The 288,358-nt window shown below is 41.8% G+C and overlaps 2 protein-coding genes and 1 long non-coding RNA gene across 3 annotated transcripts; 2 read left to right on the plus strand and 1 right to left on the minus strand.

Moving 5' to 3' along the window:
- Nucleotides 1–13,387: 13,387 nt before the first annotated feature.
- On the plus strand, nt 13,388–17,169 carry LOC119036818 (uncharacterized). The gene is made up of 4 exons (XR_008390622.1): nt 13,388–13,477; nt 14,191–14,273; nt 14,806–14,940; nt 16,931–17,169. It is a non-coding gene; the product is annotated as an uncharacterized LOC119036818 (long non-coding RNA).
- Nucleotides 17,170–22,411: 5,242 nt separating this feature from the next.
- DUSP4 (dual specificity phosphatase 4) lies at nt 22,412–35,085 on the plus strand. Its single transcript, XM_037128865.2, has 4 exons — nt 22,412–23,241; nt 32,155–32,300; nt 33,213–33,432; nt 34,037–35,085. Exons 1-4 carry the CDS (start codon nt 22,833–22,835, stop codon nt 34,420–34,422), a joined length of 1,161 nt encoding a protein of 386 aa, XP_036984760.2. The 5' UTR covers nt 22,412–22,832; the 3' UTR covers nt 34,423–35,085.
- A 5,737-nt stretch (nt 35,086–40,822) lies between these two features.
- On the minus strand, nt 40,823–213,394 carry TNKS (tankyrase). Its single transcript, XM_037128794.2, has 27 exons — nt 212,674–213,394; nt 180,761–180,985; nt 161,592–161,687; nt 118,755–118,791; nt 117,912–117,987; nt 97,796–97,890; nt 96,232–96,298; nt 95,744–95,930; nt 90,716–90,837; nt 89,117–89,208; nt 88,959–89,037; nt 80,110–80,281; nt 74,068–74,147; nt 70,971–71,116; nt 69,071–69,236; nt 67,428–67,647; nt 67,038–67,147; nt 63,490–63,678; nt 62,259–62,496; nt 61,563–61,645; nt 58,998–59,118; nt 56,519–56,616; nt 54,992–55,066; nt 53,969–54,074; nt 53,183–53,369; nt 50,179–50,335; nt 40,823–46,390 (listed from the first exon to the last, which is right to left on the minus strand). The coding sequence occupies exons 1-27, from the start codon at nt 213,341–213,343 to the stop codon at nt 46,304–46,306; spliced, it is 3,981 nt and encodes a 1,326-aa protein (XP_036984689.2). The 5' UTR covers nt 213,344–213,394; the 3' UTR covers nt 40,823–46,303.
- Between the last annotated feature and the right edge of the window lie 74,964 nt (nt 213,395–288,358).

The following is a 288,358-nucleotide window of genomic DNA, read 5'->3' on the forward strand; positions in this document are numbered from 1 at the left end:
TCACATTGACAGTTGGCTCAAAGCATTTCCGCATCGGACCCTAAAAAAGAAAACATCGTGAGCAGGAAAATAGCTTCAGTGAGAATAAACAGTGAGTTGTTGTCTTTAAACATTCATTTTAGTCTTTCAAACACTCACTGCCAGAGGCCTCTGAGGACATTTTCCCCGAACGTGCTTATAGTACTGAAACTGGTGAGACCGAGACTTACAGCTCGTGGTCCCAGAAGCATGTTTCTGAGCTAGAAGGTGTCATACAGCTGGTCTAATCCAGCACTGTCCTTGTGCAGGTGGGAAACGGCTTACCTGCTATCCCAGAAATTGCTGGAAGAGAACTGGAAGGAAGAATGCAAGAGTCTGGAGTTCTAAGCGACATTCTTCCAATACCACTTACTAGAGTGCCCTTGGGTTTCAGGCCATCTGATGGGGTTGGGGCATCAGGAGATGAATGTCTCTAGATCCTTGCGTCCCGGTCCTTCCATGATGAGTCGCCTTGGGGTCACAGTGCTCGGTGAGACTCCTCTTCTCCACACTTCTCTTAGTTCCTGCCTGGAAGGACTTGAAGTTTCAAAGGTTTGTCATTTAAGGAAATATATTTATGCCTGCATTGGAACCAACACACTGAAATGGAGCCACAGTTTTTCACCCCCTGCGAAATCAGCTAAGCATGCACAGCCAGAAGAGCTGACTGGTCAGAGCCCTCCGCCAGGGTGAATGAAAGGCTATCCATCATCTGGTTTTGTTTGATGCTTTCATAAAGATCTAAAACCATCAGTCTGAAGCAGCAATGGAAAGGCGGGCAGGCGACGTATCCTAGAACGGTGGGTTTCTGGGCTATCCAGGTGAATTCCCTGATCCAAAGGGGGATGTCTACTGCATATACAAATAAAAGAGAGACAGTACAGGGCTTGGAGACAGGACAGAGAACCCAGTTTACTCTAACTTTGTTTCTGGAAACTCTAAGCTCCTCCTTATCTCCAGAGCACTCCTCTAGTTCTTTCTCCGTGTATGGCACTGTCTCTTTGTCCCTCTACTCGGCAAGGTGTGTCTTTCTGGAAAGCAAGGATGCTCTGGAAGCTAGCATGGTCCAAAAGCAAGAGCAGCTAGTGATTTCAGCACTCAGCATCCTGCTGGCCCCTTTCTAACCTTTCCACACATATAATCTGCACACTTCTCCCATGCGAGGCTCTGTGCTCAGCACTGAGGCTCTAGTATGCACTCATGCTGACATGCTCCCTGCCAACGCTCTGCCTTACTTCTGGGGAGCTGACCAGGGCCTGTCCTTCCCCCTCAGCTCTTGAACTAGGCTTCGAGAACTCTCTGCCCTCCTCTGCCTCTCATCCATCTAACAAAGCCCTACTGATTCATCTCCTGTGTCTGAAACACTGTGAGGTTACACAGATGAATCAGGTTAGCATCCTGTCCTCTGTCGGGGAGGGAAGATGCTCAGATAAAAATAGAACGCCCAACTGGGTTGCTTCCAGTTTGTCCACAGTGCTTTTTATGGACATATGTTTTCACTTATTTGGGGTAAATATGTCATCCAAAGGTCCACTGTCGTGTGAAGAGATAAATTGCAGCATATTCCTCCAGTGGAATAATACTCAGAAATTAAAAAGAAATGAACTATTGGTACTTGCAGCATCATGGAGGGATCCCCCAAATACTATGATGAGCAAAAGAAACCAGGCATCAAAGAGTCAATTCTGTTTGATTCTTTATACAAAGTTCTAGGACAGGCGGCACTAATCTATGGAGGCAGAAATCAGGACAGTGGTTGCCTCTGGCAGGGGGCATAGACTGGAAAAAACAGAGAGAGGAAATTCTATGTCTTGTCAGAGGTGGTAGTTACACAGATGTGCACAGTTGTCAAAATGTACCACACTGTACATTCAAAATCTGTGTACTTTATTCTATGTTAATTATATCTCAGTACATATTCAGTTTTTTAAAATCTGTACAGGGTTTACTGACATCCAGAACAAACACGGCACAAAAGTTAAAATCGGACCATTACATGGAGGTTACATCTACGTTTGTTATTTATTATATTACTTATGTACTTTTCTGTATGCTTAAAAAGTTCACAATAAAGAGTTTAAAAGTTAAAAACCAAGACATAGATATAGAACAATCAGACCTCAAGTTAGAAGGAATATTGGAGTTCATTTAGCTGAACTTCCCATCTTGAACTTGGGTCCCCTTAGAAGCCAAGTTCCTGTTACATGGTCTTCCAAATTCAACCTGAACACATTGAAGGAGAGTGCTTACTACCTCCCGGGAAGCATGTTCTAAAATTAAAATGACGGTGCAGCAGCCAGAGAGGCTCAAAAATAGGGTGTCATGGAGCTTCAGCGAGAAAAACAAGGGCCCCTAGGCAGCTCACCATCTTCTGGAACAGGTCCTTTTGAGAAGAACTTGCATTCATGCAACACCGACTCGGGGGTAGGGGGTGTGTAGTGGAGATGTAACAGAGAGCAAAGGCTGACCCTGACCCTGGCAGTGGCAGAGCTGCAGCCAGTAGGTTGGTCTACTTCTCTCCTCTCTTGCTTCACACTCCTTGTCTCCTAGCCCTCACCCAGCTCCAGGGCTCTGGGGTGACTGGCTGGGAAGAGGTGGAGGGCAAGGGGGGGGGGGACAGGCATCTTGGAGCCTGGCCTCGTAAGGAGGCAGAGCCGAGAGGCCAGGCTGCATGCCGGGCAAATGCTGAAAGGACCCGGCCTCTCCATTGAGGACTCAGGCAAAATAAGGTGAATATTCTGGAAAGTGTGGTTCATGAAGGAATGTTCTTCATGGCAATGCTGACCACACCACATGCAGAAGGCTGGGGACAGGCCAGCTCTTCGATGGACGACATGGTGCCACTAAGCAGCAGCCCCACCCGCAGAACCCTCCTGTGTCCAGGTTGCACAGTCACTGGGGAGAGCAGGTTCTGAGGACCTGCAAACCTGACCGACTCTGTGTCGGCCTCTCCCCGTGCAGGGACAGGTCCGGGGACGAGCTGCAGATTAGCTTTATTATCACTTAGGGTTCGGAGGTGGCCAGCAACAGAATACAAGTCTGGATAATCTAGGCAAGAAAACAACCCTTTTGGACAGACACAGGGTTGTTCCAAGAAAAGGAGAGAGAATTGAGTAATTAAGCTCTGAATGGACAGGAACCAGAGCCATCTGGGACCTGAGTGGCAGCTTTGTGTCAACGGGCCCATTGGGGCAAATCCGTGCCAGCTGACCTCATGTCTGCTCAGGAGGAAGGGTCTGCCAGGCGAGCCTGGTGGTGACATCCATCACAAGCTGGCTGACAGTCCCACCAGGACCGAGGGAGATCATGGTGCTGTGGCCAGAAGAAAGAATCCCAGGCACACGTAATTCTTGGCACAGTTCTACTGCCCTCCGGTCATGCTTTGTGCCCTCGGGTGCCACAGGGCCTTTTCAGGTAGCGTGACCTTGTGGGACACAGGGCGTGCTGTCCCTGAGTGCACCAGAGCCCCACGGCTTCCTCCAGGTCCTTTCCCCTGCAGTCTCCAGTTTGGATTTCAAACAGTAAACAGAGCAAGTGGGGAGTGTGGATTCCAAAATGTGCTAGTCTCTCAATCCACCAGCCAGGTTTGCTCACAAATGTGCTTCCCAGGACGTGTGGTTTGAACCAACCTAAACTCAAACTGAGTAGGACTGTGCCTGAGCAATCACTGGATGATGGCTCTGAGTCACCTCTGTCTCCATCTGGCTCCATTTGAGCAAGTCTCAAATCCTCTTCCTTTGCAAGGCCTGCCCCAAACGAGGCTGGAGGAAAGTCTCATGTCTCTTCTGCTGGCTGAGCTGGGCATTTATGCAGATAGATAAAGAGGCCGGTAGACCTGAATCTAATTTGAGTTTTGCCCTGTAATCTGTGCTAGCTTCCCAAGTGACCAGGACAAGGAAGCAGGACAAGGTTGGGGGAGGAGGTAGAGGCGGGGACCACGGGACACAGGATGATGGAATGCCCATCATCACCAACTTAAGTCTGGAGTTCTTAAGAATCTGCTTAACTTCACTCATTCACCCAGTAGAATATGAGCTCCTGGTGAGCACGGCTGCTCCTTTGTTTCATTTGCAGCTAGGCCTCCACCACCTAGAGCAGGGCCTGGCCCATTTGGGAGTCTTGAAGTTTTTGTAGCTAATGGGTAACACTGTATTTATTTCAAAACTAGTTTTGGATCTTCTACCCCAGCAGTTGGGGCCACCAGTGGAGAGGGGCTAGACAGGCACCTCTGCCATGCAGTCCCAGCCATCCTAGGTGGCTGAGTGGCTGGGCCAGGCAGCTGGCCAGCTGCTCTGCAGAGCTCAGGGCTGGGGTGAGTCAGAAGCTCTGCCTTCAGCGCTGAGCTGCAGAGGCTGTGACGCACACAGGCCGGTGGCCCCTCCGGGCAGTCGCTCGCAGCAGAAACACAGTCTTCCACAGGGACCCCTGAGCTACAGAGGACCGGAAGCCGAGCAGCGTGGTTATGTAAGAGACAGAGGAGGGGGGGATCAAAGGCCTGGGCACACGCCCCCCCACACTGCACTATTCCTGGGCTGCTTTTCTTCCCGCAGCTCCAAAGGATGTGATGAAAAGGAGGGGGAAACCTGCACCTGAAAGAAGCTTCGTTCACTGAGCTTGAGAGACAAGCTCTCACCTCACAGAGCTCAGGCCCCTCGGGCTCAGAGAGAGTCCCAAAGGGAGCCCCACTCCCCACCGCCAGGCTGATGGCGAGGAGCTGCTTGTTCTCTTTGGGGGGGGGGGCATCCTTTGCAGGGGTGGGCTCCCTCCCAGCCCCTGCTGTGACGCTGTTGTTGGCTAAGCTGGTGGCTGGTTCTCCCCCTTGTTCGACACTCCCCACCTCGGGGTTTTGGTGATCGGGTCCCTTAACTGCAGCCCTTCTCACCTCCTGCTTCTGCTTCTCCCTTATGGTTTCCAGGCTTGAAAGCACCTCCCTTTGATAGTCACCTGCCCTTTGATGCTGAGAGCTGCCTGTCAACAGCCTGACAAAGCTTGCCTCCTGCTTTGCCCCCCACAGCTACTCTGGGCCACTCAGGGAGCTCACTGCACCCTGGACTCCCACCTGAGCCCCCTTTAGTGCTATTTCTGTCCCCTCCACCTGTACCCACCAGGGAGCAGGAGGGAGGAGGCTCCGAAGCAGGACCCTGGAGCCAGACACTTGAGTCACAATCCTGGCATTTCCTCTTGTGAGTTCCTAACCAGGATACCCAGAAAAGTGCCCTCGGCTCCGCATGCCTCACTGTCCTCATCTGTGAATGGGGCGTAATCACAGGACCCGACCCCATAACCCCACAGTGAGGAGGAACTGGGTGAACGCAGCGCCTAGTACAGCTCCTGGCTTGTGGCAAACGCTTGGCAGATATTTTTAATTATTAGCACACCTGTCCTAACCTGCCTACCCTCAGAGCCTACCTGAATGTCTTGTGAGGTCTTTCTCTTCCCTGAACTCCATGCTTTGTGTCGCATAGTGTCAATAGTTTTGGGGACTCGAGATGGTTCCCCGACTCCACAGGGTTGCCTTTGCGCCTCAGGGAGAAGTGAGTGCCCCACTCAGAGTACGGCTGCTCTCCTAGTCGCCAGTTGCACTGCACACCACCAATCGCCTTCATGAACAAGGACGTTGTACGTGTGTGGGCAGCGGCAGGGGGGGTGCTAATTTCTTACAGTGATTTCAAAGCTCTTTTAGGTTTTTAATATTTGAGTGCGAACAGCCGAGGAAGAGTTTTCACAAGTCCATATTGTGTGTTAAGTACCATGGAGACGAAAATATTCAACTGGTCTGCCCGGCTTGAGCCAGAAACCTTTGAGTCATCCGTGCCTCACTCTCCCGAGTCCCCATCACAAGAGGCTCTGGGCCCTGCGGCTTTCACCGCATCCTTCCCCTCCTGACTTCCTCACTGCGTTGCCCTCCACTGGGCCCCTCGGCTTCTTGCCTAGACTGCTGCAAAAACTCCTGGGGGCCTCGCTGCCTCCAGTCCCTACCTACAACCCCAGGTGTCTCCCACCAAAATGCAAACCAACCCTGTCACTCCAGGACTTAGAAACCGTCAGAGTTTCCGATTGTAGAATAAAAGTTCTAATTCCACACAAGGTCACTATCAGTGTGGTCTACAGCCTTAACAAACTCAGCTCCCACGGTCCTCATGGCACCCCTTCCAGATATTTCAATCTCACACCCTGAGTACCATCTTCCTTCTGCTGAGAACATCTTTCTTCCCTGCTCTGCTGGACCACCAGCCCCTCCCCTCGAGAGCAGTTTGGATGCCCCTGCCCTTAGCCTCCCCAAAGCCTGACCCTGCCTCATTCCACTCCCACAGGACCAGGTGTTGTCCATTATCAGAATGCCTGGCACCGTCTGTAGATGGGCGTCATCTGTTGGGTGCGTCCTCCCAGGCGGAGGCCTGGCTCCAGGCTCGAGCTTTGGGCACCCTTCCGTGGTCTGTAATCGCTGTTCGAGAAATACGGGCCTGACCTAGAACAAACAGCACCCTGAAGGGACTTACCTTGTGTCTTTCTCTTTCCCTTTTCAGCAGTTTATACTCGCTGCCTCCAGTTCTGCTGACCCCCTTCTCTCTTGATTCCACCCAGTCAACTGCTTGCATGGGCCCCTTCCCCTCAGGCCACCAGCGATCTCCAGGTTGTGAAGCCCAGTGGTCGGCTCTGTCCTCAGCTTCCCAGTTGACCGCCGCCCTCCCCGATCATTTCCTCCCCGGTCCCCAGGACGCTCAGCCTCTCGGTGTTCCTGCCGTCTGGTTGGTGGCCTCCTGAGACTTCTTTTTCAGTTCTTCCCTGTCCTCTTAATGCTGGAGTCTCAGAGCTTGGTCCGTGGACCTCTTTTCTGTCTACCTCCTCTCTCGCTCTCTGGGTGTCTCCTCATCCAGGCTCATGGCTTTGAGCGCCTGCCTCACATTGAGCACCCCCAGAGTGTAGCTCCTGACCATCCTCTCTTCAGTGGAAGACCCCTGTGTGCAGCTGTCCATGCCACATCACCACCCCACCTTCCAAACCTGCTAAACTGAAATCCTCCCTGCGCCCCCGCACCTTCTCCTCCCGCAGTCTCCCGGTCTCAGCAACCCACAGCCTTCCCCCGGCCGCTCGGCCCAAACACCCTGAGTCAGCACTGGGTCCTCGTTTCTCGCACAGCCCACCTCCAACCCATCGCCAGAGTCTGCTGCTCCACCTTCTGCGCAGACGCAGAATCCGACCACTTCTCACCACCCCGCCTGTCTCACCTGGACCATTTCAACAGGTCCCTAACTGGTCTCTTTGGCCTGTGTCCTCACTAGTCCATTGTCAGTGTGGTCCCTTCATGGATTCTGTGAAAACCTAATCCATTTTATGTCACGCCCCCATTAAACTCTCAGTGGGCCCTCTCCCACTTCCAAAGGCCTGCAGGCCCTGTGAGAGCCGGCCCTGTCATTACCTTCCTGGCACCATCTGCCACTGTCCCCTCCCTCCCTCCAGGACGCAGCCACACTGGCCCCTCTGCTCTTCCTCACTCAGGTGCACCACACCCTTGCCTCAGAGAGAGTCTCTTACACCAAAATACGCTCGGCTCCCTCCCCACCACCTCCCAGTTTTTCGATAGGTCGCTCACCCCGCGAGGTCTCCCCTCAACACCTGTTATGATATTGGTAATTCACTTTAAAATATTTCAGTGGAGTCTGCATGTGCCAGCTGATTTAAGCTCTCATTCCAGAGATGGCCGGTTAACAAGCGCCCGACAGGACAGCGCTCCGCTGGCCTGCTCCCTGCACCGCCGCACCCCGACACTGCCGCTCCCGGGGCCTCTGTTAACCTGCTCTCGGCCGCAGTCGACACTTTGGTAATCAGCGCACTAAACTGAAAAGAATAGTCTTTATTGGTAAAACTAGAAACATGCTAAGTTGTATACTCCAAGTGAAGAATTGGCTTTTTTGGTAAAATTCAAATTATTTTGGGGGATTTCCTCCAATAGTTGGTGGCCATCATCTGGGGACTCTGGGACACTCCCTGCTCTCGTGTGACTGGGGGGTGAGGAGCACCGTCCATGAAAGGGACAGACAGCAGGTAGAAAAGACATTTTGTCTGGAAGTCCTGGAACCTGCGCCCACCAGGACAGACTTGGTCCCTACTCTGCCCCGTGTCCAGATGTTGATCTGAAAGCATTTGTGGGGCCCGATCCCAGTGGTAAAACGCCAAACGTCGGAAATGGGGGCAGGTCCGAGGAAGTTCAGAACAGGGCGCATGAAGAATTTGGGGCCTGCTTTGCTAACAATTATTTGTTAATAAACATGGTAAACAGAATCTGGTTTCAGAGGTGCTCTGATTATTCCCTGATACTGTCATTAGGGGGGAGTGGCCACCCTCAATTACCTCAAACTCAGTAGCTGGATTATTTACCCCAAAATATCCCAAGACTGGAGCATATACAAACCAGCTTGGGTCAAACGTCCAAGACCCTCGTATGTAAAATTTTCACCGTCCTCCCCAGCCTTGTATCTCTATCTCGGTGTTGTTTTCTCCATGAGTTATAACTTACTACATATGTTACATTTTTCTGTTTATTGTCTGCCTCTACCTGTAGATGATGTAAGCTCCATGATGTCAGGGTTATTTTTATCTTTACTTGTCTGTTTAGTTCCTGACCAGAACCCAGGATAAATAACAGTGCTCGGTATAACAACAACGCCTCGATATTTGTTTAGTGAATGAATAAGAAAAGATAAGGGAGTCTTTCAAGAGAACAGACAAAATGACGAAGGCCTTCAACAGGAACGATGATTACTTTGGGCTGGAAAATCAAGGAAACATAGCATTTCATTGTGCCATGGAACAAAGGTCGCCAGTGTGGTCTCAATGCACAGACAGGAGTTGACGGCTTGCCAGGCAGAGAGAGTCCCTACATTGTTTCAGAAAGGTCAGCAAGTCTCCACGAACCGAAAGCGAAAGGGTCAGAGGTAAGTGATGTGGAGAGGAAGTTTTGCCTAAATTTCCAACTGATTCAAAAGTGGAGTCTGCAGTCTCCCTGGAGGTGAGCTGTTGCTCTGGGTTTGCATCACTCCGGCGGGTTGCGTAAGGCCCTAGTGGGAGTGGACTGGGGATCACACAGAGAGCACACTCACACAGGCGTGCTCACAGCTTGGCGGGATTTCTCTCCGACTGTCTCGGGAGATCCAGGAGGAGGGCATTTGGGGTGGAGAGCACAGTGTGAGCCAAAGCACTCAGGAAAGAAAACCCAGGGCTCATCCTGGGAAGACACAGGGCAAAGGGTGGTTCCAGATGAAGAAAGGGGCAGAGATGTTGGGAGAGAGGCAGAGGTTCCACTGTAGGCTCCTTGAGTGTGGCCAGCAACAGAGAGCCACCAGACATTTGTGGTCAGGAAATACGCTCTGACCTGTGTTTACGAAGATCTAGGCTGCAGCAGCAGGTAGGATTCACTGCAGCAAGAAGAGGCGGAGGTCAAGTTAGGAGACTGGTGCAATTTCCAGGTGAGAGGTAGTAAAAGCTAAAAGACTTGGGAAGAGTGAGACAGGCGAACAGGCTTCCAGGGAGGTAGGGGGTCAAAGAAGAGGGTGGGAGAAGTCACAGGTGGCTCCAGGCGGGGCCACAGTTGAAGCCCGCTGCTGCTTGTGTCTCCTGTGCTGACACTCTCCCAGGTCTGAAGGTGTGGGGGCTCGGCCAGCAGGCGTGCTGGACTCCACAGTGGCTGGCTGGTGGCCTGCCACTGTAGTTTAGCCGGTCACTAGGTAAAAGTGAAGGGAAGGGCAGAAAGTGCAAATTCCAGTGGTTGGTGGATAGTGCTCCTGCTCCAGTACACCTCCCACCGACACTGACATGCAAAGGGGGTCACTCTGGGGTGCCGGGTCTTTGGGTCCAACCAGGGGGAGCAGCCCTCCCCCTAGGAGGTGGGGGTTCAATGAGCAGCATCTGGCCCCACCCCAGACACAGCCCAGGAACAAGATTCAGGCAGCAAGAGCCCAGGCCCAGGAGAGATCTGCAGCAGAAACCTTGGTGAGAGCCAGGCCTGCATCCTGGGCAGGCCCAGGGTAAGGTTACCAAACTGACCACAGGGCACACCGGCTGGTGGGGAAAGGGCTCCAGACACACAGTCAGGCTTGGCTGGGGAACGGTGGGGCTGAGATGCCTCTGTCTTAATGGCTACGCTGGGGGAGGCCAGGAAGCCCCCTTACACCAGTCTTTCCTTCCCCCACTTCCCAGCAAAGCTGTAGGAAGACACTCAGCTGCAGAATGAGCAGTGCTTATTTAACCTTCGTCTTTTTCTGTTGGGTTGGGAAGAAAGGGGGTGCTTCTGAGTACACCACACTCAGATAACTCTGAGACAGCTCGCCCTGCCAAGCAAAACAAGCTTGTTTCTTTGCCACCTCTTCCCCTTGACACACGTCCTAAAGATGGGAACTAGCAGTGGCAACGGGGAGATGGCCGAGGACTCAGCCACCCAAGGGCCAGCTGCCCCAGGCAGAGCCCTCCACGTGGTGGCCTCCCCTTTCTCTCCACGCCTCTGCCAGAGGGTGCTGCCCGCCAGAGCCCTCAGGGGGTGTGAACGTGGCAGAGTCGTGGGAGTGGGCCTTGGAAGGCACTGACTCCAGAAGCCACCACCCTCTGATGGAGAAACTCCTCGCCTGTCCCCAGGGACGTCCTCTACACCCTGCCATCTAGAGCAAGGACAGCCAAGCTCGCCCAGGGCACCCCGCACCCTCCCCACCTGTCTCCTTCCCCTTCTTTGCTCTCCGCAACTGCTCTCGGCAATTGCTTCTACCTCTCCTTATAGGCCACAGGTCATTCCCCAGCCTGGGGAATCGTTCATGACTGGAAGCTGGTAACTCATGCAAGTGGCTTTGGTCTCGGTTCTGATTTCAGCCTGAGGCCACTCCGCCCCTCCCCCCACTCGTCTTGAGGAAGTGCCTTTGGAGATGAGCCCAGCCCAGCAGGGGAAGGCGCTGCTCTGGGGACCAGGAAGAAATGAGGCCCCCAGGAGATCGTTCCTTGGAGGATCCAGGATGTCATGAGATGGGTATAAGGGACTGACCCAGCAGGCAATTCATTGCTCACCTCATCAGAAATAAACGCATCTGTCTGATCTCTGGGTGGGTATGTCCTTGGGAACTTCAGAAAAGCCAGTGAGTCAAGAGGCCAAATAGGGGAACTGGGCACTGAGTCAGGTACCACATCATCTTTGACATCATCTCACTGAATCCTCTGGCTTACCCTGAGGTGTGTGGATTTCGTCCCTGTTTCACAGCAAAGGAAGCCAGGGCTCACAGGTATTAAGAATCCCACCTAATGCCCTGACCCATGTGGCTCAGTGGGTTGGGGGTCATCCTGAAAAGCGAAAGGTCACAGATTTGATTCCTGGTCGGGAAATATTCCTGAGTTGCAGGTTCAGTCCCCAGGTGGGGTGCATATGGGAGGGGCAGTGGATTGAAGTTTCTTGGTCACATCAATGTTTCTTTCCCTCTGCTCCTCCCTTCCTTCCCCTCTCTCTCTAAAAAGAAAAAAAGGAGGTAATTAAGTCAAAATCAAGTCATTGGGACGGGCCTGAATCCAATATGACTGGTGCCTATTCCCCCTTATAAGAAGGGGAAATGAGGACCCAGACACACAGAAAGAAGTCCACGCCAGGACAGAGAGAAGACCACCCCTGGCAAACCAAGGCGAGAGGCCTCAGCAGAACGAGAGAAAACAGATTTCTACGGTTTAAACCATTCAATCTACGGTCCTTCATCACCGCAGTGACAGCAAACTAAGACAAGTCCCCCTTCCCTGAATGTGCACTATTTCCTGGATCCTGGGCCGGTAGGTCACACTGAATTAGCTTTCAGTTGGGGTCCCCTCCAGGTCGCTGGTAGAAGGCAGAGGACCGCTGATGTCCGCCGAACCCCTTAACTAATGCCATACTCTGACTGCACAACTATCTTTCCATTGTAGTTATTATGGCAACAGCTGCCTCTGCCTCCCCTCAAAGCAGGACCAGAAGTACAGGAGGGTGTGTGTCCCGTGCTCAGACACGGACCCCCCGCCCCACTGTAGGTGCTGCCTGGGGTGCCAGCCCTTTCTCCTGCAGCCTGATTTGAGCAGCTGCTTTTCTCCTGTAGTAAACCACAGGGAAAAGCAAGATGCTCCACTCCTGAGCCCTCCCCGTTACCACCATGCCAGCCAGTCACCCAGTGACTGCGGCCAACCTTCCAAAGCGATAACTAACCCCCCTAAGATGCAGCAACATGGGTGAGGAAACCCAGACTGGAGGTGGACGAAAACCAGTCTCTGAACTTTATGAGCATTTAATTTGAATACATCCTGTCACAAGTGAAGATGAGTTAACACTCACACAGAAGGGGGGGGGGAAGCCCCTTTGAATTGCAGGAACAAAGGGGGGTTACAAAAATGAGCCCAAGTGCAGAGGCAGCGGATGGAAACAGATGCATTGAGAAGAAAAAGTTACACACACAGAGGTGTGTATACTCATATGTCTGCACGTATACATATACACCCATTTGTGCATGTGCTATGCACACACACATACACACACACACACTTCATCTCTGTAGGGCAAGCGCTTGTGGAATGTCACACGGGGAGAGGACCTATGCCAGCGCTACCCTGCAGGGAAGGCTTAATCCCCCCTCCCACATTTTCCTCGATTCTTCCATCAGTTGGAGAGAAGGCACCAAAACAAAAGGCTCATAAGTAAGATCCCCCTCAAAAATCTGTATTTTTGGCATTCTTCAGTTATTTACCCTTCAAACTCGATGACTTCTAGATGGACACCCTCATAATTTCTAGAAAACGATTTCTGTGTTTTTCCTAACCCAAAGACTCGGAAGTCACAGAGTCTTTCCCCTTAAACCAACAACAAATACCCCAGAAGAATTGCAGAAGAAATACTCTAGAATTGCATTTGCTGACATATGTGTAAAATATTTAACAGCACGCTTTGTTTACACTATTTTTATTCACTTGTATAAAACAGAAGGAAAAACCTCGGCCTGACCTTATATTCTGGAAGAGAATATATTCTGAGCACACTTCATTACAAGCATGAAAAACATCCCTTCTGAGAAGGGAAAAAATACATGTGGTGTTTATGCCTCAGGCCAGGAAGTATACCCTTTAGCTTGCGTTCTGCCCAGAACAGTCATCTAGACACATCAGCGCATTTCAGTGCAACCGCCTGCATGTGTCTCAGTTCAGCGGAAGCAGTTTGGTCAGAGGTTCCTGCACAGAACAGGAGAGGGTTAAAGCTGCCTGTTTGGCACAGGGTTGGAAAGTACCTGGAGCTCTGGGGCTGTACGTGGAGCTAAGGGGCTGGGGTAGGCTAGTCAGAGGCTGAGGATGCAGGTGGGTCTCTCCAGAGAAGCCAGCCATGGCCTTGGTTATCCCAACAGCAAACAGCAAAACCACATCAAAGGAGCAGGAAATGGTAGCCAGAGAAGCCCACAGCAGTGATGGGATGGTGGAGCAGGTAAAGTCTACCCAGTTGTTTGAAACAAGGTAAGGAGCACAGATAAAACAGAGAGGCTGGGGGTGCAGGGAGGTGCAGGGTGGAGAGATGGAAGGGCTCATGCAATGTTTTTTTTCTGAGCACTGTCATAATAATGAGTAAATGAACAGGTCTCTATTCCCAGTTTTCTGTGCATGGCTCTGGTTTGAGGATTGTAGGGCTGTAGACGTTTCTTTCAAGATCCAAGAACAGATCTTACTGTGTTGCTAGGCAGATAATATGAACGGGGTTTATAATGTGGAGTTGCTGCAATATCCATGATTACTTAATTCTGCTATGGAAAATGAGAGAAATTAAGTATAGAAATAAGTAGCTTGCTATAGACTGAATGTTTGCCCCCCCCCCCCCGAATGTCTACATTGAAATCCTAACCCTCGATGTTACAGTAGGAAGTCGGGCCTTTCGGGGGTGATTAGGTCATGAGCAAGGGATTCTGGGGACTGGGATGATGGCCTGTACAAGAACACACAGAAGGGAGTCTGCTTCTCCTCTCTCCACTCTGTAACACGTGATGATGTAATAACAACCAGCCCTCTGCAAACCAGGAAGCCAGCTCTCACCAAACACCGGTCTGCCAGCACCTATTGCTCTTGGACACAATCCCCAGCCTTCAGAACTGTAAGAAATACACCTCTGTTGCTTAAGCTATGCTGTCTGTGGTGTTTTTGTTACAGCAACCCGGATGGACGAAGACAGCTTGCCTAGTAGTGGAACTGGAGGCTACCAATACATCAAGGAAAATTTTCACAGAAAGCCGGTAAGAAAACAGGCGCCGCACAGGAAAGAGTAGGGAATAAGTGAGAAGAAGAAGGGGCTGGAGAAATTCAGGAGGGGGAAGGGTTGCCTTTCCCACTGAAGTGGTCACGGGTTTCACTGATACAGTGAGATTTGTGCTTGGGTAAATGGAGGCTGCTGTGGAGGCACATCCAAGGGACTGGGAGGAGGGCTCGTGGAGCAGCAGTCCAGGAGAGTGGGGAGCAGCAGAAAGAACGGAGAGCCTTTCATATCATGTGGGCTGATGGGCAGACAACTGGGCAAACTGCGGGGTTAACCGCTGGGCCAGCGGAGCAGCCTGGTCCGAGGGCACCAGAACCTACCTGTGCTTTTGGAAGTCCCTGGGGTTTTGTCAGTGGCACTTCCATGGACAAAACAACGCACAAATCAGAAATGCTGCCTCTCAGACATCTCCTAGCTCTTTAAAATAATTCTCTGAGAAAGAAAATAAGATTTGTTGAATAACCTTCCCAATAATTAGGCGTCGGTACTGTGTCCACTGAAAAGGTGTGCAGGTGAAGGTCAGAACTCATCCCAAATTCCGCAGCTGCTGAATGGCCAAGCCAGCACCGAAAACCACGTCTGACTGGCTCCCAGGCCTGTGTCTGTCTTCACTGCACCAAACGGAACCCACGCTGGAGAGGACACAGGTCAGAGTCTGGGTGGCATCCGCAGGGCCCTGGAAAAGGGGCCTTCGACGCCTAGAAGGAGGACCTTGTGACCCTGTTACTTGGTGGGAAGGTTCCAGACTGCGACATAAAGGCTGCAGGACACTGAGAATTAGGCTCGGGGGAGGGGAGAAATATTAACAGATTAAACATGGAGTTGGCTGGGTGTTGATGAGCTAACCCTTAATAAATGGGATAAATAGCAGGATGTAATTAACCTCTGCACGAAGAGGACCCTAGGTATTTCCCTCAATGAATAAACGCTCTGAATCATCACGCTAATTCCAACAGAAAAGGTAGGGAGAGACTACCGTTCTTATTGGAAAAGAACAGAACACATTGCACTGTATTTATTTTATACATTGATTCTAGATAACCCAAACTTCTTTTAAAGATAAAAGCTGGATTTGACAGAAGATGAAGTGATGTGGAGAACGTCCACTATCACAGGAGCCACAGGCTGTGGCCGGGCAACGGAGGCCAACGTGCGGCTGGGGTTGCCTGAGCAGGGGGTGCTGTCCTTCTGCCCGAGTCCTCTCATCGTGGTGGCCCCTGAGAAGCTGCAGGCGGGGGTGGGTTCCCCTGGTTCCTCCTCACCTCTCCTCCCCTGTTGTTCCTTCTAACGCTGGTAATCTGAGTATTCCATCCAACAGGAGAGGCTGCTCGTACCCTGACTGCAGAAAAGCATTACTCCAGCCCTGGCTGGTGTCGCTCAGTGGATTGAGCATGGGCTGAGAACCAAAGGGTCACCAGTTCAATTTCCACTCAGGGCATATGCCTGGGTTGCAGGCCAGGTCCCTAGTGGGGGCCACGAGAGAGGCAACCACATGATGTTTCTCTTCCTCTCTTTTTCCTTCCCTTCTCCTCTCTCTAAAAATAAATAGATAAAGTATTAAAAAAAGAAAAGAAAAGCATTACTTCAGCCAAAGGGAATTGATCAATCTCATGCAGTGTAAAAGGCCTTTTGTTTTTCACCAAAGTAGGTAAAAATGCATGTTTAGGAATTGTTGTTCTTGGTCCCTTCCTTCTGGCTACCTGAAAATTCAGAACTAAGAACTTGAGGGTCACTAAGGGCCTGCAAGTCTTCTAAAGCTGCTGTTGGCTGAATGGTACCTGCTGCTTGTTCAAGCAAAGATCAAGCGGACATTCCAACACCTGTCTTTGCACTGCCGACCACCAGGTCAAGCTGGGATGTGGTTATGGAGGGATCAGAACACACCACGCCGACATACAGATTATTTCAAAGGAAAGGTAATTAGGAAGCGAAAGCACAAGAAGAGCTCTCTGCCACCCTCCCCATCCGCCTAAAAACAGGCCACAAACTCCCCTTGTGTGGGTGTCTCTCCCTCTCCTACCAGGAGGAGAACAGCCCTTATCGCCAGAGACTGCTGGCGAGGTGGGACCAAGATAAGTCTGCACAAGTCAGCCTTACAGAACAACCCTCATCCACCATTAGGTTCCCCCACTCATTTCTTACTCGCCTCCCCATAATTTATCAGCCCTAGAAGTCCAAGGCCCCTTCTTCTGTCTAGCAGTTTCTTGACAATTTACTGCCCTTTGTTAAAATAAGCTCCCAAGTCTAATTACTTCTTTGGGATTTTTTAAACATTAAAAAAATTTATTTTTTAGAGAGGGGGAAGGGAGTGAGAAAGAGAGGGAGAGAAACATCAATGTGTGGTTGCCTCTTGTGTGCCTCCCACTGGGGACCTGGCCCAGCAACCCAGGCATGTGCCCTGACTGGGAATCAAACCAGTTAGCCCTTGGTTCACAGGCCAGTGCTCAATCCACTGAGCCACACCAGCCAGGCTACTTCTTTGGATTCTTATTTCTTTTCTGTGAAGTCCCTGTGCATATGTTTAGAAAAACATAAATTAATATTGTTTTTCCTTCTGTTAACCTCTTTGTTGGTTTAATTTGCACGTTCTAGGTACACACCTCATAAGAGGGTAAAGATTTTTTTCCTTCCTTATAGTTATGACGAGAAGTAACCAACCATTCTGCACAAAGGCCTCCATGAGGCCAAGATTTGGAGGGAAGGACAGCTGACACATCCGAGAGGCTGGACACAGGCTCCTCTCGCGTATCGGGCAGGGAGGACCGCGTGCAGGGCCAGGCAGCAGCGGGGAATGACGGCCTGGGGCTGGGGCGGCACACAGGCGGCGCCGCCCGGGGGGTTTCTGTAAAATTGTTTTTACTGCTTCATCGCTGAAGAAATCATATTCCAAAGCCTCAGGTTTTCTTTGAAAGTCTTAACTTTGGGTTGTTTTATTGCTTTCAATAAAACTTTCAAATATACGTAAAGAAATGTGATTGAATGTTTACCTCTTAGTGAGAATTCTTATCTAACTAATCTCACAAGTCCAAAAATCTTTTCTGACCTCATACTCCAACATTTGGTCTGGAAACTATGTTTACTGCTGTATCCTTGGAAAGACATTGGGTTGTCCTGAAAAAAATCATGATTCCATTATATTTCCTAGCTTTAGAGGTGGTAACATTAAGGTATAGAACAAGTGACCTGCTGAACATGACAATGCAAGGAGCAGAGCTGGGCCCACGCAGAGGTCCTCGTGCATGTAGGTCAGCTCACTGTCCGCAGCACGGATTTCCTTTGCCTCGTGTTGGTTCCCAGCTGGCTTCGGACTGATCACTCATCCGTTTTTAGCAGGCAAACCAGGCTGTGTTGGGGAAGAGTGAAGCTAACAAATGAAAGGAAAAGATAGAAGACACAGGGACAGATTGAATATCGGAGGCGGGACACAAGTGGAAAAAGAAAATGACCATAAGAAAGGTCAGGGACAGTGTGCAAGTACATGAAATGCGTTCTATTCACAACGGACTTTTCCTTTCATTTCTCTAGTCCCACAACACGGTTCAGTCCGTCTTGACCGAGTCCCCCTAACGTTTTGCTTGTTCTTCCCCGGCGATCATTTTAGACCCTGCCCACCATAACATATCGTGACAATTGCACCCTGACCAGGCCCCCTGGGCTATAAAGTCTTCAAAGGCGCAGTCAACGTTTCAGATGAATTTCTTTCCTTCATCTAATTTACTGTATTTGCTGGATAAATAGGAAAATATTTACAGGTAGACTGATTAAAAAACAACAACAAAAACTGAGCCCATTTTTATCTTCCACTTGGAAGAGTATTTGTTTTCAAAACTTGATTTTGAAAAGCTGAAGAACTTGTGTGGGACTTTGTCACTTGACTAAACAGATAAATAAAAGCCACCAACTTTGCTTTCCATGAGCAGTAGTGGGACAGAAAGAGGAAAGAACTTGAGATCGTGGGTTGTGTGGTGGCATTTTGGTGCACTTGACTTTGGGGAGGGAGGGGAGGTAGCTGCCGACGCTCCTGCTTGGGTTACACAGGGCTGGGAACGGACTAGACTTGCCACGCTGTCCTGCCTAAACTCCTCCTTTGCAGATGAAGGAACTGAGGCCCATGGAGATGGTCTTGTTCAAGTTCACTGAGCTAGATGGCGGCGTAGCCTAGATTAAATGGTTTTCAAACAAAGTAGTGAGTGAAGCAATATATTCAGCTTTTCTGCAGAGACCCTAGGTGAGAAACCTAGCATTTTCAATCATTCTATGGTATAGTTAGTTACATGCATAGAAAATAAATGGAGGCTATTGAAAAGACCTGAAACACAAGCAGGGCTAAAAACCCTTTCAGGCCACATTTTTTTGAGGTTGTTTGGTGATGCTCAGTCTAAATGCTGCAGATTCTCCCTTGCTTTGAGTCCGGACTTGATGGCCAGAGGTGGGCAGGGAAGGACACTCATTCCTCAACCCACCGACGCCCGCTGCTTGAGAACACACAGCGGGCACAGACTTCTTTGGTTTGAGGAGCAGGAGAGAGCCTCCCAGTGTTTTTGAGGATTCCCATTCCCACCATCTGATCTAAGAAGTGTAGCCAACAATCCACATAAAATGCAAAAGGGATCACTAGTGTTCCAGTTGAGAGTAGCGAGCCAGCCACCCTCTCCGCTCAGGAAAGAGGAATCCACGGGGCCTTTCTTTACCATTGCCACCTGGATTAATTCATTAATGATTTTTCAGGCAAGTCTGATTCAGGTACTTGGGGACAGGGCAGTGAGTCAGAGGCTGGCATCAAAACCAGAATAGAAGCCATAGTCCTCCCTGGGGACCCTACTCTGGGCTTTAAACTCCCAGATCACACAACTGCCTAATTGGAAAGAAATGTTCTTAAACAAGGACCTAGGTTTCGCCAGGCCTGACAGTGACTAATAAGGTCAGTGTAAGGACTGCCTGACGAAAAAGAAGTTGGATTGACATGTCACAGTGAATTTTTTAAGTATTTTCACCTGGAGGTTTACTGCTGAATATAAATAAAATTTCTCTCCCTGGGCAATCCCATCTTCTGCAGATATACTTTAATTAAATTAACTTTGAAATGACATTCAAACCATGCCTTCCTTCCAAATGCCTTTTTTTCCAAGATCTACTTATTGACCAGCAGCTGTTTCATAGCTCCTGTGTAAAATGATTAAGGGCCCCACTCCCAGCTCGCACAAGTCTAATTGAGACAAGTTTAATCCTCTCCGTAGTGGGCATCCAGTAGTCCGAACCATGTAGTCATTTAACTGTTCCAAAAGGCCCCCACAAAATACCACCATTTTTTCTAAGGTGTTTACAAAGGATCCGGATACACAATGCAAATCTCATTCACCGAAACTCACACAAGGAATGGCGAATTCCTGAGTTGAGGACAGAGGCTTTTAAAATAGTCTCTTTCAAAAACCAGGCATTCGCGTTCGTAATTAAAGCGGCTCTTGACTTGCATCCGTTCAGTCCGAATCTGCGGCTCCCCTCCAGGGTGCGGGAGCGCAGGCGCGGGCACGCACACGTGGACACACAATCACTCACACGCGCCCGCTCACACCCCCTTCCCTGTGAATCGCCTGCAGGATTTGCGGGTTTCGCCACCACAGGTTACCGTCAGGTGCAGAAAGCAGTCTTGTTCCGTGGGCATTTTCCTTCCCGCGGATTTGACTTATTATTTATGGGCCGCGTGAGCACTGGGCGGGGGCCGGCCCGCGGGGAGAGACCCCCGTGCCGGGGAGACAAAAGCTAGAGGAGCGGGGCCAGTAGAGCCCAGGGACATCTCCCCAGCTCCGGCGACAAGTGCGAAATTGGACAGGATCTGCCTGCGACTGAAAGGTTCTTGAAAGAGACGTTCTGTCCAAGCTCTTGTAAAGGCGTAGGCGTTCGTTGGGCAGGGAGAGGCCCCGACCCGTGGGCCTGGCAGGGGACGGACTCCTGGGCTTCCCAGGAAAGCGCATGAGCCCTGGACGGTCTGAGCACGCGGGACTCCTTGGAAATGCGCGCCCCCGGTGTACCCGAGAGAGTGAGGCTTTAGACACAGCCTCACTGCTACGTCAGTCCAGGAGGAACCGGCCGAGGCCCCCTTTGCCCTCCGCAGGGAGTACAAACTCCCACCCACCAGAGGGGCCAAGCAATGAGCCTTTGACTGCGGACCTCACACCCGCAGTGCCGGACGCCCGAGGTTTCGCCACCCGGAGGCCTCGGCTGAAACGCAGTTGTGGCCCCTTCCGGGGCTGGGACTAAAGTGAGCAGCGCGCCTGGGGCGCAAAATTTAACGGGCACCAAAAAGTCAGTGGTCAAAATAACTATCTTAATGCGATGCTTTTTGAAGCAATTAATATAATTGCCAAAAAAATACGATGAACAAAAGATTAAATTCTAAGTAGATATCTCTACTTAGTTCAATGCAGAGCCCTGCTGGGCCATTTTGTAGCCCTGGGTTAAAGGGAGATCCCCGGGGCCAGGGAGTCGGGAGATTCCCGGCGCAGTGGGAGAGAAGCCGGAGCTGCAGGCCTCGGAAGTAGAGGCCCTAAGGGGGCGCGGTGGGGGTGTGGAGGGGTCGCCCTGGGGGCCGGAGGTGGGAGATCAGTAACGCTTCTCAGCGGGGAACAAAGGCTAGGCGGAAGGCCAGCGGGGCAGGAGGGAATCGAAGGGTTACGCAGCTTTCGATACCTGGGTGGGGCTCCCACCGGGACCTGGAGTGCAAGCCTTGATCCCGCAGCCACCGAGGCCGGGAGAGAGTCCTGCAATTCTCTCGCTCGCGGGTTATTTCTCACTAACGAGACTTGACAAGATGTCGGGCGAATAATTTTTGGCCTCTGTCGTGTCCCCATCGCGACTCGCACAACCCCCACCCCCCCACCCCCGCCAAAATCAGCTTCTGGGAAATTAAATGCATAAGGAAAACTTGGGACGGGAAAAAAATGCTACAGGACCTGGAAAGAGGGATGCAGATGTCAGAATCGGCCCCAGAGTTTACTAAATCCTTGACGCGTAAACTTCACAGGGTCTAGCTTCCCACCCTATGTGGACCCTCGTTATCATTTGCTAACAAGACAATTCGCACATGTTTAAGATGGGGCGGGGACATTTCCAAAAGGCAAACACGTTGGTTTGGTGGTCTGTCTCCTCCCCCCGCCCCTCCAGGGTTAAACAAACATCTTTAGGAAGCCTGGACGGGAGTGGCACCCCTGCTTTTCTCCAGAGGAACTACAACGCACGCCGGCAATGAATGCCTCCCTCTGGGTCGTAAACCAAGAGACCCAACACGTCGCCCCCATTACTGGACTTCGGGGCGGGAGGGCTTTCTTTTTCATCTGCTAAGCTGGGGCTTGCCCATGTCCTTTGGGAAGCTATAAAGCTGATTTAATGGCTTAAGATGAAAATCGATCACGCTAATGCTTAAGCTAACGTCAGAGAAATCGCAACTGAAAAAACGACTGGCCAGACCGAACGCACCCCGTAAGCCTGGGAAGAGGAGATCCCAGTCTCTGCCGAGTGGGCAGCGGTGCCACGGTCCCCCAACCCCCGCTTTGGTCCCGGGGAGGCCAGCGAGGATGTTTAAGGGGGGGGAGCACGGAGGTAAAAGGGATCAATACCGACCCCTAGCCTCCGTTAGGCCGTCTTCTCGGCCAGCTCATTTCGGTAAGCCCAACGCCGCAGCCGGGGTGCAGTGGCTGCTCTGAGACTCGGGTTGGGTAGATCGCGCGCCGCCGAAGCTCCGGCCTGCGGCTGTCAGCTAGAAGTGCCCGGCGCTCCATTCACAAAGTCCAGGCGAGCAGCTAGCCAGTGGGTCTCAGGCCTCCTCCCTCTTCCTCTGCGTCCCGGTTTTATGAATGGGCCTGGAGACAGGCGCTCAGCGCCCTGTTTACTCTGCTCTTTGTGACGTCGCGTCCCCGTGACTGGGCGCGAGCTGCCGGCGCTCCATTCACGCGCAGGGGAGGAGGTGCGGGGAGAGGCCGGCTGGGCGGAGGGAGCAGGGATGGGGCGGGGAGCAGCCCCGGGGCGGCCAGGCGCGAGGCAGCGAAGGGAAAGAGGCGGGGCTTCTCCAGGTAGTACAGAATCTGCCCCCTCCCGGGGGAAAGCAGAGGAGCGTTAATAAATCTCTAAGCCGAGGAGGAAACTCTGGGGCAGTGCGCCGAGCTCCGGCTGCTCGTGGAGAACCGCGACCTAGGAGCAGAGCCGGCCTCAGCGGCGGCTGGAGAGCCACAGCGGACAACATACAAAGAGACCACAACAGAAGGGAGCCCCTGGCCCTCTCGTAAACACTGTCCCTTCCACCGACGCCTCCCCCTCGCACGGCGCGCGGGGCTCTTGGTGCCCAAGGCCACCCGGACTTCTATGTGACCGCGAGACTGCCTAAGGAAGGATACTGGGGACAAGAGGGTCGCCTGTGGGAGTCCCCGAGTGCCAAGTTTGCGGCCACTTTCCCTCCCTTAGCCCTCGCCAGGCCCTTTCTATAGCCCAGCTGTCCCGGCTGTTTTTCGCCTGCTCTGGTGCCCTGCAGCCGTTGTTCCCGGCGACCATGGTGACCGTGGAGGAGCTGCGGGAGATGGACTGCAGCGTGCTCAAAAGGCTGATGAACCGGGACGAGAACGGCGGCGGCGCCCTGGGGCTGGTGAGCGGCGGCAAGTGCCTGCTGCTGGACTGCAGACCGTTCCTGGCGCACAGCGCCGGCTACATACGAGGCTCGGTCAACGTGCGCTGCAACACCATCGTGCGTCGGCGGGCCAAAGGTTCCGTGAGCCTGGAGCAGATCCTGCCCGCCGAGGAAGAGGTGCGCGCTCGCCTGCGCTCCGGCCTCTACTCGGCGGTCGTCGTCTACGACGAGCGCAGCCCGCGCGCCGAGAGCCTCCGTGAGGACAGCACCGTGTCGCTGGTAGTGCAGGCTCTGCGCCGCAACGCGGAGCGCACCGACATCTGCCTGCTCAAAGGTAAAGGCGAGCGCAGGGACGCGAGCTGGAAGGGAGGTGTAGCGGCGCTTGGCGGCCTGCGTCTCAGTGGCTAGGGGAAGAAGTCCTCGGAGGGACTCGCGGCGGCGGGGATCCCCTCGCACTGCTTTGTGCGTGTCCATGTGCGCGGGTTTGCAAGGGTTTGTACGTTTGTTCTGTAGTTCGAGGTCCTGAAGTCCTAGGGCGGCGAGGGCGCGTTTTCTCCGTCACCTGCAATAGTGCACCCTTCCTTGCTGTTTTGCATTTGTTTACACTCACTAACGGTCTGGCCTCGCTGGCGAAACGCCTCTTCTGCTTTGCCCACCTTCAAGTCGAGGGAAGTGCTCCCAAGTCTCACTATGCGGGTGGGGACAGGGGTAGTCCTGTTGGTTTGGCGTGCCGGGGCCCTGCCTGTACTGAGGCTGAACCCGAGAACCCGAGAGGTGGGGAAGGGGGCGAAGGACAGAGAGCGCTGTTTGCATCGGAAACCAGCCATACGGAAACCAACGCACCAGGAAGATCGGGTTTCGGACGTTGCGCGGAGCGATCTGCTTCTCCGTCCCTGCTGCCCCACTCCGAGATCCGCCTGGAAACGTGGCTAACTCCCCGGTGCCCGGCCAGACCCGGGCTCCCGGCGCTGGTAGAGGGAGGTGTGAGTATTTAGGGAAAGGAAGGCAAGATAGTGTCTTTTAAACATTCAGGCAGCAGAGAAGTACGACCTTTGTTCAGGCTCGATTCTCGACGATCGAATGGCGGTACGTGTTTCATTTAAAGACAACTCTGATGAAACCCTCTGGGGAAGAGAGGTCTTGTCAAATCTGGAAGTAAGAAACCGACCAAGGACCGTGTTCTGTCCACGTAACTGGAGGATCGGTGCGCTGGCCGGCACCTGAGGGTCGGCCCGGCCGAGGTGCAGGGCGGCCCTCGCGCAGGGGGCGCCTCAGGACGCGTGGGGTGAGGGCGTCCCTGACCGCGCCGAGCCCCTGCCTCCCTCCGCCACATTCCGTGCATTCTTCCTCCGGTGTCCAGTCCTCGCCTCCGAAGCCTGAGGCGTTTCAGACCTGGCCTTCAAAGCCGCTCGGTTCCCCCCTGCCGGCGCCCCTCGCTCCCTCCCCCTTCTCCTTTCCTCTCGGGACCTGCTCACCCCAGAGGAAGGGCGATGGTGGGGGAGGGGGGCGGAAACCTCTCCCCCGCCCCCCCTCTTCCTAAGGCACCACAGAAGGGCTCAGTGGCGACGGGCCGGGCTGGCCCTGGCGAACAGCGGGGGGCTTTGTTCTCCGCAGTTGTTTCCTGGCCGTTTGACCTGTCAGCTGCTGGGGAAACGCTGCTGTTGACCTGAGGTTGAACTACTAAGACGATTTTGCTGATTTTCCTTTCTCTGCGAGGCTGCCTTTTGCACCTCCGGTGCAGCCCAAATCCAACTCCCCTCCCCTCAAAGCGCTTTAAGAGAAAGTGCCAGGAAGGGGCCAGCACCGCGTGTTCCCGCGTCCAGGTACTGGTTAGATCGCCCTTGTGGGTTTCAGGCAGGTGAGCTCGCCTGGCCGCCCTTGCCTGGCCCTGGCGGCAACGGTAACAGAAACTGCTTTGAGACGAAAGTCCCTTGGAGTGGCCGGGTATGGCCGGGTGGTTCTCCGTGCCACCCTGCCCTGGGGTCCCTCCTGATTTAGAGCCCCCGCGCGCCCCTCTCCGTGGGCCTCTGAACCCAGGAACCCTCTCCAGGGAGGGCAGACCCACGTGGAGTCTGGGCTTGTTTTGTTTTGTTTTTCTTCTTGGAAGAAACCCGGGGCGGGGGGAGCCCCAAGAGCAGCAGCTCGGGGACCTTGGCCCTTGGGCTTCCTGGCGCGCAGACACTTAGGCCCCGCTCCCGGGAAGGGGAAGGGAGGCGTATCGTTAAGGTCCGAGTCTGGCGGCACCTCCCTGGTTCGCCCGAATCCCATCCAGAGAGCCCGGAGCCAATCGATTCTGAGAGCCGCCCCGCGGACCAGCCGCTCTGCACGAGGCAGATGCTAATACAAAGTCTGAGTAAGACGGGAGCCTCTGAGTAAAATGCCAGTCCCCTGGCGGCTGGCGAGGTGCCTGGCCAACGCAAAAGCAGTGTCTATTCTAAGGGCCGCAGCCTCCCCGAGGCCTGCACTGCCTCCGTTGGTCGGACCTGGTACGGGCAGGGAGGATGACCCCTATGCGCCTCAAAGTCGACAGACATCCAGTCCTTCCTGTCCTATGCAGAGTGTCTGGGCCTGGGTCTCAGGTTGAGCTTGTCTCTTCAGGAACAGGCCTTGGGAGTAGCCAGTAGAGGGGTCAGCCGATCTTCATAAGAAAAGAAAAGGGAATCTGCTTTTGGCAGCCGCGGCCTGAAATTCTTAGAGGTGGCACTGCCGGCTGGTTCTGTAGTGCTTGGTGGAATATTATCTTTGTGGTGGTTACCTGGGTCACATAGCCTGTTTAACTGGGCTTATTTTCATATATGTGCTAAGCAGAGTCTGTCATAACACAGTTCCTCTTCCTTCTCTTTGCCTCCTACTAAATAAAAAAGCTCTTCGAAGTGAGGGCAGAAAGGTGGGCAGTGTCTGCTCCCACCCCCATGGGGAAGGCACCCTCCAGGGGGTGAAAGCAAGGAAAGCCTCCTGCATCCCCAGCTGAAGGAAGCCCAGTGGAGGAGGCAACGTGGGTTGGGGGCGGGGCGGGTGGGGAATCTCAAGGAAACGTTGGAAAACACCCTTAGATTATCTCCAGTAAAATGCCTGGATTGATTAGGGGTTGGGTAATTTGAGTCCTGCCTGACCTGTTCATTGGATTTTGCAGCTAATGGGCCTTCCGCGTCTCATTTCATGGATGGTGGTGGGTACGGAGTAAGGGTGGTCAGACACTGAGCCAGTCCACCAATTGTTGGTGTCCGTCTGCTGGAGGGGGCTGGAAAAACTGCAGGGCATTTTCAGAAGTTACATTACCCTTCCTGGCCAACAGCGATCCAATTTTACCAATTAATTACATATGGAAGTTTGATTTTTCCATTTCTGTCTCTTTGAAGAGCAGTTGGTTGGCTACTTGTTGTAGGTTGTTACCACAGTAATGAGTGATTCCACAGGCAAGAATTCATGGGTAAGAGTCAGTTTTGCTTAATATCAGCAAAATGCTGCCCAGTTTTTGCATTTTGTAATATTAGTCAAGTTTTGTCAAAAGCTATAACCCAAAATCACTAAGTTATTTGGTCTTTTTGCTAGTAAAATTCCGATTTGGGTAAACTTTCTTTTAAAGCTAATTTTGTTTAAAATCCCATGAGGCATTTTTCGGGGCAGTTTAGAAGTTTCAGTTTTTCAGATTTAATTAGACTACGCCACTCCTTTCGAATCCATTTCTCCTTCATGCTGGGATTCAGGTGATAGGTGCTACTCCCCCCACCCCCTTTCACTAGAGAAAACTAAAAGAGAATTTTTTTTGTTCTAACAGAAGGCATTCTTTTACCTCCCATATTCCCCAAATCACAAATCAGCCTGTTACGCAGAAGATTTCACTGTTACGCAGAAGATTTCAGGTATAAAAACACTATCTTTTTTTTTTTATGTCAAATTAATCTCACCTCATGGCTTTTGACTGGTTTCAAGTTCTGATTTCAAAGCTCTGCTGGAGCTGTTTTGAGAAATTGGGTGGGGGGGAACTAGACACCCCAGCCCCCCGCTTCTCCCTCCACGTTGGCACTTGTGGACCCGCCGGCCCCAGGCCTGACCACAGAGACCCTGGCACCCGCTTCCTCTAGGGAACAGGTACTCAGACCAGTGACCAACGAGGTGGGGGCAGGGGCGTGAGGGGGCTGAGCCAGCAGCCTTGGTCATTCTGGTGACTGGCTCCTGCCTTGTCTCTCGGTCTCCATTTGCCCTGCCCACCCCGGGTCCCCCAGGAGGTCGGTGTCGCCCAACAGTGTCATAGCTCGGAGGGCATGCTGAGGGTGCACACCGCCTGCACCCAAAGGGACTGGCTTTTCTCCACACGAATATGGCAGCCTACCTGTGACAGCCAAGGATTGTTAGAATTTCAAGAAGTGGTAGGCCCTAAAGATAATTTCTAACCCCTAGTGTAGTGTCTTACTGAATTGTAATGATTGAAACAAACTTACTCATTTGAACTGTGTGCTTCCATCATAAAACTAAAGATGGTGTCCCTGTAAATTGAAAGGGAAATCTTGACTGTTATCAAGCCCATCCCAGCTCCCTCGTCCTGGATGGATACAAGAGAGGTGGGCAGCACCCGCCCAGATGGGCCGCCCAGAGCCTGAGGGAGGAAGAGAGGGTGGCCTTTTTTAAGGAGCCAGACATTTCTTTGAAAAATCAGAACATCTGAAGCCAGATAGCCAGCTTCCTTTTGGGAGCCAGTTCCGCCTACCGAAGAGGAAGTTGGACAGGAAGAAGCGGTCACTCCCCAGCGGAGGCCAGTTGCTGACCGAAGCAGATAGTGTAGGTCTGACTTGGAGGGGCTCCCGAGGTGCGGAGTCCACTTCAGTAAAACGAAAACACTTCCCAGAGTTACATGGGCACTTACGAAGCCAACGCCCACCGCAAGGGAAGTTCTCAAAGCCAAGTGACCTTCCAGTGACCCTGGATTTTCTTGCTGGGCAACCTCAGCCTTGGACTTGTCTGGATGTGAGGGCTCGGGAAGTAGGGCCACGGGTGCGGGCTGCTCCGGCGATGTTCCGAGCTGTGGGGGCAAAGCGGCCGCCACACTGAGACTGACGACCCTGGTCTCCATCGGTGACAGCCCGCCCCATCACAGCCCCCGTTAAGGGTCCTGTTAACGGTGATGGGGCGGGCCTGCATCGGCCCCTCCTTTCTGAAGGACTGCGCACCGCGACGGTTCGGTTCCGGCCCTGCAGGGACCGTGGACGGGAGGCCAGGCGGGCTTCTTTGTCAGTGAACTCTGTACAAAGTGCCCTGCTGAGTGTGTGTGCCGGAGACACACGGGAGACCGTGGAGTTGAGCTGGAGAAGAATTATTATATTCCTCAAGGCAGTTGGGTGAAAAATTACATTCTCCCCCACCCTCTTCAGTTTCAAATTAAGGTGAGAAAACGAGAACTTTAACACTACAAAGCACGTTATTGATTAAGAACATGGGGAAAACGGGTCAGAATGAGCCAGCATGTTATGAGACAACATTGAATACGACGTGGAAAAACCAGGTGGGATCTGTTATGAAATTGTTTTCAGGAGATAGAAGTGCCGATCTCTGGGGCACCTGCTGTTAGGTTGCTGTTTGCCAATAAGTGAGCTGTGGCCGTTCGGGTCGTGGAACATTGGAAGGGTTTCAGGAATGGCCTGAAACCACCTTCCATTCGGAGGGCAGGACTCCGGCGGCCTGAGTCGGGAGGGCCCAGCCGGCTCCAGCTCCCGCAGGCCCCGCCCCTGTGCCCTCCTGCCTGCACACCTGCGGGAGGCTGGGGACCCAGCCAGACGCCGGTATCCGGCTGCAATAAGCCTTCCTTCTCATAAGTTCCAGATAGAACTTGGCGATCTGAATCAAACCCTCACTCACAGGGCTCCCTCGTGGTTGCGGTGTTTGTCCAAATTTGGGGATGGGGGGAGGCAGTGCGAAGTCTGGGGGCAGTCTTCTGACCCCGCCTACAGTAAGAATTCCTTTTGACTTCCGTCTTGACCCAGAACGGGGATACAGACACACTTGAAACCAGAGTGCCACGAAATGATACCATCTGTGAATACGATGCATTCCAGTAGTTCCTATTCCATTTCATGAAATTTAAAATGCTGGTCACGGTTCCTGAATGACGACCTGCAGTTAGGAAAGCCCTGGGAAGGAAAAAAGAGTTTTTGGTGAGACGTCAGCCGTGTTCTGATCAGAGGATTTTGCATGAGCATTCTGGCCTTGCTCGGTGTGGCTTCAGGGTTCCTGCTCTCTGGGCACCCTTCCTGTACACTGCTACTGTTATGTTCCAGCCCCAGGGCAGCCCCTGACCCCCCAAGAAGGCACTCATTTTGTGATGCTCCTTGTAACAACCAGCCACAGACCCCCCCACCCCCAAAAGCCACAGCTCAGGAGGGAAAGCCCATTCCATTGCTGCCACGGGCATGGTGGGACCCTTCCACTGTTTCTGTCCCTCAGGCTGATCGACTTCCCCACTTCATTCCTTTCTACTGGTTCTCTGAAGGTCTGGAGAGAACTGACTTTTCAGCCGTCGTTCTTCTGTTCTAACAGTGTCTTTTACCGGCCGTCGTGGGCCTGGCCTCTGGTCTCTTCCGGCTTGTCCCTGCTCCAACATCATACACCCTGGGGTCAGCAGCTGACTGATTCTGCTGCCCCTGGTTGATTGATGGTGGAGTGGGGGATGGTGACCTGGAGGCGCCGTTGTCCCTGGCTGCGGAGGGGTCTCCAGCCCGGAGAGTGCAGTACCTGCCCTCCTGCTATGTAACTCCTTGGCCCCAAGACTCCAGCTAGAAAAAAATCAGGAAAGCCCGTGAGGAGGCAGCCGCCCAAAGTCTGGCAAGCTGCCGGCAATGCAGGAGGGAGTCCCCTTGCAGGTGCCTGAAAAGGAAGCCTTCATTATGTGTCTCCTGAGGCCAGGCGCCGAGCTCTGGCTGTTCCCATCCGTCCTCGAAGGACGGCAGGCGTGGACTGTCCATCACATTCCGCAGAGGAGGAGGCTTGGTGAGGCTCAGCGGCAGCCCCGGGCCCGTGTGTGTGTCTGCAAAGGCAGTGCCCTTCCCAGGACTTCAGTCTGGTGCCCTGTCCAGCTCTTCAGTCTGGTGCCCCTCCTCGGCCACGGGAAGAACGTTCTTTCAACCACTCCGAGGCTCCTTCTCCTTCTGCTGCCCTCAGGGTGCCCCTCTCTGTGCCCTTGGAGCCTGGCCCTCCTGTGACTCCCCCCTTTGCTTTTGGGTGGGTGCCACTCTTCTGACTGCCTCTGTGATGAGCTTTTGGGGGGGCACCGCTCCTTCCTTACATTTCTTTGGGGGAGGAGAAACATGTTTCAATAGCTCACTCTGTAATAAACAGGGGTCGCTTTATTTGGAAAATGTCAAACCCTGTAGAAGTATACAGAGTAACAGGTGGTGACTTGTTACATAGGTGTTCAAGGTGCGCTGATGGATCCATTTCCGTTTCTACTCTGGAGGAAGCGTTTACAGTTTCCTGTCCCTGAGGACTTCAGCTAGAGGGGTTTGGTGGCTCTTCTCCCCCACCCCCAAACTCTGCTCCCTGCATTTGGAGCAGCAAGGTCTGCAGCTTTAGAAGGAAAGAAGGAGCAGATGAGGGTGATGGGGAGGGAGGGAGAGCTGCTCCTGAGATCAGGCTGCCAGCAGGACTGAAACTGGCCAAGTAGCAGGTTCTCTATCCCAGGAGGCTGGTCATTATGACTCAGCAGGAGCAGGTGCCTGTGACCCTAGAGAGATCCATTTATATCCTGGTGACGGAGGGAGTGGAGGGGGGGCAGAGCCGCCGTTCGGGGAGGAAGAAATGTCTGTCCTGCTCTGTGAGCCTCATGATGTGGCAAAGACTCATCGCCCTCCCTCGGGTTGAGATTCTGGGCAAGAAATTGACTAACCGTCACATGCCCGCATATTGGAAGATTATTAGTATATGGGCTGCTGTCGTAGGGAACACTGGCACCATGTCAGGTAGTCATAACGATTTAAGGTACTAGCTGCGTGCATGACCATCCACAGAATGGGTCCATTACAGTGATTGCTCCACAACACACGGGCCCTGCTGAATTAATTTTATGTAAGTTTGTGGGTTTTCTTAAAAATTAGGTATGGTTGACATGTAACAGTAGTTTCAGGTATAAAGCGTCATGATTTGGTATTTGACTGTATCGCAAAGGGACCACCACAATAAGCACACTTCTGTCTCATGGTTGAACATTTTTTCTTATGATGAGAGCTTTAAGGTCTCCTCTCTCAGCACCTTTCACACGTGAGTTACAGAGTAATAATAACCAGTCACCATGCTGGACATCCCTGGGGCTCACTTACTTTATGATGGGAAGTTTTGACCCCCTTCACCAACTGAACTGATGTACAATCCCTGTGTGGTCCCACAGGGAAAATACAAGCAGGGTCAGGCATTGACAGTAGGTGGCAAGTCGCCCACAGAGCGCAGTCCCAGAGACCACAGGGAACCCAGCAGCCGAGGCTGAGGGTCTTTTCCTGGAGCACGTCCTGCCGGCCGAGGCTGCTCCACAGAAATTTGTCTCCTTTTGCTTAAACTCACTTCCCTGCAAGGTGACCCCACACAGGACTGTTCCAGGGCTTAGCAACTCGCAGGTCAGGAAATCCTCCCTTGCCCCAAACCTGGATGTAGCAAGAGGGATTTATTTAGATTTAAGTCCATTTCCTCTCGCTTCGGTCCTTTGTTGGCGGAACAGCTGGCCACAGGGCGGGGAGACTGGCATCTGCTCTGTTGCTGAGGTCCAGAGGGCCGGTGCCAGGGTTCTCTTTTTTTCCTCCTCTCCCATACTGAACCTCTGCACAGGAGGGGCTAAAGTTCCAGGGGTACAGACATCTTTGCAGCTCCCAGGGCCCAGCAGCTGTCATGGAAACCCACAGTGGCCTTTCTCTCTTCCACACCTTGTCGTCACCCTAAGGACCTTTTCTGGGCAGGCTGCCTTCTGCATACCCGCTGCGTATCCCCCTCTATGTGTCTGCGTCCCAAACCAGTCTTGACCACAAAGCTCTCCCTCCAGGTTTCAGCATGCAACCTTCCAGGTTCCTGGCTCAACGTGGACTCAGCCGCTCTGAAAAAGGCTCCATAGCCATTATCTGTGGGCCCACAGCGCCACCCAGTGGCAAACGTAGAGCCAGCCAGGCCCAGCTTCCCAGCTGCTCTTTTCAGGGCAGCCCTAGGAATGCAAGTTCTTTTTGGTTTCCTGCTGACTGTGCGACCCCACTAACCTGAACTTCTTTCTCCTCTACAGGTGGCTATGAGAGGTTTTCCTCTGAGTATCCAGAGTTCTGTTCCAAAACCAAGGCCCTGGCAGCCATCCCGCCCGCGGTGCCCCCCAGCACAGCCGAGTCCCTGGACCTGGGCTGCGGCTCCTGTGGGACCCCACTGCACGACCAGGTGTGTTGGGGGCTTCTGTCCAGAGGTCTGCTTTTCCGAGGCTTTCGGAGCAGTGCCTCAGTGGGGGAGAAGGGTGAACCCTGATATTGGGATGGGGTGGGATGGAAGATAGGTCAGAAATAATTCCATGTATTCCTTGGAGTTCTTGCTCTTCCTTCTCTTCGCACCCTCACTTAAGAAAGCAAGCAGTATGAAGACATAACTCCCTGACTAGCCTCTGGAGTTCTGTGCAGACAAACAAGGAGGCTGCTGAAGCGGGAAGGGTGTGCCCTGCCCCGGGGGAAGGAGCGTCTTGCGGGCCCCAGCCCAGGGCGGTCAGGCCATCCCTCTTTACAGGTCAACTGTAAATGGCCTAAGTCGGCCAGCCCTGCCCCAGAAAACCAGTGTGAACCGCTGCACTTCTTTCGAACCCACTCCTTCCCAGCCCTTTCACTGAGATGGCGGGGAGTGAACTTTCGGAGAACCGCAACCCTGCCCCCCAAATCCCAGATTCCTCCAGTTGGCCTGGCTTAGAAAACTGTCATTAATTTAAGCCCAATTTACCTAATTTTGCCAAGATCCCCCCTCTTGTCTGTGAGGCCGACATGGCATGTGTTTGATGTACTAACCGGATAAGTCCTAAAACGTACACCTGGTGATTGGCAGGTGTAAGCTCTTAATGTCATGGTGGCTCGAGCAAAGCTTCTCCTGCCCTGGCTCTCCTGCAGGTGGAGGTGTCCTGCTGAGCCCACTGCTTCCTTCAGGAGCCCCAGCAGGATGAGGGCAAACCTCCTCGAAGGGCCGGACCCACAGGCATTCCCCCCAGGGCCTGTGCAAGCTGCCTTTCCCTGCCCCAAGCACCCCAACCCTGTCCTGGTGGCTTGGCACTCGTGATCATGATGTTGGGGGCCTTTGTCTTCCTCTCTGGTGCAGGGGGGTCCGGTGGAGATCCTTCCCTTCCTCTACCTCGGCAGTGCCTACCACGCTGCCCGGAGAGACATGCTGGACGCCCTGGGGATCACGGCCCTGTTGAACGTCTCCTCTGACTGCCCCAACCACTTCGAAGGGCACTATCAGTACAAGTGCATCCCGGTGGAAGACAACCACAAGGCCGACATTAGCTCCTGGTTCATGGAAGCCATCGAGTACATTGGTAGGTTGGCCCGGGCTGGGAGCTGGGTCTGAGGCTGGGTGGGCCGATGAGAAGGCCCGCTTGCACCTGGTGTGGGGGAGGAGGGACGAAGGGGAGCTACCCGGTGCACCCATTTCCCACCCCCGATCCTCGGAGGAAGGCCTGCCTGTTGCACGTTGTGTGGTTTGTTGGGCAGGGATGGGAAGATGGATATTGCTCCCGAGCTATTGGCTTATAGAGTCAATAATCTTTAGCTTGCATGTCTGCAGGTGTCTAGATGAAAAGGCTCTTGGGATGGGAGGAAGACAAAGGGAGAATTGGGTTATTGTTTTTCTTTCTGCAAATGGAAATCCTTGAATATGTGTTAGGGTTTAGCATGCGTTTTTTCCTAGCATAGTGCCTGGGTTTGGTTAAGTCTCAAGAAACAGCCTAGCATGCATGGATTCCACAGCCCCTCCACGTGGGTTGCCCCTTCCTCCCCTTCGGTGGGAGTTCGCCCTTCTCCAAATTCTGTCTCCTCCTCCTCTGGCCCCCAAGTCTGGCTTGGGCCCCCTGCCTTGGCCTCTGGGGCAGAATCGGGACTCCCGGGGGCGGGGACACTGACGGTGCGCGCTCTCTGCCCCAGACGCGGTGAAGGAGCGCCGGGGGCGCGTGCTGGTGCACTGCCAGGCCGGCATCTCGCGCTCGGCCACCATCTGCCTGGCCTACCTGATGATGAAGAAGCGGGTGAGGCTGGAGGAGGCCTTCGAGTTCGTCAAGCAGCGACGGAGCATCATCTCGCCCAATTTCAGCTTCATGGGGCAGCTGCTGCAGTTCGAGTCGCAGGTGCTGGCCACGTCCTGCGCAGCGGAGGCCGCCAGTCCCTCCGGGCCCCTGCGTGAGCGCGGCAAGGCCACCCCCACGCCCACCTCGCAGTTCGTCTTCAGCTTCCCGGTGTCGGTGGGCGTGCACGCGGCCCCCAGCAGCCTGCCCTACCTGCACAGCCCCATCACCACCTCCCCCAGCTGTTAGGGCTGCTCTGGGACCCCAGAACCAGGGGCCTTCAGCGACCAGACCGGTGGGGGCCGCGGGCCGGCAGCCAGTCGGGACTGAACACCGTGGGGCGGGCCACCCAGCCCCTTCCCATCCACTTCTGGGCCGACCACCGGGCCGCCAGAATGGCAATAAGGACTTTGAATACATATTAAAAGCAAACAAAACCCTCCAACTTAGAGCAATAATGGCTGCCTCCGCGGGCAGGGAAGACCTTGGTTTGGTTCATGTGTCGGTTTTCCGTTTCAGATAGGAATTTATTACCTCATTTTTTTAAAGCATCAAGGCTTGAAGTTATGAGACCCACAGGTCCTGGCAAATGTGCCCACCCGGTTTTATTGCGGGGGGTGCCGAGGGGGGAGGGGGACCAGAAGAAAGCAAGTGCGCCAGAAGTGCCTGGTTCTGTGTGCTTGGCCCTGTTTTTGTTGTTGAGGTGACAGGATTTTTTCTTTGAAAGGAATCTTTGAGGACACAGTTTTTTTAAGTCACAAACACGTGGATCGTTATGCTTAATAATAAATAAAATATTTATTAAGAATTCCACAGAGTACCTAAGTCCAAGGGGTCTAGTGGCATGACTCCAGATATGTTTGTGTTGTTGTCAGCGGTAGGAAGTCGGGGGTCCCCCGGGGGGTGGACCTGCCACTGAGAGGCAGGCAGGGTGGGGGGAGGGGAGGGAGAAAGGGGCTGCTTCTCAATGACCTTCGGAGCTGGTTCCTGGGCAGGCGGCGGTCACTGAGCGATGTCAGACACACCCACACAGCCTTTTTGCTCTGATGCTCAAAAATTCAGTTTGGCGGTGGGAGCGTTTTTCTCATAGACCTGACTGAGGTCTTGTCCGTCACCTGTGATAAATGCCATATCATATTAGGTGCTCCTGAGAAAACTGGGTGCCATTCAGATTTTCCTACTGTTAATCATTTGGCAAGGCCACTGGGGACCCAGCCCACCAGAGACGCCAGAAATGAATCATTTTGTGAGTGCGAGCACCACGGTTCTCTTTTGCTGGTGCTGGAGGTTTCAGTTTTAGGGGGTTTACTGGGAATGAAGTACAACCAACACATTCCCATTCCTGGTCTAGGGGAATGTTTTCAGAGGCCCTCCTGAGTGAGAAGGGGGAGGGGACACCGCGCTGCAGGTCCCCTGCAAGTCTGGGATGGCGGGAGCGTGCGTGGGAGTCCGGTCGGACCCTTCACTTGGGAGCCGGCTGCCGGGCTTCCGTGACAGGCTTCAGGGGCACTTGGGTGTCCTCCTAGGATCCTTTCTTGGGATAATGCCATTTACGGGGCCGTACAGATGGAGAAGGACGTTTTTCTGTGGGCTGGGCTTGTGGGGAGGGCATGGGAGCAAGCTACGTGTTATTTCATTTGTAGTTTTGTGGAAGTGTTATGGAGTGCCAGATTAGAGGTGATTGCAAACTTGTGTAGAGATGAGAGCATGTTTGTTTTTTTTTTAAAGCCCTTTGAGAGTCTAGATGTAAACATTCTTGTTCACCCATCAGTAACCCCCGGCCCCAATGTCAGAGAGGTGTTGCAATGCGCTTTGTCGCCCAGGTGGTCCATCGGACCTGGTTTGTTCCATTTCCTCCTGTAAACGTGAGCCTGTGCCGTGATCATCCCTCTGGCCTTTTTTGTCAAGCCCCATCTTTGGGTGGGGCTGGAGTGCTCCCATCCCATCTTCAAGGAAAGCCCAAGGCACCCTCATCCTTGGGGAGCCTCTTGGCTGAACAGAGGTGAGGGCTGGAGGGGTCGGGGACCCGGGACAATGGAAGTATTTAGAGACAGCACAGTCGGACGTTCCCCCCTTTTCCCTTGAAGTCACTTCATGTTTTGTGATCAGGGAGGTCCAGTAGGGTCTGCAGCTGAACAAGCTATGGATTCCACCAGTGGATGGGGCCTGGGCAGAGGGGGGTGCTGGAGAGGGGAGGGAGAGTAGCCTGGGCAGATTCACTTTCTCGAACGAGTATACAGTTGCCATCACCTCTGTCTGCTGCTTTCCTGGGCTGGATTCGTAGACAGGTGGACAGTGGGAGTTCAGAATCGGCCGCAGAGAGGTCTTCCTGCTTCCAATCAGGTCTCAGCACAATGTCAGACTGTTCACTACAAAGCCATTTTTGGTGGGCTTGATAACAAACAGCCTGAGGCTCAAAACTCTTAGGAATAAAGCAGGAAATTGGCTTGATTGGCAAAGGGGGTTCCAGATGGCTATTGTCCCTTGAGAAGCCACTCTGATAACCTGGGATAGCTCTGATGAAGATGTACCCTCAGGGCCAGTCCCCGAGGCCAGTGGGTTTCAGGAGAAATCCCTCCCGTGAAGTGATTTCTGTTGATGCAAAATTTCTGTGAAGTCCTGAAAACATTGCCACTTTCACTGTTATCAATGACTGTGCTGTTGGCGACAAAAGTCCATGAACTGTGTCATCTATAGAGACCAAGGAATGCTCCAGTGTCCTTGCAGTCTTGGTGCGACCCAAGGGTGTTTGTGGAGTACTGAGGGAAATGGACTTGACTTTCCCGCAGAGCTGTGTTGGGCTGAAGTCCCCACGAGCTGGTGGCCAGGAGCTCCCAGCTTCAATCCTTCCTCTCTGAGGCCATTATCCTCAGATGCTCATTCCAGGTGGACCCCAGACAGTTTTCAACGAGGTGGGGAAGCTGGGGGGAAAATTTAAGTCCTTTGGAAGGACAGAGGGAGGTGGGACGGTCGATTCAAGTGTGACATGGGGCTGTTAGCCACTGTGCCCGTCTTAACATGGTTCACCTTGGCCACCCACTTGCATCCGTCAGGGAGCTGAGAAAACCCTGCCACCAAGCCATCCCAGACTGACGGAGCCAGGGTTTCTGGACAGGGACACAGGCCTGCTGCAGAGCCCTCCACGCGCTTTCCTGTGTAGTAACCTGCGTCGGGGAAGCTGCTGTCTGGTTCGCAAGCTGCTGTGGGGGTCTCTCTGGCGCAGCCTGGTCTCGCTTTCAGTCCCAGCTGAGTGGGGCGCCGTTTCATGCTCCCGGAAAGCTGGTCTGGGGAGCAGCGTTAGGGAACTGAGTACAGTGTCTGCCTGTTGATGTTTAACTGGGAAGTCGGGTCTATCGGGAAGAACGGAGAGCTTTGCCTCAAAGGTTCTCCTCCTGCCCCGATCGAAGGAGCAGCCTGTCGTTCCTCAGTTCCTGGGTCACAGCAGGAAGAGGCTTCTTCACAGCCCAGCAATGCAGTCCCGGGGACTTCTGTAAATAGCCCCATTTCCACAGTGATGTCATTTCTACATTTGATATGCTTGTATTTCTGTAGGATGTATATAGTGTAGGGGGTTTTTTGTTTGGTTTTGTTTTTTAGAAAAGTCAACATGTCTGTTTTTATTTATTGCCTGAAGAAATCATTTGATGAAAAATAAATACATTTTCAACCACCTGCAGCCTGGTGTGTTTGTCCTGTGCTTGGGAAGGGTGCTGCAGCGTGGACTTGGAAGGCGGGGGGCGGTCGGGCTGTTGAATAACCTGGTGTGCTCAGCGGTAGCCACGGGGAGGTCGGGCAGCTCCATGAGCCTGCTTTCGCTCTTTGCACACCGCTCAGGGGTGGCGACGGGAGGCCCGTCTAGGAGTCTCTGAGAACATGACTTCCCTGGCCCTCCCCTCTAGGGAACATTCCCCAGCGGGCTTGACATCACCACTTGCTTCCAGTAAATCTACTGAAGATCCCTGAGTTGTATGCTTCAAAAGGGGACAGTTTGTGGTATGCCAGTTATACACCAATGAAGCTGTTCAATGTTTAACACGAAAACGTGCTCACTGCCCAATATTCAAACAACGCGCATATACGAGTAAAAAGTGGGAGTTCCTCCTCCGCATCCCCACCTTGCAGCCCACGTCGTTTAGTAACCACAATGAACTTGCGGCGTAATTACTTTCTTTGACTCGTGCGTTTTATAGTGAGGCGGTTGACAGGATCTCCCCTGGTGTTCCCTGCCAATCCTGCCCTGCCCTGTTTGCTCGGCCACTTCCTCTTCCTGCCCCATGGCAGGGGAGGTGCTGGAGAACCTCGCCCTGGTCTCTCGAGTTGGGACAACGTGGTCGAGTTGGGAAGGGGTTGGCTCGGTCAGACCCTCCTGCCCCAGGCGATGGCACCCAGGTGAATCCTCAGCCGGGTCTTCTCATTTTATGTTGCACTGACCAGAATCCACACACGGTTCTCCCCCCCTTCTTAATGGCTGCATACTATTCCACAATACAGACCAATTATTTGTAAATAGTGTTAAATTTCACTTTTTATTTCGTCATCTTAAGAATGCTTTAGGACAACGATTTTCACCTCATGGCACACATAAACTGTGGCACACCAAAAAATACATAGGTATAGTTTTGATTCACACCGGATGGCTGTTACTGTGTTGGCTGTTGTTTGTTATTTGACTGCTGTGCTAGGACCCCACTAGCACTTGATTTGTAACGCCTTGAACATCTTCCAGATATCCCTATGAGGCACTTGGTGGGCAGTATTCCTCCTCAGCAGGTGTAAAAGTAGAGATGCTGACCTGCATCGAGTTTCCCCGCACCTGAGAAGCATCCAAGTGGGCCATGGCGCCGCGGTTTCCCCGACAGCTCCCGCGCCTGCGCACCCGCCGGCTTTGCATCACACACTCCGGATTTGTAAGAGGGATTACAAGAGTGAAGATGAGTAGACTTTGCAAATCAACTTGTGGCCAGAAAAAAGTATGCCAAGAATCCTATTAAAAAAATAAAAACGTTACCCACATATTCTCGTCTTATCTACATATACACATCTTACTTAAGCGGAGCTGCTTGATTAGCACGGTGACAGGTGGGAATTAGTGAAAATAAAGACATACACACCTCGTTCCACTTGCTTCTCGATCCAGGTCTTCAGGGTAGATGCCAATGCCCACAGCCTGGGGGCTTGGTCCCACCTCGATGGGAACAGATGGCATTTCATCATTCCCAACGTAGGGCCATGTGCCCCTTCAGCTGGGAGGCCTATTGTACTGTCTTATGACTAAAATCTCAAGGAAAAGTGAACCATACCAAACAGTAAAGGTTTCCAAGTGCTGCACAACCTGGTGGGCTGCCCTGAACGTGAGACCCTGGGTCACAATCACCATGGACGAATGTAGACAATGACGTTGAAAAAGTCCTTCAGAGAAAGGGGAGCACCCTGTACAGTAATAGGAACTTAGTTTTCTAGGAAGCAGTTTTCTGCAGAAAACAAATCCAATCCTGTGAGTGATTTGTAAGTTCCCCTCCCCCCGACACACACACACACACACACACACACACACACTTCCCCTGCTCCCTTCCACCTGCAGTCGTTCCAAGCTGTAAGTAAGAGCAGGCTCTTGGACTAATTCTGTACTAGTAACCAAGCCAAGTTGCCGCAATTCCGCGCTGTTTATTTTAGTGCCACTTGCTTTTTGTGCACAGTTCAGATTTCTATTTCCTAACTCAGCAATAACCAAACGGGAGCTCCCGAGTCTGGCAGTTAGAATCTGATCTCAGGAGTGGTGGTGACAGAAAGCCACGCCGTCAAGTCGCGTTTTCATTCCCGCTCACACAGCCGCACTCCACACAACGGCCAGGGGCGGTGGGGCCTGTCAGTTGGTACCTTAGTCTACAGTGCAAGGAATTCTGGGATACAGAACAAATGCCTTCGCCAGTCTGAGGACCCGTTTCTTCATCTGTAGAACGAAGGTTCAAATACCGACTTGGCAGGGTTGTTGGGAAATGTGTACAAAGCACCCGGCTCACTTTAACGGGCTCAGTGATGGCTACCGATCTTTGTGGGTGGAGAGTGCTTCCAAGTACTCAAGATGTCTTGAGACTCTGACAATCCCTCTGGCAAAGAAACTAGGTAAAATTCTAGCTTCTCACTTGCTAGCTAATGAGTCACTAGGCATGGACGAAGGAGAGGGGGACAAAAAGAAAGTTTTCTCAGTCCTGTGTACCAGGCACTGAATGACTGCCATTGCGTGAGGCAGGTGTTCTCTCTCTCTCCTCCTGTGTGACAGGGTCGGGGGTGGGGGGCAGTCTCTGGGCAACAGAGGCCGGGCAGGACCTCTGAGCTGCCCTGGTCACTGGTGTGGGGTCAGCCTCCAAGGCCTGTGCCCCTTTGTTTCAGAGATTTTTCTAAAAGGAATCCACGGTTCTGCGACTGCTGAACTTCAGTGACTCCCACGTGGGCTTCAAGGCGAGGAGAAGGCAGCTACGACACAGATCGTGCCAGACAGACAAGAGGGACCACTGTTACTTGTATTCTGACAGTTTCGGGTCAGTTGTGTTAAGGTTGGTCAGGTTGAAATGAACAAACAGGGAAATGAAAACACTTCAGAGCTAAGTGCTGTCCACATAAAGGATACTTTAAAAATGTTTTTATTGAATATTAAACAATTACAAGTACTGTAGTTAGACATTTAGCCAAAGCACAATTACAGGTTAAATATAATCAGAAAGATGCCTTAAATAGGAGCCCACCATGCAGGCAGGTTAAGCCCCTCAGTGCCCTCTCTCGGAACACGAGGGTGACGGAGAACTGGTCTTCCACTCCACATGGAAGATCATGAAGACGCAAAGGATTTGCATGCTGTCAGCGATTTCCCATGACCAAATCGATAGGGTTGCCAGACTTAATAAAATAAAATGAAGCAAAACAAAACAAAAACAAACAACCCAGGCTGCTCAAATTTGAAGTTCAAATAAATAAGAATTTTTTTTTATTGTAAATATATGGCAGGTAATGCATGAAACATGGTTAAGCTAAAAAATTAGTTACCTAACGGTCGAATTTAACTGGCTGTTGTGGATTCTATCTGGCAATCCTACAAATAGACAAATGCAGAAAAGAAACAGGAGGGGACTGAAACCCCCTGCCACTGGTGGGTCACACAGAGACTAAAAATTAAAGAAAAACAAACACCACACCACCAAGAATGAACCAGAGTCCACCACACTGGTTACTACACAGACCGACAACACAATGAGAAAGTACAAGGACTACGCCAAACGCCGGGGCCGGGAAACCATCGCGGTTTCCTCCACGCTGGTTCTGTCAATGCTGAGAAACCTTGCTGATAAAAGTACCTTTTTAGTGTGTAGGTATCAAAGACAAACACTACTATCACAAAGACAGGATGAACTCGACACAATGGAAGCAGTAGCAGGCATTATATATGCACGTGACGAGTTGAAGCACTGTGTGCCATGGATACAAGGGTTCTATAGTCAGGGTCTTCATCTTCCAGGTCTAGGCTACCGGCCTCGAAGATCTGGGTTGCTTTCTGATTTTCACTGTTGTGTTTTCTAGCTTTGAATCCCGAACCTTGGGAGGGCCGCAGGAGTGAGTACGGGACACCCCACCTTCAGTTTAACTGCATTTCCCCGCAAACACTTTCAGGGGTCTGCAGAAATGGGCACAGAGATGAAAACTGACAGAACAATCTGAATTCTGGAGAAGGAGAAATCTGTTTGAAAAGATGGGTGGCGGGGTGGGTGTGGAGATGGGAGAGTGTGAAGCGGAAAAGGAAGCCTGAAAGGATGAGGAGCCAAATGTAAGCATCCCGACAGTGCGAATGTTGTTTCCTTAGAGGCAGAGCCCTGGGCAGACGACGGAGCCTTCAGGCAGATGACAGAGCCCTCGGGCAGACGTCGGAGCCCTGGCGCCTCTTGGAGCTCTTCCCGGATCACCACGGTCTATGTTTTAAAATGATTAAAAAACAGCTTGTGCAACACTCGGATGATACAGGGTATCACTTTGTGAATTGTTGCTGCCTCCCCACATACACAAAACTTAACAGGTTTTAAAATTCTGTCTGGCATTTCTCCTCCAAACCAGATGATCTGGTGGCTGGGGAATTTCAGACAGACAGAGCGTCGTGGGCTGATCCTATCTGCTCCTCTGCAGGTGAGAGAGCGTGACTTGAGAAGTGCACCCTCATCAAAAAAGCACGCCTGGTGTGATGCACACGAAGCTGTACCTGGCTCGCTGACACACCTTTCAAACACTAAGAAACGGAATGACAACTTATTAGGATATAAAAGGTTAAAAAGTTTCTGCCATAGTTAAGGCTTTCTGAAGAATATTTAATTTTCTATCAATGTCAGAATCCACAAAGTATCTGAAGAAGCCTCATCTTTAAGGGTCATTTAAAAAAATGCATTTCCTCGTCATACGCTAGATGAGTCCAAGTGGAGCTGAAACGTTATCTTCACAATGACTTTGTTCATTCCTGTCGCTGATTTGACATCAAACAAGTTTAGTTTTAGTCTTGAAATGAGTTTCTAACACATGAAACTCTGTATTAATGTCAGTTCTTAGTGTTCCCTGAATGACTAAAACCTTTTTCACTCTGCAAGATAACAGCCCAAAGGACATGTGTCACAGCTCGAGCACTTTCGGTGAGAAGGCCATTTATCGCTGATTATCATACACACGGGGGAGGGCACACGGGGGGAAGGCGCTTCCGACCCACGCTGCTGCTGTTTCAAAGACCGTGCGCGCAGGCCAGAGAGCACAGCTACTTAAAAAGACGGCGAGCAGCATCCGACGGACACCGCACAACTGGGAGACAAAGTAACGAGAGAGAAGAACCGGGCCCGCTCAGTGCGGTCTAACGCTCTCCTTCCGGGGCACACCCATTTTTTGTATAGAGGTTATGGTTACGGAACATTAATCCATACGACTTTATTTGCCATGTTCAGGCATTGCTGTATGTAACTCAATGCACTCTGCTACTTTAGAGCAGAGGGAAATTAGTTTAACCACTACCATGGGCTCAGAGGAGCAAAAGGGTGCTATTTCCTGAAAACATTCTAGTATTGTTTATTCTACTTATTTGATTGAAAAGCTAGAAATCCCAAATTCCACACACACACAAAAAAAGGTAAATAAAAGCCCCGCCGTGCTGCTGTTATTTTCCTCAGAGGTACAACTCTGGTCCCGTGCTGTCGCTGGTTAACGGCGCGCCAGAATCTTCCGGGCAGAGCACTGGGGGCCGAATGCCTGGTTCTGGCTGTGATACAGAATTGGAGGGAGGGTCTCCTTTTGCAAGACTCAAAGTGAAGAAAGCAGGAAAACGAGGGGGTCAAAGGTAAATGTCGGAGCTATTTATAATCCCACACTAGCAACCTGCGGAAAAGGGAAGGAGGTGTCCAGTCCAGGGCACTTAACTTACGCCTGACTCTAGCAGCACCTAGCAAACTGGGCCCACCCTGCCCAGAGCCCTGTGGTCTCAGTACTGCGGGAGGCTGGCGGCTGTGGCCAGACTCTACCACTCCGCGTGGGGAACAGAGGGCCCAGCCCCGGCAGGCCACGCTGGAAGTCCTCGGCTTGCTCGTGTTTCCGTATAGTGCAAATGCGAGAACTTATGTGGATTTCAGCCCAATTCAGTGCCATGCTTTCACATGCCAGAGGGTTTTTCGAATTGCTGTAGATGCAAATTCCAAACGTAGTCAACTTTTGCTCATTTGAGTGCACTCAGGATGACCTTTGGTTTTCAAGTTTTGGGTGAAAAAATGTATCTGGCTCCTATGAGATATCAATTAACCCACTCTCCTTAGCAGATGAGTAACACGTACACATTCTCCCAAGAACTGTTATATGCTTGAATTACTAAAGGACAAGCAGCACCGCGGGTGTCTCCCTTACACAGTACCTTACTCGGCACACGGAACGCATGGCACACAACACGGGCAGTGTACATACTGAAGCATGGTTTCACTTTTCAAGTGTGAGGCTGAAGTTCACAACCGGCACACACATTACTCCAGTTAGCATGACGGCAGTGACACACGGCCACAGGTGGGGAGTGGCTTTTGGTACCTACACTACATTAACTCTTTCTTAACTAAAAATCACAGCCATGGTTATTTACCATCTTGAACTATATCTAAGTGAGGAGGCATGTAATACACACTTTCACAGCGACCGAAAACTACACAGAATGCCAGTGCCTTCAACCCAGTGTTACAGCTCAACAGAAAAGGAAGAAAGGGGGGGAAAGCCCTCGCAATGACTATCCAACTTCGAAGCTTCATGTGGAATTCTAGTGCTAGTGAACAAGCGGCCAAGACACAAACACCAGCGTGGGCCACGGACACTTCAACGGAAGCAAACACTGAGGCTAATTCTCGACTGAATTCTGAGGACCCATGCAAGACTCAGCTATGAAACTCACTCTAGTTCCCAATGCCTAGTTCTAGCAATGGACTCGAGCCAGAGAGAAAGCAAGATGTGTCATTTTAAGAGCCTATTATAGAGTTTTGCATGTAACTACTTTATTTTTATTTAGGCGACTAAATAAGGTCATCGCTTGACCAGCCTGTATTAAAAAACAAACAACCTGTTTTCAGGACTTTAAGGCGAAACGCCAGGTTTGCGCCACACTGGTTTCTTGACACCACATACTTCTTCTGCCTCCAAGCTGAGTAGGCACGCAGCACGTCAGAGTGAATGGATGCGCCCGATTCGACATTCAGGGAAAAGGGAGGGTGGAAGAGCTGCAACGGATAACGCGTCACAAGTATCGATGTGCACTTGGCAATGGTGATTAAAACAAGCAAAACAAAGTGGTGATTTCATGAAGTAACAGTAAGGTTTAAAAAAGTAACTGAAAGAGCTTTGGTTTCAAGTTTTTGTTCTCCTTGTCTATTAAGCTGTTTGAAAAAATGGATCAAAAATTCAGTGCAGGGACCTACATAAACTATTGGAAGCACCTCACTCAAAATGACCCCCGAATCTGGAATAAACAAAAAGTCCTTGTATTTGTGCCCATCTATCTACTGAACAGGATTCAAATCCTAGCTTTCTAAGCCATAGAAACAATAAAGTAAAATTTGTGTGACTCCAATGAAGTACAACAGTTTGACTGAATTTGGAAATAAGGCAGCTAATCTGGGGGGCGACACTCTGGGGGAGCACATTTGCGAGAGAAGGTGCCCGAGGAGTCCCCACAGGCCTTCCTGCCGCAACATCCAGACCCGCCTGCTCTGCGCACGTGCTCCTTGGCTTCTCCTTCCCAGCCCTCCCGCGCAGTCTGGCCTCTGAGGCTGACCGCAGCACCGCCCAAACCTCCCCCCCTGGCTCCTGGGGCTCCCACACTCCTGGCTGCAGGAGGGAGAGAGCAAGAGCCTCTGCCTTCTCTGAGCTTGGGAGTTCCTAAGTCAGGCTGATGTTTGTGCCTTTCCCTTGTCAGACTGGCCAGTTAATAAAAGGACGGAAACTTGATGGTTTTTCTTTCCATCTCAATTTATGTTTATAAGAAGTACAGATATGAAATAAATCAAAGTGGAAAAAGGGTGGAAACTAGTCTTGCTCAGCCAGAAGCCTGGGTTGCGTTGCTACTGATTTTAGTCTGTGTGACTTTGTGCAAAGTGTCCTTGAGAAGGCTCTCTGGCTCATCATCAAAGAAGAACAACAACAAAAAAGCCGATGACGCATGTTTAGGAAAAACCGAAAATGGCCCTGGGTATGCGTACTTGTTATATACATGTGCCATATATAACAAAGCAAAGCAAATGTAGTGTGTGAATGGTGAACATTTGGAAAAGTATTGGTTATGTTTTCTTTCTCTCCATTTCCAAGTTTAGATCAAAGCAGTCTTACTTTAGAAACGGATAATTGCAATGGAAGTGAGCCTGAGATATATTAAAAGGCCGCCCCTGTAAACATTTCCTCAAAGGGAACAGCAGCAGTTGAGTATGTATCAGTTACTCATACTACAGTCATCACTAGAGCAATGCTTCGTAAGACAGACAGCTTGTTCTAGGCTGTCGGGGATTTAGAGAATATCAGCTTTGTTGGAAACGATCCGTTACACTCCAGTCCCAGGTTGGAATCCGATCTGGCCTGCACCGGGGGGCATTCACTAGGTCTTCTGCTCTGCGGCCGTTGCAGTCTGTGAAGGAGCCTCCGGCTTCATGATCTGGTAAGTGATGAGATACTCCGGGTAGGCCTGCGAGGGACAGGAAGAGAAGCGGGTGACCCTGAGGGCAGCCACAGCAGGAAAGCCTCAGAGGCTGCTGCTTCTAACCGGTGTTCTACTGCATTTGCTCAGGCATATAAATGAACTAACGATCAAATCACCTCTTTATGTTGATTACATTAATACAAATTTCTAGAAGTAGAATTACTAAGTCAAAGCATTTACCCAGAAGTCTGGAGTTTCTAATTTAAAAATGAAGTCTGGAGTTTCTAACTTAAAAATTTGACACGTTTATTTCCACTTTTTATTTGGAAACAAATGGAAACTTACACATTAAGTTGCAGAAATGAAAGTGGTACCCAAAACAACTGTACACCCTTTGCCCACATACCTGTAGTGTTAAGGCCTTATTTATCCCATTTCCTTTATTACGTGTGCTTCCCCTTCCTCTGCATATACCAGGCAGACAGACAGATGGACAGATTCACCAACACATTTTCGCCCAAACCATTTGTCAGTGAGTTTGCTATATGTGTATGTATGTGTGTCTATATACATATATATATATATATCATGATTCTTTATATATGCCCATATTTATTCCCTAAGAATAGGGATATTCTCTTAAGCAAGCCCAGGATCAACCTTGTAATTTTATACTGATAGACTTTTACCTAACTACATTCACATTCCAATTGTGTCCAGTGACCTAATAATGTCCTTTTCCTTCGTACCAGAGCCGAATCGGGGGGCAGGACATTCAGTTAGTTGTCTCTTGAGTTTCATTTAATCTGGAGATTTCCAAACCTTTCTTTGTCTTTTATAACAGTGACATTTTTGAAGACTCCAGTCTTCCCACGTTTTTTATAAACAGAACACCGCTCGTCCTGCTGAGACTGGGGTTATGCAGCTTTTGGCCGGAATGCTACACGGATGCGGTGCCCGGCTCCCAACACCACACCGGAGGCGCGCTCCGCGTCTCCCTGTCCCTCACGGCGCCGCGAACTCTGACCACCGGATCGGGTATCGCTCCCCTTCTCCAACGTGTAACTGCTGTGATTTCTCCCGCCTTTCTAACTCATGAGAAGACCATGAAAATATCCTTTTCCTTGTCGAAAGTATCCCCTGAATTTAGCATCCACCGATGATTCTCGCCTGATGAAATTTTTACCAGGACGGGTGCAGGATGATGGTCTCCCAGACCCAGTTCTGCCTCCACATCGACCCCTGTGCCCCCCTCGGCTTCCTCCTGTAAGCACAAGCCTCACCTTGCCCTCCACTTGTTTATCTAGTTATCTTCAGAATGATGAATTTCTATTTTCCCCCCGATGGTTTAAAGTTTATTACTGTGCTTATTTGGTGCTCAACCAGATTTGGCCAGTGGAGTCCCTTCAAGCTGGCTCGGGGTCCTTGGGACATGCCCCATCTTTTTTTTTCTTTGAGTACTTCATTACTTAGCTACTTTTTTGCATGCTAGATGTTCCAGGCTTACCTGTTCCTACTCTGCTCCATCCCTGGAATTAGCTAGTTTCCCACAGAGCCTGGATCCTTCCCATGGGGAATGGTATTAGAGACCAAGATTTGAGCTCTAGGTGTATTCGCTGCTATGGGCGATTCTTTGCTCTCAGCAGACAAATACATGCGCATACACTCATATGCATACACATGCTTGTATCGCTCTTACACATAAACCCATACATACACCTATGCACACGTGTACATACATAACACATATTAGACACCATGGGTTCACATCAACACCTCCAATCTCAGTCTACCCCTTATCTTCCCCCATTCCACACGCCTGTCCCTTCCTCGACAGTGACAAAGCCAGCTCCCCAAACCAACCCTATGATACACCTAACAGGGGTCGCCACTTTGCCACACCACCACAGTCCACACTTTTACTCCAGGGGGGTCTGACCTGCACCCGCGTGCAGCCCAGGATGGCTATGAATTGGCCCGACAGAAAATCGTGAATTAACATAAAACATTATGAAACTTTTTTTGTGATTCTGTGTTGTAATACATTCAATGTGTGGCCCAAGACGGCTCTTCTTCCAATGTGGAGCCCAAAGAGGGGTCCAACCCAAAAGGTTGGACGCTCCTGCAGTTCAGGACTTGTTTCCAGTTCTTCCCCCGACAGCACACCTCGCCTGGCAAAGACTGAAGGCATGTAAGAAAATACTGTTTCCACAGATTAGTTGTATTTAATTTCTTATTTCTCCTCATGTCTTTACCGTTAGTAAAGTTAGTAACCATTTGAAATTCAATTAAGTATAGACAAATTGTTTTGTTTTTAGAAAAATTGGTAGGTATTTAGCAGTATAGTGAAAATTAAGTACTGGGCTGAAACTGATGGGAAGTTTTCCTGCTTGTTGACAATTTTGTTTTGGAGCCTCAAGCTGTTGGCAGAATTCAATGTGCCGTAGCCGTCCGACTCTGAGAGCTGTCGTTCTGTGTGAGCTCCGCGATCAGATGCACTTAAGGCCCCTGACTCAGGGTGCTGACTGTGCAGAAGGGGCACACCAGCAGAAACTGTACTTTCAGTTTTGATCTTTCCCCAGCTAGTGCCACATGGGACAACACTCTCTCGTGACGCTCGGCAGAGGCAGCCAGAGCTCGAGGTCACCCACAGGTTCCGGGGGGAAACAACCCACGCCCTCCGGCGCACTGTGCTGCTGGGGTGTTCTGGCTACTGTTTGCACATTCGCCGCATCCACAGGACACCCGTCTGTGCTGGTTGTGCACAACGGTGAGTTTAAACTGTTCTGTTTTCACTTACAGCGCAGTGCTCAATAGACTGCACGAGCTATTAATACCATACCATAAAATAAGGTTTCTGTTAGATTATTTTGCCCAACTGTGGGCTAATGTAAGTCTTCTGAATGTTGAAGATAGGCTAGGCTGCCCTGGCTGGTGTGGCTCAGTGGACTGAGCACCGGCCTGCAAAGTAAAAGGTTGCCGGTTTGATTCCTGGTTGCGGGCCAGGCCCCCAGTTGGGGCTGTGTAGCCAGTCACTGTTTTGTCCCTTTGTTTATCCCTCCCTTCCTTTCTCTCTAAAAATAAGTAAGATCTAAAAAAAAGAAAAGGCTAGGCTAAGCTACAGAGTTCAATAGGTTAGGTGTACTAAATGTTTTTTTGACTTACAATATTTTCAACTTATGGGTTTATTGGAATGTAACCCCATTGTAAGGTGAGGAGTATCTGTACATAGATTCACTCATGTGACCATCTTGTGGCAAGTACAGCCACGAAGAAGGTCCCCTCCAAGGCAGCTGCTCCTAGCTCTTCACTGCCATGCTGGGGCAGGAGGACACAGAGCATTAGTTCGGAAGAGCATGCCTCAAGAGCAGCATGAGGTCCCACACCTGACTTCTTAGATGCCCCTCTCGTTTACACTGTTACTTGGCTGACAGGTGACTGATGGATTGGTTCTGTGTGTAAAGCTGATGTCAAAGAATTTAGATATCTTCATTTTGACCTGAAACAACTAATACTATCAGAAGTACAATAGATATACATTTTTTATTTTTTTATCTTAGAGAGGAAGGGAAGGAGAAAGAGAAGGAGAGAAACATCACTGTGTGATTGCCTTTCTTGCGTCCTCTACTGGAGACCTGCAACCCAGGCATGTGCCCTGACTGGGAATTGAACCAGAGCCTTTCAGTTCACAGGCCAGCACTCACTCCACCGAGCTACACCAGCCAGGGCTGCAGTAGGTACTTTATCAAATGGCTTTCTTTAACTCTTACATGGTCTCCATACTCTGCACGGGCATGTTCAGTCACTCCGCGCTCACCTGGGGAGTGCCATACCTGTTCTCCTCTGTAGATGACGTACTCCGCATATGCCAGTCCATTCACACTCGGCCTCCCAATAACCGAGTGATGCCCCGGGGGGGCGTGAGCCATTTTCATGGTGCTGAATTGCAGAAAGGATTTTCCGAGGGTCACTCTACAGAAAAGCATTTGTCTAAAGAAAAGAGGAAAGAAAGCAGTATTTTGAAGGAAGCTTTAAATCTTGAACTGATATAATTGTTAGGTTTACTGATTTAAAAATATCTTAACACAAGACAGGTTAATTTAAATGCCCCTTTCATATTTACGAGCAGGATGGGTGAGATGTGATATACTGATTTACCATAAACAGTAGGCTCAACAGTGACCCTTGAAGTTGGAAGTAGTTTTGGTGTGGTTTGGAAACCAATCGCAAAAAATACCTGGTATGTTTTGACCAGTGGAAAAAGAAAAATACTAGTGAAAACCGAGTTTTTGTACGGAAGGACAGGAATAAACGAGCAAATGGCAAGAGCATCTGAAATGAAGACTTGGTTTCACTCAAGAGGAGGTAAAAAACCGGATGAGAAAAACAAGAGTAAGAGTGGGCCACACACAAAGAATGCTTGCTTAAACATAGACTGAAAATGACACTATTGGGGTGAAACACGAACTGGGGGCAGAATGAAGTACTACAGAGGAGAAGGCTGCCGGGAAGAAAGTGTGCTAAATCGGCTGGGGGTGGCTGCATAGGCAACCTTCGGCCCAAGGGCCGGATCTGGTCTGCCACCTGGTCTGCCGGATCAGTTTCTGCTAATGACATTGTACTGACACTGTCCACACACACATTTACATACCGTTTATGGCTGCTTTTGCACTGCAGGGCAGAGCTGAGTCACTGGGACAGGGATCCTACGGCCTGCAAGGCCTGCTAAGCCTGAAATCATCCTGGGCCTTCAAAGTTCATTGACTCAATATAAACCATACACATTTAAACTAAACAGTAAGATAGCCTCACTGCTAAAGGTGCTAGTTTTTATGCAAACAGTTTGCTTTTAGTAATGGAGTGCGACCTTGGCAATATGACTGATCAGAGAGTATTTTCAGTGAAATGAAAATCATGCCACGCCCAGCAGAATGAGGTTCTGGCTGAGGTGGCTGTCTCAGGGGGATGCTACTGGCCCTCTGCGAGGCGGCCCGGCTGCAGCTGCATTCCCCTCTTGGACCCGGAGGAAAGGGTTTTGATCAAAACCAGGAGGCTTTCTGAGCTCCGCGCCCACACTGTGGGCAGCATTACGGCACCACCAGACTCTGCCTGCTCGGCTGGCTGGCCCAGTGCCACGGCCTCTGCCAGTCCGTATGTCACACACAGCCTGACCAGACAGGCCTTGCCTCCTGCCTCCGCTCCCTGCCGCAGGGCTTTGCAGCGGCTGTGGAGGTGGGGGAAGCAACAGGAGCCGTCCCTCGGCCCATGAGGCTGCAGGTTCTAGTGCTCAGGCGGAGAGTGCCGGCCCAGCCTGCTCACCAGCTTGCCTTGTGCACTGCCACGCATCCCTCAGATGCATTGCCCCAAAGTGCGGGGGAGGTGCCAGTGCTGACTAGTGCAAGACAGGAGCCGGAGGGTAAGTTCGTCTCTCCTCTCCCACCATGTACTGCTGGGCCACGGATTACTTCACGGAACTTCTCTGAAGATGTCACGCGGACTGAGCAACCAGTCGTGCTGGTCCCGAGGCTGTGGCTAGTTCCTGATGAGCCTCAGTCTGTTCTTCCTCCTGACCTCACTTCCTTTTATGACCTCACTTCCTTTCACGCCCTCACTCCTGCTTCCCTGCCGCTGCACTTGCCAAGAAGGTGCCAGTATCTAAGCTTCTGCTTCGGGCTCTGTTTTCTGGGGAATCCTGGCTAAGACACAAACCTGTGTTTCTAATTTTAATGGGCAGCTGTTCAACTTCATCTAGGTTCACTTTTATTGCTTTTTCCAATTCATTTTGTTTCCAGAGGTGTTAGGTTTGAAGCAACAAAGAGAAACTTTTGCATTTACATATTCTTGGGAATTTTTGTGTGTTACTAACCACAACAGAAAATAAACTTCCTTCTGGACGTCTGGCATCCATATTAGAACTGCCGATGGCTATAGTTTGTTTCTGCATAACTGACAGCGGTAAGTTTCAAGGTCAACAATTATGATGAGTTTTAAGGTTATATAGGTCTTTTTCTGAGATTTTAATTGAATTACAAGGTTTGTTATTAAACCAGCTTTGCAAAAATAATGTATCTGGTTAATTTAAAGAGAAATGCAATAAACTGCAGTGTTTGAAAATACAATTCTGTGTATTTTTTCTACTGGCGGGAAATGGAATAGGGAAAGGAATTATTTTTTTCACTGATTTCAGAGAGTATACTATGCTTCTCTTCAATTTTTGAGTTTTAAAATCATATTTAAAAAGCTAATATTCATTTTTTAATAATTCTGAAGTTAATATTCCAAAGTTGGATTTTTAAGGCCAATTATATATCCTGTCTTAAAATACCACAAGCAGTATCAGAAGCACGTTAAAGATTCTACTTATTTTTAGAGAGAGGGGAAGGAAGGGAGAAACAGAGAGAAACATCACTGGGTGGTTGCCTCCAACGTGGCCCACACTGGGAGCCTGGCCCACAACCCAGGCATGTGCCCTGACTGGGAATGGGACAGCGACATTAGAGAAGACATGCATCTTAGTTCCGATGTGACTCTCTAGCCAGACAGCTCTGTTCTAAAGAAATAATTCCCACCCCTTTCTTACACCGAATCAGAAGCAAGAAGTATGAAGCCCGGAGAAAACGCCCAAGTGGAGGGCGTTTCCCTGTGATCTGTGACTGGCTGACTGCGTCCAGTTCTGATCACCACTGGTGCCAGCAGCCTGCTGTCACCGGCACTGTCAGGGTGCAGGCTGGTAAAAGGACCACTCCCACCCAGTCCCCAAGGTGCCTGACTCATTAGGGCTGAGACTGCTGGTAAGCTGGGACTCGTGCAGAGCCTGGGAAGCAGCCCCGTGCTCACCTGTGACATATATAACACGACCGATCTTTGTGTGTGGGGCAGCCTGTTCCTCCTCCGATCCCATAAACGTACTGGTTGCTTTTAGAGGAGTTTTCTGCAAAATAAATCCCAGCACCAAACATTCCTCCTATGTATGCATGCCGTTCATCAAACCCTTTATGAATAATAGCATTAATGAAAGGAGAACCTAAAAATATAATGATAGAAAAATTAGTTTTTGAACACTTTTCTGGAATATCAATTAGCTATGTACTGGTTGCACTTAGCAGATTGATATTAAGTAATCAATAATACATAATCGAAACATTTACTTTGCAAGATGTCTATTATACATAAATTATCACATACTAGAATCTCATCAAGGACCTACAGTGCTCACCAAGCAAAGATGTTACCTTGCAGATGGCATGAGATTTTAGACAGCAAAGTACACTGTGGCTTTGAAAATACAGATGATTTTATACCCAATCTTACTTTAAGCAAGTACAGACCATCTGATAAACTAAAAGGATTACGCCAAAGAAAATAAAACATATTTCATTCTCTAGATGGCTCAACTGACAATTTAAGTTCTGAAAAAATTTCAGATGATTTGTTTTCATTGTATATGCCTTGAAAAGCCTGTACAAGGCACGAGAGAGCTGGTACCAGCATGTAATTTCCTGGAAAAACCCCAAACGAACCCTGTTTAACACAACACCACCGCGGGCACCGACACAGGCCTTCCCTCGGGTGGGTGGGCACGAGCCCACAGCTGCCGCGACCGCCGGCCGCCGGGACACTCACCGTGGAACAACATGCGCTCGTTGTGATGGTTGTGGTTCTCTTCCGACACTTCCTTCTGTCTGTGACAGAATCGTTCCCTCAACTTCTTGTTGACAACTTTTTGAATCTTTAAGAATGAGGAGGAAAAAAGCAATTGAGTGTAATGTATGTTAACTGGCAGTTATGATTTAAAATAGAAGGTATGTTTTCCTTGAGGAAGATCCAGTTTTTGTCTTGTTTGCTTAAAACATTGTTTAAAAATGATAAAGTTGCCGGGTCAGTATAATTCAGTTAAACCCTGGCTTTTAGTGACCTAATTTTCAGGTAAGGTTTTTGCCTGTTAGTCTACACCAGACCTGGCTACGTATATGCCTCAGTTACCTGAGGAGTTAAAATAGAAAAAAAGAGACGGAGAAGGCTGCTCCTGGACTCCTCCCCAGACTTCCTGAATTTTGGAACACAGGGCCTGTACGCCCGTAGCTTGCCAAAGGCCCCCCGGGGAATTCTGACGAGCACTAGTACGCCCTCCACCGGTCCCTTAACCCAAAGGATGAAATCAATCAGTTCTCAACAGGCTTCACTCATCTTCACGATACCCCTTTGAAAGAAAGCACGGAGCAGCCAGCCACCCCATATCATTAAGAGACTGAGATGAGGAGCCCTCTGCACTCTGACATAATCACTGACTCACTCAGTGAAAAACTCCAGGCCTCTAATGCTACTCTGAAGTGGTGATAATACAAACTACCGTCGACTACGGTCTGAATTTACGGATGAGCTGGGAGTCTCATCGCCAGGCCGGCCTCGCCGATGCCTGCGGACCTGCCTCCTGCGGGCAGCTTCGGCATTTTCTGGGGGTCTCTACTTCTGGTGGGTGTGGTCTCAAGGGGTTAAAGACCACAGGGGTGAAGAGGGTGACACCTGACCGCAGGGCCGGGTGAACGGCCGCCCGAGTCTGAGAACAGGACTTCGACACACAATTTTTCACTGTTCACATTTGATCTTCAGGAAGGCTCGCAATCGAATTTCACCCTAAAAACTTACTCGGATGACGTTGTATCTGTTGAAGATACCTCCAGCATTACCGCCATCTCGGTGTTCTCGAATTGTGCTTTGCATCTACAGAATACAATTTAAAAGTAATTAACTTTCAGAAAATATGCAAGTGCATAATTCTAAAGACACTCCTTCCGTTGTTTTCAACATTTCGATTCTACTACGCTGTTTCACTGATGAGCCCAAGGTGTGGTGTTTCTAAATAAATACAAGTCCACCACACTGATCAACACGTTCAGCAGACACGCGTATCTGGTGAGAAAACAGCCATACATGTAAATCTTAATCATCTGCCTTTCTTTTTATTTTCTAATAAAAGCCTGGGAAGATTTTGTAAACACAGCCTGTGACGTCGTTCCCATCACTGTCTGGAGTCCCTGGGAATGGGAGCGCTGCTGGGACTAAGTCAAACAGAAGCTCCCCATGTTCACTGGAGACCCACTGGGCAAATGGGAAAACAAAGGTTTTTATAAACCGATAAATTTTTGTTCCTGAGGTGAAATATTCCATATTATCTCTTTAATTTGGAAGCTCCAAGTATGTCTACAAAGACCAGGAATATTTTTCTTCCTCCACTTTCCAAATTAAAAAGAGTTACTACGGAAAAGTAAAATGTTTGAAGACCTAAGTTCTCATAGAATTGACTCAAAGAGTTAATCCTCTGCCACTCCGTTATGGACTCACTTGGCACATTTTAGCATCATTATTGGAATCTACCAACCACTACGAGCTGAGGCAGCAGGACACTAGAAAACATGATGCTTTCCTGAAAAACTGGCCATGAGCTCCCACATCAGCCCCCTCAGGGAACTGTCCTGAGCTTCCAGAGCCAGGAGAACACGAGCACTAATTAAAAACAAACAGAAACGCAGGCACGCTTCTCCGCACAGAACGATGCCATTGGGCACTTTGTTTATTTACTGTGCCAGAAGCAAGGCAGGAGCTTGGAGCAGAGAGGGTGTCGCTGTGGCATCTGTCTCCCTGAGATGCACACCACTCGCCTGACTGAGGTGGCTCTTGAGTCACCGAGCCGGGTGAGACAGAAGGCAGCTCGAGGTATGAGGCGTGCTTGCTAATAAGCCCACGTAAAAACTGGGCACATCCCTTTACACCCATGTTTTATAGTGCGGCACAGAAATCAAGATGAGACTCTCCTTGCTATCTATGAGGCAAGATTCTCACTCCACACCACTCTCAGGTAGCACTTTAGCAACATAAAAAGGTAATTCTAATAGGGTCATTACTTGCATGAGTTTCAAGAATGTCTCCAGAATAAAAGGACAGGTCTGACCCAGCCACTGGAAACCTCAGACTTACGATGTGAAGCCACGTGGCCCAGCTGCAGTCCACGTCCTACCTGAACTGTGGCGATTTTCCACCATGGTGGCTACGGGAGGCAGAGTAATACACAGGCAAGTGACCAGAAGCTGAAGTAAGACAAGCTTACCTCTCCTGGAAAACAAGTCTAACCACAGATTTCAGGAAAAGATGACTGAACATTCTGATGTACATTACCTCTTCTTCTACTGACTGATACTCCTTATCCTCTGGAGCAAGATCCAGCAAAATAGTTCCCTGGTTAACACAGTGGAAAGTCAAATAAGGGTTGGTTCCTGTAGAAAAGAAAAATGAACATGGTTAACAGTATAGCACTAAGAAGTCCACACTATTCAGGCTCTATTTTAGGGAAAACTTTGTCACAAATAATCGATATTTTGGAACAAGTATAAACTATTTTTCAATTTGAACCCAATACACAAAGTTATATAAACAAGTAAATCCAAAGGAATGTGAAGTAATGGAGGAGTGTTAAAGATTTTAAATTTATTTTATTTTTAGATGCTGGGGAAAAGAGTGATAGGGAGGGAGGGGAACATCAATGTGTGGCTTCCTCTTGCATGGCCCCCTACTGGGGACCTGGCCCACAACCCAGGCACATGCTCTGACTAGGAATCGAACCAGCGACTCTTTGGTTTGCAGGCCGATGCTCAATCCACTGAGCTACACCAGCCAGGGCAATTTTATTGGTTCTCAAAGAGTTCCTTGTATGCACAGCAGGGCTCAACAATTATTTCACAAACTAAATTTAATCAAACCAAAGTTTAATGAACATTCTTAAAGCAATGTTTAATACAACAGAGAAACACACTGCAATTACTCTGTAGTCTGGTCTAAAATCTCTGTGCGATGGCTTGAAATAGTCACCTAATATGTTTAAAATATATTATTCTTGTTAATTTCATTATCCTTCTACATTTAATACAGATAAGTAAGCAAGACTCAAGTTCAAAACCTGCTAATGTTTAGTTTCATGTCATTCTTGCATTTTATTAGCTCTGCAGACTAACTGACTAATTCAAGTTGTTCTCCTTCCCTCCTCTGGCTTTTCTACAGTAAAAGCACTTCCATAGATGGATCTGGAGACCACTGTGCCAAGTGAAATAAGCCAGTCAGAGAAAGACAAATACCACATGATTTCACTCATATGTGGAATCTAATGAACAAACTGAATTAACAAGCAAAACAGAGACAGACTCAGCAGGATGACAGCTACGGCAGGGGGTCAGGGAGTGGAGGGAACGAGCAGAAAGGAAAAAAGACACATAGACACGGACGACAATGTGGTGATTGCAGGGTTGGAGGGATATGAGGCCACTAAACGGCAATGGAAAAAATAGAATAAAATATAAATTAAAACAGAAAAACAAACAGAGAAATGAGAAACACAGAGACATGAGGTCTGTCTGGAAAAAGTCCAGCCATTGTTAATATAATGAGAACAATTTACACAACATCAATGTAACCTGGCAGCCAAGAAGAGAGGACTGGAATGCACATGTGTGAACAATGACGACTTCACTGTACTCGTCGGTGGGGCTGGTAGACACCATTGAGTGAGCATGTGCACTGTGTGGCCATCACATTCAAAATGACTGAGCAAGCAGAGCAACAAATCTGCATCAGATTTTGTGTTAAGCTTGAATATTCCTCCACAGAAACTACTCCAGTGATTCAGAAGGCCACAGGTACATGCAACTGATGATTGACAGCTTCATCACAACGTGCCCACTCATGCATCACATCTCACGCAGAGTTTTTTGGTGAAATATCAAATCACCCAGATGACTCAGCTGCCCTACAGCCCAGATTTGGCACCCTGTGACTTCTGGCTTTTCCCAGAACTAAAGTCACCTTTGAAAGGGAAGAAATTTCAGACTGTCAATGAGATTCAGGAAAATACGATGGGGCAGCTGATGGTGATTGGGAGAACTGTGTGAGGTCCCAAGGTGCCTACTTTGAAGAGGACTAAGATGTCACTGTCTTATGTACAATGTTTCTTGTATCTTCTTCAATAAATGTCTCTATTTTTCATAGTACATGGCTGGATACCTTCTGGACAGACCTCATACAAAGGAGAGAGATAGGAGGCTCTTGACAGCAAAGTATAATGGGAAAAGACTAAGCTGATAGGTGTAAGGGAGGGAGAAAAGTTCAAGGTGAGTAAGAAAAAAAGGTCAGGTTATGCAAAGTCACGTTGTGAATGTCTGATTTTATCCCAAAAGCAACAGAGTCCTACTGAAGGGTGTTGAGCAGTGAAATGATATAATCCCACAGTTGTGTTGAAAGGAGTCTCGGGTTACAGTGCAGGAAGGCACTGGAGGAGAGGGCAAAGGTGAAGGTCGAAGATGAGCTGAACAGCGGCTGTGGCATTTCTGGAGCAAGATGATGGTTACTTGGATTAGGTGACAGCAGTAGGAAAGGACAGAAGTATAGAACCCAGAGATATTTAGATATCAAGTGTGGGGAGCGAGGGAAAACGAATCAGTTCCAGCTACAGCAAACAGAGGGAGAGGGATGCAGTGAAGTGGGATGGGGGAGGCGGGAGGGGCTGTACCTCGAGGCTCTGTGGTCAGACGGCCTGAGGCCCGCAGCCAGCCCTCACGCTTATCTCATGCCACTAACGTCTGAAGTTCATCTCTTCTGAAGAGCTTACCTTGTTGTCCACCTAAGAGTCTTTCTACTCCTTTGATTAGCTTATGGCGGTGTCCGTATGCATTGATGCCTATTTCCTTCAACTCCTCATGACCCATATCAGCCAGCACATCTAGCGTAATCTGAAAGTGAAACAAAATTAATCCCTGAATCTTTAACAGTTCCTCAGGTGATGAAAATGATGGAAACTCTTTCATTTGTCTTCCATGGTATATACGTACCCATTCAAATTAAGGAAATTATTGTGTTTCATTTATAAGCATGAATTTAAAATTTTCTTATAGTTGTCTTGATAATTTTATCAGCTTTTCGTTCACTTTAAATACTTCTTAATTTGCTTTTAGTCGGTGGAGAATTAAGATGGGAGAAATAATACCATAGAAATATAAAATGATCATATTTCCTTTTGGTTATCTAATTCTACCACCTTTTGCTTGCCTCAGAATCGGGAGGGACCAGCTGGCAGGCGGGAAGCACCAGCTCAGCACGCAGCAGGCAGCCAGGGGTGAGCACATTCAGGTCACGAGGGTTTATACCAAAACAAGGAGGAACTTCCAAGAGCCAAGAAATATTCAAGCATGAGAAGAGCTGTCTTGGAAGGAGTGAAATTTGTATCGCCAAGTATTTAGTCACATTCCATTCCATTTTATATAGAAGCTATGTAAAGAATTCCAATTGAGAAGAGAGTAGATGGATTTTAGTTCTCTTATAAATTCTCAGATTTAACAAAAAAAATTTAACATTCTTTTTTGTGGTACAAAATACTGGTTTTTAATGTTGGGTTATTCACCCTTGTAAAGGAGATGATTCAAAATTACCTAATTCTTTGTTGACTAAAAGTAACCATGACTCTACCGCCACCAAGTGGCAGTGTTCTGAACGTACAGGGTGGAATCTTGGGCGGCTGCATCTCTTGAGGCCTAAACACGCTATTTTCCAGGCCAGAAAATGTGGTTCCATGATAATCCAAATACTACCTCACAAGATTAGCCTTTTTTTTCCCCTGGAGAACTGAGAAATCTTTTTGAAGATACCCCTTTTCCAACTCAAATGAGCTATTTTAATCTCTCCACGGCTTCTGTACTTTTATACTTGTACATGACATTTAAAAAGGCAAATGTGGCCTGGAGCTCTTCTGAGCTTTATCATCAGAATGAAATATTATATAATGAATCTGATTTTCTCAGCACAACAAGCATTCATTATTCAGTCTTTGGAAATGATTTACTATACTGCTCCTAAATGGCCATTTAAAAATAATCACTCCATTGCACAAAATTGGCAATTCACTTCTAATCGCCCAAAGGAAGTTTTCAGCAGAGTTTTCAAAGGTTCTGAAGTGTATGTCTTTGAGAAAGAATAGTTCACAACACAATATAATAGGAGCCTTTCCACTTTCAGCCAGATGGAATTTTAATATAATTTGAAACCAGGCACAGCATTTCTATTATTGACATCCTATTTTTTTTTCTGTCTAAATATTCTAAACTGCAGTTCAAATAAGGGTTGGCATAGGAACAGGATTTAATATTTATGTGGTAGCTTTAATCCAAACAATCCTTAAGCTTTTCTGAATTGATACCATATTTCTTCCATACAGTGCATATATGGAAGAAGCAAAAACCAGGTCTGCAAAATCACAGTATTTGTCAATTATATAGCTTCAATATATGAAATTAATACCTTATTTACTCCTCATAACAACCCATTAAGCACTACCCCTTAGGAGGGAATGTGGACTCAGAGAAGTCATAACAACCACACACAGAAGAACTGAGATGTACTGTCATTTCTGTCTGTCACTTGCTTGTACCTCATAAATGGAATGACTAGAAAGCTAACATAACTAAATGTTGAATTTAATTTCTTTGACTTACGTGGTACCACACTGGTCCCACATTTATCAAGCAGTAGCCACTGGAAAACATTAAATGACAAGCTAAGGAATTCAGATTCATGTTTATGTGTTTATTCATGTTTAATGAGTACCTTCTATATGCTCCTTCCCCCCAAAGTAGCTAATTAAACATTTCACCTCATTCTACAGCAACCCATTACAGCCCAGCAGGTTCAATGACTGGTCCAAAAGGACAGAACAAGCAGTGCCAGGTCGGAGTCCTCCCCCCGAGCCCACGCCACTTCCTCTACCCGGGAGGTAAAAACACAAACACATGGTAAAGTTGCTGAACTTCTGGAAGACTCTCTACAGGAACTCTGAGGCAGGTTACACAACCTGGGCACGTGCCCTGACTGGGAATCGAACTGCTGACCCTTTGACTCACAGGCTGGTGCTCAACCACTGAGCCACGCCAGCCAGGGCAGTGAGCACATGTTTTAAAAACTCACAGCACACAGGTGTGTGACTCAGCACACGGGCTGAAAAATCACTGTCACACAATTTGGGGGAGAGGTATAAAATACTGGATTCCCGTGGCTTCTTTAGAAATTTAACTGTGGTTTTAAAAAAGCAGTTAAGAAGCTCCCCACCCCCCAAAGGGGGAAGAAAATAAAGAAAAAAAAAAAAAAAAGAACTGAGTAGTAATGAAAAAGACTCAAGAGAGCTTACCTGTTCTGTCTCAAAGATGTCTCGAAGATGTTCAAGGCCAAGGCTTTTTAGAAACTGACTGATATTCATGTCCAGACCCGCAACTAAAACAGACATAAAGCTTCTCAGCAAAGAGTTTACCAATGTAAAGGAAGTTTCAGTATTTTTTAAAGCCATGGCTCTCTGACGCCCCTGGCCACGCAGATGATTCTACACAGCATAAAATAATCCTAAATTTCATTCAGACACTCGGAGTTATCGCTGACTTTGGTTGGGAAGTAAACGCAGTTTAGCAAATCAGTAGTACCTGTATTAATTTTAATATCACAGAGCATAATGTAATGCTTTTAGTAAGTGACATACTTAGTAGATGTAAAATTCCAAATTTACCAGCTGTCATTTTAATTTTCACTCCTTAAGTAATCCCTGCTTTTTCCTGACACATCTCGGCAATAGGCCTCACTCAGCAGCTCAGTACGACACTGTGACTTGAAACGGACGTACAGAGGTACCAGCGTAAGTAAGAATAACGCCAATACCAAGACATTTATTCTATGAGGACTTACTTCTTGTAAGCTGTTGTGTAAATGACAACTTACAAGTGGTTAAGATATCTGTGAGTGAGGCGTTCAATGATTACCCATAAAAAAATGAACCTGTGACTTAAAAAGAAGCCAGAAGACAAGAACCAAACAAGCATCTGCAGGGTTCACTCACCCTCTCCTTCCTTCCTTTCGGTGCCTGCGGCGCCATCCCCTGCGTTGGACGGCCCTCCCACTGCCAGCTCCGCCAATGGGACGGTGAGGTTGTCTATGCTGCTGGCGGCCGACAGGCAGGAGGGGGTGGACGCTGGTGAGATGAGGGAGGCACTCACTACGGTGGCCTGAGGTTTAAAGCAGGTAGGCAAGGCCTCGGGGGGCATGGCGTCTATCAGCAAGGCTCTGATGTCGTCGGCCTGCAAAGGACACACAAGGCACAGAAATACTGCGTTTTAAAGCTGTACGTTTTCCACTAAAGACCAAGTACCCTGTGGATTCTTTCTTTAATAAATGCCTCATTATCTTCTTCGTTTTAATAATTTCTTCCTCTTTCCTTCTGTCATCCAAAAGGGCCTGTAGTTTCAGTAGGCAGAACTGGAAAAACTATTAATTACAAAATATTTCGGTTTCTGAACAGCTAACATTAAGCTTGGTTGACTACAGTTAAGAGCACTCTACTATGTGCTGGAAATTTGCTAAAAATAGATTGTGTTTTCTCCAGACACACAAAAAGTTAATTAACTGTGAGAACAAACTCCAACAATGTGGACTATGTTAATTCCTAAAAACACTTTTTTAAAACTAAGTGAAAAGTATACATGAAGTTGTTCAGATTACACATGTATTTGAAGGATATGTAAGTTAACCAAGATTCGAAGAGTAATAAAAGAGAAATAAAAGATTTCACCTTTCATTAAAAAAAGTTCATTTCAAAGTGTTGACTGTGGATCTCTTCCTTAGAAGTAGTTCCCACATTTATTTACTATGTTTGTTTATGCTTAAAAAACAGTAATTTTTGTCCAGTGACTGCCCAGAAGTTAATTTTACTGACTCTCTCAAAGCCTCAGGGAAATTATCATGAGCAAGAGCTGCCCTGGCCCTGACCAGTGAGGCTCGGCAGGTTGGGGGTCGTCCTGCAAAGCGAAACCTTGCAGGTGCAGTTCCGGATCAGGGCACATACAAGAAGCAGCCAATGAAGGTATCAATAAGTGGAACAACAAATCAACGTTTTTCTCTCCCTTTCTCTCTCTAAAATCAGTAAATTAAAAAAACTGTTTCAGGAGAAGTTGGTTTGTTCTTATTCTAAGTGAAATACGCATGACTAAAGGTAAACCCGCTGAGTCCTGGAATTTCATGTCATCTCTGGAAGTACAGCAAGCGAGTCTGAGGATTCCGAAAGGAGGACTTACTGTTGCCAGATCTAAAGGTGTCTGACCTTCTTGGTTCTTCATGGTGGGGTCTGCTCCGTGTGCCAGGAGGAGGGCACACAACTGGGTCCTCCCTTTTTGGGCTGCTTCGTGAAGAGGTGTAAAAGCCCACTTATCTGTTGCATTTACACACGTGTTGTATTTTATCAACAGTGCTGCTATGTCCACGTGCTGGAGAAAAGGAAAAGGAGGCGCAGAGTTAAGAAAAGATTATCTGGTGAGGCTCCATCGTACACACTGGCTTCTGTTTAACCTTTCATTCTCTCCGTATCTCTATTTTCATCATTAATAGAACTTTCTTGTATGAAAGTATTTACCAACCCCTCTCCTTGTATTCTGGACTCTGTTTTTCCTTGCCTTCCCTGACGTCGGTTCCACAATTATTCTTTTACCCAGCAATTCTAAGTTTTCATGGGACCATTTGAAATTTTTTCTTTACCTAACATATTCAGGCCCATCTTAAAAACAAACATTTCTCTTCTAACCAATTGCAATCTGCTCCATTTGTTGAAATACTCATCTCAAAGCTTCTGAATGTTCTTTTATTCCAGCCTTTGGGAAAGTAACAAAACCCATTTTTTAAAAATTAGTCTCTCGTGTCTAAAATGCCTTAGAGGGTGAAGGAATGCAGACACACTAGTAACCTGGGCATGAGACGATGTGATCTTCTGTCAACTGTGAAAGGGGTGGTTAAAGAAGAAGGAAAAAGAAGAGCAGAATGTGAGAAATTCTGAAGGGAAAAAAACACTCGGTTTTACAAAGGCAAATTAGCCCCCCAGGAAGGAAAAGGAGAAACGCCGAAGACGACCACCTGTGGAGAAAAACTAAGTGGGAGTGAAACTGTGAGAAGGACGAGGCTCGCCTGGGCCTGCCGTTTGTGAGGCGCGGCACCCACGTCACGAGCTCTCTTACCCACTCACCCACCAACCGAACATGTACTGAACGCCTACTAAGTGCTTGGCACTAGAGAGAGGAACTGGAGGGCAATGATGAAATGGAACATTGAGCTGAGAGTTGTAGTAGCTATTTGATAAATAAGCTCATTAAGAAAAGGAATACAGAGATACTCGCAAGGGGAATACAACTGTGAAAACAGTATTTTGGGAAAGGAGAAGACAAACGGGCAATAAGAACAGGAGAAGAGCTAAAAAGAGGCAGGACTATTGAAAACCAAAGCAGGAGAAAGTTCTAGGATAGTAGGTTCTCTCAAATAATAGGTTTTAGCTTCTTTCCAGAAGTTCTTCTAAGTAAGCTTAAGACAACTGATTATGCAGAGGTAAAACTGATTCATGATTAGGCTTTTGAAAATAATAAAAATAAACTTTATTCTTACATACCCATTTAGGGATGCTAGTTTAGTCACTACTAAAGTATTTCTGAAATCCATTTCAACTCCAATAATCTATAATTTTTGTGCAATTGGCACATTGGTGTCCTTTATGGATACATTTCCTGGCATAACTTGATTACTTTTTATAACTCAGAAGCACATTATATGTTGAGAATAAATTTCTAACTCATGCTGTTGTTCAACTGCAATATACTGAGTTATCTGAAGCCGACTTTCATGAGAACGGGAGAAGAGGTGAAGGGAAGGACGAATACCCAAGATGGGATCTAGGGCATGTTTCTTCGTATTTTCCTTAAGACAGTCTTGGCTCTCTTGAAGATGCTCACTTCAAATAGAAAAGGATTTTTTTTTCCTGAGGCACTACTGAAGTTTAAAAAAAAAAATAATACAAATACTTATTCATTTTAAGAACGGTAATTTCAGAAAACAAAGAAAAGGAAACTTACTAGACAATACAAATCAGACAACTTCTCATAAAGCTTCCATATTTACTTTGACAACATAAAGACAAAAAAAGTATAATCAGACCAGGGTTTCTGAGAACAGGATATGTTTTATGATCATTTTGAGAGTGAATGATGTCATCATTACAAAATTGATCTTAACACAAAGATAAAAAGAAGCACTATCGAAGGTACTATAGCAACATCACTTAAAACAAAACAAAGCCCCCTAACTTATCTCCCTTATTCAAAGGATATATGTTGAAAAAGAATAGCTGTTTTTAGTAAACCCAAAAGCATGAAATAATTTCAATCTTTTCTACTTACAGGCTATTTAAATTGTGCTTCTAATGATTAATTTTATTCTACTCTCATGAGTGCTGGCAGAATAAAATAATTTAGTAGGCTAATTTGCACAGGCTTCCAAAATCAGACAGTCCAAAGAAAACCGTGTGTGTGTGTGTAAAATGAAGGACATATATGGTACGCATTGGTAAACCTCCTTTACGGTGACTTTACAGTTCACGCTGGGAGAGGCCAGTTAGTTACATGCTTTTTAAAATCTGCCGACAAACATCTGGAAAAGCAATAAACCAAAAGGAGTATATTACTACCCAAGTACTCTAAAGACATAATTCTTCAGTCTTTTAAATATCGACCCCACTAGGGCAAAAACAGAAATGGAAATTGAAGGCTGACACGTGCAGTAAATGAGCTGCAGCTCAGCTCTTCACCACAGATAAGGGCCACAGGCTGAACAGGAAGGTGCAGAAAAGGCACTGAACGCTTGGAATGTTTCCAGGGGAAGGTGGTGCCAGAATCCAGCTGCAGCACAGATGCTTTGAATGACAAATACAATGTAACAAGATTTGAGGGCCCTGATTTAATTTAAGAAAGGTGGGAAGCAGGGAGAAGAGAAATATGCTTGGTTTTTGCAAGGAGCATGAGAGCATGGGGATATTCTCATTATCAAGGGCAAGGAAGACAAGAGTATGAGAATGTAAAAATCACAGTGACTCGTTTTCATTTACAGTTTGCCAGGCTTTGGGAAATCTAGAAATTGCCCCATCAATAGTGACTACAACTGTGAGATCCCCTGGGACGGACAATTTGGCATCTGTGGGTTTTCACAAATAGGGAGTAGGTGGAGGAACAGACAAGCACGGGAGCATTTGTTCACGCCACTGCTGTGTGACTCCTTCAGCCTGAAGTGGGCCTTGGCGGCCTCCACAAACGGCATCAAGGTGTCCCTCCTCTCTCTGCAGACGACCAGCTACGGTGCTTTGAGAGAACGACTGGAGTTTTGCTGTGCGGTTTTAGCTGGTCAATTCAAATTCTATGAAGCCACATACTTGTATACCAATAGCTTAATCATTTACTTTATTATTTAAAAAATATTGATGGTAAATGTAAGCAACCACAATTCTCATGCCTAAAAGGAGCATCCTAGCTTTTATAGTTTCTAAAATCTACTTGAGGTAGAATATTATCGGCATCAGTAATACATCTATGATTGTGCTAGGTAATGCTGAAGACTAAAAAGCTACAAAAAGCATGGTCCTTGGCTAAAAAGATAATTACACTTAACCAGAAGGCTAGAAACACTCTGAATAGAACTGTAACTGTGGTAAATGATGCTGTGGGTTAGATTATCTACTCCCTTCGTGCACAGTATACTCTTAACAAAGCAGTACATGCCAGTGAAGTTTTCTAGACTTGAACTTTAGCATGCTCACCCCATAGGACGCTGCGTTATGAAGAGGAATTAAGCCGCCTTTATCTTGTGCATTAACATCGGCTCCGTGCTCTAGAAGGTATTCAGCGACTTCCAGGTTGTTGTAGCCAGCTAATCGAGTGAAAAAAGGCAAACATGTCAGCTTAAAAAAAAATGTGTATATAAATAATAAGGGCTGCAAAAATGTTAAAGTTTTAATACTTCTTGCTTTAAAAGCTAATACTATTATTACATAATTAAGAGGCATTATAATAAGAAGTTACATAAAATTATGTCAACAAAAATGTTTTACTAAGGAGTACTCTCCAGGGTGAGCATTTCTTTCCTCTCCTGGCAACCTGAGTCGGGTACGGAGGAACGGACGCGGCTCGGCCATGCTGGTGATGCTTACCTGCCAGGTGCAGGGGGGTTGAGTTTCTGCCCTGGGTGTCCCTGCAGTTGATATTCTCTGGGGTACAGAGCTTCTGCACTCTTGCCAGGCAGCCCTTCTTGGCAGCGTCCAACAAGGCAGCATCTCCTCTCAGTAAGTCCTGAATGTCGGTGTCTCCTTCTTTAACCAAATCTAAAGGTGTATTTCCATCTCTGTTCTTTTTAGTTGGATCTGCTCCATGCTGCATAGAAAACCCAAACAGGGTTTGTATTTTTTGTAGTACCTTTTTTCAGGTTTGTTTATCTTTAACTTCACTTACCTAAGGAAGGTATTTATTCTACATGCATTCTGACCAACAGAGGCAATAACCTGTTTCATTCTGCCAGTTCCCTACTCAGCAGTACCTGCTGGAGCAGGTTCCAACTCGGTCCCAATCCAAGTCCCAAGTGTCCAGACCACTGGTGGTGATGGTGAAAGGGGAGCAGTGCCGAGTACCTTTCGCTTTTCATCTCCCACACTGTCCCAGGCCCCAAGCTTTAAAGATGGCTTTGAAAACATCTTTTCCTTTAAGAATGGGATGGATGTTAACTTTGACTGGATTTCGATTATATAAAGATATTCAGTGAATATCATGAAAAATATGAAAATATCATGAAAAAGAACTGAGAAGAGGAAAACACATAGGTAGGAAAAGTACTTGATTTTAAATGCAAATGGAAGTTTGGTAATTTTAGAATATTTATATTTTAAGCCTTAACGCCGATCATGAAATCAGGTATAAATGTCTCCTACTGGCCTACTGGTGTCAAGCTTTGTCATGAGTCCTCAGGGACTTGCCTGTTATTTCTTACTGACCGATGATACCAAAACTGACCGTCAAACACTGTGTTACTCTCAAGGCTCTTCAGAACATATCTGATACCATAAAAGATGGAATAAAAATTTTATTTATAAATATAAATAAAATTTATATTTATTTATATTTATATAAATATTTTAAAAAAACCCAGATAAACCAGGGCAATTTTTTCTCTAGTTAAAAAAAAAAACAAAAAACAGAAGGAGAAAACTACAAATATAGATACATGTCTGGTCACTTTTTACATCCTTAATAAACACACACACACAATTACTGGGCTAGTTTCACATGACTAGCAGTTTCTACTATTTCATGTGTATCCCCAAAATTCATATGCGTAACTACTGACAGATATTTATATTTTTAATAAAAATCTGATACTGAAGTTTTATAAGATATATATTTAAACGTTTAATAATGAGAAATGAGTTTGTTAACAATAGAGTAGCCAGTACAGAATAAAATAAAACTTGATCAAAAAACTTGTTTCTCCTTCTATAAATGTTTTCTAATATTAGTACTATAAGTATTAGATAAGTAATGCAAGGTAATTCAGCTCTTTCCCAAACCTACCTTGATGAGCTGTGATTAACTTGAATCAAATGGTTCAGAAGGCACTTCAGACATCACTCAAAGCTACGCAAATATCCTGGTATCACACTTAAACATCTTCCAAAATGCAGAATGGAAGCATCTCTATAGCACTTACTATACTCCATAGAATCAATTACTTTGATGTAATTTTACATGCTAAATAACCAAAAGTAAACATGACTTATACTTTATAATTTTTAAAGTTACATACTTTTAAGAGGAGCTTGCAGATTTCGTACTTCCCTTTGGCGGCTGCCTCATGAAGGGGGGTGAATTTCCACAAGTCTGCCACGTTGACGGACGCCCCGTGCCGCACCAGGAGCTCCGCCACCTCATAGTGTCCGTAGGAACAAGCGTTATGGAGGGGCACCAAGCCACTGAACAGAAGAAAATGATTTTGAAGACATACAACAAATCTTTGAGTTACAATGATACTTATGATAAAAACAATGTAATTCTTCTATGGCACTGACTGTACTGAAGACTCACTTAAAAAGAAAAAGGAAATGAATTGGTCTTTAAGACATGGTCATCCATTTCCAAATAGGATTAAGAATTTCAAAAATGTCCCTTTCAATATAAAAACTTTGCATAGTTTCTTGGTGATAGACACAAATTTCACAGCAAGCCTTACCCTTAAAATACATATACCCTTAAAACACACATACACACACACACACACACACGGAAAAATTCCATCACAATACTTTTAATTCAGGTTTCATCCTGGCAATAAAAAGCAACACTACAAAATGATTTCAGGAATCATTAAACAATAATTTGGCTTATCATCTCTCAGATTTTCTTCCATTTGGGCTTTCCTAATGAAAACTGTATGCTTATAAAGTACACAAGGTAAATAGCTTACTTATTTAGGCAAGTTCTACCTTTTTTTTAATGGTTTCTGGGCAAAGGTTTAAACATTCAGTGTTCAGTAGGGAAAATAGTGGCATCGCCCATAGACTCCAGTCCGATGAGCAAACCTCGCAGCCTCCTTATGAGCAAACTACTCTGAGGTGACTCTAAGTTCTGATGGGAAGGCAGCTGACATTTTGAAGGGACCAAAAATGTGCCCATAAGAAGGGTGCATCAAAAAGATGAGTTTAATTTGCACTTGAGACATGGCAGAAACCAGGAACAGGAGCCTTTTTATTCAGAGATCAGTGCTTTTTACAAAACACTTTTGAAATAAAAATACTAACTGCTAATACTAACTGGGCAATAGAAAAAAAATGTTAGCTGTTCTCCAAGGAACTATATAATACTTTAAAAGAGCTAGTGACACTATTATTGAATACTGGTGTCTGATATGTCCCTTTTAAAAGATAAATAAATCCATAACAACTGTTAACTGAAGTCTAAGTTGTATGGTTTAATTCTATAGTACTCTGGTATGTAATTGTACACAAAGATGCTTACTTATTTATCCTTTGAGCTGACATGAAATTAACTCAGAATATGGAAACTCATTTCAATTAAACTTCCTTCTTGCATTTCTAAATAGCTTCCATGGTTGCTTTAAAAACTGTCCAGATGAAGAGAATAATTTGCAAACTAATATCAAGAATATGTGAACTAGTCAAAAAGAAAATTATGTTTTTATTAATACTGAAAACTTTGGGATAGAAGGCTTCTTTTTGGAAGAGATTATACATTTTTAATAGCAAAACAAGAAATAATAAATTATAAACTATATAAACACATTCATACAGTGCAATAAAATACTATATACAGGCATTACAAGGATGAGATTAAACTTAAGTACTAATACGGACGGGCATTCAAGACCTATTACTGGATGAAGAAGCAAACTGCAAAGCTGCTGCCTGGAATGGCACCATCCTTTATGGAGACAACCACCCCCACCCCCAGCAGCACACACGCTGCTACCAGCACTTAAAAAACCGGGAGGATTACGACACAATTTTAGTGGTATAAGCTCCAGGAGGTGAATTTTCACTACATTTCTAGAATGTTTTAATTTATGCTTTAAACTTTAGAAAATATGCACTGCTTTTTAAATAGGGAAACACATTAAGACTTTGAAATATTAAAATAATTTTTTAAGTCTCAAAATAATGACCCCCAAACAGCTGAATCCCAACACACACCCTTTGTCTTTGGCATGGACATCGGCACCGTGGTGCAGAAGGTACTCCACGACGGACACACGGTTGTAGCCGGCTGCGAAGTGCAAGGGCGTAGAATGCCGGCCTTCTAGGTCTCTGCAATTCACATTTTGAGGGCTGCAAAGTTGCTTTTATGGCACATACACACAGACAAACACAAGATGGACATTAATACTTATTCACTGACTTGGCTTCAAAGTACTGCAGGCATTCTGGATAACTTGTGATTTTCTAATGAACATTTATTTCCAAAGATTAGATAATACAAGTGATGTTTAAAAATCAGCACTATGCTTGGTTTTACAGTGTCTAGAAATAAGTCTTACTACTCTTCATAGAGCAACTGAGTCTTTTTCATTATTTCCTGGCCAGAATCCTAAACAAAAAGAAAAATCCATATGAAAGCAAGCAGCGCTAGGCAACCAGTGCCTCCTTCTCCACCTTTCTAGGGCTGCCCTCTCCCAGACTGCTTGTCACCTTGGTCATTCTTTGCTCAAGTAAGAGCAACCCCGGCTGACTGTAGAATAACCCCGAGTTCTTGTCTCTTCTGATGTGCAAGCAATAAGGCTCTGGGAAAATCATGATGATTTTCCGTGGGCCACCCACTGGGCCCTCCGATCAGTCCACAGAGCTTTATTGGGGCTTTGGGCGATGTCTGACTCTGCTACTCAAACTGAGTATAATCCTTTTCTCGTTTTTGTTTTGGTTCTTCTTCCATCTCCTTCAGCGATGCCCTCCAAGTTTCTCCCCTGTCTCCTCTTCTCCTTCTGAAAGTTACCATTTCAGTCCAAGCTCCAATCTGTCTGGCTACAAGCAGTAGGAAGCAAACTAAGGACTGACAAGATGCATCATCACTGGTGACAGGTAAATTACAAAAATATTGGAATGATAATTTACAATCTATAAAAACTTCATATCCTTCAGTGAATCACTATCTATTGGAGAAGCTGATCATTATATCTGTTCTACAGATAAATAAACCAAGGCTCAGCAAGGTTAGGTGAAACTGCTTTTCACAGTTTGTGCAGGGCAGCATAAAGACTCGGAGCCTGTTTTCCTGATTATTAATCTCCTGATCTTTTCCCTGCGTGGCTGGTTTCAAACCTACTGATTCTACTGATATACTCAGTAGGGTAAAAATAGGACTTTTCAGGTGGCGTAATATTTACATGACAGAAAAAAGTCTAGGCAATATAAGGGAGGGCCTGAAATTTCAACTCTGTGTGAAAAATCATTAGAGACTCTAAACTCTGAAGAACCTTTACCATCTGGCCAGGTCAAATCTCTTATCTTTTCATAACAACTGAGTCTGTGGCTATGTTAATACATAAGTAGAGAATAAAGAAAAAGAAATGATAAATTAATATGTAAACTAGAAAGAAAGGCTACAAAGACTGGTAGCAGACTCCAGCGATCTTAAATGACAAGCTGCTTCCTGCTGCTCCTGCTTTTTTGTCTAGTTCTTATTTTTCTAAGTTAACTTTTTTCCCCCCACAGAGAATACTGGCAAAATAGGAATGAAGGAGGAAATAAAGAAACACAACTCATTTTGCCAGGCCAAAAATAAAAGCCTGCTCTGCTTATTAAATACTTGCTTTTTAATATTTATTAGTTCTTACTCTTTCCTGTTTCATTTTCTTTTTGAACGGCTAAGCAACTGTACATCATTTCTGCCTGCTTTACATAATTTCAAATATGTTCCTTAGCAAACAGCCTTTTGTTCAAATATCATATTTCTAATAATTCCTAAAGCCTCTAGGAAAAGAATATTTTAAGGCTTAATCTTCATTTAATTTGTGCTATGTTTTTTCCTGCTATGATTCCATTAAAAAAAAAAAGTTGGCCTTTATTGTGAAGAGACTGTTTTCAAAACCAGAAAGGTACATACAGCCCATGGACTGCTACACACAAAAGCCATGGGATTGTGCTACTTTACTACATGAAGAATAAACTACTGATTTTATTATAAGGGCACACGTGGCAATTTGAGTGCTGAGACTGCCATGCTGTGACAAGGAAAAGGAGTCCTAGTTATTTTTACATTTAAAGATTTTCTTCTATTAGGATACACTTATAATGACAGAAGCATTTTTAAGAAAAAAAAATACAAAATTTCAGATCTAAGAGAACTTGAACATTTCTCCCCTGTGGCTATTACAACTGATATTATTATTTTTCTTTAAATAACTTCAATGTCATTACACATGAAAGAGAGATTGGCAGTGACCACATACTAAGATAAAAATAAAATTTCTAGGACACAGAGCTTAGAAAGTGTTTACTGTCATTTCAAATAGTATACATCATCAAGAATGCTAAAATTAATTTCCTAAAAATCACAAAAATAAGTTTTGCTTAATAAGTGACATAGTTTAATCTGTAAAAAATAATCAGTATGAGTTCCAATATAGATATTGTAATTGGCCTTTCTTTAAAAAAATAAAAAGAAATATAAACAAAACCAAAATCCATATCCCTTTCTGCTATTTTCATCTATATATGAATGATTGTAGATGGGAAGTGTGTGTGTTTTTAAAAAGCATATTTGATTTCAAAAAATAATTTTAATCAAAAAGCATTAAATCTATAACCACTGTTTCTATATCACAAATAAAGAGCTGATAAAATTTTCTTGGCAAACAGTTACAACAGAAAATCCACCTTCTGCATATAAATAATTCCAAATGGTTGCAGGATCAAGGCACCTTCCCAGAGCAAATGTGGGACTCTTGGAAAGCTTCAAGGAACACTGTTTCAAACCTTACTGTACTATCACGTGGCCTTGAACTAGCTCAGAAATTTCTGAAGGCGGCCAAAAGTGACACTTCGATTACTGTAAGTGAAAATAAAGAGCTATCACAGAACCAGAAGAAAAGTGACTAAAAAGTAGTTGAAGTGAATAGACAATAAGGCACATACTGGGAACTTTTTTTGTGGTTAAAGATCTCTCTTGTTTATGTATTCACTCTGCTCAGCCCTTTCACTGTTTGGATTTCAGTAGCTTCACTTACAAGTTTAAAATGAACTGGTTAGCAAGGGCTCAGTGGTGCTACTCCAGACATCAAAGGCACTGACTCACCTTCACAGTTTCCAAGTCTCCAGCTTTAGATGCCTCTAGGAGTCGATAGTCAACATCAGAAGTACGCATAGGTGTGCTTTCTGCATAAAAGGAAGGAAAGGTGACTGTTGGTTTTCACGGATTCAGGGAATAGTAAAGAAGGGAAAATTATTCGGTGAATGAAAAGAGAGATTAAGGGGTCAGATTCTAAGACCTAATTATATAGGGTCCCCCCTAATCTTTATTAGGGAAGAAATAAGTGGTTTCTTACTTCAATCTATATCCATCTCTTCCTAAACCAAATTTAAATAAATTCTAAGACACATAAGTTTTCCTCCATCCCTACTACTCTGCCTTTCAAATTTTCTGGTCAAACCTGGCAAAGGGGAATGAAGAAACATAGGACCGTGCGCTCGTGATCACCTTCATGACATGCTGGCCTAGTAAGTGTTGTATTGAAGCTGTGCCGTGGGTTTTGTTGTGCAGACCTGGGGAAGCCACTCAACTGTCAGTACTTAACGTTTGGCCTTTCTCTTTTAAAAAGGATTTTATTTATTCACTTTCAGACAGAGGGGAAGAGAAGGAGAAAGAGGGAGAGAAACATCAGTGTGTGGTTGCCTCTCATGTGTCCCCCACTGGGGACCTGGCCTGCAACCCAGGGATGTGTCCTGACTGGGAATTGAACTGGCAACCCTTTAGCTCACAGCCCACGCTCAATCCGCTGAGCTACACCAGTCAGGGCCATGTAGTCTTCCTTTTGGGCCTCAGTTTCCTTAAAACAAAACAGAAGTACAATGCCTGAAATCACTGATCCTGGAAAATGAAATCAGTGTACAGAAAAGGCCTACTAAATACAGAAATTTAATTCCTATTTATCGAATGGCTTCAGGGAATTACAATGTAAACCTGTCTGTAAATTGGGAGGTGTGATACCAATGCTAAGTGGAATATAATTAAATCAGGCTGTTAAGTCTACAAGTATGAGGTTAACGAATGAAATTTTTTGATTAATCCAATATAAACACAGCAAAAATTCATTACAGATTGGCTCAAGTGAAAAGGTTTTTTTAAAAAACCATTTGTAGTACATCACTCAAAATATTTCATGAACATTAAGAGAGGCTTTTATAATGTGTACACATACTCAGCATAAAAAAGGGATGGAGTTCAGGAGACCAGAATTAGACTGGCTTGCCTAACTGTGACGGGGGACAGACCACTCAATAGCTTAGTTAAGTGATTTACATGACTGTTAGTTTCCCTTTAATCCTCTTTCAGATTTCAGACTGCATTATTTTATGATCGGAGACATCTTTCTTGAATCCACTGTACAAATGGGAAGAGCAACTGTTGCTAAAAAGGTTTTAGATTTCAGAAGAAACACTGCGCCTCTTTCTAGTCTGAAGTGCTTCATTCAGGAGAAAGGCTTTTAGTGTAAGTTATGAGAACGCTTCAACAGAAGAAAAACTTTATTTCTTTAATCATAATAATAGCAGATAAAATGTTAAGATTGAAGGGACAAAAGAAGAGAGTATTTCATATAATGAAGTATGTTTTTGAAATAACAATTATGTTTCTTTGAAAGGGAGTGTACTGTATTTGCTGGTTTGTGGAAGTGTTGAGTTAGACACCTTTACGTTCCTCTTCACACGGAGAACCTTCAGAAAGCATTTGCCGAGCTCACTTCCATCCTACTCTACACCAGGGCCAATGTATATGTTGAATCCTAGCTCTTTGTTTGGCTTCCCTTATCCTGTTCTTTGATGTCTCATTTGCCTCTGGTCGAACTGTGCCTGGCGTTACTGCATTTAAGGCGTGTATATTATGTTCCTATGACAGCGATTCTGGCAGTTGGTAAAACTCACTGAAACAGCCTTAGGAAATCTATAGGTAATATTTTTAGTTTATCATTTCAACAGAATAATAAGACAACTGTTTGCATACAGAGTCAGAACTTCAGATATTTTTCGATTCTAGCATTTTAAGGATAAAATTAATATAACTGATTTTTTAGAAATTCTCAGAACTATCTTGATGCAGACTGATTTGTGAAGGGTGTAATTTCACAATCAAACAAAAACTGTTATGAAAATAAGAGAAAGAGTAGAGAGTAAATAAGTTATTTAAAGCTATTGATTAATTACCATACAAGTTATAGAGCTTCGCAACCACTACAAATCCTGAACAGGGTCGGAACAGACTCATTTTTAGAAACAACACATACACACACAGAGCCAGGAACTTTGTGTACAGAGATGCACACTTTTAAAAAGAGGATATAAAAATAAAGTTAAAAAGGAAATACAGGCAAAAGAAGACTAGCTGATATGCAAAATACTGTATTAGTTCAATCCTTTATCAGCACACTGGCTTTTGCATGGTATGAAAATAAATACTTCACCTAGCGTCAAAGGGTGGAGGTGGATTTCTAATTTTTTCTCCAATTCTACTGTGTTTTATCAGGATTAAAAATCCAACAAACAAAACCCCTGAAAGTTTCAAAGTTTAAAGGGCAGTTGACTATTTTAAAAAATATCTCCTGCAGACTTGTTTAGTTAGTGTTGAGACCACAGGACTGGCAAAAGGTCTCAGTGGCTTATTTCAAGGTCCAAGTGTAAACAGGGATTTCAGTTTTAACTCAACTATCCTAAGTCCCAAATCCTTACCTTTGTAAAGGATTAGGCAAAAGCAATGCAATAACCAAACTGGACTACACAACCAGCGTGACCAGAATTCGGGTCAAGGTCTGCTCAAAAGAACCGTCTGTGATGCTGGGACTGCTCTTCACCTGTGCTCGTGCAGCAGCCACCAGCCCTGTGTGGCCACTGAGTCCCTGAAATGCAGCTAATACAAACGATAAACAGATTTTAACACTGTATCTGATTCAGCCGCATGCAGCTAGCTACTGGCCACCCACTGGACAGAGCAGGTCTAAAGAAAAAAGTCAAATCTTCTAAAACATTTAAAAATGCTCATTTATTTTTAAAAACTGCTTATTTTCTTTCATGCAACATTAATTTTAACATAAATATTGCCTGTAGTTTATAATGAAAACTTTACTAATTTTGAAAACTACAGACTGGGAACTGAAAGTGAAGGTTTCTAAGAGCAGATATTAAATGTGGTATTACCAGGTGTGTTTAAATAAGTCTTTAAAACGTTACGACTTCCTATGCATTCTGCAAGACTGATGCTTACTTTAGGGAGTCATTACAGATATAACCTGAAATCTGATTAGTTAACGTAGGTATACTTGGGAAGTTTACCTAGCTCCTGGTCCACAGACTGGACATACACGTTTCTTGTACAAATATTAGTTCAAAAATCATATTTTCTCTTCCAAACAAGAAAGAATTCCCATTTTAAAAAACCTTTCTAAGGACAAGACTTTACGATACAGTCGTATTATCCTTCCAGATCAATAAAGAAAATGAAGAATTAAACTAAATAGTTCTGTCATGTACTAAATTAAGCACTTAATAACCTATCTTGAATAATGGTATATCTCACAAATCAATTTTTAAAAGAAGTATAAAAAACATTTCATTTGTGATTCAGTATCTAATCTTTCACCAGGAGTCACATATCCTGACAGAATTCATTCATTCAGACACTCTAAAAGCGTTAACGCAATGGATCTGCCCTGGCTGGTGTGGCTCAGCTGGTTGGAGTGTTATTCCATAAATTGAAGGGTTGAGAGTTTGATTCCCATTGGGGTACAGATCTAGGTTATGGGTTCAATCCCTGGCTGGGGTGTGTGTGAGAGGCAACCAATCAATGTTTCTTTCTCACATGGATGTGTCTCTCCCTCCCACAACCTCTCCCTCTCTTTAAAATCAATGACCATATCCTTGAAGAAGGATCATGAATGAATGAATGAATGAGTGCATTGCTAGATCTAACCTGCTTAATTTATTCAACCCTTTCCTCCTCATTTTGTAAATTATCTCTAAAAGTTATATACTGTTATAAATTTTGATATGATAGTTATATTTGCCTGATTTATGGTTACAACTTAAAGATACTTAAAATCAGTACTACATGGTTCTTAGTAAAAAGTTTAAGAGAAAAATTTAGAATGTTTTAACAAAAATCACACCTTTTAGAAATCAGAATTTACTGAGAAGGCAGAAATATTTTCTAGTCAAAGAAGGGGTAAGTAAATGTTTTACTGCTAAGCAGGAAAAAGGTAAATGAAGTTCTGCTTTTCATAGTTCGAGTTTGAAATTCTGTAATAGGAAATTTTATTCCTTTAGACAGATCTTATTTGTTTTAATAGTAAAGATGACCTAAGACAGGTCTTACTTCAGGTGTCTAAAAATCACCACCCGAGTTTGCTGTCCTTTCACTGTTCATCTTTTTTATCTTCTTTTTCTTAGATAAGTCCCTTTAACATTTCATATAATAAGGGCTTGGTGATGATGAACTCCTTGAATTTGATCTTATCTGAGAAGCACTTTATCTGGCCTTCCATTCTAAATGAAAGCTTTGCTGGATAGAGCAATCTTGGATGTAGGTCTTTGCCTTTCATGACTTGGAATACTTCATTCCAGAAATGAAGATCACATGGAGGGTTAGCAATAGGGGAGTGGGAGAAGGAGAAGGGGGGAGAAGGTACAGAAAATAAGTAGCACAGACGGTAGGTAGAAAATAGATGGGGGGAGGGCAAGAATAGTAGGGGAAATATAGAATTTAAAGAACTTGAGACACATGGACATAAACTAAAGGGGGGACATGGTGGGGGAGGGGGTGTGCAGGGTGGAGGGGAATGAGGGGGGGGGAATAGAACAACTGTAATGGCATAATCAATAAAATATATTTTAAAAAATTAAATAAAATAAAAATCACCACCCGAGAATGAAGGAGGATGATCACTATCTAAGAATGAACTGGAATGGGAAAAATAAATCCTTATCAATAGCTTTCCCAATGTGACCCAGTCACTCTCATGTGGCTGCTGAGCTCTGACTCAGCCCTAGTAACACACAGCATGACATCCACAAGCCTGGGAAGGGCCCCCATTTCAGTACACAGCAGTGATTCTCAACTGGACTGCACTTTTCAGGGGCACTTCGAAAATCTGTGGGATTAATTTTTGTCTTCTAGTGTAGTCTTGCTTAAGCATTACCATTATAATATTGTAATATAACTTACTGTCACTTTCTCTTTCCATTACAGTTATGGCATTTAATAATTGTAATGTTATTTTACAGTTATTTACTGTTATTTTACTGGTATTTACAGCTTTTTGAAAGGTGTCTGTGTACTTAGTACCAGAACTTCCAACTGCTCATCTGCTGCCTTCCTCGTTTTATCGCTCCAGTTTGTTACATCATCCTGGAGCAGATCCACCCCACAGACAAAATTAAAGAAATGAGAAAGAAGGGTCAATTGTATGAAATGTCTTTTGTATCAAGTTCATCACTTTTCAGTACATAGATTATGTTATTTTGTCTAATTTTGGTGCTTTGGAAACTGGTGTCTATTTTTGTATCAGTTTTATAATCTTCCTCAATAAACTAAGTATTTGAAGTTTCAAAATTGTACTAGGTAGGCACTGTTCACACTCAGCCAGGTTTTATAATTATACTTAAACCAGGAAAAGATAATTTCGTAAAAGTGCAATAAAGCTGAGAATCACAAAACACAGGTCAGAATATAACACACGTAAGAACAATTAACTAAAGATCATCACCATATAAATGATCTGTAATTTTCTCTATTGATAGATTTTAGAACTACCATAATTCCACACTATTTATATGAGCTTTAACTAACTTTTGACCATAACACCCAAGTCAGGTTTTTAAATTAATACTAAAAAAATTAAAGAGTATTTGCTTCTTTCCCCTGATGCCTATCTCACTTCAGCAAAAAAAGGGCTGACAGGGCTACAGGCTAAACTTTAATCAAGGAACGGCAGGAAAAATATTTAAACAAACAAACAAACAAACAAACAAACACTTCCAAGAGCCACCTGTAAAGCAGGAGGCACAAAGTCTGCCTGTGTTTAGCACTGGACGCGGAAGAGAAGAGAGCCGGTGGCGAGCAGCTCCAACTCACCGCTCAGAATCTGCTGCACGGCTTCATTTCCCATCTGCGCTGCGGTGAAGCCCTGTAAGGAGATGATGGATGGGTCGGAGCCGTAACTCAGCAGGAGGCGGCAGGTCTGCAGGTGGCCAGCGAGGGCAGCTCGGTGCAGAGCAGTCTGCCCAAGGGTGTCCAGTGCGTTCATCTGAAAAGTCATTGGGTGGGCACATGAGATGGAGCATCTGTTTTTGTTTTCTCTTATACTTAAGCAAATAAATTCAAATGAGAAGAAGAAATTGTCAAAGCTTTTTGAAAAAATGCAAAGATAATTCATTATTAACTTTAGTCACTGGTTCTCAAGACATATCATCTTATGTTATCCTTCTCTGACCACCTTACTGAAAATTACTACATACTTATCCCTTCCCTAAATGACCATCTTTCTGTCCATCCTCTGCACCCTGCCATTCCCCTGGATGACTGGAATGAGGGCTGGGACTTTGTCCGACATCCACTGCCTATCGCATTAAAAATGTACATTAAATACTTCTGAATGAAACGGTTTTATCCAACTTACTCTCAGAATATCAAAACAACATAGTATGTAAAAAAAATTCAAAGTAGTTCATTTCTTTTTTTAAGAGTGTCATAATTCTGAGTTATAAACACATTTAAGTCAGAAATAAAAAAGACTTAAATATGAAATGTTCCATTTTTAAGAGTTTGACGGGTATTAAGAATAATAATCTAGCTAGTTTTAAAACTGAGACGACATTGCTTCATGCTGGCGGATAACCTGTGTTCCAGGGTGTCCCACAAGCCCCTCCCACTGCGGTTGGGACCCACGCCCCTGTGCACTGTACACAGCGCTGCTTCCGAGAAGCCCTCCTTCCGCCTTCCTGCACTGAGATCTGGTCCAACCTCCCCCTCCTCTAAGAAGCCCTTCTTGATGACTTGAAGCCTTGATAATTACTTCCTTTCTGAACCTCTATGTTATAAATTATAACACTACAACAATTTTTGTTTACCAAATAAAACTAAGACTGTTGACACTACGGACTGCATTATGTTTCCTGGGTCCTCTGTAAAGCTCCTGTTAAGGGTGCACAGCAAATTCTCAAATACATGCTTGTTGGTTATTCAGAACGTTGGTGCACACCCACCAAATGCACAAGAAAGAAAAAAGGATTTAAAAACATTGATCTCCCTGTCCATCCAGTCTATCATCAATCGATACAAGTGAGGCTGTCGGACATGTTTAGGCAAGGGCTCATCTATTTATAATGGGGTTTCACAGAATTCGCCGTGGAATACTGACATATTTATCACCTCTGCCAACAGAAAAATGACCATCTTACATACAGACAGCATAAAAGTGCAGCTGTTAGCATGTACTGATGGAAAACGCTGCTTGAACTTTTCTATGAATATTTCTTTTTTTAAAACCTGTTTTTTTAAATCCTTACCCGAGGATATGCCTGCTGATTCTAGAGAGGAAGGAAGGGGGTGGGGGAGATAGCGGGAGAAGGAAGGATAGAGGGAGGGGCGGAGGAGAGAGAGAACGGTCGGTGGGCTGCCTCCTGCACTCGCCCTGACCAGGGATCAAATCCACAACCTAGGCATGTGCCCTGACCAAGAACTGAACCTGTAACCTTTTTGCGCCATTGCGGGTACAGGATGACACTCCAAACAACTAAGACACCCAGCCAGGCCTTTATTATTTCTTCACCTCAAGAAAAAAATGTAAATTTGAGAATATTCTCATTATTAACATTTTTCTACTAACTTTTTCAATCATCATGATGAAAATCCTCAATGTAGCTTGTTAAACCATGGGAACATGGTTTGAGAATTACTTGAGAATTATTACTCTGAAATACAGAATTTACCAAGTTATTCCTCAGCTTAGTGACTGTTAAATGCCTTCATTTAAACTTGAATGAATCCCTCCACATGTCACTTAAGACCAGCGACAATTTACTTTTACACTACCTTGCTTTCTGCTATATATATATATATATATATATATATATACACACACACACATATATATATATATATATATTTTTTTTTTAATCACAGTCTAATAGGGCTGCCATACCCTAGCTTTATTAGATTATACTGAAGCCCCACTCTATGACGTTTCTAAAGTCACCGTAAAAGATAAAATACGCCGCCTTTGGTTGAACTTATCCTTGCACACACCTTAGCAATGCAAAGGAAGGGGCAGATGTGGAGTTTCTCGGTAAATCTAACGGCAGCCAGTTTTTACCTCCAGTGTCTGAGCAGGTCGACTGAAGAGCAGGTAAAGTACAGCCAGTATTTTTAAACATCAAAAACACTATGTGTAAGAAGAGCTTCTCTCTATACATGTGTATGGTGAACCCGAGGCACAATATAGAAAACAGCGGATTCACACTCTTTCATGATTATATTTTAAATGGCTATATAAATAAGTATCTGCATAAACCTGTTGATTTTGTGTCTTGACACTATAACCCAGGGAACAGGTGGTGGGCATTTTACAGCCTTTTTAGCTTGAAGGTAAAAAACATGATCTCATCCCTCTTTACAAAAATCTTAAAAAGTGCTTTTTGTTGAATATTGCCGATTATCATGCCAGGTATTATACATGTACCTTGAGTCTCTATGTCTGTAATTGGTTTTCTATGAGAAAGGAGTCTCACAGGAAGTATCTACCTTCCTGAAGCAGGCTTCTGTTCATGCCACCTACCTATTAACAAATGTCCACTGGCTCTCCAAGTACCATGAGAACAAATCACAACCCTCCACTGAGACTACCCAGATCTTGCTCCAATGTGCCTTTTCAGAGTTTCATTATTCTTCTGTATTTAGTAGACTAATCATAACTTCTAATAAATTCTCCTTAGCTAAACTCGAGTGTACTATTTGTGAACCTTCAAAATTCACGCGGAATTAAAAACAAGCTCTCCAAAAGGAGGCATGTATAAATATTACAATAATATGTCACTGCTTTAGTAAAGGGGTGCTTCCCTTCTCCCGTGCCCTAAGTGCCCGAGAAAGAGCCCCCTGAGTGTCCTGGTCAGCACGGACACCAATCCAACAGCGGTGCTGAGCACACCGCCGTCTCACCCATGTTCTCCCTTCCTCATCCCTAAGACTCGAGAGAGGTGGTATGCACAGGAGGCACAGTTCTAAGTCAAAGACATAAGGTAGGGGCTGCAAAGGCCATATTCAGACTGTATAAAAGAAAAACAGGAAAATATAGTCTATCAAAATGAAAGATGAAGCAGATGAACAAAGACTGACAGAAAAAAGAAACTCACACAACCTCAGAGAGAGAGACAAAGGGGAGAATGGCAGCCGAGGCACCCGAGGGTTCCCAAATTCCTGTTCTAGTCTTTTGTGACTCTTAGCTACAATTCCTACAGATTATTTCTACAGGATAACCACATGATTATCTCAAAAAAGTAATAAGCATACATTTACATAAGTACAGAATAGAGCTCCATTTGTGCTGAATCTAAACTTACTTGCTCTGTTACTGGTAACTAGTATGTCTCTGAGACACTGGCCTCTTTGGTGTATTTTGATACAATCAAACCTCAGATATTATTTGAACTATAAAAGATACACTGGAACTATAGCTTTAAAAGCACTTTTAACACCTGTGGGCTAACAGAATATGCCTATCAACACAATTTCTCCTTTCATATACAATATAAGTCTGTCAACTTAAGACGAGAAATCAGAAGAAATTTTGTTATCTTCTACACATTTAACAGATGCTCACTAATGACAAAATAGCAATGCTTTTATGTATGGAAAAAAGTACCTCTGAATGAAACCTTTTGTTTTTAGGTATTAATAATACCAATCACAATCAGGGCTCAAGTTCTACTAAATAATAAGAGCAGACAAGGAAGGAGCAAGAGAATGCAGGATGCCAGGGTAGACTAGCAATAATAAAAAAAAAAAACTGATGTATAAAAGATAAAATCTCTATGTCACTCCTGTTTAGGCTTATAGTCGTCTTACAAAGCAGAGCATTCATAAAGAAAATTATTAATTTTTTAATATATAGAAGTTTACCATGATAAAAGTAGATTTCTCACATAAGTTGGTTAATATCCCCACCCTATTATAATCCTCCTTTCCTTACTAGCCATTCGTTTTCTATTTTTTTTGCTAAATATTGCCTGCTTAATTACCCCTCTGAGTCCAAATCCAGTCTCCACCCTGTTATCTGTGTCTTAGGAAAATCACTTGCATGGATCACATCAATGGGCTCTTGTGGTCTTGAACTTCTTGTTGTACTTGGCCAATGGGAACAGTAGCAGGAATAGGGTTGGAATACCTGTCAAATGCTGCAGGCGTGGTCAGGTGGCCTTTTCTACATGGCTATTTCCCTTTCTGGTCCCAGTGACCTTTTCCTTTCCTTGCCCTTTAGGCCTAGGGATGATACCATCTCCCCACTTGCTACTAGCACTACCTCGTTCCTTCTTGATTTCCTTAAACTTGCCCACACCTTTGTATATAATTTCTTTATTAAATGGTCCTCAAAATACCCACTTTGAGTGTGCTGCTTATTGCCAAGACCTTAACTGTCTACTTCTATCTTGGAATGCCTCCTTCCAAAGCTACCAAAGCCCTCACGTGACAATTGCCAAATTCAATGCCACTGTTTACCTTGATTCCTCTCTGTAGCACTGACTGATCACTTGTTCTTCCTTCCTCCTCCTATTACACTCAGTAAACACCGAGACAGGCCTTCCTGTCCCCTCTTCCCCTGCACTGCAACATGGGCCAACCTCAAAGGTTCCTCCTGCCTCCCAACTCGCCTCTCCATCTTTCTCCCACAGGAGCCCCACTCATGTCCGCAATGTATGGTTGCTATGTTGCTGGCTGCCCCATAGATATTTCTAATCCTAAACTCTCTTTTATTTACATTACAGTGATTTATTTCCAACTGTTAGGTTTATCTAAATGTTCCTCCATCACAGCGATTTTCAACCGGTTTGCCACAGCACCCTGGTGTGCCGCTAGATTTTTTAAAACACTCAATACCTGATCTCAGGGGCACTGACCTCTTTTTCCTTAGACCATCAAATAAAAAATGACAAGAGCCAACACAATTTCCAGTGTGAATGAACCAAAATTATACCTATTTTTATTGTCAGATCAGCAAAAAATATATTTTTTGGTGTGTCCCAGAATTTTAGTCACTAGCTTGTGTGTGCCATGAGATGGAAAGGTTGAAAATCACTGCTCTGGCATATTAACTTCCAGTACCAAATCACTGTCATGGCATAGGAAAGCAGTATTTCTCTCTAGCCTTTTTACTTCCATTTTCTAAGACCATTCAAATGCCCAATTCATTTCCAAGGAATGTAATTAGTCCTTCACAAGTGGCTTTCATCTTTTTCTTCCTTCTTCATTACTAATGCCATTCAATTGGTTTAAGGTTAGCTTCAAGTTTGATAACTACATTAACTCCAAACTGTCACCTCCCTCAGTACCCAACACACAGTCTTGATCATTTTGCATCTCAGGATTTGTTGAGTTAGTGAATTGAAAAGTTATAAAGGGATTTTATATATATATATATATATATATATATATATATATATATATATATATATAAAATATAAAAAGTCAGATAATTAAGGGAAATTCATAGTATATAAGTTTGAAAAAACAACAACAAAAAAATAATGCTCATACTTACTAGTAAAGTATTACTTGTGAGCTCAGATAAGGTTCAGGGAATTAGGTCCAAAGTCACAAAACTAGAAAGCGGAGGAGTCTTAAGCTGAGAAGTGTGCCTGTCTATATTAATACACAAAATATGTTTAGTCTAACATGCAAAAGAATGCTTTGGCTCGTATAATTACTACTAAGTTCTTTCTAAGTGAGACGTTAATTACTGGTGGTAACTCCCCCTGCCAGGTTCCCTGCCCTTCCTGATTCATGGCCTCAGCTGGAGAATGGGCCTCGTCCTGAAGAGCAGGCACAAAGGTGGACACAGTGCAAGAGGGCAGAATCTTCATTCAGGGCTGGTGCTGCTCGTTTTGTAGGTGTTTTTAAAATCAAATGGGAAGCCATGAGGTACCTGAAAATCAAACTGAAACCACAAAGAAAGAACACTAAGCAAGCACACATTAGGGCCCACGGTGGCTAAGTTGGGTTTTTACTAATGCACTAGTCACCAGATAAACCAACTCTGAGGGACAGCAGCATGTTTTGGAACCAGGGAAGGAGTGACTGGGCGGATGGCAACTGGTATCCATTGGTTCACAGCCCGATAAATAGGACGCCCCCCTCCCATTTTAATGTACCTAGTAACAGGTATTCTGAATTACCTAGTAACAGGCATTTGGGATTGAGTTGAACTACAGTGGAAAAACTAGGGAGAATATGCAAGTTTAAAAGTCATTCTACATCACTGCCAAGGTGTTTAAAAGTATACACGCCCTACTGATGAATGTTGACATTATTGATGAGCATGCACTGTGAACATGAAGGGCAGCCAAAGACTGAGAACAGACCTGGAGTAACGCCGACTAGGATAGGTTATAAAATGATGTTATTTTTCACTGAACCTTCATGACACAAAATGACTCATGGGAGACAATGAATAGATATTTTCCCAAAACGAAGAGCCTTATTCATGGCTTTTTAAGAACATTACAAATACCATATGGTTTTTAATTTTTTTCATATTATTTTTAAAGATTTTATTTACTTTTAGAGAGAGAGGATTTTATTTATTTTTAGAGAGAGGGGAGAGAACATCGATATGGGAAAGAAACATCGACCAGCTGCCTCCTGCACGCCACCAAATGCGGACCTGGCCTGCAACCCAGGCATGGGCCCTGGCCAGGAACTGAACCAGCAACCTTTTGGTTTGTAGGCTTACACTCAATCTACTGAGCCCCACAAGCCAAGGTGCTACAACGTATTTTGAAAAATAGGTCAATGATAAATGTGATGCTCTTAAGTGTAGCAGAAAGCCCACTTAGCTTAGTATTGTTTGCTCAAAAGCAACAAGACCTTATTTATGTAATAATACAGTACAGTACCCTCAAAACAGGTGATAAATCTGTAAAACTCTGTTCCCTTTCATTTCATCTCATCCTGATTTTTTAGTTAAAAACAATGTCTTTTTAAAGCAAGGATAGCCACATTTTTGGATCATGTATTTCATGAATATAAAATATTTTAAGAACACTCAATATACATGCGCTCATCTCTAAATTACAACCAAGCAGTGTTCTGCTAATGCATAATATGTATAAAACTTTTAGAAAAAGAGTAATTACCAAGGGCAGAAAAGAGATGAAACAATTAAAAATTTAAAAATATTTCAATTACCAATGGTACAAAATACCTTTCGGCTCAATTAAAAACAACAGAAAAATCCTTTACAAGCTGTGACGGAGACACGTGGGCCTGACTCAGCGCTCCTTCCAATGGCGGGTCCCAAGGCTGAGGAGGCTCCCCCAGACACGCAAAGCCACTGCAGAGACTGCCTTGTGAGCAACGCCTTCTCAATCGCGTGGCTCATTTTCCATGGAATTTACTAACTACACTAAGGTTTGAACTGACATTCTGCTACTAAGATTGCATCTTTCTTGATGTTCTTATGAACTTACAAGGAGATGCTGCACTAACATGTTTTTAATAGATTCAAAAACTATCTAAACACAAATTAAGAAAGACTTAAAACAGTTTAGAAATTGGTTTTCAAAGTTTTTAATTTTATAGCTAAGAGAGCTGGGTGGATATAGTTACATCATTTTGGAGGCAAAAAAATTAAAAAAGACAATGGACATTTTCTAAAAATCTATTTTCAAAACATCCTCTTCATTTTTAAAAGTTTCTTTTAAAACTCAGTTACTTTCTCATTCATTCTAAAATATGTAACTTTTACCTTTAAGGGTCTGATGATGTTTCATTTTTCAGAAAAGTACCTATATACAAGTAAGTCATTTGTTGTCAAAAAAGTATCAGCAAATTTTGAACTCTTATTTTTATTAAAAAAAAGCATAACACTAAGTATAATAATTCCTGAAAATATTCATTCATGAACTAGCCAGACAACCTCTGTGTGCTGTCAGACTGCCACGGTCACTCCCTCTTACCATCAAAATGGCACTGATAAGCGTTCTCTCACTGGTTAGGGTAATATCCATACATCTCCTGAGTGGGACCCATGTAGAGTGCAATATGCCGAGAGGTGTTGAAAATGAACAGGTGAGTGAGGCTTTCACCGCCGGCCCCTCCCCAGCCAGACTCCCACTCTTCCTTAGGAAACACCTTGGGCTGGGACGTGGCCCAGACAAGCTGACGCATGGACCTAATGAGGTTGCCAGCATAAATCTGCACAGTAACTATGAACAGATCTTAATCCCTTTATTCTTAAATAAAGATTACTATTTTAACAAATTAAAACTCTGTAGTGTTAAGGTTATTTGAAAAAATTATCATTATCAGTTTGAAGAAATACAAATGTTCATTAAAATAAATAGCGACATTTTGACTACTATTTATCTAAATTAGTTTCTGATAAATCATCACTGGTGTTGACTACAAAAGTATATCAATTTCAGTATTAAAATAAAATAATACAAAGTTGAAATGTATTCCAAATGCTAAGACTATAGTTACACTTTATTGTTTTATAGAATGATAGTAAATTACAATGAAACTCAGGTAAGTCTTTTTACTAGTGATAAGATTTAAATCAGCTTTAAAGGAGAATCAGTGAATTCAAATACACATGAACAATCCTTTATAAAATTATTTTCTCTCTGATTTTCTGAAAGAAATGAACAGCCTTGTGAGCAGCCGGCCAGGCAATGCCAAGGGCGGCACTGTCTGTCCGGTGCGCGCCTCACCTTGGCCCCGTGCTTGTGAAGGACCTCCATGACGTCGTTGTGGGCTCTCTCTGCGGCCACGTGCAGCGGGGTCATGAAGCTGTGGAGAGCAGAGGAGGCGGTTCACTAACCCTGGAGCACTTCCCCGTTAAGAACCGAACTACTGCAACTGCACTTACTCTTTATTTTTCTCATTGACATTTGCTCCTTTTCTAAGTAACAATTCGGTCACTTGTTTTCGCTTGGGATGCAGGGAGGCCACAGCACAGTGCTGTAAAGGAAATTAAGGTAAGTTAGTAAAATAAACTTCGATTTAAAAGTAGATTTCTGAACTAAGTAGTACATGCTGACTATTTAGAATACTGTTTTCTCAAAATGTATATTTTACATTATCAAGATGATCAAAATTCCTCCTAAGTATCCTAGAAGTACAAAAATGTAAGTCTTGAAAGAAAGATGAAATTATGCTCTTAGTTAAGCACCATGAGAGACTTTTTTCTTTTCCTTTAGCCAACACATAGTTATCCAGTCTATGTCTACTTGCAGGTATGGGGATACTGTCTCTCCAAAGCTACAAAATCTCTAACTGAATTGCTCAGTCCTGCATGAGGCTGTCAGCCACGTAATCACCGCTTCTCCGAGCCCTCCACACAGGTACTCCCCGTGCTACAGAGAATGAGCCTTCATGCCCAGGGACAGGCAAGGAGCTGAGGGACCTCACCGAGTTCAGAGGGAGAAGTACTCTCAGAAATTGTGTTTCTTCCTAGATTTATACAACGTTTAGATTCAAATCCATTTTATATTAATGTTTGTGTTAAAATTTAAAAAGTAAAAAACTATTCACAGTAAGTAAAATGAACACTCCAAAAAGCAGGTCATGTTTGTTCTGTGACTTTGAGTGTCTCCTGGCCTAAGGTGGTGTGGCATGAACGTATTTGAATCCCAGTGTGCGGGCCATATATGTAGGTGAAATACAGCTGGATCATTTCAGTTCCGTGACACTTGTGCTGCTGTTGCCCCATGTACTGCTGGCGGCTGGACTAGTTCTGGGCAGGCACCTGAGAGAATGTTAACTGAGGAGTATTGAGAGATCTGCAACGGAGGCGTCTCAAGTGTTTGAATTCTGAACTCAGGAGCACTCTAACCAGCCCTACACCTGAAGGTTAACCTATCTGGTCAGTCCCAATGAACACGGACTAATTTTTCTAGAAGTACCTTGGAAAGGAAAACATGAATAACTAAAGACAACTGGTACGGTCTGGAAAAAAACTCTCACAGTCTTACCACTTTTTCTAATGAATTTACTAATTCTTAGAATGTAATTACTCGAAAGGATAATGCAAGTATCTCTGAAAATACTGTAATCTTCTATAGAAAAGAAATATGTATTTGTCTAGCAACCACAAGAAAAAGAAGATTGTATAGAGAAGATCACGTCTTGCATCTGGGAAAGCACTGGCCACACAGGGGGATTTGCCGTAATATGCGAATCCACCTTTGGGTATTTGGGTTGGTAAATACCCCTTTTGGTTGTATTGGGTTGGGTAAAAACAAATGTAAAAATAATTCCCAAATCAAGGTTGAGCAAAAGTCTATTCTCACCCTGAAAACCATCACCTCTTGAACCAAATTTAAAAAAATTAATCCAACCAACATTAAAATGGAAATCCCTGTCACTTCCAATACCACAGCTATTTTAAGGTTCTAAAATGAAAACCATATTTTGTGCTCACATCACTATTAAAAACCCACAGGAGGGATTAACAAGAAAGTCTTACCAATGCGGTTTCATGAGACTGCGGTTGTTTGAAATTAATGATTTCCAAGGCAAGTGTTTTTTTAACTTTGGCTAGGTCTGCTTCTCTGGCTGCTTGCAGTAAGGAATGGCCTTTAAATTCATCTGTTAATACAATAATGGTTGACATAAGAAAAATTTAAAAACTATAAAATCATTAGCATAATTACAAATTATGAAAATTATTAACTTCAGACATTCTCTACTTTAGCAAGAGCAGCAGCATGATGATACAGTGATAAAGGTGCAAAGATTGAGGGTGTATGTAGTTTACTGAAAAAATTATGGATTAGGTATGCTCTAAAATAAGACTGGTTAGTACTGTTTAGTACTAACTGGTTAGTACTGTTAAGAGTTCACAGAGATACACACACAAATATGCTCACTCCAGGCAAGTTTTAAAACAAGAATCCTAACTGTCCACTAAATGGAAATCAGTTAGGTAACTTGTGAACACTTCTCTGCTGAAATACTTTGTGTCTCTTAGAGAGAAAAGGTCGACCTATATTTACTGCCCGAAGTATGTACTATTAAATGCAAATTCAAGTACAATAAGAGGAAGGATAAAATGACCCAGTTTTTTTGTACTGTTACTACTACTGTTGCCACCACAGCTAAATGTAAGTAATAATGTAAAAAAAGACATTTAGAAAAATATTCACCAAAATATTATGCAATGATTATGTCTTGACAGGGAAGGAACTGAATTATGGAAGAAGTGCCAGAATTTGAAATTTTTCAAAGAACAATTAGCATTTTATTTATTTTTGTATAAGCAAGAAAGAGATAATTAAAAAGGAATTTCTAAATTAATTGCATAAATAAGTATCCAATACTTTAAAAAGATTTTTGAATCTTTAAAAAAAGATTTTCTTTATTTTTAGAAAGAGGAAAAGGGGGGATGAAAGAGAGGGAGAGAAAAATCAATAAGTTGCTTCTCCCACACTTCCAACTGGGGACCTGGCCCGAAACCCAGGCATTTGCCCTGGCTGGGAATTGAACCAGCAATCTTTTGGCTTGCAAGATGGCTCTCAATCCACTGAGCCACACCAGCCAGGGCAGAATCCAATCCTTTTATTTATTAAAAACATATAGTCTTATTTTGTATTTTACAAGTTTGGTTTTTATTTTGAAATGACAACTTATTAACAAAAAGCTGAAAACTGTTCTCTAAAGATGCACAGATGGCCAACAGACATAAAAAGCTGCTGAACACCATTAATCATCTGGGAAATGCAAATCAAAACCTCACACCTGTTGGAACAGCTATTGTCAAGAAGCTAACAAATAACAAGTGTTGGCAAGGATGTGGAGAAAAAGGAACCTGTGTAGTATTTACTGGTGGGGTTGTCAAGTGATGCGGCCACTACTGGAATAGTGTAAAGGCTCCTCAAAAAAGCTCAACAGAGAGCCGCCATACAACCCAGCAATTCTTCTTCTGGGTATTTATCCAGAGAAAACACAAACACTAATTTGAAATAGCATGTGCACCCTATGTTTACTGTAGCACTACTTAAAATAGCCAAAGTATAAAAGCAACCTATCAGTCGAAGGACAGACCAATGGATAAAGATGTGGTCAAAACAAAACAGAAACACACTCACAGACACAGAGAAAAACTGACATTTGCCAGAGGGGAGGTGGGTGGGAAAATGGATGAAACACATAAAGGAAATACAGAGGTGTAAACTTCCAGTTATAAAATAAATAAGTCACAGAATGTAAGGTACAGCATAGGGAAAATATTAACACTATTGTAATAACTTTGTATGATGATAGATGGTTACTAGACTTACTGTGGTGATCACATCGTAAGGTATGTGTTATTCACCTGAAACTAATATATCACTGTATGCTAACTCTACTTCAATTAAAAAAAGACACAGACACCTAGGCACACGTGTCTTACTAACTACTGCTCATTATTCAAGGCCTCAGTTTGGATCCTCTGATGAGCCTTCCTATGAAGTCCACCACACTCACATTCAGCCTGTGGTCACAAGGCATATCACACTGTCTTATCTGCTATGGCAGTCCTATTGCCTACACAGTGCATTAGCTACTTGGTCAGCATTTGTTGCATGAATGATGAATATTTATAAAATAACAGTCATGGTAGGCTCATGGAAAGAATTTTTTCAATATAATATTTTGTTTAGAGGTACATTATCACTACTAAATGCCTCAAAATACAGGATTTTGAAACTTCAGAAACCCCACATCCAAGTCAAATGAAAGTAAACCAGTATTTTCAAACAACAAAATTGTAGATTAAGACAGAATTAGGGATAAAGTGAGAGAATTATAAACTGTCACTTGTAAGGAGCAGGATCCTGATAACTGTGAAGGAAGGTGGTATTAAAAGCTAATTTCAAGTAAAATGTATGGTTTTGCTTTGCTCATCCATTCATCTAGAGAAGTCACTCCTTTAAGTTCAGGAAAGTTGGCTCAGAAGAAAACTAAATGGGCAAATTTATGAAAAACATAAACAGTAAGATTGCAGTACTAAGGAATTATGAAGCAATAATGCAATTAAACAGCATTAATATTTTCTCAAATAACAGGAAATAAAATATTGTTATCCTAGCTCTTTAAAAAAAAGGACAGTTTTCTGTTCAAATTGACTTCCAAATTTAAAATATTTCATTGATAAATACTCGAGATTAAAAAAATAACCCAGAAAAAAAAAAAGCTATCATTATATAACTGTCCCTGTAAATGCAAGGGTTACATAAAGGTTTGTTTTTAAAACCTCAGGTAAGTGAAGTAGTTTTAAAAAAGTGGCAAAACTGCAAATTACTCAAACTTACCCTGAAAACTTAATATTTATAAAATGCCTTAAAAGTTTCTCTTTTCAAATGCAGTATGAAACAAGACTGAAAGCTACAGTATTTTTAGCTCCGATTTTGTGCAGAACCCAACTACCTTGTTCATTTGGCTTCATAAAAACAGCAAATAAAAAGAACAGACAAGGGCAGAAACAAAATGTGTGTGATGCAAAATGCTATCAGCACAGGTCTGATAAAAATACCGTTTTTGTGATCTATCTGATGTTCTTAAAAAGCGTTCTGTAATTGTGGACACCTGGGGAAAGCAGGGGGCATGAAGATGAAAAGTGGGTTAGAGAAGTTCCAACTTCATTAAGCCCTTTTCTTCAGATAATTCCTTGGTAGAATCTTGTTAAATAAAATAAAGGAGACACTGAGAAGTTCACAAAGTTGTCATGGAATTTCTTCCTTTATACAACTATACAAATTTAGGTTAAATCTTCATGTTTAGGTTAGAATCAGACCAATGAGATATAATTCAAAATCTCATAATGGTAGTCATGCTTTGCAAAATGATTGAAAGGAAAAAAAAAAAGTAAAATGGTGCCATGGGGATTAAGCGGAGCCCCGGGTACAAAATTAAAGAAGGAAACGAGAAACAGATTAAAAAATTAGTTCCGAGTAGAGTTAAGCTCGACTCAATAACCTGAGCACAGGCACAGTGCCCTGCGCTCGGTGGGGGCGGGTGGAGACGCAGGCCTGCACACAGGTGCCACCCACGCAGGGCACTGCGCAGGTGCTGAGGACGCAGAATTTACACCCCAGGTCTTTCCGGAAGTTAAACTTCTCTGGGAAGACAGGACACACACAAAGAAACAGGAACTATATAATGCAAGACAACAGAATGCAAGACTTGTCCGAGTGGGAGAGAGAAGTGCGCTTCTACGAGGGTTGGCTGCCGAGACATCTGCCCAGCTATGATCGGGTTTGCCCGGCCTGTAATCTAGTAGATCTCATCTGTTCCGGTACCAAAATAATTTTAAATTTCCACTGAAGATCAAAATTGAAAAGATCTCTTTATGTTTTAACATAAACTAGCCTAAAATTTGCTTTAATGTAAAAGATGTTAACATAATTTTGACTATGCCCCTTTCCTAAAGCTATCATTTAAAGATTTCTCAGATGTTTAAATCCAGTTACCTGACTCTTAGAATCCCAGATATAAGAAAGAATACCAAACGATAGACCAGTTAAAAAAATAGGTGAGTAATGCCTAGTTCAACTTAAACCTGAAATGCTCATATACAGAATTAAATATCTCTCAATATTTGATATGACAAGTAAAAGTAATATGGTATCCTAAATGAGATCCTAGAAAAGAAAATGCATATTACATAAAAACTAAGAAAATGTGAACAGAGTATGCCCCTCAGTTAATAATGTTATCAATACTGGTTTCTTAATTGTGACAAATATTCCATATTAATGTGAGGTGTTAATAACAGTAGAAACTGGGTATGGGGGATATGAGACCTCTGTAATGTTTTTATGACTTTTTTACAAACCTAGAACTATTCTAAAACAAAGTTTATTTAAAGTATATGTGTGTGTATAATATTACATATTTAAAAATATATATAATATATATACATATTATAAAGTACTAGTACATATAATATATATACATATAACATGTATTAGTATTTTAGATTACCTCCCCCTAACCTAAAATTTATCTCCACGTAAATGCGGACAAGATTTTACTTGGGGTCTAGCACACTCAAGAAACAAAGCGTGGCCGCACAGCACTGCAGGGCTGGGCAGCGGCGAGTGCTGGGTAACGTTAGCTGTCACCTACCCCAACCACAGCACAGGAATATGAGCTCTGTGAGCGCCGAGATCTTCTTCTGGTTTTATGCTGCTGTATTTCCATTGTATAGCACATAGTAGGTATCAATAAATGGTTAGTGACTGACTCATCCTCAGCCTTAAAAAAGGCGGTGGTGGGGGGAGTCTTACCTCGTGAATTAGAATAGGTTTGAATAATAAATAATATGAATATAAGTTTCTTGTGGAATCATGAAGAAAAGTATATGATCAGAAATGAGGATTTTAAAGTAGTGTACGTGTCAGAATGGAAGATATCATCCAAGTCAGATAAAACACCAGCCCTAATAACTAAACAAAAATGAGATACTCTAATTTGCAACAAACAACGGTAATTTCAGAATATAAATACATACAAGTCAATCTCTCCCGGAGCTCAGGAGTTGGAGCCATGTCCACAGCGCTCTTCCCATGGCAATTGACTAAAGTGGGATCAGCGCCATGGCTGAGTAACAAAGAGCAGACTTCCACACGATTCTTGGAAGCAGCCTCATGGAGCGGAGTGAACTGCCAGAGATCCATAGCATTGACACAGGCTCCATGCTGAGTTGAGAATAAAAAGTTTTAGGTCAGTAATCATTTCGCTGGATCAAATAAAACTTAGAAGACATTTATTTCACTGTAAATGTCAGATAACAACTCTTTCAAATGTCAATGAATATTTTAATTATAGCTTTTAAAAATAGTTTAAAGTAAGTTGAATGTTTTAAAATTTTAAGCAATGGTAATATTTTTAAAAATTGTTTTATTCTCTTAAAAATCTTATTCAGTAAAAACACATGAAAAAAACTCATGACAAGTTTAAAAGCAGCAAATAAAATTCAATATTTTAAATTTATTTTACCTTTAGTAGCAGTTCTGTGACTTCGTAATGTCCGTATGAACATGCATTATGAAGAGGCACAAGTCCACTAAGTGAAAAAAAGGCAAATGAAAATACTGAAATTAAACAACTTATTATAGTCATTTATCCAAGAAGTGCTAAGAAACAAAAATCTAACCAATCCCAATATAATTATATTAAAGATATTTTAAAGTATTTAACTAGATGATACAAAACACAGTTACTGTTTAACCTTTTGCATTTATTTTGTATTTTGTGTCTATAATCCTTAAGTATTGATAAAAACACCGATTAGAAAAGCATTTAGGCAAACGAAGAACATATGCTAATTGACAATTGCATGCTTTAAATATAAAGTATTTACAGTAAATAAATGTTAATGGGTAGAGAACTGAAATATTCCGACCATTCTGTTTGACTTTCAAAGTAATTTCCAGCATAAGAAGAAAAAGTCCAAACTACTCGAACTTGCATTTCAAAGTATCACTCTACCAGTCAGAGGCCCCCCTGTGCTGTATTTCCCCTGATGCCTCACCTATTGTGCACCCATCTGTTTCAGACATACGCAAGGAAACAGATGTACGAGAGCACCCGGCGTTTGTAGCCCTATTCTGTTGGGACGCCACTCACGCATGGCCTAAAACCTGGCGCGGGCAAGAGAGAAACAGGGCACGGAAAGGAGAAGGTCTGAGGGGGAGGGGTTCCCCTCTGAAAACTCTCTCAAGTGCTGAGTTCTTTCTTCGTTTACATGTTTCCTGACATAGAAAGGGGCAAAGTGAAAGAAAACCCTCCTCCGGGGCTTCTCCTTTTTATGCTGCCAATTCCAAGAGTGTATGTATTACAAATCTACTTTAGTTGGGTAGTAAGGTCAAATGATCTTTTTCATCTTAAAGTGGAATAATGAGAAATGTTAGCCCATCATATAGGACAGCAGACTTGATTCCTATATCTCTGGAGACTAGACAGGAAAGTGGTACAGAGTTTTCCAAAATACACCTTCTCGCACAGTAAATGGCATCACTGCTTTCTTTGATGCCCCCTCGCCCACTCCCGTCAGCCTTCATAAGGAACTTTTAGGTTTTCCCAGGTCAGATATCCAAGATTCCATTGGGAAAAAGCCAAATTAGAATACTGCATACTTAGGATTTTGGTTTATTAATAAGAGATGATCCTTTCATGCCAGATGAATATGATAACTATATTAGAAGATAATCAGAATTTAAAATTTGCTTTATATGTCTTTCTAATATGCACCTTGAGTTGAAAAATAATAATGGCAATTGAGAAACAAATTTTAACTTCAAATATTAGAATTGCAATAAAATTAAACTAATTAAGGAAACTATAATGAGAAGCAGCCTTAGTAAGTAGTACATGAAAATCAAATCAAATCAAAGTTGCAAACATTCTTTGCAAACATTCTTAAAATGCAACCCAAGCTGTAAAAAATGGGCCATAAGACCCTCTTTGCCTAGGGCTCAGCAACTCGGGCACATCAGATGTTGAAAACAAAGCATCACAACCCACGAGCGAAACCATTAAAGGGAATAATGAACACACCTACCCTTTGTCTTTCGCATGGACATCAGCCCCGTGCTGGAGAAGCAGCTGGACTATTCGAACTCGGTTGTAGCCCGCTGCTAGATGCAAAGGAGTGGACTAGAAAACACGAGAAACCCACATTCACTTCCTCAGGTACGTAAATCTTGCTTTGTCATTTAATCTAGATTTGTTTAGATTCATTTAAACCAATGAATGTTAACACACACAGACACAAAAGTACTGGGCTGAAGTGCCAAACTTTGTATTTCCTACCTGGATGAGAGACAATTCACTCAGGTTCAAGAGCAAATGCTAGTTTCAGCGCCACCCACCTGCTTCTCACTTGTCAGTGAAGGCCTCTGGTGATGGAGGCCTGCCTGCCTTCTCAGTGTGGTTTCTGACTCCCTCCGGCCAAAGCCCCTCCCTGTCCTGAGAGATATGCCAGCGCTCCCACCGCTCATAACCGGAAACGTTCTTCCTTGGCCTGTTTAAATCCTGTCCCCCTTTCAAGTTCTAACTCTTCAATCCCATTCCTACAATAAAGACGTACTCAAAATTCCTCTTAAATAGGAAAGGTTGAAAAGCCTCCCTTGGAAACTATTGGAAGAAACTTTAGTGGAAACAAAAGGGACAGCGGACCATATTCGTCCCACGCAGCTGCGAGCAATGGGTCAACACCAATTTGCTACATTGCATGCAATGAAAATGCCAAGGTAATATTTCATTCTTTTATTATTTTATATACTACACATGCAGTATTAATACAAGAAGAAAAGAAAGTTTCTTCCCAACTAATTCCTGCCACATTTTAATTTGAACCAAATTACTGACAGGGTCTTTGTTGAAATTCAATATAGTAATGGAAATAAACTCAACTTTTTAAAAATCAGAAATAACATCATTTAATTAAAAGTTTCTCTGTAACCACAGCCATTTTTCCACTTTTGCTCATTCCCTTGGTTTAAATACTGTAATATCTTTTCACACAGGGTCTAATATACTTGTATATTCTCTAATTTTTCCTGTTTTCTATTTGGGCCTTGAGATTTAATAAGGTTTTCAATTTCTTTTCCCTTACATACTACTCCAAATGTCAAGATACCAAAGAATTACTAAATATGTATTACCTATTACTGCATTCATAGCACTTCACACATTTTATATGTTCTGATTGCCTGTAAAGTTTAAAAAATATTATTTGAGCAAAACGCAGCTAATAACGAGGAGACCTCAGAACAAGAATACTGAATAGGAAGTCAAGAAACCTGATTATATTCCTAGGTCTTATGAAACTAGAAATCATATTACCTATGTGTTTTAGCTTCTTCATGTGTAAAACAGATAAAATCACCCATCCTAGCTATCTTAAAAATGAGTGAAAATAAAGTCTTCTCCCATAGAAAAGCACTTTTAAAATATAAAATGCTATATAAAAATAGATTAAAATTTTTGTATCATCAAACAACATGCCCATCCAAGTGTCTACTTTTTAGACACATGTCAAACGTTACTGCAAATAATACTTCCGTGGTGGGTGGAGTTACTTTCAAGGACTGTTCTCCCCCTTCCATGTGGTTTATCTTCGGACTTGCATTGTTTCAGACTAGACATCTGCCAACATGCTTAACTCTGTTCCTTTGTACATGTAGTCATGTGGTTTTTCTCCCTCTGGATGCTTTAATAATATACTCTTTATTACCGGCTTTAAGCAATTTGATGATGTACTGTAGTATAGTTTTCTTAACCACCCCCCCTCAGGTTGTTGAATCTTCCTTTATAGTTTTCACCAAATTTGGAGAACTTTCATTTATTATTTCTTCTAATACTTTCTCTGCCCTCTCTTCCACCATTCTCTCCTTGGGAGTCTCCAATTACACATATATGAGGTTGCTTTCAAAGCTTGCTTTTAAACTTTGTTAAGCAGGCCTGGTTTCTCTTTTTCGGTGAGGCATCACCCTTCTGAGTGCTCTATGACATCTAGTGAATGATGAGGTTTGCCCACTCTGGCTGAAGGCAACAAAAGTGATTCCAGAGTCTATGTGAGTTGCTAGGATCGCTATCTTTAATCTTTTTTGGGTGCTGGTTCATCCCACCCATGGAACCCAGTACTCGGCTGAAGGCAGTAGAGACCCCCCAGCAGATCTCCAGCGCTCTCTTCTCCGTGCACCATTCCTTCCCCTGGTCCTCCACCCTGCTAACTCTTGCCCCATGTCTCCTTACATTTCTAAATGCATCTTCTCAAATCGGGGAGACCACTGGGCTCCTTCTGGGTTTTGCCAACCCGAGTTAAGAGTTATGGCCTGGAAATGTTGACGAGGCAGTAAAACTCGAGTAATCACATAACTCAGCTTATTGTATTCCTGTCTCCCAGGGATCACTGCCAAGTACTGCCTAACGTTCAATTTCTGAAAACCATTGTTTCATATATTTTGTCTAGCTTTTTTTTTTATTGTTTCAGGAAGGAAAGTAAAACAAGCTCCTGTTATTCCATCTTGGCCCATTTTCGGGACTAAATTGCACTTCACACTATAGCGGGGAAGCTTCCTCCAGAGACAATGATGGCTTTAGAGAACTGGTAAGTCAGTGAGCTCTGGTAAAAGTCACAGCTGACATTTAACGTTATATGGAAACAGTGACATCGTCATTGCTGATGTGCAAAAAGATTTTCCTGTTTCATACGAGTATCTTTCAAAAATTACATTTGTATGTAGTTGATTCAATAATAATTTTTATTCTTGAAAATGAATAAAGTTACTAAATAAATGAATATATACACAATTGACTTAGAAAGATAAGACATAAAAATATCTAATTTCTGGATTTTAAAAAATCATTGAGACTATAATGCTTTAAAATGGTATTATATTTTGTTTTTAAGCTGCTGAAATGTAAGTAACAAATGAATCAGAAGGCTCTGTAACTGACAAGGTATAACATGACAGGGAGACTGAAATAAAGTATCTGTGAGGAAATGGAGTTGAGGAGTGTCAAAAACTATTGGGAAGCAGAATTGATAGAATCTGATAACTGACAGGTAAGGAATACAGAAGTTCTAGTTTGGAAATGTCAGTGACAAATGAAAAGGAAGGAAGGAAACAGGAGTGAGGAAGGAAGGGGAAGGAAGGGGAAGGAGGGGCGAGGAGAGGAAAAGAGCTCAGAGGGAAGGAACCTGAGGTTTGGGTTTATTGAATCTGAGTGCCTGGCTGAACACAAATCTGCTCATCAGTGGTATTCATTGAAAATGTTAGCATCTGCCACGCATCTGGCACCATGTTAAGTGCTAGGGATAGCATGGTAAAGAAGGCTCCGTACTTTGCCATTATGGGTTTTCTTACTCCTTAAAAAACATAAAGTCCCTAAATGAAATACATAGAGAATATTGTTTTATTCAGGACAAAGGTGAGTCAGGACAAAAGTCTAATTTCTCAGGAGTCAACGAGAGAGCAGATATAATTAAATGTGATGAACACTGCAGGAAGTTCGGGATGCCATGAGAGGCTAGAAGATGCACCCCGGCCCCATTCTAGAGGCCAGTACAAAGGAGTGGGTGGAAGAGTCTCAGAAGATCTGCCTCCCGGGGAAAGACCGGAAGATGAACACAAATCACTGAGGCAAAATGGTAAGAAACTTTATTCCAGGTACTGTGAGGAGTATCGATTAATACCCAGTGGCCATGGTATAATGGAGGAACTAATAAAATTTCAGTGGCCAAGTATATAATAATATGAGATTGGGGGAGATGGTAAGAACTATGGGAAACTTCCCTAGGACTTAAGGCAGAAAATTACTTAAGACTGAAGTTCTGGGAAGATCATTCTAGTTACTTATAGATAAAGAATTTGATGGGTCGGGCAAACCCAAGGACAAAAAGACATAACGGAAGACTGCAGAACTAATCTAGCAGATAGTTAACAACAGTGTCAGCTAGCAAACTTGGTAGCAGCATCTAAGCAGAGGCAGCCAAGCTATGGGAGTGGATGAATTCACAAGGAAAGTAAATATAGAACAATATGGCTGAGATTTTCCAAGTAGTCATTCTAATGTGGATGCTAATTATGCAAACTAAATAGTATCACTAGAAGGCACATAAAAAAATCTGTAAAATGCATGCAATAAATCTGAGGGAATGATATAAAGCAAAAAAGCAAAAAGTACGAAGTGCAAACAAAGGATGATTTAAACAAGCTTACGCTACTAAGAGCCCAGAAGTTTTTCCTCTAGAAAAAATTTATAACTAAACATTACATATACCAAATGATATCTTTTGATGCAAAGCAATTAACATCATGTGGCCCAGACTAAATTTAATGAATGGTTACCACATAGTGAGAACTTTACACCCCGACTGCCAAGTGGCAAAGCAATGATAAAAGTAATTTTCTAAATGGTAGGATAATTAACAGAGCATAATTTCAGTTTTGAAAAAATAAAGCAGGCCCATTTGTAAAATACTCACACATGTTATTCGACAATTTTGTGGTGATTGTAAACTAGTAAACACAAGAATTCAACATCACTGAGACATCTTAACATCTTAATTCTTAACAAGAATTAAGACATCATTATACACTGTCAGTTTGTACACCTCAGATTTATTCCTAAAACAGATTTTGTTTTTGATTGGCAATAAAAAAAAGGTTTTATTTATTTTTAGAGAAAGGGGAAGGGAGGAAGAGAGAGAGGGAGAGAAACATCAATGTGTGGTTGCCTCTTGCCTGCCCCCTATTGGGGACCTGGCCTGCAACCCAGGAATATGCACTGATGGGGACTCGAACCAGTAACCTTTTGATTCACAGGCCCATGCTCAATCCACCGAGCCACACCAGCCAGGGTTGATTTGGAATGTTTTAAAAGTCAAATATGGACAGCGATAAAGTATGGAACAATTGCAAATATAAAAACTGTTATCTAAAAATCTATCTAAATATTATTCTACTCTTAAGAAAATATTTTCGTATTGTAGAATGTTTATGAAAAAAGAATCTTTACTTCGAGAAGCCCCATAATTCAGTTACCTTCTTGGAATCAGGCCACTTAAAAAAAAACCATGCATATATATCTTTGTCTTCTGTGATACAGATTTGCAGGGTACCATAAGGCATTAAAGGTAGCTTTAAGTTATCCTATGCATACGCCCATAGCTAAAATGGTGAAAACCGACAACCCTGATACAAAACTGTGAGTGCAACTTCAGCATACAAGTCTGGGTAAAGGCTTTTAAGCTTTGGGTTTCCATTCTTGCTTCGCAAAATTTTAAGGTATGTGGTTTTGGACTAATTCCTTCACGTCTCTGAGACTTGGCTTCTAATGTCTGTAAAATGAGAATTATAATTCCTACCATAAAGGCTATTTTATGGATTAAAGACGACTATATAAGGCACCTAAGAGAGTATCACATAGAAAAAGCCCAACAAAGGACAGTTATTACTTATTATTACCTTATTAACTATCTTAAACACTTACATGTTTTTAATGGTCATTTATCAGTTCTCCTCTTACTTTACCTATCAGCATTATTTGACATAGCTGATCACTTCTTCTCTCTTGAGATGGTATCTAGGACACACCTACATACTTTTACCTCACTGGTCACTCCTCAGTCTTCCTTTCTGGTTATTCCTGTTTTCTTGATATTGGGGTACTCCAGAGCTGTGTCCTTGGACCTTTTTATTATTCTACTCATTCCTGTGATGATCTCACGCAGTCTTGGGGCTTTAAATAATATTCATACACTGACAACTTAATTATAACCCCAGCTCAAGTCTTCTTTGCTGAACTTCAGTCTCTCATAATCAGACTTCCTCCTTGACACCACCATAGGGATGGACATCCAGGAGACATCTCATATTTACCATGACGAAAACTTGAGCTCCTCGCATTCCCCCCAAATCTACTCTAAAGAATTTCCTATTGCTGTTAACGACAACTCCATCCTTTTAGCTTCTCAGGTCAAAATCACACACTATGCTCCCTGCATCGGACAGAATTTCTATTGGCTGTATCTCTAAATATGTGTAGGGCCCAATCACTTCTCACCACATCTGTTGTCACCACCCTGGTCTAAGCCGTCATTCCCCCTCAGCTGATTGGTTGTTAAGAGCCTTCAATTCGGTCTCCCTGCTTCCAGCATAATCTTCTTGAAGTCTACACAGCATGGCAGCAGAGTGATTCTGCTGAAGTGTGGTCGATACACAAATTCCTTGCTCAAAATCTTCCAATGGCTCTTCACCCCAATCCAAGAAAAAGCTGGTCTTTATAATTGTGTAGATGGCCACAAAAACTCTCTCCAACTTCCTGATGTCACGTTTTATTCTGCTTCTCTTGGTTCACTAGACGCAGCTCAACTTCCATAATTATTAATCAGCCGAAGCCACTGGGAATTAGACTGTGCTAGGTGAAGTATCTTCTGGAAAACCCTCAGATTCAAATTTAATGGAATCCAACTGAGGTGCATGGCTTTGTTGAGTGCTTTTTTCATGAGATATAAATTTTGATCTCATTCAATACTCCCTCGAGCCCTTATTACAGTGCCTCCATTTTACAGGTGAAGAAACTGAGGCTTGTGCCCAAGGACACACAGCCAGCACCTGGCGGAGCCGGGATGCAAACCCAGGTCCTCTGTCTGACTCCTGTCCTCCTCACCAAACCAGGCATGGCCTTCATCAAGAGCACTGCAGACGGGGGCCAGGAGAGAGGAGGGAGGTGAAAGGAGGATTTCAACTTTTTACTGTATATACTTTGGTATTTTATTTTTATTTGTACAGAAATATGTACTTGCTTAGTAATTAAAAAGAGTAAAAAAAGTGAAATGCCTTCTCAAAAAGTTAAAGATCTTCCAATAACAAAATATTCTGCCACTTACATTTAATTTCACATGACTTCTTAACAAACCCGAACAACAATGGAGGATAAAACATTCCCGAGGGTTAAAAAGTAAAATAAAAAAATCTTATGGATACAAAATGTAGCTATCAGCTTTGGAAGACCTACATATTATCATGTGTCTAGAATACTAAAATTTAATTTCTAGATCTTTTTTTCCACTGAGAAAGAAAGAAATAATAGCTACTTCTCGATGTAAGTGTATTATCGCATATTCAATCCAGAGGGAATTTTAGCATTTACATTTTAACACAGAGCACACACTGCTCTCTCTCAAATGACTGCCGGGCACAGGGACAGAGCTCCCTCTTCCAGTGCTGCCGACAGCTTCTGACATTGACAGCTCCCGTAGAGACAGAATACCCTGCCTCTGTGACTTTTCATCTAGGCAGCGTAAATTATTACAAAAATTAAATCTTATTTTAAAAACTATTATTATTGTTCTATTTTTATAAAGTACAAAATTTGGGGTATTTCTTTTATAAGAGATTCCAAAATATCAATATTCCAAAATGATTATCTTTTCCTCTTGCTCTGTCTTTGGACAATATTTTTGCAATAAAAACAAAATAAGAAATTTACCAAAGACTGGTCCTAAAACTATCTCGTAATCTTTCACTAAGACTTCTCATAAAATAATACAGTTATTTATTCATGTATCTGTCTCTTCTAAACCACTGTGAGGTCATTGAGACTGGAGAATGGATCTAAATTTTATGTTTCAAGGGCTTAACATAGTACATCATGAGAAGTAGGGCACTGAAAAAGTGGAAGTTATTGTCAGCGTCTGATTTATATTACCAAAAAAGACAAAAGACGAGAATAATCCAGCTTGGTGAATTTGACTTTAAGTTTATGGGGAGGGTTTACAACTACATTTCTGTGCAGGCCTGAGTGATGTGTGGCACATTCCCCAGGAAAGAACAAAACACAGCTGTGAAGCCATGATGTTGAGGCGTCAGAAAAAGCTGTCTACCTGCATGATGTACGGTGTAGATTGGTTTTCTTTAAGGTGGAGATGCAGTTGGAATCAGATCAAATCCTTTGGAATTTTTCAGACTGGGGTGACCACTCGCGCTGGTCTGCCAAGGACTTTCCTGGCCCTAGAAAACCCACACAGAGTGGCCCGGGCGGTCACCCTACTCTAGCCAAACTTCGTGCTGAATCAGCGTCTTGGTTTGGGGAGAGCTCCCGGGTCAGAAAGTTGGGTGTGTCTGTGTGCACACGTGTTCGGAATGCGGTAAGACTTACTATTACTTCATCAAATTAGGACCTGACTCCTCTGAGGAGTCACCTCAGAGATACACAAAAGGTGCTCCTTCTATCCAACAACTCATTTCTTAAAAACACACACTTGCAGTTTCCCTCAGTGCCACACCAGCTCCGTGATATAACATGTGGTTCAGATTCTCCTTCCAGATTCTTGCTCTACTGCTACAATCACAAGATGGCTCCAGAAGATAAAACTCTGTGATCTTTTCAGCACTTGAACACTCATGTACTCATCACCCAGATTCAACATACATTAAATTAGTAATTATTAAGACTTTGTTGCACTGGCTTCTGGTATGACTTTTATCTTTTATTTTCACCACTGAAGTATTCTGAAGCAAATCCAAGACACTGTAACATTTCACAACTATATAAATTAATAACTCCAATACTTATTTCCACTATTTTTGATATATAAAAACTTGCTTTTTTCCAGATCTAGTTTCAAAAATGAAACTCTATATATTTTCTGTTTTATCTGATCTCAATATCAATTACTTCACATTTACTCACCATTCTCCATCCAACAGAATTCCCTTTTAAATTATAAAAGTAACATATTTTCTATAAAGTAATATAAAGTAAAATGTTCTATTTCTCCCTCTAGTCCAACAAACCTCTTTCTTGAAGGTAATCAGTTTATAGTCCACAGTTTCATTTGAGATATTTTTTTGTGTGTATATAAATGTGTTCTTCTCGGTTCTTTTTGCTGTTATTTTGTCAAACAAATGGATAGTTATTTCTCTGCAATTTGTTTTTCTTTTTTCCTCTTAATATGTTAGTACATATGGGTCTATCTAATTCTTCCTACAGTATTTCTATTTTATAAGTGGACCATAATTATTTACCCATTGCCTATAAATGGACATTTAGGCTAGACTGTTCCATCTCTGTTCTGGCTATCTTAAAATACATCTCTTTCAAATTTATTTGGTTAAGATAGATGTTTCCCTTCTACACAGAAAATACTGTATGAGCCATTAACAGAAAATTCCTAGTAAAATATAATAACTACATAATCAGCGCTTATTAAATTTCTTTTAGACATAGAGACATGATTAAGAAGTCCTTTGAGACAGTGATATATAAATTGGAATCAAAATAATTTAAAAGCTAAAGAATCAATATGGGCATGAGTCCACGGAAATAAGTATATCTCACCACCCCTGCCTGTCTTTTGAAGGGATATTTTAAGTAGTATAACGAATATTAAACAGTGTCCTTGAAGTTTCTCAACTCTTAGGCTATTGCAAAGAAAATTAAAAAGAAAAACTGTATCTACAGAATAAAAATGAATAAACCAAAGTAGAAATAAAATTTTAAAAATATTTTATTTACATTTTCTTGCAAACTACGTCTCCTTTAATGGGACTTTTCTACAGGTTACACATTACCAGATCCTCCTCTAGGAAAGTTTCCCCTCCCATTATGAGCCTTTGCCTCTGGTCCCGACCTCCTGGTCACCTGTCCTCCCAAACACTGGGCCTCGCGCAGACCACACTTCACCTTAGATACCGGCTCATCTCAGTGGACCATGTCAGGACTGTTCATTAACAGACACGGTACTACTCCAGCAACTTAACTGTCTATGACATTTTAATGCTCTTAAATCACAACCTCTGTGATGGGGGAGCTGGGTGACAACTGTACTTGGCTTCCTCACAGTTATCTTAAGGCTAAAAAGAAACAGAAGATACCAAAACATTTTAAAAATAAAAAGTATCTTTAAAAACAATAGCAAAATGTACTGGGTATCTCCTACATACCAAGTACTGTTCAAAGTACATTACATGTATCAACTTGTTTACTTTCCACAACTACCACCAGAACTAGAAACTATTAGTATCTCCACATACAACAAATGAGGAGTGGGAGGGGTAGGGGGATTAATCCAGCAAGTGGAGAGCAGAGTCAGAGATCCAATCCAGATGGTCTGGCTTCAGAACCTGCACTCTCCTTTCCTGTCCTTTGGCTGAGTACGGAGGTCCGGGAGAGGATGTTTAGAAGTGAACTAGTGGGGTGAAGGGGCAGGGAACGCCTGGGTAGCTCAGGCTACTTCAGCACTCCGACAGAGCGCCCTGCACATCAAACCCTGTCAAAATAAGGGTGTGACCGAGCCATGGGATGAGCGCTCTAGAAACGCAGAACTTCTAACAACAGAAGTCGTCTAAAGTAGTAGTAAGTGCTGAAGGACAAGGAAGAAGAATAAAACACTGAAATCAGAGAAGATAATTTACCTGCCTCTTCCCCAGTGTAGGATTTTTCTAAGGGTCTCTAATAGATAGTCATTTGGCCTCTTCTTGAACTCAACCCCTATAGTTGCCTCAACTGCTTTTACAGAATAACTTCCTGAATACCATCTCGGTCACCCTTTAACTGCTCAACATCCCTCCTGAAAGCATGAAACCCTAAATTAACACTAAATTCACATGTGGTTTGATGCAAACCAGTGGATCCTCATTTTAAAAGAGAGTTTTCAAGCAGAGCAGATGACAAAGTCACCTGACTGTCCAGTACCCCAGTGAAGGTTCCCACGCTGCACTGGACGGTCAGAGGAGCTACCATTCAACTCCTCCTCCAAATGAGTCTGAATTCTAGGCAGACTGCTGACCAGAGGCAGACTAATGATTGGTATTTTACACAGTCTTCTTTAGAAAGGTACCTATGGCATTTGAAAATGTGTTGAATTTATGAAGTATCTTAGAGAACTAAGTTTCTACAATTCACCTGCTTTATCCAGTAAGAATTTATTTTTAAAGTGATAATATAAAGGACTGTCTTTATCTTAAGTGCATGTGTGCACTGGGAAGAGAAAAGGAGAAAGGAAATGAACAAACAAGGAACAACAGGAAATCCATAGGGTAATCTTTGCACGAATAACACTCTGAGTGCCAACTTAATTCAATTTTAACTTAATATTATCGTTGTGGGAACTCCAAGGGGATTCTTCAACAGCCAGAAATTTGTTTCTTTTTCTAGCCTCAGAATCAGCGGAAAAATGGAAATGTATGCATGAAAACGAATTTCTAGCCTCCTCTCTTAGGGTTTGCATGGAAAAAAACGGTTAGCACTCTCAGAAGGTGCGACATCATTCTGCATTGTTTAACGAGAAACAGGTGGCATGCTTTATGGAAACCAGGTTTCTCGGTCTGATAGTAACCTGATGTTTCACAGTTTTTAGGAAAGAAGTTTTCACACTACCCAAACCTCACGTGAATTATTTTTACAGTTAATATTTACAATCTAAGGTTTTCAAACCTAAACACCCAAGATCCTAACTGTTGTTCAACAAATAACCTGTTTTTGAAACAGGGAATGAGTTACACTGATTGGCATTTAAGGATTATTTATGAGAGAATCACTCCACCTTAGGTCATTAGACAGGCATTTTAACTGTATACAGAAGGAGAATGATCCATTCTTTTAGCTGATTTTAATGGGATGAAGAGCTCTAGGAGTTTTGAGATATGCTGTCACCTCAAAGTTCCTTCAATGGTAAAGTCCTTGTTGTTTCTGAGTTCGAATGCTTGAATTCAGCAGCCGAAGGTGCACAGGTGTAGAGATCTCTAGTTCTGAGCCCTGCCCACAGGTCCCTCCCCCTATTCTCAGGGGTACAGAGCCCTCTCTGAGGCTCCAAGATTAATTTAATGGCTATTATGGTATTCAGAGTAGGATATTGTGATGTCACTATTAAAAAAACTAAAGTATCTTTACAAAAGGAAAAATCAATATATGAAACATTTTATATTTGGAGTTCGCTTCCAAATGTACTTACTTGGCCAAATACACATTTCAAAAAATGATGCAAAGTATTTATGGTGTTTTTAAAATTTTACTACTGATACCATTCTTAGTATAGCAAAATGTTTTATTAGTCACAGAAAACAGCCTTCTTTTAAATAGAATATATGAAAATTCTTGATGCTTCTGAAAACTTCCTTTTATACTTCTAATTTGATTGAACAAGTGCATGGATGAATGCATATGCTTGTGTGGAGATGAGAATATAAGGCTTCCTGAGCGATTACAGTTCTTTTAAAAATGAAGAAGAAAAAGCTAGTGTGACAAAAATAACTGACTGTTATAATATCTGTGTTGCTCTCCCCCAAACTTGTAAGTGGAAGCCCTAACCCTCCGTGTGATGACACTTGGAGACAGGAACTTTAGGGTGCCCCTCATGATGAGGGAGTGGCCCCCATAAGGAAGACACGCCCAAGAGCTGGCTTTCTCTCTCAGCAAGCGGGCACCCCGCCCCCAAAAAGCCAAGAACAGAGACCCTCATCAGAAATCCACCTTAATCTTAGATTTCCCAGCCTCCAGAACTGTGAGAAATAAATTTCTGTTCCTTAAGCCATCCAAACTGTTGTACTGCAGCCTGAACACAATGAATTGAGAAATCAATAGTTTATGCTGATTTTGTATTACGGCCAAACAACTGTTTCTGATAATGTTAATTCAAAGCTACAGATTCAAAGTTCTTAAATCCATAATTAACTCTTCACTTTTTTTATTCTTCTCATCAGACCAGAAGAATTTCTGACAGCAGGCTTCTCTTTATACCTAAGTATGCCTTGTTACACAGTAAGATTCACCCTTTACTAAAAGGATTTTAGAGCTTTTCACAGGGTATTCCATGGTCAACTGATACTAAGTGAACAGGTTAAACCAAAGAGACCATAATCGTTATAGGGATATTTTAAAATCTCTTTATCACATAATAACTGATACATAAAAATATGTGAATGACACCGCCCACCATCCCACTTAACTGAGGAACCACGGACACCACTTTGCGTGTTTCTCCCTGATCCCCTATTCCCTTGCCACGAGGCCACGTGGACACTGCTGTAGTTGTAATCCACCCCCTACAGAAAAAGCCCTTTGAAATGTTGATTCTTGCCATTTTAAAAGGATATTCAGGAGTGTCTTTTCTTTTTTTTTGTGGTTATTTGGCTTTTAAGTCAATTTTTAATAATGAATCACACTCAAAGCAAAGTGATGTAGTACTTACTTGTTTTCCACCCCTCAATTACAAACTTAAAACTGCAAGAAAACTCATGTTCTTTGAATATGAGAATAGGAGAAACCAAAGTTTGGAGGAGGGTGGCTAAGCAGAACTAAAATGAACTCCTAAATTTACCACCTACTTTTTAACACTGTGGTCTCTTTCTACTAAGAATTCTTTTCTCAAAGTGAGCACAACTGGTGTGCATCCTAATTACCCTCACCAGTAGAAATGTCATGCTTGACAAAATAGAGACTGTTTTAGAAGAAGTGATTCCCTAATGAAAAATAAAAAGACATTTTAATCCCTTGTTACAAAATGAATACAAATAAGCATAAAGATTTTACACAACACATCCCGACGTAAGTAGGCAAAAAACTCGCTCTAAGGGATTTTTGCATTACAGTAAGACATGCATTGCTCAGCAAGATACACTTTAAAGATGTGATTTGATGAGATATATAATTAAACCTAAAGTACTTGAAGAATTCCCTAATGCAGACTTACTGCATATCGACCTTCTCACAACCCCAAGTGACATGTAAAGTATGATCCATGACAGTTGAAAAGTAGAAAACAGTATGACCTTTTTTCTACCCAAATTTGGCAAGAATAGAGGACGATGATAAAGGCCACTAAAAAGCATAGGGAGTCAGGCGTGTGCCCACAGGTAATGCTAAAACTTTCTTTGAAGAGGAGGCTCTATATAAACTATTCCAGATATCAGAAGTTTTTACTTATGTGGCTCTACAGGTTCTCATATAATCCAATTCTCTACTATGGTAGTTACTACTAACTGACAAAAAATAAATTACAAAAGATACCACAATCTTAAAATGTTAGCGTTGACAGTATCTTAGAGCTGATGTGGCCCAGTCCTTATCTTTTAGGCAAAAGAACTGAGAACTCAGATATAAAACACTTGCCTTCATCACATACCTAGTAACAATGTTAACTTCAAAATCTGGTGTTCTAGTTTCAAGTTCCTGCTTTTTCTCACAATACCATAATCCCAAAAGATGCACATGAAATTGTTTTATGTATTCTGAGGGGAAAAATCTTAAATTCTAAGATACAAATTCAATATATCTAAAGAAATAATATTTGGGGATTTATTTAAAAATCTTCATTCTTCTTCCAAGGAGCTATGATATAAGAGAACCATTTTTAGTAATCCACCTAAGTAATGAAATGATGCTATCTTTCTTGCCCAAAAGATAATAAGCATGGATTGAATTATACTTCCTTAGAGCAGGGCAGTTTAGTCATTTATTACTAGATACCAAACTATCCCAGAAATGGCGGGTTTGCTTGGCCGCTAGGATGGCTTATGTCACCTGGAGGCTGGACTGGGAGTTCCATGTCTGGGTGTCTGAATGGGGGGCGCAGGTGTGTCTCTGGCTAGAGGCCTCAGTTCTTCACATGGACCTGTCCACATGGCTGCTGGGGCTGCCTCATGGCATAGCTGCCAAGTTCCAAGAGAGAGCATTTCAAAAGCAAGAAGTTGGCAGCTGCCAGGCCAGTTCAGGGTCTAGTCCTGGAAATGGCAAAGCAGCACTTCTCCTTTACTTTATTCATCAAAGCAGTCAGGGGGTTAGCTCAGACTCTGTGTAGTGGGACTACAAGGGCATAAATAATGAGAGGCACAGTTCATTAAGGGGCCTTTGAAGTAACAACCTGCCATATAAGGATTATTAAAATGCTGGTTGGATATGATATTCGGAGAAGACTTACACTGCAGGAGCTGCTGAGTAAGAACACTGTATGAGACTATGACAAATGTATACAACCCTAAAGTTTAAATATAAATACAAAAAACTGCACAAATTCTGAATGTTCTTTGTGCTTCATAGATGTGCTTTATGGAATGCAAATGAATACTGTGGCATTATTTTCAGCCAAGTATATATAGCTCAGAACATATTTCTGAATTTATAAGCTGCTAATTTAAACAAATTTATTAAATGTGATGTTAAGTGGTAAGGGGGCGAAGGTCAAGCTCCAAAATAATTAAGTCAACTATATGCTTTGTAGATTACCTGGGAACCTACATTTTAACCAAATACCACCTGGGACTGAGTCTGAATAATAAAGACAATTTAAGTGGGGAAGTGTGGTATGTTGCAGTCTTCAGTATGTGTCCATCCTAAATATGTGCAAAAGCTTCAAAAATGTTTCAAAGGTGTAGGAATCTAATTTACTGAAGTTCCAGTATGTGCTACAAATTGTACACATTAATCACATCATTTCATGTAATCACCCCAAATGCCTTGTGGAATGGGATGATTATTACAAACTGTATACTTTAATCACATTATTTCACTTAATCCTCCGAAATGCCTTGTGGAAAGGGATGATTATTCCCATATGAATGAATACACTGAAAACTGTGTAGCCACAGTCACACACTTAGAAAATGAATGAGTCGAGAATCGAATCCAATCTGTCTGACCTCAGAGCTTATTTGCTCTTTCAATTACATCACACAATTTTTTATATCTTCAAGGGATGGTACTAAATTCTACTTTATTTCTCATTGATCTCTATTTGAAAATAGTTTTTAAAGCACTTCGCTTTTCTCTGTTTCCAGAATCTTATTCATTATTAACTATTTTATGGAAGCAAACATTTATACAGTAGAAATGTGACATTTTAAAAAGCCCTTCAGTTAATCTTTCTGAATTTCAATCATGCTCTCCCAATTGCCTGTGATTCCAAATCTGTGGTTTCTTACAGAAGAGATTACATGTCGGAATGCCATGGCTTTGAAAATAAAAGGGACAGAAAAACAAATCTCACCTTAAATCTACACTTTATAATTGAATCACAGCAAAAGAAACCATACATTTGTTTAGTGTGTTAGCTTCAATGTAATGGATAATGTTTTAATCATTCTAACAATGTTTAAGCTCCTTGTAAACCAATACCACTAAACACATATTTATCTCCCATGACAGTTAAAACAGTAAACTACACATGGAAAGTACTCAGTGCTGGTTAAATGAATGAAAGGAGCAGAAAAAAATCTGGAACGCCATAAATTACACTGAATATTTTATAAAAGTAAATTACCAACCACATATTAATTACTTTCCATATTTGGTGACATACAGTGGCAGCAGCAGTAGGCACTGCAGAGACACTCAGTGCTCATACTGAGGATTATGTATGCACGGTAATGCCCAACTTCAACCTATTCACTGTTCTAAGGAGGTGATACATTTGGAACATTCATTTGAAAGAGATAAAGGCAGCCAGGAAAGGGAACTAACAGAAGGACCAAAATGAACTCTGAAGAGGGTTCAGTATTAAAATAATTTGAGATGTATTCAAATATTTTCACTCACTATAAGGAGGTATCTATATGAAAATTAATACTGAAAAACAAGAGACCACCACCACCTTAAATTTACATATCAAACAAGGCCAGAACATTTGTACAACTGCTAATGAAACATCTGATATTGACAGAAAATACTATGAAGGAAGATTAAAAGACAACAAATCTAAGTTTGAAAATACAGAAATAAAGAACTCTAGAAAGAAAACAATCTGTTTTAAGGATCTGGTTATACTTCACTGCCATTCAAAGCAACTGTGGAATGTTTTACCTAATCGTCATGGGCAGGAGATACAAGAAGAGTAAGTTGTATCCAGGCCCTTATACTTCTAAAGTGACCATCGTTAAAACACGTACATAGTTCCATAAAAGCAGAACTTCAGAACAAATTATTGCAAAAAAATGTTTTGCCTTTGCTTTTTAGGGGGAAAAAAACAACTGGAAATTTCTAGACTAGTCAAGTTCCACTTTGATTTACATGTAAATAAAAGCATAATGTAAAAATATAAATGACTTAAAACCTTATTGATACTTCACTATTTTGAGAATTCTACAGGTTAAAAAAACAAATGTCTGTGGGAAATAAAAATATTAACCATTCACATATTACCCAATTAGATAATTATCAAGTCACAATACAGAATTAAGAGACTATTCAAAATGTGCAGTCATTGCCCAACCCCACACGGCACATAAAAAGGAATGCAGCAGTCTAAATGCCCCCACAAATATCTAGACAAATTCTCCACCTACGAGTTAATGTATAAGGAACAATTCTTTTCTAAAAGCAGCATTACAAAACTGACATTTCCATGGGTCTTTTAATTTACAAACCAGGAATCATAGTAAAACCAGAGACAGGCAAGGACGTGGGTGAGCATTAATATAATCATTTAGAAACCCTCTAAAAATGTATTTGATTCTACACTGTGTTCTCAAATGCAAATTCAACATGTAAAGCTTTATATACCTGACTCAATCATATGTAAAGTGCCTTTATCCTCTTAATATTCAGGCTGACTTCCTAATTCTAGATAAATACCTGGAAATGGCTTAAAAATATTAAATATATAAATCAGACTTGTAATTTAGCAGATATGTTTGCTTACACATTTTCTTGACATCAAAAGTGAGAAAACAAAAGGTAATGCGGTTATGCCATAACTAAGGAATCTCATCCCAATCTCCATTAGCACCCAAAATATTTACTGCTTTGTGGCTTTACTGCAACTGACACATTTAAGAAGAATTGCTCTGTGTCATGAATAAGCACAATATTTACACATAAACGTCATTCACTTTTAATCACAAAATTTTACTTGCATTCTGCATACCAATATACAATTTTAAATGATTTTTGTTATATGTATAAACAGCACTAAAACCTAATAAATGCTTAAGTTTAATTTTTCTACCTAATTTGATAACATTGATCATTTAAAAAATAAGAGTACGTTTAGAAAAATTACTGCATTTGTTTATATGGTACGAATCCTTCAGAAGAATAATATTTGAGATCTGTTCTTTAAATGATCTATACATTAAACTCTGTGTCACCCTTCATAGTATACTTACTCAAAATAAATGACTAAAATAACACTAGCAATAAAATGTAATAACAGAAAATATAAAATCCCCTATTCACACATTTCTGAGTTAATTATCAAAATGGCAAAGAGTCTGGATGGTTTTTTCACTCAGAGGATAAAACTGTGTAGCAGGGAATACGTTCATATCTTAAGCTCCTGCTACATAACAAGTGCCTGGCTTGGTCTGATGCAAAATACAACTGAGAGCTAACAGAAAAGTGGAAGAAAAAGTCATGTATGAACAACTCTAATTCAGGAACTCTGTGGTAGATGCCAAAAAATAACACAGGAAAGGAGCCCCAGGAATGTGGATGAAAAAGACACTGGATCCAGCTAAAAGAAGTGAAGGAAGTGTGCCCTCCTTCAAGAAGAAGGGAAAACAAACGAGTTCTCTACGTCTGTGTAGTGGTGAGAGACAGGGAGAAGTAACTTGTTCATTATTACTGCTCACGCTCCTTAACTGTTATGATTTCCTGAGCTACAGATGGGATGTCAAGGTACAAGGTTACAGATGGGAGAATGGGGCTGGGCAGGAAATCGACTCTGCAAAATTAAAATGGCTATGGAAAACTGAAGTGTGCTGAGCTCTAAAGAGCTGTGTCTAAAGATATAGCTGCACTTACCACTGACAAAAAGGCTCTTTTCTGTACAGTGTTAAAAGTCACTCTATCTACTGAGAGGGTCCAAACAAGACCTGGAGGTTTAAAGTAACTCAAGAACGTTAAAATCCTCAAAGCAACCTCACAATTGAAGGAAAAAGAAGAACTGATTTTAAAAAATCTCCAAAAAGCTCTCAGTAGTACTGAGTAAATCTTTGCTAGTTTAGAGCTTGATATATATATATAATTTAACCTTACACAAAAGAGAATTCTCTCCTCATGTCACCCAGGGGGATTGAACGCTCAGCAGGCTGTATACACAAGTCGCCCACAATAAGGGGTAATCTAAGGCATTCAGTTCCTAGCCACTATTAATTATATGGGATCCATTAGAATGGAAAAAAGTGTGGAAGCAGTAAAGGAAAACTGTGTAATTCTGATCTATAAAATTATTACTCAGAAAAATAACTTTTAAAGGCAAAATAATTTATTATTTCTAAGGGGCACTGCCATCCTGATATTTTTCATAGCATAGTTTCAATATAAATAATTTCAAGCAAATTAATTCTTTAAATATTAAACACAAGATGATCTCCCTCAACATGTGCATTGTAACTTTTAAAATATCTTATTTTAGGTTTTTAAAATATAAAAGCAATCCTTTAACATTAAAAAATTAACTGCCATTTAAAAAGAGATTTTATATTTACAACAGAGTGCTCTGTTTTTCCAATAACTATTAGGTAAATAAAACACTGGTAAACTTCTCAGTAAATTACCAAAGGCTGTAAAGGACTGTATTTCGGTCTATATTCAGCAAGAATACGAAGCAGATAATGAAATGCCAGTTGTACATTTTATACACCACCTTACATTTATGACAACTGTATATTAACACAGTATTTCTCTCTGCTTTCATGTATTTCCTTCAATATACCATGATAAAAACTTAGCCAGTAACAAACAATAAACAAAAAAGCGGGGCTGTCACACAGATCTAAAAAATCATTAGCAACATTTTCTCAGCTTTAAATGGAAAAAGTACTGGTATCTAGTAAATAAATCTTCCTCTGTCAAACAAGAAATCAAAAATGCATATATCCTAACAAAGATGGTCAAACAGGGCATGAACAGGTATTTCCAATTCCCATGATCACACACAGAAAATAATATATGTTGTTATAATTCCAATCACCGACAGAGCCGCAGTTCCATTTAACAGACAACTTCCAGTGTCTGACATCTGAAGGGAAAAGGCTGAAGACCCATGCTTTACCAGCTCTATGAATATGTCACAACTGCCAATAACAGATACAGCAGCATTTCATTTTACAGTGATGCCAGCAAAAATACAGTTCTGTATGCTTACACATATATGCCAACTTCAAACATTTTAACCGGAAGGCAAAAATAAATCACGGAAGGGGACAATAATATTTTAAGCCACTTACCTTTCGTCCATCACTTGCATGGCAATTCACATTTAGAGGAGTCAGTAAAGCCATTAGTTTTTCTTCATTACCACTCCTGTGAAAAGGTGTAAGTCACTTCTCTTAAAATTACAAAGCTTCTTACGAGTATTTATAGATATATATATATTTTTAAAGTGGAAAAGAATATGGGTTTCCTTCAATTTCTTTTATATGGTTCTGAATGAATCTCTTTTGCTATATTCAATTCAATTAATATATCCCTAATTAATTTCGGTTAATCATCATAGTTGTGCAGCTTAGCAAATGTGGCTTTCTATATTTTTATTGGTTTTATTTATCTGCATAAAGTCACCTCCCTAATTACAAACAAACTTTATTTCGATAAGTGATCTAAAACACAGGAGTTAAAAATACATACAAAATGCTGTAAAAAGCTAATCAATTAAATTATAAATACGCAAGAACAAAAGAAAATGGATGAGAACTTTAACATTTACTTTATGCCTCTCCTTCAAGCTTTTGAAAATTAGAAAAAAATTTAAAGTGAAATGAAAGTATAGATATTTAAATACTCCAAGAATACCATTGGAAAAGCTAGGCAACTGAGCTTTGCAGGTGCCTTAAGATATGCTCCAAATAAAATTAACATTACAATCATCACCATACTAAAGAATATCTCATTTCATACACTAATTATGTAAAATAAAGTGCACAAAGATTCAGTATAGGGTTTTATCTGCATTATTGCATAAAATCTAAGCAAGACAATAACATGTTATAATTTTTATAGTCCTCCACCTGCCCTCCCCCTATTCTCCCTTAAATGCATTATACTCACTTAAAATGAATGGAATCACTTACCTAGCAGCTTCTAGGAGTTCGTCTTTCTTGTATTCACCTAGATGATTGCAAAATATCATGCTGTTAGCATTTGGCAGAAGACAGATTAAGAAATGCAGTAGGCAGCAAATAGAGAATTAAATAGAGAAGAACAGAAAAAGATAGTCCACACCCCACTGGGTGATGGAGCCGTGACGTTAGCCAGCTTGTGAAGGCAGCATCACCAGTGCCTTGGAGACGGGCAGCAAATTGACGCAGCTTCTTGTCCAATCCTCAGATGAAATAGCTTTCTTCAGACAACCAATGAATGCTAAATCTCGTGTCCAGAAACACATTCCCTCTGATAACAGCATGCCAGCTGAAGACAATGTCCCCTCCCCCTCTTTTCTATTCAGCCTGTCACAGTATACTTGTGAAGCATAATACATTCTGAGACAAAAGCAAAATAATGTGGCTCTTTAAAGGTATGAATTACTTGTCTTCAAAAAATTCAATTTTATTTGTAAAGACATGGAGAGTTTAAAAAACCCATTAATTACCATTGCTGCGCTTTATAGCAGTAGGGGAAACAAATCAGAACCTTGAAGCCTTTGCCTCGATTAGGATAGGTCTGTAGACTAGCAATACGTGAACAATGTACCAAATGCTATAAACCTCTTGGAGGCAGTGCTCCAAAACCCAAAACAGTGAATACATTCTTAAATGCCGGTAATATTCTAACATGCTGTAAACTGTGCACTCGATACAAATTTAATACCAAATTTTAACAAACAAATCTTAAAGATATTTTTAAAAAGGAGGCTAGGATCTCTGAGAATGAGCAGATATCCAACTAATGTGATGTAAATATTTTCTCTTTATTCTATTTTTTAATGTATCACACACTGAACGGAGGTATATAATTTAAGACCTTCAATACAAACTTCCTCGAGTAGTCAAGATCTAACAAACAAGATTCTTTTGAAAGCTTAATTGGAGAACCAGGAATTTTAATACTATAGTATTTGTTCATTCAAAGATAAAAAGAATAGCCATGGCTATGATTCAGCTATAATACACTGACTCAGTTGGCTATACTATTAATGAAATAATTTTATTTTAATGCTGTTAAGAAATAAGCTTAAGTTATTTTTTAAAATCTTCCTTGTAGACACAGACTTCTTGGCATTTTGTTCCTGTTTTGTTACACAAGACAGAATACTGATGCAGGTACTATAAAGACAGCTCAGGGCCAGCAAGTGCACGTTTAAGTTCTATCCCCTATGTCTTGCTTCTCAAAGATTATGTTAAAAATCTGAAAACTAGAAGGAGTTATTTTCCAATAAGGAAGAAGTTTCTCAATATCTGTTCTTCCCCAAGGAAACTGCGCCACGAACGCCACGGGCTGCAAGCATGCTCAGGTGAGTCAGAACGCGTGTGTGATCACAGGTCTTCCTCATTCCCATACATTGTTCCTGATTCTTTGATTGACTGACAGTTTAAGATTTATACTATTATGCCCCTTTACAATAAAGTTCCTGGCTTCTCAAAGCCAAAAACCTATCTTTATTCAACATTTTAGTTGGCAATATGGCAGTTAGTGAGTCAATTTAAAAAGCTCCTTTGAGGAAAATGGCATAACCCATATCCTCAAATATCTTAACTATCAAGAGCAAAGTCAGTCAAATTATGAATTATCTATAAAAGTTATTCTTTCTGTCAGTCAATGAACATTTCTTTGAAAGGCCTATATGCTTGATTCAAAACCAAAACAGACACTATCGTCTCTGAACTCAAGGACCATTTGTCTATGAAGTGAGGTAGACAAGTAAACAAAAGATTACAGCAGAGTATAAAGAAAATCTAATAAAATGCTATAAAGAGCTAAAAGGCTAGTTTAAATGGGAATAATAAAAGACAGGTAATTATAGTTCAAGGAAGCCTTCCGTGACGGAAGAGGGGAAACTTGGGCAGAGTTCTGAGGGAAAAACAAGTGATCCTCGGGTGAAGAAGGACAGGGGAGAAGGAAGCAACCAAAGTAAGAAAAATTCGAAGGAAAACGGTAGCCCTGTAATCCTAAAACAAATGGCACTTGTGGGGGGAATGGGTAAGAACAAGGCAGAGAATGAGATGGTCCTCTCGGAAATCTGAACATTATTTCAAAAACAATGAAAACATTTCAAAAATTTTCAAAAATATTTAACAGGGGAGTATAAAATATACTGAAAAATCTGTGAGTTTTGAGATTATGTAAACTATTTCCACGCTCCACTCCACTGAACTTCTGTTGGGAAGGAACGTGGCCCAAGGCAAAGAGGATGCAGGTAGAGTGAGACAATGAACTCTGACACGGTTTACATTTGGACTACAAACACCCTGACGTACAGTACAAACTCATTGAAACTGGGCACTGAAAGTAGCTACTATTGAAATGTAAGTCATACTAAAGCATGACTCCAGTAAACTGGGTAATAAAACTGCACAGTATTTAGGATCTTGAAAGTTCAAATCAGTCTACCTGCATAAACTTCTCATTAAGTATAGCTCATTGATGTTTTCTCCAAAGGCACATTTTTGGCAAAAATGTTATTCCCTCATGGATAAGTTGATAATAAAACAAAGCTTTCAAAAAGAAAAGAGGTCTTACAAATGGCTTTTTATGGGTACTGTTAGAGATCCTGGAGCTTTAATCAGCTTTTCTGCAATACATTCCAACATCCACTATCTGGTGCCCAAGGACCACAATCCATAAACAGTTGAAGCTATTTTTCAAATGCCACATCGCAGCTACAACTAACAATGAATTTAGAGGTCCTTATACACTCTGACAACAAATCTGAACTACTTACTTATCAGCCAAACCTCAGGTTCTTTCCATTTTAGCTGAGAATCTGAAAATATTCTGGCTGAGACTATGATGCTCTGTGGAGCATTTATATTCTTTAATAACATTCAGATAAAGGCTAGCAATAGATCAGCCAGAAAGGAAACCAGGCAATTATAGTCAAGATAATAGCAGGCAGGAATGGAGAGATGGATGGCTTAAAATATTTTTCATTGATGAGAATAAAATAAGTAGGATAAAAAGAATAAGCAAGCCAAAAGTTTACTTTCAAAAGTCTGAACTGTTCTCATTAGTAAACTATTGATAGGACACATGTAAAGATACACACACAGGTTACACAGACAATGGGGCCTATGAGCTGATGTGTTAAAGATACCTCTTTAACACATGCCATCAGAATGACAGTTAAAATAAAGGTTAAAAGTAAAACTCCCCTTTGTACTTCTTTGAGGTGGTTAGAAGACAAATGACTTTTTGAATAAATACGAAGAATACCAATATCAATAAACAGAAGTCATGATTGACTTACCTCAATTTTAACATTTTGAGGGGCTTTTGCCCCTTTCTTTACCAACTGACAGGATCTGAGTAGGCTTAATTTTGTAAAAATGATATCATTTGTTTTTGTTGGGATGGAAGAGCATGGAAGAATTATGATCATGAAATCACAAATTCTTAAAGCAGCAAGGAATTAAAAGAATCATGACCTTTCTTTTCTCCACTTTGAAGCCAGGCATAATAGACGCCTATCAGTAACATCACTCGTTACAGGCCATTAGGGGGTGTGATCTGAAAGTCACCCTTCCCCTGTCACCTCACCTTCAATTTCAGAATGACTCTCCTAAGGGACCATCCACAACAGGTTCATTTACAGATAATGGAACTGACACTAGGCAGTTAAGTGAATTGTCTAAGGTTTCATGACTGTTATTCACTATCAGGCCCTGAATGAGGCAAATATTTGAGCACAAACCAGACAAATTTGAGCTTTCAAAGAAGCAGTGTAAACAAAAGAGTAACAAAACAATAACAGCAACAGAACAATTTTAAAAATGATGACAATGACTGTAAACATCAAACATATTTATATAATATAAGCCAAATATTACCATTAAAACTATTTTAAAGCATTGGTGTTTCATATGAGCTTGTAAACATGGGCAAAGAAAAAAAAGGCAATTTTAGTTTTAAAAAATATTTTGGACCAAGGGAATAGGAAGAAAATCCATTCCAAGTCTATTCAAATGATCGATGCATTCTGCATTTCCCATAGCATGCTTTAATTCCTCATGCTTTAGGTATCTCGAGGGAAGAGCTATATATAGACTTCAAACAAGAAATGGACTCAAAGATACAGAGAACATTTCGACAGTTGCCAGATGGGAGGAGAGCTGGTGGGACGGGTGAAAAAGGTGAAGGGATTAGGAAGTACAAATCGGTAGTTACAGAATAGGCATGGAGATAGATGCAAAATACAGCATAGGGAACATAGTTAATAACATTGTAATTACTATGCATGATGTCAGATGGTACTTGACTTATCAGGGTACTCACTTTGTAAGTTATATCAATGTCTAATCACACTGGGTTATGAAACCAATATAATATTGAAGATCAACTGTAGTTAAAAAGTTAAAAAATAATTTTAAAAAAAGAACCCCAGTTACCAGGTATAAGACCTTATGTTGCCAATTACTAAGTAGTACCATGAGCTGATAATTTTCATATAGACATTTTTTCATCAAGGTACCAGCAAGTATAAGAGATACTTGCTGAGTATCTGAGAGATACTGAGTTCTTATAACTAAATTGACAGTCTATGTGTAGGATAAAATATTATTAGATTAATATTAGATTAACTGTTTTTACTAATAGTTTGAAAATTTAGAAGCAGCTATGTAGTTATGGAGGGAATTTCACTAAAGCAGCAGGAGATAATTCAATCTCAAGGACTTAAAGCTATGTCTTCCACCAAGAGCAATTTCAAACTAACTGCTAATCTACTATATATGACAATGACTCCCAGAATTTTTAATTTTTTTTCTCTCTGAAATGTTTCATAAATATTTTCCAGACAATTGGGGGGAAATCAGAGTTATCAGAATTCTCAATGCCTTTTTTCTTACTTCTGAATCCAATTGTTCTTCGCACTCATTTTGGTACTTGCTTCCAAGTCCATACCATTAGTTAAGTCTCGAACAATGATAAATAAAACACTCCACAGCCATTCTACACATAAAATAATTTGGGGCTTTCAAATTCTAGGCGTGAACAGAGTACCTTCCTGGTGAAGATACTTTCCTTCTTTTGCTGCCTACAACTTTTACCTTTTAATTAGCCAAAGTTAAATAACATTAAACATGACCCATGCTACAATACCATCATAACCACCGCTGTAGCCCACTGTCCAATACAGTATCCACAACTCTCACATGGCTGCTAACTGCAAAGTGAATACAAAAATTTCATAATGAAAATTTCATTTCATTTCGTAATGAAATGAAAATTCTGTTCCTCAGCTGTACTGGTCACATTTCAGGGTTTTCAATTGGCACATGTGGCTAGTGACAGTCGCACTGGAGAGGCAGACAGAATGTTAGAACAGCTGAACCCTTTCTGGGACCATGTTACTCTAGAGTGATTTTAATGACAACTTAAGAAGTCATCTTTTACTCTAATAAAATACTTTCTATATTATTCTTACTCTGAAAATTGTTACTGCCCAAACTCTATAAACTTTTTTCCTCTCTCTTAAATACCACACAACTTCATCAGCGTGAAACACAGGGAAAACCACTGGGCTATACGATAAAAGATTCAGAGCGCGTCCTAACTCTGCCTCTTCCGTGTGTGACCCCGAGAGTCACTTTCACTTCCGAGAAGCCTCATCCTGTAGTTGAAGCTTCCTGTAAAATTCTCATCCTGCATTTGATTCTCAATATTGCTCAGATCTTTTTCTAAGACAATTTTAGTGTTGCTCTAAGCAGACTATAAGAAAAAAATGAAATTGCCTTGAAAAAAATCTCTACTAAACTATTTTAAAAAGTAGTACCTGGAATTATAGAGTAGGTATAAAGCAATTTTACCCAAACTGCACTATTCTCTATTTTGTTGATAAATTAAAAAAAGGAAAAGTTCACTTAAGTATGGAACCAGACATAAACCAAGATTATTATTTAAAAAGAATTTTCTAATTCATTGATTTAGCTGGGAATCAATGAATTTGATTCAATGAATCAATGATATTGTTAATGATTTTTCAAAGAAAGAAGACCCCCAAATATAATGTTATTTATTACCTTGTGTTACAATATTTAAGAGGTAAAAATTATAATATACTCCATGTCAATACAAAAACCTAAACCAATATTCTAAAACATTTCAAAAATACAACATTCAAGCATAACAAAGGCTCTGAAAAATATATCATGTAATCAATAAATAATATGATTGTTAGTAACCAGTTTCTTGGACTGCAATAATATGACTCTGCTTAATCCCAGCAACTTCTAAGATACACACCCACTTACAGATACTTATCAAGGTTTTAAGTATCAGTTTCTGACATTCTGTCAATTATGTCTGAAATGTGACTCAAGACTTTCTGCCGTAATTTATTTTTTTTGTTAAAATGTAAGTATTACAAGTTGGAACATAAATATAAATACACTCTGGTTAAAGAGCTGTATTACAAGATTATACATTCTCTGAAGGTAGATGTTACAAGTTATGACATGCTTCTGTAGGATGTTGTGAACCAATGAGATATTGTGCAAAGTTTGTCTGAACTTTAAGGAAAGATCCTCTGATACCTCACACAGAAGACAAGAAGGGAGGGCAAGAGGGAGCTCTGGTTCTAAGCCTAGCAGATTGTGACACCACGCACTGAGTCTGGATGCCTGGAGTGTCCACCATTACGTAAGCCGTCACCTATGATCTGCGCCACCTGCTGGCCAGGGCTGGAAGAGGGGCAATGATTTTTGACTATCATGGTGTGTGTTTCCCAAGAAGTGGTTTGGAAATGTAAAATCTGTATTTGATCCAAAATAGGCCAATAGTTTTATATTCTTTGACCTATACAAGTGGTCCTTTGTCTATAGTGATCAATCCACAATTTCCTATCCAAATTTTAGATTTGGATTCCTATCCATAATTTTAGATTTTCATATCCAAAATCTAAAAAGCTCTAAAATTCATTTGGCAGCAAAACTTGAGTCACATGGTGTACAATATAGTGAAGATATATTTCATCTAAAAAAAAATAAGACTTTGATTTTAGGGTAGGACCCCAGACTCTACTGGGATGTTTTATGACATAGTGGATATACCATGTCTTTTCGTATTTTATTTCCTTATTGAAGTATAATTTAAATGGAGTAAACCTGACCCCTTTTCAGGCGCATGGTTCTGTGACTTTTCACCCACTTGCATGGCTGTGTGGCCACTATCTCCAGACAGAACACCTGCTGTCACCTAGAAGGGTCCCTCAGGCCAGGCCCCAGTCAATCCCCTACCCCAACCCCCTTCCACGGCAACCACTGATCTGATGTCCCTGGAATTTACCATTTTACAGAACGTGACATAAATGCTGAGATTCATTTATGTCATTGGTCATAAAAGTATTTGTCCCTTTTGACTGTTAAGTGGTTTTCCATTAACTGACTACACCTGAAATTGCTTATCCATTCACTAGTTTATAGACACTGGGGTTGTTTCCAACTTCTGGTAATTATGGATAAAGCGACTATAAAAATTCAGACAGGATTTGGTATGGACATACACCTTCATCTGCCTTAAGCAAACACCTAGGGATGGGGGTTTGGACTGTATGGTACATATGTTTAACTTTACAAGAAAGCTGGCAAGTTATACCTTCTTTAAATATTAAAAAATTCTTAATTCTAGATTATGGACATTCCATCTATAGAAAGACATTAAAACAAAAGAGAAAAAGTTGACTGCTGAGAAATAAGACAGTAATGCTATAACCTCTGAGCTAGAAATCCCAGCGGTGCCTCTTGTGGGGGCCATTCAGCTCACTCACATACCTTTTAGTTCTTCATTTCTCACTTGTTCTTTCTCTTTTATATATATATTTTAAACAGAAAATACATACACATTTGATCTCTTCATTGCAGGAACTGTCTGATACAGAGGACCTGTAATCTCAGAGCTATGAGAATACACAAACAAAGTCTATTTTGCTGAACAGGAACCATACCATTGTCCGTGAAAAGAATATTACCTTCCTGCAGTCCTTGCTCGTATCAGTGTGCCTGGCTCCTCACGCATCAGCCTGCTGAGGGCCCAGCGTTAATGAGACACCTGTTTGCATTGTCAACCCCTGCTTCTTAGACAACTATAAGGAATGAAGGAAACAAAGGCTAAGGCACAAGTCCAAGTGACCACCTTTGAATGATGTAAGGACTGTCGTACCTTCACTGTGATTATTGTGTATGATTGCATTTTACTCTTTGACTATTTCATCCTTGGTTTACAGTCTCTGGAACATGTAGTAACTTTGCAATTTTGGTGTTCCCGAGAAGCACCAATTATGACTTCCTCAGCTGCAGATGCTTATTGTTTTCCTCTATCTTCCCCAAAGTGTCACTGAATCTTTTATTCAGAGCTAGAGTTAATTGACTTTAGTGAAGTCTGATTAATGGTAGCATCCTAGGCATAATCTCATTCACTCTCTCATTCTTTCTTTAAAATGACATTTATTAGTTCTCCTTTGAATAGCATCATTTATTTATTCATTTAACAAATATATTTTCATTATCTACAATATGCCAAGCATAATATAGCTATGCTACTGTACCATGTACTGAATCTTGAACCAGCAGGAGAAGAAGTGATGTAATTAGAGCTTGCACACCAGGAGCAGTGCCACACCCACAGAGTATCTTGTGCACTTAGCAGGCTGCTGTGCACACCTTTTGTTCACGGAACGGTATCAGCCGTACAAACACTGTCAGGTGTGCTGAGGAGTGGGTGAGGACCACTTTCAGAAGATAATGGAGCTAAGCACTGTGTTCTTGTTTAGCTGTTTACCACTGGGACTGAGAGAGAGCCTGTGACACAGTGGCTGTCTCTGTAAATATGAGATTCACGTCAGGGAAATGATAGTTCCTGTTCTGGATCATGAACCACGTTAAGGAGCTAATGAGAGCAGCTTCAGACTATTCTGAGAAAGAAAATAATTTGAACATCTGAACATAAACTCAAGTTTTTTGCCTGCAGTTTTAGAATTTTTACAGACGTTTTGGGCCATAAACTTACCATAGATTAAGAATCTCTGTTTTTGTTTGTTTTTTAAAAGAACCTTATACTCACTAATTCTAAATATAGTCTTAGAACAGGTTTTACAAGATAAACTTGGTTTGATATCCTTATTTTACACGATTCAGTTAAAACCCAGAATAGGTAAATAACTTGCTTAAAATTTTAAAACTATGTAATGGCAAAGTTTGAACAGAAATATATGCCCTTTGACAAGTGTTTTTCCATTGGAATGATATGGAGTGATTTCATAAAGTAAACCACATATATGGTTGACTATGCACTTTCAGGCATGATTTTAACATGTGGCAATGCATTGGAGTTAGGATAATAATCAACATGAGCAAAGAAATTCAGAAAAATGCAAGGTATATTTGGGGAAAACTGACTGAGGTCAAATTTACAATCCATGTTGGGAAGGTGAAGTGGAATGGGGGACAATGAATAACAATTTCAAAAATAAATTTGCCCTATACTTGAAAGGATCTTGAATATTGGGTTGTAGAGTTGAACATTACTTTGAAAGGCACAGAAATAAGGAGTACTTTGGGGGGGCAGCATAGTAAGCTAATTAAAACTGAACTTAACTTGGTAACTCAGTCAATTAAGACCTAGAAACTGGGAGGATGGTGAGAGGAAAAAGGACAGTAAGTGGTGACAATAAGAATGGAAAGAATATCAAGCAGAGAGAAGGCATTTAATAGATCTTGTTAGCTACAGGAGTGACCAGGGTTATCATGTTACATAGCTATAAACGAATGGTAAAATTTAAAATATTTATATCTAGATCTTAGATTAATACTTGGCCCAATAATCTTTCTGAACATAATCAAGTAGCAACATTTTGTTCATTCAGCTTGTATGTACTGGATATATCACCACAGATTCAGACTTCATATACTGAGAAATGCCCAGTAAGTTAAAATAAGCTATTTAAATAATATAGCTAGTTCATTAATTATGAATTTTGAACAGTCTGTGACTCTAGTACAGCCAACCTCAAGACAGACACTGAGGGTTCACAGCTGACTGACAAGGTATACCCCCTCACTCAATGCCCCTCCCATGATTTCTTACTGTAAGGGCATGACTAGGACGCTGTGTCGGGAACTAGGGAACTGTATCTAAAAGACTATGAAGAGGGCTATTGAGATAGTCTGGAAAGCCAGCTTGTGCCTTTTCTGAGCTTAATATGAGCTTTTCAAAAAACCCAATACTGTTGAACATTCACTTAGTTTACTTCACAATTTTTTACTATAAAGTTAATAAAACGAGCTATTTATTATGCCATCACAATGTTGTCGGTTTTAACTTTTTTCATAAATTACTTTCCTTATTTTGACAAGTTGAGAAAAGACTATGTGAGGATATTTATTGTTGCAGGAAAATACCAAGGAAATATTTTAAAGTTGAGAAAATGAAGAGCACATATTTACATATTTTTTAAAAATTATTTTGTAGTATTTTGCTGTTTCAAGTCTGTCTAAATAGAAGTTGGGAAAATATTTTTAGTTGAACTGGCAAACAGGAGAAATAGAAGTAGGAGATGTTCAATTTCAGATCATCTTAGAATTACCTTACTGAGAAGCACTCCCCTATAGGGTCTGGAGAGCATGAAGCCACACGTCAACTGTACATTTTAATGTCTTTATCTGAAACATATTTAACCCCATCCTTTAGTATCAGTTTTAGTGTTTAGTTCCTTCTTATTTTAAATACCCAGCAGAACAGGCCAGCAACATTTCCATCAGAACATCTATAAGACAATCGAATATTTAGAGTAATGAAATGAGTCAACACTCTTGTCTTTGTGTACCTAGTTATTATTTCTCCAAGGGCAAAAATAGATTTATAAAATTTTCAGTGCTTGGTGTTATCTTTTTGGTAGATGATTATTCAGAAGTCTCTATTTTTTTTGGAAAGTTGCTTACGCTACCCTGAGATACACATCCCTGCACGCATGCGACCTTGCCAGGATGTTCAGACACGGATGGTAACAACCGCTTTTCCGGGGTTAGGTTTTAGTTCTGCACCATCCATAACTTTATTGTAGAACCTGCCTGTAAGAAATGGTCGCCGCCATTTTTATACAGAGATGACCAAAGGCAGAGATTGGTGCTGCTACATACGTTTCTTGAATAAAAAGATAAATCTGTATACTGGTTTAAAAAAATGAATTCTTTTTGAAATCATGATTTTAATACAAATACGTTACTTCACATCAAATATTAAGAAACACAGCAGAAGGGGAAAGTGTGTTTTTGAATACTCTGGTATTTCTCCTGCTTGATGGACTTATTTTGCTCCCATGAATTTTTCAACGACCGTCATACAAAAATTACGCACCACTCAGCCTTATTAAAAAACTGCGCCATAAACATGAAGTCTCTTGAAGCACTCAGTGACTAAATCACTCTGAATAGCCACATTTTCACCAGAACCGCTAACTTGTTTTAATTTCTCTGCTCTCGATGGAGTTTCTTTCTGAAATACATTACACATTTCTATGCATTCAAATATAGATGATTCCAAATATAATTTCACCGTATTTGACAAATCAGAGTCAACTACTGCAAAGCTCCGTCAGATTGTGGAACAACAGCCACGCTCTCTGGGCCTGGGAAGATGTGTAGGGGCAGTTATGTCGGTGTAAAACAGCTGTAGAATGCTAGGCATGTTCTTATTTTTTCATGTGATATTCATTTTTAGCTTTTCCTTTGTGTTAACCTCTTTGTGCATTTCCTTTTAATTTATAGTGTCTAAAAATTCTGTCCAGTAGAACTATAATGCAAGGCACATAGTTAATTAATTAAAAATTCTCTAGTAAAAAAGGTAAAGAAACAGAAGACACTAATTTTAATAATATACTTTGCTCAACCCAACATATACAAAATATTATTTCCAATGTGGCACCAGGGCCACCTCATGATGCCACCTGTGGCCAGCGCCTCCTGCACTGGGGAACGGTGCATATCTAAAATTGCTATGTGCTGAACAGACATAATAAATAATGGACATACGAAACTTAGCAAACACCGTCGCTAAATTCAGCAAGTTCTCTCTGGGTGAGATAAGAAGGGTGCTCCAAGGCACAGGGAACTTCTGAGGCTCAGAACATGACTTCTGAAGAGTTACTTGGTGGGAGTGGAGGCATGAGTGGGAAAGAGAAGAAAAGGGAAGGGAGGGGATGAAGGAAGAAGGCAGGGAGAAGGAGAATAGTGAAGTAAAGGCAGAAATGAGGTTAGGAAGGGGAAAGAATACAATAATAAGGTTTATGAGGTAGACACCAAGAAGGCCAGGAACTCAGAGGTGAGTAAAACATAAGAAGAACTGAGCATTAACAACCAGAAGAATGCAAAATGAGGCTTTTCTTAGTAGGTGATCAAGGGAGAGAACCATGCAATACTGGTTCTTAAGAATCCTTGCACCGCGCAACAGTATCCAGAGAGGGAAGATCGGGGTGGTTGCCGATGACTCCTGGGGGCAGCACGAGCTTTCTATAAGGCTACCCACCCAAACACATGCGCCGGGAAGTGACGAAGAGTAAGCCTAGACAACGTGTCCAGCACACCACTAGTCACTTTTCCTGAACCTTGTAGAGATGAACAACTTTACCAAACAAAATATAGAGCATGTCTAGTGACTCTGAAGTCCTAGGCACAGGACCGAAAAACTTGCTGACTAACTTAAAAGCAACAGAAATTTGAAGAAAAGGAACAGCTGGCTATGCACGAAAGAACAAAATCTGGTCTTCAGGAACCTGAGCTTAGGATACAAAATGATGGCAAATGACGATGTGCATTGAAAGAACAATAATGAGGATTAGACTTCCGCCAAGATGGAGGCACAGGTAGATACGCAGTGCTTTCTCACACAACCAAGTTTAGAGACAACAAAATATTAGCAACAGAAAACACAGCCAGAACACAGAAAATTGAACTTTTCGGAAGTCTGATAACAACAAATTCTTCAGCCTGACCGGTAAGAGGGGCAAAGCCAGCAGCTTGCGGAGCAGGGTTGCGCAGGAAAACTCGGTCAGACGGACTCAGGCGCGCGGGATCCCAGGCGTGGGGTTGCAAAGGGCGGGCCCAGTGAGCAACCAGCAACCCAGCAAGGGCACAGGGCGGCGGGTTGACTGTGGTTGTGCATTCCTGCACAGATAGACTGGCGAGGGAGTGGGCAGTGAGATGGGGACCAAGCAGGCCCCAGCGGCGGAAGGCAGCAGAGGAGGCCGCGGAGGAGGCAGCCATTTCCCCTGCTCTGACCCCGCCCCCACGTACAGCGTCACAACCCAGCGACCTCAGCGGCCCCGCCCTGGTGAACACTTAAGACTCCTCACTCAGTGGCAGGAAGCAGGAGAGGGGGAAGAGCCATTTCCCCGCTCTGACCCCGCCCCTAAATACTGCGTCACAACCTAGCGACCTGGGTGGCCCTGCCCTGGTGAACACCTAAGGCTGTGCTCCTCATACTTAACGGGAGAGAACAGACCAAAAATGGCTCAGGAAGATCTCAAAACCCCAGAGCCCATAACTCTAAGTGACAAAGAAATAGCAAAACTTTCAGATGCACAGTTCAAAACACTGGTGATCAGGATGCTCACACAACTGGTTGATTTTACTCACAAATTAGAGGAACATATGAAGGCTAAACTAATTGAAATTAACAGAAATGCACAGGAAACCACTAGTAATGCAAAGGAAACTGGGACTCAAATCAAGGGAGTGAACCAGAAGGAAGGAAAAAATGACCAAACAGGAAAATATGAAGAAACAAGAATTCAAAAAAATGAGGAGAGGCTTAGGAACCTCCAGGACATCTTTAAACGCTCCAACATCTGAATTATAGGGGTATCAGAAGGGGAAGAGGAACAGGCACGAGTAGAAAACTTATTTGAACAAATAATAAAGGAGAATTTCCCCAATCTGGCAAAGGAAATAGACTTCCAGGAAATCCAGGAAGCTCAGACAGTCCCAAAAGAAGGTGGACCCAAGAAGGAACACACCAAGGCACATCATAATTACATTAGCCAAGATTAAAATGAAGGAGAGAATCCTAGAGGCAGCAAGAGATAAGGGGATAGTCACCTACAGAGGAGTTCCCATCAGACTGTCAGCTGATTTCTCAAAAGAGACCTTACAGGCAAGAAGGGGCTGGAAAGAGGTATTCCAAGTCATGAAAACCAAAGACCTACAACCAAGATTGCTCTATCCAGCAAAGTTTTCATTTAGAATGGAAGGGCAGATAAAGTGCTTCTCAGATAAGGTCAAATGCAAGGAAGTTCATCATCACCAAGCCCTTATTATATGAAATGTTAAAGGGACTTACCTAAGAAAAAGAAGATAAAAAAGACGAACAGTGAAAGGACAGCAAACTCACAGATATTAACAACTACACCTAGAACAAAAGCAAACTAAGAGGACAGCTAGATCAGGAGCAGAACCATAGAAATGAAGATCACATGGAGGTTTAGCAAGAGGGGAGTGGGAGAAGGAGAAGGGGAGAGAAGGTACAGAAAATAAGTAGCAGAGATGGTAGGTAGAAAATAGATGGGGGGAGGGCAAGAATAGTGTGGGAAATATAGAATCTAAAGAACTTGAGACATGTGGTCATAAACTAAAGGGGGGGAATGGTGGGGGTGCAGGGTGGAGGGGAATGAAGGGGGGAATAGAACAACTGTAATGGCATAATCAATAAAATAAAATTTAAAAATAAATAAATAAAATAATGAGGATTAAATATAATGTTCTGTTATTAGAATTAAAAACAAAAAAAGTCAACTGGCCGGTGGGGCTCACTTGGTCAGAGCACCATCCTGTAAACTGAATGGTCATGAGTTTGATTTCTGGTCAGGCACATGTCTGCGTTGCGTGTTTGGTTCCTGATCAGGGCACTTAGGAGAGGCAACAGATGAATGTTTCTCTCTTGCTTTGATGTTTCTCTTCCTCTGTCCCTCTCTGCCTACTCTGTCTCTAAAATCAGCAAGCATGTTCTTGGGTGAGGATTAAAAAAAAAAGTCAATTGTTCAAATATATAAATGAAGACTAAAAATTCCTTTAAGACTAGCCCAGATGAAACTACATTGAAGATGGTTTGACAGGAAGTTCAGTGAATCAATGTGACAAATTTACAAAAAAGTAAATGGAAACTTACGTTCTATCAGAATAAAAGAATAAGGAGTGAGGTTATTTAGTTTACGGTATAAAAGACTGAAGCAGTAGAGGTGATTACTGTTATAGGAAGGGTTCTAACTGCTACTATTAGTATTTCAGAGAAAGCCCTGAAAAAGAAAAATGCTTAGCCATCCATATACAATGGAAATTCAAAAAGAATTAGTGTGTTTGGCTTAACAAATGGGGGCAATATTGCTAACCATTTAAGTTATTCCATAAGGACTAATTATGTAGATAGCTTATAAGGCTATATATAGCACAGAAATGCCACGTTGGAATACAGAATTCTTATGGGGTGATAAATTTGATTAGGTAACCTCTAAATCTAAGGCTCCTTCCAGATCCATGATTATATGTGTGAGTTTCATGAGATAGCTGGATACTTGTTAATTATAAATTTGAACTTCAACTACACATGCATGCACTCTTTACTATTCTCAATAGATCCAACCACTGGTCTCTAAATTGAGTTCACATATGACATTATATAGAAAATCTTACTTGACAGGCACTTTCCTTGAATGAACTCATTTAATTCTCAAATAATGCTTCTGGTCTATTATCACATCATCCACTGTACAGATGAGAAATCTGAATAGAAAGTCACATAGTCAATGCATTAGGTTACTTATGTTGTAAATTACTAGAAATGTAATGGTTTAAAACACAGTTTTATTCTCTTACAATTCTGGAGGTCAGAAGTTTAAAATGGATCATCGGGACTGCACTTCTTCCGGAGGCTCTAAGGAGGGTCCATTTCCTTACTTTTTCTTGCTTCTAGCAGATGCCCACATTCCTTGGCTTATGGCCCCGCATCACTATGACCTCTGCTTCCACACCACATCTCTTTCTCTGTCTGACCCTCTTTCATTCTTTCTATAAGGACCCTTGTGGTTATATGCGGCCTCCCCAGATAACTTAAAATAATCTCCCCATCTCAAGGTCCTTAACTTAATCACATCAGCAAAGTTTCTTTTACCCCCTGGGGCAACATTCACAGGTCCTGGGGATTAGTATGTGGACATCTCTGAGGACTGGTATTGTGCCTATCACAGCCAAGTGTATGGCAGATGGATGGATTTTTACCTACAGTGAATGTTGCCTATCAAACACTGTTCCTCAGTAAGTGGAGAATAGACTGATTATACTTTCTAAGGCATTCTCTAGAAGCTGCTAGGAATAAAGAATTTTCTTCAACAGGGCATGTGAAATTTAACACCTAGGATCATAGACTATAAGGCCAACAAATAGAATTCTACCTGGCATGACCTTCTTTTGGAGAATAAGCTGTTTAAAAGAATATACAATGACCGTTTAAAGAAGGCAGCTACTCTTTCTGTTTCAGTTGGCAATAATAAAGATGCATTTATATATTCTGAAAGACAGATTCCAATGAGATTCTGAGGACCCACAATCATACCTCCTTTTCAACTGCAAAGGAATGAAAATTTAAATGTTTATAAAATCATGTTCTTTTAACATAAGGAATATTCCATTTTTAGCTATTAGTACTGAGTCAGACCTAGGGGAAATACAAATCTAAGTACAAAAGCACAGCAGACATGCTATTTTTGTCTGCCCAAATGCCCACTAAACCCTTTTTCTGGTAAGCACTCTCTCCCTTGTTTGGGGGAACTGCCTCTCCTTCACTGTGATTATGTGATTTGGGTAGAGTTCTCAGTCACGGAATCCTGCTCCACCCCTGACCAGTCATCATATTCCAGCCACAGAAAAGTGACTGGTCCAGGTACAGGTATATGACCCACGCAACTCAGAGTTCTTCCTTGAGATGTTTGAGCCCCCATATTACATGAAAAAACTAGTAAAAGCTATAGAGTTGTATCCCCAGAGCTACCAATAGCCATGTGCCTCAAACATGAAAGCCCAAGAAAACAAAACACACAGACAGAAGATGGAGACAAAAACACACAGGCAGAAACTGAAGCCACTGGGCAGTGGAAGGGGGAACAGAAAGAACAGAGAAGGCAGTGGAAGAACAGGAGGATGCGGGAAGGAGCAGGTGTGAGTGCCAGGGGAAGGGCGCAGAGGACACAGCAGACGAATGCTCAGAAAGTGGATCAGAACGGCGGGTGGGCTGAAGAACCAGGGATCGTCAGGATCGTGATACGGTTTGAGTCTCTGAATCTGGCAGACCCTCGTTATCACGCGTGTCTTTTGCCTTTATACGGTCAGTACCCTTCACCTAAAAACATTCTTTTGTCAGTTAAATAATAGTAATTTGATTCACGAGTGTTTACAATGTGCTCTGTTGTATTCCCTTCAAGTTCCTCACATTTTGCCTTTAAAAAAACTGTCCAGTTCAAACCTATCTTTAGCAGCTGAAGAGTCCATCCTACTTTTTAAATTAAAAAATGGCCTTAGGTAGATTCTAAATAATTTAACACTAATATGATTTAATTCAACTTTATTTACTTCACATTGTTTTAAAAAATAATGTTCACAATTATTTTTATGTTAATTCACAAGGCCCTTTAAAATGCACATTATATAAAAAGTACCTCACTCAGAAATAATTTGACCAAGAACAAAGTTTTTTGGCAAAAACATTTGACTCTGGGATTTTTATAGCAATCTTTGATATTAGATAATATGGGTTAAATAATAATAATAATAATAATAATAATAATAATAATAAAAAGACTGAACAGCTTACAATAAAAAGAGAAGCTAAAGGGCTCTAACTCAGGATGATGTATTACTGTTTTTAATCTTGTTCTTCTTGTAACTTTATGACTTTCATTGAAGAGACAACAGGCCCAAAATGGAGTCACTTGTGCTAAGCCCACATCATCAAACCAAGACCTAACACCTAACCTACTTGCAGTTTTCAGCATCTCCCAGGAATGTGTTTAACCCGTCAAGCTGGAATTATCTAGTTGGCACTAAGGACGTAATCTGCCCAACAAACTCCTTCCATGCCCCACAGAAAGATGACCTTGCCTGAAACAATCCACTTTTTGCTAGAAGCTTCCTTTTCTTGCCCCCTTCAGCTTACAAAAGGCTTTCATTTTGCATAGCTCTTGGGAGCTCCTTTCCATCTGCTAATGGGATGCTGCTTGGCACATGAACTGTTGAATAAAGACAGTCTGACCCTCAAATGTACTCAGTTCAATGTTGTGTTTTAATACCGTCATTATGAAGAAGAGTGTGTGTACATGTTCATGGAGGAGATGGCCTGGGACTGGCCTGAGATAGGTGCTTAGTCATACCAAGGAGCATCACCTTCTGTGCCAGACGTTTTGAATGAATCCTAGATCTGCCACTATCCAGCCACACTCGTTAGAGCAAACCATTTAACCCTCCTCTGAGCTTCCCGTTCCTCACTGTAAAATGAGAAAATAATGCTTATCTCATGGGCTGCTCTGAGCACAGGGGATAATATAAACAGAAAAGCCAATAATGCTCGGCTCATAGTAAACCTCCAACACAAGATAATAATGATGGTGATAACAATAACGATTTTCAAATTTTAAAGCATTGATTTGCTAACAATTGTTTATTATTTTTCACTGTAAACAACCAGGGAAATGGAACTTTTTCATTAACCTCCCTGAAAGAATTTTAATTAAAAAAAACCTAACATTTAAAAAATGTAAGAAAAAAGATTTGTCCACGATCCTTCATAGTAATAGCTTTTATATAACAAAAATGCAGGGTGGGGGGCATTTGATCTTACTGTCCTAAAAACTTCACTGGGTCTTTAGAATGTTGTAATTACAATGAGAAGAATAAAAATGGATGTATATTACATTAATAAAATTGTGGGGGGAAAAGAGTTTTAAATAATTTCCTAGTAAAAGTAAAAGCTATTCAGAGGAAGGTAATTAGAAAAATCATGCAGGTGAACTTTCCCTTCTCCTCTTTACCAAAAAAGACAGAAACTTACTGAGACTGATTGAACCTTACAAGGGGCAAATCTCTGTTTCCTCACTAGAGAGAAAACCTCATTTAAAAGGAAAGATGTATGTATTGGTAGTAAGTTCCTATCATACAGATATTCAATATTTCTTAATTTACTAGTTGGTGTCCTACTGATTTCTGACAGCTTCGAGTATTTCCATGTATCAGTAATGATAAACCATAATGAAACAATATGAATTGTTCCTATATTTCATGTTTTGTTTTTTGTTAATTTTTAACTTTAGATTTCAAAATGTATCAACCCTGCAATGTAGCAATCCTTATGAAACTTGACTAAAGATTAATATGCAAGTAAGCGGTCATGTTTTAAAGCATGAGGTTTCAGAGAAACTAAAAAACTAAAATTAATCTCGGATTAGCACTATGTTAAACACTGAAGAAGTGTAAGTCAGCTCTCCTGACAAGGACTGTTTCTAACGGGACATGGACAAGACCACGGAAAATGACATAAGGCCGTGCCACGGCTGTGAACGTGGCCCACAGTCCTTTCTTCTGTTACTTTCTTAATAATGACGACGCCAGCCTGGTTTCAGGATCAGGTCTGCTCGTCACCGATGACCCAGGCCTCTGGGTGAGTAGGTGTATGTACTAGTGTTCCAGACAGAGTAAATAAATACTAAATGAAGCACAAAAAAACTAAGATTTGCAGATTGGAGATATCTTGCTTCTTTATTAACAAGATATAAATTAATACCTTAGGAGGAAAACTAAAGAAAGGGCACTCTTTAGAACTCAAGGTAAATAAGTTACTGCCTACTAACATCTTCAGGAAAAGCTTCCAAGACTACACAAGCTTGAACATGAAGAAAAAAAAAACTAGCAAACTAGCAAACCAGCGCATGCACATGCGCAGCACACTGTCACCCCCATTCCAGACCACAGTTTCCTGTGTCCACAGCACAATGACTCCAATCTTCTGACGCCTCCAGATGGATGCAGAAGAAAGTGCTATGTGTCTGGTAGAATGATACTGTTGTTGAGAACAAGCTGGAGAAGAAGTGCATATTTTTCTTTTGCTTAGTTTGTTCATTTCATTTATTTTGTGTCAAGCTTTTAGATGATGACCCAGAAGCAACTGGAGAGTAAAACTGATTAATACCATGTAAGGCAATATTCTTTTAACACTGTTGAGCAAAAAAAGTATGGAAAAACAAAATATTCTAATGGGAAAATACACAAAAATGTTAGACCAAAAGTACTCAGCCTCAAACCTAAACAGAGAACGAACCAGGAGCAGAAAATGCCGAATTCTTGGCTTCAGTAGTTTCTGCAGAGAATCAGCTGCCCTTCCTGGGTGCTCTGTAACACTTTCTACATTGTACGGATACCATTTGGACTCTGCTCTTGCTTGCCCAACTTGGGCTCCCAGAAGTCAGGGGTCATATTTGACATTCATTCTTACATCTCCATTTTAATTACAAAAAGAAGAACACCCACTTTATTCACCCATCCTGGAATTGCATGTATTTCTTAAAAGGAATGTCTTATCTAGCAAAAGCTCCATGGCAACAATGGAGGAGCGCATTGTACTTAGGTTTACAACTAAAAATGAAAGTATTAAAAGATTACATAAAAAATTCCTGGAAAAAAACAATAGGGTAAATCTATATCTTAGGATATAGATTTAGAAAACAACACTATAAGTAAATCAGGATAAATACAAAATTTGATGGGGCAATTTGAAATTGCTGCAAATGGTACAGTTTTAATTTAGTCAAAAAAATTTTACACAAACTACATTCATCCAGAAAGTACTCAGCCATGTGGTATAAAAAATAGAGACAGTAACTGAGGAAGATACAAAGAAACATTGTAAATAGGACATGACATCTCAGTCTTCTTCAAAGTAGGCACCTTGGGACCTCAACAGTTTTCCCAATCGCCATCAGCTGTCTTGTCATTTTTTTTCTGAATCATTGATTGTCTGAAATTGCTTCCCTTTCACAGGTGATTACAGTTTTGGGAAAAGCCAGAAGTTGCAGGGCACCAAATCTGGGCGGTAGGGGGACTGAGTCACCTTGGGTGGTTTATATTTTACCAAATGATGCATGAATGAGCGTGTTGTCATGATGAAGCTGCCAATCACCACCATTTGCCCATAGCAGTGGCCTTCTGAATCATCCTAACAGTTTCCACAGAGGAATATTCAAGCTTAATGCAAAATCTGATGCAGATTCGTTGCTCTACTCACTCAGTCCTTTTGAATGCAATGGACACACAGTGCACATGCTCACTCAAAGGCTTCTACCACCCCCACTGACTAATACAATGAAGTCATCATTGTTTACATAGATATATTACAGTCCACTCTCCTTGGTTACACCAATGTTGCACAAACCATTCTTGTTGTATCAACAATGGCTGGACTTTTTCCAGACAGACCACACACACACACACACACACACACACGCACGCACGCATGCACGCACACACGCACTTTCCAGTACAAAGTTTGGCTTGCTGTATATATAGCGTGTTAGCTTTTCAGAACCTATCTAATTGAATTACTGAAGGAAGAAATTGATGAATCACAATATTTCTATTTTTATTTTTGAGAAATCTCCATACTGTTTTCCATAGTAGCCACACCACTTTACATTGTCACCCACTGTGCATAAGAGTTCGAGTTTGTCCACATCCTCACCAATATTTGTTATTTTTTTTCATTTTAAATAGTAGCCATCCTAATGTGTGTGATGTGGTGTCACCCCAAAATTCTATTTCTTTTTAAGACTATGTCTAATGAGTAAATTTTTAATAGAAATGGACTTCCCAAGAGTCTATAAGTGACTTCAAAATATGGGTAATGTGAACCTATCTAAATAATTTCTCATATAAAATTATTTTAATAAAGCAGATTTGGGGTTTTACTTGATCTGTGTTTTCCTTTCATTAACTTAAAATTTAGATAAAAATAGATAAAAATATTCACCTTTTCTTACTATTAACAGGAGTATAGGATAATCAGCTACTTTATGACAACAGGGTATAAAGAAGTATATAGTACTTATATATTTTTAGTCAGGTTGCTATTATGATAGGTTCTCCAAATAAGGTAAAATAATAAATTTTCTATGTTTTGATGCGAGTTTACATGAATTTTTATTGATTTAATAGTATTTTCTTTGCAGGTATAAACCAAGACTAGAAAGAGTCTAGTCTTGCTAGACTAGAAAGAGTTCACACGTTTTTACTAAAGGTACCATATTACTTCATTTTAAATAGTGAATTAAAATATCTCCAGAAAAAACCTGATGTGAAATTACAGCTAAAAAATGACAGAAAAAAAATGGTGCTCAATATTTTAAACCAATTAAAGTAAGTTTTATTTCAAGGATAATGTTAAAAGATTTTATACATAAAAGAACAGTCTGACACATTGCCCCTGGATGGTTCGTAGCTGGCCATGTTTAAGAAGGATGACATTATTCTGGCCCATCTGCCACCACCTTAGACTATTTGCTGCCAGCCCCAAAAGTTCACAAAGCATTCAACTCCTAAATGCTGGCAAAATATTTTTTATCTTAAGAAGTAGCTATAAGGAAAGCGTTGATGCTTTCCAGTCAAAGGCCGCCTGGAGTTGAACAGTGAGAGAGAGCACACACCACGGGGAACAGTGGGCAAGTCTGTAGGTTGCTTCTCTGTAAACTGGCATCGGAAGGCTCTGTGCTAGCATTTGAGAACTGTTCGGAGGGCCTAAGGAAGCAGAGGTTTATTCTAGATTGGACGTTGTTGGGAAATGGGGGCAATTCTATGACTGGGCTAAAAAAAAAAAAAGCAGCTGTCTCTCACGTTAATGACGTTTGATATTTTGTGAGTTTGCAATGACCTTTTTGTCTGGCCCAGCTGTTACAACACTTCCCGTATATAAGGCACTATTTTCTTTCTCAAAAAGAACATTTCATTGATAATGAAAAAATTATTCTTGAGTACAAATTCATAAATTAAAAAAAAACAAACAAACAATGAACTTGTCTTGGAGCACTCTTAGTATGCCAATTTAATTCTCAATCAGTAATAACCAAAGACAGATTCTTGAATATAATGGGTCCAGCCAGACAGTAATTCATTTACTTTCCAATATTATAGTCTAATAAAAATGCTCAAGGGTAAGTGAACAATCCTCCAATAAATAACTCAAAGAATATAGCCTTGTATTTAAGGATAAACACAACCTTGGCATGGTCATGATGTAAGAATATCACTTTTCAGCTAAGGAACTCAAATATAATGGAAAAAATTTACAAAGGTCCATGATGCTTTTCTGCAACTATCCTTTGTTGAGCAAATAAATCTTCCATGGCCCCTAAACTTTCCTGATTGTGTCGAGACATTTAGTTTACTGAAACACATGTAGAAATGAGTGTCTTAGGGAAAATGAATGAAAGACGATATGTATAGGGACTGCAAGTACTCAAAGTTTAAGTTGTTTTGCTTCCGCACACTCTCAAATGCACCACTTGTAATGCACTCACAGCGTGAACCCAAATCCCCACCTGTGACACGGAGAACTCATGGTAGTTTCTGAGAAAGAGCCTCAGTGGTTCATGAACCCATCTAATTAAATCAGAGATAAATATAAAAGTCGTTAAACTGCATTAAACACATAAAACATAGTAAATATATATTATAGTCTTCTACATGATAAAAAAATAAGATCTTTCACTGAAAAATACCAAGGAAAAATCCAGAAAGCCATACAAATAAAAGACTAAATGAACAAGATTATACAGTGGAAAGAAAAACAACTATGTAGTGTATTTTAAAGTGATCATATATTTCATTAATTCAACTAAACAGAAAGTGTCTTTCTTCTTATTTTATTCTTTTAGCCAATAGAGGGCTGGTCAAAATCAAAAGAGAGCTGCTCTGACATCCTACCAATAAAACTGTGTGACAGGCTGTTTTCCTGCAAATAAGCAACTTACAGTTTGTAAACATGGGTCAGTCTGAAAGCCTAATTGGTTTTTAAACCAATTAAAGACAGGGCTATCTACAAACAAACAAACAAACAAATACCTAGTGTTCCTGAATGTTAAACTTCAAGAATTGATGAGGTAGTATTCTGATTTGCTTTAAATAATAACACTGAGAAGATGCAGACTTAGTCATAGCGCATTACTGAACAATGGTGAACCAACGGCAGAGTGATGATAAAAGTCTAGAAATATTTTCCGCTCAGTTCATAGATTTGGTAATAGAAGTGGGTAACACAACTATTTGTTTTGAGGAAAAACTCTGTCAGAAGGCATTCATTTTGTAAATTTAAGTCTTTCTGCAATTTCTGTAGCTTCCTAAGGACTTCACTCACTTCGTTCTCCATCTCTTTTAATGAAGTTTACAACAGTTGCAATCATTCATTCTTTTAAGTGTTCTTTAGCCCTGTAAACTGAGCACCAATTTTACAACGTATGTACATTTATTTCTCTTCTGGGGCTTTCTATGCTGCATCTTCCTACTTTTTTTCCATTCCAAAACATACCGATCTCCTTTCTCGTAGCACCATGAAAAGAATTTCCCACTTCACATTTCCAAATGTTACTTAGGGGTGCCTATCTTTATTTTCACTCTTTGGTCAAACTGTGTTTAAAAATACCATCTCAACTTTTGTTTAACCACTTTTCTCTGAAAAGCATCACGTAAGGACCTAACGTGAAAAATATATCTTTTCCATTCTCTTTTCTTTCTGAAACAAAATACATAAACTATCACATTCAAGATCATTCAGCACAATTTCTTTGTTCTGGAAAAAATAAAAATAATCAAGCAAAATGTATGTGTGTATGTGAGTGTATGTATATATGGACATGGCTGTACAATTGTGGCTATTTTCTTCTCCGTGAGGTTAGTTCTTTAGGTCTAAAACCTGCCATAATTCAAAGTATCACCAACAATGTTTAAGCATGGTATTTGACCCAACCACACTTTAAGTAATGGAGAGAATTAGTGGCATTCACATGAGAGCTGTGATTAAGGTACTGAATAAATATAGGGAAGTATGAAAGGATCCAAGAACCTTCTGTGAAGCAGTGGTCCTTTAAACAAGTTCCCTGATTAATAAGTAAAATATCGAGATAAGCATGCATAAAAATAGAACCTTAGAGAAAGAAATGAGTAAAACCACAAACTTTTGGTATACTAGTATACCAAAATAATTAAAATAATGCTTCTACGTTTAATTGAGTTTCTTCCCCCTCTGTATTCTTAGCTAGCCTTCTCTTTTATAAATCATTATTAATATTTCTACTTGGCATGTTTTTGTTTTACAAAGAGTATAGGCAAGTGGTTATTTTATTTCCCTGTATTAGGTTTTAAAAATAAAAGACCTATTTTGCAACCAAATTCAAAAAATTTGTTGCTCTTCTGGAGGAAAGGATATTCTGCCATGTCTGTCTGTTATTGCCACTGGCATTCTAATAACTTCTTAAAAACAAGAGCCATTTTTATGTCCTGTCATACGCAATACATCATTCACTTTCAGTGCAACGGAGGGTAATAGAATAATAGAAAAACAAAACAACACATGGAAAGCTTAGAACATCAATAGAGAAAAAGATTCTTTCCACTCACCTGGGGCCTATTTCCAAACACTGAAACCAAATACATATAGCTAGAATTATAAAGAGCAATGAATTCTTCCCCACAAAGAAAAAACCAGAGGGAAAAAACACAAATAAAAATCGATGCACAGAATATTACCCCTCTTCAGAAAGAAAAAATATGATACAAATGGGAGTAAATAAAGTTTGGATCATCTTCAAATCAATGGGCAGCCTATTTGTAAACATTCCTTACCTAGCAATGAGTTCCTGTCTAATTAGTCTAAAAACAAATTTTAAAACTGCCCACATATAAGAAAATTAAGTCATTTCAGATAATTATACAATCTCCACTTTCATGTAAAAGCCTTGAGTGAGCATGGGATTCACCGTATTCTTCTCTGAGCCCAGTTAGGCCGTCAATTTGGGTGACCTTCAGTGTCCGCAGCAAAAGCTGTCTGAGGACGATGATCAAAGGCACAATTTTAAGATGCTCTAAAGTACTGACCCTGGAAGTAAGCCTCATCCTTTCCCCGAGAAGAGAAAATACTGCTCACATCCCTGCCATAGTCAGATGCATGAAGCTAAGACAGCTAATATGGTTAAAAAGCTTCCTGAGTATTAGTCACTACCTACCTAATGCCTACTAAGATAACATACCCCCCAAAACTGAAGTGAATATATGCTTACCCAAATTGGAACACTCAGTTTATTGTGTATTTCTTAAGCACAGAAATACACTGTTTTCTTTGCCTTTTATTACTTCTGTGTCAATTTCCAAAAAACAAGGGTATCTCCTGTAAGTACTGTGCAATAATTAAATTCAGGAAATTCAACACTGGTGCTTTTATGTAACGCAGAGTAAATATTTCACTTCGGTTATGGTCTAATGACACCCTTTACAACACTTCCTTCTCCAGTCTAGGATCGGGCATTTGGCATTCAGTCGCCACGTCTCTTTAATCTCCTTTAATTTGGAATACATTCTAAGCAAGTATTCCAAATTAAAGACTCTGATATTTTCCTTCAAGACACTGATATTTTTGAAAAAATACAGGGCAATTATTGTGTCAAATGTGCTTAAACTTGTGTTTGTCTTATGTTTCCTCTGAGATTTAGTTCTGTATCCCTGGATGGACTAGAACATAGGAGACCTTCCCAGGCAGTACACTTGTGAGCACATGGGGTCATTTGACTCTCGCTGGCAACGGTAATTCTGCCTCCCCAATAAAGGTATTGTCAGTTTTCACCACAACATAGGATTACTGTTGTGCCCAGTAATTACTGTTTCTCCCCAGAATCAGGCTGAGAACCATGCAAATATTCTGCTCCTTATCAAACCTGGTCCCAGAGATTGAACGTTCACTAAGTCTTGTCTCAATTGGTCTTTACTATCACGGTGATTTTCCAACTCCAATAGCTTCTCCACATTTATCAGTGCACACGCTACAGAAGAAAGAAACTCTCTCATTCGTTCATTCATTCATCATCACTGCATGAACATATTTATTCCTATTTTATGTCATGGGTTTACTCAGCATTACCATCATTATTTGTTTTGATGGTCAAAGCCTCCCACATTTGGTCAGTGGGATCCCCTCCAAGCTGGCTCCTGTTCCCTTCTGACACTACTCCATCGTATTATTGATCTCTTCCTCACTTTCTAGCACAAGATATTTCAGGCTCATCTCGTACCTTCCCTGTCCTAGCCCTGATATCAGTCACCCCCCACCCCACCCCCCCGATCTCTTTTAATAGCCTGCACAGGAATAATGTACAGAAACCAACGTCTGGGAACCAGGTATGCTTCGTTGCTACTGTTTTCTTTGCCTTTTATTACTTCTCTGTCAATTTCCAAAAAACAAGGATATTTTCTCCTGTAAGGGGGGAGGGCGCTGGGGACACCACTTCCAAGCCTTTTCTGCAGCGGACCTAGGAGATTTCCTCCCCAGGACTCTGATATCTACAGCTTCAACCCAAACTCTACAAGGTTTTCCTCTATTCCACATGTGTGGATTTCTTATTCCATAGTAACACTCATGGCTCCCAACACATTTACTCAGTTTTACAATACACACAGAATAGGTTCAGAGTTACTACACCACAGCATTGCAAAACAGCTTGACAAAAAAAATTTCAACTTCGTGTGAAATTGTCGCTTTTCCCCTTTCTAGAGTTAGATGTGAAGTTCAAGTAGTGTGTTCAAAAGTTACTTGGATTAGTTCTTTAATTCTTTCACTGTGGTTATTTATTCCTTTCCCCCCACTGAGAGAAAAACTCTTACTGAAAAATAAAAGCAAAATTTGCCTTATATAACATTAATTCAAGTTTAACTTATTAAACTCTTAATGCAGTTTAGTTATTTGTTCCCTTACAAGCAACAGACAGCAAACTCAGTATTTCTAGAAGTAAACGAGAAACCCAGTAATAGATTCTGAGAAAAGTCTGCAGACATCTAAAACTACATGCAGGCTTGAGAAAGACAAGGAGAGGCTTCCAGGGAAGCTTTCCCTGTTGCACATTCTAGCTTGGTGACTGGAGTTAATGTTCCACAGGAATTCCATGCTAACTATATGACTTTAAGCAAAAGCTCAGAAATACATTCAATTCTTAAAGCCTTAAGTAGTTGTCACCTAACAGTGTTAGTCATTTACATATCATTGCCTGTGGTGGCTTTGTGGAAACACGTGGCCTTGAAGAAGCATACTTGTGTTTCACAAAAGTGAATACCAAAACACGTCGTAATTTGGTATTCTCTGCACCTTTGTGGGGTGGCGGCTTGCCAGAGGACACTGTCCCTGCAGGGAGAGCTGTGGAGATGAGGACACAGTGCTGTGTGTGACAGCTGACTGCAGGTCACAATGGACAGCAAAAGCTTAAAGGCAGCCTGTGAGGGGCTGCAGTTGAGACCAAGGTGGAGGTTCGGGCAGGACGTGCAGTGGTTTTAATGAAAGACAGACACGGGTAGCAACAGGACACTATGGCAGGGCAGCGCCCAGAGCAGCTACGTGCTGCCCATGTTCCACGGCTCCATGGGGAAGCTGCAGCGGCAGCTGCGCAAGGGCGAGTTCGCCATGTTCAAGCACAGCCCCATGTTTGAGAGCGACTTCATCCAGATCAGCAAAAGAGGAGAAGTGATCGATGTGCACAACAGTGTGCAAATGGTCACGCTGGGCATCGTATACACCAGTCCCAACCTCGTAATTCCTGACGTCATGCTGCTGGCGCGACCGGCTGTCAGCTGTGCAATGGGTGCCAAACATGACCGACACACCCAGGGAAGTGGACACAAGTCAGCCAAGAGCTTGGAGCTGACCAGGCTGCTTCCTCTGAAGTTTGTAAAGTTGTCTGTCTATAGTCATGAGAACAAACAGCTCCACTTGAAGCTGGCCACTGGCATCTCCTTTTACTTACAATTATGCCCTCCCTCAGATGCCAAAGGAGACCTGTTTGCACACTGGGAAGACCTGGTGTCCTCCCTGAGACCGCCCGTGGAGGCTTACAGCAGTACCCATGCCGTACCAGCTTGTGGCATGACGGACCTGCCTGGGTTGGAGGCAGAGGACAGGAGGAGCCCAGCAGTAAGTTTTGCAGAGACAGAGAGGGCACCGAGTGCTTCAGGAGAGTGACTGGAGGCTCTCAGGCTGCCCCACTAGGCCGATGGGGGAAACACTGATGTGGGAGGGCTCAGGCCAGATGAGCCCTGGGTGGAGGCCCTGACCTTGAGGAGGTCCTGAGTGCTTCTGCATATCTGGGGTCCCTTAGATGTCAGCTGCTCTGCCCCCACACCCGATGTTGCAGAGCTGTCACCAGCATCCTCACTGTCCAGTCTGTTCTGGAACACCTGCCTGCTACTGTGGACTCAGGCAGTCTGATCTGTTGTGGGACACTTTTAACTAAGAGAAAGCCCTTCCCTTACCTGAGCCATAAACTGATTTTTGTATAAAGCTGTGGAACTGCAGCATGCTTTGCACATAGGTGCACAATGTTAGTAGCTATCAGAATGTAAAACGGACTGCTCCCTTATTGCTGAGCAGTCTTCCTCTAGGGGTCTCTGTCCTAAATCCCCAGAGGGAGACAAAGGGAGACTATGCAGAGATTTATGCACCCTTTGCTGAGATAACTGCATACAGCACAAGCACACTCAGGCCCTCGCTGGCACTGGAACTGTCCCAGTGAAGCTGCAGAGACCCTTGTGGGTATGCCGCAGGGGGGTTCCTGCATCCACCGGGAGACTACACTTGGTGACTTTAAAGGCTCTTCTACTGATAAGCTCTTGAAGACCAGTGACAGTCCTCCCTGGTCTCACTCGTTTTCTTCTCTACTTCCCCATTTCTACTCTCTGCACAGGCCACAGAGCTCCATGGAGAAGGGGACCAAGACCAAGTCAGCGTCAGAAGCCTTCCCATGGTCGCTGAGGTGTCTGGGGCCACCTCTCTTGCTTATGCTGGTGGGGAAGGAGTCCAACAACATGCTTCCCGCAAATACTCTGTGCTCAGCGTCAGTGTGGATGCAAGAGGGCAGACGGCCAGCAGCCCTGTAACAGAGACCGAGGAAGTTCCCGGAGCCGGACCCTTTGCGTCAGCCTGAGCAAGTGAAGATGATACAAGTGAACAGAATGGAACCCTGAGAGTCTCCCAACACCAGGCTGATGCCCTTAGGAAGGGAAAGGAAAAGGCGAAAACTCCCACCAAAAGGCTCTCCCATTCTGGCAGGAAGTGGCAGGACAAGTCAATCCCAAGATCTCATGGAACCACTCGGACAGAAAAGGAGAGCAACCAGAACAGCCCAGGTACCCAAGGACGGCTCCGCCCCCCAGGAATACAATCGCCTTGGCATTACCCAAAAGGGGTCTAGATTATCTCAAAAATCAAGGAGGAGCTCATCTAGAGCTAGTTCTGGGGGTGGGGGCATAACCCAGAGATCTGTTCCCTCTTCGCTCCCCATTCTGCAGATCTCCCGAGTCTAGGAGGGAACACTCTAGCCATTCATGGAACCAGTGCATATCAACTAGAATGGATCTCCGGGGTTACAATCCACTCACTCATTTCAAGATGGGGAAACAATGCCTGCTACATGCTTTAATAATAAAGAATTTATAAGCCGGTCTGATATGGGCTCAAAGAATTCCATTTTGGCACCCTCCTTTCCTGAGCTAAGTTGAAGTGGGCACTGATTCCGAGTACATGCTGTGTTATTTGGGCAAGAACATCAAGATGCCCAAAGAGTTTGGTGCGTCTGGAGCTACTACTGTGCATCCAAATGCCTGTATGTTGAGCTTGCCAGTGTTTGACAAGTGATTATGTCTTAAGTGTTACGCACTGCATGTCTATAATTTGTGTCCAGAGGGTTCAGTGGGTTTGAAATGATCTGTTTATCTGCAGTACTTGTTTTTTTCAAAATGGTGCTTGTCTGGCACCATTATGTGTTTGAAAGGGGAAAATCTGTCTTGGTTATTAATATGTGCAGAGTGGTACGTCTGTTTGGGTACATTTTGGTGTTAGCCATCCTACTGAATTTACCACCACTTCCCACATTCTAAGAAGTTCCAATCATGGCCTATTCTTCCAGCTGGTACTGCGACCAGAGGTGAACGTGGTGATTCCACCTGCCACAATGCTGAATCACATGCTCAGTGTTCCCATAAAAAAGTCAGATATTAATTCTGCCTCTGAGAGTCTCACACTCCCGCCTTCTCACGCACCTCCACGCAAGGCTTCTGAACAAGTATCGTTCCTTTGCGTCTTGCCTTTGCATCTACAAATAGTGAGGGCTTGTCTGAGGCTGAAAACAGGCTTATCCAAAGGGAGTACAGCATTACCTAGTTCGGGTTTCCCATTCAAAGGCTGTCTGACCAGGAGAGCACATTCACCCTCTCTGAACTCTAGGGATGATGATGATGATGATGATGATGATGATGATAATGATAATACCACTTAACCAGCAGAGTGTTATAAAGATTCAATTAATCTCAAACTGAATTCAGTAAGTCACAACACACAGTTCCCCAGATCCTTAGGTGCCGCCAAAGAGACAACCAGAGAATAGGGGTTGTTCAGGCACCAGCCAAGTTGGTTTCAGGACTTGGGTGCCATGGAATGTTAACCGAAGGTCACTGGTGCTAAGTCAAATGCCAAAAGAAACTCTCAGCTTGGGGTGCGGTGAAGCAGGCATTACAACACAGTGGGGGAAAGCCTGACAGCATTACAGTGGTGGAAACAGTCAGCTAGGCACCGTGCCTCACGATGGTCCGCTCCTCCACTCCCAGGAGGCCCTGCGGCCCGGGCTCTCTTTCTCTCTCTTTTTTGAAATTGAATTTACAGGGATGACATTAGTTAACAAAATTATATAGGTTTCAGGAGTACAATTCTATATTACACCACCTGTACATATATTTTTAAATATTTTATTTATTTGTTTTTAGAGCAGGAAAGGAAGGGAGAAAGAAGGAAAGAGAAACGTCAATGTGTGGCTGCCTCTCACATGCCCCCTAATGCGGACCTGGCCCGCATGCAACCCAGGCATGTGCTCTGTCTTGGAATCGAACCAGTGACCCTTTGGTTTGCAGGGCAGCGCTCAATCCACTGAGCCACACCAGCCAGGGCATCATCTGTATATACTGTATTGGATGTTTACCACCCCAAGTCAAGTCTCCTTCCATCACCTTTATCCCCCTCTATCATCTTTTACTTCCCTCCACCCCTCTTTCCCTCTGGGAATCGCCATACTGATGTCTATGAGATTTTGTTACCTTAATCCCTTCATCTTTTTAACCCAGCCTCTTTACCCGCTCCCCTCTGACAGTGTCGGTTTGTTCTCTAAGAATCTGTTTCTATTTTGATTATCAGTTTATCCCACTCCGCAATGCTCTGCTCTGCTCGGTTCGGTTCCACTCTGTTCCAGCAAGACATCTTCCGTGTTTCAGCTCCATTCTTCACTCTTCTTGGAAAGTGGCTCATTTGTTTCTGTCTGCATTCAAATTTTAGGGGTTTTCTCCCGTCCTTTATTTAATTTTAGTTTTTGAATTTGTAAAATATTAACATACTTCTAAAAGTTAAATCTATTTCTGATCAGCAAGTAGATTTCCAAAAATAGGTGAGCCACAAAAATCCCCACCCTTTGCGCAGTGTCGCTGGATGTTTATACCCTCAGAGTATCCATACTCACGATGACTGATTTCATACAATAATGACATTAAAAATAATTCCAAGACTTCTAGGAAAATGGAGTAGATACACTTTTCCCTATTCTTCCCACTAAGTACATGCAAAAACCCTGAACATTATACATGAAATAAACATAAGAAGACACTCAGAGGTGGACCAAAGGGCAGAACAGTTACGGATCTTGGTACCCAAAGGAACAATACGGTGGGATGGTGCCAAGACCTTAACAGCTGAAGAAGTTGGCAACCCATAAATGTCAATAGGTGAAGACAACAACAACAGCAGCAGCAGCAGTAGCAGCAGCAGCCCTGCTCTCTCTAGACAAAGGGGCAGGAAACTGACAGCCTAGCAAGACAGAAAACCCGTGGATGATGACTAGCCTATTCCAGTCAAAGACGAGGAAAACCCCCCAAAACAACAACAACAAAAAATCTGTGACCCTACCTCCATCCATGAAGTAAAAGTCTAGTGATGAGCCCTGATCTACAAATTCACTGAAAGAAGGAACTTTTGTCTCCCCCAGGTAAAAATTATCCCTTCCTGACCACAATGTCAGACCATGGGCTGAGGCGGTCTTTTACTCCAGCCCAGTGGCGAGGAGGTCAGCCATCCTCCCATCCCGCGGTGTCAGTGGAGGCCATTGGGGAAAGTCGGTGAGGATACAGTAGAACTCCACCACACCATCAACCAACAAGATCTAATGGACGTTACAGAACACTCCATCCAACAACGGCCGAAAACACATTCTTTCCATTTGGACATATACTGAAATAGAACCCATTCTGGGAAATAAAAATTTCGTTTTTGTTGAAAAGGACTGAAAACATGAAGAGTGTTGCCCAAACACAATGGAATCATACTAGAAAGTGGTATCAAAAATGTAACAGGAAAATCTTCAAACATAAAGTTTAAATGACACACTTCTAAATAATCCATGGGATAAAAAGGAAGCCTCAAAGAATTAATAAAAGAATACACTGAACTGAATGAAAATAAATATAGAATATAATAAAATTTGTGGAATACAATTAAAGTAGTACTAAAAGGGAAATTTATAACAAACATATATTTTATGTTTATGTTTAGGAAATGAAAACACTAACACATATTTATGTTTATGTTTAGAAAATAAAAAATGCAATCAATTTTCTAAGCTACCACCTCAAGAATCTAGAAAAACAGTGAAGCAAAGAAAGCAGAAGATGATAATAAACATAAAAACAGAAATCAATAAAATTGAAAACAAAAAACAATGAAATAAAGAATTGATTCTTTGAAAAAAACTGATAAAATCTACAAACTTCTAGGCAACACATAACAGAAAGGAAAACACAAATTACCACATATTAATAATGAAAACAGGGGCCATATCACTATAGATCCTACAGACATCAAAAGCTGTCTAACAAAGGAAAACTAACAACTCTACATACAGAAATTTGACAACTTAGATGAAATTGACCTAATCCTTAAAGACGTAAACTATCAAACTCACACAAGGAGAAATATATAACTTAATTAGTTCTATATCTATAAATAAATTGAATCAATAATAATCTTCCCCAAAAAGAAAGTGCCCAGATGTTTTCACTGGTGAATTTGACAAAAGATTTAAGGAAAAAAATCTCTTCCAGAAAATAAAAGATGGGACACTTCCTAACTCACTCTGTGAAGCCAGCATTACTCTAACACCAAAACAGATAAAAGTAGGAAAAACTACAGAATAATATTTGTCTTGATGAAAATGTCTGGTATTTTGGTTGTATTAATGTCAATATACTTGGTTGTGATACTGTGTTACAGCTTTGCAAGATGTTATCACTAAGGGAAGATAATGCAGAGAGGGCACAGGAGACTCTCCCTGTATTATTTCTTAAAATTGGATATATATATACACACACACACACACACACACACACACACACACACAGGTATGGCCAAAAAAAAGATTCAATAAAAATTCTGAATAGAGCTATTAACCCTTACAATATCAAATCACTACTGAACTCTAATGTCACATGTGCTATTTTAAGAAAGCAAATGTTAGTTTTTATTAGAAAAATTTAAAAATCCCTTTAAAATAGCTATCTGGTTGTAGGTGAAGCTCTCATACACACTGCAATGACTATGCCAGAAGATTGCGACAGTTGACAGGGAAAAATGACAGCTGCTCCCAGGGTAACACTAGTAAGTTATTACGCTTCATGGATATGTCATTTTTGATGAGTTGAAAGATCATGCTGGTTTTAATGATGTAAGCCTGCTGGCTTTTATTATACAAAAGGGTTGATGGGAAGATTTGAAATAGAGTGGTAGGTTATCTAAACAGAACACATTTCCATTCCCTACCACTCCACACACACACACACACACTTTTGCTCTGCATAATGCACTCCTGTGTAAATTGCACACTCATGTTTTTAGTCCAAACTTTCAGGAAAAAAAACTTTCATTTTAATTTTTTTATTAATTAATTTATGTATATTAAGAAACGACACTGATGATCATATTCCAGGGTATTATTCTGCATACAGATATTTTTACTGCTTTTTATAGTTACATCTTTAATGCATAAGCATAAATAAAAGAATTTAAAACATTTCTGTATATGTTTATAGATACGGAATTAGTACTTCCCATGTAGAATGCTCATCCTTAATTTTCCCCTCAAAACTTTGGGCAACACTGAGCATTATGCCTGGTGAACTATGGTGTGTCTCTGTCTCTCTCTCCCCCTGTAACTCACGTAAGATGTTATTGAGCTGCCTCTTACCTAGGAAAAGTTCAAACACTTTGAATATTACATCTTTTCTTACAGATTCTAAATATTTTTATTAACTTCAAATGAATGCCATTCAAGCCTACTGACAAGAGTAAAGACATAAGAACAGCATTTATAAAGTTGGATAAATCAATTTATTACCCAATTAATTTTATTATAATAACATGATGGTAAATTGTACATGTAATATTAGTCAGTTAAATTTTCTATTTTTTAAGGAGTAGTCTTTTAAGCTACAGAACTAGCAGAACGTTGTATTAACAGACTGGACTTAATCCCTGAGCTTACGTGTCAGTCCAACTTTTTAAACGTATCCCGCTACCTCCTTCTAAATAAGTAAGTAAAAAGTGTGACTCTGTATCTGTAAGAACACTGATCCTGGGGCCAGACTGCTTGAGTTCAAATACCAATTAATTTCTTTTAATGACTGAATTTGTAAAAGTAACTTCACATCTGCACCTGCAAAAATGGTATAATGATAATATCTGCCTCCTAGTATTCTTGTGAGGATACACCCTTAGACTAGTGCTTGGCTCACAGAAGCACTCAGTTGTTGTCAGTTATTATTATTATTACTAATATTGCTGCTATATTTTACATAAAGCTGACTTCTAAAGGACCGTATTATCTAGAAAAACAACTCAATAATAACTACTAAACAAATTAAGTAGGTGCTAAAAAGAAGAAATTAACTAGCTTCAAGGATCTTTTAATCTGTTTATTCAAAATGCAAATAACACTTTAAAATTAAAATAAATGTGAACTAGTTAGATATGGTCAGTTAAAAAGGTACTGTATCAGCCCTGGCTGGTGTGGCTCAGTGGATCGAGTGACAGCCTGGGAACTGAAATTTTACTGGTTTGATTCCCAGTCAGGGCACATGCCTGGCTTGCAGGCCAGGTCCCCAGTAGGAGGTGCACGAGAGGCAACCACACATTGATGTTTCTCCCCCTCTCTTTCTCCCTTCCTTCCCCTCTCTCAAAAAGTAAATAAATAAAATCTTAACAAAATAAAAAAGGTACTAGTTCTTTATTCCTTTCTAAATTATCTTCATATTTTTACCGGTTAAAAAGTTGTTTCAATAACTTAACAAAAAAATACTTTTTCTATTCATATCCAAAATTATAGACAGATCAAACCATTACTAAAATTTTCTTAAAAATCAGTTAAGAGATTAACATTTTCAATCTGTCTTTAAAAGAGAATTCACACCATTTTATTGCAATGAGAAGTCTTAACTTTCTTGATCTAATATTAAAGGGAATATTTTTTAAATCAGGAATTCATCTACCATAAAAATAATAAAAATGAGGTGAATAAACACAGCTTTTCTAAAAAACTAAGGTATTTCCTCTTATGGCTTATTTTCTAGGAAGAATGCTGTACTATTAAGCTTCCTAATAACTTACAAAATAATTCTTAATGGTGGAATTAAGAACCGGAAAAATCTGTTGGCATGATTAACCATGTAGGCTGATAGAAAAAATGTACTATACATGATATGCAATATGCTACACTGTAGTATATAGCTAATGTGCAAAACAATGCATTAAAAGAATAATAACATCAAGAGAAGAATAAAATAGGTCCTGGCTTGAGATCTGGAAGTCCACAGCTGCAGAAAAGATCAGAAGTGTGATCTTTTCTGAATCGACAAGTTCTCATAGGAACTATCCAAGAAATCTGTTGATAAAAGGCTCAGTATATACCTCACCCATCATACCAATTAAAAAAATGTTTTTAATGCACAGTTTTAAGGGGTATACATGACTATCAGCAATTTAAAACAATTTTTAGAAAGTAGAAAACTTTACAAACTATTACAATGTGGCATGAGATGTCAAAAAATTACTGGCTATTAGTATTTGTAGGACCTGGAAAATATGGTGCTTTGTTAGCAGTAATCAGACCCGAGATGTATTTGTTTACTTGATCATTTATGTCTAAGTTTTGGGTACAATGAAGTAAGCAAGATAGATAAAAGTCCAAGTACTTGTGAAGCTTTCATTCTATTGGGGCAAACAAACAAAAATTTAAAACTGATGCCATTTCAGGTATCAGTAAACTCATGAAAAAACAAAGTAAGCTAATGGGACTGAGGACAAGAGACATCTCTGAGGAGTAATCATGTGAAACTCTCTGAGGAGTTTCATCTCCATCTCTTTGAGTGGAGATGAAACTGATAAATCACGTGAAGCTCTGGGGCAGTGTCCTGGTTTCAGTAAATAGCATGTGTTAATCCAGACACAGAAATGGGCTTCCTCTGTTTGAGGAACAGCAAGTATCCAGTTGTACCTGAAGCAAAGAGATCAAGGTGAAATAGAGTAGTAGACAAGACCAGAGCTATGTATGAATCAGGCGCCAGGTCACGGTAATGTCTGATTAAAGAGTTTGGATTTTATTCAGGGGTAATGAGAGTATATTAAAGAGTTTTCTAATCATAGGGCAGATTGCGCTTTAGAAAGACCACTTGGGCCACAGTGAGACCTGAGGGAAGTGTAAGTGGAGGCACACAGACTCATCGTGAGGCTACTGCTATCATGAAAGAAAGATGGCCCTGGCCCAGTAGCTCATTCCAAACACCAAGGTTGCAGGTTTGATCCTCAGTCAGAGCACATACAAGAAGCAACCAATGAATGCATAAATAAATGGAGTAACACACCAATGTTTCTCTCTCTATTGCTTTCTTCCTCTAAAAACTAAAAATAAATAAATAAAAACCCCACCACAATGAAGGTGTGTACTAGGGCCAAAGCAGTGAAGCTGGTAAGAAGTAGTAGGGGTGGGGATCTAAGTATGATAGGCCAAAATCACTGGCAGGTTCGATGCAATGTATAAAAGAAATAGAAAGAAATCTGACTTTGGCTTGAGCAAAACCTAGTAGTCGAACATACACAGGCAGGGTCATTTAAGTCTGATCATGTTGAAGGCTTTGGTTTTACCTAAAAAGCAGCAGGAAGCACTGGAGAAGGAAAAAAGGGGTAGGATTCCAGATATATTTTGTTGATTTAACACAGAAGGCTCAGTAAGCACACACCAGGCCGCTCACCACCGCCTTTTGCCTGAGCCACAGCTGATTCTTTCTGGAAAGCCTAGGAGCCAGCCCATCAATCACAGACTAGGATTTCCTCCCAAGTGCAATGAAACCAGATGAAGCTTATTCTTGAGACACACTGGTGCAAATACACCCTTCTTCTGTACTCCTGTACCCCCAAATCTACTAAGAAACTGCTGGGACCAACTACATGACAACCTTGTGACCATGTCAATTCACCCAGTTTATATCACTGTCATCTCTGGTTCTGCTTTGGTCCTCTGTCCGCAGACTCCATCTACTGTCACCTCTTTTCCTGACCCAATTTCCCAGTGTGCCCTCACCAGATTAGCAAAGACCTCTACATCCCGACCCACTGCAGTAAGCGTCCCCTCTGTCGACCGACCACCTCTAACTTCAGTGTGGCTCGCCCACTGCAACCCCTGAACTGGGAAGTGCCTCGTTCTCCAAACCCTTACACATGCCAGCCAGGAACGGATATAACATGGGTGGATGCTAAGACTGAACACGGTAAAGAAGTGCAATTCCCACGGAAGTGATAAAATGACAAATTCACAAAGAAGAAACAACCTACCTTAATGGTAAACACTAGAGGATTGGCTAAAAAAACCTAAAATATACCCACAGAAGGATACTATTAAAGACATTATAAATTCATGTTGCAGAAGAATACTTAATGCCTTTTGAGAATACACACGTAATTATTTTTTTAAAAAAGAATATTAAGGCCCTGGCCAGCGTAGCTCAGTTGGTAAGAGCATCATCCCATAAACCAGAAGGTCACTGGTTTAATTCCTGGTCAGGACACATACCTAGGTTGGGGGTTCAGTCCCTGGTCAGGGCACATGTAGGGGCAATGGACTGATGTTTCTCTCTCACATTGCTGTTTTTTTCTCCCTATCCTTTCTCCTTTCCCCTCTCTCTAAAATCAATAATCATGCCCTTGGATGAGGATTAAATTAAAAAGGCCGTGACCAATGTGGCTTAGTTGGCTGGGCACTGTCCTACAAAGTGAAAGGTTGCCAGTTCGATTCCCAGTCAGAGCACATTCCTGCATTGCAGGCCAGTCCCCATTTGGGACATGTGCTATGATTTTCCCACATGTCAATGTTTCTTTCCCTCTCCTCCTTACCTTCCCCCTTCTCTAAAAGTAAATAAATAAAATCTTTTTAAAAAATTAAAAAGATTATTAAGCAATATGTAACACACAAGGTTGATTTCACTAAAGAGAAAGAAGAATGTAGGGTGTGTGTACTTAGAAAATTATAAATAAACTGTACCCAAAATGTTCTCTCTAGGTGGTGGAGTTACAAATAATTTTTTACTTTTCATATTTTCCTTAATTTCCACAATAAGTATAACTTATTATAGCGAGGGGGGAGGCCAAAATAAATATTAAAAACCATAATGGTAACACACCAAAACTATTCTTCAATAAAGTTTACATAAGCTGTTTTAGACTTTTTATACTCTTGCTTCCTAAAAAATAATCAAAACCACCTCTAAGTCCAGTTGACTGCCCAGAACTTCAGAGGCATTAACCACAACAAAAAAATCAATCAAACAACAACAAAAAACCCCTCAAGATTTCTTCTAGGCATGTCATTCACTCAACATAACAATTTAGTAGAGAGTTTCATAAATCTCTCCAATTAATTATTCTCTACCTGGATGGACTCTCCAAAGCAAATGGCTGTTTGCTGGGGTCCCTTAACTGTAAGAGTTGTTTAGTACAGCTCTGTAAAAATCCACGCATTCTTTATGCAGAAAAGCACGTTACTCAATTACATAGTTTAAAATATTCTGTAAAAAGAGATTTTCATTTTGCTAATTCCCTTTAATGAATATACATATATACCTTTACATAGTTTTGGCTTATGCACAGTAGTAATATGCAAAAAAAAAAAAAAAAAACCCAAAACACTGTAAAGTCATCTTTAGCAAATATATTCCTAAGAAGGAAAAAAATTAAGAACAGACACTTCGATCTCAAGGTACTGGTACTACAACCGCATCTGCCATAAAAATAACGACACACCACCCAGAACGATCTCTAATAACTCTAAGTCATTCCTTTCAAAACATGTCCTTTTTATCAATGCTTAATCTTCTAAATTTAGCTTCAGAAAAAATACTTCCACTATAATTCCAAAAAATTGCTTAGAAGAGAACCTGCAATGGGCAGAAAAACATTTGGAAATATAGTTCACTTAAGTGTTATTTCACTGCATTATATAACATGAATGTACAAATATCGGTGGCTTATATTTTCCAAAGTTAACTACTATTCCTAGAATGTTCTAGAATGCTTTTCTTTTATATCGTAACTGAAAAGTTGTATGCCATTTCCAAAAACAGTAAATATTCTTGAAGAGAATAATTAATGAACAATATTATGACCAGGAAGAATTATATCTTCCTTACCTAAGCAAAGGTACAGTGTCAGATGCCTCTCAGGTCAAGTTTAACACACCGACATGGTATCTGTTCTCCAGGAATCTTCAGCCTCCAGAGCTATGATGCCCCCACTCTGTCCCAAACCAACAATAGCCAATATAATATCCCCTACAGTTCATTCCAAATTAGGAGGTAACTTCTTGTTTTCAATTAACTTATATTTAAAACTCTGTCTTTTAAGAAAAAAGCAGCATTGCATTAAATGAATCTAACAAATGGACAAGGCAGGAGCTGAGGGCTGAAGAGAAGCAAAGGTCAGAGGGAGGACATCTAGACCGAGCGACGGTGCTGGTCAGTATTTATACCCTGCCCCTGTCACGGCCACCACATCTCTCCTTTAGTCAGGGACCAGCCCACCGTTGCCACTGCCGCCCAGGGCTTAGTGAAAGGACGGCCCGTAAGGGCTGCCGAGCCTGGGCAGGCCTGGGGCTATGCATGTCAACTTCATTAGTTAAAATCTTATATTTAAATTTCTTCTTATCTACACTGCTTTAAAACAGCTTTACTCTCCCAGTATATGTTATCTTGATTCAGCATCCCAATCACCTAACCTTTTAATTGACAGAAATCATATTACTCTGATATAGCAGAGATTATATTAACATGGCAGGAAGGAAGTTGTTTTTTCATACAGAATAATTAACCAGAATTCTGCATATTTTAAAGGCTTTCTGTATGTAAATGCTTTCCATTCACCTCATAATCTTTGTTAAAAATGCACAGCATGGATGCTATACTTAACAGTGAATAAAAGATTTACTTTCTTCAAACATGGGCATACTGAAAGGAAGTTCAGTCGTTTACTTGCACGCACTTAAAACAACACTCCTGGCACTGCAGTGACAAAGGCTCCAAATCGCAAAGGTCAGTTAAGTAAAAGGAGGCAAAGGCAGCAGAACTCAGATGCTAAGAATAAAAACAAAAATAGATCCAATGCAGCATTCTGAGAATGAAGATCAATTTAAACAGTTTTCAATACCATATTACTTACAGCATTATTCTATTCTATTATGAGAGACCATTTCCTCTTTGCTGGTTCTTGACATTTGTCTTAATGAAAACAATACTTAAGGCAGAAATTTTCCTTATCTGAAGTAAAAAGGTAATACACTGCCTCAGAAAGTACTTAGGTAACATGGTCAAGTGAGAAGATATGATAGAAATATAAATGGTGTGGCAAGGAAAGAGCAGCATCATATTTTATTTAACTATTGAGCCGAGCAGTACGGCAGCAGGTTGTCTTTCCGATCAAAACTACTTTTATCAAGTGAAATCCAAATGCCCTTGCTTGCTCCACAGTGAAGGTCTTCAAAAGAATCAACTGAGAAGATGAGGTACAAGAAAATTATGATCTAAACCATAAAAAACGACTAAAACATGAGTGAATAATGTATACTATCATGGAATGCTATAATTCTCAGAAATTCTAAGTAAACAATCTTATTGCTTAATGCTTATAAGAGCAAGCACAGAATTAATGAGACTGTTAATGTATCAAATCAATAATGAAGTAGAGATAATGGCATATATATTCATTGAGCTTAATCAATAGAAACAAATGAAAGTCAGTGCATAAAGATTTTCTAAAATCAAGCCAGTCGTGCCACAGATACAACAACGTGGTGGCTCTCGTCTGCTTACCTGTGAGCACAGCCTTTGCGGAAGGGTCCGCCAGGTCCAGGGCTGACTTCCCATCAGTGTTCCGAATGTTCGGATCAGCTCCGTGCTGCAGCAGCACTGTGCAGGGGAAGCAGAAACAGTATCTTACCTCGGGGACACAAGGATTGTTTACTGGGAAGTGGCGTCTCGGCATGGTGTAGGCATACACATACATTGCACAGTGTTTTTCTCTTTCGAGAAAAAAAAAAGGAGAAAGAGAGAGAAAGAACGGGGAAAAAAGCACTGCAGCAGAGGATCCTCTCTAGAGTACAGCAAAGTTGGCAACTTATGGTACAGTACTGTCACATGACTGAACATCATAAACATGAAACCAGGCAAATCTTGCAAGAGACAGTTTGGGTCTGCTGCCTTCGGGCAGCAGGATGGGAGGCTGTGTGCTCACTGCCTGGCACCGTGCAGCACGTTAACTGGCTAATTGTGAACCGGCCCTGTCTTTACAACAGCACTGTGGCTGCTTGTTGCTGCTGCTGCTTTACAGCTGAATTTCCTAACACTTCCTCTCCTAAGAGGAGTTGTGATACTGTGCAAGCCTTTTAGTGGCTCACCACTTACATATAAATCTCTCACCCTAACATACTGGCTTGCTTCCAAGAAGTTTCACAGACACAGCAATGCATGTGACTCTGGTCCCCCGCAGTCGAGCTGCAAAGAACTGCCTTTTACAATAATTCTCTCCATCAAAAATGTTTAGAAACAGAAACTCAATCACTATAACATATGCTAAGGAATAAATACCGAACATGCTATATTGGGTAGAAAGTAGAGATAGAGAATTCTTCGATATGGGGATATAAAGACAACCAATGCTTAAGTAAAATCCAGATAAAACAACTGATCAATCTAAAATGTTTCTTAACTACATCTAGAATAGGGGCGGGGATGATGACAGGTGTTGCAGTAACACTACCCAGCCAATGGTTAAACTAATAAATATAGTAAAGACTAGTTCATAAAGGACGCATGGACAGAGCCAAAGGGGGGCAGGATTGAGGGTGGGAGGTGGGCATGGCTGTGGTGGGGGGGACGGATGGGGAAAAAATGGAGACAACTGTACATGAACAACAACAGTAAAAAAAATACAATTAAAAAAACTAGTTCAAGTAAGCAAAGGTCAACCACAAGCTATTCTATTAGCTCAAATAGGATTTTGTGCACTCCTTAAGAGAACAGGACATATTTAAAACAAAGCAGAAACTTAATTCAAATACGTATTTAAAAATATGTTATGCAATGTCTAAAAACATCTGCTCTTGAGTCCCAAATTTTCATTCATTAATAGTTCTATGCTAAAGTATATACATTCTTTTGGAATATTTGAAAGACAATCCTCATACATCCTGCTGTTTACAAAGCTCTCCCTCTTTCTTTAATGCATAAGCCACCCAGTCAATGGCTTCGTTAGAACGTACAAAGGAGCAGCCCTACCTAGAATTAGGCCACAGCTGCAGGGCACTGTTGATCAGCAGCTCCTGCATGAAATCACTGGCACTCTCAGACTTGGGATGATAAAAATTAGCCACGGCTTGAAAAGATACAGTGAGATTTTGCAAAAACTTTATTATTTTATTCTTTTTTAAAAAATATTTTATTTATTTATTTTTAGAGAGAGGGGAAGGGAAGGAGAAAGAAAGTTAAAGAAACATCAATATGTGGTTGCCTCTCACATGGCCCCCTCCTGGGGACCTGGCCTACAACCCAGGCATGTACCCTGACTGGGAATCGAACCAGCAACCCTTTGCTTCCCAGGCCCATGCTCAATCCACTGAGCTACACCAGCCAGGGCTCTATATTATTCTTAATTAAGCATGGACATAATTATTTTACAGATGTTTATAAACTGACTCAAGAGTAAGCGGAGTCAAATATAGCAAGTATAAAAATAGCAAATGCCACAGTACCAAACTGTATTTACTCTGTCATCATTATGAATAAGCTTTCACAGCAATATTTTTTTATTCCAGGAAGAAATCCCAACCTGAAGATCTGGCTTTTAGAGGGTCCGTGTCATGAAGCAGACTCTTGTATCAAGTATAGGGCTGACAGCTATTGCTCTGTCTTTGTAGCCACATATTGCTGAGAGATCATACACACAGGCAGGAAAACAAAGAATTAACTGCGGCATGGAACAGAGTTTTTTACTGCACACATCAAAAAAAAAAAAAAAAAAAGCAGTATGTTCATTTACCAAGGCTTCACCATAATATGATGGGAGCTTTTATTCTGCAGCTTAATGAGTGGCAGAGGCGAAGCACTGAAAGCATCTTGTTCCTCCAAAAGCCACCTAAAACCCCAGTCTTCTTTGTTGTCATCAGTACTTCGCCTGCTATATCTGCTATTTTGCAGCAGAAACCTGCCATTGAAGTTTAGTTGCAGTTTCTTTACTTAGGTGGTTTTCAAAGAAACATTTTTTTGACTAGAAATAATGTTTACTAAACCTTTCTGAGTCACACCCAAAGATCATTGGACCTGAACACACAGAAACATCCACTGCAGAAAAATTTGACAGTAAGGAAGAAGAAGATGAATTTTCTGGACCAGAGGGTATTTTATTAATGTGATAATAAAATGCACATTGGGAAATATTTAATTCACCAATTTTTAATTCACCAGATATGAGTTAAAAAAAAAACACCCTCAAAACAGAGTTGAGTTTCAGGAGCAAGAAAGTTATCTAAAACTAGACCAGAGGGATCTACACCTATGTAACTTTTATAAAAGAATATCACTAACAGGATTAAATAGGAACAAAAGTGGCAAAATATGTATGAAATATAGTAATTTTTAAAACACATTTTAAAAAAATGTAGAGCCTGTTTGTACTCTTAACTCTACCACTAACTCCTAATTTTGTCCTAAAGCCAGATATTCAGATCTTCCCATTTCCTGTAAAGAGCCGGACAGTACATGTATTAGGCTTTGTAGAGCTTATGGTCTCACCCCGACGACTCATCCCTGGCTCCACTCCAGCATTACAGGGAGGAAGTGGCCACAGACAAATGCTTAAAAGAATGAATGTGGCTGCATTCCAAAAAAAGTTTATTTAAACACACTGAAAATGAGTCATATGTAATTTTCATGTGTCAGAAAATATTATTATTGTGAATTTTTAAATATCATTTAAAATGTAAAAACAATTCTTAGCTTGCAGGACATACAAAAAACCAGTGATGAGTCTAAATTGGCCCATGGGCCATGGAGTGCCAAGCCCGGCTGGGGGCAGCAATGAACCCAGTGAAGTCTGTGGACTCTCCTAGTTCTGGAACACGCCATGATCCATGCACTGAGACAAGCACAGAAATCAGGAGGAAGCATTCAGAACCATGCATGTCATTTAAAAATTACCTGTTCTTGTACTTCATTTTTACTATGGTTTACAAAACAGTCTGTCATGAATTGGGTAGAGAACTGTCTGGTTCTCTACCACAGACAGTGGGAGAAGCTCTGCCAGGGCACCTGCAAAACTCTCTGGGCCTCGGTTCCCAGATCTCTGAAGTGTACGAACGGGTACGTGATTTCTAGATGTCTAGGGGAGGCCTCAAACCCCTAATAATGCTTTCAGAGTTACAGCCAAAAACCTGAAGCACTGTGATCTAAGTTCTTTAAAAAAAAAAAAAAAAAAAGGTATCTCCTAATTCCAGAAGAACAGCACATACGTGAGGCAAAGGTAACAACAAAGGCTTTCAAGAACATCAGTATGTCCTTGAAGTGGTGGCACGTAGGACTCTTTTTTCTGGATGCTTCAATGTGTGCTGCTTTCAAAGTTCTCAGCTACTGAAGGGAATAATAAAATGTGACTACTAATACATCACATAATTAGAAATTCATCTTTCAATATACATTGTCAGCACCCTAATCTAAAAGAGATCCTTCTTTTAAAGTAGCACGAATGTCTGAAGCAAAGTTCTCAAAACATACAAACAATATACGGAGTAAAGTCTGAAGGAAAAGCAAGGAAATTCAGGTCTGAGTAACATTCAGCATATAAATTCAAAACTACTCTGGGCATTCTAAGTCTCCTTGCTCCAATTAGCCACGGTCAGACCTCAAATCTCAAACAACTTGGTTACAGCCAGTCGTTCTACTGGTGTATATCACATCCATTTGTCTCCTTTTGATGTGAGAAGGACAGAGAAAATATAGCAGCTGGTATAAAAATAGATTCTTAAAACTAAGGTAGGATAACAATATTCAAAATGTCATTCTCAAAAGAGCTTATGGCAAGAGGGCCATGTGATTCTCCTATTTCTGGTGCCAACACTCAGCTACAGTGAGCCTGTGACCAATGCAGAGGACGCTAAAACTGTTTCAGTTAATTCCTCAAAACTATTAAATGTAGGCATTCACATCATTTTGATTCATACTTTTATATATGGAAAGCTTCATCCTGTTAAATTCCTAGAAATATGCAAAGTGCAATACGATAAAATGCACTTAACTTACAGGAACATTATTAACTGATTTAATAAGACACAATAAAAACAATGTGAACTTCCCAAACTGAAAATGTAGCAAGTTTATTAGGTAAATTATCAAAATGGGTTTTTAGTATAGTTTTCACTTTAAAATATTGTCAATTCTTTGTTATGTGAATTTTAGAGCTACATTAATGGTCTAAAACTATTTCTCACAATCAACAATTTAAAAAGAAGCTATATTTATGTTAAAATGTTTTCCAAGTATTTCAAAGTCATCTCACTCTTTAAGAGTACAGACATATTCATTTGACTGGATTTTAAGAATTGAATCACACAAAGGATGCAGTTCTACAGATATTTTAGCAAATAAGATGATTTTTAAAGCAAAATGTCAAGGCATCACCATGTTACAGAAATTTGGGAAACATCCCTGACTTTCCACAAAACGCAATGAAGCGTAACACCAAACCTCCAGAAACTCAGGGTGATTTGCCAGCAGTTGAACTCTGCTGAAAGAAGAATAAATATTTTTCAGAAGGAAGTGAAAACAACAACATTGCAGAGTCTCTGCAATGCCTATGAAATGCAAAGTTATTAGACTTATAAAGGAAAGGGAAAATGTGACCCACAGTCAAGAACAACAATGAAAAGCAGTCAAAACAAATCATATCCAAGATGGCCCAGATGTTGGACTTAAGAGACAAAGACTTTAAAGCAACTATTATAAATAAGTTCAAATAATTAAAGAACTTGAAGGCATGAAGAAGTAAGAGAGAAATATTCTAAGAACCAAGTGGGAATTCTTGACCTGAAAAGATAAAGGAATCACCCTACTTAAGATTTATTATAAAGCTATAGTAAGTGAAAGTGTGTTACTGCAATAAGAATAGATATTTAGAGCAATGGAACAGGAAATAGACCAACACAGGTATGGCCAACGGACTTTTTTGCAAAAGGGGCAAGGTAATTCAATGGTAGAAAAAATAGCCTTTTCATCAAATCATGCTGAAACGACTGGTTATTTATATAGACAGAAAAAGAAAAAAGAAAAACATAAAACTTGAGTCTTACTTTACACCATACAAACAAACTATACTTTTAATCTGGAGACAAACAATATCTCGCAAATTTTCATTCCTTAGGAAATTTACCAAATTATTTTTAAAATTTTAGTTTTGTTTTTCTTTGGATTCAATAAATTATCCTGAACTTCCTGCCTCCATCTTGACCTCCACCTAGGCCAAGATGGAGGCATAGGTGAAAACACTGTGCCTCCTCGCACAACTAAGTTTAAAGAAAACAAAGTTTTAATAACAAAAATGCAGCCAAAACACAGAAAATTGAACTGTACAGAAGTCTAACAACAACAAACCGTTCATCCAGACTGGTAAGAGGGGCAGAGTCAGCGGAAGAGCGGGGTCAGGCAGGAGGGAATCAGACCGACGACCCGGGAGCTCAGGAATGCAGGCAGTAGTTGGCGGATCCCAGGCGTGGGGTGGCAATGGGCGGACTGCAGTCACACCTTTGTGTGCGCAGATAAACCAAGGGAAGGAGAGAGCAGTGAGACAGACCACTCAGGCCAAAGGGAGGGTGCAAAAGCCCACACACCTGGGAACCAGCACCAGAAGGGCCCAATTTACTTGTGGGAAGCGGAAGAGGGGACAGAAATCAGAGAGAGAGTGGAACAAATGCCACTGCCCTCCTCTGACCCCTCCCCCACATACAGCGTCACAACCCAGCGACTGAGTGGCCCCACCCTGGTGAACACCTAAGGCTCCGCCCCTCATACATAATAGGTGCGACCTGACCAAAACATTATGGCTCAAGCAGAAAAAGAGCTTGAAGCCCCAGAGCCAATAAATCTAAGCGACCAAGAGATAGCCAAACTTTCAGATGCACAGTTCAAAACACTGGTGATCAGGATGCTCACACAACTGGTTGATTTTACTCACAAATTAGAGGAATAAATGAAGGCTAAACTAATTGAAATGAAGGGAAATGCACAGGAAACCAATAGTGATGGAAAGGAAACTGGGACTCAAATCAAGGGAGTAGACCAGAAGGAAGAAAAAAATGACCAAACAGAAAAATGTGAAGAAACAAGAATTCAAAAAAATGAGGAGAGGCTAAGGAACCTCCAGGACATCTTTAAATGTTCCAACATCCAAATTATAGGGGTACCAGAAGGAGGAAAGGAACAGCCACCAGAGGAAAACTTATTTGAACAAATAATAAAGGAGAACTTCCCCAATCTGGCAAAAGAAATAGACTTCCAGGAAGTCCAGAAAGCTTAGAGAGTCCCAAAGAAGTTGGACCCAAAGAGGAACACACTAAGGCACATCATAATTACATTAGCCAAGATTAAAATGAAGGAGAGAATCCTAGAAGCAGCAAAAGATAAGGGGACAGTCACCTACAAAGAAGTTCCCATCAGACTATCAGCAATTTTCCAAAAGAGAACTTACAGGCAAGAAGAGGCTGGAAAGAGATATTTCAAGTCATGAAATCCAAAGACCTACATCCAAGATTGCTCTATCCAGCAAAGCTTTCATTTAGAATGGAAGGGCAGATAAAGTGCTTCTCAGATAAGGTCAAGTTCAAGGAGTTCATCATCACCAAGCCCTTATTATATGAAATGTTAAAGGGACTTATCTAAGAAAAAGAAGATAAAAGATATGAACAGTGAAAGGACAGCAAACTCACAGTTATTAACAACCACACCTAAAACAAAAGCAAACTAAGCAGACAGCTGGATCAGGAGCAGAACCATAGAAATGGAGATCACATGGAGGGTTAGTAACAGGGGAGTGGGAAGGGGTGAAGGGGGAGAAGGTACAGAAAATAAGTAGCATAGACAGTAGGTAGAAAATAGATAGGGGGGAGGGCAAGAATAGTAGGAGAAATATAGAATCTAAAGAACTTGAGACACGTGGTCATAAACTAAAGGGGGAATGGTGGGGGAGAGGTATACAGGGTGGAGGGGAATGAAGGGGGGGAACATAACAACTGTAATGGCATAATCAATAAAATATATTTAAAACAAAGAAAAATAAATAAATGATCCTATTTGCAACTATTCTTAATGACGGTATTCAATCACATTTTTCTTATATCTCACCTCAGCTCCTGTCCCCCATGTTGAGGAGAAAAAGATGCCTTTTTCTTTTCACATAATTCCTCCTCGGCTTTCACATCTCTCATTCCTAGTGCGTTACAATTTTCAGAAACAGCAACTATGATACATACATGCCCTTGGGCAGCCTGGAGAACTATTTGCTCATAATTAATTTGCTTTAAAAGACAATCATTATTCATACCTCTTCACTTTCAGACACTATACACAGCCATGGCCAATCATTAGAACTTCATATTCCCACTACTGAAATATTTGTGCATAAAATGTTTGTTACGCTATTAATTTTCCATTATCCTATCTGCAACATCTCCACTGACTAGGTTAAAACACCTAATTGCAATGGGAAAAAGGCTGATTTCGTGTCTTATCAAATCAGAATTTCAGTTTACAAAATTACAAAGGATGTAGCACTAATTCGCATCGACGGTAACAAACAGCAGCACACACGTGGCAAGTGCCACTCGGCCAGCCATTCGGCTTCCACTGAGAGAGAACACAGAACGGGTTCTATGAGATCACCGTGCTGCCCGCCCAAGGGAAAGGAGAGTGGAAGGAAACAAGCACCCACTGGGGCTCCTCCCGCTTTATTCTTTTACTACCTTCATATACCAGCCTGATGCAGTAGGTAGGATGTTCACTTAATAAATGAGAATATGAGGTTCAAAGCAACTAAATTATTTTTGCAAGATCAGTTTTTAAATCACAAAATGGAATTCATACTTAATTCTAAAGCCAAGCATTTACTTTCTGTCTTAACAGTCTATACAAGTACAAGCCAAGGTCACCCCCAGAACAGTAAGATTCAAGTTTCTCCCCCATGTGAATTCTGAAAGGTACCCACTGGTCATAAACACCTTATCATGCCTCTTATGACCAATGTCCTCTTCCTCATCTCTCACCAAACACCCCTCCGTAGGAAAGTGTGAAACTACAACCCGGGCAATGACATGGAGAACATCCATGACAGCTAGAGTTCCATTTCAGGCAACCCACTAGAATATCTCCATGGTCCCTGCTCTTGTTCCTTCCCTCAATCCTCATGCTTAAACAAACTCTTTCAAAAGACCAACACTCAAAATTGTGCCCCAAACAGGCAAAATAAAATATATTCCCTCTACCGCCAACCATGATTATTTATGTGACAGCAAATTTTGAAGTTTTTTGGTTTGATACGAAATAAACATTCAGACATGCAGTGGGCTTTCTCGATGTCTTATTTATATTGTCACATCTGAGGGCAGGACAAACAACTCACAGTGAGCACTACTTTCTTCATCCTGGATTCTATATACAGATTAAAGAGTCTAACACCCACCCCATTTAAAATAGACAATAACAGATTCCAATAATTCAAAGGACAAAGACAGTACATAACATTTCTTTAAAGCCTGCAACTGCAATTATAATACTTTACAACTTTCTACTTTGGTCAGCCACGGAGGAGCGAGAAGGACCTTTTGTCAACCTGGACCTGCCTCTAGAATCCCAGTGACCACAGACCTTCACAAAGTGAGGACACAGTCCTAATGTGCAACGAGTTTCAGATGACTTGATAACCATGGAAGGCAAGAACTGACTGGGCTGCAGGAGCCACGTGCCTCAAACACCAGTCCACACAACCCCGAACTTAGGCCAGGATCTCCCTGATATCCGTGGATGGTTCTCAACCATCACAGTTAGCCTAGAAGGAAATGCAAATCTATAATTCCTCTAATGAACAGATTCAGCAACAAGCAAAACCTTTTTATCACCTTAAAGATGAATTTTTTTGTTCTTGTTTTTTAACACCCACCTCTCAAATTAAGCATCTTTCACATATTTCTTAGACCTTAGGCAAATAAAGGTACTCCTGCTGGTGCTTTTCTGGGAATGCTAATAAAATACAATGTACAGATATAAAACTCAACATACACACTTGCCACCATCATCCAGAATGCGTACTCAAGGAGCCCTGAATTTATCAGGTAAATGCACAAATGCTCTAACCTTCTTGAAAACAGCTGCAGAATCAGGCGAGTTATCAAGATAACGGTGCTCAGTGCCAGTGGGGTTATTTCAGAGGGAAAAAAATCACTGTCGTTTTTGCTTTCTCCTTTTAAATATAAGAGATATGGATTTTTGCCAACTTTAACTTTTTAATGAAAATGCTACACTGAGACTTTTTTAAAAAAGATCACGATTTAGTTTTTGCATGAAAAACTGCTGTAAAAAATGCAAAAGGGAGGTATTGTGGCAGGAAAAGGGAAATGAAACAATAATGAAACAAAAACAAATGAACACAATTCTCAAGGTTCTGCTGAATTTTCAATGAAATTTGCAAAAGGTAAGGAAGGTATGGGAAACTACTTTTCTTAACCCAGCAAATTCGTGAATGACACATGATAATGTGACAGAGCAAATAACCCTGACCCTGACCCTGACCCTCACTAACCCCTAACCCTGACCCTCAATTCAAAAGCCCTGATTCTGGGTTCTCTAGCAGCAACAACTTCTCTAGTTCTGATTAAGAAGCTGTGGCTTTCCAGAATTTATCCTGATTAAGGTTTAAACATATATTTAATGAAAGGGATAGTCCCTACAGTGTTTATAAAACAATCAAGAAAAAATCAGAAACAGTCTGAATGGCCTAAAGTGGGTCACTAGTTAAAAAAAAAAATGGTTATTTCTAATGTAATTCTTCACTTAAAATGAGATTAGATACAAAAATATTCACTGATAATGAAGTATGTTCTCAACACAATGTGGAAAAAATGAGAAATAAACAGTATGTGTGGAATGACCTTGGTTTTATTTTAAAAAAGGCCTGTGTACACAGGTACAACAAATCTCATGGCACTGCACAACAGGACTTTTTGAAATGATGGAGATTTCTCTGCCTAAACTCTGTAATACGATAGCCAAGAGGCACATATGGTAATTAAGCCCTTGGAATGTGGCTAGTGTTATTGAAGAACTAAATTTTTAATTTTAAAATTTCAACTAATTTTCATTTAATGGCTATCAAATTGGATAGGATGCTATATGTCTAAACAGACATATAACATGTGACAGTCGTATTTTCTTGTTTTTCCCTAATGAACATCTATTACCTGTAATAATACTGTTAAGACAGAACCAGAAAACTGTTCATCTCTACTATACCGCATTTAAAATCACAGGAGGTAAGGACACACCAGGGTGGTCCAACCCTGGCCCCACCCTCTGCCCCCACCCCATTCCCAGGCTACTCCAAGTTCCAGGACTTCTAATTTATCCAAGGACAAGTAACCCTTGTAGTGATCAGGTGACTTAAACCAGCACAGAGTTTGGACAAAAAAAGGTAAATAGATCTTTCTAGACAGTAGGTATATAAAATGGATTTACAGGAAAATTATGAAAGGGATGTTACTTTAAGACTAAGTTATAAAAATAAAAACTTGGTTTAAGTTTTAGCAGATAGATTCTTTTAGGGTTTTGTGTTTACTTTTACTTTTATTTTTTTGTAAAGCTAGATAAAGATAATCTATCACTGTAAATTAGTTGAAATTTTAAAATTTAAATATTAGATGATCTAAAAAGCTAAACTAAGAATAAAGAACAATTTGACAGACTTAAAGAATGAACTGTTTATGCTTAAATAAATGTACTATTGAAGTCCCACTAAGCAGAGAGAACTTTCAGCTCTTAATCAAGAAAACATTTCTATCGTGACCACCCTGTGTCACCAGCTCTGCAGCCTGGAGCACGCGGCTTTCTCCTTTCTTCACTGGTGAATGCGAGGGACTCGGAATCACTGCCTCACGCACAGGATAAAAGTAGTAGTGGAATTACCTGGCTGAGTACTTTGGGCTGCCTTATGGGAAAACATTCATTGTGTGTCACGTATCCACAGCAATTTTGGGTAAATTTACAAGCATCCACCTTGTTCTCTCTTTTTCCTCCCTACCTCACTCAACTCCTCAGTTCTTGGCAGGAGCAACTCATGGGTTTAATCTTTAAGTAAAAATAAAAAATGTTTGTCCATTCTATTAAAAAAAATCCATGGTAGCCCTGGCAGGTGTGGCTCAGTGGACTGAGCATGGCCCAGCGAACTGAGGGGTTGCCGGTTCCATTCCCAGTCAGGCCACATGTCTGGGTTGCAGGCCAGGTCCCCAGTTGGGAGCGTGTGAAAGGCATCCTATCAATGTATATATGGCACATTGATGTTTCTCTCCCTCTCTTTCTTCCTCCCTTCCTCTCTTTACAAATAAATAAAATATTTTTAAAAAATCTATTGCAACTAGAAGTCAATGCATGATTGTTGAATCGATGCATTGTAACACTTACAATTGTAACACTGGCTTCTGGTCAATGCATGTAACCAGAAGTCAATGCATGATCATTGAATACTGATTCAACAACTGAAGAATAGCAATGATTTGACAAATGGCAGATAATGAAACATAATTTATATCTGACTATAAAACATGTTTTATATTTGTACATGAGTATGGGAGTGTTAGACATACAGCAAATTCATATCACTTTAAAAGAACCTCAGAATATCACCTAAGCAAGAAGTAGAAAATTACTTAGCTTCCTTATCTACACTAACACAGACTAATGCAAGCAGACAGATAGAACTGAGCCGCCATCTTGTGAATTTGTCAATCCATGTACATTTCTTGAGTACACAACTAGATATCAGTGAGAGACCACGAGAATACAAAAATGGGTAAGATTATTGTTACTTCCCTGCTACAGAGAACGAACAATTGACCAGGCAAAAAGAAACAAGTGAGATCGAAGCAGAACACGACAGGGGCATATAACAAGGCACTGATCTGGAGCATGTTCTAGTTCACACTTCACCCGACTCTGCTGGAGAGACTGTCTCAATCCTGTGGAACTACGGAAAGCTCTGAAAATCCCACCAAAGTCAATAATGTGAAGAAACAGGTCAAAGAACATCTTTGTGTCTTTTGATCTCAGAAAGCAAAGAGAAAACATAAGTCAAAAAAAGTTTTTAACTATTAGGAATTAATGAGCACTCCTTTATGAAATAAGCGGCAATAAGCATTAAAAATAACCTATTTCCCTAAATGCTAAAAATAACCTCCCAAACTGGAGGGCAAATAACGTTATCTTAGAAATAACTGTGCATTTTAGGTAATTATTTTCTAATTAAACAAAGTCTACCTGGTCTTTACTCTTAAATTTTAAAAAATAAGCCACACAATATAGTCTACCTTTAATCATAAAGTAGCTTATTTTTTCATTTTAATTAAAAAAATACATCCTAAACAAGTTGTTATAAGGTACTTCAGAGACCCTTAGCCAAAACTTGCTTTCCTGCATTTCTGAATGGAATTAAAACCATAATCTAATTTCACTAGAAACTGTTTTTAACCTAAAAATAATGATCCAATAGAGATCTTATTATTCCAATGGTGGGGTACCAAACACATTTGTATTTTAACTGATAGACTGGATTTCACCCAAATTAAAAACCTTTGTTTGTGAAGATAGCACTGAGAAAACAAGAGTCAAAGCACAGGCTGGGAGAAACCATTTCCAATACACACATCTAACAAAAACCCGCGCTGATTCAACGTACTGGACTCATCGATAATAGCCAAAGGTCAACGCACCTGAACTGAGACAGCCCAAAGAATAGACACAAATAACCAGTAAGTACCTAAGAATATGCTCAGCATTCTCAAGCATCAGAGCTCATACATCAAGTTCAACATGCAAGAATCATTCTACTCAGCAACTGCACTCTTAGACATGAACTCAAGAGAAATGAAACAATATGTTCACACCAAGACCCAAAAACCAATGTTCGTAGAGGCCCTCTTCCTAACAGAACCGGAAACAGCCGGAAGTCCGCCAACTGTGCTACTGCCATATGAACATGGAGCGGGAACAAACAGGGGGTGCACTGCTGAGGCGCACACCAACACTCGTTGACGCTTTAGCTTAAACAGATCTAGAGGGGAAAAAAGACTCAAATAACTAGAATCACACATGAAAGGGGTACATTAAAACCAAGTTTACAGAAATAAAAAAGATTATAAAGGAATGTTATGAAAAACCATGGAAAAGCTGAATAGGCAGAAGAATGAAGCCAGACCCCTTATTTCACACCATAAACAAATATTAACTACTTGTGGATCTAAGGTCTAAAAATAGAGCTAAAACTATAAAACTCTCAGAAAAAAAAACACAGGGTTAAATCTTCATAACCTGGGACCAGGCCATGGATTCTCAAACTGATGACACCAAGCAAAACTAAACAAGCAAAAGCAGCCTGTTTAATGCTATTAATCGAATTACTAAAACTAAACACTTTTTCTTCAAAGGCCATTATCAAGAAAGTGGTAAGACAATAAGAATGGGAGAAAATATTTGTAAATCATTTATCTGGTAAGAAACTTGTATCTAGAAAATAGTTTTTTTTAAAACTCTTACAACACAGTAACAAAAAGACAACCCATTTTAACACATTAACAAAGTACAGAAATAGACATTTCTCAAAAAAATGTATACAAATGACCACAAAAGAGGACACAAAACAGTGCCTGACCACCTCACTCATCAGGGAAAAGCAGAACAGAAGCTTGGGGGGCGGGGGGGAGAGGTTTGGCACTGCGCACACACCCCACTCAGAACAGACCTGTTGGCGCCTTTCATGGGGGACACGCTGGAAATCAGGGGGGCAGGGGTCCTGTGTTTCTCCTCAGGCAGAGTGGGAAAGAGTACAGAGGATGGAGAACAAGCAAACAAATACATAATGAACCATAGTTACACAAATATATAATTCCAGGTAATAAGAGCTACAGAGTAAAAGAGAACCCAGACAGGCAGGGCAGGTTGAGAATTTACGATAGCACTGTCCACGCAGAAATCCCACTAAGGTGCTTCACTTGCATTCTCTCATCTAATCCTCTTAACACCTACATGAAGTGGTTATAACCTACATTATAATAATTAGAGAGAACAAGTAATTTGCTCAAAGACTTGGGACTCCTTGATTCTAAGCAGTATGACATAACACTATTGAGTGTGGAAATGAAGCTGTTTTTTTTTAAGTTCTAATTGTTAGACTTTAAGTAGCAGTTTGAATTTTGGGCTCCCAAGTAAGGATCTCCTTAGTCTCTCCATAGAAGACAAAGGAAACCCAGAATTACCTGAACGCTGAGAGAAAGAAAGCAAGTGGCAGAAACTTCGCTTTCCTGAAATAACGCCACTGGCTCTATCCAGTCTTTCTTATACTCGAAAACCTATCAAGACAGTTACAGTTTAGTGCTGTTCTTCCAGGAGTCTTTTAGAAGGCATTCCACTGTCTTCGAGCTTTCTCAATTGCAATGGAAAGTCTTCCACCTCCTTTTTGCCCTCTAGTAGGCAACTTACTTTCTACAGGGAAAACTCACACACCTCCCACAGTGTGTCGTCACTGAGATGCCACAGAACTCCATTAGCCTTTTCCATCTGAAGACCTGGATTTTTCTCTGCTTACCATTTGTTTAATTGTTATTAATCTCTTCCATCAGTTATTTTTTCCTTCTGGAATGCCTATCCACATGTAAGGCTTTAAAATAAAAAAAATTAGGTTTAGATTTCTTAGGTTTGCTTACCTTTTCCTTCACGATTCCCATGTGCTAACATATGAGAACCACATGTGCTGGGGAATATTTCTCCGTATGATTTTCCAGACTACTAATATTATGTACTTTCTTTAATTCACCTATTGAATTTTTTACTTTAGAAAACAATTGGATGTTTTCTGGCCCCAGGAAGCTTCTTCCATAGTACGGTCAGTTTCCCCGGGGGACTTTCATTCTGACCTTCTCATTCAGGTGTTTATCTGACCCCTTTACGCAGTCCTGGGTGTGTATTCTGCACGCCACTCAATCTTCCTCTCTGGCTGACAGAGGCTGTGAGTTTCACTGGGCTTCTGGACTTCAGGTCTCGACGCTGGGGTGTTCTAAACACTGAAAATCCCACAGGTGTTAGAAGACCAAGTGTCTCGATTATTCTTTGGGACTGTCTGCTGTGGAAGCCAGCAAGCTCTCTGTTCCCCACTGAGGAACCCAGAAATTTCCAAAGAAAATATGCTCTGTCCTCTGGTCCCTCAAGAATCACACACACACAAAAAGAAGGAAAAAAAAAGAAAAAAAAAAGAATCACGGAGTACAAGGAGAGATAGGAGTGTGGTCTACACATAAACGATCTGAAGGCAGTGGGAATTTTTATGTAAAGACTCAAGAGATTTCTTTATTAGTTTAAAGGTCTCCTAATAGAAAGTCCACTTAGTTATCTTTCCGAGATCTCTGCATCAGTTACATGCATTTGGAAATACCAGAAACCAGCTGTGTCTACCTAAACAGAACTGACAGGCCTGTGGAGGACCAATCTCAGAAAATAAATTAAAAGCTATAGAGCAAGTAGAAAGGAGCACATTATTTTAGCAGGAACATTATGGGCAGGCCACTGCCAACACCAGTACAAAAACCCTGCTGCTGTGAATGATTCCTTAATATGTCTAAGACTCCGTACTCGAACTTCCACACCATGGAAGGGTGTGTCTGGCTGACCAAACGCAGGCTGTCCTGACTGCCAGGGGCAGAAAAAAGGAAGGTCTGCGTCTGCAGGCTCTGCAGTCGCCCCATGACGACAGCTCATCATTTCAATCTCCAAAGTCAGCGAACAAGGTGGGTACTAACCAGCCGAATTGAAGAAGAGAAAAAAGAAAAAATAGTAACACATGTCCATTACAACTCCCAGATCTTGTATCAGGTAATTTTGTGACAGATGTATCTACAATTTGCTTTTAAAATGGAATTTGAAAGCACTAACACTCAGAGAGTCTCAAAAAATCATGACATATTTTCAGAAAAGACATTATATCTCAGAGTAGGAGAAATGAATACAATCTGAAGGCAGGAAATGTTGATTTCTAAAATAAGTTAGATTTGTTAAATTCGATCTAAAATTACATCATCAACTTTGCCATAATGAACTCCAGCATTCAGAGTAATTTTAAAACATAATCTCAGGCTATATTTTGGTCTTTTTGATGGTAACTAAATACCATCTATGAAAGTAACATGGCTTCTTAGATTTTTAAACTGATATTTTTAAAAAATGTCAATAAAGGGGAAACAGGAGAAACGAGGAGGTCTGTATCACACAGCAGTGATACTTTAGGTTGAGATTTTAGCCATAATAATAGTAATAATAACAATCAGTATTTATTTAGTGTTCACAAAACCAGGTACTCTAAGTACTTTCCTTTACATCTACCGTCATGCTGACCCTCCCAAGAGGCATGTGAAGTATGAGTGGTCGTCCCGTTTCACACGCAATGGAACACGGAGGCTACGGAAGCAGCCCCCGATCTCACATCCTGCTGGGAGTTGGTGGGGCCAGGATGTGAGTCCAGGGCACCGAGCTTTGCAGCAATCCACCCTGCCAATGGTAACACGGCTTGGCTCTACCTTTATAAATGCTAAATGTATTCAGTACTCTGTATAGAGATGTGATTAATCTAAAAATAACCAAGCCAGCATTTTCCCATCTAATTGAAAACCTTTTTAAAATGAAGTTTGCATGGTAATCTCTCAAAATCATTATTTAAGTGAAAGGAGTAGAGGGCACAAGGCTTTCAATTCTTTTACCCAGTTGTCCCGAAGTGGAAATATGCCTAACAGAAGCATTTCAGGGTTCCTAATTACACTCGAATTCAGAAAATCTGATGCATAAGCTACCAGAGGTTTCAGTGCACCTAAGGATAAAATTAACAGGTTCCCGGAAGCTAATTAAGTGTGCAGAAGGGTCTACAACCACTCTTGTTTCCCACGATAACGGTGTTACATGCTTTAATAGTAGGTATAGCCTCAATTATATTTTGATTATGTTTCAAAGGAGCCCTTCTTCCCTCGACTTTTACAACACGGCATAAGAACTTACAAGAAAGAGGGCCGTATGTGCCAAAGCCTACTGAGGGCTGCAGACCAGAGGGCTGTGGGAACCCATCCTTTAGACATTCGGATCCCACCTCTCGTCCCCTATTTCAACAGGACTGGGGTGAAAGGAACATAGGTGTTATATACTTTGGAAGTGGGATCAGGAGAAGGAAAAGAAGAGGCATATTCATTTCAATAAGATATTAAAAGCACTAATAGAATGAAACATCCAGAGAGGTACAGATAAGAAAATAGAACATTGAAACATAGAAAGGAGAATACTGCAAGAAGGTGAAAACTGTATAAAATTCTGTGACTAAGGACAGAAAACTCCAACGTATATAACAAGGTCAAGTAATAAGGGATGAAGGTAAGGAAGGTGAAAGTCTAGAAAATTAGATAAGAATACAAATCAAGTTCCACTGTAGTTATTACACAGTAACTTACCACAAATACCTTAATTTCAAGCTTTTCAGAGCAATGTAAGGACTTAGTCCAAGATATGGCTGTTTTAGTGAGACTTAGGGGTCAAGGGGAGAATCCACTGACATGGAAAATGTCAATGATCAAAAAGGACAGGGCATCCCAATGGTCATGCCAATGGATGTTAGCGTGACAAAGGATAATGACAGAAATGTGATAAAAACATTGTATGTGAAGTATTGCAATAATCTGGGAAAAACTGAGAAATGTTAAAGGCTATAAAAATGGCTATTATGAGAAAGAAAATTTTAATGGCACCAACATTCTATCTTTGAAAATGACAAGTATATTTGAGTTTTATAAAGATAACTAAATCATCCAGGCAGACAGTTACGGAAACCAACTTGCTGTGGGCTAAACAAACACCCACCATCTTGAGTTTGAAGAAGTAGATGATACATGCAAGAGAAACTATGCTTGTCCTCTAGAAGCTTGTTTTAGGTTTTTAAAATGAAAAATGTTATTCAGTAAAGCAAAATCTATACTCTATATATATTAGAGAGCTAAAAGAGAGAAATGCTGATTAAATACAGTTTCATATAATCTCAATACTTACAATGGTTGAAAAGTTCAATTCTGTTCGAAACTGCTTTTCCTCTAGACTGTGGCACATGATAAAAATATTAAGCTCTGAACTACTGTATTTGAACTACTGACTCGAAGCTTTCCAGTCCTAATAAAATAGTTGGTGTTCAATTTTAGCAACATCAAGAGAAAGGCTTTGCGCTAGTACTAGATAACTGTCCTTGAATCAAACTAAAGCTTCCAAATATGTCATCCAATTCAGTTATGAATTTTTGGTTTATAATGGCTCTCACTGATGCTAGGATAGAAAATCCGCTGTCTCTTGGAGACTGCATATTAACAAAATTTGATAACAGTAATCTATCAAAATTTAGTTCCACACCAATTAGCACTTGACTTGCATTTGGAGAGTTGTTACGAATCTTATTCTTAACCAACTTTAGATTACCATCGCTTTATTTCGCTTTTGATGGAAAAATGATTGCTTCTAAGGATAAGAAGTAATAAAACCATCTCTAGTTATTATTCTAAGAGGACACTGCTTCACCACAATAAAAATACAAGAGAAAATAGTAACCTGTATTTAAGATTTTATACAGTCAGGTTGATCCCCTCATTCAGATATCCTCAAATAACACTTACCAATACATACATCGATTTTCCCTTTAATAGCAGCTTCATGCAGAGGAGTGTAGTTCCAGTTATCCCTGGCATTTGGATCGGCTCCTTGGCACAGTAACAGACTCACAACCTCAGCATGGCCGAAGGAGCAGGCGTTATGAAGTGGGATGAGACCTCCGTCATCACGGGCATGCACGTTAGCGCCCATCTGCAGTAAATGTTCTACGACATCCTTCCTTCCAAAACCTAAAAATAAACAGGGAAACTTTCTTATACATCAAATCAATTTTGTAAAAAGACCCAATAGAATTTCTTCAACAATATAGACAAATAAGAATTGAAGTACTATCTCCTAAAAAAGGTTTAAAAAAGTTAACATTCAAAATGGGCTCTCATTTCACAAAACTCAGAATTGACAAAGCTCTTTCTTTAGACTTGGGCAGTTCATTCAAAAGTATACGTATATTTATTCAATGCCTCTACATGCTGGACAACAGTGACGGACAAGGCTCCTGCCCAAGGCATTCACTTTCCCCTCATGCTTCAAAAGACAAAATCAAACATATAAAATCCACCTCTGTATTTGAAGAGATAAAGGTTATTTAAATACTACTGAAAACCAAATCACAAGACTCAACATTACATTAGGAAAACTGGAGAAAAATGTACGGATGCCAGAAATATGCGGTGATAGTCTGTTTACAAGTTATTTAAAAAGGAAGAACTAAAGATAATACCGAAATATCTCCTCTCAGGGCCAGTGGCCAAACTGAATAAAATAGATGGTTAAGTGAAACAATTCCAGCTTGGATTTACTGAGTCTGAGGAAACAATACGACAAATGAATGGGAAGGCAGGCATTTGAAAATACATAACCAGAACACTAGTAAGAAGTATCACAGTTTTTAGACAGAAAAGGGGAGTGGGCAGAGCAGGACATGACCTGAGGCAGCATGAGAGCCAGGTGAGCACTGAGAAAGGTATGAAATAGTCTACAGCCATACCACCCTGAATGTGCCCGATCTCGTCTGAGAAAGGTATGAAATACCATGAAAGGATGACATTATGGAAGTCAGAGGGCAGCAGCATCAGGTAACGTCCAGCACAACGAGGATTTTAGAGAGATCAGCAGAGGAGGGAAAAAACAGCCAATGACAATTTTAAACTAATTCTATTACAGGGATAAAATAACAAGCTACATTGCAATGGGTTAAAAAAAAACCCCGCAAATATTACCATTTTTAGCCTTACCAGCTAAACCTTTATTAATGATTCTTTCCTACTTTAAAAATAGCATCTTAAATAAAACTAAAAAGCAGTAAAAGAGTCATATCTTCCTCCATTTTATGAATACAAAAACTAAATAACTGTGTGAAAAACAGAAAATTTAAAAAATGTGTTTCAACATATGTTCTACACACTATCTACTGTAAAAACTCACCCAAGTAGAAGATAAGTTCCCATTGATACATAACAAAGTGAGAATTAGGTTTCCATAGAAAATGCTCTTCAAATCAAGCTGAAATTTTGGGGAGAGAATGTGAGACTTGGAAGAGGGCTAATTACTCTGGGGAGGAGACAGACTCCCCATAAACATATAAAATCCACCTCTGTATTTGTTTTTTTTAAATATATTTTGACTATGCCATTACAGTTGTCCCATTTCCCCCCTTCATTCTCCTCCACCCTACACACCACTCCTCCACCATCCCCCCCTTTAGTTTATGACCACGTGTCTCAAGTTCTTTAGATTCTATGTTTTCCCTACTATTCTTGCCCTCCCCCCTATTTTCTATCTACCGTCTATGCTACTTATTCTCTGTACCTTCTCCCCCCTTCTCCTTCTCCCACTCCCCTGTTGCTAACCCTCCATTTGATCTTCATTTCTATGGTTCTGCTCCTGATCTAGCTGTCCTTTTAATTTGCTTTTGTTTTAGGTGTGGTTGTTAATAACTGTGAGTTTGCTGTCCTTTCACTGTTCATCTTTTTTATCTTCTTTTTCTTAGATAAGTCCTTTTAACATTTCATATAATAAGGGCTTGGTGATGATGAACTCCTTGAATTTGATCTTATCTGAGAAGCACTTTATCTGCCCTTCCATTCTAAATGAAAGTTTTGCTGGATAGAGCAATCTTGGATGTAGGTCTTTGGACTTCATGACTTGGAATACTTCTTTCCAGCCCCTTCTTGCCTGTAAGGTGTGCCTTGGTGTGCTCCTTCTTGAGTCCAACTTCTCTGGGACTCTCTGTGCTTCCTGGATTTCCTGGAAGTCTATTCATTTGCCAGATTGGGGAAGTTCTCCTTTATTATTTGTTCAAATAAGTGTTCCCCTTGTGGCCATTCCTCTTCCCCTTCTGGTACCCCTATAATTCGGATGTTGGAGTGTTTAAAGATGTCCTGGAGGTTCCTTAGCCTCTCATTTTTTTGAATTCTTATTTCTTCACATTTTTCTGTTTGGTCATTTTTTTCTTCCTTCTGGTCTACTCCCTTGATGTGAATCCCAGTTTCCTTTCCATCACTATTGGTTTCCTGTGCATTTCCCTTCATTTCAATTAGTTTAGCCTTCATATGATCCTCTAATTTGTGAGTAAAATCAACCAGTTCTGTGAGCATCCTGATCACCAGTGTTTTGAACTGTGCATCTGATAGGTTGGCAATTTCTTGGTCGCTTAGAGTTACTGGCTCCGGCTCCAGGGGTTTGAGTTCTTCTTGAGCCATGTTTGGTCTGTTCGCGCCTGTTACGTATGAGGAGAGGAACATTAGTTGTTCATTGGGATAGGGCCACCCAGGTCTCTGGTTTGTGACGTTGTATGTGGGGGTGTGGTCAGAGAGAAGCCACCCAGGTCTCTGGTTTGTGACTATATGTGGGGGCGAGGTCAAAGAGGGGCAATGGCGGTCCCCTCTGCTGCTGCTTGCCGCTGGGGCCTGCCTGGTCTGTCTCACTGCTCGCTCCTTCGCTCATTTACCTGCACACCTGAATGTGTGACTGTGGTCAGCCAGCCGCCCCACACCTTACCTGGGTCCGCCTGTCGCTACCCCACACCTGGGATCCACCCTTGGCTGCCTGCGCACCTGGGTCAGGGGATCTTTTTTGCCTGCTGGGCTCTGCTGCTGGCTCCGCCCCTCTTACCAGTCTAGCTGAGTGGTTCGTTGTTGTTGGACTTCGGTTTAGTTCAGTTTTCTGTGGTTTGGCTGCGTTTTTTGTTGCTAAAATTTTGTTATTTTTAGACTTGGTTGTGTGAGAAGGCATAGTGTTTGTACCTATGCCTCCATGTTGGCGGAAGTCTCCCACCTCTGTCTTTGGAAGTGTGTTCACGACTGTCAGAAATAAGGGGAGGGACCCTGGACAATAAAACAAGCATAAAGGTGTCTCGCACAGCATGTTTCCACAAGGAGTGAGTGCATGTTGGGCATCTGTCATACTTCATGACACACCTAAGAGCTAAGTAAATGATAGCTACTTCCCATTGTTGTTTTTATTGTTGAGTGAAAGGCAGCATGTACCCTGAGCAGTAAGATTTCTTCTGTAAAAGTTGAATGATACCTTGTGTACACCTCTCTGATGGGAGGTCTTTGTAGCACATACTGTGTCTTGGCAAAAATTAGAGTTTTACACTGTCTTAATTTTTAATGACAGGTGCTGAATGAGAGAGGAATGGTTCAATGATTTTTCTTCTGCACTTTATAAAGTTAAGCCAATAAATATGCATTTTAGCAGCAGTGTTACTTCTTTCAAAGCATGACTTAGCTCTTTTTTAAACATGTGCCAGCCTGATGGAATGGGACACTGAGGGTCTGGTCTGCGCTGTGGGTCTGGTCTGCGCTGTGTGTCTGGGATGTTTTTACATAAGGATGTCTTGAGAGTTAGTTAGTGATGAGTCACTCGAATTCTAAGTAGTGCTCTGAACTGATCTCATTTATTTATTTATTTTTGGCTCTTTAAACCCAAATAAGCAAATCAATTATAGGGATAATTATGACCATACACTTTGGCTGTGAAACAAAGGCCTTACATAACCATCAGAAATAATGAATTCTCTTTCTGCGTGAACAATAACGTGTAAGCATTTAACATTGATAGAATGATGAACGACTTTGCTTTGTACTCAGTAGAACAGGGAGTGTATGTTGAATAAATAAACTTAACAAAACCTCTGATTGAATAATGAATTTTAATAACTCAAAACAATAGGAAGAGATGACTTTGTAATTGCCACGTAAAATGTCTCTACTGATTTTGACTGTTCACCTCACCTCCTTTTATAAATTTGTGTGCATACACATACGTGTATTTTATACAAAAATTGTTTTTATATGAAAGTTAAACAAACATTTCATAATTCTACTAGTGATTTAGTCTCTATCCATCTATACTGGAAGTATACGTATTTTTCTCCTATATTTTATATTTTATGTTTTTATTCTAAAAGACTGATTAGTCTAAAAAACAAGTTGCTGTGTTTTTGAATGTTACACCGCAGTGGGCAAAAGTGGGTTTACAGTTGTGCATGTAAAACATTTCATTCTTATATTATTATTTATTAGTTATTAGATTATTTATTTGTATTACAACTATAAATCGACTTTTGGCTGCCCTGTAAAATATCCTGTTTTTTTTCTTGTGTATATGGTTTGTCCCCTTTTTGGTAATTTTTAAAAATTATGGTAAAATATATATTTTTTTAAATGTTAAAATTTTGCTTAAAAGTAAATTGGTAATTTTAGCCATTTTAAATCTAAAGTTTAGTGGCATTAAGTATACTCATAATGTTCTATCACATCCTTTAATACAGGGCAATGTATTATATGAAAACCATCAATTATTTAACCGAGATTTTATTTTTGGACATCTAAATTCTTTCTGTAGTTTACTGTAAATGACATTATGACAAATATTCTTCATGCAAAGTCTTTGCTCATATACAAAATTTTAAATGCTATAATTTGAAAAGTGATATTGTTGAGTCATAGGGTATATATACTTAAGCCTATATTGATGATAATGCCACGCTTATCTTAAAATGTTGTACCAGTTTATACATTATCATTATCAGTGTGAGTACAATTCAGTTTCACTACATTCTTTCTGATACTGAGCATTTTTGTTTCATTTTCTATTTTACATCAAAAAGTTTTAGTAAAACTTTGATGTTTTGCTTCAAGTTATAATGCTTATTTTTTAATACACATTTTTAAAATATAAATTGCATATACAATGCAGTTGATGAGTTATAAAGTACCTTATTTTAACTTTGCTTGTTAGGGAAGAAAGGACATTTGTTATCAAACATTGTCAATGCATTATTTAGGGAACTATGGATTTATACTCAGGCTTTACTCAGGTTTATAAAGAAGGAGGTCACTAAATCTTCATGAGGAAAGAAAGCACCTGTGGCCCAGTGGCAGCCTAGGGCTGTGAGAAGTGGGAACAAGGACAGTGAGTTAGAGAATTAAAGAGAACCAACATTGATAAAGTTCTACAGATATTAAAAAACAAAAAACAGACAGCAAGACAGTTACATTAGCATGTTCCCTACACTTCTGGTGTTCCAGTTACTAATAAAAAAATTGACCTATTTTCACCCCAAAATTTCAGCTCAATTTGAAGGGTATTTGCTATGGAAACCTAATTCTCACTTTGTTATGTATCAATGGGACTTATCTCTCACTTGGGTGACTTTTTACAGTAGATAGTGTGTAGAACATATGTTGAAACACATTTTTAAAATTTTCTGTCTTTCACACAATTATTTAGTTTTTGTATTCATAAAATGGAGGAAGATATGACTCTTTTACTGCTTTTTAGTTTTATTTAAGATGCTATTTTCTAACAATATTACATAGCAAGTAATAGCATGGAGGTACTGATACCTAGCCAATAAGACCTAATAAAATTTAAAGTAGGAAAGAATCATTAATAAAGGTTTACCTGGTAAGGCTAAAAATGCTAATATTTGCGGGTTTTTTTTAACCCATTGCAATGTAGCTTGTAATTTCATCCCAATTCAAAATTGTCATTGGCTATTTTTTCCCTCCTCTGCTGATCTCACTAAAATCCTCGTTGTGCTGGACGTTACCTGATGCTGCTGCCCTCTGACTTCCATAATGTCGTCCTTTCATGGTATTTCATACCTTTCTCAGACGAGATGGAGCACGTTCAGGGTGGTATGGCCGTAGACTATTTCATACCTTTCTCAGTGCTCACCTGGTCCTCATGCTGCCTCAGGTCATGTTCTGCTCTCTTGCTCCCCCTTTCTGTCTAGAAATTGTGATACTTCTCACTAATGTTCTGGTTATATATTTTCAAATGCCAGTATTTCCATTTGTTATCACAACCTTCGAACTGGTCTCTCTCCACTGTCACATCTGCTGCCTACAATTCATCCTTTCAGAGCAGGCAGAGTGGTCTTTTCAGGGCACAGATCTCGGCTTGAGATTCTGCAATGGGTTCCCAGGACACATACAGTAAAATATTAATACAAACTTCTATGACCAACAAGGCCTTTATGTGAGCTGGCCCTGGGTACCTCTGCTGCTTCCCATTAAGTTTCACTCACCCCTTCACTTTCTAGTCCCTGAGTATGACAAAGTCCTTTCAGCCTAAGGGACTTTGCACTTGCTGTGTGCTCTGCCTGAAGAACCGGGACCCAGACCCTCACATGTCTAGCTCCATCTTTCATCCAATTCCCAGCTCAAAGATAAAGCAACTCAGAGACAGTCTGGCCACCCAACCTATCTAAATCACTCACACTCACACACACTTTACCATCATTGTTTTCAGTATCGTTCAGTTATACTTTCCTTCTGTACTTAATCACTACCTGAAAATGCCTCGTTCATTTATTTGCACATTTGCCTTTTGTGTCTCTCCCCTTCCAAGCTGTTCCATGAAAAGAGGTACCCTGATGGTCTCAGGAGCTGTTGGTATCTCCAGCACCTAGAACAGTGCCTGATACGCACTCAATAATGTGTCTGCTGACTACAGGAATATGTGAGTACATAATGTTTATTTCATGAAAAGTAGACCAGAATAGTAAGTAAGCAGCTTTTAATTTTATATATTTAAAGTACAAAAAGAGGTTTAAAGGTTTTCTGACTATGAAAATATCAGAAATACTGAAAGAAAACCAAATAGCTATCATGAACATTTTAATGATTAAACTTCCACCTCTTTCTTCGTCCAAAATGTCCTCTAATACAGTCCATCAATTTCCATTTTCAAGCAAAACGCTTGAGAATACTCATTTCCCCATCTGAGTACACTAATGTAATTTATAAGCTTTAAAAGAAGAGGTAAAAAGTAAGAATGTTATTTACAGTTTTGGTTCAGATATTTGCATTTCTCTTTTACAAAGGAAATAATAAATACAACTGAATCTCTTAATCCTAGTTATCTTTCTGGTCCAGAAATACCATTACATTAGTCAATGTTTTTACGCCTCAGCATATTTTTATAATTTTCATGTTTTTAAACACATTAAGTTTACATATTTATAAATACTGCTTAATTACATTTACATTTTCTATGTATTTCATATTAATATACTTGTACATTATATATTGCATAGTTCATGTTATTAGAATATATTATATATTCATATTACATCATCGATATCATTTGGTTCAACCTATATTACTGACAGGCTAACAGTTACAACAAATATCCCCTCTTCTTTCTGGCAAACTTGGTTTTGCTCAGGAATTGAACATAAAGTAATATGGTAAAAGAAGGTAACCTGTTCCCCAGTTTAGGGAGTGAATCTTGATTAATTTATACCAGAAAGGTGATTTGTTCCCCTCTGTCTGTAACTAGCAATGAGACAGACAGAAAAGTCTAGAAGCTTCTGGAAAGATTTTGCTCCCCACTAAGAGAAGGGATGTGGAAGATGAAGGCCCCTTTCTTCTCTCTCCCCTCTACGTTTAGAAAATTCTCATATAAGGTTATGACATTTGGGGCTGCTGATACCATGTTGGGAAGATCAACAGAATGATGACAATGCTGACATAGAAGCCCGCTGTGTTCGCAGAGTGCTGAACCAACACTGAACTTCCTACCTCTAGATTGTCAAGCAGGAAACAAATGTCCTTGGCTTTAACTTTCTGTCAGAGGAGTTTTGGAATACTATACCTGAACCCATGCAAACTGACACAATCATCTATTCATATGTTTACTGACTATTCCAGTTTCACCTGTTAGCTACTGGTTCACTGTCTTAACCCAATCTTCTGATTGTCTTTTTCTTTTTGTTTCATAGGAGTTCTTTATATATTCTGAATACCAATGCTGTGTTGGTTACATGCATTATAAATATGAGTGTTCTCTCCATTCACGGCTTGTTGTTAAACTGTTTACAATGTGATTTCATACAAATTTTAAACTTTAACAGAGCAAAATCTATCAATCTGTCCCTGCAAGGTCTGTGCTTCCTTCATGATCTTTAAGACATCTTTCTCATTGCTACATTTCCTTCTGGGTTACTTTTATAATTTTGCTTTTCACATTTATATCTTCAATCTACTTGTTAGATGTGAGTCAGGGACTTACAGTGTTTTCCATATCTTTTCTCTCTGGTCAGTTTACCTGTCTAATAGTTTAAGTTCAAAGTCAGTTGAGATATTGAGTGGGGCAGTATTAATTCACTTTGTTATGCTCCAAAAATTATCATGGCTATTATTGCTTTTGGGTGTTCAATATAAGTATCTTAAAGTTCCACAAAGAAACCTGTTAGAAACTGTTCTTAAAAACCCACTAATTAAAATTAATCCTGGAAAGCTGACAAGTTTACAATACTGTCTTCTAATCCATGTATCTAATATACCTCTCCTTCAATTCTGGTCTGTTAAATTCTTCTATTTTGTGTTTTTCTCCATTAACATCCTGCACATATTTATGGTACTATTGAGTATATCAATGTTTTTGGTGCTTTGGGGATGGAGAGGGAGGCGGTAAACTAGGGGAGGTCAGGAAAGCCAGATCACACAGAACTTCTGAGTCCTAAGTAAGGAGTTCGGGTTTGAGCAGGGGTTTACCTGCTAGCTCATCTGGCTGGAGGACAGTGATGAGGTCAGAATGATGGACACAGGCTAGGTCATCTAGAGGCTATCTGTCAGGAACATATAGTATGGAACATACAATATATATCAGTTAGGAACATATTCAGATGCAAGTAACAGAATACTTAAAATGGTGAAGGCTTAAAGAAAACATGGAGATTCCCACGTCCCAGACAACTTGTCTTGTCATAGCAAGCCAGGCTGGCACAACAGTTCAACAATGGCATTAAGCGCTCTTAAAAAATCTTTCCACTTTAGCATCCTTAACATGTATGAGTTTTATTCCACTTGCTTGTCACTTCCTCTTCACAAAAGAGAGCTACACCTCCTCCAAGCCTGATTTAATTCAGGTTCCTCACAAGACGGGGGAGCGGGCAAAGGGAGGAAAAGGCTTTCTCTTGGCCTTGTTATTATTGAGGAAGCCTCTCCAGATACTTCCACCTACATCTCTCTCATTAGCCAAAAATGTGTCATCGGTCCAGCTAACCAAAAAGTCTAGAAAATCAAGTCTTTCATAGCTGGACACATTGTTGCCTAAACAAAATTTAAGCTCTGGGATTAAGATTAAGGGAGAAAATAAATTTTGGCTGAGTGACTGACAGTATCTGCCACAACTTTGTAAGTCATGAGTAAGAAGTTTGGATTTTATTAAAAGTACTTAGGAAATCATTTATAAGAGAAATTACTTAAAAATAGATTAGAGAGGTTCAAGAGTAAAATCAGAGAAAAAGGTTAAAAAAAATATTTACCACAGTCTGGGCAAGAATTGATGGTAGCTTGGAATAGGACGGTGGCAGTGTACATGGGTCAGAAAAAGAGAAAACTGGGACAGGTTTTAAAGGCAAAATGACTGGCTTGCAAATTTCTTGCTTAGGCAATTTGGTCTATGGAGGTGCCATTTGAAGAAGGGTCAGGGCGAGAAAGTAGCGATAAAAAGTTCACCCTGATAAATTGTTCTTCTCCAACTACTCAACTAAGTAATTCCAGCACCTTCTTTGTCCAGAAGAGTGTGTGAGAAAGAATTACATTATTTCACATATTCAAAGAAATTTTAAAATATACTATGTGAAAAGCATTATTGCTGGCATTGTGAGAAAAAACGGAATTCATGGCATATAACCTAACCCCAATACACTTAACAGTTTTCCTTATTACAATGCTAGAGTTTCAATTAAGGCCATTTAATAATGTTTCAATATCAAATGTAAAGCCATTGATATCTATTCAGCAGGTCTGAGTTTAGAGACAGAAAACCGTTTCGCTTACATTCAGCATTTCACTGCCTAAAATTAAAGCTTCAGAAGAACAACACTGGCCAATATTAAATCTAGTAACTAACAACTACAACTTCTAAAATTTAATAAAAGAAGAAAAACCTGAAGTGTTTGCAGTATTTTAAAGTGATGTTTTTATTTATGGTAGGGAAGTCCGAGCTTAAAGACATTTTTCACTCTGATTAAACTGTCAGCAAAGCCACCACCACGGTATATCATTTGAACTGCTAAATCCATTGGCCCGTACTCATCCACCCAATGAAAAAGTGTATATTATCTCTTATATTTGGTTATCTTTAATTTTGCCCTTAAGTATAAAAATATTATACCCCAAAGATACTTAAAGTGAAAGTAAAATAAGTTTGGGATTGCCTGGGAAAAAACTCATGAAGTCTTATGTATATTAACCTACTTTCCAGATGTAAAGGAAATCAGAGACGGTAAGTTGGGAAAGATGGAAATGGCGACACATGCGACTTGTTCATTCTCTCTAAAAGCATTAGGAAAAACTAGAATCTAAAATATCAGAATGACCTACTTACTTTCTTAAGCATCTTTCACTTCCACTCAAACAAAACAAAATAAAAACTCCTTTTTAACAATGACAAAAATTAAGCTGACACGTGTATGTAATAGCTATAAAATTTTTATAGTAATTTTTCTTTCCTGGCTAACAGACTCATTACTCACCAATTCAAGACTGGTAGCCCCAGATATCTGTGAGTGTCTCTAAAGGTCCACTGAACACAGGAATTTATAATTTTTTTTATGGAGTGATTTTTAAAAATATTTTATTTATTTTTAAAAATATTTTATTTATTTTATTTTTAGAGAGAGGGGAAGGGAAGGAGAAAGAGTGGGAGAGAAACATCAATGTGTGGTTGTCTTTCATGTGTCCCCTACTAGGGACCTGGCCTGCCACCCAGACATGTGCCCTGCCTGGGAATCGAACCAGCAACCCTTTGCTTCACAGGTCCGTGCTCAATCCACTGAGCTACAGCAGCCAGGGCAGAAATTTATAATTTTACTGAATTAATATCTTAATCACACTTTTATCTTCTCTGATGTGCAGGAGGCAGCCTCAAAATTAGAGAGGGGCACCTAGCACAGCAGACCCATCTCAACATGATTTTCTACTAACTTTCTTGTACAGGCCTACCTTCCCAAGTCTTCTCAAGTACTCAATTTTATTGCACTTAATGGAGAAAAGTATATACTACAGTTTCTCTAACCTGGGGGTCCGGGAAAATCTTGTGGCATTCTTTAAAAGGGCATTTCCAAACACTGGGTTAAATTTGTGCAGTCCGATGCACACAGAACCACAGATACCCAGTAACAGATTCCTCCTCATTTTGTAATAAATGTTCTGTGACAAAGAGAAGTACGGTTTCTCTTTAATAATCAAAGTCATTGTTGCTTCCTCGTCTAATTCCAACTCTAACTACATTAGCCTTTAAATAAAGCTACCTTATACGTCACTGGATCAGGAGTTGCTGTTGAGCAACAGGGAGTGCATTCCCTGCTGTTCCTAAAATAACAGGTCAGAAAACAAACTACAAAATGATTTCTATAAAGTCAGTGAAGTTGCATGTTTTTCATTTGTCAAAGGCAGACTGTGACAGATTAATTTTTCCATTTTACAAAAACTGATTTAGAAAGGAAAATGTTTGCACTTAAAAGAGACACATTTATTACAGAAGATACAAGATACAAGAAACACTGTACACAGCACAATGACGCCTCAGTCCCCTTTAAAGAAAGCACCTTGGGACCTCACAACTCTCTAGCACCTCTTCCACTGTTCAAAACACTCTGCGAAATCATTTGTGGAATCACTATCAGCTGCTCCATTGTATTTTCCTGAATCTCATTAACAGTCTGAAATTTTAGTTTTGAGAAAACCCAGAAGTTGCAGCACACCAAATCTGGGCTGTAGGGGGGTTGAGCCACCTGGGTCACCGATCTTTGTTGACTGCAGCCTGTACACGTTCCAAATTCTCAGGTGCTGTGCTTGCTGCAGGCCTTCCAGAACGTGGATCACTTTCCACAGATTCTCGACCATCTTTGAAGCATTTGTGCCACATTTTCATTTGCGCTGCACTCACTGCATTGTCCCCAGAAGCCTTCTGAATCATTTGAATAGTTTCCACAGAGGAATGTTCAAGCTTAATGCAAAATCTGATGAGATCTGTTGACCTACTCACTCAGTCATTTTGAATGTGACAGTCACACGGGATACATGCTCTTTCAATGGTATCTACCGCCCCCACTGACTAGTACAGAGAAGTCGTCCTTGTTCACACATGTGCCTTCCAGTGCATTCTCCTTGGCTGTCAGGCTACATCAATGTTGCATGAGCCATTCTCGTTATATTAACAATAGCTGGACTTCTTCCAGACAGACCTCATATTGTCAAGAATGTTTGCCTTCCTCAAACCTACCAAGAAATCACCAGAAGCTAAAGAGGGTAAGAGAGGAATCCCAAATTCCAGCTAAAAACAAAACAAAAACAGAACAACAACAAAAAAATCCCAGCACTGTAAGAAATCACTCCTCCTTGGGGAGGAAGAAGAAAAGGCTGGCTGCCACTGTGAAAAGAAACATCAACTTAAGAGCTGAAGACCAGGTACCCTAGACAGAGGACAGGCCAGAGGAAGGTGTTCACCCCTCAACATTGTCACACTGCCCCTGTGCCACTGTGGAATGTGAAAGCGGTATTTCCAGTGGTGCTCTAGCCAAAATAAGAGGGGAATGGCAAGGCAACTAAAACTTGCCAGGGGTGGGAAGTAAAATCCAGGCAGACTCCCAGTTAGGCATTCGCAAGGAAGGTGGCTGCGCTTAGAAAGGGTCGGGGAAATCCTGAGCAACTAGGGTGTGCTCGGCAAAAGCCACCAGCCAGAGCCCCTCCGTCCTGATGCACGTCCTGGTGTGTCTCAACTCTAAAGGACCAAAACCTAGCAAATGGGCTTTCACCACCCAGAAAAACCAATGCGCATCAAAACCCATCCTCCCTTACAAATGCAATACTGGCCCAAGTAGCTGTTAGTTCCCAGGGAACACAAACTGGAAGCGGAGAATAATGATATGTCTACGGAGCGCAGGCACCATGACAGAATAGCAAAACGAAAGTAGAATTAATAGACCAAAAAAAGACATTTAAAATTGCAAATTAAATGTTGCCAGGGGAAAACTTGGGGAATATTAAAAACATGACATGAGAAAAATCTATGAAATAAAACCAACTGGAAATATTGTCATGCAAAATATAATAGGACGAATAAAAACACAACGAACTGAGTGAACAGTAATGGAAAAAGAACAAATCCCTGAGGAAATCAGGTTGAAGAACTCTCCCACACAGCACCTGAAAGGCATAAGACACAACAGGAGAGAATGAGAAGACAGGAGAGGCAGCGGGCAGGAAGGGGGGACGTACAGAAATAGCTACAGGACTTACCACAATTCAAGGAGAATGTAAACTGGACATTAACAAGAGTCCGTGAAGTACAAAACAGAATAAACAGGTACATTACAGTGAAGTCTAATAACATTAAAGGCTATGAAATTTCTAAATCATTTAGAAAGAAAACACAGGTCACCTAAAAATAGCAGAAATCACCTGAGTTTAGGCTAAAGTCAACCATCCCAATTCTAAGGAAAAGCAGTTAGATGCTTAATTTCATATCTAGCTAACTTTTTATTTACAAATAAGAGCACAATTAAAATAATCTCAGATACGTAAAATCTCAAAGCAAAACACAAAAAGACCCTAGTTGAAAGTACTCTCATGAGGACACTTGAGCATGAAGAAAAGGAATTCAACGGGGCCTGGCCAGTGTGGCTCAGTTAGTTGGAGTGTCAGCCTGTGGACCAAAAGGCCACGGGTTTGGCTCCAGTCAGGGGACATACCCCACATGTGGGTTCTTCCCAGGTCGGAGCACATACGAGAAGGTGACCAACTGATGTTTCCCTCCCACTGGTGTTTCTCTTTCTCATTCCCCAACCCCCAATCCTCTCTCTAAAGCAATGAAAAAAACAAAAAAAAAAAGTCCTCAGGTGAAGATTAAAAAAAAAAAAAAAAAGGAATTCAGTAGTGTAAGAGTGTGTATATCTATATACCGTGAATCAATTCAGTAGAAATCTATTGCTGTTTCAAGAACACTGAACAATAAACCTTCTAACAAATAATTATACAATGCATGGGCTACAAAAGGTACCCAGTAACGTAAACTTAACTGAGCCCAGGATAGGAAAGCTTCCCTAATAAAGTAGCGTTTTGAGCAAAGATCTAAAGCATAAGCAGTTACCAAGACAAAGAATAGAGATAAATATTTCAAGTATATCCAAATGTCAAGAGGTAAGAAACATATTATATATTCAAGTACCTAAAAGAACTTCAGAATGGTTCAGAGAGACTGTAATAAAGATGCTGAAAGAAGCAACAACATGAAAACAACCATCCTGCCACAAAAATCACGGAGAGAAACAGGATTATCCTCAAACACAACGCGTCATAATGAAAATTCCTTTAGGTTCTATCTGTCAGCGGGAAGGCTATGGCTGTTCCCTACCAAAGTGGCATCATCAAAGTTTCTGCTATGTGAACTTGGTATCAGTAAAGAAAACTGCAACATGTAGATAAATAGTTGTATATACATCAACCCAAGAAATTAGAGGGGAAAAATCTGAAAGGGCTCATAAAATTCCATGGCCAGTTTTCAGTCTACCTCCCTTCATTTCAGCACAGAATTGCAGAAGTCACTTTTCCTGTGTTGGTGGTAGAGAGGGTGTCATTAAATAGCACAATGAATTAATCCCAATAACAAGATGTCAAAGGGAAAAAACGAAATGTCTCCTAATAAATACTTTTGTTTTCAGCTACAGTAATAAAAAATATTCCATCTTTCTTTTTTATTCTAATCGTTGTATTTATTATTGAAAAATTAGTTCAAGGAAACTGGCTACCTGCTTAGAGGGGGGAAAAAACCCAATTTTTTGGAAACCCTTACTTCTCAGAATATAACAAAATAGATTAAAAATACATTAAGGCTCAAGAATGTTACAATGATACCATAAAAATTTTAGGTACATGTGCATGACCTCAGGATGAAAAAAAAATTCTGAATATAAAATAGAAAAAGAAGAAAATTTTAAAGGCAATAGATTTAAAAAGTCTGTAGATAAAATTGAAAAACAAACCAGAAAAATACTTGTAATGATAGAGAATAACAACAAAAGGCAAAAGAAAACAGTGTAGAGAAAAAAGAGAGTTCACAAGTAAAGTAAATAGCAATTATTTTAAACAGTAAAATCAGTTACTACTACAGGTATAACTAGACAAATACATATTAACACATGAAGACTGGGCCTGGCTGGTGAGGCTCAGTGGATTGAGCACAGGCCTGCAAACAAATGGGTGGCTGGTTGGATTCCTAGTCAGGGTTCATGCCTGGGTTGTGGGCCAGGTCCCCAGTAGGGGGCGCACAAGAAGCAACCACACGCTGGTGTTTCTCCCTCTCTTTCTCATTCCTTTTCCCTCTCTCTAAAAAATTAAATAAATAAAATCTAAAAACAAAACAAAACATGAAGACTGGTTATTTTAAAATCAAAAAGAAGTATGTTTTAAATAATGACGTTTGGAGACATGTATGAAAGTGCTCAAGGGAGCACTATTCGTAATAGTCAAACATATGCAAACTATCCACATGTTCACTGACAACAGAATGAATAAATTCACACAATGAAATTTTACATAACAATGAAAATGAGCAAACTACAACTGTACAACATAGATGAATCTCAGGCAAAACAATGTATACTATATTATTTATATCATGTCTAAAAGCAGACAAAACTAAATCTCTGAGTAGCAGAGACGTAGTGACTGAAGACACAGACAGGGGCTTCTGGATCACTGATAAGGATCTGATTCTTGATCTGGGCACTAGTGACCCAGCTGTATTCACTTTGTAAATCCACCTAGTTACACACTTAGGATTTGTACACACTTCTGTATATATGCTATATTTTTAAAAGAAATTATGATAATGGCTGGTGTTGCCAAGGATACATATTAGTAGAACCTTTCAGCAAAGCAATTATAGTAACATTCAAACACCCTAGGAATAGATGTATAGCACTATCTTACAAACTTTCCACAATTTTGGTTTATTTCACAGACTCAAAGTCCAGAGTTCCTATAACTCTACAACTTCATGAATAACAAGCCAGGTTTTTCCTCTGAGAATAATAACTGCCATATAAGCTTATAAATAATAAATAATAATTGTCAAAAATACGTCCTAAATCATGAAAGGCTGTACAAATACACATGTTCTTCATCTCACTTGACTTGGGAGTCTGCACCTGGGTTCCCTATGACCTCAAGCAATGATCCTCAACCCTGTGTATATGTTAAAAACACCAGAGGAGTTTTTAAAAAAATAAATAAAAGGCCCTGGCTGGTTTGGCTCAGTGGATTGAGTGCTGGCCTGAGAACTGCCAACATTCGATTCCCAGTCAGGCAGGGCATATGCCTGGATTGTGGGCCAGGTCCCTGGTCAAGGGTGCGCAAGAGGCAACTGATGGATGTTTCTCTCACACATTGATGTTTTTCTCCCTCTCTTTCTCCCTCCGTTCTCCTTTCTCTAAAAAGCAGCTAATGGACTGATTTAAAAAAATAAATAAAAGCCCTACCCCTAACCTGTGGGATTGGATCTAATTAGACTAGGTTAAGAATCACTGCTCTCAAATGAAACTTGTTAAAAACACCAATTCTCAGACTCTATTCCAGAACGACAGAATGAGAAATTTGGGGGGAGTGGCCTACCAGCCTGTTTGAAAGCTCCCATGCTTCTGAAAGTCTGTAATCATCTGAAAATTACATGTAAAATTTGGTGTTTCAGTATATCTTTCTGAAAATGTCTATACCTTTTATAGATTCTCAAAAGAATGCTAACTAAATTAAGAACCACGTGTATTAGCCCTACAGCCTCCAAAGTGTGGAGCTCTAAAGTCAAAACTACTTATATAACAATATTAAGATGATTTTGCCTTTTTCACTGTCAAGACAATGCCTGCTTTTATATCACATGTTGATCATCTGGAAAATGTGTGCGTGGTGTTCCTGATGACACAAAAGCAAAGGTAATAAAACGTGGCCTGAACCAACACAGTGGCACCCAACTACAGTATGAGTCATTGTACTCGACACCAGGTTCTCACAGTTAAAAAAAAAAAAAAAGCCTCCAGTTTCACTTCAGAACATCCTTCATAAAAATGTAAATATTATTAGTGTTACTAAATGCCAACCCCTGAGTACGTATCTCTTTAATATTTTTGTAGCAAAATGAGAAATACACACTAACCACTTCTACTATGCACCAAATAGGGTTGTCTTGAAGAACAAAACATACGCACTTGTTGGAGCTCAGTTTGATCTGCGTATTTGGCAGACATTTTTCGAGAACAAACAAAGTGAGCCAGTAACCTCAAGGAAAACAGCAGATAACATTTGTTCCTAACGACAAATTTTGAGCTTTCAAATAAAAATGAGAATTTTTAAAAATGGCATCTGCCACTATGAGCTTCGCAATTTCCCAATACTTAAATACTTTTGCGATAAGACTGGTGATGATATTAACAAATGTGTTTATTATATAAAACTGTCAACATTTGGAAGATACGCAGAACTCAGCGAACTAATATTTTTGAAATGACCAAAACATGCTTATAGGTATAAGATCGATTTGTGCAAGACAGGCCAATAAATTTTAGCATAACAGAGTATGAAAAATTTATTGATATGGCTTCTAAGTCCATACTGCAGCTAACCTTTAGGAAAATGCTATTTATCAACTTTAGGTGTAGCATCAAAGAAAACAAATCTAAGGTTATCTCAAAATGCTATGAAAAGATTTCTTCACTTTCCAACTACATAGTTATCCAGGATTTAAAGCAGAATTATCTTCATACACATCAATTCAAATAAATAATAAAGTACAACAAATGGCATGCAGAAGCAATGAAAATTCACCTGTGCTATTATGTCAGAGACATTACAGTGACTTACAAAGTGTAAAATACCCCTTTTCATTAATCTTTGTTTTAGAAAATACTTTTCATTAAAAGTATGATGCACCTCTAACACATGTTGACTCTAAGAAAGAAGATACATACCAAGAAGGACTCCTGGTAGCTAACTGAGGTCAAATTTTAAAAAGAGAGCCTAGCAGTCAGTTATGAACAGGGGCCTCTCACACAAGCCATGCTTCAGGGAGAAGCCTGCAGTGAACTTCTTGCCTCCCACACTGAACTGCCTGCCTGCACTAAGTCCCTGCCAGTTAAGCAATCCCTTAATAAGGAATTCCTGGAATTGTATTTCAACCATTAGGATTGAGGCTTTTCCCATCCAATCAGAGCTACACAGCTACATCCTCATCAGCAATTTTACCAAACAAGCAAAGCAGCTCCATCCTGACCAATCAGGGCAGTGCTTTTTGGACCAATCATACTGCAAGGATTTAGAGTCCTCATTTGCATGAGGATGGACCAATCAGAGACTGGGGTTGGGGACCTCTGCCAATATAAATCAGCTCCTCTCTGGCAAGAGCACACTTTCCCTTTTCACCAAAGACTGTGCATCCCTGGCTGGAACTGGAAAATCAAAGGTTGAAACAACCAAACATATCTCACTGGACCAGTCAATGGAGCAGACTGGCATAGGACAGAGCAAAGAAGGTGGAGCAGACCACAGCAGAGCTGTCAAGCCAGAAAGGGGCCTCGCCCCTCCAGAAAGCCACCTTGCAGCCATGCTATTCTATAGCCATGCTGTGTCTTAATTGAGCTGTAACACTGTTAAGCTGTTCTCACAGCTGTGCTGGATCACATGAGCTGTGTGCACTGAATAGTTTCCTTCTTCACTTCACCCCAAACTGGGGATTACTGTTGGTGTTAAACTGGCACCAAGAACCATCTCCTGACACAGAGTTTATTATCGTTAAATTTTAATTTCTCAGTTTTAATTCCTAACATGATAAATCTCCATAGACATAATCCACATAAACAAAAAAGTTCTATCAATTATTTCTAAGAGTGTAAAAGAGTTCAGAGTCTGACAAACTTGAGAACCACTCAATTTTAACTACAAACTTTCTCAGGAACAGGAAGTAATTCTCATCTTCTTGGTGCTTATAGTACTTAGATTTAATGAGCTGTTACTTAACTACTATAAAATATTAGGGTTTAAGCCAGATTCCTAAGAAACAGACCAAAGGAGAGAAACACACTGGAATTGTCCTAGTGACTACTAATTAAGCAAGTTGCATAAATTCCTTTCAATTTCTATAAAAACTCTATTAATACTTGGTTTCATACTGCCAATGAAGGATCACATTTACTCTCAGAAATATGAATTAACAGAAGAGATGAAAGGGTATCTTCAACATACCACAAAGATTCACTCCACTGAATAAGCTATTTCCCATTTCATGTTGGTAATATTAAGAACTGAGTTCTTTCTGGGACAATAGGAAAACCAAAATGCTTACAATGACAGGCCCCCCCCCCATTTAAAAATTTTTAATTGTGGTAACATATTTGTAACACAGAATTTACCAGCTTAACTATTTTTCAGGGTCAAGTCAGGACATTATGTATTTTCAAATTGCTGTGACTCTGTTTTATTTATTACTAGAATTCTTTTTTCTTGACTGGTTGCATGAATCAAAACACACAGCATTTTATCTTCAATATTGCTAACAATTTTAAGTAGTCTTTAAAAAAAAAGGAGTTGCCAAAATGTCCTCTTCCACTAAATTATGAGGTTCTCAAAGACAGATTACTCTCAATCACACTGGATGGTTATGAAGCAACTGATCAAAAGATCAAAGCCCAACATGCCAGTAACTGCCAGGGGAGAAGTGTCAAAAACACTCTGTGACCTGCCTGCCTTGGGGTAGTGAGATGGTGGTAAAAGCAGGTAAAAGTAAACCTGCTTTTACTGTACTTTGCAAAACTTACTTTTTTACTTTTATTTTCAGAAAACAAATGTGAGAAAGCAGTAACTATCAAGTTAAAAAATGATTCAAAATTATCTCTCATTGCTATCATCTTTCTGTTAGACTAGCATGGGCCAAATGATTTTCGGACAGCCATCAATGGGTTTAAACCTGCCTCCACTACTTAACAGCTATGTGACCTTGGACAAGACACTGATATGTAAGTCCCAGTTTCTTCACCCTTAAAATATCTCATACTCATATCTCATATGGTTGCTGGCAGGATAAAATAAAATTATAGGGAAAACACTCTAAGGCAGGTCTTGCTGTTTTTGTCAGTTTTTACACTCATTTAGTAATACTATCATATGTGAAGTTCATTCACATATAAGCCAATGGAGCAGTGAAAGCACTTTAATGTCAAAGGGCTGGCTAATATGGAAGATTATTTACACATTCGAGAAAGTCGGAAGATCAGAAATCAGAACATACAAAGTTCCACTTACTCAAATATTTCTAGAGCACATACTATAAAAAATTCACTGAATTAAATACTGAATCTTACTACATGTCTCGGTTTTACCAGCTTTCAAAAAATTCCAATAGGGCAATAGTTACACTTTCCTACTGTTAAATCTTTGCAGATTTTTTTTTTTTGCATGTGTGTGGGTGGGGAGAGGGATGGCCAAGTTTTTGATAGCTTGCTATAAGTTTTTTAATTAGCCCAAAAGTTTTTTCCCCAAATGAGAATAATTTCCCTCAATGATGTTGTAAAGCATAGGTCAGCATCACTTCTTAAAACATTAGAAAAAAAGAGTTAATTGTGTTCATTAACCACAATCCCATGTTATTTCTTTCTAAAATAACAAATTTCCACAGTCAACGTGAGAACAACCTGAGCTTCTAGACATGAAGAACCGCACATCTTATTAAATAAGATGGATGAGAATATCAAAACGCTTTTCATGGCTGGTAACATATCAGAATGAAGCCATCTTTTCAGTGTCTAGTTATACACACACATATTCTAGGCTTTCAAAAGCATTATAACTGGGCATTAGCTAAGCATCAAGAGGTTTAGGTTATTTTTAAACTGTACTTGATGATACAGGGGGCTTCAGCTTCAAGAATTTTTGGTCAATCAGTAAATTCAAAACTTTTTTTTTTAGTTTATAGTTAATAAAAACCATCTGCTAACCACCAAATATCTCTTTACTTTCTTTCGCAATCTATCACAGGGCAAAAAACTGTTGCAAGTTCCAAGAAACCAACAAACAGCTGTCACTAACCATTAGTTTAGTTTGTTCAGTCAAAAACGCAAGAGGGAAGAGAAATTTTACATCACTTTATCTCCCCCTTACTTTGCAATTTTAAAAAATTGCTAGTCTAAATTGAATAGGGAGCTGACACAGAAAATAGTTTTTTGAGAAAACTGCCTCAAAAGAAAAAGTGTTGAAGCTCACGCTGCTGGTTCATCTACACACAGATACCTGAACAAACAAGCAAAACAGCTTCCACTTGACAAAGAACCCAGCAACTTGCAGTTAGGAAAAGCAGTCTTAGCTGATGAAGCCTTAAAGGAAAACCCAGTAGGCATACAAAAACAAAACACTCAGAACTTGCATCAATTACCTGAAATCAAATGATGCACCCAGGCTTTGGCAGATATAAAAAAAACCCTACTGAATTCTTATTATGATCTACACTGATGATGCAAGTCATTAGGTCCCCCTAACTTTCCTGAGTTTCTACCACAATAATAAACACAGCCCAAAGTAATTTCAAGGACCTTGAAATAGGGGGGAAATGGGAATTTAAGAGGCACTCATGTCTTCATTTATCTACTGCGTATTGTACAATCAGCCAAACCATTTCTTTGTCCACGAAGCAAAGCAGGCTGCTACATACACTTAAAAACAAGCCACTCTAGTGCGTTGTCCAGCATTTCATCCCCAGACTCATGATGTTTACTACTTTCCAAAACCCAACAATACAATGAAATACATTTTCTTAGCATTATTTACACTGTTTTCTTCTCCTGGGCTGTAGGCTTAAGATTCCATTTTTCAACATACTTATGCTCACAATTTCACCCTCTATGATATGGCTTCTATCCCCTAGATGTATTTCTTTGGCCTTCTAACTGCCAAAGAATCACCTCAGGTCTGAAAGGAAGGAAATGCCCCAGAGAGAAAAGAAAGCAGGTGACCAGACTAAACTTGTTAAAAAAAAAAAAAGAAAAAGAAAAAGAAAAAAAGACTTCTATGTACAAGGCTGTGAGGAAATCATCTTATCTGTAAAATGTCCCTAACAGAACGTTTGATTAAGGTGCCCTTGAAAGTGCACAGAGGCTAACATAAACTGAGATATGAATAGTGACAGACTACTGTTAAGAGATGACCCTGCAACCCTCACTGAGAGACTTCGTCTATTCTAGGTCAGAGCTGCACGTCCAACATCAGAAGGTAGGACGAGCAGAGTTACCATCAACATCTCAGACCTCAATTTTTATCCCAGAAATTATTTAGCAATTAATTTCTATAAAAATGAGCAATGGAAAAATATTGAGGTCAAATGCCATGCAGTGTTCTTATGAGAATTTGAGCAGAACTGGAACCCAACAGACAATATATAATAGAAGAAAATGTCCACAAAACAGAGAGAATTACAATTTACTATTTCAAAACTAGCTAAAAGACAATATGAAAAATGATACAAGTTATGAAAAATAGCATATACCTGAATTAGAAATAAGATGGTAGAACTCAGGAAGTAATTACAAATAAAAGAAAAACTCATTTCAGAATGAAAGACTAAAGAAGGAAAACAAAAGTGAAAAAAAATACCACAGGTAATGCATTATGACAGGGATTAGCAAACTACAAGCCATATACCAAATGTGACCATCACCTGTTTTTACAAATAAAGTTTTATTGGAACACAACCAATTGACATCTTCATGGTACAAAAGCACAGTGGAGTTCTTGGTCATACAGGGCACGAAGCCTGAAATATTTATTGTCCGGCCATTTACAGAAAAAATTTCCCAACTCCTATGGTAAGAGAAATAGAAGGTAAAAGAAGAAATTTTTTAAAAAGCAAAAGTAACTGAATACACATATTTTTTTCAAGGTTTCAAGAGTTAAGTGCCAGTTATTAGAGGCTGGGGGCGGGGGAGAGGAGAACGGGCAGTAATTATTTAAATGGGTACAGACTTTCTACTTGGGATGGTGAAAAGTTGTGAAAAAGGGCAGCAATGATGGCTGCATGGCACTGTGGACGCACTTAATGGCACTGACGTATACACTTAAAAATGGCTAAACTCTATGTTACATATCTGTTATCACAAAGAAAAAGCAAGGAACAAATTTAGAAGACAGGCAAGTTTTCAAGATACATAAAACCAAGGAAAAATGATGAATACTAAGAACTCTAATTCAAGAAAACTTCTAAAATAAAAGATCTGAAACTACTCTCGTATGTAAAGAAAATAGCACATCATATTACCTGAGAAAATAAACCTAAACTAAACTATCAGAATACTTGGACTTTTAATGAAAGAGGAAAAGGAATCCTTTGGACAACCAGGAAAAGACCAAGAGAAAGAAAATGAGATAACAATTAGACTTTCAATATTTACACTTTTTACTAAAATGGAGTAACTTTTTAAATACTCAGGAAAAAATATGAGCACCAAAGGTTTTACATTCAGCCAAACTGACTTCCAAAAATAAGGGAACTGAGTGACACTGAAAAACTTTCAGGAAATACTGTTTCCAGGACATAATCCTGAGAAAGTCTAAAGATCAAGTGACAGACTATCAAAATTAGAGACATCAGTATAAGGAATAGTGGTATTAGCAACAGAAATAGTTAATGATTTCAGGTATCCATTGCTGTATAACAAACCATTCCAAATTTTAGTGGCTTAAAGTAACAAGCACTTTTATTGCTGGTGGTACCGTGCATTAACTGAATTCAGGCATCTGGTGCTTGATGACGCTGAGTATCTAGGGTGGTTCACTCACTCAGCAGGCAGTGGGCACTGGCTGAGAGCATCACTGTGGACTGTTGACCAGCCTCACCTCTTACCCCACAATCTTTCTCAAAGCATGGTGGCTGGATTCCAAAAGAGAGAGTTCCCAATGACAGTGAGTGTTTTGGATCTCTCAAGGTTCGGGTGTTACACAGCATAACTTTTGCCATATTCCTATCAGCCTAGCAAATCACAAGACCAACTCAAATACAAGGGAGAGAAATAAGACCCACCTGCTGCGAAGTGGTATAGTATGCACACACAGAAGGAGTATGTGGTAGCCATGTTTGGGGACTATCTACCACACATATATTTGTAGAACTAAAACCCAATGAGATTTGTAGGAGAAAGCATGTAATAGCTACGTCCTCTAACTGAGCAAGAATAATGAAGCAAAAAGGAGTATGGCATGTGTAAAACATTTTTACCATTTCAGTAATCATTTTAATGTCTGTATTACCATTCTGAGATCATTTGTGCATAAAGCAAATGAGTAATTACATAATATTCTGATTCTAAAATCCTCTAGGCCCTTGAGAACCAGAAATCTAGATATGAGAGAAATGGTGTACAGATATAATATTGAAAACATTAAGTAAAAACCCTGAATTGGAATTTGAGGTTATCAATGTAAGTTAATGGGTTATATGAAAAGAGATTGATTATCAGAAAAGCTAGAGGGGACTTCCGCCAAGATGGAGGCATAGGTGGAAGCACTGTGCCTTCTCACACAACCAAGTTTAAAAACAACAAAATTTTAGCAACAAAAACGCAGCCAAACTACAGAAAATTGAACTATATGGAAGTCTGACAACAACCAACCCTTCAGCCAAACCAGTAAGAGGGGCAGAGCCAGCAGCAGAGCGGGTCGGGCAGGAAAAGATCTACTGGACCAACCTGGGCGCACGACCCAGGCACCCCGGCAGCTGTGGGTGGATCCCAGGTGTGGAGTAGCAAGGGGCAGACTCACTGAGGGCGCAAGGTGGTAGACCCACTGAGGACTGACCTGGGTCACACATTCTCCGGCAGATAAACCGTAAACCGGTGAAGGAGCGAGTGAGACGGACCAGCAGCAGGAAGCGGAAGAGGGCACTACTATAGTCCCTCTCTGACCCCGCCCCCACATACGTCACAAACCAGCGACCTGGGTGGCCCCACCCTAGTAAACAACTAAGGCTCTGCTCCTCATACCTAACAGGCAAGAACAGATCAAAACATGGCACAAGAACAACTCAGAGCCCCAGAGCCCATAAATCTAAGCGATGAAGAAATAGCCAAACTTTCAGATGCACAGTTCAAAACACTGGTGATCAGGATGTTCACAGAACTGGTTGATTATAGTCACAAATTAGAGGAACATATGAAGGCTAAACTAATTGAAATGAATGGAAATGCACAGGAAACCAATAGTAAAGGAAAGGAAACTGGGACTCAAATCAAAGGAGTGGACCAGAAGGAAGGAAAAACATGACCAAACAGAAAAGGATGAAGAAACAAGAATTCAAAAACATGAGGAGAGGCTTAGGAACCTCCAGGACATCTTTAAGTGCTCCAACATTCGAATTATAGGGATACCAGAAGGGGAAGAGGAACAGCCAAGAGTGCAAAACTTATTTGAACAAATAATAAAAGAGAATTTCCCTAATCTGGCAAAGAAAATAGACTTCCAGGAAATCCAGGAAGCTCAGAGAGTCCCAAAGAAGTTGGACCCAAGAAGGAACACACCAAGGCACATCATAATTACATTAGCCAATATTAAAATGAAAGAGAGAATTCTAGAAGTAGCAAGAGATAAGGGGATAGTCACCTACAAAGGAGTTCCCATCAGACTGTCAGCTGATTTCTCAAAAGAGACCCTACAGGCAACAAGGGGCTGGAAAGAGGTATTCCAAGTCATGAAATCCAAAGATCTACATCCAAGATTGCTCTATCCAGCAAATCTTTCATTTAGAATGGAAGGGCAGAAAAAGGGTTTCTCAGATAAGATCAAATTCAAGGAGTTCATCATCACCAAGCCCTTATTATATAAAATGTTAAAGGGACTTATCTAAGAAAAAGAAGATAAAAAAGATGAACAGTGAAAGGACAGCAAACTCACAGTTATTAACAACCACACCTAAAACAAAAGCAAACTAAGAGGACAGCTAGATCAGGAGCAGAACCATAGAAATGAAGATCACATGGACGGTTAGCAACAGGGAGGGGGGAGAAGGTACCAAAAATAAGTAGCATAGACGGTAGATAGAAAATAGATGGGGGGGAGGGCAAGAATAGTAGGGAAAACATAGAATCTAAAGAACTTGAGACATGTGGTCATAAACTAAAGGGGGGGAATGGTGAGGGAGGGGTGTGCAGGTGGAGGGGAATGAAGGGGGAAATAGAAAAACTGTAATGGCATAATCAATAAAATATATTTAAAAAAAGAAAAGCAACATCTGAATATATACTGCCTATAACATACTTTAAATATGAAGACACAGACAGGTTGAAAGTAAACGAATGTAAGGAATAAGAAATATATATACACAAAAATATAAGATATAAGACATAAAGAAAGTATGTGATCTGACCAACAGTATCAACTGCTTTGATTTATTTACACTATAACCAACAACTGCTGAATACTTACTCTTTTCAAGAGCACTTCCCAAGTGACTTCCGGTCCAGATGGCTGAAGATGGCAGTGCAGGCAACCGCAGTACTTGCCTCCTCCCACAACCACGTCGAAATTATTTTACAACTAAACTCAGAACAACCATCATTCAGAACCACCTGAAATCTGGCTGAATGAAAGTCCTACAACTAAGGAATTAAATAAGCCACACTGAGACTGGTAGGAGGGGCAGAGACACAGACCAGGCTGGTCCCCACACCCATGTGCGCTGGGTAGAAGTTGGGAGGGATATCTTGGTGGCAGTTACCCCAAGGAGCAAGGGGTCCCAACCCAACATCAGGTCCCCCAGTGCACGGGTCCAGTGCCAGGAAGAGAAGTCCCCATATAACTTCTGGCTGTGAAAATGAATGGGGATAGGCTTCTTTTTCTTTCTTTTCTTTTTTTTTTTTTTGTATTTGTAGTGTAGGGGTCTTTCATGACATTTGTTATTCCTAATTTTTAAAAATGTGTATTGATATATTATAAAAGATTTTGAAAATTTTTATTCTTCAAATGTTTGCTGTATGATTAACTTCAATATTAAACCCATAGAACTAATTAGCTCTTTTGTAGATTCTTTAGGATTTTCATTAAAGAATCATGTGATCTGCAAATAGACACTTGTGCCTTGTATTTCTTTTTCTTGACAGGGTTGAACAAAAGTGGCTTAGAGTACACAGCATTAATTTTCTAGCCATTAAGGGGAAAATGTTCAATATTCACCATTAAATATGTCAGCTTCAAGTTTTTCATGGCTGTCCTTTATCAGAATGTGGACATTCTCTTTAGTACCAGTTTGCTGAGTGCTACCTGAGGAAAACTGTGGGTTTTACAAAAACACTAAGTAACAGAAATCCAAGCTATAGCCAACAATTTTAAGCCTGGGAAGATATTTATGAAACTAGTTCCTTTTCTTCTATTACCAAATTAGACTCATCTTAAATCCTGAGGCAGGACTTTGGCTCAAAAGTAGAAGCAAGGACCTTGCCAGATGACGAAAAGGACAAAAAGATTCCCTCCCACCAGAGGACTGGGCGCTCTGACTCCTTTTCCTACACACGTATGTGCCATGGTTTAGAGGACACCCTGTGGGTTTTTGTTTTTGTTTTTTTTAGTAGAAACTACACTTGTACAGTGATAAGGAAAAAAGGCAAGCAGGGTCAGGCTGAAAAATCAGGAGAGGCAGGAGTAAGTCGGGTGCCGTCATCTCTGTGGTTAAATGTGTTGCTGTAGATGTCTCCCCAAATTAAAAGAAAGCATAAACCTGCCCCATATACTTTGCTGGTTTTGATACTGAAACATCTCACATTACACATCCTAATCCAAGTCATCTGTTAATGAACTACCAGGAAGCCTATTTCAAAATATATTCAATTTAAAGTAAATACTATGAAATCCCAGAATTTAATGCTAGTTAAAAGCTTTTTTGAGTAAGACCTCACCTAAACTTTTCTTTAAAAAGAGACCTCATCAGAGTCCTTTAACAAAAGTATGTCACTACTAGGCACTAAACTAAGAAGATATCATTGCTCCAAATTGATACTATTTATAAAGTTTGGACTGTTGTCCTCTGAACAATAGAAAACCAGGGTCAAGGATCTTATCTGCAGAAGAGAAAGTCTTACATAAACTCTTGACAACAATGTAAGACTGGCTCATTTGGATAGAGCCCTCTGTAAGAAGGCGTTATAAATAGTATTTTGAGAACTTATCAACAATGGAAACCGAAGATTGTGTTTCTAAATGTGGATAGGGTAATTCCATTAATAACACTGTCTCTAAGCCGTATGTTAAACAAATAATTATCACATTCCAAAATGGAATAGAAAGGATTCTTAATTGTGCTGCTGGAAAGAATTTTGGTTACTCTTATGGTAATATTTTTAAAAAGTCATAAGGGTTTAAATACGACTTCACATCATTTCTGAGATCTTTAAAAATGGTTTCATTTCATTCTATAGAACTATAAACTCATTTTAAAATAGAAAAAAGGCATTAATTAACATTAGGCAAGAATTAACATTAGGGAGGGAGGTGGGGAGCAAGGGGCAGGGGAGGCTGGGATGGGAGAAACAGACAAAAAACTGTACTTGAAAAATAACTAAATAAAAAAAATTTTTAAAAAAGAATTAACATTAATTCTTCCTTCCAATTTTCTATGTCTAGCCACCTTGGACTCATCTTTTAAGTCCCAGCTTCACAATCTCTATCTAGAGAGACTTCCTTACGCTCTAAAACCAGATCAAGAGTCCCTATTATCTGCTGAACAGAGAGTACAATGTACTCTTCCTATAACTTTAGGTGACTTTAGGTTGCACACTTTGTGGGGTGGGGTTTGTTACTGTTCTTGTTTACTTCCCCCCGTAGACTCCAAGCTCCATAAGGGTATGGACTATTCGCCATTTCAAAATTGTGTCGGTGCCTAACACCTAACCTATAATAAGTAATAAAACATTTGTGAAAAAATGAAGTACAGATTTTAAACTTTTCCATACAAGGGACTGTACCAATTTCCATCTTTAAAACAGCTATTCCAAGACAATTCAAAGACTGGCATTGGAATCAACTAACAGCCAACTGAGAATGATTTTTAACTACTCAGCCTATACATGATGGAGACGACTAGATTTTACAAAGTTTCAACGCTGTGCCCACAAACATGAAGTATGGTAAACTCACTACAGGGTGTTGTTTTTATACCATGGAGAGATTTACTGTTTTTGTTGTCCGTTTTCCACAACTGAACCATTTTTTTTCCTGTAAAAACCAGTTCAAAGTTAGGTTCTCATAATTACAACAAAAATTACAAGACTCTAGCTTGTCTTCATTGCTTATCTGGGTATACATAAAACTCCAAAACAATACAAAGTTAACTACTATGGCAAACAAAAGAAGTGATGGGGGAGATAAACTCTATGTGTGGCTAATCCTACATAAATTCATTATCACAAATAAATGATCATCTGTGATTACTTACAAAGTAGTATTCTGAGGAGTTGCAAGATGTGTGAAACAATATGTTAAAATAGTCAAATTTGGAATAAAGTACGCAAAAATAAACAACCTTCGTTAATTTATAACATCAGTCATAGACCTTTCATTTGGCCTAAAAAAAGATGCTATTTCAGCTAAAATAAGCAATATCCTTGAGGAAATGTCTAGTTAGATGATAGCGCATTTATGATTCAACTCATTACTTTCCGAATAGTAGTCTACTTGTCAAGAATGGATCCAGTAATCTAACAAAGATTTCCTGTGTTTCTCGCATTGTTGATCAGGGCCAGGTGATGAATCACAAACAGCATTTGTAAAAAATAAAATGGAATAGGATATAAAATATCAGAATACAGCACAGGTAGTAAAAAAAGTAATGTTTCCTGAAACTTTTGGTTCAGTTTGTGTGTGTGACAATGTAAAATGTTTCTAAGTATAGGCTGCAATAAAAACACATGAATGTACTCTTAAAACACGTGTCCCAATTACTTCCCCCGAAACTGGGAAAGAAAAAACTCTTCATCACAGATATAAAAACTAAAAGCGACATTAACTCGGGAATAGGTTATAGTAGTTTAATCTTGATTTCACAAGCTCTAAAATCAAACTGTTTGGAGTTCAAACCAGTTACACTATTTCTTGAATTTGGACTGATTTAAACAGTACATATAATTCACTGTTGTCATCTGTTAAATGACAATAATATCATTCAAGTTGTGGTAAATTTAAATAATACATATCGTTAAGTTCTTAAATGTTTTACCATTACAAGAATAAACTGAAGGCCTGATACATATCACACACACATCAAGAAACTTAACAGAGGGCATCTTTGACTTATCATCTTTGAGGTGTGTGTATGGTGTTTTTTAATTTTGTATATTTTTGTCCTGTATAAACTGTATAATGAACATATAACATGTACATTTCTAACGTAATATTCCTGATGTATTACAACTTTTTAAATATGTCAATATTTAGGCAGCTATCAAGGCAGTGGGAGTATGTCCGAGTATGTCCTTTGTTTTCTGTATTTTATAAAAATATAAAGTGTTTTTACTGTAAGTTTTTAAAAGAAAATAGTCAATTAGTGCAAAAAGAAAAAAGGACAAAAGACAAAAGGTCTTTTTGGAATTTCCAAAAGGTCTTTTGGAAAGGTTTAGGAATTAGCACTTTTTTTGCAGAATTTATGTGCCAAATGCTTCTCACTAATTACCCACACGACCTTTGCATGTAATTTTCGCCATGAGAAAACGGAGGCAATGAGATGATCTAAACTGTCTATGTTAGACAACTAACAAAGAGCAGTGTCCAGAACTTCAAAGCCTGTATTTCTTGTTATCACATAATGCATTGAAATATTCTTCTCCAGTTGTTTTAAATAACGATATTTGGATCCACCCAGACTGTATGTAAACTTGAGAAAAGGGAAGTTTCATAAACTTAATTTTTGTTTTTCACTGGCTTACTAAGGCTATGACAGGTCCTTAAACACTTGTTGAGTTACATTCAACTTCCTTTGTTCTAGTACTCAGGGGAAATACTTTTGTTTTAAAAACGAAATAAACTAGCAAACACATGACAAAACTACTGTAACGCTGCCCAAATCTAACTTTATTCCTACACACTCAGAACTTAAAATGTTTACGTATACACCCAAAGACTACCTCTAAGGGGATTAGGGAAAGAGTTACAAATAACACTGTGCAAACACCAAAAAGAATGGATTCCCACGTTCCCCTACCACGCCCCCGTCACCCAGACACTATCAATGAAAGGAACCTCTATCTAGTCTTCCGGTGAGGTGTTAAAGAACCATAACCACGCCCCCATTTTGTTCTATCAAAATAACTTGTTTTCCTTCCTGACCCAGAGCCCAGTCCCCAACACCAAAACCCTTAAAAAGCAACTCAAAAGTCTCTGACCTGCAGCGAAGTGCAGGGGGGAAGATTTCCGGCCAGCCATGTCCTTAGCATTCACGTTTGCTGCGTCCACCAGCCTCTTTACCCGGGACACGTCCCCATTGCGACAGGCCTCCAACAGTTCCCGTAGGGCCCCGCTCACTGCTGGGACCCCCGGCCCAGGTCCCGGTGCCCCAGGCCCCACTGTTGCTGTGGTGCTAACTCCGGCTGCCTCGGGGCTCTCCGCCAAGCTCGATCCAGGGGAGGACGGAGAAGAAGATGAGGAAGAAGTCGGGGAAGAAGAGGACGACGGTGAATTGTTATTGCCACCACCGGCTGGGTTGGGAGGGACCCCGACAGCTGATGGAGAGGCCGCCGGGGCTACGGGAGCGGCGGCGACGGTACAGATTGTGCTGGTGGTATTGCAACAGCTGGCACTGTCAACCGGGTCCGGGGATCGGGGCCTATCGGGCGGATCCCGACTGCCATCCCCCTCCGGCAGCGCCAGGCCGTGCCGCGGGGAGGTAAAGGGGGCCAGGCCACCCGCTGTGGGGGAGGCTGGGGTGGTCCCGGGGGCCAGGCCGGGGCTGAGTGGTGGGGGAGGTGGTGGCGGCGGCGCCGAAGCCCCTGGGGCGGGCTGGAGCTGTTGTTGATGATGGTGGTGATGATGCTGAGAGCGACGCGACGCCGCCATCTTCGGACTCCCCCAGCACTGTCACTGCGGCAACGGCCGCTCCGCCCGCCCTCACTTCCGACTTCTGGACCAATTAACATCCAGCGCACAGGAAATGATGCTTGGAGAAGTGGGTGTGGTCAAAGGGAAGGAGGGAAGCATTGGGAGCTCTGGAGACAGGCCGTAGAAGGGGGCGTGGTCTTGTGGCTAAGGGGCGGCCGGCGGGGAAAATTTGAAAGCTGGAACCAGTCACTACGTAAACGGGAAGCTTTTCTGCATTTCTGACTCTCAGCTTGCTTACCTTGTCCTGCTCCGTTCTGTCAAGTCTCCTTTAGTCTTCCTTACCTTGTCCCGAAGCCTGCTCTTCTGGTGTAACTCAGTGCAAGAAGAAAATGTCGTTTTTCATTTATCAAGTGTTCTCGTCTGGAAAATGGAATACTAGGTACTTCACAGAATTGTTAGCAGCATTCAGTGAGCTAACAACGTATGCAAAGCGTTGTGTCCGTTAATAAAGCATAACTATAATTAGCCCATTGGTAATCTTCTTTTCATGCAGTCTTCTCTCCCCTTCCCCATTTAGCCCCTTGGTCTCTATATCCTATCCCCTCTCTTGCAGTTTCCTCACTCTGTGTGCTTTCGTAATACTCCCTTTGAAAATACTGGATCCGATTGCAACAATTCGAATTCAAGCCCAGTCATTTACTAGCTATGTAAATTTCAGCAATCTATGGAACTATTCGGTGTCTATGATTTCTCTTTGCAAAATCAAATCAGTAGTTGAATAGATGTTAATTATTAAAATTAGAATTTTTCTATTATCTTTGTACTTGTATTTTCACCTTAAGTTCGACTCAAGTAATTGTATGTTCCTTTCTTTTTCATTCTTTCTGGCTTAATCTGCCCTCTCCACTCCTGTCATCTCTCTTACCCACCCCGTCCCAAAAGTATAAAAACCTCACTGCTATCCATCACTCATCTTCAGATGCCATTCTTCAGCAACTGCTTTTTCCACTGCCTAAACCTACTTTTTTGTCTGCCATCAAAAAAGATTTGCAGTGCATGGGGTAATTTTTAAGAGGCCTCCATTTCACGTCTCCCATTCAATAGCAAACTAGGCGTTGTAGAAGGTTAGATAAACAGCATTATTCCAATAGTATGAACACATGGAGATTCTGTGTCTTAAGGAAAAACAAGGTTTAGATGGATCAAGTACAAATCTACCACAAGAATATTAAACCAGGTGATAAATTCTTGTTTTATCTATCTTTAATATAATATGAGGAAGGACCTGAAAAAACAGAATTTATTTATTAAAAGTGGTGTATTTATTCTTACCTGTTTAAACTTTAGTTACCTTCAAAGTACTCTCCATTTGATGCAATAACCAATTGAGATGTTTTTTCACAGCTCAAAACAGTTTTTGAACTCATCAATTTTGATGCCTCTGCTCTTTTTGTTTCACCTATTCCACATCAGCAAAATGTTTCCCTTTGAGGACATTTTTCATCCAGGGAAACAAAAAGTCACTCGGGACCAGTTTGGGTGAAAAGGAAGGGTGGGACACGGGTCTTGCTGTTTTTGGTAAAAAAACTGCAAAATACTCAGCATGGTGTGGGCAGATGTGCTTGTAAATCACTCATCATGAAATGGGCAAATGCTATGAAAGAGTCTTCAAAAAAATTCACTGAAGCCAAATGCAGTCTCTCACAACAATGCCAGCTGGTACTCACCTAGCTGGGGAAGCCTGTACTACAAAGGACCCACCCTCAAGAAAATTCTAGATTTTTGGGGTCCACTTCATAAATGTAATGTTAATATTCCCATGTAAATAAATAGATTTATTTAAGACTACCATCGAAATACAACAAGGTAAGGAACATAGTATTATGAGTGACATTGATTGTCATCTAATATGGGTTTACAGATTATAACTTGAACATTATCCATCTGTTTCATAAATTTGTGTCATTGTTCATAATTGACAAATGTGTGTTGTTAGGAGAACTCCATCAGTGCAACTAAAATTTGTCCGTAACACGCATTCTCCTGGTTTTGAGTCTTAAATACATGCACAGCACAGAGTAGCACTCAGGACTGGGGGTAAATCAACATAAAACCTTAGATGTTTGTAACTTGCCTTGGGGAGGCATAGGATTACCTTATCTGGTCCCGCTAGCCAATAACTTACAGATCAGGAGAAGTAATAATGTTCACCCTGATTTACAATGCATCTATTGTGTCTGTTTACTGGTGTAAAATAAAATACCTGCTGCCTAAAGATAAAAAGGCTGGATTGCTTGAAACTACTAGCAAACTGTCTAGAAATGGCAGTCCATCAATTAGAAATTGCTTTTTCCCCCCAGAAGAAAGTAGTAAAAGTACTTAACATTAAGTATTCATAAGGTTTAGGTTTATGTGGATTAATGTTGAGCTCTGAACACAAAGAGCAGATATCATTACCTAATCGTTTACAGCTAAACACAGTCCCATGAGGAATGCATGATACCCCAGTGAAGAAAGCAAAGTGTGGAGTCAAACCTGAGCTGGAATCACATCTCTGAAGATTACTCTTTTTGCTAATCTTGGTAGATATGCTTCAACTCTGTCATTCCAAACTTCTGATTTTATTGTAGCATGTCATGAGGATTAAAAGACCTAAGTGTTTTCTAAGTACTCCTCCAGTGTTAGTTTTGTTCCCTTATATGTCATAGTGTTACTAGGAACTCAGAGCCACTATTGATAGCTGTCTTCTCACAACTTCCTTCATGAAAAAGGTAGTGACAGGGAATAAATATCCACCATTTTACATGTAACAGGAACCTTAAGAAAAGAAAGATCCAGTTTAAATGTTTTCTCACCTGAAAATTTAAGATTATATACAGTCTCTTATATCTCCAAGAATTGCAATAGTGTCTTATTTTCAAAATAGTTGTCAGAAAAATCATGTCCAAGGAAGGGGTTTTAAAAGGTGAGCACATAGCACTCTGGAGTGTGTCATGATGTTGGTTTTTCCCTAAGGGGATTATATGGACACTTTGTAAGTCACACAATCATAAACTTGCACAGTTTTCATGTTTCTCTTAGACTTGGCATAGTTATTTCATCCATATACTTCTCATTAATCTGCTCCAGATCCAAGTTCACTGGTAGAATCTTGTATCTATTAAGTCCACCAAGCCATGATGAACAATGATCTCAAGAGCTGCCTTCATGTTGAAGAGTACTGCATACCATGGGGAAGCTCTTACCCCTGATAAAGGTTGGGGCACAGACCAATGTGAGCGGAGACCACCAGATCTACTGGCTGGGAATAAGTGACAGCCAAACAGTGAGAGGCACTAGTTAATACCTGAACACATGGTGCTGTGCCTTCCACCTGCTGTCTCCTCTTGCTTTGCTTGTGGTTGTTTGGCTTGTTGAAGGAAATAAATGACTAAAAGCTGTTTAAGTGGTGTTTTGTGCAGTTTTTCTTAGTATTGCCTACTCCATCATATCTTGTCTTTATTTTGATGTTGTTGCTCAGAATTAAACATTGAGTAATCCAGGAGAAATCACTTAACCTCTCTGTAAACCCATCTGCAAGATGAAGATATTAAGAGTCATTATGACACATAAATTAGTTAATATGCCAAGTGCTTAGAACAGCTGTGGGTGCATGATAAATGCTCTGTAAATGTCAGCTGCTGTTATTACCTGGGAGACATGCTCACTAAGAGAACTGTAATGGGGTTAACATTGTCCCACCTCAGGGTTATATCAGCTTCCTACTCTTAGGTGATAATTTAGTCCACAGAGATCTTGAATGCCCTTCTCTTCCATAAGACATCATACCAGCCCGTCGCATTGATGATAACATGCTGGTTGGACCTAGTGCACAAGAATTAAAAACTATCGTAGACTTATTAATGTAACATTTGTGTGCCAGAGGGTAGGAAATAAATCTGACAAAAATTCAGGGGTCTTCCACTTCAGTGAAATGTCTAGGTATCCCAGTATAGGGAACCTACCCACGTGGTTTGGGAAATGTAGCCCAGCCCCTACGGGGAAAGGCCGTGGGGAGTGAGGTCGGCACACAGGACCCACACCCATGGATAGGTTCTCCTATGGGGAATCAGGCCTGCATTGTACCTAGGCTGCGTTGAGGCTTGCTTTTGCTAAAACTCCGTCATCCTGAATTGAGGTAGATAATGTTTACTGCATGTGTCTAAAGTTACTTCCTAAAATCTGTGCTAAATCTCCCCAGTATGGAGTGTATAACCAGTTCAACCACTTTTCCCCTTGATCTGAAACATCCTTCTCTTTGAAGTAATTAGCAACATTCTTTGCTTTATTATCTGTGAAAAAAAGGTAATCACCTACAGCGAACCTGTGCATAGTAAATGAGGATCATCCTCAATGTAATGTACCCAGAAAAGCAATAAAAAAAAGCCTGTCCAGGGAGGGGTCAGGGCCCTCTCTCACTCAGAGAGTGGCCATGCTGTCCTTTTTTCTCCACTGGACTTCTGTAGTCCGTGTGAATTTGTTTGTCACAGCCACAACACGCGGACCCTGCAAGCTGGGGTCCATATCATCCCATGCTTTGGGTCACATCAAGATCTCTCTTCCCAAGTGAAGGATAAGTGTTTTGTTCTGTCCCTTCTACAGTCAAAAAGAGGCACAATGCCTAGTGGGTTTCCTTAGGTTTTGGAGGAAACTATTCTAAGAGTGTATGACTCTGGCCTGCATTTGAACTGGGTCCAGAAGGAGAAAAGGCCCTGCATCAAGTCCAGGATGCTGTGGGAGGAGCTGGAAGTGTCATGACAGAAAGGGATGCTCTTTGAAGCCTTTGGCAGGCCCCTCTGTATGAACCGCAGCACAGACTCTGATGGTTTTAGAGCAAAGTCCTATCATCCTCTGTGGATAATTACTCTCCTCTTGAGACATTTACATGCTATTGGGTCTTGGTAGAGACTGAACACTTACCCATGGCTCAGCGAGTTGCTGCATAACCTGTGCTGCCCATCCTGAGGTGGGTGTTACCTGACCCATGAAGGCATATAGTCGGGTGTGCACAACATGCTCCTTGATCAAATGGAAGTAGCATGTATGAGATGGGACTAGAGCAGGCCCTGGAAGCACAAGTAAGTTACATGAGGAACTTAGCTTTGCAGTAGGATCTAAGTGTCATGGCTCTCATTTCTACACATTCCTCTCTCCCAGCCCACAGTTACGGCCTATAGTCAGTTGGCTGACAAAGAGATTTGTGCCTAGTATTCAGATGGTTCTGTATGATATGCAGGCACCACCTGAAAGTGTACAGCTATAGCACTACGGCCTCTTTCTGGGACATCCCTGAAGGACAGTGATAAAAGGAAAGCCTCCCATTAAGCTGAAGTTTGAACTATGCACTAACTTGTTCATTTTGTTTGGAAGAAAAAATAGCTACCTGTGCAATTATATACAATTCAAGGGCTGTGGCCAATCTTGGCTTGATAGTCAGTGACCTGAAAGGAATCAAATATTAGTGACAAAGCATCCTTGAAAAGGAATATATCAATCGATCTCTCTAAATGGATGGAAAAATCTAAAGATACTTGTGTTCCATGTGAATACTCACAAAACAGTGTCCTCAGTAGAGGCAGATTTTAATAATCAGATGGGTAGGATGATCCATTCTGTGGACACCAGTCAGCCTTTTCTCCATCCACTCTTTGTCATCATCCAGTGAACCAAGTGGCCATGGTGGCAGGGATGGAGATATGCCTGGGCTCAGCAACATGAACTTCCACACACCAATGCTGATCTGGCTATCGTCACTGCTGAGTGACCAGCCTGTCAATATCTGACACCAAAAAGAAGTCCCATATATGGCACCATTCTCTGGGGTGGTCAGCCAGCTACGTGGTGGGATGTTGATTATATTGCACCACTTCTATCTAGGAATGAGCAGTGGTTTGTTCTTATTGGAATAGACCCTTACTCTAGACATGGATTTACCTTTCTTGCATGTAGTGCCTCTGCCAACACTACCATCTGTGGACTTACAGAATGCCTTATCCACTATCATGGTATAAGCATTGTGGTAAGCATTGCTTCTGGTCAAGAAACCAATTTTACTACAAGTGATGTGTGGCAATGAGCCCATTTTTATGGAATTCACTGGTCTTCCATGTTCTCCATCATCCTAAAACATGTGGCTTAATAGAACATGCAAATGGCTTTGGGAAGACACTCAGGTATAGCACAAGCTGGATATTAGTACTTGGCAAGGCTGGGGCATTGTTCTCTGAGAGGATATGTACACTCTAATTTAGTGTCTAATGTATGGTGGTGTTTCTCCTGTGGTCAGGATTCACAGCTCCAAGAATCAAGGGTGGGTAATTGAAATGGTACCATTCACTGTTACCACTAATGATCCACTAGCAAAATTTTTGCCTTCTATCCCTGAGGTCTTATGCTCTGCTGGTCTAGAAGTCTTAGTTTCGAAGCAAGGGATGCTTCCACCAGAAGACACATTAGTGATTTCATTGAACTGACAGTGAAGACTGCCACCTGGCCACTTTGGGTTCCTTGTGCCTCTGAATTAGCAGGCAAAGAAGGGAGTTGCTATAGCATCTGGGGTGATTGATTCTAATTACTAAGAGGAATTGAGCTGCCACCACAGAATGGAGTTAAGAAAGAGTATGTCTGTAGTGCATGAGATCCATTAGGGAATCTCTTAGAACTACCATGCCTTGTGGTTGAAGTCAATGGGAAACTATAACAGCAAGACTACTAATGGCCCAGACCCTCCAGAAATGAACATTTGTGTCACCCTGCCAGGCAAAGAACCATGACCAGTTGAGGTGCTTGCTGTGGGTAATAAAAGTATGGAGTGGGTGATAGAAGAAGATAAATACCAACTACAATCATTGGGCCAGTTGTAGAACTTAGGACTTAAATATTATATGTATTTCTCCCTTATTTGTTAATGACTCTATATGTTTTTGTCCCTCTCTTATCCCCCTTATTACATGACATAAGCCTTATTGATTCAAAATAGTTAGCTTTTTATTATAGTATCTAAGTTACACTTTAAGTTATCAAGGGGAAGAGTGAACTGAATCATCTGAGGACTTGACATCCTCTTCTGGGGAAGGGTTAGCACATTTTCAGGTGTGTACAGTGCAGGCTGAAATGTGATTTTTCTCATTGTGTTTGGAGATTAAATATAGTTTAAACTTCTGCACTAGAAAGAAAAAGTTCTTTCTCTAATGAAAGAATTCAATCTCTTTCTTTAAATTGTTTTGCCGAAATATGTGCTAAGGTAAAGTATACACGATCTAAATTGCTGTTGCTATAGTGAGGCTTCTCTCCCTCTGATAAAAGATTCTGTCCTTTCAGAAATTCACAGGGGCCTTAAAGATAACATTTAAACCTCTTTCATGCCTTATCTGCCTATTCTGCAGCTACTTCTGTAGATCCTTTTACTCTTAGGGTTCAAGATCTCAAGATGATTTGCTCTTCTTATTTGGGTTCTGGGGTCGGTAATATGTTTGTGCTAGAGTTACAATAATGCAGCCAGAGTCTTTTGTCTATTATCCAGTGTAAACAGGGCTGATGTTCAGCTGAAAAGCAGTCAGAGGGTTGCATCAATTGTTGTTGACTGACATCTATTTGACTGATTGGTGGCTGGTCCATACAGGTTATTAAATATCACACTTGCATACGGGCCCTCACATGTAGAGGGTTGCAAATAGATATCACTGTACTACATTGAAAGCTTCATGGAATCACACCTTTAATAATTGTAGTCCTATTGTTTTGTACAACAATGAAAACATCATAGACATCCAATTAATACTAATCAGGCAATTAGATGCAGTGCGTATTCATAAAGTACTATCACTTGATTACCCAGATTTTATTATAAATGGTAAGTGGTATTAATGGCATTATAAGCACCAGAGGAGCTGCCCCCTGAGCACCCGGGTCTCCTGTGCTTCTAGAGGCAGACAGAATGCAGTGTGGTTCCTTGCACTCTGTAAGCAGAATGCCCAGGATCCTACCACAAACTCTCTTGGGACAGTTCCATGTCAACCCAAGGTCACCCAAGGAGACGTTCTCATGAGCACCAGTGACCCGTGTCTTTATATAAAGTGTCATCTCAGCATCTCAGTTGCACAAAATATTTGAACATCAGCTGGCAGCAACAGCAAAGTCATTTGAATCTATAGCTCAAGTGTACTTACACTTCGCAAAGGGACGTGTTCCTTTGTCCCAGAATATTGTATTGCATTCCCTTTCCAGTTTTTTAAGAAAAAGGGCGGTGAAAGAAAATGGATAAAATGTGACTAATGTGGATAATTATCTTTAAAATTCTCATCAATAAGTTCTTTTCATCGTTTTTCTTTTGGCTCTTTGAGAAACAAATCTCTGTGGAGATTGAACCTACTGAAAATCTTTAGACTTCAGCCAACCCTTTCTAAAGAGCAAGGGCATCGTTATGGCTTTTCTCAAGCAGGAAAAGAGGTGCTCAACTTTAATTATACCAGGCGTGTATTGATTTGGCTGACTTACTATTTTAAGCCTGATTAACATTGGGGAACTTAAAATCGTCACCGTTCGGGCTTGGAGAGGGGAAGGAGACCCAGAGGTCAGCTGTGGAGAGTGGCCGTCGTTAGAGGAAGGGGGCACTCCAAAGTGACAGTGACACGTATTAAGACAGATAGTTTATTCAATAAATGATGTTGGGAAAATGGGGCAGATACATGCAGAGAAATGGAACCAGACCACCTTCTTATGCCACACTCAAGAATAAGTTCAGAATGGATTAAAGACAAATGTTAGACACGGAACTATCAAAATCCTAGAAGAAAACAGGCAGTATAATCTCAGACGTTGCTCACGGCAATATTTTTCAAATATATCTCCCCAGCAAGGGACACAAAAGGAAAAGCAAACAAAGGGGACTATATCGAACTAAAAAGTTTGGGCACAGCAAAGGAAAACATCAACAAATTAAAAGACAGCCCGCTGAATGGGAGAACATACTTACCAATACATCTGACAAGGGGTTAATATCCAAAAATGTATTAAAAAAACTTACAAGACTCAACACCAAAAAAAAAAAAACAGTTAAAAAATGGGCAAAACACCTTTCTGGAACCCCCTTAGAGCCCACCACCTTGGTGTGTCTGACTCAAAGTGCGTGTTCTTCCTGTTTTGTTTCCAGGTTTACTTTCTTCAGAATGCCTGTCTTCAAACAAGCATTGCTGGGGATATTCAGATGTTACTGAATCAGTTGCAGAGACTCTTTTGCTGCTATGATTTATTACAAGGGCTGCAGGAAACAAGCATGTGGAAGAGAATAGTAGAAAAAATACTTGCTGGGAACCACGTCTCACTGTTATTTCCCTTTGTAACACAAGAGTCTTAGCCTTACCCCGTTGTGACCATGGAATATGGTCACATATTTGCACCCAAATCTATACCCTTTTCACTTGCCAAGTGATTAAGAAGTCCAGACTTCCCCTAGGTTTCTCCTTGCCAAATACTCTCTCAACCTCCTTGAGTTGTTTCTGCCTGCTAATCAGTTTTTCCTGCCTGCTGCTGGGAGAGTGAGAACTGGTCAATGTGGCTAAGATCAGATTCCACTGTGCTTGGACATTGAGAGAGACCGGTCTGGTTGTCTCCAGCCGTTGGCCTTGCCAGCATCACCAAGCCTGCTGCAGCCAGGTCCTGGCAGTCCTATAGAGATGGTCCCTGATTAGGGATCACTACCTGCCTGCCGATGGGCTGCCTGAGTCTAACTATTCAATTTGGAAAATAAAATGGGAAGATATACAAGCATGGTTGCAGCAACTATGTCAGCTATCTTCCTTCTTGACTTACGTCCATACTAATATTCTCAAAAGTTGTCATTAGCACGGAGAGGCAAATGCCATAAAGGTCTTCTTTTCCCAGTTTTGGTGGCTTTGTTTCAATCATAGCTCAGCTTTTCTAAATAAAAAAAATTATAGTATTCACTGGAAGACATGGAATGTTAGAGCTAGAAGTACTTTTGGACATAATGTTGTCCAAACTCCTCATTTTATAGCTAAGAACAAAGAGTTACCTGTTGCATCCTACAGCAGTGGTGCATGTCCTGAGCCCAGGCATTAGGGTACCAGCCCAAAGACCAGTTCCCAACATTGCCAACCAACACTTTTCTGACAAAGTTAAAAGTGCTTCATACTGTGAGTTATCCTATTGTTAAACCAGCCTCGCTTTCCAAGTTCAGGTTTTGAGGGATGGAGTGATGTCAGAAAGGAAAGGAGTGGCATTCTGGTTCTTTTTTTGAAGTTGATGGTGGCGCCTTAATTCCACTGTCTCGTGGTGGATGGCAATTGCTTCAGAGCCTTGGCACTGCTTTTAGCAATAATGCCACTGTGTTCATATGATGGTTCGTAATTGACAAGCATGTGCACACACATCCTTCCTCTTGATAATTATATCCCTGGGAGGTTGATCACATAAAACTACCCCTAATTTTCAAGAAAGAACTTGAGGCTGGGAAAGGGGAACTGCTTTGTTCAAGTTCCCTCAGATCATAAAGGAGAGAGATGGACCCAAATCTGAATGTGTTGTTTCCGAGTGTGGTATTCTTTCCATAGAAGGAGGCCTTGCTTGTGCCATGTTTGCCCATCCACTGCCACTTTGATCTCAGATCAGCTACTTCCCTTGCTCTGCACTGTACCACATGGGATATTTCCCAGGCTGCCTTGTTCCTACACCTCCTATGGGGCTCAATTGATGGGAGACACTTCTAAGGGGGAAGAAGGAAGGAAGAAGCCAGGATAATTCCCCACCTCTCTCAGAGTCCTGTGCCATCTCTGGGTAGTGGCTTCTCCTGTCTCTCTTCTGCCAAATAGCTTCTTTATTGGAGCCAGATCCCCTGGGCACTCCCCCCAGAAGGTGCAGGCTTCTGGGCTTTGGCACCATCATCTCCTCCTATTGACCCCTCAACTTCAGGAGAGGGTGCTCGTGATGAATTGTGCATACAGGTGACTAACACCTTTGTTGGATGAACCTTGGCCATGGGAGGGAGTTTATCATATTTTGATCCTTGTTTTTAAAGAAACCACTTTGATAGCACTGTTTTCCACACTGGTATTTCTTGGTTAAAAGGAGAGCACTCAAGTGGTTAGTTATCTAGGCTGCCGGGGGCTTTCTTAGAAAGGGCCTTCATAGATGTCATGTCCTGGTTCCTTATCCAGTTCCTTTGCTAGTAGCTGGCAATCAGTTTTTTCGAGATGGATGCCTTTGACATGGAGGCCTCGGCAACCACAGGCCCTTACACTACAGCTAATGATGTTGACTATCTTTCCATGTGCCTACTGGTGACATATTGTACATATATGTATTTGAGAAATGACTAAAGAAGTCTTTTGCCCATTTTTGAATCAAGCTGTTTGTTTTCTGTTGTTGATGTCAAGTAAGGTGCATTCTTAACAAGTTCCCAGGTGATGATGACCTGAGAATCACTGCCCTAGATCGTGCACATCAAGTGATCGAACACCAGCCTTGTCTGCGATATGAAGATGGGTAATACGTGCTTGGTGTGTGCGTTCAATCACTTCTTAGGTATCAGGCTTATGATAAGTCATCTGCTGTGGAAGTGGAATTGCTGGTTGTATGGTCATTCCATTTAACTTTTTGAAGAACTTGATATAGCACCTTGTTCTGGGGATATGTTACTTTCTCCACGCAGCAGCAGTGGAAGCCAAGGCTGCCCTCAAATGAAAACTCCCCGGACTAGGTCACCCAACACCTTCGAACCCACCAGAGGGTGTATCTGGATGTTACAGCTTGTGAAAGCGGGACCTGAGAGGGTGTTCAGTCTCACCAAAGATTTAGAATATGCTTGTTTATATATATATCATCACGGAGCTTCAAAACTGCTGACCAGTAGAAGTCATTTTATACATTTAATATATTTTTAAAAGAATAATTATCTTAAAGAACTCTTGCTTAATAGACTGAGAAGAATTATACTGACTACATGAATATGTAATTAACATAATTTATTTGTCAAGTACTGAACATACATAAATTTGCTACACTTTCATTGAATTTGAGAAGTTAATTAGTATGACTATTAAGCAAAACCTAGAGATCATTATACGTGAAATATTTCCTTATAACTCTAATAAGCTGATTTCAAAACCTATTAGGCTTGAGATTTTGTTTAATAGTTCCCAAATATTTTCCCCTTCAGTTAATGGATCTCTGTACCTACCCTTCTCACTAAAAACATTCTAGATTTATTTAAAAGGTTTATGTCAGTTTTTGCTGGGCACACATAATTAAGTTTGTGTCCTGTGAAAATCTGTGGAAATGTTCTTTGGAATTCATGGAAAAGTAGAATTTGTCTATTGTTGCCTAGTATTTATGTAGCACTTCATATTCCAAAATACTATATAATTACTAGTTCTTCTTGAGCTTTTTTAATGTTTTTAATTATAATGTTCTTTTGATACAATATGTGATTCACTTGTGTTACGCCTTTTGATATTTCAAGGGAAAAGGGGAATAAGATGGACTCTTACAATAGTCTGCATTGGGGAGGTCCCCAAGTTCACCCCAAGTTTGATGATTCACTAGGAAGACTTACAGGACTGTCTAGTCATATTCACAGTCATGATTTATTACAGCAAAAGGATGCAAAGCACAGTTGGCAAAGGGAAGAAGCAAGCGGGATGCAGTCTGTGGGAAACCAGATGCAAGCTTCCAAAGGTCCCCGCTCCGTGGCATTGCCCAGGATGTGCTGAATTCCCCCGACAACAAGTCGTGGCCACACTTGTTACATGTTGTCTGTCAGGGAAGCTCATGAAAAACAGAGTGCCCAAGGTTCTACTGGGAGCCTATCGCAGCAGCTCTGCCTGGCACGAACCATGCACCCAGACTGCCGGAAGGAAAGCAGGTGTTCAACGCTGTGCTGGTTAATTTTACACGTCAACTTGACTGGGCCACAGCACCCAGATATTTGGTCAAACGTTGTTCTGGATGTTTCTGTGAGTGTGTTTTTTGGATGGGATTTACAGTTAAATGAATAGACTGAGCAAAGCAGAATACCCTCCATAATACGGGTGGGTCTTGTCCAGTGAGATGTGGGCTGGAATAAAAGAAATCCTGCCAGCAGATGACCTTTGGACTTGAACTTCAATGTTGGCTCTTCCTGAATCTCCAGCATGCTGGCTCATCTTGCAGATTTTGGACCTGCCAGATTCCACAGTGGTATGAGCCAATTCCTTAAATAAATCCCTCCCCGCCCGACACACACACACACACACCCCACATTGGTTCTGTTTTCTGGAGAACCCTAATACAAGGATAGACCATATAGTTTATACAAACAGTTCAGACACAGTGAGCCACTCTGACTCGTTAATGTTGGGACATTCTTAAAATCTCCATTTCCAGATGCCAGCCAGGGGCCCATCTTGCAGCCAGGCTTTTCAAGGAGAGCAGTCCAGCCAGGCCTCCTGTGCTAGCTCTTTTCTGCCTATGCCCTCACTCCATGTATGTTAGATAGAAAGACAGAGAGAAAAAAGGAGGAGGGTCTTTTCTCCCTCCCTGCTGGATGCTGTGGAGATACACATATACCTTGTCCAGGAACCATGGCGGGGGATGGAGGGGTGTCGGGAATACCTTACGTCTGCAGAACTGGAGGAGCAGTATCCTTACAGATAAAACCACAAGCCAGCTGCTGCAGTGCTATGCTTCCCCCCTGTCACTGTTTAGCATTTCCAGTCTATCTTATCAGACTACACAGTGCAGGTAAAGCAGTTAGTGTCAAAAATTGTGGATCCAACTTTGTAGTCCTCAGACTGTGCCACTTGCAGTTTCTGTCCTGTGATTTTGGAACCGATAACTTTTTCTTTTTAACTTTGCAGGGAATTTCACGCTTGGATGTGCCCTGAGATATGAAGCATGACAAGAATGAGCACCCAAGAACTTGTCAGAATAAAACGGTCTGACAGCAGTTCCTCCAGGGGTCCGCCCCGCTCTGGCAAGCCATCACCGGTGAAGATCCTCCTGAGATGGGGAGGCGGCTGCTCCCCCCGCGTAGCTGGTGTTTTCGGGCCCGTGCTCCCTCTACTCAGCGGGTCTCGATCAAGGGCAGACATGGATGAACACAAGCAAAACGCATGTTTGGGTTCTTTGCTACCTTAGCTCAGGCTGTCATCCCTTCCTCATCATTGTGACTGTCTTATCTAGTCTCTCTGTGGTTTCTCTCCAATTTTCAATTTATTTCATATAGTGCTATAAGAATTTTTCTACAAGCATCAATCTGGTCATATTGCCTCACGCAATCACAACTGACTTCATGGCCTGCTGAATAAGTTCTCAAGTCCTTGGCACGGCATTGAAAGACTGTCACAGTGTGGCCTGAATGTATCCTCCCAGCCACATTTCTAGCCACCTCTCTGTCAAGGGTGAGTCAGTCATTCCCCTGTGACCCCCCCAATCTAAGAATCCATCAGATTTTCAAGTTCCGTGGTTTTGTAAGAACTGCTGTGGGCAAGTGGTATTCATTCTTTTGATCAAACTTTGTATTGAAATATACAAACCAATAAGTACAAACCTTAAGAGTAAAGCTTGACTGATTTTCAAAACAAACATACCGGTGTAACCGCCCCCCAAATCAATACAGACCACCACAGGCATTCCCAAAAGTCTCTTCACACCCTCTCCTGCCCACTCTCTGCCCCCTGGCTTCACTCGCCGGGGTTAGTTTTTCCTGTTCTCAAATCCGTAAAAACGGAATCCTACAGTGTGGGCTCTTTCATTTCTAGCTTCTTTTGCTCAACATACATTTGTGGGGTTTATCAATGTTAGTGTGTATAATAATTGTTGGTTTGTTCTCATTGGTCTATTGTGTTCCAATTTATTCACTTTATTTTGATGGACACTGAGTTTTTACGTTTTTTGGCTATTACGAATATGTTACTATAAACATCCTTGTGTGTATCTGGTACCTGCATGTATGCATCACTGTCGGGTATACACCTAGGAGTAAAATTACTGGGTCACAGAGCACATATATACTTAGCAGGTACTGCCAAGCAGGTTACTGAAGTGGTTTGTGCCAGTTTATATCATGCTGGCCTCACAAAACGAGTTGAGAAGTGCCTCTGCTCTTCTGTGTCAGAGTTTGTTATGATGGTGGTATTCCATCATTAATTATGTTTGGATGAATTTGTGGGCAAGGCCATCTAGGTGTTTTTTATTTTTACTTTTTTGTGAAAGGGCTTTAATTCAGATTCAATTTCTCAATAGACATATGTTTGAGATTTTATATTTATTTTCTGTCATTTTATTAAGTTCTGTTTTTCTTTGGACCTGTACATTTTGTCTAAATTGTCAATTGACAGTAGATATAAGCTTTTAATATAAATATAATATAAACTTTTAAACATCTGTTTAATCTGTAGTAAGGTCTCTTTTTCATTTCTGATATTCACAAGTTGTGTCTTATTTTTCATTTTCTTACCAGTTGTACTAAATATTGTTCATCTTTAAGTGTTTTTTTCGAAGAACCAACTTTTGTTGTTGATTTTCTTGTTTATATATTTTGTTTTATTCATCTCTACCATTATTTTTGTCTACATATTTGGGGTTTAATTTGCTGTGCTTTAAAAATTGTGCTGGGTACTAGTGAGACACGCATTGAAAACCCCCTCTCTGCAGGGATGACGGGCTGTGTCGTGCCATTGACCCCTTCTTCATCGTCTCATGTATGACCAAAGTGTTCTCACATGACCGTCACCTAACAAACTAAGGACGTAGTTTGTCAATATAAAAACCTTATTTTCTGAAGGGTATTTTCATCTGTTTTTGAGGTAATCTGTTAATAGGACCGTAGCAGTCTCTCAGACTTGCCAGGACAGATCGCCACACACGGAGGGGCTTTGGAAAGCAGCAGTGTGCAGTTTCACAATTCTGGAGGCGGAAGTCCGAAATCCACGCACTGGCAGGCCGGGCAGCCTCTGAAACCCAGGGGGGCAGGATCCTTTCTTGCCTCTTCCCAGCATTTGGTGGTTCGCTGACAATCTGTGGTGTCCCTTGGCTTGTGAATGCATCACTCTGTCTTCAGACGGCCACCTCTTCCCAGGCCTGTCTCTGTATTCAGAGTTGCCCTTTTTGTAAGGATGTCGTCATACTGGATCAGGGACTACCTCAGTAAGCTCATTTCAACCTGATTACCTTTGCAAGACCTCATTTCTAAATAAGGTCACATTATGAGGTACTGGGGGTTAGGACTCCCGCCGATCAAGCACAACAAGGGCAGACTCAGTGCTTGTTGGGAAAGTTTCAAGGGGGACAAACAGAAAGCCAGACAATGGAGAGGGGAAGCACCACGTCCCGGGGACAGACAACTAGAACAATCTCCTCGACTCTTCCAGTGAAGGAAACGGTGCTCCACAGATTCACCAGCTTCTCGGGCAACGCGATTTTCAGCGCGTGAACCTGCTTGTTTTAGTCCCTGGAGTGAATGGCTAATCCCAGGTAGCTCCTGCATGCACGAAATAATTTGGTCCTGGGACTCAGACATATCACTGAGAGGAAACCTGGCATCGCGAGGCTAAATTGTACAAACTGCTTTCAAACCTATGCATGTTAAACCACATCCATATTTTCAAGGTGGCGGTAACCTTAGAGAAAAGTCATTTTTTAGAAAATGGTTAGAAGCTAATGCATGCTCTTCTAAAATACATCAAAGCTTCTCTCCGGCACTTCTTACCTTTCAGAAATTTAGTACCTACTCTGTTCCTGTGATCCTCTGTGGCTGTCTCAATGTTTCTTTCTAAATTGCACTTTAACAGTATCACCCTGTAGGCAGCATCGATAGATTTTTTAAGACCAGAAAGCAGAGGGGCAAATGAACTACTAAAAATAGCTACATTCCTGGGTCAATTAAATCCAACTTGACATCCTCAGTGCATCTGTAATGTGATAATAACGATGATCTACCTCATAGCAATGTTGTGAGAAATAACAAATTAATGATCATAAAGCACTCTGAACATAGAAAGGGCCCGATAAAAGCTTGTCCTTATTAACGGTAGTCATTTGCAAGTGACCCAGAAATTACTGTGACATTAGAGCTTCGTCTTGGCACCTATTCTTTTCTTGTAATTTTCGGACTTCCGGCCCCAACCTCTGTGTTGAGAGAGATCACTCGTTGCTACGCTGCAGGCTCAGGAGCTGTGGAAGGGGAAACTTAGAAGCAACACTACCCCTGTGTCCTTTTCTTTTAATGTTTTCCCCTGTGGTTGAAATTGGAGATGGATTCTGGATAGTCATTCATTGATTTAGTCATCCATCTGTCTGTCCAACAGTTACTTACTGATGATCACAGGCCTGGGTTCTGGGGACACAAAGGTGAAAGAAAAACAAACATGGTATCTACTCTATTGGATTGTGTGGTTTATAGAATTAAAAATAAAATATTCTGGCAATTGTAAAAATATACAAAATGTACTGAGCCGGGAATAGCAGAAGATGCCAAGAAGGGGCAAACGACCCCATCCTGGGTGCAGGAGGATGAGTCCAGGGTCAGGGCTGGCAGGGATTGATGAGCTGGAGCTTGATGCCTCTTCCCTCGGGGTCATCGTGCTCCCTTCTAACACACACACTGTGCCCCTCCGCCTTGGTTCTCCAGGTAACAAACAATCCTTCAGTGCTTTTTGTCTTTCCTCTCTTCAAAAACCTGAGCAGGGGAGGCAGGTCTTTCACCAAACCAAAAAGCACTTACCCTAACCCCTCAGGTATTCAGGGAGCAGAATGAAAACCCGGGTAACCAGCCACCAGAAGGATGTGCAATATAATCCGTCAGGATTGCAGGTCTGCTGCACCTCGAGCATTCCCTGTACTCTGTGAAGAGTACAACCCCCTCCTGCAGGTTCAAGGTTACCCTAAGACTAACAATGGCACCAGTTAGGGGCACATCTCAGCCAGGACCTTGTTAGTCTGCTCTCCTTGATGCCTCCATATCCTGGTGCCCTGGTCTTCCCTCTTTCCTGTGTCTTGGTGATTAAGTTCCTAAATAATTCTCCACTTCCTCCGAGGTAGGATGTATCCCTTGTTCTTTCCACACTTTCTAATGCCTGGCTTCTTAATCTTGCACCCCAGCCTGTCCTTGCGAATGAAGAGTCCGTCTGTCCACATCTCCCAGAGACTGAGTCCTCAGGCACATCCCCTTTTATGATGGCTGCTATGCCAGAGCTGGGAGTTTGGCTATGGCTTCTTCTGTCCTTTCCTGACACACAGCCCTGGGCCCCGGACTTGTTTTGAATGACTTCTTAGTGGTACTTGAATCCGGTCTATTCACTTCTTTCCTTCCACAAATATTTATCGAGTCCATCCTCTGATCTAGGATTGACCTTGGGGACACAAAGGTTTAAACTAACCTAGACTTCCCTATCCAGCTTTCTCTAGCGTCACCACACCCAGGGAGGACCCATGCAGCTTTTTAGGCTGCTAGGGGGAGGCACATTTAAAAACAAGGTCAGGGAAGGCCAGGGTTTGAAGCGGTTACTTCAGAAAGCGGCTGCTCCCCGGGGAACTCACCAGAGCAGCTGGCCACTGGCTCTGGCCAGCTTGGATCTGTCTGTTCTGACTTTAGACTCATTCAGCTTTGCTCAGCAGTTGTTTTTCTCCTACAGCACAGTCTGACCCAACGAATGGCTGGTCTTTCTGCTCAACACATCCCGTAATTCCTGTAACTGTTCCTCCCCTCTGTAATGGGCTCTGATTGAAACCATGAGTATGTCTTTGGGGTTTGGCTTTGCCAAGGGACCAGAGGGGATTACTTTCCTTGCAATTTCTCAGCTCTGAGTGTTGGGTCAACGTTTTAGAGCTTCGTCCAGTATGCGGGTCGCAGCGCCCGGAGATACAGATCTTACTGCGCTGCGGCCTTCTAGTCCGTGCTGCAGCAGCTGAACTAATTGTCCTCCTGCTCTCACCAGAGCGGGGTTTGGTGGTGGTGGGGGCGGGGGCGGGGAGAGGGCAGTGGTCGCTAGCTGAAGACTTGCATGAAGTCATAAAGAGGATGTGCTCTGAGCTACCGGTTTGGGATCTGGCTCCACCACCTGCTGGCTGTGTGGCCTCGGACAGATCACTTAACATCTATAAGCCTCAGATTCTACTCTGTAATCCAGGGAGATAAAAATCGATAGGAGCAGGTTTTTGTGAATATTAAATAAGACAGTAAATGTAAAGCACTAGCACAAAGCCTGGCATATACGACATGCTCAGAAATGTTGGTTCCTACCCTGACCGTGTGGCTCAGTTGCCTGGGCGTCGTCCTGCTGTATAAGAAGCCAACCGATATGCATTCGTCTCTCTCATGTTGATGTTTCTCTCCCTCTTTCTCCCTCCCTTCCCCTCTCTTTAAAAATAAATAAACAAACAAACAAACAAATAATATTTTTTAAATGTTGGTTCCTTCATAATATTTAGAGCTGCTGCTTCAAATACTGCACCAACTCGATCTCGCAAATCTCCCATGAGGTCAGTGTTTTATGGGCCTCAGGTGGCGCCCTGTTCACATCATCATTAAATACATTTCTGAACTAGAAGCAGAAAAAAGAGAGACAACAGGTTAAAATCAACCAAGAATAACAAACTTAAGGGAAGAGTGTGGTTTTATGTATTCTTTCATTCATATTGGTCCCAGTCACGTCACCTAATAGTGCTTTGCCGGTATGTGTTGACCCCCAGCAAAGAGTAGAATGCTTCAGCTCCTCACTTGTGTCATTGAGAAAGCAATCTTTACGTCTAGGTTGACTGCATCCCTCACTGCTCATTTCCTAAACTCCAGGATTTGGAGACAATCATAATTTTTCTTCCTTACAAAAGTGATTTCTAAGGGAGGCTGGTAAGACCATAGGTGAATACATTTGTGAGGTTAGATGGTTGGGTTGCTAACCTGGTTGTCCTATTACCACTCCCAAGGGACAAATGAATTGAAAGTGGGTGAAGAAGAACTACAATTGTTACCTGGGGCAGGGCGGAGGAGCGCTTGTTAGGAGCTGAGCGCGCAGTCTGAACACTAACGAAGGCCCAATGGCCCCACAGGCTGAGCGGCTCTGACTCCCTTCGGTACAACACTGCTGATGAACACTGTTGATGAAACTCTGTTTCTAGTGACCTTCGCTCCTCAGGGGAAGTGTAAAAGCAAAATGTAAGTCTTTCTCAGGTCTGCTGCTCACATGATGAGGAGTAAGGTAGGAGAAGGTGATGATGACGGCACGAGTGTTTGTCTCCGTGTTGTCACTCACGGTGAAGCAGAGCTCAAAGCGGGTGCATCTGGGAGCCATTGCGGAATACAATGCGCTGATCAAGGACGTGACAGTTGTCATCTGTGGGATATAAATCTTCAGATGACACAGCAACGATGTGGTGGCTCCTTGTGAATTGTCACCAACGGAAAATGGAGTCCCAATTCCCCATTTTTCTAGACAGAGACGGCGCTCGGTGCCCCCTTCTGCAGACCCTTGAGATCAAAGGGTCTGCTGTTTCCTGGAAATTCGAGTGATGAAGTATTATAACAAACAATCATTATACCCCTGGTTTGTGAAGTATTTTCTTTTTAAATAGTTCAACATGCTTTCATGTGTTTGCTCTCCTTTAAAAAAAACACAGAAATCTTTCTCATACATGATTCTATGTGTTTGAATAGTGATTTTCAACCCTTTGCATCTCATGGCACACATAAACTAACTACTAAAAATCTGTGGCATACCAAAAAACGTATTTTTTGCTGATCTGACAAAAATAGGTACAATTTTGATTCATTCACATCAGATAGCTATTGTTGTGTTGTCATTTTTTTTGACAATTTAAGGGAAAAGAGGTCAATGCCCCTAACTAAGTAGTCAGGCAGTACATGCTATAATAGTTCTTGCAGCACACTGGTTAAAAATTGCTGTGTTACAATAAAAGTCACTGAGGTTTTATTGATCCATTTTATGAGATTATTCATTCAAAGGTACTCTTATTGGAATAGGGATGGCCCTTTTGAATGCTTAACCAAAGGACTGGAATCTGTAATTCACAGGTTTTAGTATATTTTCACCCCCTGCCTTGCTTCAGGTGGATTTAGGCAAGTACTTTCACCTCCCAGGGCCTTCATCGTCTGTTCGGGAAGTGAGGGTTAATGCAGAACAAGCCATCCCATTGCTTGGCTGGCATCGTTTGCTGTGTCATGTTGCATCCAGCATCCTAAGAGCTCCACAGGGACCTCCTCCCAGGTTGTAAGGAGGGTAGGTGGTGAGGAAATGCAAACGATGCTGGTGGATACCCGCCCCGAGAATCTGCCCATCCCTGCCTTCTGTACCTTCCACTGGGTAGCCCGGATTCCTCCACGTGCCTCTAGCTTGACATAGGAGTAGTTATCTGAGCTTCTCAGTGACTTTGGCGGCAACAGCCGCCTAAGCAGCCCCTGCTAAATACACAGGCATGCATTAAATTGCTGTTCTGTGCAGGTACCCATGCGATTCAGTGCAATGGCTGCTGTGCTCTGTCACCTTGAACACACTGATTTTTGCAGTCATTTCTGGGACTGTGGTGCAAAATTAGGGCCATGTTCAGCTATTTGTGAGATCTCAGCAGATCGGTTTTTCCCGACCTCTTTTCTTCATTCTATTGTCTCATTCTTATTCTTCTGAAAGTGAAGTTTCAACAACGTACTCATTGCAAAAAAGAAGTCAATAAATAGACCTGATGGGTTCACAATTTTGCATCGAAGACTACTTCATGGTGTATGTTTTTGGAAGCCAGGTTTTTATATTTGCATGTGATTAAAAAATTCAGAAGCATACAGAATAAAGTTTCCTCTATTTCTTATTTTTTCTCAACTCCTCTTACCTCTTAGGATAACAAAACAAAGGATTTTAGAATAAAAAGAAATTTCCAATGCTGCCAAGAATGGATTACACCAACGCCCATCTTAAAAACCATACATTTCCTTTCCTACTAATCTCTCTTCTTCAGGTCACCCTCACGATATTTTAAGTTTTGAATTTCATCATCTCGTACAGTGGATTTATAGGTCTAACCCTTACCTCTAAATCATAGTCCTGAGCTGATTCAACAGATTTCAGGGACTCAACATGGATGGGTCTGTGATTGTTAGCTTTCTTTGATCTAAGAATCTGAAGTTAGCATACTTGCCTTTGGGACTCTGTTAGTCTTTTATTTGAGAAATCCAAACAGAGATCTCTCCTTTTGACAGTGTATACATTAGGGAGACTTCCAAACGGCATCTCAAAAGACAAAGGTGCCAAGAGATAGTAAACAGCATTCAATAAATAGAACCTGTTTGGGTGAGTGCCTTCTGGTGTTGTATGTTTTGATGCAGTTCTTGGAAAATTTCCCAGTTAGTTAAAAATTGATGGGCTATTTGAACATACTGGGGCACAAACACACAACTTTAAGTGGAAAACCTCTTACTTGTCTTTATTCGGTCCTCCTTTGCCTCCAATCATAATATTCTAGTGGGGTCCTTCAGAAGTAATTCCAGAGTTTAAGAAGGAATTAAAAGATAGGTGTTTTTTTTTTTGATAGATTCCATACATTCTCTAAGGAGCTCCTCAGGGTTGATGATACCAGGTATTTTTAAGTCGTTCTATTTAAAAGAGACTAGATGGGAACATTCTTAGAAAAATAATTATTTATAAAACAATGTCTTTACTTGGGCAGACAAGTGAGAAGATGAATAACTTGGCTCCTGTGTTCCTGGCAGATAAGAGATCCCCCCCCCAAGAGTTCTGGAAAGTTCAGGCCCAATTTCTCCTTATTCTGGGATGGAAACAACAGACCCTCCTGTGTTCCTGAGGCAGGACCTTTGCTGGAAGAGCTGACAAGCCTCCAGTGTTCCTATCAGGCACATAAACAAAGAACCCGGTGCAGATCCAAGGGAGAAAGGCAGGAGAGAGCTGAGTTTTCATTCCTCAACAAAGAAATCAGAGAGGGTGCAAAAGGACAGACAGTGGCTTGCAAATGGGTGTAGCACACAGCAATGCACACAGTAAGCAGAAAAGTTAAGAGGAGTGGGACTGAAAGAGAAAGGAAGTGACCGGGAGGAGTAGGATCAAAGTAGGGCTGAGGTCGGTACCGAAAACACAGCTGTGCAGCCCGGGACACATAAAGAGGACAGTGTGATTGGTTACACCCAGACCAGCACAAGCCCGGCCTCCTGGGAAGCAGAGTTGTCCCATCTTCCAGCCACAAAGACATTCCTCTCTCAGTTGTTATCTGGAATGTCTGCAACCTCATTCCTACCTCAAACTCGGAGATCAGACTTTCTGCGGCCATTCACTTGAGTTTCTTCAATGCGAGCAGAAGAGAGATCCCATTCTCTCAAGTCAAATAGGTGTGACAAAGCTTTCTCTCTGAGACGCCACAACCTAGCTCTGTATTCTTGTTCTTCTCTCCTATGCAGGAAGGAGGACAAAGGAAAGGAAATATCATTTTTTTTCTTACTGTATGTTAAGTGCTGGACTAGGCGATGTGTATATGTTATTTCATTTTGTCCTCACAATAAACCTATGATGGAGGTAGTCTTTCTCCTATTTTGTAGATGAGAAAAGAGGACTCCAGAGGTTCATAAATTTATTCAGTGCTGGTGAGTGTCACAGGCAGGGTTTGGACTAGCAGCTGACTTACAAGATAAATCAGACATAGTTATAATTTCTGCTCAAATCGATCAGACAGCAAGATCTTAAGACCTACCGTGTGCCCAGCTAACTCCGCCGAGCTCCCCTGTCTATTTGCTAACTCTCAGCCTGGGGAAAAGGGCAGGGAAAAACATCTGTGGCTTAAAAAAAAGTGAAAGGGATTAGATCTTCTTTATATTCTGGCAATGTTTCATCTTTCCATTTCATTCTTTTTTTTCTGATCATCCTCCCTTCAGCAGTGTATTGGTCAGGATATTAAAAATGAACAGAAAACCATCCCCCCAGCTACTCTTTATCTAAGCAGGGCATAGCTAGCTAGAAGTAATTTTAATCCATTTGGAGAAAAGACTGCCTGGCTTGGCATGTTTTTATCCTTAATACCGCCAGGCTGTAGGTGAATCCAGGACAAAGTGTCTCCATTGTGTTATATGGGAGAGACACAGAGTCAAAGTCATCTTCTCTTTGTAATGAATAGCATTGTGTCAGAGTGAATATTTGGCTCATGGGAGGTTAAAGGAGGATCAGGACTAAAATGCTTCAATAGTCCAGAGACTAGCGCAGTGAAATGAATTTATGGCTCCTGGTAGGGTCCCCAGTGGACGGCGAAGAATGAAACTTGCGCTCTGACAAAGATGCCCTGGTGCGGGAGCTCACTGGCAGGCTGAGCGCTGGCTGAGTGCTGGCTGTCAGGAGACCCGAGGTGACCCTCACACCTGCAGGAGAGGTGGTGGGTTTCTTTCTCTCCGTCTGGGCGAGCTGGTATGCAAAATAAACGTGTGAAAACTCTTGAGGGGTGGGTCACCGGCCCATCAGTGGCGCTGCCCTAGACCATCCATTTCTGGGGGCGGGGCGGGGCACTGTCCAGATAGGAGGCAAACTGAACACAAAGAGAATGCCAGCAGCCTGACTGGACTTTGATTAGCTATAAAGTGAATCGCCCCAATTTGTTTTCTGAAGGCATTTTTTAAAACTGTTCCAGACACCCAAGTACGAGCCCTGGATGCTGAATACCACTGTGAATTAATTGGCACTCTGACCTCCAACAGGAAGGCTGCTCAGCAGTTGGAAGAAAACTGACAGACGGGGAAGGACAAATGACTATTGGAAAAGGTGTGGAGGGGGCTCTTTTGTGTAGAAGAGAATAATTGTTGTGGGGGGGGTCTTTTGATCTGGCCAAGAAATAACAGGTTAAACAAGCTACAATTTCCATAGCCTCTAAGATGGAGAGGAGCTCAAGAGACTCACAATAGTACAAACAATTTTAAAATTAAGAAAACAGGAGTAGAAGGAGAAAAACAAATATCTATTGAGATGTAATTCCAATGACTGTCCTTTGAGAGGGGCGAACGAATCCATTTACCACTGTGTCGTCATCACTCAGAGGCGTATCTTGAAGCTTCCCTTCCATCAGTCTCTCTATTTATGAATGTGTAATATTGAATCATTTCATTAGTTTTTCTTGTATTCCACTGGATTGAGTGATGTCTAAGAATAGAGACCACAGTCCGGAGAGGAATACAAATGGGTGTGACCATTTTGGAACACAATTTGGCCTTAGTACCTCAAGTTGAACCATAACATATCCTGATACCTAGCAATTCCACTCCTAGGCATATAGCCCGGAAAAATTCATACACAAATACAGCAGCAGATATGTACAAGGATGTTCGTAATACTAAAACTTGAAAACAAAGGACTATAACTGAAGAGAGCAAATGAATGGTAGATTCACAAAATGGAATATTACATAGTAATCAAACAAGTGAACGACAGCAATTTTGAAACAGTTTTGAATCTCTGCAATATAACATTAAGTGGAAAAAATCAATACTGATCAAAATGAGTATACCCTTTTCACAAAGTTATACACAACTTTAAAATATTTTAAAGGACTACATGGGTATACCGAGATCACACACACACACACACACACACACACACACACACACACACAGAGAAATGATGATAACAGAATTCAGGATGAATTTGGGATGGAATGGGGAGACCATTGGGTTGGATGTGGGTTTTCAACATCCTGGCTTTTATTTTGGATGGTGAGTTTGCAAGTGCTCAGTACAAATGACTAAGTAATAAATAAACAAAAGTGGGCCACGCATAGGCCAATAATGAGAGTATGACCAAGAATTATGATGACGAATCCAGGTCTGGCCACCTGTGATCTAAAGGGAAGAAAGAGAAAAATGAGAATGAATTATACTGGTCCCAGAGCACTTCATTTAGTGCTTGTGTTTAGCAGGATTTCATAGCCACGGTGATGGGATAAAATATTTGAATCAATCAGCCTCCTTGGTAATAGCATTACTCATACTTATTACTCCAAGCAGAGTTGTTCTTACATGTTGGTCCAAGTTTTTAAGTCTTGAATCAAGCACTAACATAATTCATATGCAGAAATTATTTTTCAATATTCCAACACTTACTATTTTTAACATTTTATTATGAAAATTTCAAATGCACAGCAGTGTTGAAAGACTGTTATAATGAACATTCAATATCTACCATCTATGTCCTACCATTTACATTTTACTCTACTTAGTTTATTGCACATTTATCCACCCTCTCATCCATCTATCAATCTATCTCAGTTTTCTGTTGTACTTCAAAGTAAATTGCAAATATCAGCACACTTCTCCCTGAATACTTCAGCATTCATATCTTTAACTAGTTGCAACCTTTATTTTCATTTCTGATTTACAGATAGCTACAGATGGAAAAAATCAAGGCATTTTTTTGTGTGTAAGAAAGAGAAGTGAGCATCAAGTTGACTTAAATCTGAAAGCGATAAAAAGAATGTGTGTCTATGTGTTTTTAAAATGCTCTTAATTGAGTGAGCCTCGGCATTTCAGGAGCAGCAGGACCAGGGAACAGAGTGTGGTTTTGTCAGCTGAGGAGGACAAGTCGATTTTGAACGTGGCCCAAAGGAAATGCAATGCCGAGCCAGAGAGTCCAAAGGTAAATGCGTCCATGGAACTGTTGGGGAGCAAAATCAGATCCCCAAACTCTGAGAAGCCCACCTGCCAGCGAACGTGGCCTCCACTGAAGGAGCATCCGTGGCCTTCCTGGAGCATTTAGCTGGAGCTGTTGCTCAGCTTTGGTTCCGAGCGGAAATGCGTGTGATCCTCCAGGGGGGAGAGGCCCTAGCACAGACGCTTACCAGCAAACATGGCAGACTTCGGCAAGACATTTCTACCCCAGCATGACATTGTGATTATCTGACCAAGGGGGCAAGATTATTAGAGATACCACTCTCCCAAATCAGTGCCCTCCTGCCAGGGGCTTTCAGGTGCGTGGAAGGTCTTCACTTCCATTCTCTTTGAACTCCAATTCAGAAGAAAAGACTACAGATTGAGTTCTTATCATCCCAGTTAAGCCCACTGCATGAACCTCCCTCTAAATATTCACTCGTTTGGTTTAGTTCAACCAAAAACCATCTAGGAAAACCAATTCTTGGTGTTATGGGCTGTTAGCAGAGGGCTCCAGCAAACACACATGTAACTTAGCACAGATTTAACTTGGACGGAAGTAAAATATAAATAAATTTTATTTGTTAGATTACCAATCAATCATCTGGGAGGGGCTATCCTTTAAGACAGAAGTCAGTAAACCATGGTTGGCCTGTCAAATCCAGTTCACAGCCTGCTTTTGTACATGAGGTTGTATCGGGACACCGCCACACTCATTAATTTACAGATGGTCTATGCCTTCTTTCCTGCTGTGTTGAGTAGTTATAGCAGAGGTCCTCTGGCTTGTGAAGCCTGAGATGTTTACTCGTTGGCCCTTTACGGAAAGTGTGTGTGGGCCCCTGCTTTAGTGGTGTTGCTTTCAGAAAAGGCACATTTTCTCAGGGTGGAGAGGTGTCCATGAACACAGAGTATGGTCTACAGACAGCTGTACGACGTCCTCTCTGGGTCTGTGTTTTCTCCCAACTCTCACTTCATCAACCAGAGAAACTTGGCTCCAATTTCTTTTACACTTTGGGTTTTTGCATGAGTGTTCACTTGAACAAAGAGTTCTATAGCTTAAAAAAATCCCACTGTCTAGAGCAGTGCTTCTCTAAGTTGGCTACACAATGGGGTCGTCTGAGACCTTTAAAAATATACCAACACTCTGCTTTGGAATTGAAATAAGAACAAACAGACAAAAATCAAAGTTCCCAGGTGGTTCTACTGTCCATCCAGGCTAACCTCCAGACAGCAAGGGGGTCAGTGCCGGGTGAGGTGCCCCGTGGAGGCCTCAGACAGTGAGGGGGCGGATGAGAGCACTGAAAACCTGTTAAGACTGACAGGAGGGAACCCAAAGGGATTAGAGAAACATATAATATAGGAGTTCAATCAGGACTTTCATAGGTCAAAGTCTCTTAAAGTTGATATATAGCTGACTGGTATATCTTGTCTACAATGCAAGTCAGCTGAATATATTTCCTCCAGGACACTTAATCCAGGATGACTGCAGTGAAAAGATGCAATTCAAAAACATATTTAAACTTGGCTTGATTGAAGAGAATAAGCTACCCAGGATTTTTAAATGTGCGGTGGTACCACACAATTGTCCAGTACCTGGTCCAGTCCTCAGGGGCTTGCAGGAGGGCACTTCACACGGAGCCACAGATGATAGAACGACAGGGAGAAAGACAAACAGAACACAGGATAATGCCTTGGTTCCCACTGGTAGGCACTTGGGCTACATTCTCATTCTCCGACAAGGTTCTCTCCAACTCTGTTCCCTGGAGATGCTCTGGAACTTGACTCCAGGCATCTCTGGAGCTCAGAGCATCGGCTGCACACTGGGAGGGGAGGGAGGTGGAGGCACTGGGTTTGGATGTTCCTAAAGGCTCCTCTCATTAGGCAAATCTCTCATTCTCCAAATAAGCAGCCAGAAACGAGTCACTCAGGGGTCCCACTTGTAGCCAAGGAGTGAGGTTTCCCATGTCCTTAGGAGAATAGTGCCGGTACTGGTAAAGAGATTCCTTTTTCTTTTTCTAGATTGAGGCCTAATTGGTATATAACACATTAATTTCAGGTGAACAACCTAGTGATTGGATATTACGAAGTGATCACCACAATAAGTCTAGTTCACATTCGTCACCCTATATAGTCACTGGATTTTTTTTCTTGTGATGAGAACTTTTAAGAGTTACTCTCTTAGCAATTTACACATGTGCCATACTGTGTGATTAGCTACAGTCACCATGCTATATAGTACAGCCTCATGACATTTATGTTATTACTGGGAGTTTGTACATTTTGACTCCCTTTATCTCCCCCTACCAAGAAAATTCCTATTGACTGGCACTGGAAGAGATTCGTTTGGAAAGCCCACCAAATATTGGGGGTGGGTGAGTGGGCGCACACACGTGAGGACGGCAGGAGCACAGCTCTAAACATGCGTTCTTCTCAGCCCTTTCAGACGTGGAATTTTTATTTTCAGAAGTGGTTCCTTTCCCCTAGAATGCCTGTATCTTCCTATGCCTGCCACACCTCCCCATTTTTCAAGACCGCTTTTAACGGTCTTGATCGCTGTGGAGTTTTCTCAGATGGTCCCCAACAGAGGCGGTCACTCCCGCTGTGCTTTCACAGCTCTTGATTTCTCCATTTTAGCCTCGTACAGATACACCCTCGAGTCTGTCCCCCGCCAGGGCTGGGATCTCCCGAGGACAGAAGCAGTGCCTTGGCTCCCTGCGTACCCTGGTTGCCCTGCCCAAGGGAAACATACAATGAGACTTATGAAGCAAATCTACCAATTGCTGTTGTTTTTTGTAGCCACTATCTTAAAACTATGTTTAAATTGCCTCTTTAAAAAGATTGGGTAAATTATGATTTAGAGGGCACATTCAACTACAAACATCTATTTAGAACCAACGTGGGTGTTAAGAACCAGGCACTGTGGCTGCACTGAGGATGCGGGTTGAAGGGAAGAGTGTCTGGCCTCCAGGCCGTTACAGTTCAGTGGGGAGACCTCAGTGGTTGGAGGGAAGTGAGCTGAACTACTTTAGACGCCTGAGCAAGGCCATGTGGGAGCAGAGAAGGACCCGTTCATCCTCCCCCGGTACTTCAGGAAAGCCTGCCCAGCCAGAGTGTGAGACTACAGGCAGACTCCGAACAGTGAATCTTCATGCTTGTGGGGCACATGGGGGCATTGGGAGGCTTTAGGTCTAGAATCACAGAGGAAAGGGTACAACAATGTACTTTTCAGCTCATCACTCTGTGGGAAACCTACTTTCTTTTCTTAGACTCTGACTGTTCTGGAGATGATCGTCCCCCACAAAAAAGAAAGAAAAAAGAAAGAAGAAGAAAATGACCACTCCTTTCCTCCTTTAGCCCACTAGTTTGACCAAAAATTGGCAACCCCCATATGAAGAAAACATAAGATAGAAAGAGCTATTTTTTCCCCTGCAAAATTAGTCAGATTTTACACAACCCAGCAGGCAATAACAAGGCTCCCACATCATTTTGTCAGAGAGAGGCCCGTAATTTGAGGGTGGGAATCCATCCATTTACACAACGAGAGAATTTCCCTCCTGCACAGTGTTCCATAGCAATTTGTGGCCTCCCTGAATGCCATTTATAGTCCCTACAGTGGCAGGAAAATTACGGGGCGGAGTGATTATTACCCTAATGGCAAAGCCAAAGGACGCATTGGTCATACTGGTCTATTTTACCTTTCACGCCAGCAAGCAGCTGCTCCACTTGGCTTTTTGCTTTGAAGAAGCATGAAAGGGCCAGTCCCTTCCCCTCTTAGATGTTATCCATCAGCTTGAAAGTCTCCTTATCAGCTGCTAACTGTGGCCTAGGGTCTGAACTCATTACCCAGAATAATGCTCCATCTTCATTTTAAAAATATCTTAAATTCTTCTTTAGGGAGTCAACAACCAGGGCTCTGGAACCTGAATCTCAGTGAAAATGAGGTCCCCAAAGATGCCCTGACTGCGTTGCATATGGCCCCCCGTCATCATTTAAATGTACTTTATTCTTGCTAAATACTTGGATGGTTCCCAATTTGCACTTTGAAAGGAAAAAATAAACCCGATCTCCCTGTCTGGATTGTGTGGAAAGGTATTCATAGCAGGAGCTCCCTTTGTTGTGTTCAGCTAATTGCTAATTATGCAGTGATGGATGTAAATTGCACAGTTGGCATTTCAGGCGCACAGGCTCACTATCCATTCCTTCCACTTAAAAGAGAAAGGCCGAAATATTAAGAGATTACCAATCATATCTTTATCCATGAAAATAAAGTCTAAGTGGGTCAGATAAACCCTCAGCAGAGCAGAAGAGATTTTAGGGAGGAGGACACGGGAGATGGGTTCTGTCCAGACTCTGTCCTGATTTTACAGCAGAGGGTTAAGGGGAAAGCATTTGTGAGCCTCCGTTAACATGTAAGGACGCATGAATGGTCTTGCTTGCAGGTGAAGCAAGGCCTTCCATCTCTGATCGCTGTTCAGAGAAGAGTAAGAGGTTGTAATAATAATGCCATGATTTGGAAGCATGTTGGAATTCAAAGCCTTTCTCACATACTACCCCCTTCAATAGCGTAATAACCTGACTATTGAGTGGGTCATATTGTTAACTCCGTTTGGTACAGTATGAAATGAAAAACCCAAGAGAAGCTAATGATTTGGCTAAGCCACCCTGCTGGTTCATGGTGAAGCAGGGAGTCCTCCAAATCCCAGTGGCCACCAGTCTCACGCTGGTGTGGCCACAGCGGAGCCTCTGTCTTTCTTAGCATTGCATTTATGTGATTTGAAATGTCAAGTAGGTGAGTTGTAGTTTACAACTCTCTTTTTCTCTTCACTATATCCGCGAGGATGAGAAAGTAAAAACTGGCTTGGATTAAGAAAGTGAAATATCTTCCCTGCTGCACATCTGTCCGGTAGAACAGATAGCAGAGGGGGCCCGCAGAGGGCCCGCTGCTGCACGGCCCTGCTCAGCATCGAGCCTCTCAAAACAGGGCTTCATTCCACAGTGAGACGCCACTTCAGACTTACGAGGACGGTTATAATAAAAAACGTGCAAAATACCAAGTGTGGGTGAGGACATGGGGAAATTATAACCCACATACATTGCTGGTAGGAGCGTAAAATGGTGCTGCTTGGCAGGTCTTCAAAAAGCTAATTGTAAAATGACCATATGGCCCAGCAATTTCACTTCTGGAGACATGCCCAAAAGCATTGAAAGTAGGGAATCAGGCAGATATTTGTATATGAATGTTCGTAGCAGCATTATCCCAATAACCAAAATGTGGAAGCAACCCATGTGTCCATTTGACTGATGAATGGAAAAGCCAACTACAGTATGCACGATACAACAGAATTTTACTCGGCCTTAGGAAGGAAGAACATTCTAATACATGCTACAGTGTGGAAGATCCATGAGGACACTGTGTTAAAAGAAACAAGGCCGTCACAAAAGGAGAGACACGCTATGGTTCCGCTTATTTGAGATACCTTAGCAAATTCACAGACCGAAAGGAGGAGTGGCCAGGGGCCGAGGCAAGGGGAAATGAAGAGTTAACGTTTCACGAGTACAGAGTTTAGTAAATGGGTACAGAAAAGAGTAAATAGTGTTCATTTTTGGATTTTATCCTGTAGCAACTGTCCACTAAAATCACCTACACCCAATAACATGATTAAAAATTGTACTTGGTGTCTTAACACTTCCCAGGCCAAGCTTCAATTCCAGCCTTCTTTGGTCAGCTCTCAAGTTGATGGGAAAAAAACCCAAACCCAAACTCAACTGTTCTTAACACAGCCTGTCTAGGCAAAATTGTGAAGTTAGTAAGGTCACTTGCACTTTCCCTTTTTCTTTCTGGCAACAGGCCTGCACGACCCCCATTTCTTAGCCCAGGGATCTTATACAGCCTGGGAAAGACACCGAGGCCAAATACAGGGGAAGGGCACATGATTGGGAATTAAAACCATTGGAGTTTGGTTCCAGTTCAGCCAGTGGTTAGCTTCGGGACCTTGGAACACATCTTTGGGTCTTAATTTATTCACTTTTAAATTTGGAGGAAAAGGTATAGTTGCACAACTGAGGTCTCTTTTCTCTACACATTTCAATAGTCTTAGGATACATCCTTCCCACTGGCATATCATCTAAGGAAGAATCACTTTTTCTCCAAGATTTAGTAGGGAAATCTTGGAGATGAAAAGATTTTACATTGTTCCATTTTTAATGATGACCATTTCAGGAACCATGGCAGTTTGGGAGAGAAATATTTTTCGGTGGAAATCTTTCCAGAGACCTTAAATCATGCACACACACAAAGCTGGCGTACTTACTTGTAAATGTGGAGTGGGTCAAGAAAGGGAAACGTGATTTTTAATTTGTTAGCTTAATCACTTTCAGCAGTGTGATGTTTTGACTGTGCATCAAGCACTACTGGGGTGGTCCTGTGACCCCTTTTTCTTTCAACAAAGCACATTCTGGGTAACTCTTTGCTTTTCCTCCACTCTACTCTGCTGTTTGTTTATGACTTTCGTGCTATACATTGCCTGTGGTTAATTTATGTTGCTAAATAATGCCATTATAAATTAGGTGCTGCTATTTCCTGATCTTGTTTAGATCTCATCAGTGGAGCCCTATTAACTAAGATATTTTCAGTCACAGATAAATTGTTCTGTTCAATTTGCATTTCAGTCATTTTCTGATTTAGACATGGGGTTGGTAATGGGCATAATAATTCAGGACGGGTGAACTGAAGGGAGGGGATCTCCTGAAAGGCTTGCATCTGTAGCAGCATTTCCAAATAGTCACTATTTTCCAGTGTAGGGTATCTTTTTACATCTGAATAAATAAAAAGTTAATTCTCTTTATCCAGCAGTGTTGGAATGGCATCAGCTATTTTCTTCTCCTTGTCTATTCTGCTGTCAATTTGAATTCAAATTGGTTTGGAAAAGAGTTTTGCCCCAAGGGTTCATTTTAATCAAAGCATTTCTGATTTGTCATAATTTACTGGAGTATATGAACTATTAAAATCATGATTTCAAAGACCAGATCTTAGAAGAAAGACATCGAGCTTTGGTTATGTGGCTTGATTTCTGCTTGGGGCCTCTCAAGTCTTCATTTTTCCATTAAGTCTTTCCTGACAATTTCCTTTATGTTTATTTGTTCTTCTCACCTTTTCAAAGACTGTGAGCATTTTGAGGGAGAGACTTTGTTTTTTTACTTATAGGACCTAATCCAGGTCTGAACAATTAGTAGGTACATGGAAGATTAAATAGACTTATCTATCTAAATCTTGAAACATAATACTTCTTATTTAAAAAAAAACAACATCACACCCATGTGCAGACATACACACAGAACTTAGAAGGGCTGTATTGATTGGTTGCTTTGTCTTTAAAATGCCAAACAAATAATATGAATGACTTCTTTTCATGATTAAATTTGCGTATGTGTATGAGTGGGGTGAAGACCAGTTACTCAACCATCCTAACGCGTTGTTTTTGTCTTCTGAACACAGCTTTTAAGCAAATAAACAAAAAACTGGATCCATTAACTGACATGAAATTGCTTTAACCCCATGCACTACATAAAATGTGCTATGTATATGTATAAATATATTCCAATACACACAATATTGAAATTGCAAAGAGGAACAAATGGGACCATTGCCTTTTAAGGTATTTCTCTTCTGAGAAAATAAAATAGTCATACATGTCATGAAAAGTAAACATCATAGAAAAGAATAAAACAGACTTGGCTGGTGTGGCTCAATGGACTGAGCATCAGTCTATGAATCGAAGGGTTGCCAGTTTGATCCCCAGTCAGGGCACATGCCTGGGTTTCACGCCAGATCCTTGGTTGGGGGTATGCGAGAGGCAACCAGTTGATGTTTCTCTCCCTCTCTTTCTCTCTCCTTCCCCGATCTCTAAATAAATAAATAAACAAACAAACGAACGAATGAATGAATAAATAAATAAATAAGCAACCAAAGAATAAAACAACAGAAGAATTCTCTTTCCTCAACCCCCTGGAACCACTCTCCAGAAAATATAATTATTAACTCCTTCTTATATAGCCTTCCAGAAATGTGTAATGGACACACACGCTTACTATAGACTGTTCTTTTCTATTCTCTCAGCAAGATAGGAGGCAACATCACTCACTAAAGGTGCAGGTCAGGGAGGAGGTCCTGGGGATTTAAGGAGGGAGGTGAAAGGACGGAATAGTTGTGCCTGAGCGTGGGGGAGTAAATGGAGTGAGGACAGTAGAATGGTGGCCTGAAATGCCAATGTGTCCCGCTGCACGTTATCAGTCTTGAGTTTGTAAGGCCAGTCAGCAGGTTTGAGTGGGTTTTGTTGTCTTTACAGCGAAATTTAACTGCCTGGCTACCCAGGCGGAACGAGGGAATTAACTGAGGTTGGGCTTTTTCCCAGATGTATTAGTTTGCTAGTGCTGCTACAACAAACATCACAGACAGGCGGCTTAAACGACAGGAATTTATTTTCCCACAGTTTTTGGAGGTTGGATGTCCACAAGATTATGGCAGCATCGAGGTTGGTTTCATCTGATACCTCTCTCCTTGGCTTTCAGATGGTGGCCTTCTCACCATGTCCCCACATGTCCTTTCCTCTGTGCTCATGCATCCATCGTGTCTCTTCGCTTCTTACAAGGACACCAGTCCTATTGGATTAGGAGCCCATTCTTTTGATCTCATTTAACTTTATGTACTTCTTTAAAGGCCCCATCTCCAAATACACTCACATTTGGGGTTTAGAGCTTCAGTATACATTTTTGGGGAGACACAATTCTGTTCTTAACACCAGATGAGTCTGAAGAAACAAGAGGGGACAGGTGAGTTGTAGATAGATGCAGGCCAGTGGTTATAATGATGGACATGGAATTTACGGTAAATAAGGAACTAAAAACCTAAGGTGAGTGGAGAGAGCAGACTTAATGCTCTTCTTTATCTCTGTGATAAGAGTCAAATACTTTTTTGGGACAAGACACCAGAGAAAACCAACTGGAAATACAGAACTGGGTGGTCAGAGGGCAGAATGCCTATATTGAACCGTGTCGAGGTTGCAGTTACTGGTAATGAAATGTTTGATCATGAGAGAATCAGTAGCTAAGATAAGGTGAGAGACAATATCATTGGAGGAAATGAGGTCAAAGAACCCAGTGCCAGGATGTTACAAGGTCGATCTCTGCATATGTTGAAATCATGAAGAATTACGACAGGAAGAGTGTTGAACAGAATGAAAGTGAACTGTGACTTGAATCTTTAAGAAGTGGAGGGGATTAGTCTGGGCCAATGAATGACTGTAACAAAGAGTGCCAGTCTCAGTACGTGACTTCTGAGGTTGGGGAGAGAGAGCTAGAGCTGACGGCTTAGTCAGGGCAATGAGAAGCCGAAGGACACCTACCGGATTTCCCAGCTCTAGGGATTAAGGGAGAGAGGAGAGACAACAAATGCCCCTGACAAGTCTGGGAGGAAGCTCGGTGTTTAGGGCCAGCCAGGTTGTAGTTAGAGTGAGGAGCTGATGGGAAGCTCAGAGGAGAAGTCAAGGGTATTGAGATCTGCTTTCAAGTGACAGCACAGTGAAACAATTTCAGAAACTAGGGATGGGTGAGGTATGGCATCAGAAACAGGATAAATAGGATGTATGGGCCAAACGAGAGTGAGGGTCCAGACTCTAAGGGAGAGCTGGGCTTTTGTGAGTGAGTGATAAATAGGAATAAAGGTCGAGATGGAGGTTAGTGTTGATGATCTCAAAGCGGTTAATGGTTGGGGGAGGGTAGGCTATGAGGGTGGAGGTAGGGGCTGGGGACCGAAGCTGGTGGAACAGGGACTTAGCCATGACCATACTGGGTTGTAGAGAGATTTTTAGCTCCCAATAGAGGTGTGAGGGCCAGGGGAGAGGTGGTCATAGGTGTTGCAAATGCTCTTTTACTCCAGTTGGTTTTTTAATTTTATTAATATATATTTATGAACCTTTTTACTTGTTATATTATCAAATGTATCCATCTTTTTTTACTTTATGACCTTTAGGTATAGCTATGCTTAGAAATGTCATCCTCATTCCAACATCACAGCAACTTCTTTTTAGAAAAACATTTTTAAATGTTTTGTTTTAGTATTCTTATTTTTTTTAATTGCAGTGTATTTTTGATTGAGTATGTAAGAATCTGGAGGGGTTTTTTTTTCTACATGACCAGCTTAAGTTTCCAATGCCATTCATCAAACAGTTTACTATTTCTCTATGCGAAACATCCTAAATTATCCTTTGAATGTTTATTCATCATGTACTTCTCCCCATCATGTATTTAGTCCAAGTCTTGCACTAAAATTTTCATTCTACAGCCTTTTTAAAGCTTCTGTGCTCTTAGCATTTTATCTCTCAGTTTATAATACACATCTGAAAACAAATGCCTCCTACCTTTGAAATGCAGGTGTATCCTTGGACATTAAGAACCTCTGAATTTGGTTGCACCTGTATTGGGACACTCATGCTAATCCTGCCATTTATATTTTGGGGACAAAGCTGGTACAGTCACCCTGAGTATACCCCCTCTCACTCAGTATTCTCTTTTCTGATGACTTGATTTTGACTGATATACTAACCAGAAGAATGTTAGCATGCGGAGCCGTGGGAAAACGGCAATATGATAGTCACAGTTCATTTATGGAAGGACAATCCAATAACTGTTTACATTTCAAAGTCTTCTTGAAGGTATGCTTTGAGTGAGCTCGAGAGCCTTCCAGCTCAAATTACATCATGAGGCTGCAATTCCCACAAAACGACCTTTATTTTTTGTTTGTTTCCAATATTTGGAGCCTTCTCACTTCTCAGATTCTGAAGTACTGTCTTAAAATTATAAGACATTTGATTCTGCAGAAGAGGATGGACCACAAAACAGCGTTGCCCTCGGGGAAGTGAGTAATAGGCCTGTGTCGTTGCCACCCACAGTCCATCCTGTTGGACTGGAGCCCTACTCTCTTCCCACGCTCTCGCTCACTGCTTAGGTTCTGGGGAGCCACAGTGCTCTTTCTGCCTCTGGCTCTTTCTTCTAGTCCATGGTCCAGATAGGCTCCCCATTTTTCTCACCAATAGACAAATGAGAACACGTGGTTCCCACTGCTTAGGAAGTTCCCATGACTCTCCACTGCCTAAAGACCAAAGCCCAGACTCGGGAGCCTGGCATGCCGGCAGCTCCACACTGACACTCACCTACAGCTCTAGCTTGATCGCCTGCCATCCTCTCTAACGCACCCCACAGTTGACGCCTATCTGGCTACACAATGTCTCATTCCAAGTCTTATTAACAGAGTTCCCTATGCCTGCGGCACAACACCTCACATCATTTCTCCCCCAAACCAGAGAAGTAAGATAGATCCTGTAAGACTCAGCTCAAACATCACCACCTCCAGGGAGCCTTCCCTACTCCCTCAGGCGGAGCCTGATATGTAACACTGTTAAACAGGGCTCACTGTTGCTTGGGGTATGATTGCAGCACTGGCTCTCCCACTGAATCGCGGCGGCTCCGGCAGGAGAAGCGCATTTAAACACGCTGCACTGGCAGAGTTGCACCGCGCTGAGCACAAGAACTATCTTGTTTGATCTCCCAAACAATTCTGTGAGGCAAGTCTTTTTATAATCTTCATTTTCAGATAAGAAAACTGAGCCTTAAAGAGATTAAGTAACTAACTTGCAGGCAGACTGTAGATTTGCTCAGGGTATTCTGTGCCTGGCACTCCATCCTTTTGAGTGCCCCCAAAGCCCGGCAACAAACGAGAGACCCAGCCCCTGTGCTGCGTGCAGCTTGACTTCTCTGGAAGAGAAACCTCCTTGTACGGGAGACCCATATGGCGCTGAGAGCTCCTTACAGTCTGTGTGACCTTGGGCAGGTTCCCAAATACCCGAGTCTTTTGGGCCTGTATCTGTAAGACTGAGATAATAAACTGCTCAGCTACCTCACAGGGCTTTTAAAAAGATTAAGTGAAATAATGTATGCAAAATGCATAAAGACTGGCAGAATACATTAGTAACAGATACCTTCTCTCCCCTTCTCCCTCATTGCCTTCCGCACAAAGACAGCAGACCATCTTCAGAGGTCTATCTGGCTGCCCTGACCCGAGAGAAAACCGAGCAGGGGCCCGAGACACAAAGATGAGTAACCAGAGGGATGGCAGGTTCAGACAGGATTATCCGTAGATACAGTCGGGTCGCTTTCATGAGGATCCTAAATGAATAATAATTTAAAAATACGGTACCATTGCTTTTATCTCCTGTATTTATTTGGGGGAAGAAATGGCCTCGTAGAATGCTGTAGAAGGAAGCAAAGGGGAAACAACCTCTTTCATGTCCTCAGAGGGCTATCATTTCTTGCTATGAGATCTCAGAGTTTGGACCCTGGCTTTCAAAATCGTGAGGAAAACAACCCTCTAGAGATTCTTTTGATTTGCATTTTGTCACCAGTCACACCATTATCGAATGACTTCAAAGTTCTCTGCTTCAGGGACAAGACTGCAGCTCTCACGGCCAGTGAGGAGCTGGGGAAGGAACATTGTTTAAACACTTGTGGGGTGTGGTTTTAGAGACATTTGTGTGTGTTTATTTCTTTCAACTTTCAGATATCAAGTATATGTTTAACACCTATGACATGGGCAGGACTGGAATATCAGAGTGAGAAGCAGTTTCAGGTCTCATCTAAGCTCTTCCAGTTTAGAGGCAGAGTGAACAGGTAAAACACGGCAACCAGTTGGAATCGGCGATTTGAGACAGGTGAACACGGAGTGTGAGCACTGTGCCAGAAGACGTGCCTAGACGACCTAGGAGTCAGCGAGCGTGCTGGTAGAGGTCAGAAGCTGCCCAGAGAAGGTCAAAGTCTTGGGAAATGGGTAGAAGTTAGCAAGACTGAGAGGGAAGACATGGTATTTCTTATTCAAAGACTCAAAGCAGCTACTGGAAATTAAAATGAATCTTCACCAAATATTTTATCCTATTATGAGTTCCACAGGCAGTATTTGATTTACTCTCATACCTGCCTTGTGAGATGTACATGTTAGAACTGAGGAAATATTGGAACTTTCTGATGAGCTTACTAAGGTTCCACTGCTGGTCAGCAATGGAGAAGCTGGGATTTAAACTCAGATTGGACTCTACAATACTTAGTCTTTTTATCGTGCCAAGTTAATTTCACATAGTTCCCAGTGTTATTTGCTTTCACTGTAAAACAATTATATTGATAATTGTGATATTATAGGATCTTAAAAGTGGATTTAGTTACAATATATGTTTTTAAAAGAACAAGAAAGGAATATTTCTTGTGTGAGTAAAAGTTGCAGCATTATAAGTGGCCCTTATGAGAATATGATTATTTTGGTGAAAAGCATGTAAGGATTAGTTCTTTAAAAATAATGCAGAGCACATGCCATTATGAAAGTTAAATTTGCATTATTCAAATTCTGTACCCAATGCTAATACACCAAAGCCAGTTAAGCATATTATTGTGAATGTGCTCTTAAATCATAATTCCAAGTAAGTATAAGACATTGAATTAAGATCCATATGAATCTCTTTTTATTTTCCTGTCAAATCACTCAAACCTCCTCATGTCCCTTCGTGTGCCCCTCGTACCCACTGACGAGACTTTACAGATGAGGAAACCGTGGTTATGGGTCTCACTCAGTCTTCGCCGAGAGCTGGCGAAGCTATGCTGAGAACACAGGACTTTCAGAAACAGAAGAAAGTTTATGTGCCAGACGCTGTGCGTGGAATTTTCTCATAATTTTTTATTTAATTCCTGTAATAACCCTAGAACATAAGCATTCCCCCACTTTTAAAAATGAGAGACTGAGGCTCAGAGGTGGAATGTGGTCAAGTTACAGAGCTGAAGGCTGATGGAGCTGAGGTTTGCACCTGGTTTTCAAGGCCACACATCTACACGCTTCTGTGAGCCATCGGCATCTTTCAGGTCTACTCCACCCTGAGAAGAGTGCCGGTCCCGTTGTGGGTGCTCTGTGGTACCCACTTTTGTGGAGTGACCAAGAAAAAAAATAGAACTGTTGATAAATAGATTGTGTATGGGGGAGGGGAAATACTACAAAATAAAGTCTTTTTTGGAAAAGAGAAGCAGGGAAGTATTACTGAAAATATTTTTGGGTCTCTTCTGCAGACTCTTGTAAGCATAGCATCATCTGAGGGGCATCTGTGGGCCACCAGCGGCCTTGTGTACGAAGACACTGAGACTTGACCCTTACCCCAAATGTCCTTGTGCACAGCCCTTTATTTGACCCTGCTGGTGACACAAGGCCTCTCCAGTTAATATTTGACTAGAGCCCAAATGCAAACTACTTTTCCTTATTTATTTATTAAGGATGCCATTTGTCATAGGTGACCATCTGCTAACAAACCACATTGGCTTTGAATTGGATTCTCCGTTATCCAGCCAATATTGATTAGATCACTATTATGCACAGGGAGGACATTATTAACTTTCCATTATATGGCAGTGAAAACCTGTTGTGACGGTCCCCAGACTCAGTTCCACTCCTGGGTTCCAGTATTGCCTCTACCACAAATCACTGTATGAGGTGGGCTACTGAGCCTCTTACTTTGGACATCTGTACCTTTAAGATGTGTACTGGATCTCAGTCTACAGCCTGTATCCTTAAAGGATGTTTGGGAAGGTGTGGGTGTATACGGGGTCATCGAAATGACTGAGGGGTGCGATTGGCATTGAGTGCCCAAAGAGGAGGGATGATAAATGCCATGCAATGCGGCGGTGAGTCCCCCACCACAAGAAAACATACTCTGATCGTGATTATAACCATTTCTCCATTGAGAAACAATGATTGAGATCCTTCCCACTTTTAGTGTTCTCTAATTCTAGGACAGTGATTGAGAGGCAAATTACAGTTCCATTAACTTTGACAAAGTCAACAAGCGATGATGTTAAATATAGATAAGCTGCTGACAAATTGCCTTCTCAGGAGCAAAAACAAGAAATGAGTATTAAATACTAGTATTCTTTGCCATGCATGCTGGCGAAGAAGTTACTAAAATACCACTCATTATTGTAGAGCATTTTCTATTAATTACCTTAGATAATCTGTAAAGCAATAGCTTGAATGCCGCCCATGGAATGTCAATTCTGCCAATGATTTTAGTGACTGTATTTTTCCTTGCTTATCACTGTCATCTTAGCTCCATAGCACTTTGGTGTGTATGAAAGAGCCCTAGACTTGGCACTCTTGTTGTTCTACATGCCACTGACTTTCTTTTACAACAGTAACAGAAAAGCCATGTGTTCCAGACTTACGGTTTAATTATTTTATTCTGCCATTAAAGCTAATTGTCAGTGAGGATAATGAAAATGACTCCCAGACGTTTCAGTCATTTGAACCGCCCGAAGCCTCTCTGCAGCAGGACGCTGGCTGGCACCGCCATCGAGGGCCAGCTCTACAGCTGCTCAGGAGGCACCCCCTCTGGCACAGGCCCATTTGAAGTTCTCTGTGCCTTGTGCGACTGGAGGGTTCCAAAGCTTTTTGCAGACAATAGAATCTATTTTTAAAGTGTGGGCATACATGAAAATGTTCTTACTGACCAAATCAAAGTTTGGAAATCTTTCTTCAATTTCACTGAGTTCAAGAATAGGTAAAGCCACCTGCTCATCCCATGTTTGGGACTGGAGCTAGGAGTAAGGGGGCAGGTTCTTCTTTCCCACCCTTTAAGGTTACCGTGACCTCATTTCCTCTGGACTTGAGAATCCATTAACATCACCGTGAATGTTTGATTCATGCGTGACCAATCTGTTAGCATAACCAAACCTAGGTTTTGTTTGGAGCAGCCATGAGTCCAGCTTCAGGTGACTGATGACATGTTCCTCAGTTTCCCAAGTTCCTTCCTTTCTTGCAGAGAAGAATTGCCATGTTAACCAGCTCTGGCTAATATCTTGAGACCTAAGTGGAACTCTTCTGTAGGGATTGCTAGGAAAGCTTCTCTGTGTCTGAAAAAACAAAAGAAAGAGACAGATGATGCTTTGCCATTTCCCCTTGAGAGTGATGTGATTCCCGGAGATGCAGCAACCACTTTGTGATCAGTAGTCTGGTTGCTTGATGACATCTCTCAGAGCCCATCTAGACCTTCTTGCCCAACTCAGGGCTTGCTGGAATTTTTTTAAACAACCTTTATTTGTTTAAGGCATCGTAGTAAAGTTTTCTGTTATTTACAGTCAAATTCAAACCTGACTATATCATGTTTTATGCTCAATTGAAGATATTGTCCTGGGATCTTGGAAAGTTGGCTATGAGAATATTGCTGGCAGCAGTATAGTGTGGTGAACTTTACATTAATATTTGAAACACTCCTTCTTTTTCCAGCTCGTGGAGATTTGGGTACATCAATCATATTTGGATAAAGTGGGTACTACCATTGCCCCAGATGTGCTTCAAGAAGCTAAGCAAAATGTCATATGATAAGAATGTAAAAACATCAGAACAGACATCTGTAAGGTATCACTTCCATACAAAAATGATACAACTGGGGAAAGAAAAAAATATTTGCTGGATTGAACTGAATTGAACTAAACAGCGAAATGCAGTTGAGAGCTGAGTTGTATACATGTCATTTTATTCAAGTCACTGAAGAGGGTTACAATGGTGCTTCCCAATGGCAATAGACCTTCATCAGCCTTTCTGATTAGTGTCCTTAGAAGAAGAGACTAGTCTCTCTCTCTACCTGCTTCTGTTGCTTATAATTTTGGTGTCATATGAAGAAAATTATTGCTGAGGCCAATATTATAAAACTTTATCACTAGGTTTCCTCTTAAGAGTTTTATAGTTTTAGGTCTTATAAGCCTTTAATTCAATTTGAGTTGATTTCTTTGTATGATGTAAGATGTGTCTAATTACATTCTTTTGCTTGTGGACAGCCAGTCTCCCCAAAACCATTTGTTGAAGAGACTATTTTCCCCCTTTGTGTTGTCCTGGTATCTTGGTTGAAGGTCCTTTAATCATATGTTTGGATTTATCTCTGGGCTCTCCTTTCTGTTCCACTGTTTTATCCTTTCTGTTAGTAGCACATTGTTTTGATTATGGCAGCTTTGTAATATGTTTTGAAGTCAGGATGTGTAAGGCTTCCAGCTTTGTCCTTTCTTTTAAAGATTTTCTGGGCTATTTGGGGTCCTTTGTAATCCTATAAGATTTTAGGATTAAAAAAAAATTCTACAGATGCCTTTCCATTTATTTGTGCTTTATTTAATTTTTTTCAGCAATGTTTTGTAGTTTTCAGTGTCTAAGTCTTTCACCTCTTGGTTAAGTTTAGCCCAAGTATTTTATTCTTTTTTTTAAGATGCTATTATAAATGATATTATTTTCTTAATTTATTTTTTGAATTCTTTATTATTTGTCTGTAGAAATAAAACTGTTTTGTATGTTGATTTTGTATCCTGTAACTTTGCTGACTTCATTTACTAGTTCTAACAGTTTTCTTGTGTGGAATTTTTTGGGTTTTCTATGTATAAGGTCATGTCATCTGCAGAGGTACTTTTGCTTATTCTTTTTTTATTTGGATGGCTTTTGTTCTTTTTCTTGCCTAATTGCGCTTGTGGGACTTGTAGCACTATGTTGAATAGAAGTGGTGAGAGTGGGCATCCTTGCCTTGTTTGAGATTTTAGAGGAAAACCTTTTAGATTTTTCTCTTTTAACCATTGGATTTGATGTTAGTTGTAGACTTCATATATGTTGAAGTAATTTTCTTTTATTTCTACTTTGTTAAGTGTTTTTATTATGAAAGGGTGTTGAATTTTTCCAAATGATTTTACTGCATTTGTTGAATTGATCACATAATTTTACCCTTTGTTCTGATAATGTGGTATATCTCATTAATTGACTTGTTTATGTTGAACCATCCTTCCATCCCAGGGATAAATCTCACTGGTCATGGTTTATAATCCTTTAAATGTGTTGTTGAATTAAATTTGCTGGTATTTTGTTGAGGATTTTTTATATCTATATTCATCAGACATACTTGCCTGTAATTTTCTCATAGTGTCTTTGTCTGGGCTTGGCATCAGAGTGATGCAAACCTCATTATATGAGTTTGAAAATGTTCCTTCTTCTCTAATTTTTGGGCAAAATTTGAGAAGTATTGACATTAATTTTTTTAAAAAATGTGTGGCAGAATACTCTAGTGAAACCATTTGGACTCTCATGTTTCTTCATTGGGAGGTTTTTGATGACTGATTCTATCTCCTTACTCACGGGTTTGTCTCAGGCTTTGTATTTGCATGACTCAGTGTTGGTAGGGTGAATGTTCTAGGGTGAATATTCTAGGGTGAATGCACCCATTTCTTCTTTTACCCAATTTATTGGGGCCCAGGAGCCTCAAAACTGTTTTCTAGATTTCTTGCATAGGGAATTGATCCATGGTAATAGCTGGTAAATCAGTGTTTCTGTGGGTGAAGAAGGGTCTGGAGCTTTCTATTCCACCATTTTGCTTCCCATGTAGTTATTGTTCAATTTTCTAGTAACAATGTTAAAGAGTAGATTTTGAAAAAGGTCCTAGCAGCCACTCACAAAAAAAACTAGGTTCATTTTAATACTACATTCATTTAACCAGTACATCCTAAATATTATAATTTCAACATGTAATCAAGAGAAAATTATTAAGAAGATATTTTCTATTCTTTTTTTGTGCTTGTTTGAAAGTCTAACTTACACTTTGAGCACATTTTAATTCAGACTAACCACAATTCAGGAATGTAAGAGTCACAAGTAGCTAGTAGCACCTGCTTGAGACAGCATGGAACAAGAATATAGAAATAACTCCTAACAAATAAAAAAGAAGGTGACCATAATAATAATAATTTGGGGCTATTCACAGAGGAGAAAATCTAAATGACCATTAATATATAGAGGTTTTACTCCATGTATAGAGAAATACAAATTAGAACATTATGATACCATTTTGAATTTATTGGATTATCAAGGAGTTGAAGAAAGAAAAATATTATGGAGCTTTTGTGTGGTTTCTTTGTGGCTGCCTTTTTTAAATGAAAAGGAGCATTCTTTCCCCTTTCTGCCTGATAATGAGCTAATTTGCATTTATATCTTCATTTGAAAGTACTAGGATGGTGATATTAGTTCATTTCTTGTGCTTAAAGATAGGCCTCTAATTTAATCATATGATTAATCAAATTTCATTAGAATCTAGCTTTTAAAAAAACATGGTTTAGATTTCTGTGTATGAACTGTTATTTTAGTGGAGAACTTCATTATAATCCAAAGATTTACTTACATTTCTGAGAGATATTAATTTTTGAGTATTCTGACAGGTTGACTTTAAATTTCTCTTCAAATGAATTTTTCTTCTCCAATGAATTTTTCACCAATCTTTCATTTTCACGAATGATCTCTAAGCACTTACCTGTAGGAATCAGTCTTGGAAGGATTATTTTCATATGCAATCTTTTTAAATGCTATTGCAGTCTGTTACAAAGTTCAGGGTTTTGTGTATAGTATTTTTACACAAGGGCTCACCTACTATGGGTAAGAAGTTTCAGGCTACCAGCTTTAAGATCCATCCATACATCTGCCTGCGGTTAGTCTTAGTCAAGCAGAGCCACTGATGAACAAGAATTCCTGTGCTTGAATAAAAGAATTAGGAAAATTGCCCTTAAAATAAAGACAAAAAGAAAAAAAAGAAGGGAATGTTTCATCCCCTGTGTATTGTCATTGGAGAAGAGACCAGGACACAACAGCCCAGCTAAAGAATGGCTGCCATTGAAACAAGAAATCTGGGCCAGACCAACCCAGGGCACATAGAGTTGTGAGAATCCAATGCTTCTTAATACACTTAAAAGGGCTCCATCAGACACACACCTGAAAATGATGTTCCTAATTGTTCTTCCTTTTCTTTTTTTTTTTTTCTTTCAAGAATCACAAAGAAAAAGGGGAAAAAAGCCCAGCAGGAAGAGCCAGCTGCAGAGCCTGTTAGGAGAAGAAAGAACGTGGATATGGTGTTAATTTTAATTCATTATTTCACACTCTACAACCTGGCTGGCAGGTGAACACTCTGCCTAGAGAATCCAGGACGTTTTGATCAGGAACAGCAGTCTGCCTGGTGTGGTGCGGCCACGTTACGGAAAAATCTCTGCGAACAAGGGCAGCAGAAAGAAACAAAAGCCTGTATGATTTCCATCAATTCTCCAAGGCTATAACTCACCCATCTTTTGGGGACAGATAACAGGCTCGTCTCTGCTCTCCTCCACCAGAGAAATTCAGCTTCCAGAACTCGGGCACATTAAACAGAAGCTGAACTGCATACTGTGATTACTTCTGGGGAGGAAACGCTTTGAGCTGTACCTACACTCATAGCCCCAGCATAGGAAATCTTCACGCAAGCTATTAAGCTATTGTTGGTCTCTCTCTCTCTTTCTCTCTGACACACACACACACACACACACACACACACACACGCTTCAGCACCACGAACACCCAGAGGACCACAATCAATTGTTCAAAGCACAGTGATTCTGATCTGCCACTCATGAAATGCAAAACGCTGACTTTGGGGAAGAGCCAAGGAATGAGAATTCCATTTAAAGCAAGAGACCTTTTTTCTAAGAAACTCAAATCCTCCCGGGGTGACAGAAAGAGCAGTCCGCATTTTTCTGTGTTGTTTGTTTTCCAGATGGGATTGCGCAGACCACATATCTGGCCTGCCCATCTGGCTTTGAAGCTGATTCTGTGTTGACTGAAAAGCCTGCTAGGCTTGCCAACATGTCCTCCTTGTGTTTCAGACAGTTCATGTATGTTACCACCCCTTTCCGGCTCAGACAACCAGACGACCACCTCATCTCCAATGATTAAAAGTCACGGTCCGGGGCCACTTCGGGCACGTTAGCAGCTCCTGCCCAGCAATGCACCTTGGCGCTCTGTCCTTGCAATTTGCTCTCTCCAGCAAAATCCCGGGCCTGCTGAAGGAGGAGGTCGTTAGCCCCTGCCTGTGACAGCCCTGGTGAGACCATTCATGTGTAGTCCCTACTCCATTCACAAGTCAATCTTGAAGGGGTAGAAGAGTCCATTGCCAGAGTGGGCAGGTCATCGGATGGGGTCTGGAACTGGAACTGCTCCTGTAAACGCACTCCCTGTCTAGAATCTCCAGTGTCCCCTCGGGTGCCTGTTGGGTTCCGGATGTTTCTTGATCATGGAGATATTGCTCTCCCTGCATCAGAATCATTTAGGCTATTTTTAAGAATGTAGATGTCTAGATCTCACTCCAAATTTATTACTTAAAAATGGGCCTGGAAACCCGCACTTCAACACAAAAAGAATAGCTTATGAGAAGAAATATAATGCAATGATGAAAAAGATAAGCTTTATTTTGCCATCTTGGGGGAAATGACTTAACCTTACTGTCAAATTAACATAGAGCATGGAGCTCTGCGTTGATCCTCCAACATGTTCTCCTTGACCGTAGACCCTCTGGACTCTCATAAATCTTTTCAGCCCTTATTTTGGGTGCCAGCAGCAGGTACCTTACCGAGTTACTGCCTCTCCTTCAGTCAAAATGGGGTTGCCCCTGAAAACAGGGGTGCAGCCGTTGGTTTAAGGAGTACCCACTCTCCACATGGGAAAAGAGGACTGACTAAACAGGGCTGAGCTCTAGAATTGGAAATCCCTAATTCTTCAGTATAATTCAGTGCTGATAATTGTTTAAGCCCAGCCAAAGCTATAGGCTACTTTGGACACAAAACATTAGAAGAGGTACCTTCCCTTTGGGACCTGTCCTCTGGTGACCAACTGTCCCAGTTTTCTTGGACTGTGCTGGTTCTTGCATTGAATCTGGGACTGTGCTAGTCCCAGATTTTAAGAAACCCCTCAGTTCTGGGGGAACCATCATGGTCAGTGTTATAGTTACTGGGTTGAAGCTTCAGTGGACAGGGTAGAAATGCCCAATGAGACACTCAGTTATGAGGCAGGGGCTTAACCGGGGCCTGGACTCAGCCTTACTAACCTTCCAAGGAATGAAATTCATACCTAGAGATCTCTCTGGTTATATTGGGTTAGGACACTCGGGTCTGAAAAACATACTAGCACTTTCTATTGGCAAAGTTGGTGTGAAGCAGAGTCATACTGAATGCCCCCTATTTTCTGTAACTTAATAGGAATCAGAGAGTTTCCATGATATGGTGTTTCACGTAAGGCATTCAGAAGTCACATCTTCCAAGCTATCATATTTCTGGTGTGAACAATAGCAAGAGCTATAAATAGCTGTTCTTCCCTGGGTCTGAAGCTTTATGTGCTGATTACATTTCAGTTGGAAGCTGGCAGAAGAGCTTTCTTTCCTACCTGCCCAAAAGAAGAGATTCGGGAGGGAGAAAATGAGAATATAGATTTGATAGAGTTGTAGAAATTGGGAATGTTGCCAAGGCGGTTGGTTAATCAGCATCCGAAGACAACATCGAGCCTCATCGTCTGCCTGCCTGGCTACGCCTCTAACCCCAGTGGGCACGAGTGATCGTATGGAAATGGAGGAAATTACCTGAAGGAAATTGCCTGGATGGGACCGTTAGAAGAAGAGGAGGGCAGGGCTTACTTAATTAAAGTTCAGTTTAATTATTGCTATAACTTAAGGAAATGGAAAGCCATGCAATAATATGGGAGTATGGGAGGTTTGGGCTTCGTTGGATAACAATTAATTTCAAATAGTTTTGGGGGGGAGGGTGTGATTGAGTACAGGAGCAGGCTGATAAATGAATCGTTAGGGAAGCGCATTTATAACTAAATGGAAAGGAGTCCAGGAAGAATGGAGGGAAAGCATTATCATTATCCTTGTGGGGCCTTATTATGCAGAAGAGGGAGGACGACCCCTGGGACAGAATAAAAGCCAAAAGCCTGAGTTCCGGGCTCTGTCTGTTTCATGGGACCCCTAATGCTCCCGGGCAAAGTGCAGGAAGTGGTCAGCTCATTACAGCAGCAGGCGGTCATAAAAACACTGAGCTTCCTCTATCCTTGGGCTCACATCCTTCTCCAGGCCAGCACCAAGTCCTTGCCCTCCGTCTCCAGGAAGCCACAGGGGCCCCAAAATCCACATAGGCCCGAAAATCCACATAGGCCCGCCCTCTCCGCTGCCTAATTCCTGGCAAGCAGGTTCTCTCCCTAGCACGTCCAGTGTCTCCTTTTTTTATTTGTCCACTGGGAAAAAATTTCTCATTTCTTACCGACCTCAAAATGAAACTGTAAGATAAAACGACATAAAGGTATCAGTGAGAGAAGAGATTTATCTAGTCAGGAGAAAGCTGAGAAGAACATAAAATATTGTCTTTTCTTTAAGGGAATCGTCCACAGTGAATGAGAACAAGAAGAGGGAAAAGCCTTTGGTACGTGCAGGGGCTTTATACAGAGTGCATAATATATATATAAATATAAAACCTTAAGCTTTTATTTTTTATTATACATATAAAAACGCATACAACTTTCAGTAAGCCTTGCTCTCCTCTTATAAATGATCTAAAATCCTGAGTTTGTGCTGATACTGTCAGTGCCGACGGAAGCCCGTGGAGTTCTTTCTTGCCTTGGTCCATTCTGCATTTCTGATCTTCCTGCTTCCACAGTGAGAATCCAAGTCCCCAAAACGTCATTACATATATTCTTTTGCTCAATTCTACAAGACACATAAATAGTAAAAGAATTTCTATTTCCACGTGACTAAAGAAAACAACAACAAAAGCAAAATCCCTCCCTTTGACCTTTGCTTGCTGGTTTCTGCCCTAAGGCTGAGGACGTGGAATCCAAGCACTGGGGTTGGTTGTTCCCGGCATTAATTAATTCGTATTTTGCCCCTTCAGCGTGGTTACGTTTTTCATCTGTGATACTCTGGGGATCACTTATTCCTGGGTGAATTGGGTTAGATTTTCCCCCATCTTGATAATTGTTTAATTTGTGGACATGGGCTCTAAAGTCACACCTACATAAAAAAGACCAGCTCATTAATGATTCATTCCTTCTTTTAGCCTTTCTGTCCATTTCCCCTATTTCTTGGAGGTAACCAATTTTATCGCTTTGTGGTTCATCTTTTTCATGTGTCGTTTTTTCAAAACCCAGAACATTTTGTAGGTTCTCTGGTTTCCCCTTCTTTCTTTCAGGAAAAGGTACTGTACTCTACAAAGTCTTTCGCATTTTGCTTTTTTCATTTAACACTATATTCTGGGAATCACTTCATGTAAGGTTTTAAAGACTTTCCTATTTTTTTTCCTATTTGTGTGCATATTCTATACTATTTCCCCAAACCACCATGCTTGGGCACTTAGATATTGCCCGCAATTGGCCGTCACAGATAATGACTAACCTGATGCTTGTGTATTTTTGTATTGTTGTAGGTGTATCTTCAGGAGGGGCTGTAGGCTACAGATGACAGCTGCTTCCTTGAGGACTTTGTAAGATTATGGGCACAGGCAGTGCCACCCGGGGACCCAGAAGGGATGACGCAGTCCGGGCCTGGGGGAAAGGGTGTCACTAATTTCCACACCACAAATGAGTGTCTCTAGGGTTACGAAGGTGACTTGAGGGAACTTCATGCCTGTTTGTTATCTTGAGATGCCAAAGAACAGCTTTGAAAACTCCCAGAGACCGTCCTCTTGCAAGAAGAGATCTCACGCTTTGCTACATTAGCAAAAGCTGTGCCAATGGCAAAGGACACGCTCCCTTGAAAGTGACCCATGGACAGCCAACATTTTAAAAGAATCCAGAGAAGAGGACTGTGAGCGCAGGTGACATCCCCTCGGAGGACGTCCAATACACTGAGGGGGACAGGCGCTGAGGGCTGCCTCTCTGAGCCCTGGGTTTAGTGAGAACATGACCTACTCCATACTGTCTGGTGTGATTAGGAAACCTCAGGTTATAAACAAATAACCAAAAGTTGCAGATAGAGGGTATAAGTAAAACATAAAAAATCACATGCTTATTAGAATTATGATGTGATTAGGTGCTTTTGTAGATACGTCAAAACATTGATAGCTGGGAGTAGGGGCAGACTCCCCACTTCCTGTTTGTTACCCTGGAATTAATCATTTGGGTGGGCGTTGGACACGGAGCATTCAACCCGAAAGATTAAAGTCCAGGAGGGAAATGTGTTCAGTGGGAGAGGGAGAGTCAGCTGTCCCTCAGCTGAGCACTTCAAAGGGGAATTTACCTTGGTGAGTTAACCACAGCCCAAGGTCTGGCTCTCAGTTTTTCAGGTTCAGAAACTGAGAAAATTGGATTTGTCAGCACACTGCGGTGTGCCCAGTCAATCGTGCCCTCTGTCGTACTGACCAAGCTCACAAGACAGATATGTACATTGAAATGCCATTTTATTAATTTACAGCGACAAGTCCAATCAGGCAAGAAATCAGGAAAGCCTTCTGTCTGAAGCACCTTCTCTGCCTGTGGTGGAACCTGCGTGGGAAGTCAGATCGTCATCAGAACACAGCCAGGTGAGCCTGGGACCAGAGCCAGGAGCGGGAGCTGGCTGTCTGATTGGAATGTTAAACCAAGACGGAAGCTTCACTGTCCACTAAAGGATTCACCTAGAGGGATCAGAAGCACCGAATTCTGGGGACAGGTCACCTGCTCCAGGACAGACATGGGCGTTCACAACTTCCTTTTTGTCTTGGAAGCAGCTTTGTCTTACACTGACCACACCTCGGTGCTGATGTGTTTTTTCTCCACCTCTGTCTGTTCCATTGACTGGGTTACGGCCCACACAACCTTCTTCTTTCACCTTGCCCTTGCTTCATCCCTGCCTACCAGGTGAGGCTGAGAAATGGCCAATTGTCCCAGAGTGGCCCTGGCCTAGGTTTGGCAGTGCCTGTTGTGTTCTGCTGAGGTTAGAAAACCTTGTATACTCACTGAGTGATCAGTGTGTGAACCAAACAACATTTCCAGGCTTTGCCTGTCAACCATCAGGCCAGGTCCCGTGGGGCAGAGGAGGTTAATGCATTGTTAATAAGGGGGATCAATGCCTGTGTCTTGGTACAGGGACAGCCTTTTCTCTGCAAACTGCTGCAGTCCTGGAGCTCCAGGCACAGGCTCTGCCTGGGCGTTCACACTTGACATTGAAATGCTCTGGACGTTAGCTGACACCTTTGTGAAGGTAAAGGAATAGCCTAAAGGTAACAGCTTTGGTTTGGTTTGTGCAGAAAGAGACATTGAAGGCATCCACCGCTCGGAGGGCTGCCCTTTGGTCTCATGTGTCACTTGTCCCCTGTCATCCCTTTCTTAGGCATCCCTCTCCCAGACAGAAGGACCCACGTGAGCCTTCATTAATTACATCGGATTAGTAGATGACAGCTCCCGAGAGCTTGTCACGTGCCAGACTCTGTTCTGAGTCCTTCACGTATTAATTCATTTAGTCTTCACAATAATCCCATGGAGTTTGGTGCTACTACATCACCATGTTATAGAGGAAGAAATGAGACACTGAAAAGTGAAGTAACTTGCCCAGGGTCACTGCCTAGTAAGTGGTAGAGCCAGAATCCAGACCCAGGCTGATTCCTGAGTCTATGGTGTTTCCTGTGATGCTAAACAGAGCTAAAAATGTCTTCAATTCCCCCTCCAGAATTGTCGAAATTATAGCTGACTATGTGAAATCTTGCCATTTGAGTTTCTAGCAATCTGATTATATATTGGAATATTTAAACAACAAATATTTGGTTTGACCAACTGTACATCCTTACATGTTATTTATCTCTCTGGAACTCAGTTTGTTAAAAATGGCAGGTGGGGTGGTAGCTTAACAGAACTTCCAAGTCCCCTTCCACTTTTGCCTTTCTGAGCTTACTACCACGACCACTATTACTACTTTGTACTTGTAGAGATTTTAAGAACTTATGTAAATTATTTTAGCATTAAATGAGCATTGGTCAGGAAGTAATACATACTTGTTTACCTTTAGGTTTCCAGTAATAGCTATCACAGTGTTAGGCATTATAGGTACTGCTTATATATCAGCTTGAATTGCTTTTTATAATCATCTTGCAAAATGGGCAGGCTACATTCTTTTCATTACGCAGATGAATGAACTGATGCTTACAGAGCTTAATAAGTGACCTAAAACCATAACGTTTCCACCCGCCCCTCTGAGGTGTTGCAAATGTGCCCATTCTTCTACGATAGCAAATTCTGAAACAATAAACAACTGTACAGAGTGCATTTCCTAGGCAGCTGTCTGCCGGAGAAACAATGGGATTGTACCTGATTTAACATAACTTTTCTAGCTCATTTAAAAGAACAAGTTGTTCTGATGTGGGTTTGGTAGAGCCATGGATCAACTGAATACTATAGGTACATGTCATTTTCAAAATGAGTAATTGGTAGCAAAGGACGAACAATTCAATTGCTATTTTGTTGACTTGAGTTAGAAATTCTCAGTGTTGAAGAATGACTCATGCAAGATTGCCCAGGGATTTGATGTAAGGAATAGGTGCTCTGGTGACTCATAGTTCAACACTGTAGAGCGTGACCACTTTCTGTTCAGGGGTGAGGTAGTCCAAATTTCTGCAAACCACACATCTAATGGACATGAGAACAGTTCACTAAGAATTGGAGTCATACTTTGATTAATGGGGATTTTATCCATGACCATGAATGACTTTCAGCACCAAGTGTCTTCCAAAGAAATACTCTTTGTGCATGGAGGGAAAAGAGCACTAATGATCTCAAGCTCATTCTGAAGTTGTATTCCTTGAGGCTCTGTTCTCTGGGAGCTATTTCAATTTCAAGCCTCGAATTCTCCAGACTTCAAAAGGGATGTTGGCCTCAAATGGGATGAACTGCTGGGAAAACAGAGCCCCACAAATATGTGAACTGTAATTGTCAGTGTGAAAATCTCCCTTGGAGAAGCGTCGGTGGAGTCAGCACTGGGAAGCACGTGACGAGAAGAAAGGGCTGCACAAGATGAGAAAGTGAGAGAGTCACTTTAGCAGGAAAGTACAACATGCAGCTTGAACTCCCGTGGGCCCATTAAAATGGAAAGCCTAGGCACGCACGTCTATCTATCAGCGGCACGTGGGCTTGCTTTCCCTCCTCACGAAGTGGCCAGGCAACTCTGCAGCGGCTGCTCTTTCTCAGAAACACCTCTGAGGGCAAAAAATAAATACCTAGGCATATTTACAACGGGAAATTGTTTATCCCATTCATCCGCAGTAGTTCTTACATCCAATAGATCAGGAGCAACTTAAGGGTAGGGATATTTTTCTTTTTATCTCTAGCTCCTTTTTCTCCTCCTCATTCCTGCATGCCCAGAGGTTCACACTAATTCTTGAGTGAATCTCTAGGGGGAACCCAAATAACATTTTAAATTACAAACTGGTCTTCTCTGAATTATGTGAAGTCCACATGACCAAGATCTGCTGAAGGGTAAAAAAGCTCGGTGTTTTATGGCTTTTGTTGCTATTGCAAGTGGGTTTTTCCCCCCTCACATTTTATCTTTTAATTAGCTTTAATAGGCAGGATGTTTGCTGCATTGATTAGGTGTTGCTACAAAAATGCTGCTGAACAAACCACCTCAAAACGCAGTGGGGTTCAACAACGGTCAAGTTTTCTCAGGGTCTGTGGGTAGGAAGGGGGGCTCCCAGAGGCGGGACCAGCCCAGAGGCTCTGTTTGGAGCTGTGGGCCCAGCTGGTGTTTATTTGGGCTTGGAGTGAAGGGCAGAAGTGACTGGGGCAGAAGTTTCCTGGAGATGGCAGAAGTACCAGGGGCCAGGCAGAAAACCATATGCCTTCTAAAGCCTGTTGGGGGTTAATTTGTGAGCCCAAGGTGATATGTTGAAGTCCTAATCTGTGCCCCACCCGTGAATGTGACATTCTTTCACGTAATCAAATTTAGACGTGGTCACACTGGATTCGGGCGGCCCTAATCCAATGACTGGTGTTCTTACAAATTGGTGTTCCTCTTAAGAGGAATTTGGATGCAGACACCCAGGGAGAAGGCCATATGACAATGGAAGCCGGGCTTGGAGTTATGCTGATACATGCAAGGAGCCCCAAGTGCTGCCAGCTGCCACCAGAAGCGGGTCACGTGACCCACAACAGAGTCAAGAGGCAGAAAGACTGAGCTAAACCACTGGGAGGCCCTCCCAGGCTGTGCGTACAGGGATGGCCGGAAACAGGATAATAACTTAATCTCCTGTGCATGAGAGTTAGAATACATAAGATAACTCTGTATTCTGAAGTGTCTTTGATCGGGGCAGTAGAATCTAGTGGTTAATAGCATTTTTAAGAAATGCTTAATATGCTAACAGTTAAGGCCTTGTATTGAGACAGATCTGGACTTAGATCCCTGGGCTGATACTTCCTACTTTCGTGATCTCAGGCAAATGGCATAACCACTAAGCATCAGTTCCTTTGTTTGTAAAATGAAAATGATAATAGTACCTGTATCGCAGGACTCTCATGCAATGATATTGCACAAATTGATGTTTATGAAATGCTTAGTTCAGTGGTTGACATAAAGCATGAGCCAAAACAAATGTTGCCATTACATTATCATCGCTATAATAATGCCACAGGAAAACACTTGGAAATACAGATATTATTGCAACTTTAAAGGTGAGAAGATTAGCTGTGCAAAGCTTATGCGATGTTAAATTTGATTTATAAAGCACACATTAAAATACATTAATGATCATTTGTGTAGACGTGATAAAAGAGAAGAACCTGCTTGACCATAGAATAGCCAGTGAGTTTAAGACTTTAGATCCAATATAACTGAGGGTGAGCTAAACTCCCCAAATGCAGAGGACTGGGGTTTTTTTGTTAGGAAATTCTTATGGGGAAACAGTGAAGGATGGGAGGTGGCGAGGCAGAAACAGTACTTGGAGCGTTTGACGTGTGTGGTATATACTCACGTGCAGGGCCTTGCAATGAGGTGGACATGACATAAATATACAATCTCGGAAGTTGATTGCCTCACCCCATGAGATGACACTCAGAATTTTAGCATGGAGATGGGACAAATGTGCTGGTTTTCAAGGGGAGCCACTGAGAAAGAGATGTGCTATGTGTCCTTATGTATCGAGAAATGTTTACCTGTCAGGAGCCACAAGCTGGTGGTGAACCTGTGGGAAAAGGTCAAAGAGAAGACTCAGATGGTATTGTTGTCTGAGTGTTCTTTACATCATGTGATTAGAGGACAAAGGGAAAAGGTACCAGGTCACGTGTAGCCAGAGCCAGATGTAACAAGGTTAATAGTGGGGGGGGTGTCTGGAGGAATGGGGGGACTTTTGACCACCAGGATGTGAAGGTTCCTCATTATGCTGAAAGCAGCAGATATAAGCTTTTGACCTTCCTTAGAAGTAGATGAAACAAAAAGAAAACAAAACAAAACAAAATGCCTATTAACAGCATCTTATTTTTACAGACAATGAGGAAGTTGTTGTGGAGGGTTAGGGTTAGTATATAATATTAATAAACAAGAGCTAAATTACTGAGCATTTCCTATGTGCCAACACTTACCTAAATCATTATTTTATCACATTTAATCCTTGTAATGACCTTGTGAGGTCGTTACCTTTTAATCTTCATTTTACGGGTGAGGAAATCAGGGCAAAAGAAGTGAAGTCAATTGCTGAAGGTCACTCAGGAAGTGCAGAATGGACTTTTAGACTGCATGCTCTTTGCCATTGCGTCACTCTGCTCCCACGACCGGAAGAGCAGGTAAGCCACCGCTATCTTTATGAGCATGGGAAAGTTTGGGAAGAAGGTGACTCCAGGGATCTACTGGATGTGTTTGGAGTCATCCACCTGGTGCTGAAGGGCCAGGAAACCTGGACACAGGTGGCCCGAGAAGTAGGATTTGGAAATAGGCCAAAAGGTGCAGAAGCAATCCATGCTTCTACCAATTTGCAAGCAAAGTCACACCTTGGTTCAGGAATGACAAGTGCCTTCTTGTAATGTCTACTCACTTCATCATTTCCTGAAACTATCAAGCAAGTTTTCACCCTTGAATCTTTGAAAAGGCTGTTCCACTTCTCGGAAAGTCATTTCATCTCTCCTCTCCCTGGCAAACTCCTCTTTCTCCTACAAACCTCAGCTCCAGTGGCATCCCTCTGCTGCAGCCTCTCCCCTCTCCCCGGCTAGTTGCAAACTCTTTGGAGGAGAGACCGTGTCTTCCTAACCTGGTCTGGGCACCCTGACACTGGCATGGCAGGTGTTAATGCATGTTGAATGGATACCCACATCGACACAAATCCACCTGCTAGTCCCCATACAATGATCAAAGTGAAATAAGCAGCACACCTGGCTATTTGTCTAGTATTTTGAAAGTGGGTATATACCACACACATCAAACGCTCCAAGTACTGTTTCTGCCTCGCCACCTTCCATCCTTCACTGTTTCCCCATAAGAATTTCCTAACAAACCCCAGTCCTCTGCATTTGGGGAGTTTAGCTCACCTTCTGTTATACTGGATCTAAAGTCTTAAACTCACTGGCTATTCTCTGGACAAATTTTAATTAGAATATTGCTTATTCTAATTAAAAGCACAAGTTAAAGATGTGTGCAACCTATTTTCTTTTGGAGAAAAATTTGTCTTGCTCTTTTGTGCAAGTGGGTTATATATGCACCTCAAACAATTTGTTCTGAGAATGAAAAATATTTCAGGGAAATTTCAATGGAATGAGTTCTTTGTAATTTCATTACCTAACCCTCCTTAAAAATGACTGGAAATGTAAAAAGATATAGATGAGGGGGACAGCCACGAATATTAGAGAGGGAAATAGAATAGGTGAGCAGGAATTTATCACTAGGGACGATTTATGCAAATCTCAAGAGCGCCTTAAAAGTTAATCTTTTAAAAAATCCCTTTAGTCTGAGCGAATTATACTTACAAAAATCTTTTGGAGTAAATCCATGGAAAAAATGTTATTACATACTTTAAAGGAAAATAGTATATACCTGTAATAACAATTTAAGATTTATTGCTTTAGGGAAAGTCCTTCCAAATAATGCTTATCATTGATATAGCCTGCTTATATGTTTTCTAGGTTATTATGGAAGTTCTTATTTCAGCTAAAGTTCTTATTTCAGCTAAAATACATCATTAGCTACAGTGAGTCATTTAAATGTATTTTTCAAGCAAAATACTGTATTAGGAAAGGAACTGTTCTCTTTGGAGGATGAGCCAATTAAACATTGGATTGTCAGAGTCCATAGGCTTAAAATGATGAGATCCAAACATATATTTGCTCCAGTAGGGAGAGAAAAAGAGCAATTAAACACATACTTCTCATCAATTGTTGATTAATAGCCTTGCTGTAATCACCTAAGAAGAAAACAAGCCACCAACATCTAGACATGTGAATTTTAAGCATAGATGCATCTTGTGGTTCCTATATAGGGTTTGATAAAAGTGAACAACAATTTTTGATTTCGCAGCAGACACCTGTGCCACGGACGGCCTCCTCGGATGCACAGGTGGCTCTGTGCCTTTGCCACTTCTCTTTGTAAGGTATTTCTGCTTAGAGCCCAGAGACTAAAATACACTAGACCAGGCAATTTCAGGAATAAAAAAATTTTTTAAGTATTGCAACAACTATGATTTACTGAGCACTCACTATGTGCCAGTCACTGGGGAAAGCCCTTCACAGGCATGATCTCATTCAGATCTCAGAACCACCTATGAAGTCAGTATTAGTAGCTCCAATGTACAGACAGGACCACTGAAGCACAGAGAAGTAAATGCTCCAAGTCTCATCACTGCTGAGTGGTGGACCTGGAATAAAGGGGCAGGTCAGACTTGGGGTCCCCCTTGAACCAGAACACTACATTATTTGTGTCTTTTACTATGCATTTGTCATTTAAAAAAATTGCGCCAGGTAATTAGCTCGGATTTGAGTGCTTTCTTGACATTGGGAGCCATGTTAGAAGCAATGTGCATTTTGTAGTATGTGTGTATACTGCACACAGCCTTGACAGCTATTCATATTTCCCTTACGTGCATATCAAACTTTCATGAGTAGAGAACTTGAAAGGATCCTTTTAATTATACAATTCTTCAGCTCCATTTAAAAAACCATAGCTTTTAACAGGTGGAAACAGCCTAAATGAATTGAATGGGCTGACTGATGTCCCACTGCAAGCAGTCAGTGGCTCCCACCAGGTCACCTCTCTCCCAGGGCCTTCGCTTGGTTCCAAAGATGTCTGTCTACTGTCTCTCTGCCTTTCTGTCTGCCTCTACCTCTCTGTCTCTGCACCCATCTCTGCTTTTCCTCTCTCTCTTCATGTCTCTCACCCATAAGCCAGAGAGCAGAGACTGTGCCATTTTACACGGCTTTAGCCATCTCTGTATCCCAGAACCTAACCTGCTCTGAAAATAACAATCACATGGATGAATCACTAATGAAGGCATACAGTTTTTTTGTAAAAAAAAAGAAGAAACCCGCCACCATTCTCTCTATTTTTAGACCCAAGACCACTCTCTGCATTATAAAGTCTTCCATAAGCCACATTTCCCATTTTTTTGTGAAACAATAGGAAAGCTACAGAAAAGAAGACTCACCTGATGTAATTCAGGGACCTTGTGAAGTCTGTAGTTGTGTATGTGTGTGGGTGTGTGTTTAATCACTGGGAGACTGTATCTGTCTTAGCTAATTATCTTCCTTGTCTCACTGATTAATACAGGTGAGTGTACTTACATTAGTCTTCTAGAGAAGCTCCAAAGCAATTGGGATCAATGCACAGAAGGAGGGAGAATATGTACAATTGCACCTTTTCTAAAAGCAGCCGTCAGTCCTGCATGTAGGGTTCTCTGTGTCCTGTGGCATAATGAAAGGAATTTTTCCCTACAAATCACAAGGCATCCATTCTGTAAAATTGCAGGCCATGTTCAATGGCAGGTGCAGAACTGCTGATGGAATTCTAGCTCTGAGGGCCATATTGCCGGGTTTTCATGCTTATAAATGTGCTTCTTTGCTCTTCAGAAAAATATCAAGGATACATTTGGGAAGCACTACAAGGCTCAGGCCTTGTGCCCACATCTAAATGGGCTAATTTGTGGGCTTTCTTGGCGCAGTCCTCTACTTGGCTTGGCAGTGAGGTGGTTAAAGCACCTTTAATGATTCCTGCTAAGTTTTGCCTAAAGTATGACTGCAGGAAGCATTAGACATCTACAAGTAGCAATGCCAACATTAGCTATAGGGATGAAGAAAGCGTCTCAACACTGAACAAATTCAAGAAAGCCTTTGGACGGCCATGCCTTGCAGGGATTGCTAGGGAGAGGTATTTCAGAGTTTTGTGTCTGTCCAACCCTTCCCTCCCTACCTGCCCACAAAGACGTCAGTGTCGGCAGGCTGCACACCTGTGCACGAGTCAGTGTTGTCTCAGAATGTTTCACTTTTTGATTTGAAAAGCTTCCACAGATGAGCAGTATGGAGTCTGCTGTCAGTCCCTAATTGTCTTATGTTGCACCGAAAAAGTTGGGGGGAGAAGATACCCACTCCTCCCACCCTGGGAAGTGTAGCAGGAAGAACACGGGCAGGTAAAATGAAAAGCCTGTGTCTCCCAGTATTTGAAAAAGTGGTGAAGGCGAGGAAAGGTTTGGTGAGGTTCTTCAATTGTCTGCTAAGGCAGCCTGGGCTCAATGGCTTCATTGCTGAGACCTCTCAGCCCTCCCCCGTTCACCTCACTGCACAGTGGGCTTGGGAGTGGGAGTGGGAGTGGGACTGTCCCTGTTTTCCACAACTTTTCCAGGTAATTCTGGCCCCTACAAAAGTTTTCTAGGTTGTGGCAATAATGGGTCATTGTTTTCATTGCCCGGAGAGCTGCATTAGCTTTCTCTAGTCAGCCTCCTGGGAGGTGGTGGGAGCAGAGTTGCCAAACTGGGGGTGGGGTGGGGGGAGCCCAGCGTTGCGCAGCACTTACGAGTTTAAAAGCACTTTCCCACTTTATGATTTCACCCTCATGACACCCTGGGAGACCGGGACCACGGGAAGTCTGCCTGCTGTAAGCAAGAGGGAAGAGAAGAGTTAGGCATTGAGTATTTGTGCTGGGGCCTCGGGCCCGTGAGTGGCAGAAAGCACTTGAACCCAGGCTCCCTGACTCGGAGATCCTCTGAGCGTGTTCTCCAAAAGCAGAGACTTCCTGATAAGTTTTTTCTTTGCTTCTTCTTCGGGAGGTGTGTAGGCGTGATGGTGATTAGGATTATAATGAGGAGGTGAGCCCTGGAACTGCGAGGGGCTGCGGTTGAAGGATGGCTCCTGTACGTGTGCCCTCTACAACCAGCAGCCCCGGAGCCTCCCTGTGCCTGGCCGCCCCCAGCGTCACCTGCCCGGCTTTGTGAGCTGGTCGTACCTGAGCTCCTGAGTGAATGTTCTCCCTCGCCCAGAGCTGGCTGCAGTCCGCCCCATCACCAGCACCACTCAAAGGCTCTGAGGTGTACAGTGACTATTTCCCTAAATACATTTTGTTTTTATTAAATGATTATCCGGTCATTGATTTTTAAAACAATCTTGCATTGCCAAGAGGTTCCCCTTGGGCAGGGCATCAGCTCCTCATCCCATTCTCTCCACCCCCAGTGTTCTCTCCAAGAATTTACTCCACCAGGTAATTCACCTGATGTCTATCTCCGTATTTTCTATATAACACGAGTTTTCTCTTTTTTCTTGGTGCATTGATTTTAGATGGTGTCTGTGAACCCCGTTAAGGATGGTAAGGATTTTTCTTTCTTACATTTCCACCTGTCTACCCTTTTTCTCCAACGTGGTTATACATAAATGGGTCTCCAAGGGCCATCACACTGGGAGTTAAGCTTCAACATATGAATTCGGAGGAGACCAAATTCAGTCCATAGCACCGCATCTGCTTTCCGTCTTCCCCCAAATTTGAGGAATCTTTTAGCTTCTGTGTTCCCCTTTTCCTTCCCCTCTTCCATTTCCTTTGCCCATGGGTTAATGCCTTTTTTCAAATTACTATTTTTGTTACTTGGGATTATCGGAAGAAGAGAAGATAAATGCATCCGGTCATTTCTTTATGTGTAACTGTATGTCCAGGTAGAGGGTGGTACCAACTTGTAAAATAAAAACTGTAACACAAAAACTCGACACAAAAGAAAGTCAGTCCACCTGTGAACACTCCAACGCATATGTGTGTGTCAGTGGCAGGGGCTGGACCTACCCATGTCGCCCCAAATGAACATGGCCTTTTACAGCTTCGGTCTCGAAGAAGATGAATCTTTGCACCTTCACTGAACAGGAAAGCCCTGTCCCTTCTTGGCACCCGGTCCACCTTCCCGCACCTGGACCCGATGCTGCTGGTGTGATCTCCACAGCCAAGGAGAGCAGATGGTGTTCGGCTCTGATTAATCACCGCTCTTCCTCTGCTTGGGTTTCCAGCTGTGGTTCACTTTCTTCTTCACGGCATGAATTATTTCTGCTGTTGTTGTTTTTCTTCTTCTCGGCAAAATGTAAGAGGCGCTCTTGACTTTTACTAACTCTCTTCTGGTCTTCAGCTCCACATCGCTGGTGTTCAGCGTTGCTTTCTGGCTCATCTCAAAGCCACCCTCAGGCTGTAGTCCTCATCTGTTTTAGTGGGAGGAAAATCTATTTTCATGTGGCTCTTTGACCTCCGATTGTACAGTGTAGTCAATAGAAAGTTGAAAGTCAAAGGGAAGGAAACCTCTGTGGGTCAGAGAAGTCTTTCTGTATGTCTTCTACAGCTGGACCCAAGATAGAAGTCACCTCTGGGCTTCTTAGCTCTCTGTTTAGCCTTATTTCAAAGCTACAGAGCACAACAAGAAACAGCAAGGAGTTGTCAATAATGATGTATTTGAGTCTGGCAAATAGTTGGCCACATTTGTTAACACTGTAGCACTAAAATAGTACCTCTTATTTTTTTCTCTTTTAGGGAGAGGAAGAGAGAAGAGGTGGGGAGAGAGGGGGGAAGAGATAGAAAGAAATCAATGTTATTGTTCCACTTATCTACGCATTTATTGGTTGCTTATTGTATATGTTCTGACTGGAGACTGAACTCTCAACTTTGGCATATTGGGATGATGCTCTAGCCAACTGAGCTACCCTGCCAGGGCTAAAACAGTACACGTTGCCACATGGTTTGGAAGGAGTGGCCACCTCCCTTAACCACCTGTTTTCTCGAAGCAGTGGCTCAGCATCAGGGATGCACAGGAGGGTTATCTCAGAAACCCTGTCATAAGGCCCACATCCAGGCCCCACCCTCAGAGTTCATTTGCAATTTGGAATAGTTCTCCCGGTGATTTTGGTTCAGAAGCACCAAGCTCTGAAGAAATAGCTCTTAAATGAAAGAGGCGCCACAATAGAGTAATAGTTAAAAAAACAAAGGCTCTGGAAACCTGGGAAGGTTCTGGACCCAACTACGTTGTTCCTCTCATTTGTAAAGACATAGTAAATGTATTGTTTGCATTAGGATACATTCGAGAGTAACAGAGGGGGCTATTAATAGCAACATGAGGACAAGAGGCATAAATCGAGACTGTGGAGACAAACCTGCCACCCTCCTCATTAGTCAAAAGAGAGACTGGAGCAGACAACTCAGAGGCCCCTCTAAGATTTATGATGCTATAAGTTGTGCCCCATGGACAAGTGCAAAACATGCCTTCATTTCAAATGCATGCAGAATGGAGTTACTTAAGCGTCATCTACACTCAGGGAAGCTGAAATGGCAAACAGACGGAGCTTCGAGCTTGAGACCTGACGCCACTGAGGGTGAGTGGCCAGGCGGGTAAAGCAAACAGGAGTGGGTGGCCCTCCCAGGGCAAAGGCATCTGAAGGCGTGGATCAGTTGGGACAGGTTAATAGTCAGGGTGTGTCATAGGCCATTGCTATTGCCAGCAGAACCCCAAGGATAGAAATGAATGACATTTGATGTCTCTTGGTGTTTGTGCACACTTCTGAATAATATTCTAATATATTCTGAGACATTTACACATATTTCTGTATTATCTTCCAATATGATACTTTGAGACATTTAGACACAGTTTTGTTTTAATTCCCAATATGTTGCACAAAGAATTTGTACAGTGATTTCTTTGATGCTTCTCAGCCACATAGCACGATTACCAAAGAGAGTGTTGAGGTCATTTCAATGCCCCAGTTGATGTTATGTTAGCTATACTATACATAAATTTTCTAAAAATCAAAGTGTGATAAAGCCTCCGAAATCCCACAAACCACAATCATTTTGCTTTCATAATTTAGAAAGCACCTCAGGCCTCTGTGGGGGCGTAGGAAGGATCACGTAGAGTCACAGCTGGGAAAGGTCAGCTCAACAGAGTCCGAGGTGTCGACGAGTCGTCGCAAACACAGGAGCGTTCAGCTCAGTGCAGTTTGGTTTAGAGCTCTTCTCCGCCCCCGGTGTGTTTCCTATGCTGGTGCTTATCAAGTGCATATTAAAGAAAATTTTTAGAGGGAGAGACTGGGACGTAGTGGAGGGAGGGAGTAGATGGCATTACCATCGCAAAGCCACTGCATTCTAATTCCAGAGAAGTGGGCTGAACTCTCTGGTTTGTGCAGTTTTACACACCCAGAAAATTAGCAGAGATGCAGGGAGAGAGGCAGAAAGTGGGAGAAGACAAAGAGGAGGAAGGAAGCGGATGAGGGAGAGAGGAGGGGGAATGAAGTGAAGAAAAGAAAGAGAGAGCGACAGAAAGAAGAGAGGAAGAACAAAGGGGAGGGTGGAAAATTCAACTGTCTAAACAGAGAAGGAAATAGAAAGATGGAGAACCACAATCAGTGTGGGTCAGTTGGCTGGGCGTTGTTCCACAAACCGGAAGGTCGCTGGTTCAGTTTCTGGTCAGGGCATGTACCAGGGCTGCAGATTCATGGCCCCCTCGGGGTGCACACAGAAGGCGGCCAACTGATGTTTCTCTCTCACACTGATGTTTTCACTCCTCTCTTTCTCCATCCCTCCCCATCTCTCTAAAAAAATAAAATAAAAAGATAGCAGATGGGGTTAAGAGAGGTGGTATACAAGAGCAAATTTAGATGTATGTGTAAGTGCACATACAGATTAGTGAGTCTGGCTGGGAGTGGGGAGGTAAATTCTAAGTTAGAATTTTTAGTCAAAATCTTTCAAAAGGCTTGTATCAGAATGTAGGAAATGGAATGGCTCACACAGTTGCTGAAGCTCCTTTGATGAATGCAATCCAGTTCATTTCACGTAGACTTAGGCTCACGCTGTTTGGAAGGAAATTGCACACAGTGGCTGTGCTTCGGGGGTGTAATCAGAGCGACTGGCATTGACAGAAAGCTTCTCACTGTCGCTCTAGGACGCAGCCAGCAGACTGTGAACAGCTCTGTTGCCGCCGCCGTGGCTGTGTCGTCTGTCTGTCGGAATCTGTGCTCTGCGTGCATTTGGGATGTGAACATCCTTAGCCCAGGATTAGAATTCTCCTGGCTGCAAAACCTTTTTTGCTTCTCGCTGAGTCTTACCTGTGGCAGAAAACAGCAGCACAGCAAGGAGACATTGGTGTTGCCTGTCTAGGAGTCATTTCTACAGAGCTTGGGAGAGGGTGTCTGTCCCAGAGAGAATGGGAGGGGGAAGAAAGGCAAGAGGCTAGCGTTTGACCCATCAGCTGACGTGGGTTTACATGGCCAGGATGGCCAGCCTGAGGCTGGTGGCACCAGGAAGAGCTTTGAAGGCAAACAACAAAATTTTTCACCCAAGGAATGCTATGCATGCTTCTAGCCCCTGAAGTTCAGGAAGGGGATAGTGGCGCTGGAGATGGCCCAGGAACGGGCCTGTGAAAGGAACAAAGGATGAGAGGACGGGGCAGATGGGAAATATTGGGGTCTTCAGTCCAAGACTGGCAGAGGCTAAGAAGGGATGGTACGGTTCTTTGAAACAGAGGAAGGGTAAGGACAGAGGACAGGGCATGAGCACAGATTCTTGAATATCGAACCCTTGAGGCTTTAGAAAGATCATTTTAGAAAAAAAGAATTAAAGCGTGAAATTTTTTAGTGAATGAGAAACTTAGGGAGGGAGAGTGGTGGGGGAAAATGGAGACAATTGTACTTGCAAAACCATAAACAAGGAAAAAACAACGATAAACTTAGGAAGCTTGTAGATGGTTGCCAAACACTCCTGTTCACCACCCTGCAGACTATCACCTGGCTTTGGGCATGAAGTCTCTTGATTAAATCCAAGCAGGTGGTTGATCATTTGTCTCTCTGTCAGTGCTGAGTCTGTACCCTGGTATTTGCCCAAGGATACAGAAAATTTTCCCAACAAAATATGAACACCTGGTGAAAAGTGTAACACAGCCCAGTGACAGGTATGGAGCAAGAAGAAGAAAAAGGGCAGAGTTCTGGACTGGAAGTGAGCTCAATAAATGACGTCAGAAACAGGCAGCATTGACCACGCCGGAGAATTATGGGCGGATGGCACAGGGAAAGGTCCTTTGGTTACCTGTGATTTACCAGAGAGGGCGGGGAAATTCTCCTCAAGGTCATTTCAAAGCCTTTCGAGTTGGGCATATTTGATATATTAATGTCATCGTAATTAATGTTCCTGAAAACAGAAGTTGATATGTGCTCATATTCCTCTTGATTGGTGCAGCTATTTCAGAAATAGAGTGAGAAAGCATTGCAGGGAGCGCAGACAGAAATGGTGGAAAAACCCCAGTCTGGGGCAGACTCGTCTGTCTCCCATTGCCCCCAGTGCTGCTGCGTCCCGACACTTGCCACGACTCATAGCAACGGTCTGCTGGTCGGACTTGGCCACTAGGTTGTGAGCTTCGTGATGGCAGAGCTCTGGGTCACCCATCAGCAGGTCTGCTTGGCGCATCCTCAGTGTCTGATGGATTAATAGACCAGTGTCGGCCTGGCTGTGGACAGGATACGTGCTTGTCAACGTGTCCTGTGTATGTCTCATCTGCCCTTCCTGCAGCTCTCAGTGCCATCCCTGGGGCGCCACCACTGGCCTTGTCCCAGGTACAGAAACATCCCCAAGGAGGATCTGACAAGTCCTTAGAGAGTGTGGGAACCCCCCTCATTTCACAGAGGGGGCAGCTGAGGTTCAGACAAGGAAAATAAAGTCAAGCTAAAGTCCAGCATTCATTCCCCCACTCCAGACTCCTGATCTGAAGAAAAACGTTTATTACTGACATAGAGAAATGAAAAAGTATCTCCTCCAATATGATCTTACGTTCTGTTCTGTGAACGACCCAGACAAGAGAAAAAGAAATCAGCCCACTGTCTCTGAGGGGCACTGCACCCCCACACAGGAGGAGATGGAGCTATATCTCTTTAATGGATGATGTTGATTTAAAAGTGGCCTTTGTCCACTTTGCTTTCCACCCACTGATTAGAAGGGACACACGTGTAGTCCCCTTGGAGTGTCACACTTGTAGGTGGAACACAGGAGGCCAAGTGGAGGGGAAGCGAGTGGCTCTGCATGCCAGACCATGACTTATCACAGAGCTCAATCTGTAAAATGGGAACAATATCACTACTTACTTCACAGAGCCATTGTGAAAATGAAACATGTGTGTAAAGTGCTTAGCAGGGTGCTTGGCATCTGGAAAACCCTCAGTAATTGAGCTCCTGTTAAAATCACTGGAGTAACACAGAAGCCTTCTGGGTGGGTAGAAGCATTAGCGTAGGAGCCAAGAACCTGAGCAGCTGCATCTAAAGTGTCATTGAGAAGACGGCCATGCCTGTCACCGAGCTCTCGTATGACTTCTCATTATCCAATGCTGTCTAAATGACGGTAGAGTCGCAAGTCATCTTCCCACTAAAACTCAAGATGTAAAAAGTCAAAGTTTGTTGAACAGTGTCTCCTTTTAATCCATGGAATAGGCTACCTTTATGGGCATCTCGTAAAGTGCTTGAGGCTGAGTTGGAGAAAAGCTAATTGGAACATTTTCTGAGCAGAGATGCTCAGCCAGCTTCCCCAGAAGAGACTGAGCCATCTTTCTCCTTTGAAAAGCATTTTCGTAAGGAGCCCTGTGGAGGAGCCGCAAAACAATTAGATCCATCACCTTGGCAGGATGGTTTTCCAAGGGCCCTGGAGCGCTAACTGTAACCCTAAATGGCTATCTCTACTTATCTGGGACAATTTCGGAGAAAAGGAGGAGAAGCAAAACCACTACTCATAGAGTTCCAGCTTCTTATTTAGGTCTGTACTGAACTCTCAAACAACTTTAGAGAAAAGGATAATCCAACATGTCAAGTGTTTCAATGATCATTTCCTTCCACTGCCTGTCAGAACGGCCTTCGTTTACTCTCGGCCCACTCACCCTGAGGACGCCTCTTGCCAGCTTCCCTCTCCTACTTGATACTGCGGTGCATGTATGTCTTCAGTAGTTGACACGGTTTACAGACTCATTTGTAACCTTATTCAACTCTGAGTTTTCCATCTTTGTATCATAAAACTAGAATTATAGAATGATACGGCTGGAGGGACCTTAGAGCTACATTAAATATAACAAGAGCCAATTTTTCATCAAACCCTTACCATTTGCCAGGTGCTATGCTGAGGACTTTATACATTTATCTATTCAATTGCCCCAGTAATCCTATGCAGTAGGGTCTACTAATCTTTCTGTTTTATCGATGAGAAAACTGAGGCCAAAGATTTAAGTGTCTTGCTCTAATTCACGCAGCTTGTAGCACTAAAATGCAACCACAAGCTGCACTGAGTCTGTACTGTGCTGGATAACTGTGCTGTGACTTGGTGCTTTTCAGGTGAAGAGTCTGGGTCCCCAGGAGCACTGGGAGGTTGCTCTGTTGGCAGAGTCGGGGCTGGAAGCCAGTTCTTTGGACTCCTAGGCCCCTGAGCCCTGCACTATACCTTCCACCGTACCTCTAATTCGGAGGTAAGCTCTGGCATCCTTCCGGAAGTCTTTTTTTTCCCCTCTGTGTTTATAAAATTCCCAGAGAGTACTTTTTTAAATTGAAAATTAAATTTTTATGTAAATTCCTTTTCAAAACAAGAGTTTTTATTTTCCCATTCCCCCTCTTCCAGTCTCATTCTCTCGGGGCAATCTAAATTTTCAGAATTTTTAGATTCACAAAATTCACCTGGAATAAGGCATCTCTCCCTAAACACACTCCCCAAGAAGTCCTCTGGATTCCTTAAATAACAGCTCCGAGGCAGCAAGGTCCTTGAGACTAGAGAACAGATGATTCTAGTTGCTCTGCTGTGAGGCCCTTGTTTCTTTAGAAAGAATCAAACACACATGTACCACTCAGAACAGAATCTAAGTGAAGAAAATGATTAGATACTCAGATTCCAATTAAGTCCTATTCGGCTCATTTTCCAACTGTTCTTCCTATTCTAGGTATACCCCTGGTAGATCCTTAGACAAAAGGTTTCCATATTTGTTAAATACACCTGTCAAATATTTCATGAAGTCTGAGCAGGTCAGGATATCCCTGTTTGGATCCCAAGAGGAGCATAGCATGATGGATGAAATCTGCTCCTTGTGTGTGTCACTGTTTATTTACTCTCTGAATGAATTCATGTAACAAGAAGACTCTGGAAGGGTTGTTAATTACCCTTGTAGTCTAATTTATTGCTTCAGGCACCTGATATGTTTTATACCTTGGCTAATGCTAATTTTATTCTTTTGTGAGCTGAGTTTGGTGTTTGCAAAAAGCTATAAGATGTAATTTATTTCTCTCCACTTGCCTTCTAAATATTAACTCTATTGAAAAATGATTAAATAGATTATGTAAATCATGGTGATTGCATCCACTTTAAAGGTTAATCCTGCCATGATGTAGCCAGATAATTAATTTGAATTCATTCCCTAGCACTAATTCTCAGGGAAGCTAAGGTGTAATGGGTTGAGTACCCTATTATGGATGACACTGTATGCTTGCTTGTGATAAAAACTGGAAGGAACAAATCTCAAAGCTTTGAGAACAAAAGTTCCTTAGCACTTTTGAAAGGCGCAATGCATCATGGAGTTTGGGCCACAATTTTTTCCCAGAATTTTAGGAGGTAGGTTTTACTGAATACTCTACTCTGTTTAGAGTTTTCTTAAGTTATCACCTCCTTTGATAGGAAGCCAGACCCAGTTTGCTTTCAAGGATTCCGGGACAGCCTCTCTCTTCCTGGGGTGATAAAGGAGTCCTCCACACCAGCTGGCCCCTCAAATCCTCCTCTTTGTTCCCTGCTGATGATACGTCTTCTTCAGTCAGAGAAGAAGCAATCCCGAATACCTCTGAATCTATCTACCTCTCTGTCTCCTTGGGCTCATTTCTTTTTGTCTCTCCTTGGGCTCATTTCTTTTTGTCTCTCCTCCTGGATTATTTCTCCCAACCCCTCATGAATCCTTTCATTATTTTTAATCCTTCAGGGCATTCAGAAACATCCTTCCATCTTTCATCTTCTCCTGACATGGACATCCGTTGCTTCATGTCCATGGCATCCATGATTGGTGAATGTCTCAGGCAGATGGCAAACAGCTCAGACCCTGGCCTGCCAGTCGCTGAATGACCCTCCGGGGCTTCATCTCTTACAGGGCTTCTTACCGGAAGGCCTAGTTGGAGCCTTCTGGTTTGGTCCCCAGAACTGCGGCAGCAATACCATTTGGGCCCCTGGGAATGCCACTTGAAACCTAGCATTACCTATGTGTTAGTTGTAGCCCACTGATGAGGCTACTCAACAAAAAACACTGGCTTTCTCCCATAGCGCTTCCCAGTCTCCTTAACCTTACTCTTACTCCTGCTTTTCTTTGCCTTAAGAGATCATTTCTTTCCTCCTAGATTTTCCAGTCTGCAGACTCATTGTGCTCAGGTCAACCTCCTCGAAATTTCACTCATTCTTACAGACAATAGTGCTGAGTACAAAGAGCATCAAGATAGCACTGCACTGGAGGGAATGTGCGGGTGGAGTGCGGGGCTGGTTCCTGAGATGAGCTGTTCCTGTTTTCTGTCCAGCAACCGTCTAGCATGAACGCCCACAAATACACTATTTAATATGAGCAAACTCAACTCTCCCTCCGTCCTGCCCTCATTTCTTCTCTTTATCTAACTTCTAAATATAATCCAATCATAGGTTTGAGCAATTTCATTAATTAAATGGCCACCACTTGCTTAAAGAACAGTATCTATTCCTGGTTAGCTAATTTATTTTGAAGCAAATTAAACATTTGGAAATGTGGTCTGCGTCCCTGTCTGCATATTAACGTCCTCTGTGCAGAGGAGATGGGGCTTCTGGCCAGCCAGGTCCCTCTGAGGGTTGCTCACTCCAAGTAATGCAGTTTGGAGACATATGTCTCTCAGTTAATCACACCTAACTTTTGTTTATTGCATTGCAACTTTCAACATTTCTAATTTAGGCCTCATGATAAACAACCCTGGGAGGTACACAGGGAAGGATAATAATAACTCCCATATCATTCATTCAGCAAATATCGAGTGTGTACTCTGGATGTGCTAGCACTATTCTAGCCACCAAGGGACAAATAAGCATGAAACTTGGTACCTGCTCTCATCATATTGTTCAGATAAGCGTGTGACTTTGTTCAAAACCACGTGGGTCTTTTGACTTTTCTCATTGCTGTTTTCGACTACAGGTGCTGGGAGAAGGAGTCTTTCGTCAGGAGAGCCCCAGGGCCAGCCTGACAAAATATAGGGTGTGTCCAGGGGACCCACTGAGGACACGGGGAGTAGTACTAAAATGCACAGGCCCAAGGTGGCCTTCCACCCTTTATTAGTTTCTTGTGGCTGTTGTGAAACACTGCCACAAACTTGGAGTTTTAAAACAACAGAAATTTGTCCTCTCACAGTTCTGGAGGCCAGAAGACTGCAATCAGTGTCTCTGGCCAAAAATCCAGGTTTCCGCAGGCTGTGCTTCCTTCAGAGGCTCTGGGAGAGGCTGTGTTTTGCTTCTTCTAGTTGCTCATGGCTGCTGACATTCCTCTCCTTGTGACCACATCACTCTGGTACAGGGTCAACATCCCCGAATCACTCCCCGCTCCTTCAACTGAGTGTGAGTGCACACGTGTGTGTATGTGTGTGTAACATTTCTCTCTGTCTCTCTCTTAGGAAGACATTTATGATGATATTTAGGGCCCACCTGGGTAATCCAGGATACTCCTCCAACTCAAAATCTTTAAGTACATCCGCAAAGACCCCTTTTTTCTAAAAAAGGTAACATTTATAGGCTCCAGGGATAGGTGGAGCCATTACTCAGCCCACTACACATTTGCAAACCAAAGTAAGCTTTGAGAAGAGGCCATAAATGAGCATCTTTTCACCTCCAAAGGAGCCCCACTCAGCAGCCAGAGCCCTGGACTGAGGAGAGAGCTTGGGAAAGCCAATCTAAAGGAGGCCCAGAGAAAGAAGGGACTGTCACAGTTTACTAGTGTGAGCTAACAGTGATGGAAAGATCTGGCGTTTTGCCTTTTGGTCTAGAGCTCTTAAAGCAAAAAAAAGTTTTCCACTGAGGTCAGGAATGGGAATTCTGCACATACAGGCCCCTGCCCTCTGTTCCCACTCCCCTTTCTGGCCTCTCTACAAAGGCCTATATATGGACCATCTCACTTCCTCAACTACTGTTGCTGGAGGAGGGGCCAGTGGAGGTGGGGAGCAGGTTCCAGCCTGGTCAGGGGACTGGGCGGGACGGAGTAGAAGCTGCACTGGGCAGTAGGAAAGATCCTTGGCCTGGTCCCAATGAGACCACTGCCAGCCCTTCCTTCCTGTCTCCACCTTGGAGCAGAACTTCAACAGAAGTGAGAGCATTGCCACATCTCATTGGAACCACACTCCCAAATCAGGGCTGTGTGACCACAGAAACAGAGGCGCCTTCCAGTGGCAATCCAGAACTGCTGAAGGGTCTTGGGTCTGTAAAAGGAGATTTCCTGCCACTGACTAATTAGATGGAAATTCTGGGAGTTTCCTAGCATGCAGCATAAAAGCCAAGTACTAGTGGGCTTGCCTAAAAGGACAATCACATCTGAAAGAAACTTCATCTTCCCCAAACTACTGTATTTTGCTATGTATAATGTGCACTTTTTTTTGCCCAGATTTTTGAGATAGTGGCTGAAATACCTTGTATCGTGTCTTGTATTTTGTAAATATTTATTACATAAAATTTCCTGTACTATAACATGTTCAAAGATGAATGCTAAAATTCCTTTATAATACAAAAAACAAGTACCTAAATAAAAATAAATAAATAAATACCTGAATTAAAAAATTAAAATGAAAGATTTTTTTCCTGAATGTTTGGGCCCAAAGTGTGGGTTCTCATTATACACAGCAAAACACAGGTCGCTTCTCCTGTCCCCATGTCTGCGGGCAGTCTGGCTGTGCTCTGTGAACGTGGGAGTGGCTGGGCCTTCTCTGTCGCTCCTCATGTCTTGTGGGCTGGCGAATCTTAGAGACCTTATCGCTGCCATTCATCTCCTGTTAGTCCTTCCCTTTTCATCTTCACTGCACTACTTTCAACCCTCCTCAGCTTCTTCCTTTTATAATTACAAAAATATGGCATGCTTATTTCAGAAGGGACAGAGAGTCAAGGAGTGGAGATCTAGAAGCTGGAAAAGACAAATTCTCCTCTAGAACCACCTTAATTTTGGCTCAGGGAAACAGATTTTGGACTTCTGACCCCCACAACCGTGATAGAATAAATTTCCGTTGTTTCAAGCCACAAAATTTGGGGGAATTTGTTACAGAAGTCATAGGAAACTAATACAGCATACTTCTAACTTGTGTAAATGTGCTATGACCTCCTACCCCTGGACGGGAACCCGTGACGCCCATCCCCCCTGGCTTCAGTCTTTCCCACATGACCACTCCTCTGTTCCAGAGCCTTTTAACAACTCCTCACTTCTGAAAAGTAAAATAAAAATTCTTTAGCCCAAAGGCTCTCCAGACACTAACCCTAACTCATCATTTGAACCTTAAAATGGACTATTCTGTGACCACCCCCACCCTCAACCCTTCCTGCATTCATTATTTGGCTCACATGGTTTTCTCTATGTAAAATGCCTTCCTTAGCCTACCTACGATGTTGGTACTTCAAGCTCTAGCTCAAGTGAGATCTCTGCCAAAAAGGCCCACCCTCAATAAGATGTGGTATTTTACTTTTTTGAACATGTATAACACTTTGCATCTCTCTTGTGGCAAATATCGATTCTACTTTTTATATGAATTATATATTTATACATTAATTATATGTTTATATAATAAATTATATAAATATATATTAATATGCAAATATATACTGTATTTATATAAATATATTATGTTTATATAATATATTCATATAGATCCTTTTATATGAATTTATATTTATATATTATTTAAGTGCTCAGCACCTAAATAATTTGCTGCATTAATTGCTCACTAAATACTGGTTAAGTCTAATTGAAATATGACCCATGCTATAGAATAATGCCCATTTCCTGATTGTGTT

This window comes from Artibeus jamaicensis, unplaced genomic scaffold (genome assembly GCF_021234435.1).
Source record: "Artibeus jamaicensis isolate MK-2021 breed Jamaican fruit bat unplaced genomic scaffold, CSHL_Jam_final scaffold_833, whole genome shotgun sequence".
NCBI lineage: Eukaryota > Metazoa > Chordata > Mammalia > Chiroptera > Phyllostomidae > Artibeus > Artibeus jamaicensis.

Coding starts and splice junctions, on each gene's coding strand:
- DUSP4 (XM_037128865.2), top strand. CDS start 22,833: ATGGTGACCGTGGAGGAGCTGCGGGAGATGGACTGCAGCGTGCTCAAA. Junction 32,301..33,212: donor GGACCCCACTGCACGACCAG/GTGTGTTGGGGG, acceptor TCTCTGGTGCAG/GGGGGTCCGGTGGAGATCCT. Junction 33,433..34,036: donor GGAAGCCATCGAGTACATTG/GTAGGTTGGCCC, acceptor TCTCTGCCCCAG/ACGCGGTGAAGGAGCGCCGG.
- TNKS (XM_037128794.2), bottom strand. CDS start 213,343: ATGGCGGCGTCGCGTCGCTCTCAGCATCATCACCACCATCATCAACAA. Junction 54,075..54,991: donor ACAGATACAACGTCATCCGA/GTAAGTTTTTAG, acceptor TCATTCTTAAAG/ATTCAAAAAGTTGTCAACAA. Junction 46,391..50,178: donor TCATCTACAGAGGAGAACAG/GTATGGCACTCC, acceptor TGTCCCTCGCAG/GCCTACCCGGAGTATCTCAT.